Genomic DNA, 288358 nt, shown 5'->3' with positions numbered 1-288358 from the left:
TAGATAAGGTAGATAGTCAAAATCTTTTCCCAAAGGTAGGGGAGTCTATAACGAGGGGACATAGATTTAAGGTGAGAGGGGAGAGATACAAAAGGGTCCAGAGGGGCAATTTTTTCACTCAAAGGGTGGTGAGTGTCTGGAACGAGCTGCCAGAGGCAGTAGTAGAGGCGGGTACAATTTTGTCTTTTAAAAAGCATTTGGACAGTTACATGGGTAAGATGGGTATAGAGGGATATGGGCCAAGTGCAGGCAATTGGGACTAGCTTAGTGGTATAAACTGGGCAACATGGACATGTTGGGCCGAAGGGCCTGTTTCCATGTTGTAAACTTATATGATTCTCTGATTCTATGTGTTCTGCCAATCAACAGCCTGGGTAGCAATCATTGAATTCAGCAGGCAGTGGGTTTTACATGCTGCCTGCATTGCAATCAATGAGTGTGGGTTAATCGTGTTCTCCTGCGTTATTGAATTTAACCCTCATGATTTTAGTTTTTACATCATACCCAAAAAGCAGCCAAATTTACATTGAAATACTGTAGTTATTTCCAGGAAGCTGTGATTACTGTACTGTGAAGAATATTTTACAATCTCACAAAAGTCACAATATATTTCACACAGAAATCCTACTTTATTTGATATAAAAAAGTAACTTGGCTGTTTGTTGAAAATAATAATATTGGCCCAGGATTGATGGGCCAAATGTCTTTTTCCTGTCCCTAATTTTTTTATGGTCTTCTTAGATTCTTATGTTTTTTTTTCAGATGGTCAATTGTTCTTTTAATGTACCCTGTGTGTACCCAGTACTGTATACATGTGCTGACTTGTACTAACCTGTTCATTGGTATCAATGGAAGAACAGTCACCTTTGTACTAGAGATGTTCAGTGATGATGTTGATATTGCTTAATACTTCTGGTTTCAGTAACAATGACCAAGAAGGCAACAATTAAATTAATAAGATTTGTAATTGCTAATAGCCTAATTCCTTGGTGTTCAAGTTGGTGTTCCTTACCCACTTTTTCAAACAAGCTGCTGTATTTTTTTAATGCTTTTCAAATCAGAGGAGAGGCTGAAAGTGATCTGCGAATCATAAACTTGACACTTACCATATCAACCATTGCATATCAGCAACCAACAAAGCAAAATGAATTTTATTGAACCATATTACCATATCAGTAGAGTATACGCCTACAGGCGCCACGCTGAAGCTGAATTGTGTCCTAGTCATGTTGTATCTTGAGTACTGTGATCACGTCTGTTTCTACCAGGAAAAAATTCACACCCTGCAAGAATGCAGAGAAGGTCCACAAGGGTGTCAGAGGACTGTTATGAGAAAAAACGAGCAAAAACTGGACTCTTCAGCCTTGAAAGGAAGCAACCTTACAGATGTATATAACATACTAAGTGGAATAGGAAAGATTAATCGAGACCATTATTTCAAATTAGATTTTTTCCAATCAGTATGTTATTCCATGTTCCATTTAACACATATATTTCCTCTCTTCCCCTCATATGAAAATTTTACATTTACCTCCGTAGGATTTCATCTTCACCTCACTGCTCAGGTACCTAAAGATATAAATCCATCTCAACTTTGTTGCATTTTTCCTTATTTGCTCTGTTCTAATATCATCCATACGCTTGTGTGATTTTGCTTACAAAATAATTCTGAAGATCATTAATATACACAAAAGAATAGTAAGGCTTCCAAGAGCAACCTCTTCCCAGCCAGAAAAAAATCCTATTCATAATTGCCCTTTCTTTGCTTTTAAGCTAATTTTCCATCTCGTGCCATCTCGTGGAGCTGAAATTCCTCAGGGGTTCCAGTGGACTAATGTGATACCTCCAGCACAAGTTCGGCGGAACCTGCCCAGAAAACAGCGGAGACATGGTTGCATCAGGTCTCCACTGTTTCCAGGAGTTTCAGACTTGCTTTTAAAGAGGCAAAACCTCCACCCATTCCTCACAAGGCAAATGTCATTGATGAGTGAGGGGAAGGTGGTGAGGGGTTTGTGGGAGGTGGGGGATGGAGCCTAAGTCATACGGACCTTCAGATGAATGAATGTGAGCTCCATCAGTGGGGTCCAGGCCAAGGAAAGGGTCTGGACCACTGAAGAAATACCATCATTTTTTAAAAAAAAACAGATTTACAGGGAGCCGAGGAAGACATGACCAATGTTCGTTAGGGGGCGGGATCTTGAGCAACCTTCCCTCCTCCCATGGCGAGCAGGAGCCAGAGTTTCTGATTGCATGAAGCAGGTGGATGCCAGAGATGTGCCCATTGTGATCCTTGCTCCCAGCTGCCCCATGCTAATTAGGTGCCATTCACTGACCACACAAACTCCAATGAAGTGGGTGCTGGAGGGCACCAGGAGACCATAATCCGGCAATTATGCCAGGATTATATTCTGAGGAATTTTTGGCTTGAATCTATCTTTTGACCCATGTTTAAGATAAAGGAGTTACGTTGGCCACTTTCCAATCCTCCTGAATCGCTCCTGAATTTAACAAATGTACAAAAATGACAGTTAAAGCTTCATTAATTTAATTTTCCATCTCCTTTCTTAATCATAGGTGCAATTCGTCTGTGCCGAGTACTTTGTCTATTTTAAGAGCATTCAACCTTATTTACATGTTAGCTCGCCCCTCTTGGAAATACGGAGCATGCAGTGCCCATTTTCCAGATGCTAATTGGCTTCCTAAGCCTCCAATATGACAGACAGAAAGCACACGCTCATAATGAGTTGGAAGTACGCCACCCACCATATTAGTGTAGGCAAAAAAAATGGCTTTCACAGCCAATTCTTGAAACAGGCGTTAGGTCCTTTGCATGCTCAAAAAAGGGGCCTAACACCTGTTTGAAGCCCCCTCTGCAATATTGGTTTTCCTGAATGCAGCTGGTCTACATGCATCCTAACAGATGGTTTTCAAAGGGATTGCTGCAGGCTGCAACCAACAAGGTAAGTGTTTAAAATATACTTACCTGAATGTGGAGCTGGGAGGTGCTGGACCATCGTGACCGTGACCTCCCCCCTCCCCGCCACCCCCGATCCCTGCCTTTTAATTTTTGATTTGTTTGGGATAAATGTAGGTTTGTGGTCTTTACCAACTTTACTTAACTACTTCTAAGTATCTAATGCAGATCTCCTAGCCATCGTCATGTTCCAAATAAAGTTTCTAAACTCATGTTTTTGCACTCCCTCAAAATCTACTCTTCTGAAATCCAGCATTTTTGTCCAGGCTTTTTTTGCATATGTTCCTGAGCATTTTAGTTCTAATAATATCATTGCTAAATCCTAGTTTCTTCCCTACTTCTATAAATTTGCAGGGCTATGGGGAAATAGCAGGCAAGTGGGCCTAATTGCATAGCTCTTTCAAAGAGCTGGTGTAGTCATGATGGGCGGCATGTCTTCCTTCTGAGCTGTATTATGCTATGATTCCACTGTATGCTATACTTTGATTATTATTAAAGTTTTTTAGAACATCACTGTTCTAAAATCGGAATAAGTTAAAATGTAGTGTTAAATCATACTTTGTATTCAAAATGGTATTTAATTCTTGGTCAGGAAAGCGATGAACTGGAAATTTTTAATGATAATCTTTACTAAATCAAATCTCCTTTGATATTTTATGTTAACAAAAATAAAAAAGTTTAAACTGCAACTTGAAAAGAAATGTATCCAGGAATAATTCACAATGGATGATATATCCCTTTCTACTGTCCCTAGTGTGATGATTATATTATTTTTTATGTCAGTAGCTATTGCAGGAAGTAAAACTGTCCATGTAATTTAGAGGTTTACAAAGAATTTTAAAATTGTCTATAAATTTCATGTTGTACACTGCTCGGTGAGGGTAATTTTGCAGTATTACAGTTGTAGCAGTCTCTCTTGTCTTTGCTCACTGCTAGTGAGACTGCAGGCCAGGTGCCTCATCTCGTAAAATTTTCATGATATTTACAGCGTGCAATAATTTACATTTCCAGGGATATTAATGATACCTGATATCCGCTGAGTGTTCTCACATTTGGTCTGTTGATTTTTTTTGAGAACATTAAAGAGTAACTAGCCAAGCTATGATTTTTTTTAAACAAAAATGAATGGTACATTCATAAGAATCTGTAAACATTTTCTGTCAATCATCCACTACATACACAAATCTTTGAAGGTGGCAGGACAAGTTGATAAGGCTGTTTAAAAAGCATACCGGATCCTTGGTTTTATGAATAGAGGCATAGAGTACAAAATCTAGGAAGCTATGCAAAACCTTTAGAAATCACTGGTTAGACTTCAGCTGGAGTATTGTATCCAATTATTGGAACCACACTTCAGGAAAGATGTCAAGTCCTTGGAGAGGGTGCAGAGGAGATTTACACGAATAATATCAGGGATGAAGGACTTCAGTTATGTCGGGAGATGAGAGAAGCTGGGATTGTCCTCCTTCGAGCAGAGAGGGTTAAGGGGAGATTTAATAGTGGTGTTCAAAATTATGAAGGGTTTTGATAGAATAAATAAGGAGAAACAGTTTCCACTGGCAGGAGGGTCGGTAACCAGAGGATGTAGATTTAGGATAATTGGCAAAAGAACCAGAGGGAAAGTGAGGAGATTTTTTTTTAGGCAGTGAGTTGTTATAATCTAGAATTCACTTTCTGAAAGGTAACTTTCAATAGTAACTTTCAAAAGGGAATTGGATATATACTTGAAAAGGAAAAAGTTGCAGGTCTATGGGGAAGGATCAGGGTAGTGGGACTAATTGGGTAGCTCTTTCAAAGAAGCAGGAACAATGGGCTAAATGGCACCCTTCTATGCTATATGATTCTATGGGCGCTAAATTGGGCCGTGTAGCACCCGTTGTTTTAGCGCTACACAGCCTCTCGAACATCCAAGATGGTGCCTTGGCTGCGCATGCACGTTTCTAGCGTGACGTGCGCTGGACGCCATCTTGGTATCGGTAGTAGCGCATGCGCAAATATACTGAACGCTGGAAACATGTAAAGTAAGAAGAAAATGGATACAATCAGTGTGTGATGCTGATTTAAAGTGATAGACACCATTTTGACACTTGACACTTAACTCAATGCACAGTCTTAACGACAGTCATCTGAATGTGTCTTAGAGTGCTCGGAGGACCCCCATCAGTGCTATTTAAAGGGACCATGCAGGATTTACAGGTTAGTGGCTGGATTATTGATTCTGGCTGCTGAGACATTTGTAACTGTTTTTGGAGATCTCCTATACTTGAATACTAGGATGCAGGGACATAGTCTAACATTTAGAGCCAGGACATGCAGGAGTTAAGTAAGGAAACACTTCTACATGCAAAGTGTGGGAGAAGTTTGGAACGCTCTTCTGCAAACAACAGTTGATGATAGCTCAATTGTGAATTCGAAATCTGAGAATAATAGGTTTCTGTGAACCAAGGGTATTAAGGGATATGGGGCTATGAGAGTTAGGTCACAGGTCCGCCATGATCTCATTGAATGGCGGAACACGCTCGAGGGGCTAAATGCCACTGCCACTTGCTGCCGCCTGTTATGCGCCACCTTCTCCTGCAAGAAATTGGGACGTGTGTCTGGATGATGTGCCTATCATGGTTGAATAGCTGCCAGTGCGTGTGACTTGTGAGTTGTGGGTGAGCGGCTTGCAATAGTGATAATGTGTAAGGGTGAGAGGAAGCATCTGATTGGAAGAGTTGAGTATTGATTGAAAGCGTTTGTAGGTTGATGGGGCAGTGGATGCGGCTAGTGGTGCAGTTGGTAGGAGATGCCACCTGACTGTTGACCTCACTCACCTTGACCACTCGTGTCAAAGCATTGAACTTCTTCCTGCACTACATCCATGTTCATGGTACTGTGCGCCTGGCATTGACTTTGTCCCCCGTTGCCTCCCACTGCCTTTTGGGCATATTTCTGGAGGGCTTCTTTCCCCCCGTGGATGAAAGATGTCCTTCCTTCTGTCAACCTCTTGCACCAAGGTCTTTAGTGCATCATCTGAGAAACTTGGTGCACGCACTCTCGCAGGCCTGGTACCAACTCAGATCGGCAGATTGGTGAGGTCCAGGATGTGAATTGGAGGGTGTGGGATTTAGTAGTGCGCAACCTTTATTCAATGTTTCAACATAACTCATCAGTATGTAAACATAGGGTTGGGACTTGCATCTGTGTTTTACATGTGTGCTATCTGATCTCCGTTCAGTCTCTGTGCAGACAGCAGACTGTTATTTTCAGCTAATAAAAGGTACTGGCTACTTTAAGAGATTTTAAGAGACATCCTCTCTTTAAGAGATTGGTGCTCCCCCTGCTGGTGGAATGTGCAAATTACATTGAATCCTCATGTCAATGCTGATTTCCAATGCAGCTTGCAGGTAAGTCCTCAGGCCTCACGAAAATCTCGTCCTGCCTGCGCTGGGGCCATTAGGCATGGGTTAATAGCGGATCACGCTACCTACGCTCATTAATAGGCCCTATCGAATTTTTCCCCCTATGATTCTATTACTTTATGGGTTTGTACTCTGCTTCTGAAGTGAGAATTTAAAGAAAAAAGCCACACGGAGATTTTAGCAACAATTGAACTGTATCAAACCAGAAGAAAATCAGTGTACTGTTGGCAATATGTTTCGACTTCCTCTCTACATGTACACAAAAGAGCCAATTTTAACTCGACCCACCAAGTAAGGGAGTTAAAATAGCTGTGGTGAATTTACTGCCCCGTTCCGTCTTTGCTGCCATATTTATTGGGGCCTTCCAATGGGCAGCCCAAGCACTCGCCTGATTCATTACTTTATACATAATGATGTACATAGGACCCTGCTGCAATTTCAAGAGACAGCTGGGCAGAGCATGGGCTGTGCACATTCCATCCAGTTGTACTGGGCAGTGAAACAGAAGAGGCCCCCAAAAAGGTAAGTAAAAAATTAGTTTTGTGGGGACAGGAGGCACTGCAGTGATCCTCCAAGCTCTACAAGAATAATGTGGGCCATTGCCATTCAGGCTCCTTCTCCACTATTGGTCACCCTGAACTCCCCCTCAGACCTACCTTCCTGCCAGCCGGGTCGGCCTCCAGACCCGCCAATATTATGCCAGCCCAGAGCTCGCAAACTGCAGCGGGTCGCCCATTCAGAGCGTGCAGCTCACCAGTTGCAAGGTAATGAGGTCCAGCCTCAAAATGGACCGGGCCTCTCACTAGCAGGATTTGGGTGTTATAATGGACTTGTCAGTTTCAAAGTTATTCTGGCAGTTACAACAAAATGGAAGTGTTGGCAGCAGCATCTGTTGGGTTCTTTGCATCAGTGGCTTTTTTTTACTGTGAGGCTTTGAGGGTAGGAAATTCTATATAAAATCTGGTGATGCTTGGACAATCAATATTGATGTTTCTGTGAGATAACCTCTCTGAATATTATGCCAGTGATTAATTTCAAAATATAATATTACGAAAATACAGATGACCAGATTGAACAGTATTCTACCAAGTAGGAAAAACATATTGATTATTTCAATTTTTATACTCTTTTTATGATGAATAACAGTTAATTAATTTTCAGCCAATATGCCAGCCCATATGTTCTGCAAGTGTTTGGCTGTATCAGAACATTCTGAATTATCTCAATGTTGTGTATTTCATTTTTATTCGCATTTTAAGTGCTCAAAAATGTGAGGTTTTATGTTACGTTAGAAGAAAAACATCTGTAGCCAATCTGTAAAGGGATTTCCGACTCGACTCTCAAAGCAATTAATTAAACAAATGACTTTTCGTTTGATTAATTGTTGACCCAATATAAATAATCGGTATTTATTCACAGCTGAACAGAACAATTTCTTTATTTGGTTAAAATGAAAACAAATTAGTCAGACTGTATATCTAATGGACCCATTTATTTTCATCCTTCCTGCCTAAACAGATTATTGCACTGTAACTAAATACTTGCACAGCCCTCATTTTTTTGTGGAAATTCATTGTAATTATTCATACCCAGAATAATAAAGATGAACTACTTATTATGGGAAGTATATATATATATATATCATAACATTCTTAGTTTGTATGTCAAATGCCTCCAGCAGTGAATCACTCTTACTTATAGTGAGCACCTAACATTTAATATATGTAATAAAGATATCTTTAAAATGATTCTTCATTGCACTGGGTAACATTAGTGGGCACAATACGAAAAGAAATACTAGCGTAGCAAAATTAAATAGAATATTGTCTGCAAATGTCGGGTGTTGAATGTATACAGAGAATAACTAATAGCTGAGGGTGATTGCATGGCAATAATCTCACCTAAAGTTTCAGGTGAAATTATTAATTGTGACAGTACAGCGCAAGTTGTTCATAGTCGCAATCTGAACCCCAAGATCAGATTATGACTTTGAAGTCACTGACGAGCATCCATTATTTTATATGTGGGGTTTCGTCAAGGTGGTTTCATTTAATTTTAGATCCAGTTTGTGGTCATATTATACTGAATTGTCTTATAATCTGTAACACTTAGAAAGGAAGTTTTCTGTCCACTTTCTGGTGCAAACAGCAGGTCTTTGATAAATTGAAGATTCTTCATGCTATGCTGAAGAACTCCTTCATAAGGAGGTGGATTTCCATTTGTCATTCCCTGATGTTTGTGTCTCAGAGGAAGCAGCACAGGAAGGATACTGGTCTCTAATTGTTGTGATTGATTTGGTCTCTTTGCTGTTTGCTGCTTTCTACTTATATGGAACATTGATTGGCAGGGTCTTTTGAAACAGATGCAAGTATTGCTAAGAGAGGGCTTTGAAAAACCCAAACACCTTTTCCATTCAAAAATTGTATGGAGCTGGTTACTCCTAAGTTGCACTGCAGAAGTGGAACATCTGGCTGACGATGCTTTCCAGCATTGACCCTGCCATGAAATGTGGGTCAGCTAATTTAAATGTCAATTGGCATTTCTGGAGTGCAACGTGGAAGTGCTGTACTGTGGGACTCGGATCTCAAAGGTCCTTATCTAAAAGGAAGGATGTTCAAAGCATATCACACCTATGTGCAGACACTGAGTTCAGTCTCCAAGTATGTGCGGCAACTGACAGGTGTGAATGTGGAGTCTACAATCGTCATTTTCTTCATTGCAGGCATCATTGGAGCATGTGGCAGTATTTGAAAAGAGCACCATCTTTATTGCTTTCCTTATAGAAAGGAGGCGCCATCTGGATATGACATAGCACTTTCATTGGGTGACAAGGTTTCCAAGAATATAGGGATAGTAGATGGCACCCATATGGGTATCTTCAGCTTCAATCAGGTCCACATTCCTCTGCTGCATGTCCTGCAGCAGGATCTTCAGGGCATCCTTGCTCAATGGGGAACTTTCCTCCACATTCCCGAAAGAAGATATTGGGGTAGAAGTTGGTTATGGCCACACCATCTCAATTCTCTTACTTGTGAAAGGTGCTACTTGGTCTTTAGTACAATTGAGGGCTGTTAAGATAATCAGGAACTTATTTTAATTTTCGCTTCTGCGCATTTTAATTTGTTTTTTTTATTCTATTACTTTTTTGGATAAGGGGATATACCCTTCCCCCATTACTTGTTCCTTCTCTTTAACCACTTGGTCACTTGATATGTTTTAGCGATGTTGGTTGAGGGATAAATATTGGCCAATATTCTGGGAGGACTCCCCTGTTTTTCTTTGACTAGTTCCAAGGGATATTTTACATCCACCCGAGAGGGCAGATGGGGACTTGGTTTAACATTTTATCCAAAAGACTGAAGGGGAAAAATTCAATAAGGGCCGTTTTTGGACGCAGGTAGCGCAATGCGCTAGTACCCCGCGCCCAATGGCCCCTGGGCAGGCAGGACGCAACAGACCCACCAGAGCACTTACCTGCAATCAGCATTCCTTTCCAGGCCTTGCACGTGGAATCAATGCAATTTGCACTTTCCACCACCAGAGGGAGCTCAATCTCTTAAAAGGAGGATGTGTCTTCGAAATCTCTTAAAGGTAGCTGGTACCTGTTATTTGTTGAAAATAACAGTCCACTGTCTGCATGGAGTCTGAACGGAGATCCGACATTGCACATGTAAAACACAGATGCAGGTCACATCCCTATGCTTATACACTGATGAATTATGTTAAAACATTGAATAAAGATTGCGCACTACTAAATCCCACATCCTCCAATCTGCACACAAGACCTCACCAATCTGAGCTGGTACCAGGCCTGCGAGAGTGCATGCACCAAGGTTCTCTGCTGATGCACTAGAGACCTTGGGTGCAAAAGGTGGACAGAAGGAGGGGCATCCTATATCCGCAGGGGGGGAGGGGGTGGTGAAGGGGTCCTCCAGACATATACTCAAATGGCAGTGGGAGGCAGCGGGGGACAAAGTCAATGCCAGGCGCACAGCATCATGAACATGGATGAAGTGCAGGAAGAAGTTCAATACTTTGACATGAGTGGTCAAGGTGAGTGAGGTCAACTGTCAAGTGGTGTCTCCTACCAACTGCTCCATGCACTACACCCCCCATCACCCACATACCAACAAACTCTTTTCCATCAGTACTCAACTCTTCCAACCAGGTGCTTCCTCTCACCCTTACACATTACCACTGTTTCAATCTGCCCACCCACAACTCACAGGCCACACACACTGGAAGCTATTCAATCATGACAAGCACATCACCCAGACACATGTCCCTCTTTCTTGCAGGAGAAGGTGGCACATATCAGGAGGCAGCAAGTGGCCGTGGCATTTAGCCCCTCGAGCCTGTTCCACCATTCAGTGAGATCATGGTGGACCTGTGACCTAACTCCATATACCCGCCTTAGCCCCATATCTGTTAATACCCTTGGTTCACAGAAATCTATCAATCTCAGCTTTAACATTCACAAGTGAGCTAGCATCAACTGCCATCTGCAGAAGAGTGTTCCAAATGTCTCCCACCCTTTGCGTGTAGAAGCATTTCCTAACTTCACTCCTGCACGTCCTGGCTTTAAATGTTAGGCTATGTCCCCACTTCCTAATATTGAAGTCTAGGAGACCTCCAAAAACAGTTACAAATGTCTCGGCAGCCAGAAGCAATAATCCAGCCACTAACCTGTAAATCCTGCATAGTCCCTTTAAATAGCATTGGTGGGGGTCCTCCGGGCACTCTAAGACACGTTCAGATGGTCGGGGTTAAGACTGTGCGTTGAGTTGAGCGTCAAGTCCCAAAATGATGTCTATCACTTCAAACCAGCATTGCACACTGATTGAAGCCATTTTCTCCCTACTTTACATGATTCCAGCGTTTGTTATCTGCGCCTGCGCTAACTCCTATACCAAGATGGCGCAAGTCACGCAGGAAACGTGCGTGCGTATCCAAGACGCCCTCTTGGATGTTGGAGAGGCCGTGTAGCGCCGAAACAATGTGCACTACACAGCCCAATTTGGCGTCCCACATTCCCTCAGTGCTGCACTGATGTGTCAGTCTGGATTATGTGCTCAAGTCTCTGGCGTGGTGCTATGAACTAACAACCTTCTCACTCAGAGGTGAGAGTGCTACCACTGAGCCAAGGTTGACACCGAAGATTTTGACAGATTTTCTAAAATTGCTGCATATTTCACTTGGCTCATTCAAAACTCAAGATGATTAAAATTCTTTTTCAGTCCGAACCTTATTCGGACCTTATTCAGTCCGAGTTGGTATCCTTTTGTGTAGCAATGATATTTTCTTCACAATCATTTCCCTCGCTCTAGACAGGTGATAGTAATACCTCTCATCGGAGAGAAATGCAAAAACACGAACCACTGTCCACTGGAGGTTAAATTAGATAAGGCAACAAACTGGGTGCGGTCACCACGATCCATGATCTCTTAAAGGCAGGCTGTCTCTCTGACAGTCAGCCAAAATCTCTTAAAGGTAACTGGTGCCTGTTATTTGCTGAAAATAACAGCTGTCTGCATGGAGTTTGAATGGAGATCAGATATCGCACACGTAAAACACAGATGGCCTCGGCCCAAGTTTACAAATTGTTGAGTTATTTTAAAACATTGAATGAAGGTTGTGCACCGCTAAATCCCACATCCTCCAAATTGCATGCCACACCTCACCAATCTGTCGGTCTGAGTTGGTACCAGGCCTGCGGGAGTGCGTGCACCAAGGTTCTTTGCTGATGCACTAGAGGCCTTTGTGCAAGATGTGGAAAAAAGGAGGGCCATCCTATATCCGTGGTGGGGAGGGGGTGTGTGCAAGAGGCCCTCCAGACATACGCTCAAAAGGCAGTGGGAGGCAGCAAGGGACACAGTCAATGCCAGGCGTATAGCACCACGAACATGGATGCAGTGTAGGAAGAAGTTCAATGCTTTGACTTGAGTGGTCAAAATGAGTGAGGTCAACTGTCTAGTGGCATCTCCTACCAACTGCACCATTAGCCGCATCCACTGCTTCACACACTACACCCCCCATCACCCACATACCAACAAACTCTTTCAATCAGTACACAACTCTTCCAATCAGATGCTTCCTCTCACATTTACACACTACCAGTGTTGCAAGCCACCCACCTACAACTCACAGGCCACACACACTGGCAGCTATTCAACCATAACTGGCACATCACCCAGACACACGTCCCGCTTTCCTGCAGGTGAAGGTGGTGCATTACAGGAGGCAGAAAGTTACAGTGGCATTTAGGCCCTCGAGCATGTTCTGCTATTCAGTGAGGTCATGGTTGATCTGTGTCCTAACTCCATATACCTGCCTCAGCCCCATATCCCTTAATATCCTTGGTTCACAGAAATCTATCAATCTCAGATTTAAAATTCACAATTGAGCTAGCATCAACTGTCATCCCTTTGCTGTAGAAGCGTTTCCTCACTTCACTCCTGCACGTCCTGGCCCTAAATGATTGGCTATGATCCCTCGTCCTCGTATTCAAGCATAGGTGACCTAGTTACAAATGCATCAGCTGCCAGAAGCAATAATCCAGCAATTAACCTGTAAATCCTGTATGGTCCCTCTAAATAGCGCTGATGGAGGGTCCTCCAGGCACTCTAAGACATGTTTAGATGGTCGCGGCTATGACAATGCGTTGAGTGGAGCGTTAAGTGCCAAAATGGAGTCTATCACTTTAAATCAACTTTACACACTGATCAAACGCATATTTTCCCTACTTTACATGATGCCGGTGTTTGTTACTTGCGCATGCGCTAAACCCTTTACCAAGATGGCATCCGGCACACAACGCCATCTTGGATCTCCGGGAGGCCGTGTAGCACCGAAACAACGGGTGCTGGACGGCCCAATTTCGCGCCCATTGAGTCTAATGACTGGCACTAAAGCTTTCCTCAATGACTGACTGCACTTTTTTTTCCACCCCTGATTTACTATCAATACTAGATGACATGTAGTTTCTCCCTTTCACCCACATTTCAATTTTAGTTCAGCATAAATAAAAACACCCAACATTTTTACCTTCCCTTTTTACAATGCACTCTTTCATTTTCTCATAAAATTGCATATTAAATTCCATTTTTGTTCTAATAATCTATAGCATTTCCTAATGTTTAATTTTCTTATGCAAGTTATTAAAGTAAATGACTGAAATCATTATTAATAATAATGGCATAAGTGTTCAGTAAATTGTATAAAACTTCTTTCTCTTTTCCGCAAACAGGTTTTACTTGTTTTCCTACACTTCTGTCTTGGAAGAGATCTGATTGACATGGCAAAAATGCATTTGCAAGGTTTGGTGACTTTTCAATCATTTTTAATGTCAATCCTTTTTAACTTAAATTAGAAAAAAACACAAACATCACAAAATGGGTTAAATGCATTCCCTCTTGCATGAAGCCAGTAATGTAGATACAAGGAGGAAAGGATAGTACGAACATAAGAATTGCTAGCCGAAAATGAACAAGGTCCATCTTGTGTGCCTTTTACCATCCTGGTAAAAAGAAAGACTTGCAATTTTATAGGACCTTTCACAACCTCAGGTCGTCCCAGACCACTTTACAATCAATTAAGTACTTTTGAAGTGTAGTTACTGTTGTAATGTAGGAAATGCAGCAGCCAATTTGCGCACAGCAAGGTCCCACAAACAGAAATGTGATAATGACCAGATAATCTGTTTTAGTGAGGTTGGTTGAGGGAGAAATATTGGCCAGGATACTAGGGAGAACTCCCCTGCTCTTCTTCGAATAGTGATATGGGATCTTTTACGTCCACCTGAGAGGGCAAATGGGGCCTCGGTTTAACATCTCATCCAAAAGACAGCACCTCCAACAGTGCAGCATTCCCTCACAACTGCACTGAAGTGTCAGCCCAGATTTTGTGCACAAGTCTCTAGAGTGGGACTTGAACCCACAACCTTCTGACTAAGAGGCAAGTGTGCTACCACTGAGCCATGGCTGACATGAGTATTTGCATGATCCAGTGATAATAAAAATATTGACTAATCATAGCAATCATCCTCTGTCAATGAGTCTACAACAGACCCAAAATTGATGCGAGGAAAACCCCAGTGTTCGAGAGCTTTGGGGACCATGGCTCCAAAGTCACTTGTTCCTCCCAAGCATGCTACACTTTCCGCATGTCATGTATCAAATTATTCATAAATCTGTACATTGCATTTGCATTTATTTATACCTGTTGATGAGACTGATGTAATCAGTTTGAAAAAAATTGCCCCATTTAAGTAGGGTGCAACAGGATGATTTGATATCGTTTGGCCTGTCCTCCTCTACCGAGAAAGTGACAGTGTCTTAATGATGGACTAACATAATCGTAGGTAGCAAAGGTTTTGGTTGATCATGAAAAAATAGTGGAGTGATTACCTAAATTTTCAGAAATGTAAGAAAAATGTTACAATGTTAATGTCATGCCCTATCTTTTACAACTCTAATGTGATCTTTAGACGGTGATATTTAAATTGAGAGGTTAATGGCATTATAGGTTAGGGTTTAACTATTGGGTGACATGGCCTCAGATAGTTGGTTGAGGAGAGCTCAGAATGATAGTTGGAGTGTCCCAATCCTAGCCTTGCTGTTCTGGTCTGCCGATATGAGGCTGGAGACATTTGCTCAGTTTGAAAACTCCTGTCTTCAGGTAGGAGCTAATAGGGAATTATGGTTGCATAGACTGGTTGTGTTGCCCCCTTGTTCTTGGCCCTGCAAGTCACAAATACAAAACTTCTTGCTGCTGTTAGGCCAGTTTGGAGATGCTGATGTAAGCAGATGGCATAGTGCTGCTGGTGCTCCTAGATCCAAATAGAGCTTTACTTTAAGGCCTTTTCTGATCAAAATTCAGTCCCTTTGTGTTTATTGGAAAACATTTAGAATTGTGGAATTCATCTTTAAGTTCTGACTCAATCCGGGCACATAAATCAGCAGATGCGTAGTATTTAGACTGTTTTTCCCAAGAGTCTATGAAACTCTGATAGGATTCTCTAAGACTTCCAAATAAAGGAAAACCCTGTGACATATGAATGGTTAGAATGCAGAAAAGTTATTAACAGATTTGTGCTGTAAAAATAACCATTTTTTAAATTTGTTCTTGAGATATGGGCATCTCAAGCATCACAAGCATTTATTGCCCATCCCTAGATGCCCCTGAGAAGGTGGTGGTAAGCCGCCTTCTTAAACCGTTGCAGTCTGTGTGGTGAAGGTACTCCCACAGTGGGGAGGGAGTTCCAGGATTTGGCAATGAAGGAACAGCGATATATATGTCCAGGTCAGGACGGTTTGTAAGTTAGAGGGGAACTTGGAGTTGATAGTGTTCTCGTCATGATCCCTGCTGCCCTCGTCCTTCTAGGTGGTAGAGGTTGCGGGTTTGGGAGGTGCTGTCGAAGATGCCTTGACGAGTTGCTGCAATGCATCCTGTAGATAGTACACACTGCAGCGACTGTGCATTGGTAATGGAGGGTGTGGATGTTTAAGGTGGTGGATTAGTCAAGATAATAACTGTCAGGAGTTTGTTGATGTCAGATTTTTGTACAAATAGATTTGATTGAAGCTTTTTCTTCAGAACTTGAGTTCTGGTCTGTGTTATTTTGATCCACAATATGTTAAAACAGACCAAAGTTGCCATGATTTTAATTTAGCACGTAAGAAAAGAAAAAATATGTTGGTGACATTCATCAGTTAGGCACATGCTGTGTTGTCCTAACAGTGGTACCTTTTCGATATGTAAATTAAACAATGCTGCCAATGATGTTTTAGTTCCTGCTGCGGACTGTCAGTTGCAACTGTGACAGCCTTTTACTGCACGATATCGTGTTTACGGAAACAAAGAATCAAAAGTTGTGTGTTCATTGAAATTTAACTGTGTAGGTCCTGAATTCTATGGTGACTTGAACAAACAAGTTTGTTTTTCGTACCCAGCAAGCACATTAAAAGCCAAAATTTAACAATGTCCTAAATATAAAGAATTGAAATAAATTAAGAACATGAGAAGGTTTTTTGAATAACCACTTATACTAAATGTTAATGTTATAGTTTTAAAATGATGCAGGGATAATCCTTTATCATGTCTAAATTAATATTGTATCATGAAGTTATTCTATGTACATTACCAATTAGCATACTATACCTATGGAATGAGTAGCAATAAAATATCATGAGTGATGTATCACTTCTTTGCACTGTGCAGAGATCATGATTTTTGGCTTGAATCTAACAGAATAGTGGAAATAGGAAGAGTGGTGAATGCCTTGAAGGAGCAACACACTGCTCTTTCTACCTCAGCTAAATTGTATGCAGACAAGCATAACTGTCCATACGTACAGAATAATGAGATGCAATGCTATTACAGAGACACATTGAGAATAAAAATACAGCGATAGGCTAGCTCGTGTATAATACATAGCCTAAGAGCTGGTAATTCTCTGCTAAGCTGGCAACTGACTGCAAGTTAGAAACTGAGACTTAAAGGGCACAACCTCATTTGTTGGTATGTTCTTCATACAGGAGTGATCCCATTGTGTAGTCGTTACTTATATAAACACATAAAGGGAGATAATAGTCCCAAAATTACACTCCATTTTAATTGTGAACATCGTGCATTCTGGACTGAGAGTGAGTAGAGGGCGAATTTGGTGCAGAGCCCAGTACCGTTGTGTCTCCACCCCTCTCTGCATGATACAGGCATACCTGCAGCAGAGAGACGTAAGCAGGGCCCACAATATTCTTTCTTGTTAGCCATTAGGAAACCAGCAACACAGATTTTGTCAGAATTTTTTATAAATCTTCCACTCTTCAAAAAGTGACAAGGAGCCGATATTCCTAACCCCACACGGGGCGGGCGCTGAGATGATGACCCTGTACCCTGGAACTTGGGTTGGGACCAGTGGCAGGATTTGATTGGCAAGCAGAAGTCCCACCCCATGCATTTCAAGTGGGGCCGCAGCCCACATGTTTGAGAGACCCCTGTTTAATTGTGTTTTTTTAAAAAATTATATTGAATACATTTCAAGGAATGTACTAAACAAACTAATGTAAAGAATCATGCTGGTTCAACCAAATCCATACTCTCCTGTATCCCTTCAACCCCTTTATAATCTAGAACACACATCACTTATTAAATGGTAGACTAGAGAGGCTGGGGGTAATTTTAACTCCCAAGAACAGGTGGGTTGGAGCGGGTGGGAGGTTAAAATAACATCTTTTTGGAGCGGGACCGTATCCCGGCTCCAACTCGCCCACCTCCGGGTTTGACCCGGGCGCGTTTGGATGTGTGTGCACAACAGACATCAGGAAGTCCCACCTCCACTTAAAGCCAGTGAGCCAATACTTAAAGGGACAATGTACATCATTGAAGTACTTGAGGTACTGAATAGTTTGTGTATTACAAAAGTAAAATGAATTTAGCCTTACCTGTTCGGGTTTCCCATCACTTCCGATTCACATCAGGTGAAAGCAGGTGGGAAGGGCTGGATCCATGAGGTGAGTGTCTTTATTGCATTGCATGTGGGCCACGAGGAGCAGGAGTGCTTCATCCAGGTCCAACGAGCTTATCTGGCCGACAGGACCCCCGTGATCGACCGACCCTCTCCCCGCCCCCGATGGTGGACCCCTCTCCGATGCTGGACTCCCCCGCTGATGCTGGCTGACCCACCCCGATCTCCGATGCCGGCTGACCCCCCCGCCCCGCCTCAGATTTCTGATGCTGGCTACACCCCCCATCCCCCGCGATCCCCAATGAAGCTAGCTGGAACCCCGGTGTCGTTCGTGTCCCCTCACCTCCTCCCCCTCCTTTTTTTTCCAAGCCCGATGATCTCTCTCTCCATCCCACCCCTCTCTCTGATTTGCAGCTCCTTTCACTGCCAATAGGCAGCCAGCTTGTCAATATGGCTACCTGGTGTGTGGGAAACCCAGAAGCTCAAATATTCACCTTTGCGATCACAGATTGCAGTGCACTCAATTTGCTTCCGGGTTCCCCACACGAATATCTACGGACGCGTGGGGTACCCGGCTCCAAGTGAAATTCATGATTGATATGTCACGACGCGTTATCTTATAACTTTAATCTCATGGTGGATGGAGGGTCGATTTCCCCTGTGCATTAGATGTAGCAAAATCTTCAACCCATTTATGAAGAAGGTGTTTATGACCTCACTGCACCGAGCACACTCTGGCCACGATGGCCAGCTGTCCTGTTGGGTGGGAAGGTGATGATATTCCTAACTCCTCATGGGGTGGACACCCAGGGAATGCCAGAAATGCTTCAGGTGCTCATCTCCTTCATATAAACGACACAGGGGAAATCTTCCTGCGTGATATGCTTCTCTGCTCCTGTCCTCTGTCTTTGTCACAGTTCGTGCATCTGTGACTGTGGAGACAGAACATACGAACATACGTACATATGAATTAAGAGCAGGAGTAGGCTATTTGGCCCCTCGAGCCTGCTCTACCATTTGATAAGATCATGGCTGATCTGATTGTGACCTCAACCCTACTTTCCCGTCTACCTACCATAACCGTTGACTCCCTTGTTAATCAGGAATCTATCTAACACAGCCTTAAAAATATTCAATGACCCTGCCTCCCCTGCTCTCTGGGGAAGAGAGTTCCACAGACTCACAACTCTCTGAGAGAAAAAAATTCTCTTCATCTCCGTCTTAAATGGGAGACCCCTTATTTTTAAACTGTGGCCCCTAGTTCTAATCTCTCCCACAAGGGGAAACATCCTCTCAGCATCTACCCCTTCAAGCTCCTTCAGGATTTTATGTTTCAATAAGATCACCTCTCATTCTTCTAAACTCCACTGTAAACAGTCCCAACTAGTCCAACCTTTCCTCATAACATAACCCCCTCATCCCAGGAATCAGTCGAGTGAACCTTCTCTGATCCATCTCTAAAGCAATTATGTCCTTTCTTAAATAAGGAGACCAAAACGGCACACAGTATTCGAGATGTGGTCTCACCAATGCCCTGTACAACTGTAGCAAAACATCTCTACTTTTACATTCCATTCCCCTTGCAATAAATGACAACATTCCATTTGCCTTCCTAATCACTTGCTGTACCTACATACTAACTTTTTGTGATTCATGTGCTAGGACACTCAGGTCCCTCTGTACCTCAGAGTTCTGCAATCTCTCTCTATTTAAATAATATACTGCTTTTCTATTCCTCCTGTCAAAGTGGACAAGTTCACATTTTCCCACATTATACTCCATCTGCCAAATTTTTGTCCACTCACTTAACCTATCTATATCCTTTTGCAGACTCCTTATGTCCTCTTCACAACTTACTTTCTTACCTGCCTTTGTGTCATCAGCAAATTTATCAACCATACAAGTGATTGATAAAGATTGTAAATAGTTGAGGCCCAAGCACTGATCCCTGTGGCACTCCACTCGTTACATTTTGCCAACCTGAAAATGACCCATTTATGCCTACTCTCTGTTTCCTGTTAGCTAACCAATCCTTTATCCATGCTAATATGTTACTCCCTACACCATGCACTCTTATTTTGTGTAGTAGCACCTTGTCAAATGTCTGGAAATCCAAGTACACCACATCCACAGGATCCCCTTTATCCATGTTGCTTGTTACCTCCTCAAAGAACTCTAATAAATTAGTCAAACACAATTTCCCTTTCACAAAGCCATGTTGACTCTGCCTGATTGCATTGAGATTTTCTAAGTGCCCTGCTAGGCAGGAAGGGATAGAGATGCAATGTGCACTACAGGATCTCCCATGTCGTTACCACTTAAAAAAAAATGCATACTTCTATCAGAAATAAGCTGGAACTATTTTTTGGGCAGGAAGGACCAAATTGTTGACTACTGTAACATTAAGAACATAAGAACATAAGAAATAGGAGCAGGAGTAGGCCATCCGGCCCCTCGAGCCTCCTCCGCCATTCAACAAGATCAGAGCTGATCTTCAACCTCAACGCCATTTTCCTGCATCATCCCCATACCTTTAATATCTAGAAATCTGTCGATCTCTGTTTTGAATGTACTCAATGACTGAGCCTCCACAGCCCTCTGGGGTAGAGAATTCCAAAGATCCATCACCTTCTGAATGAAGAAATTTCTCCTCATCCTAGTCCTAAATGGCCTAGCCCTTATTCTGAGACTGTGACCCCTGGTTCTAGTCTCCCCAGCCAGGGGAAACACCCTCCTTGCATCTACCCTGTCGTGCCCTGTAAGAATTTTATATGTTTCAATGAGATCACCTCTCATTCTTCTAAACTCCAGAGAATATAGGCCTAGTCTACTCAATCTCTCCTCATACGACAATCCCGCCATCCCAGGAATCAGTCTGGTGAACCTTCGTTGCACTCCCTCTATGGCAAGTATATCCTTTCTTAGATAAGGAGACCAAAATTGTACACAATACTCCAGGTGCAGAATCACCAAGGCCCTATATAATTGCAATAAGACATCTTTACTCCTGTACTCAAATCCTCTTGTAATAAAGGCCAACATACCATTTGCCTTCCCTAATTACTTGCAACACCTGCATGTTAGCTTTCAGTGACTCATGTACAAGGACACCCAGGTCCCTTCGAACATCAACATTTCCCAATCTCTCACCATTTAAAAAATACTCTGCATTTCTGTTTTTCCTACCAAAGTGGATAATTTCACATTTTTCCACATTATATTCCATCTGCCATGTTCTTGCATACTCACTTAGTCTGTCTATATCCTCTTGAAGCCTCTTTGCATCCTCCTCACAACTCATGATCCCACCCAATTTTGCCTCATCAGCAAACTTGAAAATATTACATTTGGTCCCCTCATCCAAATCATTGATATAGATTCTGAATAGCTGGGGCCCAAGCACTGATCCCTGTGGTACCCCACTAGTCACATAGGAACATTACATAGGAACATTACATAGGAACATAAGAATGTAGGAACAGGAGTAGGGCATTCAGCCTCTCGAGCCTATTCCACCGTTCATCTTGTTCCGTAACCCTTAATACCCTTGAATAACAAAAATCTATCAATCTCAGTTTTGACATTTTCAATTGACCTCGCCTCAACAGCGTTTTAGGGGAAAGAGTTCCAGATTTCCACTACGCTTTGTGTGAAGAAATGTTTCCTGACATCACCCCTGAATGGTCTAGCTCATATTTTAAGGTTATGCTCTCTTGTTCTGGACTCCCCGACCAGATGAATTAATTTCTCTCTATCTACCCTATCAATACCTTCAATCATCTTAAACACTTCAATTGGATCGCCCCTTAATCTTCTATACTCAAGGGAATACAAGCCAAGTCTATGCAATCTGTTCTCATCATTTGAACATTGTAGTCCCGGTATCATTCTGGTGAATCTGCACTGCACCCCTTCCAAGGCCAATATACCCTTCCTGAGGTGCGGTGCCCAGAACTGAACGCAGTCCTCTACATGGGGTCTAACCACAGATTTATATAACTGTAACATAACTTCCACCCCTGTATTCCAGACCCTTTGAGATAAAGGCCAACATTCCATCAGCCTTTTTAATTATTTTTTGTACCTGTCCACTAGTTTTTAGTGATTTCTGGACCTCTAAATCTCTCTGCTCCTCCACAGTTCCTAGCTTCTCACCATTTAGAAAACACTGATCTATCTTTCTTAGATCCAAAATGGATGACATCATACTTCCCCACATTGAACTCCATCTGCTACAGTTTTACCCACTCACTTAATCTATCAATGTCTCTTTGCAACTTTCTGCTCCCATCTACACTATTTACAGTGCCACCTAACTTGGTGTCATCAGCAAACTTGGATATACGGCTCTCTATTCCTTCATCCAAGTCATTTATTAATATAGTGAAAAGCTGAGACCCCAGTACAGATTTCTGGGGGACACCACTAGTCACCACCTGTCAATTGGAGCATATACTCATTATCCCTACCCTCTGCCTCCTGCCTCCTAACCAATTCCATACCCATGTCAATAGGTTGCCTCCAATTCCCTGCACTTCCATTTTTGTTAACAGTCTCTCATGTAGAACCTTATTGAATGCCTTCTGGAAGTCCTTATAAATAGAATCATAGAATCATAGAAATTTATGGCACAGAAGGAGACCATATAGCTCATCGTGTCTGTACCGGCCGAGAAAGAGCTATCCAGCCTGATCCCACTTTCCAGCACTTGGTCCATAGCCTTGTAGGCTCAGGCACTTTAAGAGCATATCCAAGTACTTTTTAAATGTGATGAGGGTTTCTGCCTCTACCACCCTTTCAAGCAGTGAGTTCCAGACCCCCACCACCCTCTGGGAGAAAATATTTCTCCTCAACTCCCCTCTAATCCTTCTACCAATCACTTTAAATCTATGCACTCTGGTCACTGACCCCTCTGTGAAGGGGAATAGTTTCTTCCAATCCACTCTATCCAGGCCCCTCATAATTTTATACACCTCAGTTAAATCTTCCCTCAGCCTCCTCTGTTCCAAAGAAACAACCTCAGCCTTTCCAATCTTTCCTCATAGCTAAAATTCTCCAGTCCTGGCAACATCATCGTAAATCTCCTCTGCACCCTCTCTAGCGCAATTACATCTTTCCTGTAATGTGGTGACCAGAACTGTACACAGTGCTCAAGCTGTGGCCTAACTAGTGTTTTATAAAGTTCGAGCATAACCTCCATACTCTTATATTCTATGCCTCGGCTAATAAAGGAAAGTATCCCGTATGCCTCATTAACCACCTTATGTGCCTGTCCTGCTACCTTCAGAGATCTGTGGACATCCAAGGTCCCTCTCTTCCTCTACCACCTCTCAGTATCCTCCCATTTATTGTGTACTCCCTTGCCTTGTTTGCCCTCCCCAAATGCATCACCTCAAACTTCTCTGGATTGAATTCCATTTCCCACATCTCTGCCCACCTGACCAGCCCATTGATATCTTCCTGCAGTCCACAGCTTTCCTCCTCACTATCAACCACATGGCCAATTTTTGTATCATCTGCAAACTTCTTGATCATGCTCCCTACATTTAAGTCTAAATCCTTAATATATACCACAAAAAGCAAGGGACCTAGTACTGAGCCCTGTGGAATCCCACTCGAAACAGCCTTCCTGTCGCAAAAACACCTGTCGACCATTACACTTTGCTTCCTGCCAATGAGCCAATTTTGGATCCAACTTGCCACTTTTCCTTGGATCCCATGGGCTTTTACTTTTATGACCAGTCTGCCATGTAGGACCTTGTCAAAAGCCTTGCTAAAATCCATGTAGATTACATCAGAAACGCTACCCTCATCGACCTTCCTTGTTACCTCCTCAAAAAATTCAATCAAGTTAGTGAGACACGACCTTCCCTTAACAAATCTATGCTGACTGTCCTTGATTACTCCGTGCCTTTCTGAATGATGATTGATAATGGGCTCGATATTAGGAGGGCGGCGGGTTCGCGGCGGGGGGTCCATTGGGCGCGTGGGTAATGCGCCCGGTGAAATCAGTCTGCCCCGCGCGCGATCGCAGCCTAATTGGATCCACTTACCTGGTCTTCCGGGTTCCCCACTGCTGAGCTGTGCGTCGGGCGGACTGCGCATGCGCAGTAAGGTCTGTCAGCTGGAGGAGCTCCATAATGGGTACGGTAGCATAGTGGTTATGTTACTGGACTAGTAATCCAGCGGCCTGGACTAAAATCCAGAATCATGAGTTCAAATCCCGCCACGGCAGCTGGCAAATTTAAATTCAATTAATTAATTAAATAAAAATCTGGAATTAAAATACTAGTATCAGTAATGATGGCCATGAAACTACCGGATTGTCGTAAAAACTCATCTGGTTCACTAATGTCCTTTAGGGAAGGAAACCTGCCGTCCTTACCCGGTCTGGCCTATATGTGACTCCAGACCCACAGCAATGTGGTTGATTCTTAATTGCTCTCTGAAATGGCCTAGCAAGCCACTCAGTTGTAAAATCTCGCTACGAAAAGTCATAATAAGAAAAAAACCGGACAGACCACCCGGCATCGGACCACTAGGCACCGGACACGACAACGGCAAAACACCAAGCCCAGTTGACCCTGCAAGGTCCTCCTCACTAACATCTGGGAACTTGTGCCAAAATTGGGAGAGCCGTCCCACAGACGAGTCAAGCAACAGCCTGACACAGCCATACTCACAGAATCATATCTTTCAGCCAACGTCCCAGACTCTTCCATCACCATCCCTGGGTATGTCCTGTCCCACCGGCAGGACAGACCCACCAGAGGTGGCGGTACAGTGATATACAGTCAGGAGGGAGTGGCCCTGGGAGTCCTCAACATTGACTCTGGACCCCATGAAATCTCATGGCATCAGGTCAAACATGGGCAAGGAAACCTCCTGCTAATTACCACCTACCGTCTTCCCTCAGCTGACAAATCAGTCCTCCTCCACGTTGAGCACCACTTGGAGGAAGCACTGAGGGTAGCAAGGGCACAAAACGTACTCTGGGTGGGGGACTTCAATGTCCATCACCAAGAGTGGCTCGGTAGCACCCCGACTGACCGAGCTGGCCGAGTCCTGAAGACGTAGCTGCTAGACTGGGCCTGCGGCAGGTGGTGAGCGAACCAACACGAGGGAAAAACTGACTTGACCTCGTCCTCAAAAATCTACCTGTCGCAAATGCATCTGTCCATGACAGTATTGGTAGGAGTGACCACCGCACAGTCCTCGTGGAGATGAAGTCCCGTCTTCGCACTGAGGACACCATCCAACGTGTTGTGTGGCACTACCACCATGCTAAATGGGATAGATTCAGAATGGATCTAGCAGCTCAAAACTGGGCATCCATGAGGCGTTGTGGGCCATCAGCAGCAGCAGAATTGTATTCCAGCACAATCTGTAACCTCATGGCCCGGCATATTCCTCACTCTACCATTACCAACAAGCCAGGGGATCAACCCTGGTTCAATGAGGAGTGTAGAAGAGCATGCCAGGAGCAGCACCAGGCGTACCTAAAAATGCGGTACCAACCTGGTGAAGCTACAACTCAGGACTACATGCATGCTAAACAGCGGAAGCAACATGCTATAGACAGAACTAAGCGATTCCACAGCCAACGGATCAGATCAAAGCTCTGCAGTCCTGCCACATCCAGTCGTGAATGGTGGTGGACAATTAAACAACTAACGGGAGGAGGAGGCTCTGCAAACATCCCCATTCTCAATGATGGCGGAGTCCAGCATGTGAGTGCAAAGGACAAGGCTGAAGCGTTTGCAACCATCTTCAGCCAGAAGTGCCGAGTGGATGATCCATCTCAGCCTCCTCCCGATATCCCCACCATCACGGAAGCCAGTCTTCGGCCAATTCGATTCACTCCACGTGATATCAAGAAACGGCTGAGTGCACTGGATACAGCAAAGGCTATGGGCCCCGACAACATCCCAGCTGTAGTGCTGAAGACTTGTGCTCCAGAACTAGCTGCGCCTCTAGCCAAGCTGTTCCAGTACAGCGACAACACTGGCATCTACCCGACAATGTGGAAAATTGCCCAGGTATGTCCTGTCCACAAAAAGCAGGACAAATCCAATCCGGCCAATTACTGCCCCATCAGTCTACTCTCAATCATCAGCAAAGTGATCGAAGGTGTCGTCGACAGTGCTTTCAAGCAGCACTTACTCACCAATAACCTGCTCACCGATGCTCAGTTTGGGTTCCGCCAGGACCACTCGGCTCCAGACCTCATTACAGCCTTGGTCCAAACATGGACAAAAGAGCTGAATTCCAGAGGTGAGGTGAGAGTGACTGCCCTTGAGATCAAGGCAGCATTTGACTGAGATTGGCACCAAGGAGCCCTAGTAAAATTGAAGTCAATGGGAATCAGGGGGAAAACTCTCCAGTGGCTGGAGTCATACCGAGCACAAAGGAAGATGGTAGTCGTTGTTGGAGGCCAATCATCTCAGCCCCAGGGCATTGCTGCAGGAGTTCCTCAGGGCAGTGTCCTAGGCCCAACCATCTTCAGCTGCTTCATCAATGACCTTCCCTCCATCATAAGGTCAGAAATGGGGATGTTCGCTGATGACTGCACAGTGTTCAGTTCCATTCGCAACCCCTCAAATAATGAAGCAGTCCGAGCCCGCATGCAGCAAGACCTGGACAACATCCAGGCTTGGCCTCATAAGTGGCAAGTAACATTTGCACCAGATAAGTGCCAGGCAATGACCATCTCCAACAAGAGAGAGTCTAACCACCTCCCCTTGACATTCAACGGCATTACCATCGCCGAATCCCCCACCATCAACATCCTTGGGGTCACCATCGACCAGAAACTTAACTGGACCAGCCATATAAATACTGTGGCTACGAGAGCAGGTCAGAGGCTGGGTATTCTGTGGTGAGTGACTCATCTCCTGACTCCCCAAAGCCTTTCCACCATCTACAAGGCACAAGTCAGGAGTGTGATGGAATACTCTCCACTTGCCTGGATGAGTGCAGCTCCAACAACACTCAAGAAGCTCGACACCATCCAAGATAAAGCAGCCCGCTTGATTGACACCCCATCCACCACCCTAAATATTCACTCCCTTCACCACCGGCGCACTGTGGCTGCAGTGTGTACCATCCACAGGATGCACTGCAGCAACTCGCCAAGGCTTCTTCGACAGCACCTCCCAAACCCACGACCTCTACCACCTAGAAGGACAAGAGCAGCAGGCACATGGGAACAACACCACCTGCACGTTCCCCTCCAAGTCACAGACCATCCCGACTTGGAAATATATCGCCGTTCCTTCATTGTCGCTGGGTCAAAGCCCTGGAACTCCCTTCCTAACAGCACTGTGGGAGAACCGTCACCACACGGACTGCAGCGGTTCAAGAAGGCGGCTCACCACCACCTTCTCGAGGGCAATTAGGGATGGGCAATAAATGCTGGCCTCGCCAGCGACGCCCACATCCCGTGAACGATTTAAAAAAAAAAAAAAAATTTAAAGGGGCAGTCCTCCACTGACTGATGCTGCAAAAAATAGGAAAAATTACAGCATGGAGCAGCCCAGGGGGAAGGCTGCTCCCAGATTTAATGATGCCTCACTCCAGCTCTTATTGGATGGGGTGAGGAGGAGGGTGAGGACAGAGATCTTCCCCCCGGCGGGTGGGAGGAAGCGGCCTGCCTCTGCCACCAAGAAGGCCTGGCTGAAGGTGGCAGAGGAGGTCACCTGCACCACCAACATATCGCCCACCTGCATACAGTGCAGGAGGCGCTGCAATGACCTAAGTAGATCAGCCAAAGTGAGTACATTTACTCATTCCCCTACACTCCGTCTGCCACATCACCGCCCCCACCCCACATCTCCTTCTGCACTGCCAACACTACTCTGTCACATCACCCGTCACGCCCACTCAAAGCTCATCCTCATCTTACCTGCACTTACTCACCTTGCCAGTACTCATCCCGCCACTACCACTCAACCCAATCCTCATACAATCTCATGGTTCCATCTCATACTCACCCTCTGATGCATCTCTTTCACGGTCAGCCTCACTCAACCTGCCACTACCTGTGCTGCAGCCACAGGGCATGCATCACATATGAGCAGTAGGAAGCGTAAGGCAAATGTGTTGTGAGCATGAAGGGGATGCACAAGGGTGTTTGAGGGTTTGTCATGGTTTTTACTTCTATTTAGTTTCTGATCAACTCACATCACATATTATATTGGCACCACTACTGCCGCGTCTTTGCGAATCTTGTCTGGTTTGTGCAATAATGCCCTTTCCTGAGGATCACAATGAAGACCCACAACTGATGCCACCCATTGTGTCACTGCAGAGTGGGTGTAGGTGTATTTGCAGGGCTCTTTTGTGCAGACGACTGAGAGACGTCGGCGATGTCCCCGGTGGCACCCTGGAAGGATGCGGAGGAGAAGTTGGTGAGGGCAGTGGTGACTTTGACAGCGACAGCTAAGAAGATGGTGCTCGGGCCAGCTGGGAGCAGCTCGGCATGAAGGAGGTTGCAGATCTCCATGACTAAATGTCGAGTGACTCTAAGCCTCCGTGTGCACTGCTGCTCAGAGAGGTCCAGGAATCTGAACCTCGGTCTGTGGACCCTGTGGCGAGGGTAGTGCCCTCTGCGACGCATCTCTCTCTGCGGTTGCCCTCCCTCCTGCTGTGCAGGTGGATGTGTAACAGCACTGTGTTGTGGAGCTCCATGTGTCAGAGGTGGACGGCGTGGCCGGCGAGGCTGGTGATGCTGTTCGCCCTCCGAGGAGATCATGACTGCAGCTACGGCGGCCCCCATCCGGAAGATATACATCTGAAGGGGTCCGCAAGGTAGGTACATGTCTCTGGACCCTGGGGTAAGTGTGCAAGTTGGTGAATTTTATTGTTAGAAGGAGGGTGGTGGAGGCCAAACTTTGTCCAAAGTGACAGAGTGGCCTCCTGCAATGTGTGAGGGTCTCCCCTCCCCACCTGTCAAATGGGCCTTTGCAACTGCCACAGGCTGATAGCTGCAACACGTCCATTTGAACTGGGAGTGTTTCCCCCAGTACGGGAAATAGTCCCAGTTGTTTGTAAAATCCCACCCCTCCTGAAATATTCCCTTAATCAGGTCTGTTAATGACCTGAAATAGCAGAATAAATATTGTTAAGTGGCACCCCGCTGGCTTTAATTGCCTGCGGGAGTCCCACATGCGGGGGCTGCGCGCGCACGTCAGCCCGTCTGTGGGGAACCCGGAAGTGGGCAGGTTGGAGCCGGGCTCCCGACCCGCTCCGGCATTCCCCGATTTTCGGAGCCACCCCCCCCCCACCGCCAGGAACGCGGGTGCTAATATCGAGCCCAATGTCCCTCAAAATAGTTTCCAATAATTTGCCCACCACCGAGGCTAGGCAGACTGGCCTGCAATTACTCGGCCTATCCCTCGCTCCCTTTTTAAACAATGGTACAACATTAGCAGTCCTTCGGCATCACTCCTGTAACCAAAGAGGATTAGAAAATGATGGTCAGAGCCTGCATTATTCCCTCCCTTGCTTCTCCTAACAGCCTGGGATGTATTTCATCCGGGCCTGACGATTTATCTACTTTCAAAGATGCTAATCTCCTTAATATTTCCTCCCTCTCCATGTTTATCGCATCCAATATATTTTTTTTTTTATTCGTTCATGGGATGTGGGCGTCGCTGGCGAGGCCGGCATTTATTGCCCATCCCTAATTGCCCTTGAGAAGGTGGTGGTGAGCCGCCTTCTTGAACCGCTGCAGTCCGTGTGGTGAAGGTTCTCCCACAGTGCTGTTAGGAAGGGAGTTCCAGGATTTTGACCCAGCGACAATGAAGGAACGGCGATATATTTCCAGGTCGGGATGGTGTGTGACTTGGAGGGGAACGTGCAGGTGGTGTTGTTCCCATGCGCCTGCTGCTCTTGTCCTTCTAGGTGGTAGAGGTCGCGGGTTTGGGAGGTGCTGTCGAAGAAGCCTTGGCGAGTTGCTGCAGTGCATCCTGTGGATGGTGCACACTGCAGCCACAGTGCGCCGGTGGTGAAGGGAGTGAATGTTTAGTGTGGTGGATGGGGTGCCAATCAAGCGGGCTGCTTTATCTTGGATGGTGTCGAGCTTCTTGAGTGTTGTTGGAGCTGCACTCATCCAGGCAAGTGGAGAGTATTCCATCACACTCCTGACTTGTGCCTTGTAGATGGTGGAAAGGCTTTGGGGAGTCAGGGGGTGAGTCACTCGCCACAGAATACCCAGCCTCTGACCTGCTCTTGTAGCCACAGTATTTATATGGCTGGTCCAGTTAAGTTTCTGGTCAATGGTGACCCCCAGGATGTTGATGGTGGGAGATTCGGCGATGGTAATGCCGTTGAATGTCAAGGGGAGGTGGTTAGACTCTCTCTTGTTGGAGATGGTCATTGCCTGGCACTTATCTGGCGCGAATGTTACTTGCCACTTATGAGCCCAAGCCTGGATGTTGTCCAGGTCTTGCTGCATGCGGGCTCGGACTGCTTCATTATCTGAGGGGTTGCGAATGGAACTGAACACTGTGCAGTCATCAGCGAACATCCCCATTTCTGACCTTATGATGGAGGGAAGGTCATTGATGAAGCAGCTGAAGATGGTTGGGCCTAGGACACTGCCCTGAGGAACTCCTGCAGCAATGCCCTGGGGCTGAGATGATTGGCCTCCAACAACCACTACCATCTTCCTTTGTGCTAGGTATGACTCCAGCCACTGGAGAGTTTTCCCCCTGATTCCCATTGACTTCAATTTTACTATGGCTCCTTGGTGCCACACTCGGTCAAATGCTGCCTTGATGTCCAGGGCAGTCACTCTCACCTCACCTCTGGAATTCAGCTCTTTTGTCCATGTTTGGACCAAGGCTGTAATGAGGTCTGGAGCCGAGTGGTCCTGGCGGAACCCAAACTGAGCATCGGTGAGCAGGTTATTGGTGAGTAAGTGCTGCTTGAAAGCACTGTCGACGACACCTTCGATCACTTTGCTGATGATTGAGAGTAGACTGATGGGGCAGTAATTGGCCGGATTGGATTTGTCCTGCTTTTTGTGGACAGGACATACCTGGGCAATTTTCCACATTGTCGGGTAGATGCCAGTGTTGTAGCTGTACTGGAACAGCTTGGCTAGAGGCGCAGCTAGTTCTGGAGCACAAGTCTTCAGCACTACAGCTGGGATGTTGTCGGGGCCCATAGCCTTTGCTGTATCCAGTGCACTCAGCCGTTTCTTGATATCACGTGGAGTGAATCGAATTGGCCGAAGACTGGCTTCCGTGATGGTGGGGATATCGGGAGGAGGCTGAGATGGATCATCCACTCGGCACTTCTGGCTGAAGATGGTTGCAAACGCTTCAGCCTTGTCCTTTGCACTCACATGCTGGACTCCGCCATCATTGAGAATGGGGATGTTTGCAGAGCCTCCTCCTCCCGTTAGTTGTTTAATTGTCCACCACCATTCACGACTGGATGTGGCAGGACTGCAGAGCTTTGATCTGATCCGTTGGTTGTGGAATCGCTTAGCTCTGTCTATAGCATGTTGCTTCCGCTGTTTAGCATGCATGTAGTCCTGAGTTGTAGCTTCACCAGGTTGGCACCTCATTTTTAGGTATGCCTGGTGCTGCTCCTGGCATGCTCTTCTACACTCCTCATTGAACCAGGGTTGATCCCCTGGCTTGTTGGAAATGGTAGAGTGAGGAATATGCCGGGCCATAAGGTTACAGATTGTGCTGGAATATAATTCTGCTGCTGCTGATGGCCCACAGCGCCTCATGGATGCCCAGTTTTGAGCTGCCAAATCCATTCTGAATCTATCCCATTTAGCACGGTGGTAGTGCCACACAACACGATGGATGATGTCCTCAGTGTGAAGACGGGACTTCATCTCCACGAGGACTGTGCGGTGGTCACTCCTACCAATACTGTCATGGACAGATGCATTTGCGACAGGTAGATTGGTGAGGACGAGGTCAAGTAAGTTTTTCCCTCGTGTTGGTTCGCTCACCACCTGCCGCAGGCTCAGTCTAGCAGCTATGTCCTTCAGGACTCGGCCAGCTCGGTCAGTAGTGGTGCTTCCGAGCCAATCTTGGTGATGGACATTGAAGTCCCCCACCCAGAGTACATTTTGTGCCCTTGCTACCCTCAGTGCTTCCTCCAAGTGGTGCTCCTTCTCCTTAACTACAATGTCTGTATCTTCCCTCTTTTGTGAAGACAGGTGCAAAGAATTCATTAAAACCATACCCACATCTTCCACCTCCACACACAGGTTAACTTTTTGGTCTCTTTTAGGACCTACTATTTCCTTAGTTATCTCTTGCTCTTTATGTATTTATAAAATATATTTGGGTTTTCCTTGATTTTACTTGCTAATATTTTTTCATGTCCTCTCTTTGCTTTCCTAATTTCCCTTTTAATTTTACCCCAACACTTTCTATACTCCTCTCGGCTTTCTGCAGTATTGAGTCTTGGTATCTGATATAAGCTTCCCTTTTTTGCTGTATCCTACCCTGCATGCTCCTTGACATCCAGGGGGCTCTAGATTTGGGAGTCCCACCCTTTTTCTTTGTGGGAACATATTTGCTCTGAACCCTCACTATCTCCCATTTGAACTATCCACCTTCAAGTAGCTGTTTCCATTTCATTTTTGCTAAATCACTTCTCAGCTTAGTAAAAATGGCCTTTCCCCAATTGAGAACTTATACTCCTGTTTTTCTTTGTTCTTTTCCATAACTACACTAAATCTAACTGAATTATGATCACTACCACCAAAATGCTCTCCCACTGATACTCCTTCCACCTGCCCAGCTTCATTCCCGAAAACTAAGTCCAGAACTGCTCCCTCTCTTGTTGGGCTTGCTACGTACTGGCTAAAAAAGTTCTCCTGAATCCATTTTAAGAATTCTGCGCCTTCTATACCTTTTACACTGATTCTATTCCAGTTAATATTCAGGTAGTTGAAATCCCCTACTATTACTGCCCTTTTGTTTTTGCACTTCTCAGAAATTTGCCTACATATTTGCTCTTCTATCACCCTCTGATTGTATGGGGGTCTATAGTATACACCCAACAGTGTGATTGCCCCTTTTTTATTCTTTAGCTCAACCCATATGGCCTTATTTGATGATCCTTCTAACATATCGTCCCTCCTCACAGTTGTAATTGTTTCTTTCACCAATATTGTATCCCCCTCTCTATCTCGTCTGAAAACCCTGTAACCAGGAATGTTGAACTGCCATTCCTGCCCCTCTTTAAGTCATGTTTCAATAATAGCTATGATATCATGTGTCTATCTGTGTCCTCAGCTCATCTGTCTTATTCGCTAGACTCCTTGCATTGAAGTATATACCATTAAGCACTGCCAAACTCTTTTGTTGTCTATTTTGTAACCTTTGTTTCCTCTACAGCATCCATAGACACTCCCTTATCTACCACATTAATTACCTCCTCAAAAAATTCAACCAGGTTCATTCGATGTGACTTACCCTTTACGAATCCATGTTGGCTCTCTCTGATCAGTTCATATTTGTCTACATTTCCTTCTTTTCCAAATCAGATCTTTCTATTTGACAAATACAATTTCTCAGTGTTGAAACTCGTATGGTGTGTCGCAGCTAAATTGTCAGTTCTTGCACTTTTTCCGCCCACTTTTGAAATTGCCCATTTTGTAAAAATTGAGAAATCAAGCCTGCTGCTGAGATTCAGATCCAGCTGTTTTAAAAATGAAAATGTGCTTCCTAATGCTTCACTTATTTTTAGTTTCCCAGTCCATCTGTTGGTTTGTCTCTCTATTGGAGGACTGGCTGAAGAACTTCAATTTTAAGCTTCCACAGGGAAGAAGAGGATATTGTGGGATGAGTCAATCTGGCCTGTGCTCGCCTGCTCCTAGCAGCCAGTTGCTGACAGAATTAGCAGATGCCTGAGGTGCGAAACTCACCATGAGTGGAATTCTGAACCCTACCTGACATCCTATTATTCGACGATGCAGTGTTGTTGGTACTCTAACTAAAATCAGAGCAACCAGTTTCGTTTTAAATAAAATATCCAACTTTACTTTTATTTTTCAATCAACACAATAGATACAAAAAAAATTCAGTTTTACTTGAAGGGGTAGAACACGATTTCTAGCAAGGTGCTTTCTGAGGGATGGTTTCTAGTTAGTTAGAGTCTCCTGTGTATAGTGACACCTGAGTTAACCAATTTCTTACACTGTTGTCTGTCCGGAACAAAATATTTAACTCCAATCAGAGTATCATCTTGCCTTATATCCAGCAGATCATTGTTTTCCACAGTTGACGTTTATATTAGCAATCTATAACAGGCTCATTTTGTCTCTGATTGTTCCTATAACAAAAGGCATTTTAAACGGACAGGTCATTAGACTGACTTACAACCTCCTACCAAGGAGACCTTTATTCTGGCTCCTACCTTTAACCTGGATTGGATGACCCGACCAGAAGTTATACTTTCACCAGTGTAGCTATCAGGGTCATAGGAGCGCGCAAGCCTTCCCACCACATCAACGTGCAGTCCCTAGGGAAGGAATGGTTTCTAGCCCCAAACGTTGTGTCACCCATCTGCTTCTACTTAATCATGGTCCTACTCTGGTTACTGTATTTAAAAAAGACACCCAAGTACCTAACAGGCAGATTGCAGATTAGTTGTGATATAGTGGACCTTTGTTAACTGGGCAGAACCAAGTTAGTCTATGTGGCTATTGGGTAAGAGTTTTGTTATTGGGGCTCTGGGGATTTTATTGGTCTAAACTATCTAATGATTCTGGGCAAAGAAATAAGATTGTTCTGGAGAGAGGGTTATGAAGGTTTTCTGAGGCAACGGAGAGAGATTGCCTGTGATAGAAAATTAAGCCCTTTAAAAAGTAAGTGGAATTGATTGAGATAGTGATAGTAGATGGCAAGGTGAATTTGAATGCATCAGGACACATTTATAACTGAGAACTTGTACTCCAGATATGGAAAGTGCAACTATCAGTAGTTTGTGAAACAAATTATATCCAAATGCTATTCTAACATGACCAGGGTCAAGAACTATGAAGTAAGCATGCAGATTAATATGGTGTCCTTTTTATTCCATTCATTAAAAAACCTCCCTCATGCGTCTATCAATCATGAGTTTGGCACAAAAAATAGAATCAAGGGATATTCCACTGTTCCCAATTGGATGAAGAAAGCATCATGGGCTCATTTCTCTCCTCCTTCCCTGTATTGGTGCAAGTCAGGAGGAGCACACCCACAATGTGCTCTACCTGACCTGAAACCGCTGATATTGATAGCTACAGATCTTTATCCTAGATCAAAGATCCCCGTGCACAGACTCACATTTGGGCAGGGGTCTTAGTCCAGGAGAGAGTGGGGAGCTTGCAGTATTTGTGAAGACCGCTGGCCACATGGCTTTCTGGTTGTTCTCCAGAATCTGTCCTCTAGCACTGAAGATCTTGTGGTGCACCTAGAAAGGGTACTTGCCCTATTGAGCCTCCATAGCCTTGGTGTTTGCCCTGTCAGGTCCTCCGATCTGAGGGGGCTAGATGCAAGTGCTAAAGCTTGCTAATTATGGGTGCTGCTCTGCACCACTTGGGAGACCAAGGAAAATGAGGCAGGAGACATAGTGGTGTCACTCCCACATCATTTGCATGGGCTTTGACTCCAGGTGTATGCACTCTGTCTGCTCTCGAGAAAGCCCAGAATTATGAGTACAATGCAAATGAAACGCAGACCCCTTAACAGGAAATCTGTGTAACTCCAGCAAGGAGTCTAGGGCCCCAAAATATCGGGTGCAGTGGAGCAGATCTCCCATCTCACTGTAGCTGTGGACATCATCCCAAATCACAGGGACAGGTCATTCAATTGATCAAGGCGCGTGCATTGAGTCTGCAAGGGCACATTAAAGATGCCCACCCTGATCGGCCAGCTAATTTCGGAGCAGCACCCAGCCATTCAGACAAGAGAACTCTGGGCTAAATAAAGCAAGATATAAGCTATTTATTTGTTCCTAAGGAAGCAATTTGCAGTCATTTCAAATGCAATTGAGCCCATCTGGGATCGATTACCTTTCTCTCAGGAGCTTCTTGTACCTTAGTGTCAGCCGTGGCTCAGTTAGTAGCACACTCGCCCCTGAGTTAAACAGTTGTGGGTTCATCACTCCAGTGATGAGCACAAAATCTAGGCTGACACTCCAGTGCTACACTGTTGGAGGTGCTGCCTTTTGGATGATACTTTAACTGAGGCCCCGTCTGCACTCTCAGGTGGACATAGAAGATCCCATGGCATTATTCAAAGAAGAGCAGGGGAGTTCTCCTTGATGTCCTGACCAATTTTTATCCTTCAACCAACATAACTAAAAGCAGATTATCGGGTCACTTAGCTCATTGCTGTTCATGGAATCTTTGTTGCACGCAAATGGGCTGCCGCATTTCCTACATTACAACAGTGACTACACTTCAAAAGTACTTCATTGGTTATGAAGCACTTTGGGATCTCCTGAGGTTGCGAAAGGAGCTTTATAAATGCAAGTTCCACCGAGGCTATCTAAGGGCAGAATGGACAGAATTTCCCAGGGAAGCTCAGGAACTCACCGACACACTCCCTTGACGTAGGAAGATCCACACACCAGGATTTAATGGGCCAGTGCAAACAAGCAGAACTGGGTTCCACCCAAACTTCCTGGCCCTTCCCAGGTGGAAATTTTGCTTTCCACTATCGCCGACCAAAAGAAATTTTGGGGATAAGCCCTTCAAGGAGATGGGAATGGGAGAAAAACTAATGGGAAAGGGGAAAAAACAAGTTCTAATTTACTACAGTGGTTTTTCATGATATTTAAACCCTTTGTTGAGATTGTTACAATGTGATCACCCCTCGTTCTCCATTATTGTACAAATTAAGCAATAAAACCAAAACCTCCATTAATCATTTTAATCATTTTAAGAAGGGTTTAATCTTTGGGTCTGGTTTTCACTATAATATGCCCTAAAAGAGGTTCCCCAGAGGTTAGAGCTGGGACCGCTGCTTTACTTGATATATATTAATGACTTGGACTTGGGTGTACAGGCTACAATTTCAAAATTTGCAGATGACACAAAACTTGGAAAGGTAGTAAACAGTCAACAGGATAGTGATAGACTTCAAGAGAATATAGACAGGCTGTGGCTTGGGCAGAAACGTGGCAGGTGAAATTTAACGCAGAAAAATGCAAAGTGATACATTTCAGTAGGAAGAACTAGGAAAGGCAATATAAACTAGAGGGCACAACTTTAAAAGGGATACAGGAACAGAGAGATCTGGGGGTATCTGTGCACAAATCGTTGAAGGTGGCAGGGCAGGTTGAGAAAGTGGCTAAAAAAGCATACAGGATCCTAGGCTTTATAAATAGAGGAATTGAGTACAAAAGTATGGAAGTCATGATGAATCTTTACAAAACACTGGTTCGGCCACAACTGGAGTATTGTGTCCAGTTATGGGCATCGCACTTTAGGAAGGATGTGAAGGCCTCAGAGAGGTTGCAGAAGAGGGTGCAGAAATGATTCCAGGGATGAGGGACTTTAATTACATGGATAGACTGGAGAAGCTGGGTTTGTTCTCCTTGGAACAGAGAAGGTTGCGAGGAGATTTGATAGAGGTATTCAAATCATGGAGGGTCTAGACAGAGTAGATAGAGCGAAACTGTTCCCATTGGCGGAAGGGTCAAGAACCAGAGGACATAGATTTAAGGTGATTGGCAAAAGAACCAGAGGACACATGAGGAAAAACATTTTTACAGAGCGAGTGGTTAGGATCTGGAATGCACTGCTCGAGGGGTGGTGGAGGTAGATTCAATCATGGCCTTCAAAAGGGAACTGGATAAGTATTTGAAGGGAAAAGATTTGCAGGGCTACGGGGATAAGGTGGAGTGGGACTAGCTGGATTGCTCTTGCATAGAGCCAGCGCGGACTCGATGGGCCGAAAGGCCCCTTCCGTACTGTAACGTTTTTATGATTCTATGATAAGAAAAACTATGATGGATGCATGCAAGTAGAAAAGAAAACATCTCGTTTATTGACTTGACACTTTGCACATTCTTATAGTCAGAAATGCAACAAACACAATAGACTGAAAGTTAGCTTCTACCATTAATGCTGATGCATGATTGCATATGAATATACAAGCATGCCTTAAAATGTTACACAATCTAATGTATTGAGTGAAGATTGATACTGTAACCCATGCTAAAATTCACTATGAAACATATATAATTATGAAACTATAACACTATATTCCAATTTTCTGTCATTTCTGAATGGATGTTTGAATTGCTATGTATACGTAGAACTACACAACTAAACAAACCTTCAAGCCATCAAGTTACACCAATGTTAAATAACCTGCTCTTACTTGCACAAAGATAATTCTTGTTAAATCATTTTTCATCCAGATAGAAAAATATAATATTTTATAACCAACAAAAAAGGGAGGCATTTTACATTCCTAGTCTAGCCTGATGCAAATGTACCAAATAGTCTTGTGATATTTAACTGCCCCAGTTTCAAACCTGGTGCAAATACATAGAGAATCCCTGATGTTAATCCATTAATTATGTTATTTATCCCACAAGTGAGCAGAACCAAATTACTCATGAACATTGTTGGCCCAAGTGAGTTGAGTCAAATCCACACTTGAGCTGTGCAAGTTTTGCCTTCAAAGCATGAACACTGATTATTCTGTTTGATATCAAGAATTTAATATAAAAACATTAAACAGATAAAAGGTTAATTTTGTTTTCGTTCTGCTGCTGTAATATCTCCCCTATCTTAATGGGCAGCAGCCTTTGATAGAAATTATAACACAGAAGGAGATCAGAAACCCACTGGGCCTTTGGTGGTGTTCACACTCAACTCTAATCCCATTTCTTTGTCCTTCTCCCCATCCTTTTATATTCTTCCTTTTCAAATACTTGTCAAATTCCATGTTAAATTATGTTATAATCTCTGCATTAATAATCACTTGTGGCAAAACACTCCACATTTTAACAGCCCTTTGCTCGAAAGCATATTTTTCTTACTTCACTCCTTTATTTTTCTATTAATAATCCTAAATCTATGGCCTAGATATTCGATCACGCAGCGACCATTTTCTGGGTGATAACAGCCTCCTAAGCTTCCAATATGTCAGCAGGAAGCGTTACAAACAATACAAGATGGAAGGGCACCACCCGCCATATTGGTGTAGGCAACTCTGTACCATATTAGTATCTAGACCATTCTGACCAATATGTGCACGTCGGTATTATGTTGAGCACTGAATATCTTATTTAAGTTAGAGTCCTGTGCTTCTTGCAGGACCTGTTTTTGATTCTGGTATGTCACAGCATTGAACTTGCCCAGCAACGTGTGGCACTAACTGACAGGAAGAACCCCTTTTACTCATAAATCAAAGTTAACAAACAAATAGTGTCAGTGTATGGCTTAGTTAACAAAAGAAATGACTAATCCACCTTGTGCTAGCACTTAGTACCAATCTTGTGTGATGCTTTCCTTATCCTGGTGCTCCTACAAAGCGTTTCCCCAGTGGCTACAGGTTGGGAGGTGGAAAGCTGCTGATCCTACATTGAGAGCATTTCAGATGGCTATGGAGGACGACCTTGTGCAGCTCTGGGCCTTGAGGGCCCGGTTACAGACCGCAGCATCTCGCGTGGGCTGATCCAGTTTAGCCTCGCTGTCTGTGTGGCACTAACAAGGGCACTGGTGGAACGGGTGGCAGGGGGCAGGCGTGCTGTCGTTCTGAGAGGCAACAACAAGTGCCTCGCCCATGGAGTCATGGCCACTCTCCTGGAACTGCGCCTCCAGAATGCAGGAGTGAGGTGGCACTCTGCCAAGGTGGCAGCCATCTGAGCTTCCATGGCAGGTATGAGAGCTGTCAGGAGAGGATCCATGACGGGGTTCACCTCTGTGGTATTGATGGTGCTGAGCATTCTGTCCATGTTGGACAGAATGGTCTAGATACTTTGTGCGAAGCCTTGACACAAGTTGGAGCTGGACTCCTCCATGCTCTATGACATTATGCGCAAATTCACTAGCGGGCTGCCTAGTGCACCTAACATTCCTGATATATGCCCATGAGCCTTCTTCGGAGGCTGGGCTCTCGAAATCAGCATCAGAGTCCTCTGCAACTGAACTAGTATGCGACCTTGCAATTCAGCGAGCTGGCACCTGTGGCATCCTAGTCCCTGCCCTAGCTCCTGCGCAGTTGTGCCCGGTGACTAATCACATGAAGACACCTCATCTAACCTAGCCTTTAATGTACACACGGTGCCAATATCTGATCTGTTGCTTGCGAGGGTGAAATTGAGTGATGCTGTATCATCATGAAAGCTGGCCTTCTCTTCCACATTTTCAGCACCTGAAATAAAAGAGTGGGACAAGGGTTGTCTTGAAGTGTGAAGGGAGAGCAGAGAGCAAGAAGTGGCTGGTAAAGTCATCTGCAGTGTGTCAAGCATAGTGTGTAGAACTCAGAAGGAAGAAAAAGGATAGGGTATGTAGAAATCCCGCACGGCTCTCCACCAGCGTTACCAGTGGCCACGGCTGCAACTCTCCCCTTGCGCATGATCGTCTGCACATTCTCTTCGAAGGGGGAGAGGGTGAGCAAGTGGGCTTAACCTCCTCCAATGTCAGCTTCCTGGCACACGTTGTGCACGACCTTCTTCTGCAATAAGGAAGAGAGTGTGTTAGTGACAATCTTGTGAGGTGTTTCAATAATGTGCCTGTCATGGTGGAGTAGCTTGTCTACAGTGTGTCAGATGTGAGATGTGAGGAAGTGAGGGTCGGAATAGTGGTAAGTGTGTGAGTGTGAGGAGGAGGAGGTGTAGTGAAGTGTGGTGCAGTGAATGTAGGAGAGTGAGTATTATAAGTAGTGAGGTGGAGTTGTGAGCAGAGAATAAGAGAGAAGTATTCTTACCTTGACAACTCTAGTGAGATCATGGAACTTCTTCCAGCATTCCATCCATGACCTAGGTGCTAAGCTGATGGCATCTACGACCTTTTCCCCACTGCCTCCTGAGTTGATGCCTGGAAGGCTTCCTGTCCCACAGGGGAAAGTGGATGTCCCTCCTCCTGTCCACTGTATGGACCAGGACCTCCAGCATAACATCCTCTTTACCCAGAGAGTGGTTAGAATGTGGAACGCACTACCACATGGAGTAGTTGAGGCGAATAGCGTAGATGCATTTAAGGGGAAGCTAGATAAACAGATGAGGGAGAAAGGAATAGGAGGATATGCTGATAGGGTGAGATGATGTAGGGTTGGGGGTCGGGGGGGGGGGGTTCGTGTGGAGTATAAACACTGCCACCAGTTGGGCCAAATGCAATGTTTCTTTGCAGTAAATTCTATGTAATCATATGTAATCAGAGAACCTTAGTGCTCTTTCAGGCTTGCTGCAGCCATTTCTCTCCTTTCGAGTGGTCCCTTTCTTTGCAGCCTTTCAGCACAGATATTACTTGCTACCTGACTCAACACTAACAGGCAGGAGCAGTGCATGCCCCGCTTTATGTGGCCTTTTCCGGGTGTGACCAAATTTCTAGGCCTATGTTCCTATTTTGACTGGCAACCTGAACATTCTGTTTGGCAGGTTTAAATTCTGCGTTCAGCCCTCCCAACTGCAATATAAAATCAATTCTCCTGACTGACGGGAACATTCAGTCCCCTGCGTACAAAGGCCAGGAAAAGGGGCTGAGATATGAGTTCTTCATGTCCTCACCCTCCCCTCCCCCCCCACCTCATGGATGTTACAGGCCAATCGTGATCTTCTTTCTGCCGATCTCCATCAACAACCAGAAGATTCCGATCACCAAGGCCAGGCCCACAGCTGCAGGCCTGAGACTGAAATTCAGGCTTGCCACAAACATTGGTAAAAGGGATGTATCCAATTGGCCTGCTACCCGACCTGCCAATTTAAATGTTTATTTACATTTTTGTAATATATATATATACATAGTGCCTTGTGTCACAGAGCTTGAAATATAAACTACTCCCTGATGAAGTATTAAGATTTGCTGTTTTCAAAGCATTGATTCAGGTCACTTCAGCGACTGAATAAAGTACAGCAAAAAATTCCAAGTATCACGAACTAAGTAAATCAACAAAATTATGCTTGAAAGTCTGTATTCCCTTATGAGAGCTGAAAATTCCAAATCTCTGAATTCATATGCTCTCACTGTTGCGGAATTCATAAGCATTTGTTCTGATGGTATTTTGTTTTCGAGCACAGAATAATTTGAATTAAAAGCAAAATACTGCGGATGCGAGAAATCTGAAATAAAAACAGAAAATGCTGGAGAAGCTCAGCAAGTCAGGCAGCATCTGTGGAGAAAGAAACTGAGTCAACGTTTCAGGTCGAAGACCTTTCGTCAGATCTGGAAGATGTTAAATGAGTTAAAATTTTTGAGCAAGTACAGAGCCAGGGAAAGTGGGGGGGGAGGGATGGGAGGGGAGGAAAGAACAAAAGGGAAGGTCTCTGATAAGGTGGAAGGTATGAGTGATTAAATGACAAAAGGGATGATGGTGCAAGGCAAGGAGGGTGGTAATGGGACAGGTTAAGAAACAAAAGATTGATCAGGAGTAGCTGCAAATGGCAGCAGCAGAACCATTACCAGCACCAGCTGACTGAAAAAATGAGAGCAGTAGTTATGATCTGAAATTGTTGAGTCTGGAAGTTTTTGACTGTTAATCCACTGCAGCTCCATTGCAGGTGAAGACCGTTTTCACAATCCATTGAACTGGGATCTTGTGGACATGAATCTCTTTGCAATGCTTATTGAGGGCTTCTCGAATACTCTCGTTATTACAGTAAAGGTTTTTCATTAAACCAAATTCAGAAATCTCTGCTACTTAACCTCTTTAGCACTGCATTTATATTTCACCTTAACTTGTGTACAGACACATTGGCCCCACAATTTATGGGGAGGCCGGGAGGGAGCAGGAGCACGTGTCAATGGCTGGAAACCTCTGGGGACAATCTCTGGTAATCGAGAACATCGGGGGTTGGTGGGGGGATGGGGGTGTTCGGAGCGTGGCAGCGAGGAGGGATGGAGGGAGGGAGAGCTCACAGGAGGGGGAGAGATCGTGGGTACGGAGAGATCTTGGGGGGTGGAAGAGATCGCGTGAAGGCGAGAGAGTGTGGGGGGGAGCAGAGATTGGGCGGGGAGAGATAGAAATCGCTGGGGGGTTGGCAGATCGAGGGGGGGGTCAGTAGATCGTGGGAGTGAAGAGATCACTGCAGCAGATGTACTTAAGGGGCCGGGGGAAGCACTCCTGCTCCTCCTGGCCCACAAGCAGTGCTGGAAAAACACTTAGCTGATGGATCCGGCAGCTCCCACCTCCCTTCAGCTGCCGGGTTTCCCAAGCCCTGGAAAACCCGGCCCGCAGCCGTTAAATTCAAATGGCTGGCAGAATCTGAGGAACACAGCCTCATTAGCATATTGTAATCACTGACCCGCCTCTCTAAAATGGGTAACTCCCCCACCCCAACCTGCCACAGTAAAACTGGAAGTAGGTGTGTTTGCAGCGAGTTGGGGTAGAGTTTCATATTTTTAACAATTTAACCCCTCCCCACACCCTCATCCCAGCCCTCTCCATCCCATTGTTAGAGCATGTTTATGTTTTTATTTATTTTGCTTTTTTTCCACAATAAATATCCACTATAACCCATTCAATCCTTCGTAGTGTATTGGAAGGGCTGTGGAGCTTTGTCGTGAATGAATCATTTTTATTGGCGGCGTATTCTCTCCCAGCTATCATTTCTCACTGTGGGACTGTGGTACAGGTGGTTTGGAGGCTCATCTTGTCTTCTAACCATTGATTTCCAACCTTTCACAATCAAGAACTGGAATCAAGTATATTAAAAAATCTTTCAGATTAAGTATTTCATGGGGAGAGTTCGTTTTGGCAATAGCTAAATGTCATCTGTTGGTGTGTTTTCAATGGAACTTGGTCTTCTGCTTTAATTACCATTATGAGAATTGGCTAGGAAACAAAAGACAAAGATCACCATGATGATACTGCAGCTTTCTGAGCTGCTAACAGCTTCACCCAACTGATTTACTTTCAAACTCGAGACCATGCCTACTAGAATTGCTGTCCCCCAATTAATTGAAAGCACTCATGATAATATCAATTGCCTTGTTTGAGCACCATTCAAGATGCAAACAGACTACCACTGATATCTGGGAAGGAACATCAAATGGAAGTTTTGTATATATAGCTGAATTGGAGCAAGAGGGAGCACCTTTATGCACTGAAACCATTTTGACTTGCATAGCACAATTTTAAAATTCTGATGAAAGTTTAAGCGAATCTGAATTTTGGGCTGAATCTTGACCAAAATTATAATTGACCCAAATTTCCATTCCTTACAGAAACATCTCGGTGGAGTATAATATATGACAATATTGAGTGCTTATGAAATGGATATGATTTTAGAATTCTGGCAGTCATGAAGAATGCAGATTCTGAAGGGTTAAATATATCACTGCTAGAAGTGTGGGAGAAAGTGATGAGCTGTAATTTACTGTTCAGGCACTGACATAAATCACAAAAGACTATAGTGCCAATAAAGTGAAACTGTGTAATGATAGCTAAAAATAGAACTGAGATTACATGGAGACTGTGAAAGGTTCTTGCAATGACCTTACTGCCCTATAAGCTGTGATTGAAGTAAAAGTAGACATTAGTGTCCTAAATGCACAGTTAGATCTAGGATTCTGAAAATAACATTCCATTGAGACGTAAATGATAAATTATTGTAGCACTCCTGACAAATCAGGAATGCCACTTCCAGCCTCAAAAGACACTTTCAACAAGCAGAGAGGTGCCTGGAACATATGCTCTTAACCGTGTTACCATGGAGCCTCTTTATTAAGGATTTACAAAATATTATAATAGCTTTTGGAAGTACTTACCTCCACACTGAGAGTGTGTGTTTGTTCTCCTTTTTCCCAGAAGCTAAAACTGCTCAGCTAATATTTGATAGTTCTAAAGCATAGGAAAGATTTCTCAAAGGCACTGTCAGCAAAGATTAAATGCTTCTAAGTTCTATTATGTTATTATAGCATATGCAGGGTAATAGGGAAATGTTCAGCAATTTTAATGCAGGATTTTAATAACAATTAAGAGCTTAGTGTCTTTATAATATTTCTATGTCAGTTGCGAATACTGACTCTGTGTTCTAAATCATGATGTGGAGATGCTGGTGATGGACTGGGGCGTACAAATGTAAGGAATCTTACAACACCAGGTTATAGTTGGACTATAACCTGATGTTGTAAGATTCCTTACATTTCTAAATCATGGCCATCAAGCCAACGGTCAATTTCCTTCTTGCTCGTTGGTTAAGTGTTTCATTATATAGTTTTCTCCTTTCTAATAAGTTATCTTTTACTTTTCTTATACTTCTGTAATTCACTAAGCATATTGCACACATTTTACTGAAAAAAAATTTGCACTCAGCCCAATCACAAAAAAAACCTACAAGATAGTTCATCGCCCATCCCACTCCATACCCCTAAAGATAGAATTGTCGCATAACAAACAAAGCATAAACTTACAAAAAAACAGGAAATTACCTATAAATTTGGAACCAACAACTTTTGTGAATTCCACAAACAGTTCTGTGCACCCCATGCCCCTGAGCAGCCAAGAATCTGGGTAGAGAGTAAAGAAGTGAAGAAGGGAGAGAAAGAAAAATTGAAGTAAAGGAGAATGATGTAATCGCAGAAATGAAGGAAGGGGGAGAGAAACTCTTGTTGACTTACCAGTAATAGCTAGAGGGACTAATCTGTGATGGCACAGGAGTCCAACTCTGATCAACAAATTTTATTTTAAGAGAGGGTGAAGAAGGTAGGGGAGATAGAAAATGGTACAGAAGCTGGAGAGAAAGGGAAAGGGGGAAGGAAGTGGGAGAGAGAAAATAATACAGAAACTGGGAAGAGAGGGAGAGGGGCAAGGAGGAAGGGAGAAAGAAAATAGTACAAAGACTGGAGATTGATAGAGGAGAGTTAAGGGAGAGAAAAATAGTACAGAGGAGAGACAGATAGAATAGAGAATCTCCAGAAAGATAAAGAAGCAGATGGCCAGAGAAAGAAGAAGAAAATATTACTGAACCTAGAAATAGAAAAAGGTAGGGAATGAAAATATAGAAAGCACAGATAGAATACAGAAAGCAAAGAGAAAATACAGAAGGAATTTGTTTATCAGGCTGGGGCTTTTTTTTCTAAAAAAGTGAAGACTGAGTGGTGACCTGATAGAGGTCTTTAAGATTATGAAAGAGTTTGATAGGGTAGACGTAGAGAAGATGCTCCAGAAATAGGGGCCATAAAAATAAGATAGTCACTAACAAATCCAATAGCGAATTCAAGAGAAATTTCTTCACCCAGAGAGTGACAAGAATGTGGAACTCACTACCACAATGAGTAGTTGAGGTGACTAGCACAGAAGTTAGATAAACACATGAGGGAGAAGGGAATAGAAGGATATGTTGATAGGGTTAGATGAAGAAGGGTGGGAGGAGGCTCACGTGGAGCATAAACACCAGCATGGACCTGTTGGGCCAAATGGCCTGTTTCTGTGCTGTACATTCTTTGTAACAATATTAAATTGTTTTATTGCACAAAACTATGTACATGTATGTAGTATTCTGTTTTGATTAATAAAATAAATATTTTAGGCTATTTTTAATGAACATTAGACTATAAACATCTTCAAATTTTAACAGCACAGAGTTCAAGAATGTTGCAGCTTAGAGAGCATTGAGAAACAGAGAGGCAGTTGAGGAAGGGAGAACAAAGAAATTCTGAGAAAAGAGACAGGGACCAGAGGGGAGGACTGGGGAGAGAGCGAGAGACCCTGCTGGGTGGGCAGTGAGAAAAGAAAGCACATGATACCTTTGTATGTGGATAGAGAAGGAAAATATTTTGAGTCGGACTCATCGTCTTGATGGAGGGGAGGGAAAAAGATAAAAGAGTTGGCGAATAGAAAAAGGAATAGAACACCTTTTCTGGTGAGAGACTATCTCTTTCTCAGGAGGGATGTGATTTGTTGAGATTTGATGGGCCCACGTTGTAATTCAGAAACAGAGTAATCGTCTCACCATGATCAACACCGTAGGAGATCCAGTGGTATGTTATAATTTCTTGCCATATTTGGGAACATCCCAGACCTTTGGTTCTTTGTGACAACTTCATTACAGGTTTATTAAAATGTCAGTTGTAATAGTTCATTGAAAAATTTAATACAATGATTGCACAGGGATAAGCTGATAGCAAAATATAGGAACAGGAGCAGGCCATTTAGCCCCTCGAGCCTGTTCCGCCATTAAGTGAGATCATGGCTGATCTGAGACCTAACTCCATTTACCCGCCTTGAAAATCCGTGGGGTTGCAATCCCAGCAGTTACACCGGGATCAAGTCCAATGATGCCATTCAGTGCAGACCCTGCAGTGTTAATGTGAGGGCACTTAATTTGTATGGGGCTGGCAGGCACTATGGGCGCATCTCCAATGCATCTCTGCCCCAAGTTGTTAGAAAATACGGCACCTGGCCACAATTTTAGAGGAGGAATGCCTTGGCATCCACCCACTGAGTCCATTTAATGCTGCTTCAACCTCCTGAGTAGGGGACCGATCCAAACGTTTTTCTCAAAGATTATAGACTTCTGGGGTCCAGGCCCCTTCCCTGATCTGGAACCCACCCCCCCACCAACCAGGTCGGCCCCCTTGAGCCCATTTTGGGGCAAGTATATCACATCTGTCTCAGCGTCCTGGCGTCAATCCTGTGTGAGCCAATGACGCAAGAACTCCCATTGTGAGTCTCTGCCCCTGGGGTTTCCCCTGACGTTATTGGCCTTGTAAGGGGTTGGGCAGAGGTTCTATCCCTTACTAGGCTGACTAAAATATCCTGGAAATGGCAGGGAGCCAGCAGAACCCCATGGTCATTTGGAGCCATAATTTTGATCAATGCAAACACTAGTGGCGGCTCTGTCTCAGTTGCTTGTTTCTGTTTCTCCTTCTTTACTGAGTTTGAACGGGTTACTACATATAAACATTAATATCAGTAAAAGCAGTTTATTGAAAGGAAATAATTAAGTAGGTTATTCACTAGGTATGGAATCATAGTCAGAAGCTCTGTTGTGAACCATTCAGGCACACCAAGCAAGCCTAAATTCAACATATGGTTTAAGATACCATTAGCAGATATATTATTCATTCTATTTCACCCTAACCCTAACCCTAATGCAGCAATTTGTTCATTCCTGATACAGTATTAATGGTGAAATCATCCTGTTTGGACATGTATATATTTGTTGATATTGTCAGTTCTGGCTCAAAGTGAAAGTAAGAATCTGCCTTGGCTCACTGATAGCCTTGGGTCTCAGTCAGAAGGTTGTGAGTTCAAGCCCCACTCCAGAGACTTGAGCACATCTCTAAGCTGACACTTCAGTGCTGCACTGAGGGACTGCAACACTGTCAAGAGGTGCCATTTTCTGGGTGAGATGTTAAACTGAGGTCCTGCCTAACTTCTCAGATGGAGGTAAAAGATCCCCGCATGATGGGATGGATACTATATTGCCTGTGAGAGGAGCAGGTTTAGTGAGCTGAGTGGTCTATCTCATTCCATGCTTCCTCATATTCGTGCAACACTTTCTGAGGTCTGAGATCCAGATAATCAGCCCAGCCTTGTGGCCCTTCACACCTACAGTATGAAATTGAGCTTAACCAATGTTGAAATACAATGGAAGGGAGACATTTAGAAAAATTTAATTATACCATTCCTGATTTATTGCACAAGGACTTATGTAATGAGGAAACATACCATCCCTCTTTATCATTTAACCTTCAGAAATTGCCATGGAGACCTTCTCAACAATTTATGTCTCCTAGTATTAGCTTTTCCTGGTGTCGAGAGCCATTAGAGCTCTCTTGACTGTTCCTTGAGGCAATCAATGGGAGGTTGGACCATTGTTCCTGTCATGATTCCCATTACAGGACAATTAGTCGATCCTAACATTTCAACTGAACTTGGGCTTTGACTATTCATGTCCTAGCATTTTTGTCTCTCCCGAGTATTATATCTAAATGAAAAAATCATTACCTAATGCAAAAGGAGTACAATTATGGCAAAATGTGTATTTCTTTGATCTTAATCTCTTAAGAAGCAACCAAAGCCTTCATTAAGATGGTCCAACATTGTTATCATGACCTCAGAAAGGTTAAACCATATGGCTTTGATTTTTCTCATGTTGCAACTTCTATTGCTAAACTTTCCAGTGCTCAACCTGGTAACATTGGTATCAGCTAGGAAAAACTATTTTCCTTTTACACCCAAACTGCCAACATGGATGAAATATGGTGGTTCAGCAAGACTTTTCAGCTTTTTCTCAATTGGCAATGAGTTCAGCTTTTATCACACCATTCATATCTTTTAAAAAAAATCCATCATCTTCCATTGCAGAAACCAGCAAGTCATTTGAAGGGGTTAACAATAATTTTTGTGTTTTCAGCTACCTGAACTATTTTGTCTGCTAACTGAGACAACCTTCTCAATTCCCACTAACGGTGTTATTTTTTGGCATAAAAATGGCCGAAACATCCCAGTGAAATATTTAATAGAGCATGCATAGGGTTTATCGGCAGCCATAGAAAGTACCTGTGATGGTTAATTTAACTGTTTACCACAGTTCTTTCCAAACACTGACAGGATAATGTAAGTTTAATTGATTCATTTTCTTCATTGTGCTTTTCACACAAGGAAATCTAATGAATTAAATAGTTCTGATTTAATAATCATTGGTGTCTACCATAACTGATATAATTTTCCGCCTACTAGACCTATGAAAGTGGATCTTCAGTCTGTCCTTGAGGAGGATGAAGCTATGTCTCATGACGAATAAGAATTCTGAATGGTGGGGCACAGTTTGATCTGATAAAAATATGTCAACTAACCAAGCTGTGTTTAATTGGCGATGTTAAGTTTAAGCAGAAATTATCTCAATGATAATTGTCATTTGCAATACTTCTTTCTCTTATTAATGTAGAAGATGGATAACTTCTATAGACTTTGATTCTAGTGTCCTGAAACTCTGCGTCACTGACTACATGTTCTGTTTATTTGATGGGCTTGTGGTTCTTGGTGGAATCTTAAGTGATTTTTTTTTTCTTTGTTCTAGATCACTGGCCAGTGCAGCAGTTCAGTTGACAATGTTTGCGTATGAGTCATCAGTTTTGATTTTTGCACGTATAAAATACTTATGAAATTGCTGAGGCTTAGGCCAAGGCAGATCAGCACATCGCTAATTTCTCATTGTAATTGATAAACAAATGTATTCATTTTATTAAAAATGCATGCCTTTTTATATCACAGCTTCCGATATAAGAACAATAGAAAAGTTAGTTACATTAGGGTAATATTAACCAACTGGCCAGATGGGAAACTGATGCGATCAGATTGACCGCACGTTTTACACCTCGCTCGATCTTACTTTCCATTGAAGTCAGTAAAACGGGTGGCCGATCAGATCGCATCGGTTTCCCATTGGGTGAGTGAGGCTAAATTACCCCCTTGGTCTCCATTATAGCATTTAATTGTATTATTCGGTAATCTAATTTTCTCTTTGTCTTATTTGGTAGATTTTTCCAAACATTAATCACTCTTTGAGTAAACAATTGTATATATAGACACCATGTAAGGATGATATCAGGCCAAGCTATGATGAACCACTATGGCCGAATTGTCCATTGGCAATATGTCGAATTGTGAAGCAGTTTGGGATTTGCACTAAGACTAAACTCATTGGGGGTGATTTTAGTCTGCTTACCAACCCTTTCAATGTGAATGGGGCGGCAGTGGGCTGAAAATTGGGGAAAACAGTTTTTTGCCGAGTTTTTTCCTGATTTTCAAGCGGGCCTTTGTTTAGGTGTCAAGTGCTCCCACCAGAAACAGGCGGGAACCTTATACATATATTTAAAACAGGGTCTCATGTCGTATTTAGGACCCCAATGCATTTTATGTCAACAAGGCCCGATCCACAAAAATGACAAGATCCAGCCTAATATTTTTGACTGCTTTGATAATGTTACAGAAACGGCCTGCTCCACTCAGGATTCTTCAGGGACCCCCGTGCCTGGCAACTACAGGTTAGTCTTTTAAAAAACCTTTCCGTGGAGCCAGGAGGAACAGGAGTGCTCCCCACTTCCCCACAGTCCTGGTGATGACCCCCTCCTCCCCACCTCATTGTTTGTTCCAACACCCATCCCAAAAATTACCTGAGGGTTGCTGCCTCAAATTCATTTGTCTCATGGGACGAGCTGCCTGTGGAGGCACGACCGGCTCTGGCAGCTCGCTTTGAAGATGTAGATGAAGTCCGAGGACCAATTTCGGGACGGCCTCGGGCCTGTCCATTCGGGCGCGTTCAGATAGAACTTCTCTGCACCTATCTGCTTGGAATATTTGTTCAGCATTTCAAAGTCCTCAAATCATTCCATTGACGACAGTCCCAGTGCAGAAAATGTTTTGCAATAGCCCTTTAAAAACATTCAACTTCTAACTGGAGAAACATTGCAGTAGTGGCCTAAACTTAATATACCTGCTGTGCATACTGATAATGAGGTCAGCACGAGTGTGTATGCCCCAAAACACATTGCAGAATGCACGTTTTCTATCATAATGTGGAGCTATAAATCATGACCTGTATATGTTTTCATGTGAACTGCAATTTCCTAAATACTTGTACACGTGCAAAACATATAAGTGAGAGGATTTGTTTCAGTGGTTATTCGTAGTATAAATGGAGTAGATTAAATTTACGGAGCCTGAGTCGTTTAAGCTGATGCAAGAGGCATCAGTATAATAAGGTTTCTCAATGTACTCATCGACCCTAAAGTTACAGAGGGGTAGACCTTGACTTTGTGCGATAGTGTGAGATGGGTGATAGCAAGTCGGCAGCCCGTTTTACATCTCTCCTGATTGACTTTAATGGAAATAAAAATGGGGAGAGATGTAAAACGGGTTGCCGACTCGCAATCACTCGTTTTACACTATAGCAAGTCAAAATCTACCCCATTGTGTGGATCCAGCATATGAATTGAAATTCTCCTTTCTGCAATTCTAGCAGACTTCCTATTTATTTGAAGAAATGCGTTGACATCGCCACTAAAGTTTTCATACACTATCATCCCAGGGATGGTTTCAGGGACGTAAAGTTTACTGGACAGGCTCTAAGGTGCCACTTGGATCTGATTAGTGCCTTGTATCATGAACAGGTGCATGTAGGATAAAGTGTTACATTGCACAATATTGAGCTAGAAATCGCACAGAGCGGCGAGGCAACACTCACCGCAGCTCCTGCGAATTTAATTAACAAAAATACTTACTGCGAGCTCTGTGGTGTCCAATTGCTTGAATTTGAACTTTGAACAAAATGTGCACTATCATCCCAGCCTCTGAGCAGCGTGAGTTGCCGCGCGGCTGGAAATGTCTGTGAGGAGAAGACACGCCCACAAAATCTGTCAGGAAGAGAAGTCATGGCCACAGATTCAGGCTGCATTGCTCAAACAGGCAAGCAGACTTCATTCATTTAAAGTTAGTATTCTGGATGTCATTGTAAATAAAAAAATGTATAAAAAGCCAAAGAAATAATTGAATTAAATTAAAGAGACAGAAGTGAAAAGTAAAAAAAAGTTAATTTTTAATTTTTAAACATTTTTTTTAAATGACCAAAAACTATTAAAATAAGGAGTAATATAAGACTCCACATTTTTAAAAGTTAATTTTTATTTTTTTGGCAGTTATTAAGACTAACCGCACTGTTTAGACTTGTATTTTTAAGCGTACCTGTTTGGTGGCGTAAATAGTTGCTTTCCAGCTGGGCAGATGAGCAAGTTGGTGCTTTTTCAATGATTTCTCTGATTGCAGCGTGCAATGGCCCTTTAATTCGAGCTGTCATATCGCTCATGTGCAAATGCGGGAACTCGCTCCTTCAATTCACCACTAAACATTGAGAGCGGTGTTGAGCTCCTCCGTTATTTCGGGAGAAATTTCTGGCCCAAAAATTACAACAGGATCAAAAACAAATAAAATGACAATTTCTGAAATATTTTTGACTGCTTACAACAAACCAAAATAAAACCAATTTCTGCATCCAAGTAATTCTAATGACACCAAAATCTGCATTTTTATTTTAAATGAGGGAAAGGGAAAACAGTAGTTTGCAATCATGAGCTATCAATCAACAGTTTCCGAACCAGGATATGCTTCCATTCTTTACAGCTGTAAAAGGCATAATATTGAATTTATACTTTAATTTTTTCTGCGTGTGAGAACTGCAGCAGCAACCCTCTCAAGCCTGAAGTTTTGACTAGCTCCCTGCTGATTCTTCCGCAGCATTCTGCCAAGACAGATGATGGGTCAGTCCGCAGGTGGCACTTCCAGCTTGCTACAAAAGAATAAGAATGAGTAGAATTCCAGCCAGAGTTGTCAAATTAACACAAATAGGATTTCAATATCAAGAGCCACGTTAACAAGTAACAAACTCACCACATGCATGGCTGCCATGCAAATTGTCTCCCATTGGGATTTGGATAGATACAGAGGTATGAGCAGAGATGAGTGTAAAATACAATTTAACAATTATTCTGTTAAGTTTTCTGCCAATTCGTCGTTTGAGTCAAACACTGAAATTTGATTGATGCATAAAAGAGTCAGTGCAGCATTATGCAAACCATAGACATCACAAACAGTGAAGGTCACATCCTGGTGTCTTGCAGTGTCACTGCAAAACAATTCAATGCCAGGTTATCTGGGGTAATAGTTTGAAACCAAGTAACGTTTGCCTGATCTAAATATAGTTCTCATCCACACCCAGTATCCTAATGGGACCTAATCACTTTCCACCATTCCCAATATACAGAATTCCTAACCCAGATATGTGCACACTGCATTTCATATACAGACAGCTGGACATTCTAGAGGGATGGTCTTTTTATGTGAAAATATTCATTTTATTTTTAATTGTAAGCTATTCCCTGTATGCTTGTTTGTGTGTGTACATGTGTGTGGGTGTATGTGTGCATGTAAATGTGTGGGTATAGTACAATGAATTACAAAGAATTACAAAGGATGTACAGCACCGAAACAAGCCATTCGGCCCAACAGGCCCATGCCGGTGTTTATGCTCCATATGAGCCTCCTCCCATCCTTCTTCATCTAACCCTATGAACATATCCTTCTATTCCCTTCTCCCTCATGTGTTTATCTAGCTTTTCCTTAAACGCATCTATGCTAGTCCTTCAACTAGCCTTGTGGTAGTGAGTTCCACATTCTTACCACTCTCTGGTGAAGAAGTTTCTTCTGAATTGCCTATTGGATTTATTAGTGACTATCTTATATTTATGACCCCTAGTTCTGGTCTCCCCAGCAAGTGGAAACATCTTCTCTACGTCTACCCTATCAAACCCTTTCATAGTCTTAAAGACCTCTATCAGGTCACCACTCAATCTTCTCTTTTTTAGAGAAAAGAGCCCCAGTCTGTTCAACCTTTCCTGATAGGTATAACCTCTCATTTCTGGTATCAACCTAATAATTTTTTTTTGCACCTTTTCAGGTGCCTCTATAATCCTATTTACAGAGTGGAGACCGGAACTGTTCACATTACAGTATATGTGTGTTTGTGTGAATGTGTGTGTGTGTGTGTGTGTGTGTGTTCAAATTTACTTACTAAATCAATGGGCCGTGGCTCAAATATTTGTAAGTGTATTATTTTATCTGTAGCTCATTGAAATTCTGGTCAAAGCATAATATAACTTGTCAAAGTGTATGCTTAGCAGGAACCAACAGTTGTTGATTTGTTTTTTTAATACAGTACTAGTGTTGTGGCAACTAATTAGTTTAGCAAGCCATTATTTCAAAAACTTTTGAGGTTATTTGATTTTGGATATATGAAATTGCCAGATAGTACAGGAACTCTTCTTATTTGCATTCTCCACACTAATGTACTGATGTTGCACTAAGTTTAGATTTATTTCTACCAAAAGCCACAGCACTAAAGTTAAAACTTGAATGTAGATTTCCTTCTTTACAGTGTATTTTCAATGAAACAATCTGTTGTGCTACAAGGTATTAATGATAGGCAGTGGTTCATGGCTTCAATGAGTGGCATATTTTCTCCCCATGAATAATTTTTTATCTGTGCTGCATAAGTGTTAGTTGGTTAGTCTCACAGCTGTCAAACATATCAGATAAAAAATTACATAAATATCAATCATATTAGGAATATGATGATACAAAGAAGCAGATGGGATAGAGACAAGATCAAAAGAGACACTGGAAGTAGCTGAATCTTAAAAAGCTTTTATTTTCACATAAATAAATCAGTGCCTGTAATTTCGGTAGGGGTTCTCCCGATCATTTGCTGCGACAGCAGTCAGAGATTGGGTGTCATCCCGGAGGAATGGTAGCAATGGCCATTTAAACCGTTTCTCCGGGATTTCTGCCTAAGTTACACCAGGAGATTGGGGAAGTCCTGCGGAAATTCACCCCCCCTCCCCAGGTTTCTGAAATGTACTGCTGGCAGTGAAATAAATTTGTATTTGCCTTTTTTTATGGGCACAATTGAAAAATTCTTCTTCGCGATCCCGCACAAAATTGGATGGGATTGCATCGGAGAATGCGGGAAAATTCGGGGGTTCGGGGGGGTGCGGGTGAGGCTTACCGCCGCCAACCAGGACTTACTCCCACCCTTGCCAGGACCGCTGATGACACTCCTTCCCTGCCTGTCGCTTGCAACTGTGGAGGAGTTGGGTCCAGCTCCTTGGAGGATTTCCCGCCCACCCACCTCACTTACCGCCACCTACTGGACCTGCCACTTGGATTGTGGTGGTGGGTCTCGGAAAGCGGTGGCCTTGTAGTGGCCTCCCCTCCCTCCAAATTATACCCAGCATTTAACATGCTGAAGGCCTCAATCTTGGCTGAGGCCTTCAGTGGAAGTCTTGATACCATCTTCAGTGCACTTCTCACATTTTAGGGTCCCTTGCCGCTTCTTCTTGTGCTGCAGCAGTATCCACACAGCAGTACTGCCCGGATTTTCCACTCTTGAATTGGCAGCCTGCCTCTTGGTGGCAGGAATCCTGCCAAGAGTCCACAGTGCATACAGAATCACCCCGACCCAGGAAAATGGGTTAGGTTTGGGGAGGATCTGGACGAGTGAGCTGAAATGCAACCCCACCAGAACTCTCCCCCGCTATATGTCTAAAATGGCAATAAGATCACACAAAGCTTTCCACAACAAGAGTACATATTGAATTCAGGCTCAATTTTTCATCCATTAAAATTAATGGTCAAAAAACATACTGTGACCTCCATCTCTCATTACTAATACATTCTATTCCTAATATGCTCTCCCATTGAACAAAGCTTTGTGCCAGGAGTACTCAATTATAAAGTCCCACTGTATAAATAGAGTATAAAGCATGTATTAGTGCCTTATGGAAAATGCATTACTTTCATCATGATCAGAATACTTGATTCATACCTGTGGCTCTAGTGCATTAAGTAGTCAGTGTCATTCAGTGGCTCATTTTCCATAAATCATCAGTTCCAAAGTGCATACTCTCTTTAATCCCACATGTTTTGTTCCTTAATTATATTAAATGCCTTTCTATCTCGATTGGTGCCATTTAATTCTAATTATTAGGAAGAAATACATCTTGTGGCAAATTAGACTTTGCCTGGGTTGAATTTTTTACATATTTGTGTAATGCTACATTGAACATAGAACGAGTTAATTCCTAAAATACTTTTCCCCAACAATAAGCTAGCAGTCTGGAACTGGTCTCAACAATAAAGATTTGAAGTGTGAATTCATTACAGAGGGAGGGAATTATGCATTGTCTGATTGTGGCTTGCACAAATGATTTGTTCTGTTGCACATATTGCACCAAGAGGTAATTTTCTGACTTCAGGCTCTCAGCGGGGAGCCTTATTCGCCAGGTGTACATGTCATAAGTTTGGATGCACACTGCGCATGATTTTCCAACCATTAATTTAAAGTGGTTGGTGGTTTCTGCGCACCCAGATTTGACAGGTGAGGCTTCTCAGTGGTAACCTGAAACTCCCTAATTGGTGACGTCTTTATTACCTGAGATTCTGGGATTTTTCTGGGATATTTACTGGTGCTTTGGAGGGGGCTCGCAGTCTATAATTCTGTCCATTTTTCTGTGAAAACCGCTAACCAGCGACATTGATAATAAGTCTTTCTCAACTGTTAGCACTGGGTTCTGGGACATGTTAGAAAGAATTCTTGATCCAAAGTTACAAGCTGTTTAAGTAGAGTGTTTGGAGCTGTTCATGACATTCATTTTACCAATTTGTCAAAATTACAAACAGTATTTGGTGTCAACTTGAAAATATTAAACTATTCAAACCCAATTGATAACCAAATGAAGCAAGTTTATATAATTTGAGCCAAGACAATTTTCCTGCATAATTTTATATTTGTTTTTATTTCATTAATGTTTTTGCAAAAAAAAACTTTATTTTCATTGAACAGCAACATAATGGGTCAGATTTAACTGTGAGCGGCGAATGAGCGGCACCAGCCATTTGTTAGATTTGCACTTGTCCATAGACTTTCTATGGGGTTTTGCATGGCAAGTTACTGTAAGTTAGAGATCCAAAAAGCACCACACACTCCACAGGGCATCTGGGACCTGTGTGAACAGGGCAAGCAGCTGTGTATCACCTTAATCAATCAAATGGAAGAATTGTTAATGAGCACGCAGAGTCTGAACCAGAAAGTGTAAATTAGAATATTGAATTCAATGTCAAATCAGGTACAGAAAGAGAAATAAAGAGAGGGAAAGAAAGGTTAGATTAAGAGACAGAGAAAAAGGAGACAGAAAGAAAAAGTAAAAAAAAATGTTATTTACATTTTTTGAAAAATCTCTAACAATAATTTGAAGCTGAAAGAATGAGAGTCCACACTTCTAAAAGTTAATTTTCAGTGCGATAGGATTGTTTGGCAGTAAAAAGGGTACTTAGACTGGAATGAACAAGCCCTAACTTTTTGTGGTGAATTTAATCTGTATCTACAACATCAGTACAAGGACTTCACTTTTGTTTGGGGAACCAGATGGCAAGATGCCATTCTCACACAGCTGACGGAGGGGCAGCACATCTCGGACAGCATTTTCCGGATTTTCGCGTTTAACTCCACACGTGCGCTCACCAGAAGTTGCTGTCTGATTTGCGCATAAATAACGGTGAGTGTTTTTAGCCTCACTGTTATTTTCACAGCAAAATCCGGCCCATTATATATCACACAAGAGACAAGTTTAGAGAAATCAGGCTGTGTAGAATTATATATTGTGTATAAATTCCAAACTTCATTTGAAATTTGGCCCAGAAGATTCAGGTTAAGTAATGAAAATAATTTGTTTAAGCAGTTCTTAAATTTTACATTTGGGTAGCATTGATGAATTACCGCTCCAAACACAAAGGGGAGCAGCTATCAGCAATTTGGACGTGGAGGTCAGCATGCCCCACGCAATTCTCTGTCAAGTAATTATAATAGACAGATAATCATGTTGGGGGGGGTCGTTGAACTCTGTTCCCAGATTCCCAATATTCTCTCCCATTGTGGAAACCTTTGAGCTCGGAGTGCTAACTTGGAAAATCCACCCTATTCTTCCTAAGCAGAAGACAATTGTCAAATTATACCTTTCTTGGCAATGTGGTAAATGTTGACATATTCCAAAATGGATGGTTTTGCCTCTGATTGTGGAGATTTTATTGAGGTCTTTAAAATCATTAAGGGATCAGACTCAATCCCAATGGAAAGACTATTTGGGCTAGATAGGTTATGTAGGGCCATGGGACATAAGTATACATTACATAAACATAGAAATAGGTTAGATTCTATGAGGTGCTTCTATTCACAGGAATTGTTGACCTCTGGAACATATTGCCGGCATGTACAGTGAGCATGGATTCACTGCAAACATTTAAAAGGGAGTTGGATGAGTTCCTGAGAGTGGCAAACAAATCTGCATGTAGAAGATGCTTGTGTACTGGGGTGGGGGGGTGTCTCCCACTCACTGGGGTCTCCTGGAACTCATTTAATCACCTTCAGGGATCGGAGAAGAACCCAGAGTTTCTATCCTAAATTGATCGACGTTTTTTTTGTTTTTTTCTGTTGTTTTACTTACATAGAATCGCATAGAATTAGATAGAATGTACAGCACAGAAACAGACCATTCAGCCCAACAGGTCCATGCCAGTGTTTATGCTCCACTCAAGCCTTCTCCCACTCTTCTTCATCTAACCCCATCAACATACCCTTCTATTCCTTTCTCCCTCATGTGTTTATCTAACTTCTCTTAACTGTATCTACGCTAGTCACTTCAACTATTCTTGTGGTAGCAAGTTCCACATTCTAACCACTCTCTGGGTAAAGAAGTTTCTCCTGAATTCCCAATTGGATTTATTAGTGACTACCTTATATTTATGGCCGTTAGTTCTGGTCTCCCCTGCAAGTAGAATCATCTTCTCTACGTCTACTCTATCAAATCCTTTCATAATCTTAAAGACCTCGATCAGGTCACTCCCTCAGCCTTCTCTTAGATATAGTTCCACAGTAATTATTCTTCTTGTGTAAACCTGCTTTTTTGGCTATGAATTCACAAATACACAGGCCTCAATATTAACTCCCCCACGACATTCGGGATAGGGTCAGGGTTAAAGATTTAAATATGGGGAATGCGTCGCCAACATGTTGCGCACGCGCCCATTGCCTTTTTTACAGCAGCAGATATTGGGACATCTGAGTGTCCTGCCCTGTCACAGGGCAGTTGGGAGCCAGATTTAAAATTCACTGCTGCTGCGCGATTTCCCAGGGGTCAGGAAACCCGGTAGTGAAAGGTAGGCGGGAGCATCCGACTCCACAAGATAAGTGCCTTTTTCAGCACTCCTTTTGGGCCAGGAGTAGCAGGAGTGCTCTCCCGGCCCCTCATGGAAGCCTTCGGCCTCCCCCTGCCGCTCACGACCTCAATCATCCCCCCTGCCGATCTCAGCCTCTCTCCCCGCTCAGCCCCATTTGCCGACCTTCCCTCCTCAGTCCCGATGGCCTCTCTCTCCCCCCTGCTGCATTTGCCGACCTCCACGCACCACCCCCCGCCCAACCCCAACCCCACCAGTCACTGTCAATTTGGCCAACTGCCGGGTGGGAAGCCGAACAAAAGAATGATGATGAGGTCCTGCCGTTAAGTTGGGAATGACCTCCGCGTCCCCAGCCTTTCTGGGTTCTTTGGACGTTTTCGGCCTCCCCCTGCACCCTCCCTGCCTCCCTGTAAATATCGGGGCCACAAACACACAGGTCATTGATGAAGTGTGGGAACCCAGTTCATTTTCTTCCCCTGTGTAACCCAGAGGTGCTGAGGTCAATTGCTGTCCAGCAATTTAATCAGTACAGATCAGGAATGGAACTGGGCTCCTTTTTGGTTTATACAACTCAGTATCACGTCAGGCAGTACACACATCCACTGAGCCATTGGGGGAGTTTCAAGAATACACTTTATAGGGGCTCTGAACACAAGGAACCTGAAACAAACACTCAGCCTTACCAATAGCAAGCAGAGCACACTCCAACAAGTTTGTTATTGTACACTGCTAAAATCATTTCCATATTCATTTCAAGAGAATAAACGGCAACAATTTTTACAAACTGAAACCATATACTTATTGACCAAATATAATGAATCAAAGGTGCTCAGGATGTCATTTCATTTAATGACAAAAATAATATTTTTGAGAATTCTATCATATACTTCTACAACAGATTTTGAAAAAAGCAACTTATGAGACTCCTTGCCACTATCCCCATAAATGTGGAAGAAAAGCAATTAACAATTGATTACAAAAATAATTCCAGATTGCCAAGAGCTTTGGATGAACTTTAACTTCTGTGTCCTATCCAACACCAAGTCCCATTTGCCCATCAACCCCGTTTTTTCTGATTAAAACTGCTTGGTGGATGAACATGTCAGAATTCGACCCTGAATTCCATAGAACTTAAAATTGTTTCATACAATCTAATCCTAGGGAATTTGAATCAAAATCCTGAACAGATTGTAAAGAATTAATTGTATTAGCAAAGAATATGTTGTTGATGAATGAAGTCAGCACTATGAATTTAATTGTGTTATCTGTCAGAGGAATGGCTCATTAACTGACATTTTCATTGACAGTGCTTTGGTCTCATGAGAGTAAATGGTGCAGGCAAAACAACAACCTTCCAAATGCTAACAGGAGACATTTCAAAAAACCAGTGGAGATGCGTGCCGAAACAGATACAGGTAAGCAAGTGCGTACCATTTTAAAACAAAGAGGGTGGTCAGGAGCAGTGTTGGCCCCTTAAAAACTGAAAGTGGGGATATTGTCAATGACAATGGGGAAATGGCGGACATGTTGAACGATTACTTTGCGTCAGTATTTACAGTGGAAAAAGAGGATAGCATGCTGGAAATCTCAAGAAAACTAATATTGAATCAGGGACAGGGACTCGATAAAATTAACATAAGTAAAGCAACAGTAATGAAGAAAATAATAGCACTAAAGAGTGACAAATCCCTAGGACCAGATGGTTTCCATCCCAGGGTTTCAAAGGAAGTAGGTGAGCACATTGCAGATGCTCTAACTATAATCTTTCAAAGTTCTCTAGATTCAGGAACTGTCCCTCTGGATTGGAAAATTGCGCATGTTAATCCGCTTTTTAAGAAAGGAGAGAAAGGGAAACCAGGGAATTATAGAAAAGTTAGCCTAACATCTGTTGTGGGGAAAATGCTGGAGTCCATAATTAAGGATAGGGTGACTGAACACCTCGAGAATTTTCAGTTAATCAGAGAGAGCCAGCATGGATTTGTGAAAGGTAGGTCGTGCCTGACAAACCTGATTGAATTTTTTGAAGAGGTGACTAAAGTAGTGGGCAGGGGAATGTCAATGGATGTTATTTATATGGATTTCCAGAAGGCATTTGATAACATCCCACATAAGAGAATGTTAGCTAAGATAGAAGCCCATGGAATCGAGGGAAAAGTACGGACTTGGTTAGAAAGTTGGCTGAGCGAAAGGGGACAGAGAGTAGGGATAATGGGAAGGTACTCATATTGGCAGGATGTGACTAGTGGAGTCCCGCAGGGATCTGTCTTGGGGCCTCAATTATTCAAAATATTTATTAACGACTTAGTTGGAGGCATAGAAAGTCTCATATCTAAGTTTGCCGATGACACAAAGATTGTTGGCATTGTAAGCAGTGTAGATGAAAACATAAAATTACAAAGCGATATTGATATATTAGGTGAATGGGCAAAACTGTGGCAAATGGAATTCAATGTAAACAAATGTGAGGTCATCCACTTTGGATCAAAAAAGGATAGAACAGGGTACTTTCTAAATGGTAAAAAGTTAAGAACAGTGGATGTCCAAAGGGACTGAGGGGTTCAGGTACATAGATCATTGAAGTATCATGAACAGGTGCAGAAAATAATCAATAAGGCTGGAATGCTGGCCTTCATATCTAGAGGACTAGAGTACAAGGGGGCAGAAGTTATGCTGCAGCTATACAAAACCCTGGTTAGACCGCACCTGGAGTACTGTGAGCAGTTCTGGGCACCACACCTTCGGAAGGACACAGTGGCCTTGGAGGGAGTGCAGTGTTGGTTTACTAGAACGATACCCGGACTTCAAGGGTTAAGTTACGAGGAGAGATTACACAAATTGGGGTTGTATTCTCCAGAGTTTAGAAGGTTAAGGGGTGATCTGATCGAAGTTTATAAGATATTAAGGGGAATGGATAGGATGGATAGAGAGAAACTATTTCTGCTGGTTGGGGATTCTAGGAGTAGGGGGCACAGTCTAAAAATTAGAGCCAGACCTTTCAGGAGCGAGATTAGAAAACATTTCTACACACAAAGGGTGGTAGAAGTTTGGAACTCTCTTCTGCAAACGTCAATTAATACTAGCTCAATTGCTAAATTTAAATCTGAGATAGATAGCTTTTTGTTAACTAAAGGTATAAAGGGATATGGGCCAAAGGCAGCTATATGGAGTTAGATCACAGATCAGCCATGATCTTATCAAATGGCGGAGCAGGCACGAGGGGTTGAATGGCCTACTCCTGTTCCTATGTTCCTAAGTTCCGATATTTGCACATCCCATCTCCTTTTTTGCTGTTTCCCCCCTCTATTAAGGGATCCTGTGTCCACTAGGCTCAGCCAAGAAGTTTTTAAAAAATTATTCATTCGTGGGATGTGGGCGTCGTTGGCAAGGCCAGAATTTATTGCCCATCCCTAATTGCCCTTGAGAAGGTGATTGTGAGCTGCCTTCTTGAACCGCTGCAGTCCGTGTGGTGAAGATTCTCCCACAGTGCTGTTAGGTAGGGAGTTCCAGGATTTTGACCCAGAGACGATGAAGGAACAGCGATATATTTCCAAGTCAGGATAGTGTGTTACTTGGAGGGGAACGTGCAGGTTGTGTTGTTCCCATGTGCCTGCTGCCTTTGTCCTTCTAAGTGGTAGAGTTCGCGTATTTGGGAGGTGCTGTCGAAGAAACCGTGGGGGGTTGCTGCAGTGCATCCTGTAGACTTGACACACTGCAGCCACGGTGCGCCGGTGGTGAAGGAAGTGAATGTTTAGGGTGGTGGATGGGGTGCCAATCAAGTGGGCTGCTTTGTCCTGGATGGTGTCGAGCTTCTTGACTGTTGTTGGAGCTGCACTCACCCAGGCAAGTGGAGAGTATTCCATCACACTCCTGACTTGTGCCTTGTAGATGGTGGAAAGGCTTTGGGGAGTCAGGAGGTGAGTCAGTCACCGCAGAATACCCAGCCTCTGACCTGCTCTTGTAGCCACAGTATTTACGTGGCAGGTCCAGTTAAGTTTCTGGTCAATGGTGACTCCCAGTATGTTGATGGTGGGGGTTACAGTGATGGTAATGCCATTGAATGTCAAGGGGAGGTGGTTAGACTCTTTCTTGTTGGAGATGGTCATTGCCTGGCACGTGTCTGGCGTAAATGTTACTTGCCACTTATGAGCCCAAGCCTGGATGTTGTCCAGGTCTTGCTGCATGCGGGCTCGGACTACTTCATTATCTGAGGCGTTGTGAATGGAACTGAACACTGCAATCATCAGCGAACATCCCCATTTCTGACCTTATGATGGAGGGAAGGTCATTGATGAAGCAGCTGAAGATGGTTGGGCCTAGGACATTGCCCTGAGGAACTCCTGCAGCAACGTCCTGGGGCTGAGATGATTGGCCTCCAACAACCACTACCATCGTCCTTTATGCTAGGTATGACCTCAGCCACTGGAGAGTTTCTCTCTGATTCCCATTGACTTCAATTTTACTAGGGCTCCTTGGTGCCACACTCGGTCAAATGCTGCCTTGATGTCAAGGGCAGCCACTCTCACCTCACCTCTGGAATTCAGTTCTTTTGTCCATGTTTGGACCAAGGCTGTAATGAGGTCTGGAGCCGAGTGGTCCTGGCGGAACCCAAACTGAGCATCAGTGAGCAGGTTAATTGTGAGTAAGTGCCGCTTGATAGCACTGTCGACGACACCTTCCATCACTTTGCTGATGATTGAGAGTAGACTGATGGGACAGTAATTGGCCGGATTGGATTTGTTCTGCTTTTTGTGGACAGGTCATACTTGTGCAATTTTCCACATTGTCGGGTAGATGCCAGTGTTGTAGCTGTACTGGAACAGCTTGGCTAGAGGCGCGGCTAGTTTTGGAGCACAAGTCTTCAGCACTACAGCCGGGTTGTTGTCAGGACCCATTGCCTTTGCTGTATCCAGTACAATCAGCTATTTCTTGATATCACGCGAAGTGAATTGATTTGTCTGAAGACTGGCTTATGTGATGGTGGGGATATTGGGATGAGGCTGAGATGGATCATCCTCTTGGCACTTCTAGTGAAGATGGTTGCAAACGCTTCAGCCTTGTCTTTTGCACTCATGTACTGGACTCTGCCATCATTGAGGACAGGGATGTTCACGGAGCCTCCTCCTCCCGTTAGTTGTTTAATTGTCCACCACCATTCATGACTGAATGTGGCAGGACTGCAGAGCTTTGATCTGAGCCGTTGGTTGTGGAATCGCTTCGCTTTGTCAATAGCATTTTGGTTCCGCTGTTTAACAATCACGTAGTCCTGTGTTGTAGCTTCACCAGGTTGGCACCTCATTTTTAGTTATGCCTGGTGCTGCTCCTGGCATGCTCTTCTACACTCTTCATTGAACCAGGGTTGATCCCCTGGCTTGTTGGTAATGGTAGATTGAGGAATATGCCGGGCCATGAGGTTACAGATTGTGCTGCTGCTGAAGGCCGACAGCGCCTCATGGATGCCCAGTTTTGAGCTGCCAGATGTGTTGTGAATCTATCCCATTTAGCACAATGTTAGTGCCACACAACACGTTGGATGGTGTCCTCAGACTGAAGATGGGACTTCATCTGCACAATGACTGTCCGTTGGTCACTCCTACCAATACTGTCATGGACAGATGCATCTGCGACAGATAGATTGGTGAGGACGAGGTCAAGTAGGTTTTTCACTTGTGTTGTTCGCTCACCATCTGCCGCAGGCCCAGTCAGGCAGCTATGTCCTTCAGGACTCGGCCAGTTCGGTTAGTTTTGGTGGTACCGAACCACTCTTGGTGATGGATATTGAAGTCCCCCACCAAGAGTACATTCTGTGCCCTTGCTAACCTCAGTGCTTCCTCCAAGTGATGCTCAACATAGAGGAGGACTGATTCATCAGCTGAGGGAAGACGGTAGGTGGTAATTAGCAGGAGGTTTCCTTGCCCATGTTTGACCTGATACCATGAGATTTCATGGGGTCCAGAGTCAATGTTGAGGACTCCCAGGGCCACTCCCTCCTGACTGTATATCACTGTAGCGCCACCTCTGGTGCGTCTGTCCTGCCGGTGGGACAGGACATACCCAGGGATGTTGATGGAAGGGTCTGGGACGTTGGCTGAAAGATCTGATTCTGTGAGTATGGCTATGTCAGGCTGTTGCTTGACTAGTCTGTGGGACAGCTCTCCCAATTTTGGCACAAATCCCCAGATGTTAGTGAGGAGTACTTTGCAGGGTCGACTGGGCTTGGTTTGCCTTTGTCATGTCGGGTGCCTAGTGGTCCGGATGCCAGGTGGTCCGTCCGGTTTTATTCTTATTGTGACTTTCTGTAGCATGATTGTACAACTGAGCGGCTTGCTAGGCCATTTCAGAGGGCAATTAAGAATCAACCACATTGCTGTGGGTCTGGAATCACGTATAGGCCAGATCGGGTAATGACGGCAAGTTTCCTTCCCTAAAGGACTTCTTTGCAAGAAGCCTACTTCTTAGCATTGCTTTATCCTGATAAGAACTATCCAAAAGTTAACCTTAATAATTTGCCCACTGATATTCTCCATATTATTATTGAGCAATTGCTTGCTTTGGCACTTCCTCATCAATACTCTGAGGAAGTAATTTTGGCTATGGTGATAGTGTAAAATGAGCAATATCGGATCAGCCACCCGTTATACATCTCTCCTTATTTTCATTGCATTGACTTTCCATTGACACTATCGCCCAAAGTTAAAATTACCCCTGAATAGAATGTGAACTCCTAAAATCAGGCAACTAAAGCCAGAGATCCCTGGATGACAAAAGAGATAGTGAGTAAGATGAAATGGAAAAAAGGGGCGTATAACAGATGTCAGGTTGATAACATAAGTGAGAACCAGGCAGAATATAGAAAGCTCAGAGGGGAAGTGAAAAAGAAAATAAGAGGGGCAACGAGAGAGTATTAGAATAGACTGGTGGACAACATAAAAGCGAATCCAAAAGTCTTCTACAGGCATGTACACAGTTAGCGGGTAGTAAAAGAAGGAGTGGGGCTGATTAGGGACCATAAAGGAGATCTACTCATGGAGCCAGAGGGGATGGCCAAGCTACTAAATGAGTACTTTGCATTTGTCTTTACCAAGGAAGAAGATGCTGCCAGAGTCTCACTGAAGGAAGATATAGTTGAGATATTGGATGGGCTAAAAATTAATAAAGAAGAGGTGCATGAAAGGCTAGCTGACTTAAATTAGATAAGTCACCTGGTCCGGATGGGATGCATCCTAGGTTGTACAGGGAAGTAAGAGTAGAATTGCGGAAGTACTGGCCATAATCTTCCAAACATCCATAGATAAAGGGGTGGTGCCAGAGGGCTGGAGAATTGCAAATGTTACACATTTGTTTAAAAATGGTGTAAGGATAAACCCAGCAACTTTAGGCCAGTCAGTTTAACCTCGGTAGTGGGGAAACTTTTAGAATTGATAATCCAGGACTGAATTAACAGTCACTTGGACGAGTGTGGATTGATTAGGGAAAGCCAGCACAGGTTTGTTAAAGGCAAATTGTGTTTAACTAACCCGATAGAGTTTTTTGATGAGGTATCAGAGAGATGAGGGCAATGCAGTCGATGTGGTGTATATGAACTTTCAAAAAGCGTTTTGAAAGCTATGCCGGGACTAGAGTTCTAGCGAATCAAATAACTAGGGAGGTAGATAGGGCTTTAAATTAAATAATGGGGGGGGGAGGTTCTCTGTGGAGAGAAATCTAGAAAGGCTGGGAGCTGAATGTCCAAGGGTATTCGATATTTAGGAAGGAGGGGCAAAAAGGAAAAGGAGGTGGGGTGGCATTGTTAGTAAAGGATGAAATCAGATCAATGGTGAGAAAGGATATTGGTTCAGAAAATCAAGATGTAGAATCAGTCTGGGTAGAGTTAAGAAGCACCAAGGGGAAGAAAACACTGGTGGGAGTTGTCTATAGGCCTCCAAACAGTAGTGGTAATGTAGGGGATGGGATCAAACAGGAAATTAGAGATGCATGTAACAAGGATACTGCAGTAATCATGGGTGACTTTAATCTGCATAGAGACTGGCTAAACCAAATTAGCAATAATACTGTGGAGGATGAATTCCTGGAGTGTGTACGAGATGGTTTTTTACACCAGTACGTTGAGGAGCCAACCAGGGAACAGGCTAGCCTAGATTGGGTATTGTGCAATGAGAAGGGATTAATTAATAATCTTGTTGTGCGGGGTCCTTTAGGGAAGAGTGACCATAACATGATAGAATTCATCATTAAGATGGAAAGTGAAGTAGTCCAATCCAAAACTAGGGTCCTAAATCTAAACAAAGGAAACGACAAAGGTATGAGGAGTGAGTTGGCGATGATAGATTGGGAATCTTCATTAAAAGGCATGACGGTGGATAGGCAATGACTAACATTTAAGGAACCAATGCATGAATTGCAACAGTTATCCATTCCTTTCTGGTGCAAAAACACAAAAGGAAAAACCGCCCAACAGTGGCTAACAAAAGAAATTAAAGAAAGTATTAGATCCAAAGAGGAGTCATATAAAGTTGCCAGAAAAAGTAACAAGCCTGAGGATTGGGAGCAGTTTAGAATTCAGCAAAAAAGGACCAAGAGATTGATTAAGAGTGGAAAAATAGAGTATGAGAGTAAACTTGCAAGGAACATAAAAGTGGACAATAAAAGCTTCTACAAGTATGTAAAAAGAAAAAGATTAGTGAAGACAAATGTAGGTCCCTTATAATCATAAATGGGAGAATTTATAATGGAGAACAGGGAAATGGCAGAGCAATTAAACATATACTTTGGTTCTGTCTTCATGGAAGAGGACACAAATAACTTCCCAGAAATGCTAGGGAACCAAGGGACTAGTGAGAAGGAGGAATTAAAGGAAATTAGTATTCGTAAAAAAATAGTGCTGGAGAAATTAATGGGACTGAAAGCCAATAAATCCCCAGACCTGATAATCTGCATCCCAGAGTAATAAAAGAGGTAGCCATGGAAATAGTGGATGCATTAGTTGTCATCTTCCAAAATTCTATAGATTACGGAACAGTTCTTGCAGATTGGAGGGTGGCAAATGTAACCCCACTATTTAAAAAAGGAGGGAGAGAGAAAACAGGGAACTACAGACCAGTTAGCTTAACATCAGTAGTAGGGAAAATGCTAGAGTCTATTAGAAAATATCAACGGGATTAGACAAAGTCAACATGGATTAATGAATGGGAAATCATGTTTGACAAACCTACTGGAGTTTTTTGAGGATGTAACTGGTAGAATAGATAAGGGAGAACCAGTGGATGTGGTGTATTTGGATTTTCAGAAGACCTTTGATAAAGTCCCACATAAGAGGTTAGTGTGCAAAATTGAAGCACATGCGATTGGTGGTAATATACTAGCATGGATTGAAAATTGGTTAACAGACAGGAAACAGAGAGTAGGAATAAGTGGGTCTTTTTCGTGGAGGTAGGCAGTGACTAGTGGGGTACCGCAGGGATCAGTGCTTGGGCCCCAGCTATTCACAATATATATCAATGATTTGGATGAGGGAACCAAATGTAATATTTCCAAGTTTGCTGATGACACAAAACTAGGTGGGATTGTGAGTTGTGAGGAGGATGCAAAGAGGCTTCAAGGTGATTTAGATAAGTTGAGTAAGTGGACAAATACATGATAGATGCAGTATAATGTGGATAAATGTGAAGTTATCCACTTTGGAAGGAAAAACAGAAAGGCAGAGTATTATTTAAATGGTGATAAATTGGGGAATGTTGATGCACAAAGGGACCTGGGTGTCCTTGTACACCAGTCACTGAAAGCAAACATGCAGGTGCAGCAAGCAGTTAGGGAGGCAAATGGTATGTTGGAACTTCATTGCAAGAGGACTTGAGTATAGGAGCAAGGATGTCTTACTGCAGTTATAGAGGGCCTTGGTGAGACCACACCTGGAGTATTGTCTGCAGTTTTGGTCTCCTTAACTAAGAAAGGATATACTTGCCATAGAGGGAGTGCAGTGAAGGTTCACCAGACTGATTCCTGGGATGGCAGGACTGTCGTATGAGGAGAGGTTGGGTCGACTCGGCCTGTATTCACTCGAGTTTAGAAGAATGAGAGGGGATCTCATTGAAACATATAAAACTCTGACAGGGCTATACAGACTGGATGCAGGGAGGATGTTTCCACTGGCTCGGGGGGTCCAGAACAAGGGGTCACAGTCTCAGCATACGGGGTAGGACATTTAGAACTAAGATGAGGACAAATTTCTTCACTCAGAGGGTGGTGAACCTGTGGAATTCTCTACCACAGAAGGCTGTGGAGGCCAAGTCACTGAATATATTTAAGAAGGAGATAGATAGATTTCTAGGCACAAAAGGCATCAAGGGGTATGGGGAGAGAGCGGGAATATGGTATTGAGATCGAGGATCAGCCATGATCATATTGAATGGCGGAGCAGGCTCGAAGAGCCAAATGGCCTACTCCTGCTCCTATTTTCTATGTTTCTATGTTTGAAAATTTTTCGCACGCAAGTCTTATTATTAAGATTACGGCCGATGGAATAAAGAGGGCAGTAGCAACATAGATACAGAATTGGCTGAAGGACAGGAAACAGAGAGCAGTGGTGAATGATTGTTTTTCGGACATGAGGGAGGTGTACAGTGGTGTTCCCCAGGGGTCGGTGCTGGGACCACTGCTTTTTTTGATGTATATTAATGACTTGGACTTGGGTGAACAGAGCACAATTTCAAAATTTGCAGATGACAGATGAGGAGGATAGTGATGGACTTCAAGATGATATAGACAGGCTGGTAGCATGAGCAGACACGTAGCAGATGAAATTTAACACAGAAAAATGTGAAGTGATACATTTCGGTAGGAAGAACAAGGAGAGGCAATATAAACTAATGGGCACAACTCTAAAAGGGGTACAGGAGCAGAGAGATCTGGGGGTATATGTGCACAAATCGTTGAAGGTGGCAGGGCAGGTTGAGAAAGCAGTTAAAAAAGCATATGGGATCCTGGGCTTTATAAATAGAGGCATAGAGTACAAAAGTATGGAAGTCATGATGAACCTTTATGAAACACTGATTCGGTCACAGCTGGAGTATTGTGTCCAGTCCTGGGCACCGCACTTTAGGAAAGATGTGAAGGCCTTAGAAAGGGTGCAGAAGAGATCTACTCGAATGATTCCAGGGATGAGGGACTTTAGTTACATGGATAAACTGGAGAAATGAGGGGTTGTTTTCCTTGGAACAGAGAAGGTTGCAAGGAGATTTGATGGAGGTATTTGAAATCATGAAGGATCTAGACAGAGTAGATAGAGAGAAACTGTTTACATTGGCAGAAAGGTCAAGAACCAGAGGACATAGATTTAAGGTGATTGACAAAAGTACCCAAAATGACATGAGGAAAAACTTTTTTACAGACCGAGTGGTTAGGATCTGGAATGCACTGCCCGAGGGGGTGGTGGAGGCAAATTCAATCATGGTCTTCAAAAGAGAACTGGATAAGTACTTGAAAGGAAAAGATTTGTAGGGCTACAGGGAAAGGGCGGGAACACGGGACTTGCTGGATTGATCTTGCTTCGAGCCGGCGCGGACACGATGGGCCGAATGGCCTCCTTCCATGCTGTAAACTTTCTATGATTCTATGATTCTATCATGCCACACTGGGGCACACATGTTGCTACACCAATGTTGCTGGCTGTCTATATACAATTTTAATAGTACCACTTGTTTATGGGAGCTGGTAGTTTTTCTCTGTTATATGCTGTTGTTAATTCATCAAACAATCAGTGCCCTCTAGTGACAAAATTGAACGGCCAACCAATTCCCATTTTACTAGCAACTTCAAAAACTTCTCAACTTCTAAATAAACAAGTTTTTCTAAGTCCTAAAATACTGTAACAGTACACACATTAACAGTCTTAGTTACATTTACAACGAAGTTACTGACCGTAATTATTCCACCATTTTATTAAGCCCTAATAGAACTCAAAAGCCAGGAAATAGGTCCCAAGTATCAAGAAACCCACCACAATAAGTACATTCTACCCAATACTTGGGACAACAGCGGTTAAATTGAATAACCCCCAAAGCCAGGCACGGGGGTCACGGTGTGCGTTTAATCTGCACCCAGTCGTTGAGATGCAGGCAGCACATGAGATTTGTGCTGCCTGATAATCTGCACGATTGCTGCTTACAGCCAGCGCTAAATGCGCTGTTGAGTGGATGCACGCATCAGCAGAGGGCCCGATATGGGACTTGGCCGGCACTACTTAAAGGCAGCCTGCACTTCTTAAAGGGGAGGTGCACTGTCATTTCATTCGGTAGTGGAAGAAAAATCTAATGGCTGGACCTATGAGAGAGCGTGCACCAAGGTTCTTGGATGACACATTAGAGGCCTTGGTAGACAAGGTGGACACACGGAGGCCATCCTGTATCTGCAGGGGCGCAGACACCAGCTGCGGAGGCAGTGGGAGGAAGTGGCGTTGGAAGTGAATGCCAGGAGCATTGCACCACGCACATGGATGCAGTGCAGGAAAAAGTTCAATAATTTGTCATGAGTGGTCAAGGTGAGTGAATTCAAGTGTCAAGTGGCACATCCTACCAACTGCACCACAAGCATCACCCACTGCTTCATGCACCATACCCCTCGTCACCCACCTACCAACAAACCCTTTCCATCCATATACAATGCTGCGCTTCGGATGCCGCATCTCACCCTCACATAGTACCACTCTTGCAAGCCACACACCCACAACTTACAGGTCACACATACTGGCAGCTATTCAACCATGACACATCACACAAACACCTTGCAAGACACTCACTGACACATTTCCCTCTGTCTTGCAGAAGAAGGTGGCATATAACAGCCGGCAGCAGCAAAGACCTGGGGGAGGACAGGCATGGCTACACGTCTTCACCCCCATGGAGACGACAGTGCTGGGGGTCATTGGCCGGGCCGTCGCTGCGGCCGTGGCTACTGGCGGCTCTGGAGGTCTCGACGATGAGGATCTCTGCATACCTAATCCTCCTTCTCGATTCCCACAACTCCCTCATCCCACAATCTTTCCTGACTCACGCGCTGCAGATGGTGTCAGCATGCATGTCTTACTTTCTCCAATCCCGCTCCACAACTCAACCCGTCTCCCTTTGTCATTGCAGATACCCAAGAACTGGAACTGACACCATCTGAGGAGGAGGAGGAGGAGGACACTGACACTGACAATTAAGGCGCACCTTCACTTGATCTTACACTTGCTTCCGCCAGCTCAGATACTGACACTGCGCGTCCTTTAGAGGTTAATTTAGAGGCGGGATCTGCTCGCATTTGGACACCGGGCACAAGTGCGCAGGAGCCAGCGCGGGGGATCAGATACGACAGATGCCAGCTCGCCAGAAAGCCTGTGCGCAATGTCAACGGGCATGGAGGAGTCCACCTCGAACTTGGCACAGGGCTTTGCACAGAGCTTGGAGCCCATGTTTTCCAACATGGAACAGGTGGTCACCTCCATCGGCACATCTGTGAAACCCACCATGATACAGCGTCTGATGACCGATGTCGCAGCTTCCATTGCAGCACAAACATCTGCCAACCAAGGTCTGCCTGCTGCATTTGAAGCTCCAACTGCAGCTATCATGGTTCTGGGTTCCACTGTGGAACGGGGCTTCCAGGGCGTCACAGCACTCCAGCAATCTGTTCTCCAGCAGATCACCAGGATTGCTGAGGCGCCGCCCCGTGCAAGTGGCAGTAGTGCCATGACAGTCGGACCTGCTGTCCTCTCTCAGGATGACAACATTCCTGCTCCCACCCCTGCCATTCCGCCAGTGCCCTTGCTGTTGCCTGTCAGCCAGCCAGGCCAGACTGCTGCAGCCTATGCCGAGATGGTGCAATCTGAAGCCAGGCTCTCCCGGCCCAGAGGTGCTCGAGGTCGTCCTCCAAGGCCATCTGCAGTCTCCTCAATTGAAGGTCAGCAGCCTTCATCCACCCGTGCTCCAGCCACTGGGGATGCACCTCCTCGGAAAGGAAAAGGCACACAAACAACAGGCACTGAGGGAATGCACAAGGGTGAATAGTGTAATGTTGTATACATGATTTCAAGTGTTGGTTTATAAATTTGTCATCACAGTTGGTGGTGGTTTTTATTTTGCGATGAGCTGCGGGATGAAGCAATGTGTAATCATAAGGAGGACGATTGGATGGTGATGTGGGAGAGGAAAGGTGAGGAGTGTAGGACTGTTGGTGACTTGGGAGGTGTCGTTGAGGTTACTGATATCGCTCATGAATAAGGTGAGCATGCAGAGCCCTGGCAGACACGGCCCGTGCATCTTCTTGCCTCCTTGCCTCTTTCTCCACTTCCTCCTCTGTCTCCTCCTCCTCTGCCTCTTCCTCCTCTTCCTCTGCCTCTGGCTCAGGGTCTTGCCAGATAGGCGATGGCAAGGTCTGTCCTTTCATAAGAGCGAGGTTGTGCAGCATGCAGCATACAATGACGAATCATGGCACCCACTCAGCTGAGTATTGCAGGGCTCATCCAGAACGGACCAGGCAGCAGAAGCATTGCTTTAGAACATCTATCATGTCTCGATGACATTTTGTGTGGCCACATGGCTCTCATTGTAGGCCTGCTCTGCACATGTGCTTGCGTTCCTGACCAGAATCATGAGCCATCTCATGAGGGGATATCCCTTGCCGCCCAGTAGGCAGTCTTTGACTTGCCGTGCCGGTTGAAATATAGGTGGGACGTTGGAGTGCCGCATAATGAAGGTGTCATGACTGCTGCCAGGGTGGCGGGCATTGACCTGCATGATGCGCTGTGTGTGGCCACATATCAGCTGCACATTGAGGGAATGGAACCCTTTTCTGTTCATGAAGATGGCTGAGTTGAGATGTGGAGCAGGCACGGTGATATGCGTGCAGTCAATGGCACCCTGCACCATTGGGAAGCCTGCAATGCATGCAAACCCTCGTGCTCACTCATTCTGCTGCTCTCTGTCAAGATGGAATGTTATGAATCTGTTTTGCAGCTCATACAGTGCCTCAGTGACATCCCTTATGCAGCTGCACTGCAAACTGCGAAATGTTGCATATATCGCCAGCAGCAAACTGAAAGGATCCAGAGCTGTAAATGTTCAGCGCCATGGTTACCTTCGCAGCCACAGGCAATGCTGTTATTGCCCTGCTCTGAGGCTCCAGTTGTGATTGCAGCAGTTGACAAATCTGCGTCACGACCTCTTTCGTGAACTGTAGCTGTCGGATGCACTGATCTTCGCTCGGGTTAAGGTAAGAGAATTCATCCCTGAAGGCCCTCATTGGATATGGCCTCCTGCTCAGTACCCTGTGCCTTCTCCTTCCTCTCCTCGTAGATTGACCTGCTGTGTGTGGCCTCTCTGCATGCTCCCAGTCGTGTTCAATGCCCAGTGGGAGCCCTAGCAGGCCACCCATGGTTGGCAGGAACCTCATTCAGCACAATGTTTTAAATGCCACCAACAGGATTGCAGGTCCTGCCAGACCACTCTCTATATAATATTGCAACTTTCTCCAAGTATAGGAAGCTTCAACGAACACATACAATTGTACCAGCAACCAGAAGCAATAATCCAGCAACTAACCTGCAACACCTGCATGATCCCTGTAAATAGCGCTGGGGGGGGGGGGGTGGGGAGGGGTCCTCCATGTTGTCTACGACCTTTCCAGCTGTGTGTGTCTGAGACGTTGTGCGTTGGCTGGAGTGTTGAGTTCCAAAATTGCTTCTGTCCCATTAAATCAGCGTTGCACACTGATCTAATGCATATTCTCCCTACTTTACATGGTGCCGGCGTTCGTTAGCTGCGGATGTGCAAACCCCTTTACCAAGAGGGCATCTGGTGCATGTCACGCTAGAAGTGTGAGCGTGCAATCCGGATGCCATTTTGGGTCCATAGGAGGCTGCGTAGCACCAACACTATAACACAACTTCTTTCGTTTATATAGTGCCTTCAATATAAAAAAATCTTTAAGGTGCTTCACTGACCTATTGGGAGGAATTTCTGAAAGTAATACATTGTCTTCCTTTACTGGCAGGTGTGTAATTCACTCACTCTGCTGACTGGTAAAGATGTAGCCCTGCATGAAATACTAAAATTTATGCTTATCTTTTTAATCAATGTTGATCCTTTGACATTATTAATGGTTTCTTCTCCTCAGGTACCATCCACCTTCCTTTCAAAACTGCCATCATCATCTCCCCTCCTCGAAAAACTCATCCTCGACCCTTCGATGTTTTCAAACTATCTTCCCATCTCCAACCTCCATTACCTTTCCAGAATCCTTGAATGTGTTGTCACCATGCTCATCTTTTCCGCAACTCCATGTTTGAATCTCTCCAATCAGGTTAGAACACCTGCCACAGCACTGAAATGTCAAAAGTCAAAATCACAAGTGTCATGTGACAATGACTGCAGTGAACAATCCATCTCGTCCTTCTCAACCTCTCCGCGGCCTTTGGCAAGGTCAACCAGATCATCCTCCTCCAATGCTTCTCCTCCGTTGTCTAGCTAAGTGGGACTTCCATCACTTGGTTCCACTCTTACCTGTCCAGTCATAGCCTGAGCATTTCCAGCAATGGCTTCCCTGCCCACCCCTGCACCATTACCTCTAGAGTCCTCCAAGGATCTATCCTTGGCCCCCTCCTCTTCCTTGTCTACATGCTGCACTTCGGCGGCCTCATCTGAAGACATGGTGTCAGATTCCACATTTACGCAGATGACACCCAGCTCTACCTCTCCACCACCTCTCTCGACTACTCCACTGCCTCTGTGCTGTCAGCCTGCTTGTCTGGCATCCAGTCCTGGATGAGCTACGATTTAAAATCCTCACTGTTTATTACATTCTGAGTTTAGTGTCATCTGTAAACTTTGAAATGAAACCCTGTATGCCCAAGACCAGGTCATTAATATATATCCAAAAGAGCAGTGGTGCTAATACCAACACCTGGGGGGGCACTACTATATACTTCCCTCCAGTCTGAAAAACAATTGTTCACCACTACTCTCTGCTTTCTGTCCCTTAGCCAATTTTGTATCCATGCTGCTACTGTCCCTTTAATCCCATGAGCTTCAATTTTGTTACCAAGTCTATTATATGGTAGTTTATCAAACACCTTTTGAAAGTCAATATACACAACATAAACAGCATTACCCTCATCAACCCTCTCTGTTACTTCATCAAAGAACTCAATCAAGTTAGTCCAACATGATTTGCCTTTAACAAATCCGTGTTGGTTGTCATTTATTAGCTCTGACAAAAGGTCTTCGGCCTGAAACGTTAACTCTTTCTTTCTCCACAGATGCTACCTGACTTGCTGAGCTTCTCCAGAATTTTCTGTTTTTATTTATTAGCCCAAGTTTTTCCAAGTGCCAATTAATGTTGTCCTGGATTATTGTCTGAAAAGTTTCCCCATCACTGATGTTAGGCTGACTGGCATGTAATTGCCGGGTTTATCCCTCTCCCCTTTTTCGAACAGGGATGTAATATTTGCAATCCTCCAGTCCCGTGGCATCGCTCCCGTATCTAAAGAGGATTGGAAAAGCCTCTGTTATTTCCACCCTTACTTCTCTCAGCAATCTAGGATGCATCGCATCTGGACCAGGTGACTTTTCTACTTTGAGTGCTGCAAACCTTTTAAACACCTCCTCTTTATCTATTTTTATCCTCTCCAATTTCTCTATGACCTCCTCCTTTACTGTGACTTTGGCAGCATCCTCTTCTTTTGTGAAGACAGATGCAAAACACTCATTCAGTACCTCAGCCATGCCTTCTGCCTCCAGTTCTCCTCTGCACTTTCTGTATTCAGCTTGGTTCTTCACTGTATTATGAACCTAATGTTTATCACAAGCCTCCTCTTTCTGTTTCATTTTAATCACTATACCTTTAGTCATCCAGGGAGCTCTAGTTTTGGAAGCCCTTACTTTCCCCTTTGTCCCCAAACTTTCTCCTCCTTGAAGGACTCCCATTGCTCATTTACTGTTTTACCTGCCAACCTTTCATTCCAATCCACCTGGGCCAGATTCCTTTTCATCTCACTGAAATTTGCACTACTCCAGTTGAGTATTTCCATGTTTGATTGTTCCTTGTCCTTTCCATAACTACGCTAAACCTAATGGTATTGTGATCACTGTTTCTCAAATGCTCTCTCACTGAAACATGCTCCATTTGCCCAACTTCATTCTCCAGAACTAGATCCAGCACTGTTGGGTTGGAAACATATTGATTGAGAAAGTTATCTTTTCACGTTTCAGGATTTCCTCCCCCACTGTTGCTCTTTACACTGTTATTTTCCCAATCGATATTAGGTTAATTGAAGTCTCTTTGCTCCTCTATCTCCTTCCCACTATTTGCTGACCTATAGTATACACCCAGCAGTATAACAGCTCCTGTTCTGTTCTTTAACTCCACCCAAAGAGATTCTGCCTCTACCATCCTTTCAAGCAGTGAGTTCCAGGACCCCACCACCCTCTGGGTGAAAAAACTTCTCCTCAGCTCCCCTCTAATCCTTCTATGAATTACTTTAAATCTATGCCCTCTGGTCACTGACCCCTCTGCTAAGTGAAATAGGTCCTCCCCATCCACTCTATCTAGTCCCGTCATAATTTTATATACCTCAATTAAATCTCCCATCAGCCTCCTTTGTTCCAAAGAAAACAACCCCAGCCTATCCAATCTTTTCTCATAGTTAAAATTTTCCAGCCCCGGCAACACCCTTGTAAATCTCCTCTGTACCCTTTCTAGTGCAATCACATCTTTCCTGTAATGTGGTGACCAGAACTGTATGCAGTACTCAAGCTGTGGCCTAATCAACGTTTTATACAGTTCTAGCATAACCTCCCTGCTCTTATATTCTATGCCTCAGCTAATAAAGGAAATTATCCCGTATGCCTTTTTAACCACCTTATCTATCTTTCCTGATACCTTCAGGGACCTGTGGACATGCACTCCAAGGTCCCTTTCTTCCTCTACACCTCTCAGCATCCTCCCATTTATTGTGTACTCCCTTGCCTTGTTTGCCTTCCCCAAATACATTCCCTCACACTTCTCCGGATTGAATTCCATTTGCCACTTTTCTGCCCACCTGACCAGTCCATTGATGTCTTCCTGCAATCCCCAGCTTTCCTCCTCACTATCAACCACACGGCCAATTTTTGTATCATCTGCAAACTTCTTGATCAAACCCTCCACATTCAAGTCCAAATCATTAATATATACCACTAAAAGCAAGGGACCTAGTACTGATCCTTGCAGGACCCCACTGGAAAAAGCCTTCCAGTCGCAAAAACAACCGTCAACCATTACCCTTTGCTTCCTGTCACTGAGCCAATTTTGGATCCAACTTGCCACTTTCCCTTGGATCCCATGGGCTTTTACTTTTTTGACCAGTCTGCCATGTGGGAGAAGTGGGGCAGTAGCGGCCCAAAAATGGCATCAGGTCACTTACTGCCCCATTTATGGCATCCCTCCCTAAACCTCTCCTCATTTAACGTTCCTCTTCTCCTTTAAGCCCCCCCTAAAACCCCACTTCTTTGATCATGCTTTTGGTCACCCTTCCTAGTGTTTCCTTCTTGGGCTCAGCATTCATTTTTTCCTCGTGCCTCCATAAAGTGTCTTCAGACATTTTTTAACTTTAAAGGTGGTGTATCAATGCAAGTTGTTGTAACCATAGCAGACTGTCCAAGACAAGTGCTCCATTATGTGGTGTCTGAATGTTGGCAGTTTAAATTTGCACAGATTGCTGTTCCTTAGTGCTTGTGCTTTGATTTAGATGTGTGATTACTAACATACCACCTTTCTCAGTGATCCCCTTGTGGGAGGACTAAATGTGTTGACTGGCTGCAGAGATTCTGATGGCCTTAGAATCCCCTGCGCTGTGCGTTGCGAGGATCCAGCATGTGAGCCCATCACATGGTAGCTAATTGGTGTTGCCTGCTTTAAGCTATCTTCTCCGTGCCTGGCACAAGTGCTTCTGGGGATGTGTTCATTAGTCCCTTAAACTGTGTGTCTTCTCCCCAAGGCCTCGGCCCTCCCTGTCTCTGTAACCTCCTCCGGCTCGACACCCGAGAGAAGCGGCTCAGTGGAGCAATGTGAAGCACGGGAGAAGCAGCTGAGAGGTGAACTATAAAGCGCGGGAAAAGCGGCCGAGGGGAGCACTATAAGGCGCAGGAGAAGGTGCTGAGGGGAGCACTATAAAGTGCATGAGAAGCGGCTGAGAGGAGCAATACAAAGCGCGGAAGAAGCGGCCGAGGGGAGCACTATAAAGCGTGGGAGAAACGGCCGAGGGGAGCACTATAAAGTGCAGGAGAAGCGGCTGAGTGGAGCACTATAAAGCGCGGGAGAAGGTGCTGGGTGGAGCAGTATAAAGCGCGGGAGAAGGTGCTGAGTGGAGCACTATAAAGTGCAGGAGAAGGTGCTGAGTGGAGCACTATAAAGTGCAGGAGAAGGTGCTGGGAGGAGAACTATAAAGCGCGGGAGAAGGTGCTGGGAGGAGCACTATAAAGCGCGGGAGAAGGTGCTGGGAGGAGCACTATAAAGCGCGGGAGAAGGTGCTGGGAGGAGCACTATAAAGTGCAGGAGAAGGTGCTGAGTGGAGCACTATAAAGCGCGGGAGAAGGTGCTGGGAGGAGAACTATAAAGCGCGGGAGAAGGTGCTGGGAGGAGCACTATAAAGCGCGGGAGAAGGTGCTGGGAGGAGCACTATAAAGCGCGGGAGAAGGTGCTGGGAGGAGCACTATAAAGCGCGGGAGAAGGTGCTGGGAGGAGCACTATAAAGCGTGGGAGAAGGTGCTGGGAGGAGCACTATAAAGCGCGGGAGAAGGTGCTGGGAGGAGCACTATAAAGCGCGGGAGAAGGTGCTGGGAGGAGCACTATAAAGCGCGGGAGAAGGTGCTGGGAGGAGCACTATAAAGCGCGGGAGAAGGTGCTGGGAGGAGCACTATAAACCGCAGGAGAAGGTGCTGGGAGGAGCACTATAAAGCGTGGGAGAAGGTGCTGGGAGGAGCACTATAAAGCGCGGGAGAAGGTGCTGGGAGGAGCACTATAAAGCGCGGGAGAAGGTGCTGGGAGGAGAACTATAAAGCGCGGGAGAAGGTGATGGGAGGAGCACTATAAAGCGCGGGAGAAGGTGCTGGGAGGAGCACTATAAAGCGCGGGAGAAGGTGCTGGGAGGAGCACTATAAAGCGCGGGAGAAGGTGCTGGGAGGAGCACTATAAAGCGCGGGAGAAGGTGCTGGGAGGAGCACTATAAAGCGCGGGAGAAGGTGCTGGGAGGAGCACTATAAAGCGCGGGAGAAGGTGCTGGGAGGAGCACTATAAACCGCAGGAGAAGGTGCTGGGAGGAGCACTATAAAGCGCGGGAGAAGGTGCTGGGAGGAGCACTATAAAGCGCGGGAGAAGGTGCTGGGAGGAGCACTATAAAGCGCGGGAGAAGGTGCTGGGAGGAGCACTATAAAGCGCGGGAGAAGGTGCTGGGAGGAGCACTATAAAGCGCGGGAGAAGGTGCTGGGAGGAGCACTATAAAGCGCGGGAGAAGGTGCTGGGAGGAGCACTATAAAGCGCGGGAGAAGGTGCTGGGAGGAGCACTATAAACCGCAGGAGAAGGTGCTGGGAGGAGCACTATAAAGCGCGGGAGAAGGTGCTGGGAGGAGCACTATAAAGCGTGGGAGAATGTGCTGGGAGGAGCACTATAAAGCGCGGGAGAAGGTGCTGGGAGGAGCACTATAAAGCATGGGAGAAGGTGCTGGGAGGAGCACTATAAAGCGCGGGAGAAGGTGCTGGGAGGAGCACTATAAAGCGCAGGAGAAGGTGCTGGGAGGAGCACTATAAAGCGCGGGAGAAGGTGCTGGGAGGAGCAGTATAAAGCGCGGGAGAAGGTGCTGGAAGGAGCACTGTAAAGCACAGGAGAAGGTGCTGGGAGGAGCAGTATAAAGCGCGGGAGAAGGTGCTGGGAGGAGCACTATAAAGCGCGGGAGAAGGTGCTGGAAGGAGCACTATAAAGCACAGGAGAAGGTGCTGGGAGGAGCACTATAAAGCGCGGGAGAAGGTGCTGGAAGGAGCACTATAAAGCGCGGGAGAAGGTGCTGGGAGGAGCACTATAAAGCACAGGAGAAGGTGCTGGGAGGAGCACTATAAAGCGCGGGAGAAGGTGCTGGGAGGAGCACTATAAAGCGCGGGAGAAGGTGCTGGGAGGAGCAGTATAAAGCACAGGAGAAGGTGCTGGGAGGAGCACTATAAAGCGCGGGAGAAGGTGCTGGGAGGAGCACTATAAAGCGCGGGAGAAGGTGCTGGGAGGAGCACTATAAAGCACAGGAGAAGGTGCTGGGAGGAGCACTATAAAGCACAGGAGAAGGTGCTGGGAGGAGCACTATAAAGCGCGGGAGAAGGTGCCGGGAGGAGCACTATAAAGCGCGGGAGAAGGTGCTGGGAGGAGCAGTATAAAGCACAGGAGAAGGTGCTGGGAGGAGCACTATAAAGCGCGGGAGAAGGTGCTGGGAGGAGCAGTATAAAGCACAGGAGAAGGTGCTGGGAGGAGCAGTATAAAGCACAGGAGAAGGTGCTGGGAGGAGCACTATAAAGCACAGGAGAAGGTGCTGGGAGGAGCAGTATAAAGCACAGGAGAAGGTGCTGGGAGGAGCACTATAAAGCGCGGGAGAAGGTGCTGGGAGGAGCACTATAAAGCACAGGAGAAGGTGCTGGGAGGAGCACTATAAAGCGCGGGAGAAGGTGCCGGGAGGAGCAGTATAAAGCGCGGGAGAAGGTGCTGGGAGGAGCACTATAAAGCGTGGGAGAAGGTGCTGGGAGGAGCACTATAAAGCACAGGAGAAGGTGCTGGGAGGAGCACTATAAAGCACAGGAGAAGGTGCTGGGAGGAGCACTATAAAGCGTGGGAGAAGGTGCTGGGAGGAGCACTATAAAGCACAGGAGAAGGTGCTGGGAGGAGCACTATAAAGCACAGGAGAAGGTGCTGGGAGGAGCACTATAAAGCACAGGAGAAGGTGCTGGGAGGAGCACTATAAAGCGCGGGAGAAGGTGCTGGGAGGAGCACTATAAAGCGTGGGAGAAGGTGCTGGGAGGAGCACTATAAAGCACAGGAGAAGGTGCTGGGAGGAGCACTATAAAGCACAGGAGAAGGTGCTGGGAGGAGCACTATAAAGCACAGGAGAAGGTGCTGGGAGGAGCACTATAAAGCGCAGGAGAAGGTGCTGGGAGGAGCACTATAAAGCACAGGAGAAGGTGCTGGGAGGAGCACTATAAAGCGCGGGAGAAGGTGCCGGGAGGAGCACTATAAAGCGCAGGAGAAGGTGCTGAGGGGAGCACTATAAAGCGCAGGAGAAGGTGCTGAGGGGAGCACTATAAAGCGCAGGAGAATGTGCTGAGGGGAGCACTATAAAGCGCAGGAGAAGGTGCTGACTGGAGCACTATAAAGTGCGGGAGAAGGTGCTGAGTGGAGCACTATAAAGCGCGGGAGAAGGTGCTGGGAGGAGCACTATAAAGCGCAGGAGAAGGTGCTGGGAGGAGCACGATAAAACACGGGAGAAGGTGCTGACTGGAGCACTATAAAGCGCGGGAGAAGCGGCCGAGTGGAGCACTATAAAGCGCGGGAGAAGCGGCCGAGTGGAGCACTATAAAACAAAGGCAGGGAAAAATCTGAATTTGTAAAAGTGACATCAGAGCAGAGGGAGGACCGGCGGAGCTCGACTGCTAAGTGTTTAATTTATTATATAATTAAGCGAAGTGTTTAATTTATTATATAATTAAGCTAACTGTTTAATTTATTATATAAATAAGTCAAGCATTTAATTTACTATATAATTGAGCTAATTATATTATTTACTAAGTGTTTAATTAATTAATCAGATCGTGTGATAAAATTAAAACTAACTAAATAGAAGATATTAACAATAAGGTGTTCCAAATCTCATTAAATTGATATCTGTTATATATAGTAATACATAGGAGTTAAGGAACTAATAAAATAAAGAAGTTAATAAACAAAAAGCATTAGCTACAAATCAATCTGAAATCAAGCTAAACCCATCTTCTAAATATAATCTAGATCTCTAATAATTGTGTTATATCTAGAATTAAATTAATACTAATTAATACTAGAAATCTCTGGCTCGAGACATTCCGGCTCAGATTCTTTGAGTTGGAGTGCGAGTTAGAGCCACTCTGACACATAAGAGAGGGGGAGGAATTTTTGGATAGTTTTCTCCAGAGTATAGTCACACCTCAGAGGAAAGCACAAGTACAGGAAGGGGAGAGTGTGCCTGTTAGTCAGCAGGGTGAGGGGACCCAAGGGGAGGAGGTCCCACAGACACTGGTCCTGTCCAACAGTTACAATGTACTTGCTACCTGTGAAGATAAGAATGTAGGCTGCGGGGTGGATGGCCAGAAGGCTAACAGTGGCACTGTGGAGCAGAAGGCTGTCCAAGAGGGGGAAGAGCAGAATAGAAAGTTTGTAGTCATAGGAGATTCGATAATTAGGGGGATAGATAGCGTCCTCTGCAGTTGTGACCAAGAGTCCAGAAGAGTATGTTGCCTACCTGGTGCAAAGGTAAAGGATATCTCAGAGCAACTGGAGAGGAACTTGGAAAAGGAAGGGGATGATCCAGTTGTCGAGGTCCATGTTGGGACCAATAACATAAGGAAGAAAAGGGAGGAGGTCCTGCTTACGGAATATCAAAAGTTAGGAACTAAATTTAAAAAACAAGACTTCACAGGAGGTAATCTCGGGATTACTACACGAGCCACGTGTTAATTGGCATAGGGATAGGCAGATAAGGAAGGTGAATGTGCGGCTGAAAGACTGATTTGGGAAAGAGAGGTTCCATTTCATGGGACACTGGCACCAGTACTGGGACTGGAAGGAGCTGTACCGTTGGGATGGGCCCCACCAGAACCGAAATGGGACCAGTGTCCAAGTGGATGGATTCATTATGGAGCATTCGCAATGCTGAGAACGTCGTGGATAGCACGTTTAGTGAGATGGTCACACCGCAGGTAAAGGTTGTACAGGCAGGAAGTAATTGGGTGACCACCAGGCAGAGTAAGAAGAGCAGGCAGGCAGTGCAGGGGTCCCCTGTGGCCGTCCCCCTCTCAAACAAATATACCGCTTTGGATATTGTTGAGGGGGATGACTTATCAGGGGAAGGCAGCAGCAGCCAACTTCCTGGCACCAGGGGTAGCTCTGCTGCACAGGCTGGGAGGAAAAAGAGTGGAAGAGCTATAGTGGTAGGGGATTCTATCGTAAGGGGAACAGACAGGCGTTTCTGTGGCCGTAAACGTGACTCCAGGATGGTTTGTTGCCTCCCTGGTGCCAGGGTCATGGATGTCACTGAGCGGCTACAGGGCATTCTCAAGGGGGAGGGGGAGCAGGCAGAGGTCGTGGTCCACATTGGGACCAACGACATAGGTAGGAAGGGAGATGAGGTCCTGCATCAAGAATTTAGGGAGCTAGGTAGCAGATTAAAGAGCAGGACCTCAAAGGTTGTAATCTCTGGATTACTCCCAGTGCCACGGGCTAGTGAGTATAGAAATAGGAGGATAGAACAGATGAATGCGTGGCTAAAGAGTTGGTGCAGGAGGGAGGGTTTCAGTTTCCTGGATCACTGGGCCTGCTTCTGGGGAAGGTGGGACTTGTACAAGTTGGACGGGTTGCACCTGAACCAGAGCGGGACAAATATCCTTGCGGGGAGGTTTGCTAGCACTGTTGGGGGGGGTTTAAACTAACTTGGCAGGGGGATGGGATACAGAGTGGAGCTACAATAGGGGGTGATGTGCAGCCAAATATAGAGAAAAAAACAAGTCAGCTTGGAAGACAGGGCAAATATGTAAGGGCAAGGTTGGATGGCATCTATTTTAATGCAAGTAGTCTTGCGAATAAGGTGGATGAACTGAGGGTGTTGATAAACACATGGGAGTATGATATTGTTGCTGTCACAGAGACATGGTTGAGGGAGGGGCAAGACTGGCAGCTCAATATTCCGGGGTACAGAATCTTCAGGCGAGACAGAGGGGGAGGTATAAGAGGAGGGGGGGTCACAATATTAATTAAAGAATCAATTACTGCCATAAGGAGGGATGATATATTAGCAGGTTCCTCTAATGAGGCCATATGGGTGGAGCTTAAAAACAAAAAGGGGGCAAGCACTTTGATGGGAGTGTACTATAGGCCCCCAAACAGTCAGGGGGAGATCGAGGAACAGATATGTAGGCAAATCTCAGAAAATTGTGCAAATAATAGGGTAATAATCGTGGGGGATTTCAACTTCCCCAATATTAACTGGGATACTCAGAGTGTAAAAGGCTTAGAGGGTACAAAATTCTTAACGTGCATCCAGGAGAGCTTTTTGAGCCAGCATGTAGAAAGTCCTACAAGAGAGGGGGCGGTACTGGACCTAATTCTAGGGAATGTGGCCGGCCAAGTGGAAGAAGTGCTAGTAGGTGAGCACTTTGGTGACAGTGACCATAATTCGGTGAGATTTAAGGTGGTCATGGAAAAGGACAGGGAGGGGCCGGAAATAAAGGTTCTAAATTGGGGGAAGGCCGATTTTAATAGGATAAGGCAGGATCTGGCCAAAATGGACTGGGATCAGCTGCTTGTAGGAAAATCCGCATCGGAGCAATGGGAGTCTTTCAGAAGGGAGATTGAGACCATACAATGGCAACATGTTCCCGTAAAGGTCAAGGGTGGTTCCAAGAACTCCAGGGAACCTTGGATGTCAGGGGATATACGAGAATGGATTAGGAAAAAAAGGAGGGCTTTTGGCAGATACAAAAGGCTAAAGACGGAGGAAGCCCTAGAGGAGTACAAAAAGTGCAGGGGGATACTTAAAAAAGAAATTAGGAGATCAAGGAGGGGCCATGAAATAACACTGGCGAGCAAAATAAAGGAAAATCCTAAGATGTTTTATAAGTATATTAAGGGTAAGAGGATGACTAGGGAAAAAATAGGGCCCATTAGGGACAAAAATGGCAATCTGTGTGTGGAGCCGGCAGATGTAGGAGGGGTTCTAAATGAATTTTTTGCATCTGTTTTCATTATGGAGAAGGACGATTTAGACATAGAAATACGGCAGGGGGACTGTGATATACTCGAACATATTAACATCGAGCGGGAGGAGGTATTGGCGGTTTTAGCAGGCCTAAAAATGGATAAATCCCCAGGCCCGGACGAAATGTATCCCAGGCTACTGTGTGAGGCAAAGGAGGAGATTGCGGGGGCTCTGACACATATATTCAGAACCTCTCTGGCCACAGGGGATGTGCCAGAGGACTGGAGAACCGCTAATGTAATACCATTATTCAAGAAGGGGAGTAGGGAAAAACCGGGGAACTACAGGCCAGTGAGCCTAACATCAGTGGTAGGAAAATTATTGGAAAAAATTCTGAAGGACAAAATTAGTCTCCACTTGGAGAAGCAAGGATTAATCAGGGATAGTCAACATGGCTTTGTCAAGGGAAGATCATGTCTGACTAATTTGATTGAATTTTTTGAGGGGGTGACTAGGCGTGTGGATGAGGGTAACGCAGTGGATGTGGTATACATGGATTTCAGTAAGGCCTTCGATAAAGTCCCCCACAGGAGACTGGTCAAGAAGGTACGAGCCCATGGAATCCAGGGTGCCTTGGCACTTTGGATACAAAACTGGCTGAGTGGCAGAAGGCAGAGGGTGATGGTCGAAGGTTGTTTTTGTGACTGGAAGCCTGTGGCCAGTGGGGTACCACAGGGATCGGTGCTGGGTCCCTTGCTGTTTGTGGTCTACATTAATGACTTGGATATGAATGTAAAAGGTATGATCAGTAAGTTCGCTGATGATACAAAGATTGGTAGGGTGGTAAATAATGAGGAGGATAGCCTCAGTCTGCAGGACGATATAGATGGGTTGGTCAGATGGGCGGAACAGTGGCAAATGGAATTTAACCCGGAAAAGTGCGAGGTGATGCACTTTGGAGGGACTAACAAGGCAAGGGAATACACAATGAATGGGAGGACCCTAGGCAAGACAGAGGGTCAGAGGGATCTTGGTGTGCAAGTTCACAGATCCCTGAAGGTGGCGGAACAGGTAGATAAGATGGTAAAGAAGGCATATGGGATACTTGCCTTTATTAGCCGAGGCATAGAATATAAGAGCAAGGAGGTTATGATGGAACTGTATAAAACACTGGTTAGGCCACAGCTGGAGTACTGTGTGCAGTTCTGGTCGCCACACTACAGGAAGGATGTGATCGCTTTGGAGAGGGTGCAGAGGAGATTCACCAGGATGTTACCAGGGCTGGAGCGCTTCAGCTATGAAGAGAGACTGGGAAGATTGGGTTTGTTTTCCTTGGAGCAGAGGAGGCTGAGGGGGGACATGATTGAGGTGTACAAAATTATGAGGGGCACAGATAGGATGGATACTAAGGAGCTTTTTCCCTTCGTTGAGGGTTCTATAACAAGGGGACATAGATTCAAGGTAAAAGGCGGGAGGTTTAGAGGGGATTTGAGAAAGAACTTTTTCACCCAGAGGGTGGTTGGAGTCTGGAACTCACTGTCTGAAAGGGTTGTGGAGGCAGGAACCCTCACAACATTCAAGAAGCATTTGGATGAGCACTTGAAATGCCATAGCATACAAGGCTACGGACCAAATGCTGGAATATGGGATTAGAGTAGACAGGGCTGATGGCCGGCGCGGACACGATGGGCCGAAGGGCCTCTATCCGTGCTGTATGACTCTATGACTCTATGACTCTATGATAAATAGAGCTGTTGCTAGGGCTTTAAACTAATAAGATGGGGGGAGGGATCTGGTGAAAGTAACATAAGTCTGAAGATAAAGGAAATAGGAGATGAGACTAAAGGTCAGACCCAGGTAAGGAATGAGAGTAACATAAATGGTCAGGGAACAGATACAGTTATAGAACATGAGTAGAAAATGACTGCTAAAAATAAAGTGAGGGGAATAATTATTAAAAACAAATGACATTTCCTGTACAGCAGAGTACACAGCATCCAAAACAAAATTGGGAAACTGGACGCAATAATTCGTAGTGAGGAGCCAGATGTAGTAGGAATAATTGAGACATGGCTACATAAAGAACAGGACTGGCAGTTAAATATTGCGAGATATAACGTATTTAGAAAGCATAGGGAAGGGAGAAGGGGTGTGTGGAGTCGCTGTACTAATTAGAGACAACAAAATAACAATAAAGAAAAGAGATATAAGTAATATTAAGATAGAAACAGAATCCATATGGATCGAGACAAAGGATGAGAAAGGATCGATCATGTTAATAGGTATATTCTACAGACCATCTCATAATGGAAGAGAAGTGGAGGAAGAAATATGTAGGCAAATCTATGAAATGAGTAAAAAACATCAAAAAATAATCATGGGAGATTTCAGCTACCCCTAATTAAACTGGCAAGAAGGGGTAAGGAAAGGAGAAAAGGGAATGGAGTTGTTACAATGAGAATATGATTGCTTTCTTACCCAGTATGTGAGAAGGTCAACCCGAGAGGAATCACTGCTGGATCTAGTAATGGGAAATGAATCAGAGCAGATAAGAAAAGAAAGCATAGAGGAACACCTAGGCAATAGCAATCATAACATAATAAGGTTTAAAATAATGATTGAGAAATCCATAAGTAAGACAAAGACCAAAGTAATAGATTGGAAAAAAAGCTAATTTTGAGTGGATGAGAATGGAACTCGGGAAGGTAAATTGGAAAAAAACGTTGACAGACGAAGAGATAGAAAAGCAATGGGAAATGTTTAAAATGTTGATCAATAGAGTTCAGGAGAAATATATTCCTCTAAAAAATAAGAACAAACTTGCCGATAATGAAACACCATAATAAAGGAAAGGATGACAAAGGGGAATATGAAGAAGTTAGGAAGGATGTCAAAAAAACAAATAGGAAAACAAAGAGGGACTACAAAATTAAATTATCAAGGAATATAAACATAAATAGTAAAGTATTATACAGATAAATGAATAACAAAAGAAAAATTAGGATAGGGATAGGGCCACTAAGGGATGCACAAGATAAACTCACAGATAACGACAGCAAAATGGCAGAAATATTGAATAGTTACTGTGCTCAGTATTTACCAGGGAGATGAACAAAGGTGGGCATGACATTAGAAGAGGAGATCAAAAAAGGTATAAAGACACTTAAGATAGAAAGGGGGGAGATAATTGATAAACTAATCAAACATAGAGAGGATGAAACCCTTGTCCGGATGAATATACATGCTCATGGTTGCGGCCTTTGTATTCTCCAGTGGTAACAGTTTTATTAGTGCAATAATACTGGAGTATGGGGGTCAGTGGAATAATCATGCTGAATAGCTTGAGCTAAATTCCTTACATCTTCTGAGGGAGGGCATTAAAGTACTGATAAAGTACTGATATCTGTTTCCTCATATTAAATGTTGACCTAAGAGCCAACATCCTGTCACTCAGTGTGTACCATGCTGGTTTGCAAAAAGTGGAGGCTGGCATTCATCTGTGAAATACTAGACAAAATACATTCTTCACCTCTGCCAAGCCTTCTCTTCATCATCACTGCAACCTTTTTCTAGTGTCATTCATGACCACTCTCAGTTCAGTACAGTTGACCCACAGTCTGAACAGTAACAGCAGTGTGCATTTCTGTTCCTATACTGTCGACAAACCGCTTTGAACTATATTGATGCCATCGTATTAGATGGCATTGGTGCATCCGAGTGTGACGATTGTGTGGTTCAGCTCATCTGAGCCTGACTTTGGATTTTGTCCAAATTCTGACCTATTATACTGCAAAACTGAACACCAACAAATATAGCATTCTGCTGTTTGAATTTGCTCCTTTGAGACATGCTAACTGATCTCTGCACTCAACCAATCCTGTACACACAACTGAGTTCCTTGGCTGCTGCAATGTACTCATTAGTTCCTCCTGAACTGGTAGTGAGTGACAGGTGAGTAGTACTGTGGTGTATGTAACACATTGGGCTGTGTAGCACCCATTGTTTTGGAGCTATGCGGCCTCTCTAACATCCAAGATGGCGTCTTGGCTGCGCACGCACTTTTCCAGCGTGATGTGCACCGGATGCCATCTTGGTATAGGAGTTAGCTCATGCACAAATACCGAACGCTTGAAGCATGTAATGCAGGGTGAAAAAGCATGCAATCAGTGTACAATGCTGATTTAAAGTGATAGACACCATTTAGGATCTTAATGCTCAACTCAACGCACAGTCTTAACCATGCACACCTAAACGTATCTTACAGTGCCTAGAGGACCCCCCCCCCCTCCCCACCAGCGCTATTTAAAGGGACCATGCAGGATTTACAGGTTAGTTGCTGGATTATTGCTTTTGGCTGCTGGTGGAATAGGAAGTGTTTTTTGAAGCTCCCTATTCTTACTGAGAGTTCCTACAATACATTTGAGAGTGGTTTGGCAGGTACTGCCTTACAGTTCGGAAAGTTATAACCGTGGGTGAACAACATTCTTGGCAACCATGAGTGGTCTGCTAGGGCTCCTGCTTGGCATTGAGCATGACTGGGAGCATACAGAGAGACCTTGCACAGCAGGTCAAGCTGTGAGGAGAGGGAGGACAAGGAGGCACAGGGCACTGAGCAGGTGGCCGTATCCGATGAGGGCCTTCCGGGACCAATTCTCTTATCTCAACATGACCGAGGAGGATTAGTAAGATTAAAGAAAACCCAAAGATGTTTTATCAGTACATTAAGAACAAGAGGATAGCTAAGGAAAAGGTGAGACCTATTAGGGGTGATAAGGGTAACTTGTGTGTAGAAGCAGAGGATGTGGGTAGGGTTTTAAATGAATATTTTGTCTCCATATTCACAAAGGAAAGGGATAGTTAAAGAGGAGAGGTGTGAAATATTGGATAAGGTAAACATGACGAGAGAGGAAGTACTAGAGGGACTGGAGTCCTTGAAAGTTGATAAGTCACCAGGGCCGGATGGATTGTTTCCTAGGCTATTGAAGGAAGCCAGGGAGGAAATAGCGGATGCTCTCAGGATCATTTTCCAATCCTCACTTGATACAGGGGAGGTACCAGAGGACTGGAAGACTGCAAATGTAGTACCATTGTTTAAAAAGGGTACGAGGGAAAGGTCAACCAATTATAGATTGGTCAGTCTTACCTCGGTGGTGGGTAAAGTATTAGAATCAATACTGAGAGATAGGATAAACTGTCACTTGGAAAGGCATGGTTTAATCAGGGATAGTCAGCATGGATTTGTTTAGGGAAGGTCATGCCTTACAAATCTGATTGAATTCTTTGAGGAAGTGACAAGGAGGATTGATGAGGGTAGTGCAGTGGATGTTGTCTACATGGATTTTAGTAAGGCATTTGACAAGGTCCTACATGGCAGACTAGTCAGAAAGGTAAAAGCCCATGGGATACCGGGAAATGTGGCGAATTGGATCCAAAATTGGCTCAGTAACAGGAAACAAAGGGTAAAAATCAATGGATGTCTTTGCGAATGGAAATCCGTTTCCAGTGGTGTGCCACAGGGTTCAGTGTTGGGTCCCTTGCTGTTTGTGGTATATATTAATGATTGGGACTTGAGTGTAGGGGGCATGATTGGCAAATTTGCAGACGACACAAAAATTGGCCGTGTAGTTGATAGTGAAGAGGATAGCTATAGACTCCAAGAAGATATCAATGGGTTGGTGGAGTGGGCGGAAAAGTAACAAATGGAGTGATGAAGCCTGCATTCTGTTTCCTCTTCATTTATTTTTCTTGAGCTAGATTTTCAACAAATAGAATGAGTTAAACCAGTAGAATGTATGATGTGGAGATGCCGGTGATGGACTGGGGTTGACAATTGTAAACAATTTTAAATGCTTGTGAATTTCAAATAAAATCGTTGGACTATAACTTGGTGTTGTAAAATTGTTTACAGTAGAATGTAGACAGAGATAAGCCAGGTGGGGAAGACCCTAATAATTCTAATATCTTTATTAACCATTTCTTAATATTAAAGACACTTACACATATTAAAACTAATGCAATATAAGCAGGTTCTAAGCGGTCATATTCAGGACAAGATTAGAACCTGTGAACAAACTATACTAATAATCTGCATGGACAGACATGGTATCTTCTAGACCCCGAGACAGTCAGAAGACCGACTAAATACAAGAGAATAATAGAGAAGGTACCAGAAAAGATGAAATAGTGAGGTACAAACCATCAAAATAGCAATGCACAAAGACTACATAACATTGTGCAGACTCACTGAAGATAATTAGGTTGATTCCGGGTATGGAAGGGTTGTCTTATGAGGAAAGACTGAACAGGTTGGGTCTATACTCATTGGAGTTTAGAAGAATGAGAGGAGATCTTATTGAAACATACAAGATTCTGAGGGGACTCGATAGGGTAGATGCTGAGAGGATGGTACCCCTCATGGGGGAATCTAAAACTAGGGGGCATAGTCTCAAAATAAGGGGTCGCCCGTTTAAGATGGAAATGACGAGGAATTTCTTCTCCCAGAGGGTCATGAATCTTTGGAATTCTTTACCCCAAAAAGCTGTGGAGGCTGAGTCATTGAATACATTCAAGGCTGAGTTAGACAAATTTTTGATCAGCAAGGGAGTCAAAGGATATGGGGAAAAGGCGGTAAAGTGAAGTTGAGGTAAAAATCAGATCAGCCATGATCTCGTTAAATAGTGGAGCAGGCTCGAGGGGCCGAATGGCCTACTCCTGCTCCTATCTCTTATGGTCTTATGGTCTTATATTATTTACAAAATTATTTAATGGGTTAACATGTTTCATATTAATTAAAATAACCAGAATGTGTTGACATGTTATCATCACATTAGCAAGACATTACTACGACTATAAAAGTTGCAACATACAGAAGTTTAAAAAAAAACTTGAAAGATGTGAGCTTGAGGCACTCAAGGAATGACAAGAGATCAATGTTGCTCCCAATAGGAATAGGTAATATCGCTTCTATTGCATCTGTTGCCTTAGCTGGTAAGATTGTTAACAATCTGACTTGTTAACTGTGCTTTGTCTTGTACTAAATAAAACTCTTTAATTACCACAACCATTTTGGTATAGTCTCCCTGTGAATGTCTTAAAAACTGGTGAGCCAGTCAGGAGGAGACTGGGTGATAGTTTAGAGGTAATAAAAACAGTACATGTACAATGCAGGTCACAGGAAAGACGGACTGATCAATTCGACTGACCGGGGCAGGAGAACTGTATTAAAGAAATACAAGGGAGATGGCATAAGGTCCTCCAATGGAGTAAAGTGACCATGAAGGCTACTGAAGCCTTTGAGGAAAAGCTATCAGGGATAGCAGAAAAAGAGGGTGTAGTTCCCGTAACGACCAGGTGTATAAAAAGACAAGAAAACATATAGATAAAGAAATAGTAGATGGGAAACTAAAAGTTAAACCAGCCAGGTGACTGTTGATGTAAGCCACATATTTCTGTGCAGAAAGAACATAAGAACATAAGAAATAGGAGCAGGAGTAGGCCATCTGGCCCCTCGAGCCTGCTCCGTCATTCAACAAGATCATGGCATATTCTGCCTCAACGCCATTTTGCTGGACCATCCCCATATCCCTTGATGCCTTTAATATCTAGAAATCTATCGATCTCTGTTTTGAATGTACTCAATGACTGAGCCTCCACAGCCCTCTGGGGTAGAGAATTCCAAAGATTCACCACCCTCTGAGTGAAGAAATTTCTCCTCATCTCAGTCTTAAATGGCCTACCCTTTATTCTGAGACTGTGACCCCTGGTTCTAGATTCCCCAGCCCTGTAAGAATTGTATATGTTTCAATGAGATCGCCTCTCATTCTTCTAAACTCTAAAGAATACAGGCCTTGTCTACTCAATCTCTCTTCATACGACAATCCCGCCATCCCAGGAATCAGTCTGGTGAACCTTCGTTGCACTCCCTTTATGGCAAGTGTATCCTTTCTTATGTAAGGAGACCAAAATTGTACACAGTACTCCAGGTGCGGTCTCACCAAGGCCCTATATAATTGCAATAAGACATCTTTACTCCTGTACTCAAATTGGCTTGTAATAAAGGCCAACATACCATTTGCCTTCCTAATTGCTTGCTGCACCTGCATGTTAGCTTTCAGTGACTCATGTACAAGGACACCCAGGTCCCTTTGAACATCAACATTTCCCAATCTCTTACCATTTAAAAAATACTCTGCATTTCTGTTTTTCCACATTATAATCCATCTGCCATGTTCTTGCCCACTCACTTAGCCTTTCTATATCCCCTTGAAGCCTCTTTGCATCCTCCTCACAACTCACATTCCCACCTAGTTTTGTGTCATCAGCAAACTTGAAAATATTACATTTGATCCCCTCATCCAAATCACTGATATAGTTTGTGAATGGCTGGTGCCCGAGCACCGATCCCTGCGGTACCCCACTAGTCACAGTCTGCCAACCTGAAAAAGACCCATTTATTCCTACTCTCTGTTTTCTGTCTATTAACCAATTCTCAATCCATGCCAATATATTACCCCCACTTCCAAGTGTTCTAACTTTGTTCACCAACCTCCTGTGTGGGACCTTATCGAAAACTTTCTGAAAATCCAAATACCCCACATCCACTGATTCCCCCTTATCTATTCTACTAGTTACATCCTCAAAGAATTCCAATAGGTTTGTCAAACATGATTTCCCTTTCATAAATCCATGTTGACTCTGCTAAATCCTATTATTAATTTCTAAGTGTCTATTTTCACATCCTTTGGAATAGATTTTAGCACTTTCCCTACTACTGATGTCTGTAGTTCCCTGTTTTATCTCTCCTCCTTTCTTAAATAATGGGGTTACATTTGCCACCCTCCAATCTGCAGGAACCATTCCAGAATCTATAGAATTTTAGATGATGACAACCAATGTGTCCATTATCTCGATAGCCACCTCTTTCAAAACCCTGGGATGTAGATCATCAGGTCCTTGGGATTTATCGATTTTCAGTCCCATTCATTTCTCTAGTACTATTTTTTTACTAATACTAATTTCCTTCAGTTCCTTATTCTTGCCAGACCCTTGGTTCTCTAATATTTCTGGGAGGTTTTTTGTGCCTTCTTCTGTGAAGACAGACACAAAGTATTTGTTTAATTTCTTAGTCCCCATTAAAAATTCTTCCTTCTCTGTCTGTAAGGGACCCACATTTGCCTTCGCCAGTCTTTTCCTTTTTACATACCTATAGAAGCTTTTACAGTCCGTTTTAATGTTTCTCGCTAGTTTACTCTCATATTCTATTTTCCCTTTCTTTATCAACTTCTTGGTCCTCCTTTGCTGAAATCTAAAATGCTCCCATTCCTCAAGCTTACTGCTTTTTCTGGCAACTTTATATGACTCTTTCTTTGATTTATTACTATCTTGTTCGCCACAGTTGGACCACTTTTCCTGTTGGGTTTTTGTGCCTTAAAATAATATGTATTTGTTGTAAATTATGTATTAATTCTTTAAATGCTAGCCTTTGCCTGTCTACCGTCATACCTTTTAATGTAGTTCCCCAATCAACCACAGCCAATTTGTGCTTCATACCTTCATAGTTTCCTTTGTTTAGATTTAAGACCCTAGTTCTGGATTGAACTACATCACTTTCAAACTTAATGAAGAATTCTATCATATTATAGTCATTCTTCCCCAAGGGCTCCTTTAAAACAAGATTATTAATGAACCCTTTCTCATTGCACAATACTAGATCTAAAATAGCCTGTTCATTACTTGGCTCCTCAACATATTGATCTAGAAAACCATCTTGTATACATTCCAGGAATTCGACCTCCACAGTATTAGTGCTAATTTGGTTTGTACATTCTATATGCAGATTACCCTAGTTACATGCACTTCTAATTTCCTGCTTTATGCCATGCCCTACATTACCACTACTGTTTGGTGGCCTATAAACAACTCCCACCATTGTTTTCTGCCCCTTGCTGTTTCTTAACTGCACCCAAACTGATTCTACATCTTGATCATCTGAGCCAAGATCCTTTCTCACCATTGTACTGATCTCATCCTTTATTAACAGTGCTACCCCACCTCCTTTTCCTTTTTGCCTGTCCTTCCTAAAAGTTGAATATCCTTGAATATTTAGTTCCCAACCTTGGTCACTGTTGTGGGAAAATCACCACTCGAAGTCAGACTTAAAGATTCAACATGCAGTTTATTGGACAAAGTACTTTGGGAGAAGAACTGGACGCTCCGCAGTGCACGCAGCCACCTTCTCAACTTCAAAATGGTTGTCACGCTTTTTTATACCTTTCAAATACAGACTTTCAGCAGCTATTACATCATTAGTCTTGATTAGTTTACACATTAGCCAATTAGGCCTCCACAGCAACGAAGGACCTCCAATCACATTAAAACAACTGTTATCACCTTAAGACAGTATGGTCTTTGTCTATTCAGTCTGGTTTTGTAGTTTTATCAGCTCGTTGTGAAATGTCTTTTGTATTCCCAGACTGTAAGTCAGTTTTCTGAATACACAAACTCAGCATTTTTAAATGTCTTTTCCCACAGTCGCAGAATCCATTTTGTTTAGTAGAGTCCATTTTGTTAGTAGTCATATGTTATGTTTAAGCTTTTAATTAGGGTTAGTCTGGTCTGCGCAAAGCGCATTTCAGTGTGGTCTTGGGGCAGTGACCGCAGCCATGCACACAATAGTCACTTCATCTTTGCCTTTAACCCAACAGCTTAAATTTTACCCTAACAGACCCCCCTTTTGGTCATGATTATGGCTTAATAATCATTTAGACCAATACCGATAAAGTCTATGCAACATTGGTCCGGCACTTAATACACAGCCTTTCGGGTATTTATCTTCCGTGATGTTCTGTGCGTATGCCTAACCCGTAACTCTCAGGTTACATGTTACAAATACTGTTCCTCCGCTTTGTTATCGTCCTTCCTGGCATCCTCGGGTGTCCTCAGATGTTCTTGGTCAGTGACCACGCTGGCTCCTGGCATAATCCGAGTCATCATAACTTTACAGCAGACATTAAAACATCCAACAACCAAACAACAAGCAATTATTATTACGACGAGAACAATTAGTCCATGCAGTAAATAAGACACCCAGGATCCTCCCAATAACCACTTAAGCCAACCATTTCCTTTTCTCGGGCCTTGTCTGAATTCATTGAGTTGTTCTTTTATGTCGTTAACGGCTTGGGTGATATTGTAGGATTCATCTGTGACATGTGTTATACAGATGTCTCCTATTATAGTGCATACTGCCCCCTGCTGGGCTAATATATAGTCTACGGCATAACGGGTTTGCTGCAAGTACAAACTTAATTCAGCTAGTTCTTTATTAACGGCACTCAGTCCTTTCGCTGTGCTATTTCCCAAAATGGTTAGTCCACAGATTAAATAGTTTCTGTTCTTTGCGCCGATTACTCCTGTTGATCCTCCCAGAGACAGGGATCCCAAGAACCCGTAGCCGATCGAAGGTCCCAGTGTGACTGGGCCCCTCCAGTCGGCACAAAACTCCCGGCTGATGACCCGTGTTACAATCTTTCTCCGGACATGGCCCCTCTGAGGGCATGGGACCGTGAGTGGTCCTATAGCCCCTACTGCAAAGAGGATCGGGAGGGTTGGCGTTGCCGTCGTGAAGGTGCCGTTTAGGAGGAACACAAATCCCTTCCTAGCTCGGTAACATTTAACATCCAGAGTGCCGGTTCGTACAAACTGCATATATCGCCAGTTGCTTGGATCACTTGACTTTCCACCCGCCTTTATCAATTGGTAAGTATCAAACGGGTATGTCCAGGTGGCTGAGCTAACATGCGTCCCATTACACTGACCACAAATAAATTGTCTCCCTGCGGTCACGTTCAGGCATCTTTGCTCGTTACAGGTACAAGCAAAGTGATCTCCGTTTACTTGACAGTGCTGACGGGCACATTGCGTCTGCACACAGGAAGCACTCTCGGGGACCAAGGCGTATGCACATCCCCATCCCTGTCCCGAAAAGCAGAGTGGGTAACTTGTGTTGTCTGAGCATACCCTCCCTTATTCCTCTCGTATATATGCCTGTGCGTCCCTTACAGGGTGCATCTGAAGTGTCTGTCGTATATAAGTCCTGGGGGGTCCACCCAGGGGTGGCCACAAACAGGGCCTCAACAGATTGGGCTCATGGATAACACACGGTTCGATTTCCATGTAAATGTACATGGGTCTTGAAAAATAAGTTATCTTTCAATCCTGTTAATTTTACAACTGCGAGCACATAGAGTGACATAATTATACACATATATTTCGACATGTTAGTTAGGTTTTGCTTATTACTCTATATTAACAACTTCCCAAAGGCTATATCGCCAACCCGAACGCTTCAATTAGTCTTGCTTGTAGTTCATCTGTTGTAAAATAAAATGAACATTTGTTCAATGTTTATTCATTGGGTTCTTTGTATAACTTTAATTGAGTCCAATGTTTCCATATTCCCTTCCCTCTTATGTCCAGACAGGCGCAAGTGTCCCCACTAATTATAACCTCGTATGGGCTGTTCCATTTTGGGGCAAACCCCGGTTTTTCAGGTAATGTTTTTACCATGACGCGACGTCCCGCCGTTGGGACATCAGGGAGCGTTTCAAGTTCACTCTGTGCGTCTCTCTCTTCCTGATTGTCTCTTACTGATGCGCGCATTCCCTTTAGCTGGGCACTTAATTGCAAAACATAACGTTTAATTTTGTCTTTTAGTGGGCCTACATCGGCCCCACCTGTTATGATGCTTTCCGGTAATTGCATTGCTCTGCCTGTCAGCAGCTCATAAGGGGTTAATCCGGTTGTCCGGTTTGTTGTGGCTCTCAATCTCATTAATATAACAGGTAATACTTCTGTCCACGTTTTTCCTGACGTTTGCATAGCCTTGGCCAGGGCATTTTTAAGGGTTCGGTTCATGCGTTCTACCATTCCGGAACTCTGCGGATGGTAAGGGATGTGGAATTTTTGTTTTATCCCCATCAACTGGCACACTGTTTTTATCACCTTACCGGTGAAGTGTGTCCCCTGATCCGAATCAATTTGTATGGGTACTCCCCATCTAGGGATTACTTCCTCCGCTAATATTCTAGCCACTGTAGTAGCAGTACAATTTCTGGTAGGGAACGCTTCTACCCACCTGGCAAATTGGTCTATGATAACCAAACAATAGGTTTTACCGTGGGATTGTGGTAGTGGCCCTGTGAAATCTATTTGTAGATGTTCCCAGGGTCCCTTTGGTCGGGGTTGGTGTCCCATCTTAATTTTTATGGGCCGACCAGGGTTGTGTTGCGCGCATGTCACACAGCGGTGACAATGTCGGGCTATGTCTCTCCCCATTCCTTTCCACCACCATTCCTTCCCAATACTAGTTGCCATAGTCCCCCTTCCCGCATGTGAGAGTCCATGGTGTAATTCTAAGAGGGAGTTTTGTATACATTCTGGCGCAATTATCTTGTCATTACGTCTCCAAACGTTATCAGTCCCTCTGCTTGCTCCCTGTGTCTTCCACCTACCCTTTTCCTCTTCTGAGGTATCCTCATGTAAATCTTGAATATTTATTTTGTCTTCTGTCTGGCCTGTTGCTGCCACTGGCAGCTCGCCAACTGTCTCTTGTTCTAACGCTAGCTGCGCTGCTCTGTCTGCGGTTTGATTCCTTTTGTATTTTAGCCAGTCGGGGCTCTCCTTTCCTGGCTCTTTCTGGTGTGCCTTAACTTTTATTACTGCCGCTTCCCGAGGTTTTTCACTGGCCTTCAGCAATGCTTCAATTCTTTGTTGGTGTTTAATAGGGGTTCCCCCCGTGGTTAGGAACCCCCTTCTACCCCATGCCGCCATATAATCATGTACTACTCCGAATGCGTACCTGCTGTCGGTATATATATTTACCGCCTTCCCCTCGGACAATTCCAGTGCCTCTGTGAGTGCCACTAGTTCCGCCACCTGCGCAGATAAGGCCTCATCAATTCTTCCCGCCTTTACTGTTTCCAATCGATCATTTACTACTGCCCACCCTGTCCGGGGTGATCCTTGCACGTATTTACGTGAGCCATCTACAAAAAAGGTTTCTTCAGCCATTGCTAAAGGTACATCTTTTATCTCACTCTCCTCTGTATTCATATCTACATCTCCACAGTTATGTGGTTTGCCTGTTTCCAAAATTCCTTCTGCTGGGTTATCTCCTGTATCTCGTACTATTATAACTGATTTATTGGGAGGTAGGAGAACGGCTTCCCACTTGGCCCTTCTCATATTCGAAACAGACCTTAATTTCCCTGTATTTAGCATTTCCACCAAAGTATGTTTGGTGTGGAGGATTATATTTCCTGTCATTACTATCGGTTCGCTAACCCTTACTGCCCATGCGGCGCAATCTAATGCAGCTATACACCTTGGCAGTCCGGTTACTACCGGCCCTTCTGCTGTTGAATAATAACCTATGGGTCTCCGTTTATCGCCGTGATCTTGCGTTACTACTGCGGAGTAGAACCCCCCCTCATTGTTACAGTGTATGTGGAAATCTTTGTTGGAATCTGGTAGTCCCAGTCCGGGGGCTGCTATCAGTTCTGTCTTCAATTTATTATAAGCATCGTCTTGTTCAGGTCCCCATTCTATAGAGTTTAGAGCTGGCTTTCCACCTTTAACTAACCGTCGTATAGGCTCTGCCAATTTTGCGAATTCTGGGATAAAACTTCGGCTATAATTGAACAGCCCTAGTACCTTCCTGACTCCTCTTACAGTGACTGGCCGCGGCATTTGTTGCACTGCTTTCTTTCGGTCTGTGGGCATTTCTTTAATGCCCTGTGAGATTGAATGTCCGAGGTACAGGACTTGTGCTTTCCCGATTTGTGCCTTTTTGGGATTTACCTTCAATCCTGCGGCTCTTAGTTGATACAACACTAGATATAACGCTTCCTGATGTCCCGGTTTAGATTCTGAGGCTATTAATATATCATCTACATATTGTAGAATTGTGCTACCCATTTTTAGTTCTACCCTTTTCAAAATGTCACTCATTACTCAATGGAAGATAGCGGGGCTATTGTGGAATCCCTGTGGTTGGCGAGTCCATGTATATTGTTTGTCTCCCACTGTAAATGCGAATTTTTCCTGGGAGTCGGGATCCAGGGGTAAGGACCAGAATCCATTGGCTATGTCTAATACGGTGAAGATTTTATGCTTCGGCGACAGCCCATTGAGGATTGTCGAGGGGCTTGCTACGATGGGGTGCAATTTGGGCGTAACTTTATTAAGAGCAGTGTAATCTATTGTAAGTCTATAACTTCCGTCGGGTTTGCTCACTGGCCAGGTAGGGGAGTTAGTGGTACTTGTAGTTTCCCTTAGGATTCCTTTTTTAACTAACCCCTTTACTATTTCTACTACCGCTGCTTTTGCTTCCGGTTTTATTGGGTATTGTCGGTGGGGCTTATGTTCCGGTCCAGGCACCTGTATTGGGTCAGTTTTGGTTAGTCCGGTGTCTAATTTCGTTTCGGCCCATACTCCAGGGACGGAGGTACAGATGGCTCCGAATCCTTTTGTTTCTAGTCGCCAATCCCTGGAGGTGGCCATGGCCACCTTAATGGTCTCGAGGTGACTCGTGAGTCTCCCCATTCTTGTTTTCCGGCCATCCTGTTTCGGCCAGGTTAGTTCTCCCTTCCCGCAGTCAATCAAAATTTCGTACTCTTTCATTAAATCGTTCCCCATTATTGTACCCTCGTTGTTTTTACATACGTAGAATTTCATAGGTATATACAAGTTATTTATTTCTACTAACGTAGTCTCACTCAGGTAAGCGGGTGTTTTGTTCCCCCCTATGCCTGTTAAATAAATCATCGTACTTGTAATGGGTAAGGGAAGGTCGGTGACGGATATGGATGCCCCTGTGTCTACCAGCATCTCACATTGCCTGCCCCCTACCACTGCAGACACATAAATCCTTCCCTCTTTCTTACACTTATTGATGGGGGCTGCCAACCGTCAGTCTTGCTGACCTCGGAGGTTCCATGGTCCCTCCGGTTCTATCATGGACACGGGTCGGGGTGGGGGTTTCCCATATTTGCTCCAACATATATCTTCTACGTGTCCATATTTATTACAATAAGTACAAAGTTTCCTGAAGTTGTTTGCCTTCGTGTGGAACCGGCACTCCCTTGCAAGGTGCCCTTGTCGGCCACAATTGTAACAGGTCGGGCCAGACCTGGTTCCGCTCGCGCTCCTGTATGCAGCTACCCTTTCCTGCTTTATCTTAGTGTGAGATTTCTCCTCTCCACCCCCTTGTACACCGCTAGCCCATTCTACCAGTTCATCATAATCTTGGGACAGGATCACTCCCATTTTTAAGATTGCTTGGTGAGCGCTCAAGAGCCCATCCTTGAAAGCCTGGATGAAGGCTCGATCCCCACGGCCCGGGTTTTCTTGCCCTGAACATTCCTGGTATATTTGGAACAATCGTTCCCCATATTCAGAGGCCCCTTCCGCCCTCTGCTGTTTAGTTGTTGTAATTTTACTCCAATTGGTAGGGGCATTCCCCAGAACTCTCTGTACTTCTGTTTTAAACAAGATAAAAGGTGCCTGCTGGGCATCCAATTCTGCCGTTAGGGCTACCGCATGTGTCCAACGCCCCCCATTATAGTCTACCGCGGCGAGGGCGGCGGGCCCCCCGGCCACCTGTCTCCATTTGTCCGCTGGACATGCGGCTCTAACTAATTGGTGTATATCTCTTAAGTGCAATTGATGTCCTACCCAGGCTGTATCCAGTTCCGTCCAAAATGTTGTATTTGTGCTCCTGGGTTGTAGTTTACCCAGGGAGGCCATTATTTGTTGCCTTTCTCCCGGGGTGAATGGTTTATACTGTGCCGTTGGCCGCGCGTTGGTCCCCCCCGTGTTATTGGCGCTAAGTTATGTTCGGGCATAATTTCTTCTTCTAGAGGGGCGGTAGCTTCCTCATAAGGGGGAAGAGGGAAATTTTTTCCCTCACATTGAGTCCCTACTTGATTACCTTTTTCTAATTCCCTTATCCTAGTTTCTAATTCTCTTATTTTATCCTTATCTTCGCTCCACTTTCTAGTGGAGGTACCTACTTGTCCTATTAGTCCAGCTAGTTGGTGGACTAGTAATACCCCTGCTTTTTCCGTTCTGTCCTTCTTTTCCCCATCTATCCACTTTCTCTGTTGTTCTAAGGTCTGAGAAACATCCCAGCCATCCTTTTGCATCTGCTTAATCAACGAATATCTGTCTGTCATATATTTATCAATAAGGGAACCCGCAGGTCCCCATCTAGTTTGTTCACTTGTCATCCCTACTTGCTGTGCCTTCTTTTCTTTCTATCTTTCGAGTCCCGGTCTCTTATTACCGGACTTTCCTTTCTCTCAAACTTTCAGGTTTTCCTTCTTTTCAACTTTCTCTTCCAGTCTCTCATCACCGGACTCTGCCGGTCCTTAATCACCGAACTCTGTCGGTATTGCCGGACTGTGCCGGCCTGTAATCACCGGACTCTGCCGGTCCTTAATCACCGAACTCTGCCGGTAGCGCTGGAATTTCTTTCTCTCAAACTTTCGAGTCCCGGTCTCTAATCACCGGACTCTGCCGGTCCTTAATCACCGAACTCTGCCGGTAGCGCCGGACTCTGCCGGCCTTAATCACCGGACTCTGCCGGTCTTTATCACCGGTCTCTGCCGGTCACCGTTTTTTCCTTTCTCTCAGACTTTCTGAAACGCTCTAACTCCCAGCCCAAAGTCCACTCCAGATTTTATTTTTAACTTTTAACTCCGGACTATCAATTCGGCTTATACTCACGGCCACAATTACCGTTTTGATAACGTGTTTCCTCCACTGGAGTTCGGCTCTAGGTTAAGGTGATCAGCTTCTTAACACTCTTTTTAAAAATACTTCAGACAGTACACATCGTAAATTAACTTATGCTCTAATCTCTGCGTTTGTTCGCCACTACAGAGTTTGATACCGGATGGCCCTGATTACTTGTGCTTCACAATCGCAAGTGCCCTCGGTGTCTGCGCCCACTTCATGGTCCTGACCTTCGCGTGGGGGATCTCCCCTCTTAACAACCAGTCTAAGGCTGGGCGTTGGCCGGAGGCACTCCCTTGTCCTTAGTCGATCAGCACAAGCAACCAGTTCCTGTTTACACCCAACAGTCCCATAAATTCTCCTAACTTACCCCCGTTTTTAACTGCAGTGTTGGCTCAGTCTGACTCCCACAGTTCAATAATCTCTACTCCAGTTCGCCGATCGAGGCCAACCAATCAACTCACCAGCAGTGAGATCCTGCCGACTACGCCAATTTGTTGTGGGAAAATCACCACTCGGAGTCAGACTTAAAGATTCAACATGCAGTTTATTGGACAAAGTACTTTGGGAGAAGAACTGGACACTCCGCAGTGCACGCAGCCACCTTCTCAACTTCAAAATGGTTGTCACGCTTTTTTATACCGTTCAAATACAGACTTTCAGCAGCTATTACATTATTAGTCTTGATTAGTTTACACATTAGCCAATTAGGCCTCCACAGCAACAAAGGACCTCCAATCACATTAAAACAACTGTTATCACCTTAAGACAGTATGGTCTTTGTCTATTCAGTCTGGTTCTGTAGTTTTTATCAGCTCGTTGTGAAATGTCTTTTGTATTCCCAGACTGTAAGTCAGTTATCTGAACATACAAACTCAGCATTTTTAAATGTCTTTTCCCACAGTCGCAGAATCCATTTTGTTTAGTAGAGTCCATTTTGTTAGTAGTCATATGTTATGTTTAAGCTTTAATTAGGGTTAGTCTGGTCTGCGCAAAGCGCATTTCAGTGTGGTCTTGGGGCAGTGACCGCAGCCATGCACACAATAGTCACTTCATCTTTGCCTTTAACCCAACAGCTTAAATTTTACCCTAACAGTCACCCTGCAGTCACGTCTCTGTAATGGCAATTAGATCACACCCATTTACTTCTATTTGTGCCGTCAATTCATCTACCTTGTTGCGAATGCTGCATGCATTCAGATAAAGTGCCTTTAAGATCAGAAGAACAGATAGAGAAATAAAAAGGACAGCTGACAAAAAAGGAAAAACAGTTGTGCCAGGCTAGAGAAGAAACCAAAGAGTGGGAAATCAGAGTGATGTGTTGCAAACCAAAGAAATGGAGTTACAGTGCCAGCTAGGAATGACCCCAGCGCTCAGTATACCAGAAAATAAGGAACTGAGAGAAGAACTAGCCAGTAAACAGCAAAGTTTGAAAGATAAGTGAGAGTTGCTCTACCGAAGCCACCCTCAAATGCAGAAAACCATAAAGTCTGTAAAAGGGAACTAGATAAGGAAAAATTGAGGATTAACTAGGCGCAACAGGTAGTAGAAAGTTTGATGACCTGGCTAGGGGAGGATAGCAATGACATAGATTTGGATTCCCTGGAGTATGAGGTGGCTCATTATCATGGTGATGATGAGTCATCCTTAAATCAAGCATCGGACAGCCCCTACTCTGTCAAACCATCGCCACCCCCAATAGAGAATGGCCGACCTGTGGCAGTAGTAACCCACATGGACAATTATAACACCATGATTCCTCCGGCTAGAACAGGATATTCAGAACAAACCAGACTCCTCAATGGTAATGAGACCAGGGCACCAACAGGGGAATTGGGAGCCATTGATATGGCTTCCGAACCCGAGGATGCTATGCGGAGGATGTTAAATTTTACGGCTCAGCATCCCAAATTAGACGATCTAGACCATTGTCAGGCGTTGTTGGCAGCCTGTACGCTGCCTGTGAAATATGTCATACAGGCCAACTTGCATGGGGCAACACCGCCCACTACTGGTCAAGCCGGGCAATGCACCACACTGACAATGTTAGGAATGGATCCCAGCAGATTGCACAGACATACAGACTAAATGCAACAGGGCTTATTGGAACACCCACATGCAACCTGACTGTTTAACGTGTACAATTTGGGAATGGAATGGAATAATGCGGCAAACCAGGCGTCTGCAGCACTGGTAGCAGTAGGTGGGGGTCCTGCACCTTAGGTGGTGCAACCCACCACCAATGATCTACTCTTTAAACCCATGTTTTTGAGTCAGTTGAGTGTGTGTCTGTGGATGGCAGGTGGACTTTCAGTCCACAAAGGTCAACTGTGGCAGACGGTTATCAAAACCGTCGTAGGCGCACGGAATTGACCACCCCGGAAAGAGAACTAGTGCAGGAAAAGGGCAGAGGTGTAGCAGCAGTAGAGCGACCATGGCCAATTCAGGATAAGGGTAGAGGGAAGGGAGATTCAGCCGGGCAGAGATCAGGGAATTGTTATAATTATCGGAAACTGGGCCACGTGACACGAGAATGCCGGAAAGGGAGACCAGTGGGCCCATCCTCTGGACAAGTTCCCCAGGGCAGCTGAGGACAAGGAAATAATGGGATCCGCTGGTTGAGACAGTAAATTGAACGATTGGAGGCTCAGCTAAACGTGCAAAGAGGAATTGGAGCAGTTACAGCCATAACCCGGGACGATTTGCCAATTTCTCTGCCATCCAACAAAACTTTTAAAGGATCAACAACTCCTGGTTCAGCCCGGGATGCATGGCCTCTCCGAAGCTGGTAGTGAGGTTCTGGCATGATGAGGGTGGGTGATTGGTAGTCTCTGTCAGCATTAATGGAGGCTGCCGACAGACTAGGGCTGATTTTCAGATGACGGATCGGGTGCGTTGGGGGTGGGGTGGGGTGGGGTGGCTCCGAAAATCGCTAAAATCAAGAACGGGTTCAGAGCCTGGCTCCAACCCGCTGACTTCTGGGTTCCCCAGTGACGTGTCCGAATGTAGGAATCCCACCGGCAATTAAAGCCAACGGGATGATCATTTGCATAGTTTGTCAGATAGTTGAAGTACTTGAATTACTTGATTGACTAGACATTTTGGCAGGAGTGCAATTTTGAAGGGTCCTCAGCGTGTTTCCCGTGCTGTGGGAAACATTCCCTGTTGGAGCAGACATGTTTCAGCCAGTAGCCAGCGGGAGATGCAAATGACATCGCCAGGGTCTCTCAGTCGTCGTCACACAAGTGCATAAGGCGGGTCACCAATGGTTTGTTTCGCAGGGCCTCACACTACATCAACTTCCCCATGGACGACCTCATCCAGATGGAGAGGGCAGTGGGATTCCACGCTGTGGCTGGCTTCCCATGGGTGCAGGGTGTAATCGATTGCACCCATGTAGCAATATGAGCACCTCTACACGAGCCAGGGCTGTTCATCAACAGGAAGGGTTATCAGTCCATCAACACTCAGCTCATTTGTGACCACAGCAAGAGATTCCTTCACGTGTGCGCCAGATACCCTGGCAGCTGCAACGATTCCTTCATCCTCCAGGAGTCTAATATCCCGCCCCTCTTCCATGCGCCGAACACCCGTAAGGGCTGGCTCCTCGGGGACAAGGGATACCCCCTGTACACATGGCTCATGACACCTCTGAGGAACCCCACCACTGAGCAACAGCGTTGATATAATGACAGCCACATCGCCACCAGGTCTACAATTGAGCATGCTATAGGGCTGCTCAAGATGCGCTTCAGGTGCCTTGATCGCTCTGGGGGAGCGCTTCAATACGCAGCAGACAGAGTTGGACGCATTGTGGTCGTGTGTTGTGCCCTGCACAACATGGCACAACAGAGAGGGGTGCCGCTGGAGGAGGCCCCATCCACATCTGCCACCCACATTGAGGAGGAGGAGAAGGAGGAGGAGGAGCAGAAACAACCCATGGGCAGAACAGCAGCTCACCTGGCTGCTCATGTGGCCAGGGAGACACTGATATATAAACGGTTCTCCTAACATCAGACAGTGTGAAGAGTCCAGTCCTCACACTATCTGGATAGAGCAGCATTCACACCAGGCCCCCCCCACCAATGCACTACACATACACCCACTGTAGAGTGACCCAATGGGTGGCATCAAGTGTGGGCGTTCATGGTGAACCTCATGAAAGGGCCTTATTACAGAAGCCAGTCAAGAATGGGCAAGACGTGGCAGTCGTGGTGACAATAATAATATTTAATGTGAGTTTAACAAAAAGCAAACATAAATAAAAAACATGACCAGCCGTCAAGCATCCTTGTGCATCCCTTTCGTGCTTACAAATTCTTCGCCTTTCACATCCGACTACTTCTACGTAGTGCATCCCCTGTAGCTGCAGCAGAGGTAGTGGCAGGTTGCTCTTGTTCATGCCCTGACCGAATAGATGCTTTGGGCCTACACCCTCTGGGTTTCGGTGCCCGTGAGGGCCCCTCCAAAGACTGCTCCACCTGCACCTGTGCGGGGGCAAACTTGGCCACCTGGAGAGGAGGCAGCATTGCGGGTACTGGTTGAGAGGGGGGCAACGGATGAGACGTGGGGGTGCTTTGAGTGGCGTCCCCACTTCCATGTCCCCTTTTACCATCATCCCTCCCCTGGGCCAGGCCCACACCACTCCTACTAACCTGCTGGACGACAGTTTGGAGGACATGTGTGAAGCTTTATAAGGCCAGTGCTAGTCTATCTGCCTGCCTGTTTATGGCGGCAGAATGTTGTTCACCCTGAGTCCGAACGGCTGTTGCCAGGGCCTGAATGGACTCATTTGTGAGCCCTGCTTGAAGCTCCATGGAGGCTAGCCTTCTCTCCATCGCAGACGTTCCTGCACTTACTCGCAACACTATATCAAAGATGTCCTCAAGTCCCTGTGACAGTATCTCAGAGATCCTCTCCTGTACCTGTGCCACCATTCCACTCATGCAGGAGTTGGACTCCTCCATCTTCTGTGCGATTGTGGAGAGTGCGCGTGGCACCTGATCCAGCACCTTACTAAGGTGCTGCTGTCCCTCGATCATTTTCCTTTTAAAGGATGGCCCCCAGGGTTCAGCATCTGTGTCCAGCTAAGCAGAGCCTGGAGACGAGTGCTCCCACAGAGGCGGACTCTCCATAGCTGTCCCTACCACCAGTGTCTGCGCGTGCTCACATGTGTGTGGTAACTCACCATGTGTGACCCCAACTAACTGCGGACTGGGACCCACCGAGGTGTGTGTATCTGCGCTGGTGGATGGCTCGCTCAGATGTGAAAGTGCACCCTCAGAGGCCGGCAGGTCCTCTGAGGAATCACCCTCTGCCATCACAGCAGTCGCTGAAGGCCCTGTAAGAGAACAGAAGGCAATATTAAGCATGATCACAGATGCGTCATGTTGCGATGAGCATACTGAGGTGCTGAAGATGGCAAGGACATTAACATCAATTCATATTGCGTGTGCTGAATGTTAAAGTTCTGTCACTAGACATTTGTCGGGTGCCAGTCTCGGCGCTCCCGACGGACAGGCACTCGAGGGTGCTGCTCTGCTCCAGCGCCTCCTACTCCATGTCTGTGAGGATGACTATTTGTTACGGACCCCCTCCGGCCCGCGCCCTCTCCCGTGCATTCTGGCCTGTCTTCTCCTATAAGGGGAGAAAGTACAGACGAGTGAGTGAGTGATGGTGATGTGGCCACCTGATGAATGCATTGGTTTGTGTTCGGCTGACCGTGAAAGAGATACATCAGAGGGTGAGTATGAGACAGGGCCGTGACATTGTATGAGGATTGGATTGAGTGGTCGTGGTGAGGTGACTAATTGGGGGGTGAGGAAGTGCTGAGACAGTACAGGTAAGTGGAGGATGAGATTTGAAGGGTGTGAGGAGTGATGTGTTAGAGTAGTGTTGGGGGGTGGGGGCGGTGATGTGGAAGACAGAATGTAGGAGAATGAGTAAGTGTACTCACTTTGTCTGACCTAATTAGGTCATTGAAGTGCTTCCTGCACTGGATTCAGGAGCGGGCGATGTTGCTGCTGCTGGTGACCTCCTCTGCCACCTCGAGCCAAGCCTCCTTAATAGCAGAGGCAGGGCACTTCCTCCCGTCCGCCAGGTAGAACACATCCTTCCTCCTCCTCACCCCATCCAGTAGCACCTGGAGTGAGGCGTCACTAAATCTAGGAGCAGCCTTTCCCCTGTGCTGCTCCATTGTGCTGTTTGAGTTTTTGGTCCAGGATCAGTCATTGGAGGACTGCCCCTTTAAATAGGGCTCCTCCAGCTGACAGCCTGTGATGCGGGTGCGCAGTCCGCCCGCTACGCAGCTTTCGGACAGCAAACGCAAAAGCCACGTTAAGTGGCTCCAATTTACCCGTAATCACGTGGGGAACAGAAAGATTTCATTGGGCGGGTTACCCACGCGCCCAAACGCCCCCCCCTGCTGCCATCCCGCCTCCTCGCTAATATTGGGGCCACTATGTCTGTACTATATGATCTATGACTATGCCTATATGGTCAGCCACCATCATACATAGTTCATAACCTCGAACTCATAGCTTGTGTACAGGGGTGCTTGCTCCTTTAACTAGCTTTACCAGACAGCCTACACCGTCTTACTTGTTATGTAAGTTTAGGTCAAGCTATCAAATTTTGAGTTAAGGATCCTGACTTGATGGATATGCTCAGGCCAACATCACAAACCGTTTTGAGATCCATTTTGGAGTTGTCGGCTGCCAAAGATTGTTTATCTCACAGTTTGCGGAACTTGCCAAACCACTGTATGATCTCTTAAAGGCACAGGTGTCCGACAATCGGATGAAGGATAAATGGAAGGAAGAACACACCAAGGCGGTGCAAGAGCTCAAGTGCGGGATCATGCAAGCTGCCAGAACCCTCACAGCTTTTCCACCTCGAGGTTGCGGCCACAGAACAGAGCTTGGCATTTGTCCTGTGCCCAGAATGACACGAGCAGCTCAGACCAATCGCTTTTGCTTCAAGTATTCTCAGTGGCGTAGAGAATACATACAATGCATGTGAGCGAAACTTATTAGCCACATTCTGGGCAATAAAGCACTTCACCTTTATCATTGGGCTTTAGGAGGTGGTCCTCCACTCACCATATACTCCCTTGAATTTGTTAATGCAACCAGGGGATACACTGGTATCGTCAGCAAGACTCAGCCACTGGGCTTTGTTGTTGCAAGGTAGATGTTTGTGCATCACCTTAAAATTGACAACCTTGTTGCCAGCCCAGCTACTGTATTCAGGGGACTTACACACATGTCCACACTCCAATTTCATGCCCCACTAGTTCAATCCAAAGAAATACCCAGAGCTATGAATGTGTATATTGACGGCTCCTCACATCATATTAACACCAACCTTGTATCGGACTCACTGTTTGCCTTCCAGACAGGATCCTCTCCTTTAAATTAACGACTCTCTCAGCTCAATACACAGAATTGGCAGCACTATACACCGTGATAGAAGAAACAAGTAACAACGTTTGTAATGTCTGGTCAGACAGTGTGTATACCGTCAATGTGGAAATGATGCTGCCTTTATATTCTTAAAACAAGTTTTGCTCGACGGATGGTAAACCATTAGTGCATGCCAGCCTAATACAACATTTGTGGTTAGCTCTTGGTAGTCGCATTGCCATTTGCTATGTGGGGAAGGTAAAGGCCCACTCAAAGGATATTCCCCACTCCCAGACAAACTCAACCATTGATAGGCAAGCCAAAGCTGGGGCACAGGATGGTAGCCTCTGGGAACCTCCCGCAAGCACAACTGTGAGTAGCGTGACCACTACTGTCAACCAAATAAACGTAAATGACCTACAGCAATGGGAGCCCTGTGAAATAGTTATGGCATGGCATGAACAAGATTGCCCCCTTCCATCTCCAGTGGGCAGAAGGGACCACTCTGATCCAAACCACCCCACCTATTTTGATGTTTAAAGGTAAGAGAAAACTCCCTGTGGTATCGGTCGCACTGGAATGGGCAAGTGAATGTTTCCACCTATTCCACTCGCATCCTGTAGGGGGACATTACTCTGTCTCCGCTACCATTGTTAAGATTGCCAATGTCGTATGGTGGTCTAACATGGCGCGGGATATTACTCAGTTTCTAACAGAGCTTTTCTGAAAAATAATCCTTCTATGCACACTAATAGAGCTTTTCTGAAATCTGCACCGTCACCAGGCAGTCTCTGGACCCACAATCAGATTGACTTTATTGGTCTCCTCCTTAAATCTGGGTCAGGGTACCAGTACTATTTAGTTATCATCGACAAATTTACAAAATGGAAGGAGACCTTCCCATGTGGAAGTAATACTGCCATTGTCGCAGCATGTATTCTACTATGTGAGGTGATGTCAAGATGGGGAGTACTGATACAGATTGATAGCGATCAAGGGACGCATTTTACAGGACAAATTTTTAAAGATGTCTAAAATCCATGGGCATAACTCAAAAATTACATGATGGCCATCATCCATAATCTTCAGGAGTAGTGTAGAGAGGGAATCAGACTTCGAAAACAATACTAAAAAAGTTTTATTCAGGAAACCTGATCAAATAGGCAACTATGTTACCAATGTGCTTAATGGCAATTAGCACAACACTCACAGCACCACAGAAATTTCTCCTTATTAAGCAATGACAGGATGCTTAATGAGGATCCCAGGATACCTGTCAGTGCCACAAGCATTGATAATTCTCACCATGCAGGGAACAGTAGGAGAAATATGGTTGACAAAAATGATCGAGCATTGTTTTTTATTTGTTCATGGGATGTGGGCATCGCTGGCAAGGCCAACATTTATTGCCCATCCCTAATTGCCCTTGAGCATGAATGAAGCACAAATTAATTTGTAGCAAAAGAATTGTGGAAAAAGGCCATTCAAAAAAACAGATTAAGAAATATTTTGACAAAAATGTCGGACCATTTGAGTATGAAATTGGAGACACGGTAATGGTGCCATAGTATCATTGTATCATAATAGGTACAGCACAGGAGGAGGTCGTTCAGCCCATCGTGTCTGTGCTGGGTCTTTGAAAGAGCTATCCAATTAGTCCCATTCCCCTGCTCTTCCCCATAGCCCTGTAAATTTTTTCCCTTCAAGTATTTATCCAATTCCTTTTTGAAAGTTATTATTGAATCTGCTTCCACCACTCTTTCAGGCAGTGCATTCCAGATCATTACAACTCGCTGCGTAAAAAAATGTTTCCTCATGTCGCCTCTGTCTTTTGCCGATCACCTTAAATCTGTGTCCTTTCGTTACCGACCCTTCTGCCTCTGGAAACAATTTCTTTGTATTTACTCTATCAAAACTGTTCATGATTTTGAACACCTCTATCAAATCTCCCCTTAATCTTCTCTGCTCTAACCTCAGCTTCTCCAGTCCCTCCACATAACTGAAGTCCCTCATCCCTGGTACATTTCTAGTAAATCTCTTCTACACCCTCTCTAAGGCCTTGACACCCTTCCTAAAATGTGGTGCCCAGAACTGAACACAATACTCCAGCTGTGACCTTACCAGTGTTTTAAAAAGTTTTAGCCTTGATTCCCATCTGGGGCCCTTGAGGTCCCCTAGTTTTATTATGTCGATGTATGGGACAAAAGTGCATGCATTTGTATCTATATGGAAAGGACCATTTCCCATTGTGGATAAAGCAAGTGCAGGCATATACCTAATCCAGTATCCAGGCAAAAAGAACAGATAGGTAACCAGATGGCATCATATCAACTAGCTTAAATTGTCCACAGTACCAGAGATGTAACTGATGGGTAACTGTACTCCCTTGATTTTAGGAAAAGCTACCATGGAAATGGGAAGTGCATGGATGCGATGGACCGTCAGAGTAATAACTAGAATAATGATGGTAATTGTGCAACCCATCCCGGTCAGCGGAGAGATACTGTAGGGTAATCCTTATTTCCTGTGATTCTTGGAACTGGATGAATAGTTAGGCAAAGAAAGTCGTTTTCACTCATGGTAATTTCGTTAATCAAAAGTAATTATTTAATGATGTTACAATTCATATGAGCATTCATGAAGCAAAATAAAACCCATACATTTGAATTTCCTCTATAAAGTCCCATTATACACTTAGTAATTTGCCTGATGTGTGTATAAATTGTTAAGTCATTAAATAGTAATAGTGCTATTTAATGACTTAACAATTTATACACACATCAGGCAAATCATGTATGTATATAACCTTTAAACCAAGGATTTTGCTCATCGAGGCCTGAAGGTGATCGATCAGCTCTTCAGCATTCGAGATCCTCTTCTTCTTGCACGATGTTCGGCTGCAGTGTGCGTGGTTCCTTTTAAGCTGCCGTGTGGTGGAGAGACTTTTCTTCTCTCGGGCTTTTCTTTTTATGTTGTTTTTACCAATAGGACATAGGATCATTCTTGCTACGCTGTTGCTACGCTTCAATCATTAACATACCCCGATGATTGACAGCTTAGGCTTTGATCATGTGAATGGAATGTGTTGATCCTTTGATGCAGAAAAGACCATGTGCTCAAACCATGGAATGTGGGAGCTGCTTTACTCCCTTTATTTACGGCCTTTCGTGCAGAGATCGTCCCTTTCATTTCTAAACACAGACATTCTTAAGGGTCCTGACATCGCCAATTTTGATTGTTACAATGGCTTCAAATCTATTCCTTACACCATTTGCCTTTATAGTTTATGATATGCTGGATGCAACATTATCTAATGTTTTACAAAATTCCAATTCTTTGAACAGATTGCCAGAGAGATATAAGGGGTCTCATGCCTTTTCACACCTATCATTGCTTTCCAGATATATAGCTTGTTGTAAACAATTTTTGATGTATGCCCTTGTTGCCTTCTCTTAAATTTCCCCCTACGGCAATGAAAAGCACGTGTTTCCAGAAGCCATTGGGGGGAAAAAAAATTGGATAGGGCCTATTATTGGGCGGGGCTAGTGTTATCCTCTATTAGCCCACACCCAATGGTCTCTGCGCAGGCAGGGCGAGACTTTCGGCAGGCCTGAGAACTTACCTAGCAGTGTTCCAAAACAGCGTTGACACGAGGATTCAATGCAAGTCGAACTTTCCAATAGCAGGGGGAGCTCCAATCTCTTAAATGTAGGCTGTCTCTTAAAAATCTCTTAAAGGTAGCTGGTACCTGAAAATAACGTTTGTAGAAAAATTGAGGTTGGTTAGTGCAACAGTTTATAGAAACATTTGAGGTCGTTAGTGCAACAGTTTATAGAAAAATTTGAGCTAGTGCATCAGTTTATAGAAAAATTTGAGGTAGTGCAACAGTTTATAGAAAATTTTGAGGTAGTGCAACAGTTTATAGAAAAATTTGAGGTAGTCAGTGCAACATTTTATAAATAATTTGAGGTAGTTAGTGCAACAGTTTATTGAAAATTTGAGCTAGTTAGTGCAACAGTTTATAGAAAAATTAAGCTAGTTAGTGCAACAGTATAAATAATAATTGAGATAGTTAGTCATTTTCTCCTTTGACAACAGTTGTAATGTAATTATGTTGAAATTATTACATTTTATCAATCTTTCAAACAGTTGCAAATGACTTCTGACTGATTTATTTAAGAACAGGAACAACAACAATTATAATAGTAACAATTAAAAGAAAAATATAAATATCAATAAAATAACACAATAGAACAACAACAGACCTACCCCCTCACGGGCTGTGCCTGAGTGAGACTGAACAGGGGTGGGGGGGTGGACTCTGCACGAGCGAAGCATCCTATTCCCTCCGACCCATTGCCCTGCCCCACGAATGAACCCTTCTTGTGCCAAGGACACGACCTGCGGGTCGGGATCAGGGAGTTGGGAGTTGGATGCTGGGTTGTTGATGCTGCTCCGAGGGGACATGGGAGACATTGCTTTGCAAGCACTGGCAGCTGCGTCCTGTGGAGATGCAGCTGCTGGCTCATCCTCGGCTGCCGGGCTCTCGCGGCCCTGGACTGTATCCGTGGTGGGACCCGGTACAGAGGGGGGATGGGGGTGGGGTGGGGACACAGACATCATTTGCAGTACAGCTGTACTCACTACGTACAGCTCAACTACATGTGAAATAACCTTTCAAAGGCTATCCACATTCAGCCTAATGTTCTACCGAAGGACCTTACTCTCCTGTCTCATGGAGCCAAGAAATTCCAGGTACTTGCCATGCTCCGCAATCACCCACCTTCATCATTTCCAGATCCCTGTCATCCTCCTCCCAGTCGTTAACAAGCTGGGCCCGACGTCTACCCTGTCTTACAGGGGACCAGGACGCATTTCCCCCCAACTCCAAGTGATTCCTCACACCCAAACTGCTCAGAATCAGACAGTGAGTCTCCTCTCACAGGCCCCCTAACAGGTCAGACCCAGACAGTGAGTCTCCTCTCACAGGCCCCCTGACAGGTCAGACCCAGACAGTGAGTCTCCTCTCACAGGCCCCCTAACAGGTCGGACTCAGACAGCGAGTCTCCTCTCACAGGCCCCCTGACAGGTCAGACCCAGACAGTGAGTCTCCTCTCACAGGCCCCCTGACAGGTCAGACCCAGACAGTGAGTCTCCTCTCACAGGCCCCCTGACAGGTCGGACTCAGACAGCGAGTCTCCTCTCACAGGCCCCCTGACAGGTCAGACCCAGACAGTGAGTCTCCTCTCACAGGCCCCCTGACAGGTCAGACCCAGACAGTGAGTCTCCTCTCACAGGCCCCCTGACAGGTCAGACCCAGACAGCGAGTCTCCTCTCACAGGCCCCCTGACAGGTCAGACCCAGACAGTGAGTCTCCTCTCACAGGCCCCCTGACAGGTCAGACCCAGACAGTGAGTCTCCTCTCACAGGCCCCCTGACAGGTCAGACCCAGACAGTGAGTCTCCTCTCACAGGCCCCCTGACAGGTCAGACCCAGACAGTGAGTCTCCTCTCACAGGCCCCCTGACAGGTCAGACCCAGACAGTGAGTCTCCTCTCACAGGCCTCCTGACAGGTCAGACCCAGACAGTGAGTCTCCTCTCACAGGCCCCCTGACAGGTCAGACCCAGACTGTGAGTCTCCTCTCACAGGCCTCCTGACAGGTCAGACCCAGACAGTGAGTCTCCTCTCACAGGCCTCCTAACAGGGCGGACCCAGACTGTGAGTCTCCTCTCACAGGCCTCCTAACAGGGCGGACCCAGACTGCGAGTCTCCTCTCACAGGCCTCCTAACAGGGCGGACCCAGACTGCGAGTCTCCTCTCACAGGCCTCCTAACAGGTTGGACTCAGACTGTGAGTCTCCTCTCACAGGCCCCCTGACAGGGCGGACCCAGACTGTGAGTCTCCTCTCACAGGCCTCCTAACAGGGCGGACCCAGACTGTGAGTCTCCTCTCACAGGCCTCCTAACAGGGCGGACCCAGACTGTGAGTCTCCTCTCACAGGCCTCCTAACAGGGCGGACCCAGACAGCGAGTTCCCTCTCACAGATCCCTTGACAGGGCGGACCCAGACTGTGAGTCTCCTCTCACAGGCCCCCCGACAGGTCGGACCCAGACAGCGAGTCTCCTCTCACAGGCCCCCCGACAGGGTGGACCCAGACTGTGAGTCTCCTCTCACAGGCCCCCCGACAGGGCGGACCCAGACTGTGAGTCTCCTCTCACAGGCCCCCCGACAGGGCAGACCCAGACAGCGAGTTCCCTCTCACAGGCCCCCCGACAGGGTGGACCCAGACTGTGAGTCTCCTCTCACAGGCCCCCCGACAGGTCGGACCCAGACTGTGAGTCTCCTCTCACAGGCCCCCCGACAGGTCGGACCCAGACAGCGAGTTCCCTCTCACAGGCCCCCCGACAGGGCGGACCCAGACAGCGAGTCTCCTCTCACAGGCCCCCCGACAGGTCGGACCCAGACAGCGAGTTCCCTCTCACAGGCCCCCCGACAGGGCGGACCCAGACAGCGAGTCTCCTCTCACAGGCCCCCTGACAGGGCGGACCCAGACAGCGAGTTCCCTCTCACAGGCCCCCTGACAGGGCGGACCCAGACAGCGAGTTCCCTCTCACAGGCCCCCCGACAGGGCGGACCCAGACAGCGAGTTCCCTCTCACAGGCCCCCCGACAGGGTGGACCCAGACTGTGAGTCTCCTCTCACAGGCCCCCTGACAGGGCGGACCCAGACTGCGAATTCCCTCTGACAGGCCCTGCAGTAGCAGCTTGGTGGCTGCCCGCGAGAGGGGAGGCACATGTTTCTCTCGCAGAGCCAGGGGGCCGGAATTGGAGGGGAACGTGTGCTCCCGGGCGGGGTTAGGTTCGTCGTGGTCAAGCATCCCCCCACATCCAGCACCCTCAAGGTGCAGCGCGGGGACAGGATTGCTGATGCCACTTTGCCTGTCCTCTCCCCTCCTGGGGCGCACAGCCTCCTCTTCCTCCTGCTGGCCACCTCATTCCTCCTCCCCCTGCTCAGCTCTCACCTCTATGCCCTCTGCAGCACCCCCTCCTCCTCAATACAATCTGCAGCCACTCCTCAGCACATTCTGCAGCACCTCCCCCCCCCCCACTTTGGTGTTGTCCTCTGCAACCCATCCTTCAGGGTCTCCTGCAGCCCACCCTCTCACCTCAGCACCCTCTGCAGCTTCAGGGCCCTCTCCAACCCCTGCCTCAGTGTCCTCTCCAACCCCTGCCTCAGTGCCCTCTCCAACCCCTGCCTCAGTGCCCTCTCCAACCCCTACCTCAGTGTCCTCTCCAACCCCTACCTCAGTGTCCTCTCTGGCCTTCGCCTCAGTGCCCTCTCCAGCCCCTGCCTCAGTGCCCTCTCCAGCCCTCGCCTTAGTGCCCTCTCCAGCCTGCGCCTCAGTGCCCTCTCCAGCCCTCACCTCAGTGCCCTCTCCAGCCTGCGCCTCAGTGCCCTCTCCAGCCCTCGCCTCAGTGCCCTCTGCAGCCCCTGCCTCAGTGCCCTCTCCAGCCCCTGCCTCAGTGCCCTCTGCAGCCCCTGCCTCAGTGCCCTCTCCAGCCCTCGCCTCAGTGCCCTCTCCAGCCTGCGCCTCAGTGTCCCCTGAAGCCCCTGCCTCAGTGTCGTCTCCAGCCCTCGCCTCAGTGTCCTCTCCAGCCCCTGCCTCAGTGCCCTCTCCAGCCCCTGCCTCAGTGCCCTCTCCAGCCCCTGCCTCAGTGCCCTCTCCAGCCCCTGCCTCAGTGCCCTCTCCAGCCCCTGCCTCAGTGCCCTCTCCAGCCTGCGCCTCAGTGCCCTCTCCAGCCTGCGCCTCAGTGTCCCCTGAAGCCCCTGCCTCAGTGCCCTCTCCAGCCCCTGCCTCAGTGCCCTCTCCAGCCCCTGCCTCAGTGCCCTCTCCAGCCCTCGCCTCAGTGCCCTCTCTAGCCTGCGCCTCAGTGTCCCCTGAAGCTCCTGCCTCCTTAGGTTGCTGTGGACCTGTGGGAATGAAGAACAATATGTTACAATGTTAAAGTATATTCATCTGCCACAGCACATAAGTTTTATCTTCACATTCTATGCAGAACACGGAATAAGACGATTCACCCCAGTGCTCACCCGCTGCACGAGCATCCACCAATCTAATCTCCTTCTCCCACCCTGCAGTCAAGAAAGAGGTTTTAAACATGCAGCACATTCACACACCTTCTCTGTCTTCTAGCCAAAGCAAGAAATGTGACACTCACCTTGGCTCAATCTAATGTCTGATTGTGCATCAGACGGTAAACCCATGTGGCTGTGCTGCTCAATGGCCCTTTCCCCATGGTGGGTAATCTCCCTCAGAAGGGGAAGACTACCACCCACTCTGTGAGCCATCTTACCCAACACAGACAGAAATTTAAAAATTAGTTTGTGCCTGTTGCTGGGAGAGATAGATAGGGTCAGGGACATGCGTTTCAAAGAACTACTTCACTAATTGTTTTTTAAAACCTTAAATCTCTGTAGTAGAGATTAGAGATGATAAAATCACTTAGTGAGAGCTGTCTCCCATGTCAACTGAGTTTTACGACCAATTAACATTTGATTGAACCCTGACCACTCATAAGCAAGCTTTGGCTAGTTCATTGAGTGAATCAGAAAATTAATCACAATTTAAAAAAATCTAAATTTGAAAATGCCTAATAATCTGAACAAACCTTTGCCGTTCTGGTTAGGTCATTAAACTTTTTTTCGGCACTGTACCACTGTCTGTGGGACTGTCAAATTCCTGTGCCACTTCCTTCCACGGCAACATGCTAACTTTGCATGGCACTCTGGACCTCTTGTTCCCCAAAAGCCACTGACACCTCAACTCCACCTCATCCAGCAATGCATGCAGGTCTTCGTCTGTGAAGTTGTGTGCCCTCTTCTTTTCATCTAACTTTTCCTGAGACATCTTTGTTTTTTCTGTGAAGAAGTGCATGCTGTTAATTACTTTACACTGCTTTTTAAAACATTATTAATTACGTTCTCCTGCTTTTTAAAAAGATTTAAATTTTTTTTTACATTTTAGCAACTATTTAAAGTTAGTTTTAGGTCATTTCAAAAGATACAGGTTGTTCATCTTTCAGTTCCACTTATTAACTGAGTTGATTGGGTCAGTCTTCAGTTATTTACAGTGCTATGTGGCTAGACTTTTTCATAGGTAGTTGGTCCCGTCATTCAGATGCCCCATTGCCCTCACATTTTTTCATCTGTTTTCAACTCGCACTTCCAGCAAGTTGTGACTCAAAATTTTTTCAAAATTAAACGTGCAGGATAAAGTCTAACTAATGGCGGACTCTGTGAGATGCCTCGCTCCAGCAGATCCTGGGCCAACAACTTACATTCATACTCTAAGTAGAGACAGCAAACATCAAAATGAAAATTACTGGACTCTTTGGTGGTATCTCTCGCCTCAGCATCTGTGACATGTTCCAGTTGCTTTTTAGGTATAGGACTGCTAAGAAGCTTCTCCCCAGGCTTTACTCCTGGTGTGGTTTATATGGATTCACCCCCCGTTCCAAAGATCACACCACCCCTTGATATGGCTTCCTCCAGCTCAGTGAATCTAGGCTTGCTAAATTTTTTGGCAAGTAGGCCACTGTCTAATTAGCTGTGCTTGCTTAGAAGGGTCAAAGGCCACATATCCAGCCTGCTGAGTAGTTTATCCGTGACTATGTAACCTCTGACCTAATGTCCGAAGTGCCTTTATTGCATTGAAAGTATTTCACATGTTCCCCTCCCGAAGTCACATTACCCATAACTTTAAAAAGTGTTTTTTCTTCTGTTGGCAATTAAACTGGGCTGTGGACAATAAAAAAAACACAAAACCATCACACATGAACTCCAAGTGATTTCAGCCAGCAGCCTGGCTTATAAAAATATATTTTTTTAAATCACTTCTGCCGGCAGAGTGGAAAATACTCATTTTAAACTTGTTTTCACGGAGTAGATCAAATGTTGAAAAAAAAATCATTGGTGTTAAAACTTTATATTAGACAAGTGATTGCATACTACATGCTAGCAGTGTGGAGCTCGTCCCCTTCAACTATCAATTACTGAGATAGATGGGACACAAAGCTGTAAAAATGATTTCTTTAAAAAAAATCTACAATCTCTTTCTTCATTCTTGAGGCCAGGAGGTTGAGTTCCAAATAGCATACCAGACTTTTTCGTTCCAAGTCAATTGTCTTAATCTGCCTCAACTGGGAGTCTCAAAGCAATTTAAAAAGGTGTGTACAGCTGAAGTGCAGATTTATTTGAGTTAGGTATTCACGACCAACAAAAGCAAGCTTCGTTTTATTGTGAATTGGAGGAGGAGTACTAATTTACATGGTAATATATTTAAATGAAACTTTTCAAATTCAGCAGGCAAGCTGATAATATCATCATAAATATTCACTGCTGTCTTGCCCTGGGTTACGAGTAAGGCTGCAGTTCTAAAATAATGGACCAGGTTTTGCTCTAAAAATAACGGCAGATTAAGACAATTGACTTGGAACGAAAAAATCTGGTATGCTATTTGGAACTCAACCTCCAGGCCTCTAGAATGAAGAAAGAGATTGTAGATTTTTTTAAAGAAATCATTTTAACAGCTTTGTGTCCCATCTATCTCAGTAATTGATAGTTGAAGGGGACGAGCTCCACACTGCTAGCATGTAGTATGCAATCACTTGTCTAATATAAAGTTTTAACACCAATGATTTTTTTTTTAACATTTGATCTACTCCGCGAAAACAAGTTTAAAATTAGTATTTTCCACTCTGCCAGCAGAAGTGATTTAAAATAAAATCTTTTAATATGCCAGGCTGCTGGCTGAAATCACTTGGAGTTCATGTGTGATGGTTTTGTGTTTTTTTATTGTCCCCAGCCCAGTTTAATTGCCAACAGAAGAAAAAAACACTTCTGTAAGTTACGGGTAATGTGACTTCGGGAGGGGAACATGTGAAGTACTTTCAATGTAATAAAGGCACTTCGGACATTAGGTCAGGGGTTACATAGTCACGGATAAACTACTCAGCAGGCTGGATATGTGGCCTTTGACCCCGCTAAGTAAGTATAGCTAATTAGAAAGTGGCCGACTTGCCGAAAAATTTAGCAAGCCTAGATTCACTGAGCTGGAGGAAACCATGTCAAGGGGTGGTGTGATCTTTGGAACGGAAGTGAATCCACATATATAATAGCGCTCACCATTATTTCAGGGCAAATGGTAGAGCAAATTCTGGCGACCGCACATGCGCAATTAAACACAGAAATCTGGAAGTTGCTCTACCAGATGTCCTGCTCCTCCAGAAGCTTCGCGGGAAGGAGATCTTGCCGGATGACTCAATGTTGAAATCATAGAATCTTAGAATCATAGAGTCACAGAAAATTTACGGCACAGAAGGAGGCCATTTGCCCTATCGTATCCATACCGGCCAAAAATGAGCCACCCTGTCTAATCCCACTTTCCAGCACTTGGTCTGTAGCCTTGTAGGTCACGGCACTTCAGGTGCACATCCAGGTGCTTTTTAAATGAGTTGACGATTTCTGCCTCTACCATATTTTCAGGCAGTGAGTTCCAGAACCCTTCAACCGTCTGGGTGGAAAAATGTCCTCAGTTCCCCTCTAATCCTTCGACCAATCACTTTAAATCTATGTCCCCTGGTTATTGACCTCTCTGCTAAGGGTCCTTCCTATCCACTCTATCTAGGCCCCTCATAATTTTGTACACCTCAATTAAATCACCCTTCACCCTCCTTATTTCCAAAGAGAACAACCCCACCCTATCCAATCTTTCCTCACAGCTGAAACTCTCCAGTCCTGGCAACATCCTCGTAAATCTCCTCTGTACCCTCTCTAGGGCAAATACATCCTTGCTGTAATGTGGTGACCAGAACTGTACACGGTAATCAAGCTGTGGTCTAACCAGTGTTTTATACAGTTCCAGCATAACCTCCCTGCTCTTATATTCTATGCCTCAGCTAATAAAGTAAAGTTTCCATATGCGTTCGTAACCACCTTATCTACCTGTCCTGCTACCTCCAGGGATCTGTGGACATGCAGTCCAAGGTCCCTTACTTCATCCACACCTTTCAGTATCCTTCCATTTATTGTGTACTCCCTTGCCTTGTTTGCCTTCCCTAAATGCATTACCTCACACTTCTCCGGATTGAATTCCATTTGCCACTTTTCTGCCCACCTGACCAATCCATTGATATCTTCCTGCAGTCTACAGCTTTCCCCCTCACTATCAACCGCACGGCCAATTTTTGTATCATCTGCAAATTTCTTAATCATGCCCCCTACATTTAAGTCCAAATCATTAATATATATCACAAAAATCAAGGGACCTAGTACTGAGTCCTCCGGAATCCCACTGGAAACAGCCTTCCAGTCACTAAAACACCCATTGACCATTATCCTTTGTTTTTTTTTTATTCATTCACGGGATGTGGGCATCGCTGGCGAGGCCAGCATTTATTGCCCATCCCTAATTGCCCTCGAGAAGGTCGTGGTGAGCCGCCTTCTTGAACCGCTGCAGTCCGTGTGGTGACGGTTCTCCCACAGTGCTGTTAGGAAGGGAGTTCCAGGATTTTGACCCAGCGACAATGAAGGAACGACGATATATTTCCAAGTCGGGATGGTCTGTGACTTGGAGGGGAACGTGCAGGTGGTGTTGTTCCCATGTGCCTGCTGCTCTTGTCCTTCTAGGTGGTAGAGGTTGCGGGTTTGGGAGGTGCTGTCGAAGAAGCCTTGGCGAGTTGCTGCACTGCATCCTGTGGATGGTACACACTGCAGCCACAGTGCGCCGGTGGTGAAGGGAGTGAATGTTTAGGGTGCTGGATGGGGTGCCAATCAAGCGGGCTGCTTTATCTTGGATGGTGTCGAGCTTCTTGAGTGTTGTTGGAGCTGCACTCATCCAAGCAAGTGGAGAGTATTCCATCACACTCCTGACTTGTGCCTTGTAGATGGTGGAAAGGCTTTGAGGAGTCAGGAGGTGAGTCACTCGCCGCAGAATACCCAGCCTCTGACCTGCTCTCGTAGCCACAGTATTTATATGGCTGGTCCAGTAAAGTTTCTGGTCAATGGTGACCCCCAGGATGTTGATGGTGGGGGATTCGGCGATGGTAATGCCGTTGAATGTCAAGGGGAGGTGGTTAGATTCTCTCTTGTTGGAGATGGTCATTGCCTGGCACTTATCTGGCGCAAATGTTACTTGCCACTTATCAGCCCAAGCCTGGATGTTGTCCAGGTCTTGCTGCATGCGGGCACGGACTGCTTCATTATTTGAGGGGTTGCGAATGGAACTGAACACTGTGCAGTCATCAGCGAACATCCCCATTTCTGACCTTATGATGGAAGGAAGGTCATTGATGAAGCAGCTGAAGATGGTTGGGCCTAGGACACTGCCCTGAGGATCTCCTGCAGCAATGTCCTGGGGCTGAGATGATTGGCCTCCAACAACCACTACCATCTTCCTTTGTGCTAGGTATGACTCCAGTCACTGGAGAGTTTTCCCCCTGATTCTCATTGACTTCAATTTTACTAGGGCTCCTTGATGCCACACTCGGTCAAATGCTGCCTTGATGTCAAGGGCAGTCACTCTCACCTCACCTCTGGAATTCAGCTCTTTTGTCCATGTTTGGACCAAGGCTGTAATGAGGTCTGGAGCCGAGTGGTCCTGGCGGAACCCAAACTGAGCATCGGTGAGCAGGTTATTGGTGAGTAAGTGCCGCTTGATAGCACTGTCAACGTCTACTCTCAATCATCACTTTGCTGATGATTGAGAGTAGACTGATGGGGCGGTAATTGGCCGGATTGGATTTGTGGACAGGACATACCTGGGCAATTTTCCACATTGTCGGGTAGATGCCAGTGTTGTAGCTGTACTGGAACAGCTTGGCTAGAGGCGCAGCTAGTTCTGGAGCACAAGTCTTCAGCACTACAGCTGGGATGTTGTCGGGGCCCATAGCCTTTGCTGTATCCAGTGCACTCAGCTTCTTTTAACTGCCTGTGATACATTTCATCTGGCCCTCGTGATTTATCTGCTTTCATAGATATTAATCCCCTTAATACTTCCTCGCTCACTAAGTTTATCCCATCCAATATTTCACACTCCTCCTCCTTAACTACAATCTCTGCATCGTCCCTCTCCTTTGTGAAGATAGACGCAAAGTATTCATTAAGAACCATACCAACATCTTCCGTCTCCAAGCACAGGTTAACTTTTTGGTTTCTAATGGGCTGCAACTACTGACCTGATCGAAACAAGTAATCTCGCCAGAAAAAGATATGTCAAGTTTTTTAAGTCTAAGCAAACTTTTAACATGTGGAAAGACTTAATGACTGCCAAACAACCTCTCTAGCATGAAAATTTACTTTTACAAGTGTCGAGTCTCATTCCTTCACATTTTAATTGTTGTTGGACATTTAAAACATTTTAAAAGTGTTTTTACTTTTAATTCAATATTTCTTGACATTGAATTTACTATTCGAACTTACACTTCCTGGTTCTGACTCTACATGGCTTACGAATGGTGCTTTAATCTGATTGGTTAAGGGGATATACAGCCGCTTGCCCCATTCACAAAGGTCCCAGGTGCCCGGGAGAGGGCGCCGTGCTGGATTGAGGGCCCGATAAGAAGAACTTGCAGTGCAAAAGACCATGAAAAGTCTATGGGCAAGTCCAAGTCTGACGAGCCACTCAGAGCAAAATCGAGCCCAATGTGTTTTCGAACCCAATATCTTGAGAAACAGATTGGGAATCAGTCTGACTTTAGACGACAGTGTTAAATGCCGCATGTTAATCACATCTCCCGGTTTTCATTTCTATTGAAGTCAAATCGGGAGAGGTATTTAACGTTTGGCCAAACCGAGCTGATATCACTCTTTTTACACAGAGGAACATAGGAACAGGAGTGGGCCATTCAGCCCCTCGTGCCTGCTCCGCCATTTGATAAGATCATGGCTGATCTGTGATCTAACTCCATATACCTGCCTTTGGCCCATATCCCTTAATACCTTTGGTTGCCAAAAAGCTATCTATCTCACATTTAAATTTAGCAATTGAGCGGAAGAGAGTTCCAAACTTCTACCACCCTTTGTGTGTAGAAATGTTTTCTAATCTCACTCCTGAAAGGTCTGGCTCTAATTTTTAGACTGTGCCCCCTACTCCTAGAATCCCCAACCAGCAGAAATAGTTTCTCTCTATCCACACTATCCGTTCCCCTTAATATCTTATAAACTTCGATCAGATCACCCCTTAACCTTCGAAACTCCAGAGAATACAACCCCAATTTGTGTAATCTCTCCTCGTAACTTTACCCTTGAAGTCTGGGTATCATTCTAGTAAACCTACGCTGCACTCCCTCCAAGGCCAATATGTCCTTCCGAAGGTGCGGTGCCCAGAACTGCTCACAGTACTCCAGGTGCGGTCTAACCAGTGTTTTGTATAGCTGCAGCATAACTTCTGCCCCCTTGTACTCCAGTCCTCCAGATATAAAGGCCAGCATTCCATTAGCCTTATTGATTGTTTTCTGCACTTGTTCATGACACTTCAATGATCTATGTACCTGAACCCCGAGGTCCCTTTGGACATCCACTGTTATTAACTTTTTACCATTTAGAAAGTACCCTGTTCTATCCTTTTTTGATCCAAAGTGGATGACCTCACATTTGTTTACATTGAATTCCATTTGCCACAGTTTTGCCCATTCACCTAATCTATCAATATCCCTTTGTAATTTTGTGTTTTCATCTACACTGCTTACAATGCCACCAATCTTTGTGTCATCGGCAAACCTAGATATGAGACTTTCTATGCCTTCATCTAAGTCGTTAATAAATATTTTGAATAATTGAGGCCCCAAGACAGATCCCTGCGGGACTCCACTAGTCACATCCTGCCAATGTGAGTACCCATCCATTATCCCTACTCTCTGTCGCCTTTCGCTCAGCCAATTTCCTAACCAAGTCCGTACTTTTCCCTCGATTCCATGGGCTTCTATCTTAGCTAACAGTCTCTTATGTGGGACCTTATCAAATGCCTTCTGGAAGTCCATATAAATAACATCCATTGACATTCCCCTGTCCACTACTTTAGTCACCTCTTCAAAAAATTCAATCAGGTTTGTCAGGCACGACCTACCTTTCACAAATCCATGCTGGCTCTCTCTGATTAACTGAAAATTCTCGAGGTGTTCAGTCACCCTATCCTTAATTATAGACTCCAGCAATTTCCCCACAACAGATGTTAGGCTAACTGATCCGGTTTCCCTCTCTCTCCTTTCTTAAAAAGCGGAGTGACATGTGCAATTTTCCAGTCTAGAGGGACAGTTCCTGAATCTAGAGAACTTTGAAAGATTATAGTTAGGGCATCTGCAATCTGCTCACCTACTTCCTGGGATGGAAACCATCTGGTCCTGGGTATTTGTCACTCTTTAGTGCTATTATTTTCTTCATTACTGTAGCTTTACTTATGTCAATTTTATCGAGTCCCTGTCCCCGATTCAATATTAGTTTTCTTGGGATTTCCGGCATGCTATCCTCTTTTTCTACTGTACATACTGAGGCAAAGTAATTATTCAACATGTCCGCCATTTCCCCATTGTCAATGACAATATCCCCACTTTCAGTTTTTAAGGGGCCAACACTGCTCCTGACCACCCTCTTTTTCCAAATATAACTATAAAAGTTCTTCATATTGGTTTTGATATCCCTTGCAAGTTTCTTTTAAACTCTCTTTTTGTAGCTCTTACTATCTGTTTTGTGACCCATTTTTGATCTTTGTATCTTTCCCATTCGCCTTTTTGTATGCCCTTTCCTTATGTCTTATACTGTCCCTTACCTCTTTAGTTGTCCATGGCTGTTTTTTTTGGCAAGTAGAGTTCTTGCCCCTCAGGGGTCTAAACCGGTTCTGAATCTCGTTAAATGTTTATTTAAACATTTCCCACTGATCATCAGTCGTTTTACCCATTAACAGATTTGCCCAGTTTACAGTGGACAGTCTCTGTCTCATCCCATTGATGTGGAGATGCCGGTGATGGACTGGGGTTTACAAATGTAAGGAATCTTACAACACCAGATTATAGTCCAACAGTTTTATTTGAAAATCACAAGCTTTCGGAGGCTTTCTCCTTCGTCAGTTGAAGTCGGCCTTACCCAAGTCTAGAATCTTAGCAGCTGATTCACTTTTTTCCCTTTCAAACACTACATTGAACTCGATCATACATGATAAATGTTCAGGCACAGTTAAGCTGTTAACTAAATCTGGTTCATTACTTATTACTAAATCTCGTATGGCTTGCCCCCTTGTTGCCTCCAGGACATACTGCTGTAGAAAACTATCCCGGACACACTCCAGAAATTCACTACCTTTCTGACAGTTACTAGTCTGCTTTTCCCAATCTATGTGAAGGTTAAAGTCCCCCATTAAGACCACTATGCCTTTGTTACACGCTTGTCTAATCTCTGCATTTATACAATCTAGCACTTCAGAGCTGCTTCCAGGGGTCCGATACACAACTCCCACTATAGATCCTTTCCTATTTCTCAATTCAACCTATAAGGTCTCTGTTGGCTGCTTACCTCTCGTTATATCCTTCTTTATCATTGAAGTGATTTCATCTCTAATCACTAAGGCTACTCCTCCCCCTCTTCCATTTTCCCTATCTCTCCTGTAGATCTTATAACCCGGTATATTTAATTCCCAATCCTGACCATCCTGCAGCCATGTCTCAGTAATAGCTATCATGTCATGCCCTCCAATTTGAATTTGAACCTGTAGTTCATTTAATTTATTCCTTATACTCCGAGCATTTGTATATAGAATTCTTAGTTGGGCCACACACCCGAGCCTGACCTTCAGCTTTGATGCTGGGTTAATCGCCTTACGCCTTCTAGTTTTCACTTTATCTGTAGTGTCTAAAGTACACTTTCTTTCTGCTGCTCTACGCTTTTCCCTTTCACTTGCTCTTGAACAACTGTTTGTACTATTTGTATTGTAAATTTCCCCTGGGTCTTCCCCTCTCTTGCTGCTCTCAACTTTACTCCCTTCTGACTCCCCGCTAAGGTTCCCATCCCCCTGCCACTCTAGTTTAAACCTTCCCCAACAGCACTAGCAAACACCCCCGCGAGGACATTGGTCCCGGTCCTGCTCGGGTGCAACCCGTCTCGCTTGTACAGGTCCCACCTTCCCCAGAACCGGTCCCAATGTCCAAGGAATCTAAATCCCTCCCTCCTGCACCATCCCTGCAGCCACGCATTCATCCTGTCTATTCTCCTGTTCCTATACTCACTAGCACGTGGCACTGGTAGTAATCCTGAGATCACTACCTTTGAGGTCCTGCTTTTTAATTTATCTCCTAACTCCTTGAATTCACCTTGCAGGACCTCATCCCTTTTTTTACCTATATCGTTGGCACCCCCTCCAGAATGTCCTGCAGCCGTTCCATGACATCCTTGACCCTAGCACCAGGGAGGCAACATACCATCCTGGAGTCACGTTTACGGCCGCAGAAACGCCTATCTGTTCCACTTACAATTGAATCCTCTATCACTATAGCCCTGCCACTCTTCTTCCTCCCCTGCTGTGCAGCAGAGCCACCCGTGGTGCCACGAACTTGGCTCTTGCTGCTTTCCCCTGATAAGCCATCTCCCCCAACAGTATCCAAAGCGGAATATCTGTTTGAGAAGGAGATGGCCCCAGGGGACTCCTGCTGTACCTGCCTAGTCCTTTTACTCTGCCTGGCGGTCACCCATTTCCTTTCTGCCTGCGTAATCTTTACCTGCGGTGTGACCACCTCACTGAATGTGCTATCCACGATAATCTCAGCATCACGGATGCTCCACGATGAATCCACCCGCAGCTCCAGCTCCGAAATGCGGTTAGCCAGTAGCTGTAGCTGAACACACTTCCTACACACATGGTCACCAGGGACACTGGCAGTGTCCATGACTTCCCACATAGTGCAGGAGGAGCATATCACGGGTGCGAGATCTGCTGCCATAACTTGCCTTAGAGATACACTGCGTTCACCTCCCAGGCTCTCCTCCCGCTCTTGGTCTCTCCTTTTATACTGTGCTCACGTCTCAGACTCTCCTGCCTCACCTGCGACGTCACACAGTAGTTTTCTCTTGTTGCAGGTCTGCTGCTGCTTTTATCCCCACTCTCAGTCTTCTGCAAACTCTCAGCTGTTCACTCTATGCTCCGCTGCACTCCGTTCATCTATCATCTAAAGCCAAAATTACCCCCGCTATTTCTTAACTTGAGTTACTGAGTTATTCTCCCCTCTTCCCAGTCCTCATCCTTTTTCAAAAATATATGGTCACAATCTGTAACCTTCAGACTTATCCAATAACGCTGAGCTACATCGCTTCTTCTGTATATAAACTGGATAATTTCTGATTGGGTTGTTTGCGTCCAAACCTGCCTCATTTAAAATAATTCAACACACAGTGCTTGCAAAGTCTGAGTTTTGACAAATTTGAGTCCATGTTGACATCTGATAGGTGATCTGTCTCTCACTTGCTGCCTCCAAATTCTCTCTGTCAAAATATTTTTTGCTCCTCTTTTATCTGTACTGCTATGGTCAGTTCTCCTTTGAAATTTCCTCTCTTGTTCCTTCTAAGCTGCAAATATACCATTCCATATGGTCTTGTCCCTCTTGACATCCTCGCTTTGCTGATTCATCACACTGCTTCCTACTCTAAATTATTTTTTAGCCCGATCTCAAAACTCCTTTTGTCCCTTAGCCATCTTTCCAATCCATAGAGTTCAAATGCTAATGTCATTTTTGATTGACCTCATCATCTCTCCTATTCTGGGCAGTCTCCTGCAGGAAAGCTCTTACCCTTTCCACCTAGCTTTCTCAACAAAAATAACTGAAAATATCCAATCTCACTATTTTTGAAATCCTCAAGTTATGCAATAATTTGTGTTTGAATGTACAGTATTGTAACAAGTCTACCCTTCTGGCCGTGTCCGGCACTCATCTGACAGACAGGCAGAATTTATGAAGCCGATGCGAGATGTGGTACCTGTTTGAATTTGAATTAACTGTTGAGCATTCTGCTACAAGTGGTACTGATGAGGATTTGTTCTCAGATTCCATCCCAATCGTCTTCTGTTATTTGTCGGCCTAGATCTTGCTCCCATGCTCCCTTGAGACTTTCAGCGGGTTCTATCCATGTTGAGGTGAGTGCGGTGTACAGGGCACAGATTTGTTTCTGGGTATCTCAGTGGTTGAGAATAAGTAGCTAGAAAGGGTTTTGTTTTTGTTGATGTCTGCAAATATGGCTGGTTCCTGGAAGAAGAGTCCGTGTTTAGATGTAGTTTGAGTTTTTTGATTAATATAATTATAGTAAAACGTGAATGACATCAAAAATGATTATTGTGAAAGACTAACTCCTAAATAGCTTTACTTTACACAATGGAATTTGATTTCTTTAGCTGCTACATCAAGAGCACAGAGACCTAATATGGGGACGAGGGGGTCTAAATTGAGCTGCGTAACGCCCGTTGCATAGGCGCTATGCAGACTGCTAAGGACTCAAAATGGTATCCGCGATGCGCGTGCACACTTATAGCATGGTGAGCGCCGGACGCCATATTGGTAAAGGCGTTCGCGCATGCGCAGATAGCAAATTCCAGCACCTTGTAAAGTAGAGAGAATATGCAGTAGATCAGTGGGCAATGCTGATTTAAAGGGATGGACGCGATTTTGGAATTCAACGCTCCAGCCAACGCATTGTCTTAACCTCGCACAGCTGAACAGGTCATAAACAGCATGGAGGAACCCCCACCAGCGCAATTTAAAGGGATCATGCAGGAGTTACAGGTTAGTTGCTGGATTATTGCTTTTGGATGCTGATGTGTTTGTACCTGTTTTTGGAGGTCTCCCCTACTTGAATATCAGGACTAAGGGACATAGCTGAAAAATTAGACCCAGGACTTGCAGAAGTGAAGTTAGGAAACGTTTCTACATGCAAAGGGTGGTAGAAGTTTGGAACGCTCTTCGGCAAATGGCAGTTGATGCCAGCTCAATTGTTAATTTTAAATCTGAGATTGATAGATTTTTGTTAACCAAAGGTATTAAGGGATATGGGGCTAAGGCGGGTATATGGAGTTAGGTCACAGATCAACCATGATCTCATTGAATGGCAGAACAGGCTCGAAGGTCTAAATGGCCTACTCCTATTCCCATCTTTCTATGTTCCTATAATAAATTTTTGATACTCTACAGGGAGTGGGCTGGCTGGATGACTGACAACAGCAAGGGCACTGGCGGAGTGGCAGGGGTGGTACAGGAATGCTGTCATCCTGAGAGGGGACAGCAGGTTCATGGTCTATGGAGCCACTGCCACATGCTGCCTCCTGTTATGCGCCACCTTCTCCTGCAAGATTGTGGGATATGTGTCGGTGAGTGTCCTGCAAGATGTTTGGGTGATGCGGTTGTCATGGCTGAATAGCTGCCAGTGTGTCTGACTTGTGAGTTGTGCGTGTGTAGCTTGCAACAGTGGTAATGTGTGAGGGTGAGAGGAAACATAGAAACATAGAAAAATAGGAGCAGGAATAGGCCATTCGGCCCTTTGAGCCTGCTCCGCCATTCAATATGATCATGGCTGATCTTCTATCTCAATACCATATTCCCACTCTTTCCCCATACCCCTTGATGCCTTTTGTGTCTACAAATCTATCTAGCTCCTTCTTAAATATATTCAGTAACATGACCTCCACAGCCTTCTGTGGTAGAGAATTCCACAGGTTCACCACCCTCTGAGTGAAGAAATTTCTCCTCATCTCAGTCCTAAATGTCCTATCCCGTATCCTGAGACTGTGACCCCTCGTTCTGGACCCCCCAGCCTGGGGAAACATCCTCCCTGCATCCAGTCTGTCTAGCCCTGTCAGAGATTTATATGTTTCAATGAGATCCCCTCTCATTCTTCTAAACTCGAGTGAATAAAGGCTGAGTCGACCCAACCTCTCCTCATATGACAGCCCTGCCATCCCAGGGATCAGTCTGGGTAACGTTTGCTGCACTCCCTCTATGGCAAGTATATCCCTTCTTAGATAAGGAGACTAAAACTGCACACAATACTCCAGGTGTAGTCTCACCAAGACCCTGTATAACTGCAGTAAGACATCCTTGCTCCTGTACTCAAATCCTCTTGCAATGAAGGCCAACATACCATTTGCCTTCCGAACTGCTTGCTGCACCTGCATGTTTGCTTTCAGTGACTGGTGTACAAGGACACCCAGATCCCTTTTGTACATCAACATTTCCCAATCTATCACCATTTAAATAATACTCTGCCTTTCTGTTTTTCCTTCCGAAGTGGATAACTTCACATTTATCCACATTATACTGCATCTGCCATGTATTTGCCCACTCACTCAACTTGTATAAATTGCCTTGAAGCCTCTTTGCATCCTCCTCACAACTCACAATCCCACCTAGTTTTGTGTCGTCAGCAAACTTGGAACTATTACATTTGGCTCCCTCATCCAAATCATTGATATATATTGTGAATAGCTGGGGCCCAAGCACTGATCCCTGCGGTACCCCACTAGTCTCTGCCACCCGAAAAAGACCCATTTATTCCTACTCTCTGTTTCCTGTCTGTTGACCAATTTTCAATCCATGCCAGTATATTACCCCCAAGCCCATGTGCTTTAATTTTGCACACTAACCTCTTATGTGGGACTTTATCAAAGGCATTCTAAAAATCCAAATGCACCATGTCCACTGGTTCTCCCTTTTCTATTCTACCAGTTACGTCCTGAAAAAACTCCAGGAAGCATCTGAATGGAAGAGTTGAGTACTGATTGAAAGAGTTTGTTGGTACGTGGGTGATGGGGGGTGTAGTGCATGGAGCAGTGGATGTGGCTAGTGTTGCAGTGGGTAGGAGATGCCACTTGACAGTTGACCTCACTCACCTTGACCACTCATGTCAGAGCATTGAACTTCTTCCTGCACTGCATCCATGTTCATGGTGCTATGCGCCTAGCATTGACTTCATCCCCTACTGCCTACCACTGCCTTGAGTGCATATGTCTGGAGGGCCTTTTGTCCCCCTGCAGATATAGGATGTTCCTCCTTCTGTCCACCTCTTGTACCAAGACCTCTACTGCATCATCAGAGAACCTTGGTACACAATCTTTCGCAGGCCCAGCACAAACTTGAATCGTCAGATTGGTCAGGTCTGGCGTGGCAGAGTGGAGGATATGGGATTTAGTGGTACACAATCTTTATTCAATGTTTTAAAATAACTCAACAGTTTGTAAACATAGGGAAGGGACCTGCATCTATGTTTTACCTGTGCGATTTCTGATCTCCGTTCAGACATCGTCTGGACCCGTATCTTATATTTTGCAAATATCAGAGCCCCTCAAACGTTGAACTGCCCATTTGTTGCTCATTAAAAATCCTAGAGTTCCCATCATCACCATGCTGCACTATATTGCAGCACAGATTCTCTTCCCAATTCACTTCCACCACTTCCAATGCACCGTCCATTTAAGAAGTGCAGGCTGCCTTTAAGTGCTGTTAGCCAATCCTGATATCTGGGCCCCCTGCTGGTGAGCAGCCACACAACAGCGCAGATGGGGCTGACTGATCGCAGGAATCTTAGAAATCACCAGGCTGCATCTCAACGACCGGGCGCAGGGGTTATCCAATATAACCCCCTGGCAGTTTTGCTGGCTTAGGAATAATTTTATAAATTGACAGTATGAACAACTTGTATTTATATAGCAATGGAAGACCTCAGAGCACTTTACAGGATCATAGAATCATAGAATCATAGCCATTTGGCCCATCAAGTCCGTGCCGGCTCTCTGCAAGAGCAATCCAGTTAGTCCTACTCCCCTGCCCCATCCACGTAGCCTTGCAAATTTTTCCCTTCAAGTACTTATTCAATTCCCTTTTGGAAGCCACGATTGAATCTGCCTCCACCATCCCCTCAGGCTGTGCATTCCAGATCACAAACACTCGCTGTGTAAAAACGTTTTTTCTCATGTCGCCTTTGGTTCTTTTGCCAATCACCTTAAATCTATGTTCTCTGGTTCTTACCACTCCACCAATGGGAACAGTTTCTCTCTACTCTGTCCAGACCCTTCATGATTTTGAATACCTCTATCAAATCTCCTCTCAACCTTCCCTGCCCCAAGGAGAACAATCCCAGCTTCTCCAGTCTATCTACATAACAAAAGTACATGGAATCATTCTAGTAAATCTCTTCTGCACCCTCACTAAGGCCTTCACATCCTTCCTAAAGTGTGGTGCACAGAATTGGACACAATACTCCAGTTGTGGCCGAACCAGTATTTGATAAAGGTTCATCATAACCTCCCTGCGTTTGTACTCTGTGCGTCTATTTATAAAGCCCAGGATCCCGCATGCTTTCTTAACCGCTTTCTCAACCTGCCCTGCCACCTTCAATGATTTGTGCACATATACCCCCAGATCTCTCTGGTCCTGCACCCCTTTTAGAATTGTACCCTTTAGTTTATATTGCCTCTCCTCATTCTTCCTACCAAAGTGTATCACTTCACACTTTTCTTCACTGAATTTCATCTGCCACGTGTCCACCCATTCCACCAGACTGTCTATGTCCTCTTGAAGTCTATCACTATCCTCCTCACTGTTCACTACCCTTCCAAGTTTTGTGTCATCTGCAAATTTTGAAATTGTGCCCTGTACACCCAAGTCCAAGTCATTGATATATATCAAGAATAGCAGTGGTCTTAGTACCGACCCCTGGGGAACACCACTGTATGCCTCCCTCCAGTCCAAAAAACAACCATTCACAGTTACAGAGGAAGAAAGGTCGACACCAAGTAGGCAGTAAAGAATTTGGGCAGGAGGAAAGAAAGCCAAAGAGAAGGCCAATGAGATAAGCTTTAAAGAGGCTGTTGACAACAGGGATAGAGGTAAAGTGATTTTGAAAGACAATTCCAGAGGTATGGACATAGTGGCTGAAAAATCAGCCCCTGATATTGGAGTGGAGGGAGTGGGAAAAAAGCAGTAATCCAGAATCATAGGAACAGAGTACAGGAAGGGAGAAAATTCCCTAATTAGGGTGATGATATGGATCATGGAAGAGTTTGAAGTTGATTCAATGGGGCAGAGGAACCAGTGGAGTTGGGTGAGTTCAGGATTGATGGGTGTGGAGGAATTTGTGTGGATGATGACCCAGGCTCAAGAGTTCTGTTTGGCTTTGTGAAGGGTGGGGAAAAGCAGACCAGTGAGGAGAATGTTTGGGAAATCAACCCCTGAAGTGATGAGGGTTTCAGCAGCAGAGACAGTGAAGTAGGGGCATAGCAGGGGATGTTGTGGAAATGGAAAGAGGCAGTTCTGACGATGGATTGGTTGTAGTTGAGAAAGGTCAGCTCAAAGTCAAAAACACTTTGGTTGCTCAGCACTGGGCTTGGTGTAAACAAACAGCCAAGGAGAGATAGGGAGTCATCACCAGAGGCAATGGTGAGAGAAAAACAGGATGAACATAAGAACATAAGAAATAGGAGCAGGAGTAGGCCAATCGGCCCCTCGAGCCTGCTCCTCCATTCAATAAGATCATGGCTGATCTGATCCTAACCTCAAATCTAAATTCATGTCCAATTTCCTGCCCGCTCCCCGTAACCCCTAATTCCCTTTACTTCTAGAAAACTGTCTATTTCTGATTTAAATTTATTTAATGATGTAGCTTCCACAGCTTCCTGGGGCAGCAAATTCCACAGACCTACTACCCTCTGAGTGAAGAAGTTTCTCCTCATCTCAGTTTTGAAAGAGCATCCCCTTATTCTAAGATTATGCCCCCTCGTTCTAGTTTCACCCATCCTTGGGAACATCCTTACCGCATCCACCCAATCAAGCCCCTTCACAATCTTATATGTTTCAATAAGATCGCCTCTCATTCTTCTGAACTCCAATGAGTAGAGTCCCAATCTACTCAACCTCTCCTCATATGTCCGCCCCCTCTTCCCCGGGATTAACCGAGTGAACCTTCTTTATACTGCCTCGAGAGCAAGTATGTCTTTTCTTAAGTATGGACACCAAAACTGTATGCTGTATTCCAGGTGCGGTCTCACCAATACCTTATATAACTGCAGCAATACCTCCCTGTTTTTATATTCTATCCCCCGAGCAATAAAAGCCAACGTTCCGTTGGCCTTCTTGATCACCTGCTGCACCTGCATACTAACCTTTTGGTTTTCTTGCACTAGGACCCCCAGATCCCTTTGTACTGCAGTACTTTCCAGTTTCTCGCCATTAAGATAATAACTTGCTCTCTGATTTTTCCTGCCAAAGTGCATAATCTCACATTTTCCAATATTGTATTGCATCTGCCAAATCTCCGCCCACTCACCCAGCCTGTCTATATCCCCTTGTAGGTTTTTTATGTCCTCCTCACTCTCTACTTTCCCTCCCATCTTTGTATCATCTGCAAACTTTGATATGTTACACTCGGTCCCCTCCTCCAAATCGTTAATATAGATTGTAAAGAGTTGGGGACCCAGCACCGACCCCTGTGGAACACCACTGGTTACTGGTTGCCAGTCCGAGAATGAACCATTTATCCCAACTCTCTGCTTCCTGTTAGATAACCAATCCTCCACCCATGCCAGAATATTATCCCCAATCCAGTGATTCTTTATCTTGAGCAATAATCTTTTTATGTGGCACCTTGTCGAATGCCTTCTGGAAGTCTAAATACACTGCATCCACTGGTTCCCCTTTATCCACCCTGTACGTTATGTCCTCAATGAACTCAAGCAAATTTGTCAGACATGACTTCCCCTTCGTAAAGCCATGCTGACTTTGTCCTATTAAATTATATTTATCTAAATGTTCTGCTACTGTCTCCTTAATAATAGACTCCAAAATTTTACCCACCACAGATGTTAGGCTAACTGGTCTATAATTTCCAGCCTTCTGCCTACTACCCTTTTTAAATAACGGTGTTACATTAGCAGTTTTCCAATCTGCCGGGACCTTTGCCGAGTCTCAGCTTTGCTGATACCTGTAGGAAATTCCAACTCATCCAGGACTTGATGTCAACCAAACAGTCAGCTGGCAGCTGAAACAGCTGCCATCTGCCAAAACAGCACAGCAACGGCCTGAAGTGAACGATGACAGGTGGAGAGGTAGATTTGACGGTTTTCAGTGTACGTATGGAAGATGATTCGCTTATTGCTGATGATGCAAAGCAGTTGTATAAAAAATCCCAATTAAATAAATATAAGGGGTAATTTTATGAGATTGTACTTCTCACATGACACCTTGCCCACCAGCAGCACACATCAAGCACTCACACACACATTCCCCACATCTAAACCATGGGAAGTGAGTATCTGAAATCCCGACTGGAATCCCCTGGAGGTGAGGCAGGGCAGTGAAGCATGCGCAGGGCACAATTTTATAAAATTTTATAAAATTTGCCAGCAAAACTGCCTGGCCCCATATTAGATCTCTACTTCCCTCTGGAGATGCCCTCTTGATGTAATAGCTGGGAGTGGTCCTTCCTGGCTTGACCAGCACCAGATTAGCACCAAGACTCACATCAAATTTAACAGAGCTGCTCTAGGATCCACACGAGCTGTCCCATAATGACTTGGCTGAAGCGGAAGGGGCAAAGCAGAGAGCCAAAATGGCAGGTCTCTTTTAGCCCAAAAATCAATGGAAAAATGAGAAAACATGGGGGATAATTTCGTGACCTTCTAGAGTTGAAAACAGGGAATAATTTGCATGGAAAGAACTGTCCTAGCTTTTCCTCCTTTAAAATTTAGTTGGTGTACCCATAATGACTACTATGAGTGAAATTACAAATGATGTATAGCTGCATTTTTTTTGAATTATGATGAACTTTGTTTTATCCTCACACCCTGACCCAATAAAATCAAGTGGGTTGAAATGCCTTGGGACCTTCTGAAACGTATAATGAAAAAGTCACATTGCAGCTTCTTCCATACTAGCACAGAAATGGCCGCCATAAGGAAGACCGAGTGCAAAGTATCCAAGTTTGCTGACGATACAAAGCTAGGTGGGAGAGTAAGCTGTGAGGAAGACACAAAGGCCTCCATTTTAGCACCCAGCGGGGGGCTCCGAAAATCGGGGAATCCTGGAGCGGGTCGGGAGCCCGGCTCCAACCCGCCCACTTCCGGGTTCCCCACAGACGCGCCGGCGTGCGCGCGCAGCCCCCGCATGTGGGACTCCCGCAGGCAATTAAAGCCAGCGGGGTGCCACTTAACAGTATTTACTTTGCTATTTCAGGTCATTAACAGACCTGATTAAGGGAATATGTCAGGAGGGGTGGGATTTCAGAAACAACTGGGACTGTTTCCCATACTGGGGGAAACACTTTCAGTTTAAATGGACGTGTTGCAGCTATCAGCCTGTGGCAGCTGCAAAGGTCCATTTGACAGGTGGAGGGGGGAGACCCTCACTCATTGCAGGAGGCCACTCTGTCACTTGGGACAAAGTTTGGCCTCCACCACCCTCTTCCTGACAATCAAATTCACCAACTTGCACACTTACCTCGGGGTCCAGAGACATGTACCTACCTTGCGGACCCCCTCAGATGTACATCTTCTGGATGGGGGCCGCCGTAGCTGCAGTCATGACCTCCTCGGAGGGCGAACAGCATCACCTGCCTCGCTGGCCACGCTGTCCACCTCTGACACGTGGAGCTCCACAACACAGTGCTGTGACACATCCACCTGTACAGCAGGAGGGAGGGCAACCGCAGAGAGAGATGCGTCGCAGAGGGCACTAACCTCGCCACAGGGTCCACAGACCGAGGCTCAGCCTCCTGGACCTCTCTGAGCAGCAGTGCACACGGAGGCTCAGAGTCACTCGACATGTAGTCGTGGACATCTGCAGCCTCCTTCATGCAAAGCTGCTCCCGGCTGGCCCAACCACCATCTTCTTACCTGTCGCTGTCAACGTTACCACTGCCCTCAACAACTTCTCCTCCGCATCCTTCCAGGGTGCCACCGGGGACATCGCCAACGTCTCTCAGTCGTCTGCACAAAAGAGCCCTGCAAATACACCTACACCCACTTTGCAGTGACACAATGGGTGGCATCAGGTGTGGGTCTTCATTGTGATCCTCAGGAAAGGGCATTGTGGAAAAACCAGACAAGATTCGCAAAGACGTGGCAGTAGTGGTGACAATATAATATGTGATGTGAGTTGGTCAGAAATTAAATATCAGTAAAAACGATGACAAACCCTCAAACACCCTTGTGCATCTCCTTCATGCTCACGACACGTTTGCCTTACGCTTCCTACTGCACATATGTGATGCATGCCCTGTGGCTGCAGCACGGGTAGTGGCAGGTTGAGTGAGGCTGACCGTGAAAGAGATGCATGAGAGGGTGAGTATGAGATAGAGCCATGAGATTGTATGAGGATTGGATTGAGTGGTAGTGGCGGGATGAGTACTGGCGAAGTGAGTAAGTGCAGGTAAGATGAGGATGAGGTTTGAGTGGGTGTGAGGGGTGATGTGACAGAGTAGTGTTGGCAGTGCTGAAGGAGATGTGGGGTGGGGGCGGTGAAGTGGCAGATGGAGTGTAGGGGAATGAATAAGTATACTCACTTTGGTTGACCTACTTAGGGCATTGCAGCGCCTCCTGCACTGTATGCAGGTGGGCGATATGTTGGTGGTGCAGGTGACCTCCTCTGCCACCTCGAGCCAGGCCTACCTGGTGGCAGAGACAGGCCGCTTCCTCCCGCCCGCCGGGGGGAAGATCTCTGTCCTCACCCCATCTAATGATACCTGGAGTGAGGCATCATTAAATTGGGAGCAGCCTTCCCCCTGGGCTGCTCCATGCTGTAATTTTTCCTATTTGTTGCAGCATCTGTCAGTGGAGGACTGCCCCTTTAAATAGGGCTCCTCCAGCTGACAGACCTTACTGCGCTTGCGCAGCCCGCCCGACATGCAGATCAGCAGTGGGGAACCCGGAAGACCAAGTAAGTGGATCCAATCAGCCTGCGATCGTGCGCGGGGCAGACTGATTTCACCAGGCGCGTTACCCAGCACCCAATAGACCCCCCGCCGTGAACCCGCAGCCCTGGCAATATCGAGCCCAAAGAGTCTGCAAAAGTATAATGTGGGGAAATGTGAGGTTATTCACTTTGGTAGGCCGAATTGAAAAACAGAATTTTTTTAAATGATGAGAAACTATTAAATGTTGGTGTTCAGAGAGACTTGGGTGTCCTTGTACAAGAAACACAAAAAGTTAGCATGCAGGTACAGCAAGCAATTAGGAAGGCAAATTCCATGTTGGCCCTTATTGAAAGGGGGTTGGAGCACAAGAGTAAGGAAGTCTTATTATAGTTGTACAGGGCTTTAGTGAGACCTCACCTGGAATATTGGGTACAGTTTTGGTCTCCTTATCTAAGGAAGGATATACTTGCCTTGGAGGCGGTGCCACAAAGGTTCACTAGATTAATTCCTGGGATTAGAGGGTTGTCATATGAAGAGAGGTGAGGAGAATGGGCCGAAACTCTCTGGAGTTTAGAAGAATGAGAGGTGATCTTATTGAAACATATAAGATTATGAGGGGGTTTGACAGGGTAAATGATGAGAGATTGTTTCCCCTGGCTCGAGAATCTAGAACTGGGGCATAATCGCAGGATACGGGGTCGGCCGTTCAAGACTGAGATGAGGAGGAATTTCTTCACGCAGAAGGTTGTGAATCTTTGGAATTCTCTACCCCAGATGGCTGTGGATGCTGAGTCATTGAATATATTCAAGGCTGAGATGGATAGATTTTTGGACTCTAGAGGAATCAAGGGATATGGGGATCAGGCGGGAAAGTGGAGTTGAGGTCAAAGATCCGCCATGATCTGATTGAATGGCGGAGCAGGCTCGAGGGGCTGAATGGCCTACTCCTGTTCCTATTTCTTATGTTCTTATGTTATTAAGACTTTCAGCTGCCAGCTGTTCATTTCTCACCAGAAAAGAGGGCCACTGGCAGCTGAGTGTGTGGTGGGGCCATTGTGCACCCATTTGACCACCTGAATCAATTTTCAGGCAGGCCTTTAAATGGGCGCCCAGCACTGCCACCGAAAAGCGACGGGAGGCTGTTTAGTTCTATAAATAGGGGTCCTACGCCTGGTGTAAAACCACAATTACAACTTTCAAAGAGAAATGGGCGGAGCTTTTCTCCATGCGTTGAGAAGACTAACCAGCAATCCTTGAAGAGACCACTGAAGGCCTCTCTTAAAAAGTACGTTTTTATTTTTTAAAGATTTTGTGGGGCCAGGAAGGGCATGAATCCTCCCACTTGCTGCCAGCCCATTCCCACAACATTCCCCCAGCATCCACTCCCTCCCTCCGACAGATCTTACTTGCTGGCTGGCTGCATGCTACAGCTGGACAATTTTCTGCTGCCGGAAACTGGCAAGCTGGAGCGGGGCAGCTACTTGGCACCCGCCGCCCACTGACAAAATGCTAATGAGGCCCAAACCTGAAAGTGAACCTGGCCTCTCGACTGACATGCTAATCGGGCCCATTGCTGATATTGTATCCGTTCGGCGCCTAAACTGAAAATCTACTCCTTTATAGTTTATGAGTCCATGCAGTGCGTCAGCGTGAGACAGCTCAGTGCTAAGTAGAAGTCAAGTGTGTCAAGTTTAGAGCAACAATCTCAGGTTTCCAGGAACTTTGGTATCAATCTCCAAATAAAGTCGCTGTTGTCATAAACTTTGACAGAATATCCCACACGTACATGATGGACGTGCTCTCCAAAATGGGATTTGGGGAGGGAATCCACAATTGGATCCAACTGCTCTACACAAACATCAGTAGCTCAGTTTCAATCAACGGGTGGGAATCAGAAAGCTTCCCGATCAAATCTGGAGTCAGGCAGAGCTGTTCTTTCTCCTCCGTCTTGTTCGTGTGCTGCATCGAACCCTTTGCCGAGTCCATCGGGAGGGATGCGGGCATAAGAGGGGTGACGATCCCAGGCAGTGGAGGCCTCCCTGTACATGGACGATGTCGCCGTCTTTTGCTCGGATCAGCTGTCGGTCCGCAGATTGATGAGCATCTGCGACCAGTTCGAACTGGCCTCAGGGGCCAGGGTAAATCGCACCAAGAGCGAGGCCGTGTTCTTTGGGAACTGGACCAACCGATCCTTTGTCCCCTTCACCGTCAGGTCGGATTACCTGAAGGTGCTGGGGATCTGGTTCCGGGGGGGCCGGGGCGTGCACCAAGAACTGGAAGGAGCGTGTTTCCAAGGTGAAACAGAGACTGGGATCCCTCTCGATCGTGGACAAAAACCTGGTCATCAGGTGCGAGATGCTCTCAGTGTTGCTGTACTTGGCACAAGTCTGGCCCATACCTCGTTCCTGTGCCGTGACGGTCACCCGAGCCATCTTCCGCTTTATCTGGAGATTAAAAATGGACCGTGTCCGCAGGGACACAATGTACAAATCTCTGGAGAAAGGGGGGAAAGGCCACTTTCATGTGCGGCTGCATCAAGCTTTGCGTGGACCCTTGGTACGAAAACACAAAATGGCACTACGTGCTGAGGTTCCACCTATCCCCGGTGTTGCGAAGGATGGGCCGGGCCACGCTGCCGCGGAACACTCCGTACAGTTGGACCGTTCCGCCCCACCTGTCCCTCGTCGAAAAGTTTATGCAAAAAAACACTTTCGACCACAAGGCGATCAGTAAGTGGTCCGCATGTAACGTCCTCGAGACCCTGCGGGTAAAGGAGATGATAGATCCTGTCAGTTGGTTCCCCGAGCAGACTGTCAATGTCATTTGGCAGAACGCCTCATCGCCAGAGCTTTCAAACAAGCACCAAGACATAGCTTGGCTGGTGGTGAGAAGGGCCCTTCCTGTCAGATCCTTCATGCACTCCCGGACTCTCAGCGCCACCGCGTGCTGTCCCCGAGGAGGCTGCGGTGCAGACGAAACCGTCACCCATCTATAACGAGGGGGCATAGATTTAAGGTGAGAGGGGAGAGATACAAAAGGGTCCAGAGGGGCAATTTTTTCACTCAAAGGGTGGTGAGTGTCTGGAACGAGCTTCCAGAGGCAGTAGTGGAGGCCGGTACAATTTTGTCTTTTAAAAAGCATTTGGACAGTTACATGGGTAAGGTGGGTATAGAGGGATATGGGCCAAGTGCAGGCAATTGGGACTAGCTTAGTGGTATAAACTGGGCGACATGGACATGTTGGGCCGAAGGGCCTGTTTCCATGTTGTAAACTTCTATGATTCTATGATTCTATCTCCTTCTGGAATGTGCCTTTACAAAGAAGGTCTGGAGAGAGATGCAATGCTATCTGTCCAAGTTCATCCCGAGCAGTTCCGTAACACAGGACTCTGTGCTCTACGGGCTGTTCCCGGGGACGCACACCGAGACAGACATCAACTGCTGCTGGAAGACCATTAACTCGGTGAAAGGCGCCCTTTGGTCTGCCCGAAACCTACTGGTCTTCCAGTGCACGGAGCTGTCCTCAACCGAGTGTTGCAGACTGGCACATTCCAAGGTCCAGGACTATGTGCTCAGGGACGCACTGAAGCTGGTTGCGGCCGCCGCAAAGGCTCTGTGGGGAAAGGCAACCATTTAGAGCCTTCTCGCCATTGTATACCGAGGGGCTGCAATCAGGGAAAAACCCTCCCGGGCAGAATGTAAAATTCAAATTGCTGTAATGTACCTGTAATGAATCTGTAATGTACCTGTAATGAACCTGTAATCAATAATCTGTATTGAGTATAATGCAATGAGACACCCCAGAGTGTCATGAACTGTAATTATGTACAATGTGTTCATTGAACTGTACTTGATGTAACCTGCAAATTGTATAATCTGTATTGTGTACGTTTGGAATGTGATATGACAACTGTATTGTATGTTTTGCGAAAAATTTTATGAATAAAGTATATTTTTTGAAAAAAAAATTCTGTAAAATGTAAAGCAGCAAAATTATTTGAGTACAACACAAGTAATGTATATTAATTGTATAAATTTATTTATTCAGATGAACTGGACAGACATCAGTGGGATTTTTGGTACAGAACTGACCGTGACTCCAATGAAATAAGAATCAAGATAAGACAATCACCCAAATTTACCTTATCTTTACACATTTTGTGGCATTATTTCAAAAAATACTGTAATGTGGCAAACATTGAATCAGGAAAATGAAATGAAGATAAAAATGAAGATAAAAGCATCCAGCGGTAAATTCTGTGAGGCTCCTCACAGCTAGATGGGCCTCAAATGAAGAGCACAAACTGTGGGAGCACTGCCTGTAATTTTTTGCTATGTCCTGATTGTGTGCAAGGTTCTTTTAGTGTGGGAGTAGGGGATGCACAACAGGTCAGAATTGGAGGAACGCAGAGCTCTCGAAGGGTGTAGGGATGGAAGAGGTTACAGAGGAAGGGAGGGGCAAGGCAATGGGGAGAAGACACAGAGATTAAGGCATTAATGAACGCATCCCCAGAAGCACTTGTGCCAGGCATGGAGGAGATAGCTTAAAGTAGGTAACATCAATCAACTACCATGTGACAGACTCACATGCAGAATCCTAGCAAACGCACAGTGCAGGGAAGTCCAGGACCATCACTGAGCAAGAGTGGTATGTTAGGTATCACACATCTGAATCTAAGCACAAGCACTAAGGAACAGCACTTTGTGCCAACTTAAACTGCCAACATTTGCACAGCACATAACAGAGCAAATAAATGCCTTGCACTTGGCTTGGACAGCCTGCTATGGTTACAACTACTTGCATTGATGCAGCACCTTTAAAGTTAAAAAATGTCTGAAGGCACTTCACAGGGGCTTGAGGAAAAAATGGATGCCCGTGATTTTCTGCTATGTGCTGGCTATGCGCAAGATTCTTTTAATGCCAACAAAAACCCTTATCGAATTGAGGTCAATGAGATAGTGCCAAAGCTTATAAGGTGGATTATATGGTATAAGCTGAGAGATGTGTGCAGTCTCTGGCTATCTCTCACAAACTACAAGCATTATGCTTACAGAGCAGAACTAGCAATAAATGTGAAAGGGACAACACTTTTATGAAAATATGTCTGGGAATTTGTTTTTCTTTTGGGAAGGGAGAAATACTTGAAGGACCATGCATCATTATTGTTACGATAACTTTGGGGTATATTTTCACTTTTGTTCAACTGCCCATTACGGCGAAGAGGCCCGCATGATTTTGAGGCTCCAGACTCATTTAAATCTGACAGGCAAGCTGCGGGGCGCCAAACAGACATCCAGCAGCTCGACGAATTGAAGCTTAAGATTGGGAACCCTACCTTCCATGATTTGCAACCCCCACACTTACCTTTAGAGAGTTTCTTCGGTTCCAACGCCCATGGAATGGTCTGAGCCTGTGCAGCGTTCTGACCTAAATGACAATTGGGGTCCTATTTACATCATAGCCCCTAATTTCCATTTTAAAAGGGGCCTATCGCCTTAAACAGGCAGGCGCTTTGGAAACCTGGTGGTAGGCCCTTTTCAAAATGTAGTCAGCCGCATCACCAGGCTCAATGAGGCGATAAATACGCCATTTTGAGGCCGTTACTGGCCCGTTAACACGAGGCAAAGGCAATAGAAATAGACTCCTTTGTGTGCAAATGATGCAATGGTAATTTTATGTGGTGTATTTGTAAAACGATGTCTCTAAACATTCTTCTGGGGAGACATCACCGTTCTAAGAAATTTCTGGCCTAGACTTCTTGGCCTTTCCATCAAAAGGCAAATGGCCATGGCTGCATAAGTGGAGGCCCGAAATCTCCCTCTGTGATATTAGTAATGAACCTGCTAACACGTTGGGTGAAATTACTGGTGGTTAAATTGGTCTTGGGCAGTAGAGCAAAATGGACGACAGCCCAAATTGCACTCCGCCCTATTCTCTTTTCCATTGACTTCAAGGTGAACTCACTGAGTCCACTGTTTTAACAAAGGCAGTACACAGTTTAAAATAGATGTATTTGTCACTGAGAAAGTGGATAGAAAGTATTTGCACTTATAAAGCCTTATTCAGGTCCTCAGGACATCCCGAAGCGTTTTACACTAAATGAATTCCTTTTGCAGTGTCGTCACAAAGTAGAGAATGACGGCAGCCAATTTGTGCACAGCAAGATCTCATGCCAAGTTAATCTGTTTTAACAGTGTTGGCTGAGAGATAGATGTTGTCCAGGACACCAGGAGAGCTCCCCTGTTCTTCAAACAGTGCTGTAGGATCTTGTAGGAGCACCTGAGAGGGCAGATGTCTCATCGGAAAGATGATATCACTGGTATCACACAACGCAATTTCAACCCACTGGGGAGCAAAAGTATTTAAATAAACATGGAAAGACAAAGTAACTACTGTTACTTGTACCTAATGAACAGAAATAGCACATTTTACTTTTTTGAATCGAAAAAGAAGCATGATTCTCTGTAAGGTCCTGAATGTTGCTCCAAGAGGTGAAAGGGAAGATTTTCTGCTTCTGCCCATGATTTGCCATCCATTAAAATAATTGGGCGGAAAATCCCAGGCGGGAAACACAGAAGTGAACAACCCCAGCTTAGATCTATTTGCAGATTCCATTGGATAGAAATTAAATAATCACCAGAAAGAAAGGAAAACCTTCAGCCAGAGATTGCTGGAATAGCACATCTCACGGAGAGTTACGTTAATTAGACTTTTTACCTCACCCTTCAGATCGCACTATATTTGCACCACAAATTTCTGGAAATGTGAATTGATAATGGCACAACAATGTCAATGTCGCATCTGGGAGCTCATGAATGTGGTGCCAAATTGTTTATCTCCTTAACCAAGGAAAAGGATAGAGAAACAAACAGAATGTGAACAATGGAGAAGGAAATAGGGTGAATTAGAGTCAAATTAGATACAGAAAGAGAAATAAAGAGAGGGAAAGAAAGAGAGTGAATTAAGAGAGAGAGAAAAAAAGATAGGAAAAGTAAGAAAAAAAATAAAAGAACAAGCAGAAGAAGAGGACATTATAACCCAGTTGTGTTTGGGAATTGGATTGGTTCTCGAGAAGTCAATGAGTGAATGGCTGGGTAGGTGCGCAAAATGTACAAACATTCTTGACTCATGAACTATAGAACCAATGGCCCCATCCATCATGATCAGGAACAGATGAACTGCGAGAAGGAAAAAAGACCAAGGTCCATCTAATTCGCCTTCTACCATCCTGGTAGCCGCATGATACAATGAAAATGAAGTTGTGTACTAATCATAGCAATCAATCTCTATCAATTAGTCTACAACAGACCCAGAAATGACACGAGGAAACCCCCAGTGGTGGAGAACTTTGGGAACCACAGATCCTAACTCACCTTTTTCCTCCAAAGCATGCTACACTTACCATGTCATGTCTCAAATTACTCATGTACTATATCCCAAAATTATTTTCTGAAAGAAATCTATCTAATTTGCATTTCTGAGTGTCGAAACAGCTTTGCATCCTGAAAATTATTGCCTTCCAACACGAACAGGAGTGTGGCTGGCAAGACTGGCACAAAAATACTGCAAGACAGATAAATAGTTTTAAAAAACCTATAGGAGCAATTCACTACTTGCTGGAGTGAGACTGCACAGCTTATTTGTTCCCTTTCTGGGCCTCCAAGTTTGAGTGCCATGTCAGGACCATAAAGCATCTCATTAACTGGGTCCTTACGACATGAATTACCAGCCCTAAATGGCTACAGCGGGGCTAATTCGCATTAACAACATACATCTAGCAATTTGATGACATACAATTAATTTAAATGGGGAGGCAAATGGTGAAGCTGCAATTTTTTTGGTTTTGTTGGGGCTAATGGCAAATCATCCAGCAATTTGCGGAGGATCGGAACTCATGACAAATTCACCACAAATTGCTAGATTTTTTACAAATTAATAATGGCGAGAGCCATTAATTCGCCATTACTTTCCAGCAATTTCTGGTCCCTTTTATATTTATAGTGTCTTTTATGTTCACAAAATGTCCATGGTACCACTGTCACTTTCTTTGTGTTTTTCCCCCTTTCACATTAACAGGAGTCACTGGAGTAGGCCCTGACTTTGTGCGATACTGTAAAATGGGTGATAGCGAGTCGGCAGGCTGCTTTACATTTCTCCCGATTTTTATTTACATTGAAATTCTCTATGACTAGTTTCACACAAAGTCAAGATCTACCCCACTGACTTCAGGAGTTTACAATATGAATGGGATCATGGCCGTTCTGTAGCTGGGATAATTTTTTAAATCTTTCTGATATTTGCTGTGCTTCCTTTGAGCCCACAAGATCAGCTGCAGAGATACCATCAGAGCAAAGACAGCAACTAAAAAGAAAACAAAATAAGATTATTAGCACATGCGCATGTCTTTCCTGCATGAAAATGTGTTTTAATCCTTTAGCACCATAAGTGAATAGATTTATGCTTTACCTGGAAGTGTTTGGGTCATAACAGTGAAACTAATCCAGACTCCCATCTGCAACAAGTAAGAGAACATGAATTAACTTACATTATAAGGCAGCACAGGTCTGATCTACAGGTACGAATGCTTTCCAAACTCTTCCACGGACACTAACATACAACTTCACCTACCTTCTCAATTGGTAAATACAGTGGCCTAATCATAGGAACATAGGAATATAGGAACAGGAGTAGGCCATTCAGCCCCTCGTGCCTGCTCCGCCATTTGATAAGATCATGGCTGATCTGTGATCTAGCTCCATATACCTGCCTTTGGCCCATATCCCTTAATACCTTTGGTTGCCAAAAAGCTATCTATCTCACATTTAAATTTAGCAATTGAGCTAGTATCAATTGCCATTTGCTGAAGAGAGTTCCAAACATCTACCACCCTTTGTGTGTAGAAATGTTTTCTAATCTCACTCCTGAAAGGTCTGGCTCTAATTTTTAAACTGTGCCCCCTACTCCTAGAATCCCCAACCAGCGGAAATAGTTTCTCTCTATCCACCCTATCCGTTCCCCTTAATATCTTATAAACTTCGATCAGATCACCCCTTAACCTTCTAAACTCCAGAGAATACAACCCCAATTTGTGTAATCTATCCTTGTGACTTAACCCTTGAAGTCTGGGTATCATTCTAGTAAACCTACACTGCACTCCCTCCAAGGCCAGTATGTCCTTCCAAAGGTGCGGTGCCCAAAACTTTCCGCCCAACCCCAGCCAGCTTTTCAGTGGATTGGGGTGAGCATTGATGGAAAGATACTCAGGGATGCGTTCCGCTATACTCTTGTCTCCAAGATATTTGCCGGTGCAAGTTTTGGCGGGACAGCATGTGGTAATTTGATGCTTACGCCATGCTTAATTCGATTACTGGACATGGGACCATCTGTTAGGCCCTGGGATTCAGCATTCGAAAGTGGGTAGAGGGAGCATCAGGGCTTTAAGGGAATAAAGATACTGCACAAGTGCTCATAGAGTGCACTGATCAATGGCCCCATCACCAACATTTTAACTTTAAAGGCCAAGAAATGTTTTCTCTTGCTCTGGCAGAGCCAACAGTTACCTGGTCCTCCCATTGCGCAGGCTCTTGAGCTACTGTTGGATCTGCCGCAGCAAGTATCCACCTCCAGACTGACGCAACCACCAGGAGAAACTGGGGAACCCGCCTTCCATTTGCAAATTACTTCAGGGACGGGGTCAGGGAGTCATCTCATGGGAGGACGGATGTCCCACCCTGCTGGAAAGCCCCGGTAATCTATCACTAAGCATAGAGATCAGAATGTCCATTTCCACTCTGCGTTGGTCAGTATGGACGTTAAAATTGTGGTCTTCGGTTTGGGACAGGAATATGAGTCGTAGATCGCACTTCTGTTCCAGGCTGATCAGTAACTGCTGCTGGAAGTGAGTAATTCCCGGGTAAGAATAGTATTGGGTCCATTTCTAAAGTTCCTCCGCTCGTGGTCAAACATTACTCAGTGTCCATGCTCATACGTAGGTGATCGAATGAACAAACTTGCATTTATATAGCACCTTTCACGATCTCTGGGCGTCCCAAAGCGTACTCTTAAAGTGTATTCACTGTTGTAATGTAGGAAACGTGGCAGCCTATTTACGCGCCGCAAAGTCCCACAAACAGCAATGAGATAATGACCAGATGATCTGTTTTAGTGATGTTATTTGAGAGATAAATACTGAGACAGCAGAGGCCATATACATACCTCAAATAAGATTCAACCCCTTCAGGAGAGGAGGAAAGGGAATTAAAATACAAAACTGCAGCATCCACTACAGCAAGTAACAGAATACAAAACAGAATGATAAAACTCAATGTAACACACTGAATAAAACACTTAGAAATGGAATTTGAGTTTGTCATTGCTTCCAGGTGATTCTGCTTCTGCCACTTTTCGGTATTTTATGCTTCTACATAATAATTTTGGACGGTAATTAAAAGATTTTTTTAGCTGTACAGTTAACCACCTCTAATATTGTGAAGCTAGGCTGCATAGACTTGATGTACAATATCATTCAAATCAGTCCTCAACAATCAGCCAAGTGATTTGTTACAATGAAATGATAAAAGAATTCATTACCTCATACGTGTAGTTGGGGCAGGAGACCAGTTTGAAAAGCCACGTGAAGGGGTTGTACGTGGGTCTTACAAAATGAGTCTTAGTACCTCAAGGAAAACAAAATACAGATATTACAGTGCTTGACACTAAAGAAGGAAAGACCTGCATTTGTATAGTGCCTTTCACAATCACAGTACATCTGAAAGCGATTCACAGCCAATGAAGTACTTTTTTGAAGTGTAGTCACTGCTGCAATATAGGAAACACGGCAGCCATTTTGTGCACAACAAGACCTCACAAACTGCAATGATATACTGACCAGATAATCTGTTTTAGTGATACTGGTTGAGGGATAAATATTGGCCAGGACACCGGGGAGAACTCCCCTGCTCGTCTTCAAAATAGTGCCACAGGATCTTTTATGTCCACTTGAGAGGGCAGACGGGGCCTCGGTTTAACATCTCATCTGAAAGACAGCATCTCGGAGAGTGCAGCCCTCACTCCCTCAGTACTGCACTGGAGTGTCAGCCTGGATTATGTGCTCAAATCTCTGGAGTGGGCCGAAAGTGGAACCACCGAGCCCGGGCTGACACCTGTGCAAGCCAATGCTTAAAATCCAAGATCATTTAGAAATCACTCAACTTAAACCAGACAGGACTTCAGATCTCGCTAAGCGTCACAGTGAATAAAGGGAAAAGACAAGGGTTGATGCTATTGTTAAGTCATTACAAGTTAGTACAGTGAAATAGCAGGCAGCAAATGGCAATTAGATGAGAATTGTACTTACCTATTTTATGTACCTGAACTAAGGCAACATTTGTAAAATAATTTCCAGCTTCACAGACCTAAAGGGAATGATACAATTATTATTTGGTTTGAATAACTCACCAGTTAATGAATAAAGCCATGTACAATGCATTAGTGGAATTAACTAACGTACACAGTTGAAGAACGTGTAATTAGCCTGGAAGATGAATTGAGAATTTGTCTTGGCCAGGACTGAGATCTGATAAATAGCTCTGCTCGAGACTTCTGGGATACCTTTCTCATGAGTTATGGTCCATTTCAAAGGCAGAGATATTTATCGTTCATTATTGTTGGCTTTGACCATAGCTTTCTTTTAAAAACAAAAATCAAGTTTAAGTACATGCCCAAGTTAAGATTTTATGCATTCTGCATCATGACAAAAGGAGCTTGCAGTGAGGCAAATTAATGATCTAATACTGTGCCTTTCGCTCACACAGTTTGCCATGATACATCTCTTCTGCAATGTGCGTCAAAAGAGGAAACCATAAATGATCATTTTGTTCCTTTATTGCTCAACACATATCACAGCCACACAGCTGCACAATACAGCAGCAAATTTATGGATTTATACATTAAAAAATTATTATTCCATTTTTAATACAAGAAAATAAGCCTTGTACAGCAATGCACAAACCATTTTCACTCCCATGCAGATACTGAAGCCCCGATTTCAACCTAACCCACTTGGCAGAAACAGGACAGATTTGGATCAGACGCCCGCTTTACACCCTGTCCAATTTTACGCTCCATTGAAGTCATCTTGCCAAAATCCCTTTGCAGGAGATTAGCAACATTTACTTTGCAATGCTGGAAAAACAGTCTTTTGAGTTGGTCAAAATTTTGCATGAAACGGGGAATAAAATTCAATCCCAATCCACAAATTTTATTTGTCTTCTTTGTATCAAAATGTTTTTTTTTAATTTAAGGAAGCAGCACACTTTACACTGAGGTTATCAGTTATTCCCTAAAAATTTGTTTCATTAATTGTTATTTTGGATGATACAAGATCTTCGTAATCTTTTGGATTAACATTACGGATTAAACAACAATTTCTGAATAAATTACGACTCTTCAGATTGTGTTTTTTTAATTTGTAAGGTTTTTTTCATACTGAACCTAAAAAAAGGAAACATATTTTGGGACTAAAGTAATTGAATTTTATTATCTGCTGCCCACTAGGAAGAATCCTACATTAATATTCCATGAAGTACACATACACATAGAGCTTGCTAACCTGACCAACACAGGCCACTTCACAGCAGTGGCCACCTTGGGAGAGTTGGCTTCCTCTTTTATTTATGCTCTCTTCCTGCAATATTGAGAGATTCTGCTCAAATAGCAACTTGTCAGCAACCAGGTGACTCATCACCATAGCAAGAGTGTCAGCTTTCCACTGGATAGGCTGAATTGGAGCTGTACTTCAATGGGCCCCTGATCCCAGGAACCCACTGAAGCAGTGAATAAAATATTTTCAAACCAGCAATTTGCAACCAACATCATTCAAAGTACACTTTAAATTAGATTGGAACCCTGTTTTTTTATTAATTGAGAACAAAATGAATCAAAGAAACTGAATTGGAATGCTGCTTTCTGATTAAAATTTAGGTCAAAAGCTTTCCTTCTCAAGAATGTTTTAATAAAACTCTTAATTCTTTTGGGCACTTCCTTGGTGTGATGAATTGAAATCAGGATGTGAGATCTTAGTAACAAATGTGTGAATGCATTTGTACAAAATCCCTTTGTCCAGTATTTTCATGAAAATGTTGACCATTAATGTTTGCATTAAAATACCAAACAGGATAATTTCAGTTTACTACATTAATGCAATCATCATACAGAGCAATGGAAATCCACAACTATCCTCACGCTTTCGAAATAATTTTATCCTCCTCTCCTTACTGCTCCTTGTGGCATGCCTCATCTCCCAGTCAAGAGTGGGGGCATGACAATAATATTCTAGAGCCAATCACTTGGAGATGCATAAGATTAGCAACGATGGGGAGGCAGAAAAGGACTCTTGCCATCCAATTTTCCCTCTCTTCGTCTCTGTAGAGAAGCATCTCAGGTGTTGCTCAGATTGGAGAATAATTAGAAGTGTTGTGTCCCAAGGAGTCAGTGTTATGTCCACTTTTGTTCTTGGTAGATACAGATGATTTGCATTTGGACATAGGAAAATAGAAACAGTTGTAGGCCATTCAGCCCCTTGGGCCTGTTCTGCCATTCAATTAGATCATGGCTAAAATACAACTCCATTTACCTGCCTATGTTCCATACTCCTTAATACTCTTACCTAACAAAAGTCTATCAATCTTAGTTTTGACATTTTGAATTGACATTACCCCTAAACAGCTGAACTCTATTTTCAAGATTATGCTACCTTGTTCTGGACTCCCCCACAAGAGGAAATAGTTTCTCTCTATCTACCCTACTCTGTAATCTTCTTAAACACCTCAATTAAATCACCCTTTAATCTTCTATACTCAAGGGAATACAAACCTAGTTGCTGCAACCTGTCCTCATAATTTAACCCTTTTAGTCCCGGTATCAGTCTGGTGAATCCGCACTGCACCTCCTCCAAGGCCAACATATCCTTCCTGATGCCCAGAATTGAAAGCAATACTCCAGATGGGGTTTAACCAGAGCTCTGTACAGCTATAACATAACTTCCACTCCTTTGAATTCCAGCCCCCTTGAGATAAAGGCCAACATTCCATTAGCCTTTTTAATTATTTTTTGTACCTGTCCACTAGTTTTTAGTGATGTCTGGACATGGACCCCTCAATCTCTCTGCTCCTTCACAGTTCCTAGCTTCTCACCATTTAGGAAATACTCTGATCTATCTTTCTTAAGTCCAAAATGGATGATCTCACACTTCCCCACACTGAACTCCATCTGCCACAGATTTACCCACTCCCATAATCTATCAATGTCCCTTTGCAACTTTCTGCTCCCATCTACATTACTTACTGTGCCACCAAACTTAGTGTCATCAGCAAACTTGGATATATGGCTCTCAATTCCTTCATCTAAGCCATTGGTAAATATAGTGAAATGCTGAAGACCTAGTACAGATCCCTGGGAGACACCACTAGTCACATCTGCGAATTGGAGTACATACTCTCTATCTCCTACCTCCTAACAATTCCTTACCCATGTCAATAGGTTGCTTCTAATTCCATGCACTTTCACTTTTGTTAGAATTTGCTAATAGAGATTGGGAGCACAATCTCAAAATTTACTGATGATGGAAAAGTAGGAGGTAGGAGGTATGATAAACAGTGAGGAGGACTGTAAAAGACTTCAACAAAATACAGACCGTTAAGGAGAATGGGTAGACAAGTTACAGATGCAAATTAATGTCAAAACATTTGAGGTAATATATTTGGGAGGAAAAGCAAAGAATGGGATTATGGAAAGGCACAGAAGGGGCAGGACTGGCAGCTCAATGTTCCAGGGTACAGATGCTATAGGAAAGATAGAGCAGGAGGTAAGAGAGGAGGGGGAGTTGCGTTCTTGATTAGGGAGAACATCACGGCAGTAGTGAGAGGGGATATATCCGAGGGTTCGCCCACTGAGTCTATTTGGGTAGAACTGAAAAATAAGAAGGGAGAGATCACTTTGATAGGATTGTACTACAGACCCCCAAATAGTCAACGGGAAATTGAGGAGCAAATATGTAAGGAGATTACAGACAGCTGCAAGAAAAATAGGGTGGTAATAGTAGGGGACTTTAACTTTCCCAACATTGACTGGGACAGCCATAGCATTAGGGGCTTGGATGGAGAGAAATTTGTTGAGTGTATTCAGGAGGAATTTCTCATTCAGTATGTGGATGGCCCGACTAGAGAGGGGGCAAAACTTGACCTCCTCTTGGGAAATAAGGAAGGGCAGGTGACAGAAGTGTTAGTGAGGGATCACTTTGGGACCAGTGATCATAATTCCATTAGTTTTAGGATAGCTCTGGAGAATGATAGGTCTGGCCCAGAAGTTAAAATTCTAAATTGGGGAAAGGCCAATTTTGATGGTATTAGACAGGAACTTTCAGAAGTTGATTGGGAGAGTCTGTTGGCAGGCAAAGGGACGTCTGGTAAGTGGGAGGCCTTCAAAAGTGTGTTAACCAGGGTTCAGGGTAAGCACATTCCTTATAAAGTGAAGGGCAAGGCTGGTAGAAGTAGGGAACCTTGGATGACTCGGGAGATTGAGGCCCTAGTCAGAAAGAAGAAGGAGGCATATGACATGCATAGGCAGCTGGGATCAAGTGGATCCCTTGAAGAGTATAGAGATTGCCGGAGTAGAGTTAAGAGAGATATCAGGAGTGCAAAAAGGGGACATGAGATTGCTTTGGCAGATAAGGCAAAGGAGAATCCAAAGAGCTTCTACAAATACATAAAGGGCAAAAGAGTAACTAGGGAGAGAGTAGGGCCTCTTAAGGATCAACAAGGTCATCTATGTGCGGAACCACAAGAGATGGGCGAGATCCTAAATGAATATTTCACTTCGGTATTTACGGTTGAGAAAGCCATGGATGTTAGGGAACTTGGGGAAATAAATAGTGATGTCTTGAGGAGTGTACATATTACAGAGAGGGAGGTGCTGGAAGTCTTAACACGCATCAAGATAGATAAATCTCCGGGACCTGATGAAATGTATCCCAGGACGTTATGGGAGGTTAGGGAGGAAATTGCGGGTCCCCTAGCAGAGATATTTGAATCATCGACAGCCACAGGTGAGGTGCCTGAAGATTGGAGGGTAGCAAATGTTGTGCCTTTGTTTAAGAAGGGCGGCAGGGAAAAGCGTGGGAACTACAGACCGGTGAGCCTGACATCTGTAGTGGGTAAGTTGTTAGAGGGTATTCTGAGAGACAGGATCTACAGGCATTTGGAGAGGCAGGGACTGATTAGGAACAGTCAGCATGGTTTTGTGAGAGGAAAATCATGTCTCACGAATTTGATTGAGTTTTTTGAAGGGGTAACCAAGAAGATAGATGAGGGCTGTGCAGTAGACGTGGTCTACATGGACTTTAGCAAAGCCTTTGACAAGGTACCGCAAGGTAGGTTGTTACATAAGGTTAAATCTCACGGGATCCAAGGTGAGGTAGCCAATTGTATACAAAATTGGCTTGACGACAGAAGACAGAGGGTGGTTGTAGATGGTTGTTTTTCAAACTGGAGGCCTGTGACCAGCGGTGTGCCTCAGGGATCGGTGCTGCATCCGCTGTTATTTGTTATTTATATTAACGATTTGGATGAGAATTTAGGAGGCATGGTTAGTAAGTTTGCAGATGATACCAAGATTGGTGGCATTGTGGACAGTGAAGAAGGTTATCTAGGATTGCAACGGGATCTTGATCAATTGGGCCAGTGGGCCGATGAATGGCAGATGGAGTTTAATTTAGATAAATGTGAGGTGATGCATTTTGGTAGATCGAATCGGGCCAGGACCTACTCCGTTAATGGTAGGGCGTTGGGGAGAGTTATAGAACAAAGAGATCTAGGAGTACAGGTTCATAGCTCCTTGAAAGTGGAGTCACAGGTGGATAAGGTGGTGAAGAAGGCATTCAGCATGCTTGGTTTCATTGGTCAGAACATTGAATACAGGAGTTGGGATGTCTTATTGAAGTTGTACAAGACATTAGTAAGGCCACACTTGGAATACTGTGTACAGTTCTGGTCACCCTATTATAGAAAGGATATTATTAAACTGGAAAGAGTGCAGAAAAGATTTACTAGGATGCTGCCGGGACTTGATGGTTTGACTTATAGGGAGAGGTTGGATAGACTGAGACTTTTTTCCCTGGAGAGTAGGAGGTTTAGGGGTGATCTTATAGAAGTCTATAAAATAATGAGGGGCATAGATAAGGTAGATAGTCAAAATCTTTTCCCAAAGGTAGGGGAGTCTATAACGAGGGGGCATAGATTTAAGGTGCGAGGGGAGAGATGCAAAAGGGTCCTGAGGGGCAATTTTTTCACTCAAAGGGTGGTGAGTGTCTGGAACGAGCTGCCAGAGGCAGTAGTAGAGGCGGGTACAATTTTGTCTTTTAAAAAGCATTTGGACAGTTACATGGGTAAGATGGGTATAGAGGGATATAGGCCAAGTGCAGGCAATTGGGACTAGCTTAGTGGTATAAACTGGGCGACATGGACATGTTGGGCCGAAGGGCCTGTTTCCATGTTGTAAACTTCTATGATTCTATGAAGGGTATGGAGGAACAGAGAGATCTAGGGATTCAAATATATAATTCCCTGAAATTGCGAGTGTAGGTGGATAAAGCCAAAAAAGAAGCTAACAACTTTTTGGGTTTTATAAATAGATTCGTAAAGAACAAAAGTAAGTAAGTACAATCCCCACCGCTTATAACGGTCATGCTGGTTTTAGCACGATTTGCCCGCTATACACGGTGGACAGTAAAACAAAAATCGAACGTAACCAACATATTTTTAAAACACAGGCTTGATGCAGAATGCCTGCAATCTCCACTTAGTAACTGCCTCTGCGGTGCTAAGAATCTCATCTCTAAGGTAATCGCACTTTAATGAGGTGCGAACAGCTGCTTGAAGACACGATTTTGCCTGAAAGCAGCAGAGCTTTTTAAATCGGTAAACACAGGGGATTAATGAGGTGCAAAGAATTTATTGAGCTGCCCAAAATAGTCACCGTGCTTAATACATTATAAGCGGTGCCTTTGAAATTGACTTCAATGATAATGGTTAGCGCCATTTGCCCGATATAGGCACTCCCCGTGCTAAATGTAGACGGTGTAAGTGGCGGGTAATGTAATGATAAATTTGTACAAAATATTCCTTCGGCCATTGTTAGATTACTGTGTGTAGTTTTGGCCACATCATTATAGGAAGGACATAATAGCCATAGAGAGGATACAAGATCAATTCATCAAGATTATGCCAGGGATGGGAAACTGTAGTTATGAGGAGAAACTTGAGATAATTGGACTATTTCTGCTGAAACAGAAAAGACTGAAAGGAGATCGACTAGTGATTTTTAAAATTAGAAAAAGGTTTTGATAGAGCGAACAGGAAAAATTATTTATTTTGGTTGGTGAGTCAGTTACGAGTAGTCACTAATTTAAAATTGTGAGAATGAGGAGAGACATGAATTGTCCCTTTAGATTAGAAAATTACAAATGGAATTCAATTATTGAAGAAGGTGAGAGAGAAAAAGCAGGAAATTATAGACCTATTTGTCTAACATCTGTTCTGGGGAAGTTATTGGAATGTATAATTAAGGAAAGAGTGACTGAGCACTTGGAGAAATTTGAGCTGATAAGAGAAAGCCAACATGGATTTGTAAAGGTTAGGTCATTTCTAACAAGCCTAATTGAATTTTTTGAACTAAAGTAGTAGACAGGGGAATGTCTATGGATGTAGTTTATAGGGACTTGCGGAAGACATTCGATAAGATCCCACTTAAGAGTCTGTTAACTAAAAATAAAGCTCATGGAATTGAAGGCAAATTATTGACCTGGTTAGGAGATTGGTTAGGCAGTAGAAGACAGAACGTGGGATAATGGCCCAGAAATTGCACTGAGCAGCGAACGAACACTGCTCGTTAGTTATAAATTCACCCACAAACCATTCACGGGCTTTTGAGCAGCAACTTGCTTCTCTGATGAGCTGCAAAAAGTGCAGTGTCCTTTTACTGGGCTTCTGTGAGTTGTGAGAGCAGAGAAAGGAGCTCTCTCTCCCCTCAACCAATCAGATTGAAGCATCTTTAACAAGCTGTGCAGTGTCAGAACCAGGAAGTGCAGGCTACAATAGTAAATTCAATTCAAAATCAGTTAGAGTAAGCAAAATAAAGAGGGGATAAGAAATAGTGAATTAAAAGACAAAGATAAAAGAGTCAGAAAGAAAAAGTAAAAAAAAGTGCCAGAGAGGTTGAATGGCAGTCATTAAGACTTACCACGCTGTTAAAAGTTAGTTTAGATCTAAAAAACCCAGCCTATCTTTTTATAGAGAGATTAGTTCATTTCCAGATGGGCAGGAAAGCAAGTTCACGCTGGTCCATTCATTCAGCCAGCGAGCTATCCTTCCCGTGCGGCTTTCAGAAGAGAAGGGCAAATGCTGGAGCAATTTCTGGATTTCTGCGTTTGATTGCACATGTGCGCTCGCCGGAACATGCTGTTCCAATTGCCCTGAAATAATGGTGAGCCCTGTTAACATCACCATTATTTTATTAGCAATGTCCGGGCCAACGGGTATGTACTCAAATTGGAAGGAAGTAACGAGTGGTGTCCCACGAGAGTCTATGCTGGTGCCTTAACTATTCACTATATTTATTAATGACTTAGATAAGACAATAGAGAACCACATATCCAAGTTTGCCAATGATACAAAGATTGATGGCATAATAAGGACTGTAGACAGGAGAATAAGATTACAAAGAGGCATTGATAGATCAAGTGAGTGGGCAAAACTGTGGCAGATGGATTTCAACACAGGTAAGTGTGAGGTCATTCATTTTGGATCAAAAAAGGATCGATCTGAGTATTTTTTAAATGGAGAAACACTTGGAACAGTGGAGGTCCAAAGAGATTTAGGGTCCATATACACAGATCACTAAAATATAGTAGTCAGATACAGAAAATAATCAAAAAGGCTAGTGGAATGTTAGTCTTTATAACTAGAAAGCTGGAATATAAATGGGAGGTGGTTTCATTACAGCTATGCAAAGCCCTGGTTAGGCAAACCTCTGGAGTATTTTGTACAGTTCAGGCACCGCACCTTACAAAGGATATATTGGTTTTGGAAGAAGTGCTGCACAGATTCACCAGAATGTTACTCGGGCTCCAAGGGTTAGATTATGAGGAGAGATTACATACACTAGGCTTGTATTTCCTGGAATTTAGAAGGTTGAGGGATGATTTGATTGAGGTTTTTATGATTTTGAAAGGAATTGAAAGGGTAAATAGAGAGAAACTTTTTCCACTGGTGAGGAGTCCAGGACAAGAGGGCATTACCTTAAATTCAGAGCCAGGCCATTCAGGTGTGAAGTTAGGAAACGCTTCCTCACGCAAAGGGTGGTAGAAGTGTCGAACTCTCTCCCACGAAAGTCAGAAGATTACATAGAACGTACAGACAGAAACAGGCCATTCATCCCAAAAGATCCATGCTGGTGTTTATGCTCCACATGAGCCTCCTCCCACTCTACTTTATCTAACCCTATCAGCATATCCTATTCCTTTCTTCCTCATCTGTTTATCTAGCTTTCCCTTAAATGTATCTATGCTAGTCACCTCAACTACTCCTTGTGATAGCGAGTTCCACATTCTAACCACTCTCTGGGTAAAGAAGATCCTCCTGAATTCCCTATAGGATTCATTAGTGACTATCTTATATTTATGGCCCCTTGTTCTGGCCTACCCCACAAGTGGAAACATTTTCTCTACGTGTACCCTATCAAACCCTTTCATAATCTTAAAGACCACTATCAGGTCATCCCTCAGTCTTCTCTTTTCTATAGAAGAGACTGTCATCCCGCTCAATCTTTCCTGATAGGCATAACCGCTCAGTCTGGTATCATCCGAGTAAATCTTTTTTGCACCTTTTTATCAATATCCTTTTTATAATATGGAGACCAGAACTGTTCACAGTGCTCCAATTCCTGTGTCCAAATTGTTTATGTAAATAGTGAACAACAGTGGGCCCAGCACCAATCCTTGTGGAACACCACTTCCTGCCCTTTGCCAGTCTGAGTAACTGCCTTTAACCCCTACACTCTGTTTTCTGTTTTGTAGCCAGCTTGCTATCCATTCTGCTGCTTGTCCCCTGACTCCACATACTCAGACCTTAGTCATGAGTCGAATATGCAGTACCTTATCAAAGCCCTTTTGAAAATTCAAATATGTTATATCTACTGCATTATCCTTGTCTACCCTTTCTGTTACTTCATCAAAGAATTCAGTAAGGAAGGTCAAACTTGACCTTCCCTTTTGAAATCCATGCTGACTATTCTTTGTTTTGTTTCTTGTTTCTGGACGTTTTAGTATTATATCTTTGAGTAAAGATTCCATTATCTTTCCTCCCACCAACTTTAAGTTAATTGGTCTATAGTTCCCTGGACTTGTTCGATCTCCCTTTTTAAATATAGGAATCACATTAGCCATCCGCCAGTCCTCTGGCACTATTCCCTTTTCTAATGAATTTTAATATACGTGTAATAGTGCCTCTGCTATCTCTTCTCTAACTTCTCTTAATATGCACGGATGCAATCCAGTTGGACCAATGGTTTTATTCACTCTAAGTTTGATTAGTTTATCAATTATCTCCCCCCTTTTTTTTATCTTAAATGCCTTTATATCTTTTTTGATCTCTTCTTCTAATGTCATGTCTACCATGTTAGTCTCCCTGGTAAATACTGAGGCAATCTAGTTATTTACTATTTCTGCCATGTTTCAGTCATTACCTGTGAGTTTATCATGTGTATCCCTTAGTGGTCCAATGTCTATCCTGATTTTTCTTTTGTTATTGATGTGCCTGTAGAATACTTTATTATTTCTTTTTATATTCCTTCATATCTTAATTTGATAGTTTTTCTTTGCTATCCTAATTGTTTTTTGACTTATTTCCTAACTTGTTCGTATTCCCTTTTGTCATCCTATCCTTTGTTGCCTATTTGTATGACTTCTACTTTAGTTTCAATTTTGCCCTTATTTGTCTATTCATCCATGGTATGTCATTACTGGTTAGTTTGTTCTTGCATTTTAGTGGGATAAATTTCTCCTGGACTCTATTGATCATTGTTTTAAATGTTTCCCACTGCTCTTCTATTCCTTTGTCAGTGAAATTTTCCAGTTTATTTTCTCTAGTTCCATTCTCATCCCCTTAAAATCAGCTTTTTTCCAATTTATTGTTTTGGTTTTTGTCTTACTTAAGTCCTTCTCAATCTTTATCTTAAACCTTATTATGTTGTGATCACTATTGCCTAGATGTTCCTCTATACTTACTTCTCTTATCTGTTCTGGTTCATTTCCCATTACTAGATCCAGCAGTTCTTCCTCTCTTGTTGGGCTTTTTACATACTGGGTAAGAAAGGAATCCTGTACACATTGTAAAAACTCCATTCCCTCTACCCCTTTACCTACCTCTTCTTGCCAGTTTGGGAGTACTTAAAATCTCCCATGATTATTATTCTATGTCCTTTACTCATTTCACATATTTGCTTACGTATTTCTTTCTCCACCTCTTTTCCACTCTTAGGTGGTTTGTTTTATACCTCTATTAATGTGTTTGATCCCTTCATATCTTTTATTTCAATCCATATGTATTCTTTTTCTATCCTTCTGTTAGTTAATGTCCCTTGTTTCTACTGCCATTATGTTATCTCTAATTAATATGGGTATTCCACCCTCCCCCTTCTTCCTTTCCTATCCCTTCGGATTATGTTATAAGCTGCAATATTTAGTTACCAGTCCTGTTCTTTATCATAGTATGTTAAAGCACAAAAGGAGGCCATTCATCCCATCATACCTGTGCTGGATCTTTTAAAGAGCTATCCAATTAGTCCCAATCCCCTGCTCCTTCCTCATAGCCCTGTATTTTTTCCCTTCAAGTACTAATCCAATTCCTTTTTGAAAGTTATTATTGAATCTGCATCCACCGCCCTTTCAGGCAGTGCATTCCAGATCATTACAACTCGCTACTTAAAATAATGTTTCCTCATGTCGCCTTTTGTTCTTTTACCAATTTCCTTAAATCTGTGTCCTTTAGTTACCGACCCTTCTGCCACTGGAAACAATTTCTCCTTATCTGCTCCATCAAAACCGTTCATGATTTTGAACACCTCTATCAAATCTCCTCTGAACCTTCTCTGCTCTAAGGAAAACAACCCCAGCTTCCCCAGTCTATCCACATAACTGAAGTCCCTCATCCCTGATACCATTCTAGTAAATGTCCTCTGCACTCTCTCTGAGGCCTTGACATCATTCCTAAAATGTGGTGCCCAGAATTGAACACAAAACTCCAGCTGCGGTCAAACCAGTGTTTTATAAAGGTTTAGCATAACTTATTTGCTTTTGTACACTATGTTTCTATTAATAAAGCCCAGTAGCCATGTTTCAGTTATTCCTACTACATCTGGTTCCTTGCTACGAATTATTGCCTCCAGTTTGTCAGTTTTATTTTGGACACTGTGTACCATGCTGTACAGGCAGTTTAATTTGTCTTTAATAGTTGTTCCTTTTATTTTATTTTTAACAGTCCTTTTATCCTTCAGTTTTATAACTGTATTTGTTCCTTGACCATTTATATTATCTTTATTCCTTACCCTGTTCTGACCTTTACACTCATCTCCTGTTTCTTTTACCTTCAGGCTTTTGTTATTGCTACCAGATCCCTCCCCCAAACTTGCTAGTTTAAAGCCTTATGCACCGCCCTATTTATTCTTTCTGCTAGGACTTTGGTTCCATTCTAGTTTAGGTGAAGCCCATCCCAGTAGTATAGCTCCTTCCTGTCATAATACTGGTGCCAGTAAATCTGAGATTAATAGATTTTTGCTAGCCATGGGTATTAAGGGATATGGAGCCATTGTGGATAAGTGGAGTTAGGATACAGATCAGCCATGATCTCATTGAATGGCGGAATAGGCTCGATGAGCTGAATGGCCTACTCCTGTTCCTATGACAATAGATAATTTTCTTTACACAGAGGGTTGTTGGAGCATATAATACTTTGTCAGTGGTTGAGGCAGAGACCATTGCATCTTTTAAGGGGAAATTGGATAAATAGCTTGAATTGGAAGAAGGTGCAGGACTATGGAGTGAGAGTGGGGCAGTGAGATTAGTTTTGGATTGCTCTAGCATAAGCCTGGCACAGGCAGGCTAGGTTGTAAACTTATATGGTTCTCTCCCGTCTCTGATTAACAACTCCCTTGACTCAGCAACTGTGCATGAGAAATTCAGTGTATTAAACTGTGCATTGGCACATTTTCATTAACGGCAATAAGGTGAGGTGAACATGACAACTGTAGTCAAGTGACTTTCTAATTTATTTCACTTTTACTCAATTTTTTTGTGAATTTTGTTCTCTTCAAGGTGAGGAATGTTAATGCTGGGGAATAGAACTCTTTTCATTGTAAGCACCAAGCACCGTTACCTGAATTGTGGAGGAATTTTATTCCAAAAAGATTGCGGTCTCATTCTTCATTTATAATCAGTGTCTACAATTTTTATGCTTTGTTTTATTTTAACCAGTAAGACTTTACAAAGGTGTTCAGTTTGTATTTCTTTTTAATGTATAAAAGTAGTACATACTCTCCCACTCCTCCCACATATGCACACAATATCCGAAGCAAATGGGTGCCTGCTGATTGTGTTTGCAGTGACTGATCAAACAGTAATTCCTATTTAAAACTGAGGAACACTTCCAACTGTTTTCATTCATTTTAAAGGCCGAGGCTGTGAAATTGGTCAATGCCAGTAGCGCAAAACGGGCATAGAGTGAACCCATTTTCTAAACTGGGCACAGTGTAAAACGGGCTGGTATGTAACACGGGCTGGTATGTAAAATGAGCTGGTATGTAACACGGGCTGGTATGTAAAATGGGCTGGTATGTAACACGGGCTGGTATGTAAAATGGGCTGGTATGTAACATGGGCTGGTATGTAAAATGGGCTGCTATGTAACATGGGCTGGTATGTAACACGGGCTGGTATGTAAAATGGGCTGGTATGTAACACGGGCTGATATGTAAAATGGGCTATGTATTATTTTGCTATCATCCCGTTTTGCACTCCTGGCACTGACTGATTTCACCCTGAGATTTTCTTCAAAAAAAGTGCATAGAATCAATGTAAAAACCCAATAAGCACAAAAAGTGATCAAACCAAAATATATTTGTTCATAAATACTTCACTTACTCACATGTATCACAACTGTGTACTGTAGGGCAACTATTTTTATTAATCTGTGTTTATCCTATATAATCAGTTTTTAAATAAATAATATTTTTCCTAAAATTGATGTAGGAATGTTTTTCCCTGAGGTAATGAACCAGTTTAACACAAGACTGAGAAGCAGCAGCATCTGTCAACTAATAATTGCCTCTGGGACCTGTCCAAATGCTTAGTTCATAAAAGTAGCAAATCACATTTCCAGAATGGTAAAAATTAACCTTGTGCTTTCCATTATGAATTCAGACCTGCTTCTGTTAAGAACTTGATCTGAACTCAATTTGATTTCCCTTGGCATTTTCACAACATCTTAAAGTAGCCAATGTGTTGAGTGGTACAACAGTGCAGTCTGCCAGTCGGATGCAAGGTATGTTGTTTCATACGGTGAATTGGGGGAAGTAATTTGAATCAGTCCATTTCTACAAGCTTGAGTGGAATCCTTTTGTCAGGTAGATATTTTAAAAGTGTTTGATCTGGGCTTCCTTTAGGGCTCAGCTAGCAGTAACTGTGAATAGCTGACCTATAGATTGCAAAGGCCTGTGCTGAGTTACTTGATCTTGACCTGGGTGCCAGAAGGTATGCTACAATTGGCCTCAGCACCTTTGGCTTAGGAAGGGATAGTCAGCCATTCTTACCTGACTGTTATCCAGGTACTGTTGGAAAGGGCTCGTGTGTGAGCATCAGTTGAAGATAAATTTGGGCTTGGTTGCAATGCTTCACATGGTAAAATGACTTGTCAGCACACACTGTCAAGGCTTATATATGAAGAATGACTATTTGGACTCAGCACTGAAGGCTAACTGCCCTTATGGAACCTTACCTCAGGAGAGGAGGAAAGAAGGAGAGAAAACTGGGGGGAAAAGGAGAGGGAAAAAAACACAGATGATGGATAGGAATTCAGGCTAATTTGACTTCAGTTTTAAACTCATTTAAATTTTATTTATGTAAAATTTAAAAATCCTTCATCTGGCACTGCGATGGGATATCTGATTCCTGTAGTCTTGTGGCAAAATAACAGACAGCCTTGCGACAGTGCTAAGGTCTGTGTGTGTATGTCAAGATGGCAAAAATTGTTATCCATGCTCCTTAGTATAAGTGAAATCACTTCATAAATTTATAGATCATTTTTAACTAGGGTAAGAATTATGTGTAATAGCCATTACCATTATGATTTGCATATGTGGATTAAATGAATGCTTCTCCAGTATCATGCCACCTTACCCAACACCAGACATCAGTGGGACATATCACTATCACAAGGCTATTTCCCATTCCCCATCCCGCCACTAAACTACTTGGAATTAATGGATGGATGGATTTATACCATGACCTTATATACACAGAGATCATACATAATTCCTGATGAATTCAGAGTGCCAATTGACATACCAAGAGCTTATTCTTATGGTCATTACATTCTAACTGAAGCCTTCACCTGTCGATCTTCTTGTGTGATCACTGCTCATCATGTACATGGAATGTACAGGTGGCCATGCTGGGACAAAAATGGACTAAAAACACAATAAAACTTCCACGTAAAATTCAACTCATATATTATTAAAACAAATGATACCCATGAGTTATTTCGAGCCTCCAGCTAACCTTGGTGGGTCAGATGCTGTTATAAATCACATGACTTTCACTCTTTCACACCTTGGTCCTTAATTACTTTACTGCCTTATACTCACTGCCAAGACCAGTGTGCATCTCCTGCTGTCTGACCAGCTGGCCAAGCACGCTGTGTTGGGACAAAGGCTGTAACCAAGTACATCAGCTCCAAGTAAAACTCAACAATGTACTTGAAACATAAGCTTCCTGCCATTTAGTGACCCTTATAATCCTATCCTATTCCCCCGCAACTGAGCACTAGTCAGCTACAGCACACCCAAGGTGCACTGCACCTGACCTGAACCCACCTGGATTTGTGGGTTCAGGTGATTTGCATGACCTCATCATGCCACCCTCCCCCTCCATCACAGAGGCACATGCTGATGGGGGACATAATTGTTATATTTAATTCACTGTCTGAAAAATCAAGTTCCATTATGAGACTTCTCTCTCAGAAAGTTCTAGTAGCCCACAGTTTACCCACGAATGGCAATTTCCAGACCTATACTTCTGTTCTTAAAGTCCTAGCCATTTACTTCATCGGCTCGAAACATGTCAGGTCTTCATGATTAAATCCAAGTTGGCAGAATTTGAAGCTTCTTCAAGTTTTCAGTGTACTATTCAACCCTAGCCAGTCACAATGTGTATTTTAACATTATCCCTGTTTAAATTTCAGTTGAATGAATGAGGGAAAACCATAGCCAATATAAAGCTTATCAAAGTGAGGTGGTTAAAGTACAGGACACTCTCCTGAATAAGGAATGGCTTTGTACATACCAGAAAATAGACCACGGCTGGAATAATTTGTCTATTGCCGAAGCCTGGAATAAAAATTTAAAAACAACATAATCTTTGGCTTCCAGCGTGTAACAACAAAAGAAATCATGTCAATAAACTAGAAGGGACTGATGTATGCAATGCAAAACCTTCCTGCTTCTATGCATGCTAATTACTTTTTAACCCACTGTATGTGGCTTTCCATAGGGTTTGATTAAAAATAATTCCCGATATCTTCAAATGCATCAAACACATAACAAATTATGTAATGCTGTGAAAAAAAAGGGAGATCATAAACAAAACAGTTTAAACTATGGGTTAGTCAGAAATGTGAATTAACAGGAGAGGAACGTTCAAGCTTGCCCAAGGAGATTTAAGAACTGTTAAGGTTTATTTTTAAACCTCACTGTAGCTATCTGATCCAGCATGTATTAAAAGAGTGAGCTTCCTTTATCACACCAGATCACAGTTTAATTTGTTTTTTGAATATCTGCTAACGAGATTGGCATCAAATACAGACTCACTTATTTATATTTAAGGCACCAACTGTTGTGTCTGAAATGGAGCCTTTCTCTGGGAAGGTGTGCTGCTTTTTTTTTGAAAAGCAGCTACATTTTCAAATGTAATTGAAGAGGATAATGGCCCAGTTACCAAAGGGCTTGAATGATATACTGTGTTAGTATGTTGTGCTTTTTTGCTCTGAGACCTGGGCTGAAATCCAGCCCATATTGTTAAGATAAAAGTCTTATCTTTCTGTTGGTTGTAACTGGTGTCATGTGAACTAACTTTGGTGTGCTTAACACCCTGATTTGGGAAGCACAGAAATCTGGCATAATTTTGGTGGGGATTTCTCAGCCACAGAGACCTCCCATCTGAAACAGACAGGAGTGTCATCAATAAATTTCAGTTGAGGGATGGATGACATCATGGACTCAGGAAGGCCATTTTCATAGAATCATAGAATGATATAGCACAGAAGGAGACCATTTGGCCCATCGTGCCTGTGCCGGCTCTTTGAAAGAGCTATCCAATTAGTCCCACTCCCCTGCTCTTTCCCCATAGCCCTGTAATTTTTTCCCCTTCAAGTATTTATCCAATTCCCTTTTGAAAGTTATTATTGAATCTGCTTCCAACACCCTTTCAGGCAGCGCATTCCAGATCATAACAACTCGCTGCATTATTTTTTTTTTCTTTATGCCACCTCTGGTTCTTTTGCCAATTACCTTAAATTTGAGTCCTTTGGTTACGGACCCTTATGCCACTGGAAACAGTTTCCTTATTTACTCTATCAAAACCCTTCATGACTTTGAACACTTCTAACAATCCCAGCTTTTCTAGTCTCTCCACATAACTGAAGTCCCGCATCCCTGGTATCATTCTGGTAAATCTTCTCTCCACCCTCTCCAAGGCCTTGACTTCTTTTGTGACCTTTGCCTTCTTGCCCCCTCACTAACGCAACTTACTGTTCACACCCACAATGGATGGTAGAACTTCTAAGGCAGGAGATCTGAATGAAATTCAAAATGACAACAGCTCATATCAGGTATTGTCACCAGCAATAATTTCTGCTTTCCTGCAAGTCTCATTCATAGTTGTATCTGCAATGTCAGTGGAGGCAGTGTAGGCAGAAGATTTCTTAGTTTGAATTCCAACATTGAGACAACCTCCATGCATTTATTCCTGAGTGATGAGGAGGAGAAGGGGGGACATCAATAGGTATTCAGGTGGTGTAACAGAATGTAGGAAGAGGTTTTCTTGCAGAAATCCTTATCCTTCCCCACCCCACTCTTAACAGAATGTACAAGCGAAGGATACCATTCCTGGACCAAGATGCCAAGAGCCTTTTCTATAGGCCCCAGAACACCAATGGCATGGCGGTGGGGACCAGTCTTCTTCTGGACTGGGTCAGCAGAGAGGCAGATACTGAGCTGTTGCATCTGCCATAACGACAGTTGGGGCTATCGTGCAGCCAAGTGCCTTTGCACATGCAGGGACAATAAGGGTCAGCTGTAGCCTGAAACTTGGCTGCACATTCTTCCAGACATGCTTCACTGCTGACTTATGGGGTGGAGCAGTGGGTAAATATCCTCTCAAGCAGCTTATGTAGCACCAGCTCCATCTCAACAGACATCAAAAAGGATGCCAGGTGCTGAGCCGCTTAAACACTTGTGTGTGGAGTGATGCTTGCACCTAAGGTTCCCTTTACCTTCACCTTGACCTATCACTTCTTACTCCCCTGCTCCTTCAGCTTTGGCAAAGGCTACTGATGAATTGAAATGCCTTTAAGGCATCCAGAAGCATTCTGAATTCTTATTTCTGTCTAATGTCACTCACTTTTAATTGTCCCCAGCCCTTTACCTTGCTTGTCATTTTCTTCTTCTACCACTAGAGTCATCCTGAGACCACCTAAGTGTGCGCCTGGAGTTGTAAAGAATTATACAAATGTGGATTGACCGCAGAATTGAGCGCTATCTACACCTGAGATCAGGTAGGGTTTAGGCAGTGCAAATCAAATTCGAACTGATATACACCTGAAGACGAACATTGGTGTCATATCACCTTAATCCTGGTGGATTAGTGTAACAACATTAAATTAGTACTAAATTGTTTATGCCAATTCAAAAGAAATTTGAATCATAATACTTGGCAGGAACAAATCTTGGTCTAATTATGACTTTAGTGTCTGCCATTTTAAAATTCAAAAACTGAAATGTGATTTGTTAATCCCATAATAATTGGCTGAATTCGAGCTTTAGCTCATTACCAGTACTGCATTAAGCTCCTTGTTCAACTTAGATCTGAATATTGAAACTGACATTAATACAAAAAAGAATTAACGCCTGCACACGCAAAGCTTTACTTGCTGTTGTTGTGCTTTTGTCACATATCTCTGTCAACTTTTTTCCATTATTGATTCCTATGTGTGAACTGCCTATTTAAACTTGTCAAGCTGTAATTACACCCTTCCTGCCTTTAAAAGAATCATAGAATCTTACTACACAGAAGGTGGTCGTTCAGCCCATCGTACCTGTGCTGGCTCTTTGAAAGAGCTACCAACTAATCCCACTCCCATGCTTTTCCCCATAGCCCTGCAAATATTTCCTTCTCAAGTAGATATCCAATTCCTTTTTGAAAGTCACTACTGAATCTGCTTCCACCATCCTTTCAGGCAGTGCATTCCAGAACATAACAACTCACTGTGCAAAAACGGATCCCCTCATCTGCTCCCTGATTCTTTGCCAATTATCTTAAATCTGTATCCTTTGGTTACTGACCCTCCTGTTTCTCTTCATTTACTCTATCAAAACCCCACATAATTTTGAGCACCTCTATTTAATCTCTTCTTAACCTTCTCTGCTCTAAGGAGAACAAACCCAGCTTCTTTAGTCTCTCCACATAACTGAAGTCCCTCATCCCTGGTATCGTACAGGTAAATCTCCTCTCCACCCTCTCCAAGGCCTTGACATCCTTCCTAAAGTGGGGTGCCCAAAATTGGATCACATGGGGTGGCACAGTAATGCCTTGTTTCTGTATCTCTAAGCTCCTTATCCTGATCTGCAAAGAATCTTCTTTGCTGCATCGACATGTACTTCTCTGCTTCCCAAATTTTCTGAATTTTGCTATTTCATTATAAATAATGTCCCTGAAATTCCATGTGGAGCAGGGATTCTCCCGGTATCCCATCATAATTATGGCAGGAGACCAGTAGAACCCCCAAACAAATGGCAGAAACCTGATATAACCTGGTTATACCAAGTTTCCGCTATCTCTGGGGGGATTCTGCTGGTTATGACAGGAAACCAGGCGAACCTCCATGACATTTCAGAGCCAATATGAAAGGATTATATAAAAATAAGGACACAATGTAAGACTTTAATACATCTGCACATCCTGGTCCAATAATCTCGTACCCTTCAACCCTGCTTCATCTGAAGACTTCACTTGGTTTGGACTCCCTGGCCTAGAAATTGGTTCGTGCCGAATTGGGTGCATGGAACAATCCCTGTGCCGGAGCAGGTATCTACCTGATATTGAGCTTTGGGCCTCAATAGGCTGATGAGCTGCAGATACCTGCTGGGCATTCCCAGGCAGCTTGCTGGCAAAGAGGATTTTAATTTAGGGTCATTGCATCGCTGGTAGCGGCCCTCAGTTTGGTCCTGGGAGGTAGAAGTGATCGGGAAGGTGGGGGGGTGACTGGTTTAGGAGAGGAGCAATCAGGTGAGGGAGGGGCCTGAGTGGCAGTCGGCAACTGTCTTCTGTTCTGCAGTGGAGCTGGGAGGGGCACTCCTGTAACTCCCGGCTCCATATTCAGATAAGTATTTTTTTCTAAGCTTACCTTTTTGGTAGCGGCCTATAGCGGTCCCATTAAGGACTGCTGGTCAGGCCGCATGCAGATCCCATTTTCCTGAACACAACTGCACTGGCTCCATCAGATTTCTAGGCCCCTATGTGCAACACCGATTTGAGTGGTGTCTGTATGTATGTATATATATATGTAGGTATGGATAGAACGTGGCAGAGTTTGTATTTGGTGTCCCTATTGGTTTCTGTTAGTTATTCAGATGAGGAAAGAGGAGAGGGGTCTGGCTCGCATCCCTGGGGACATTTAGGTGCTTGTGCATCAATTTGTGCAGTGATACAGTGGCAGGATGCATCCATGTTTCATGCTGATCTCAGGAGATGTTTGTGCCAGCAATTAGCTTTGAGATCACAATTGGGGTTAGATGTCTCAATTTAGCTGCTTGAACATACGATATGTTTCCCATCTGCGGCTGAATTTTGACTCTAAATGATAAATACTATTGACTCAGGATTAGAGCTTATGTTAAACTAACAAAAGGGACTCTGCAAAGCCTGAATAAGATTTACTGTGAGGGGAAGCGCATAATGTGCAGCATTCATCATTGACAATCAGTCACTCATCTTCTCATTTACAAAATTATATCCTCTTATTTATTTACTATTACCACTGATAGCTTTATTGGCCTCCTATGTATTCCACAATAACTGTCTATTACAGCAAATTCCTTACAGACCTTTATTGATTTCCTATCTTCGGAGAACAGAGAAGAGGAACAATTATCACAAAAAAAAATTTCAGATGTCTATATAAAGGTCGACATTGGTTTAAGCTGTCTCCGGTGCTGTATGAAATGTGCTCTGCACCAATTAGATTAACACACAGTAGGGCCATCTTTAATCTTGTAAATACAGTATTATCCATTATGTATGTGCCCCCACAAAGAAAGCTGAAAATTATCAGGCAAGTCTTAACTTTCCCTGTGTAATGTTGATATGAGAATGGAAGTAATAGGAACCTTTGTGAACACAGTTATTCTCCTGCTGGTATTATTTTTAATTTATTCTAGGGATGTGGGTGTCACTAGCAAGGCCAGAATTTATTGCCCATTCCTAGTTGCCCTTGAAAAGGTGGTGGTGAGCCTTCTTCTTGAACTGCCGCAGTCCATGTGGTGTGAAGATACTCCCACAATGCTGGTAGGTAGGGAGTTCCAGGATTTTGACCTAGTAACAATGGAAGAACAGCAATATATGTCCAAGTCGGGATGATGTGTGACTTGGAGGGGAACTTGGAGGTGATTGTGTTCCCATGCACCTGCTGCCCTTGTCCTTCTAGGTGGTGGAGATCATGGGTTTGGGAGGTGCTGTCGAAGAAGCCTTGGTGAGTTGGTGCAGTGCATCCTGTAGATGGTACACACTGCAGCCATGGTACTCCGATGGTGGAGAGTGTGGATGTTTAAGGTGGTGGATGGGCTGCCATGGACTCCTTTGTCCTGGATGGTGTCGAGCTTCATGAGTGTTGTTGTAGCTGCACCCATCCAGGCAAAAGCACACTCCTGACTTGTGCTTTTAGGTGGTGGAAAGGCTTTGGGGAGTCAGGAGGTGAGCCACTCGCCACAGAATACCCAGCCTCTGACCTGCTCTAGAAGCCACAGCATTTATGTGGATGGTCCAGTTGAGTCTCTAGCATCCATACTCCTGTACCCATAGAAATTCCTGTATTCCACAGGAAAATTGACTGGTCAACAGACTTGGGCAGGATATTAATGAAATCCAGTAAACTACAGGGATGAGCGAATGCAAAAGAATGAGTCAGAGATAGAATGAAAGAGAGATACAATAACTCATTCATAATGAGTGAAAGTATATAACCTGTGCTCTTTTTTTTCATTGCAAATGTGAAATATTGCATTCAGCCCTCCTCTGGGCACCACTCCATGTGAAATGTGAATTTAAAATAGACCAGGGTATGTAGAATCAACACCAATTTAGCAATTTTCAGTCCCAAGGGTCCATTGAAGAAATCTAGTGGTTATGAGGTGCATTGGTCTAAGTCAGGTAAAATTATTGGATTTATTTACCATTTGACAAAATATCCTAACAATTTTATTTTTCCCAACACAATTCATATGTATATACAGAAAGCATATAGAAAATTCAGGAACAAAATGTGTATTATACAGGGAAATGCGCACTATACAATTCTGGGAGCATTGCAAAAAAGGAAATTTCTAATGCTCTCCCTTTTTCTCTGTGGAGCATCAGGGTTAGGGAGCAATGGCTAGCAGGGTACAAGGAGGGATTGCTTCAGCCAATGAAGGGGGGTAGGTTCAGCAGTTATACTGACTTATTACCAGATTGTCCCTTCCTGTCATTTGAGTCACTGTTAATAAAGGTGTAACAGTCAGAAGCTGGCCTCATCCTCTCACATTTGGTCACTGAATTTCTCTTTGGATTCCTCTATGTACAATCAAGGAGTATTTTCTGTAGCAGGAGATGACTCCAGCTATGATGTTCCAGGGCTTTTCATTTTGACAGAAAGAAGCAAATAAACAAACAACCCAAGTCAGTGTATGATAAACATATTTGTCCATTGCATGCCAGTGACAATATAGCTAAATACCTAGAACAGCAGGCTCCACCATTATAAATTAGTAATATTTGCTGCCAGTGTGCTATCAGCCTCAATATCTCCATTGTCCACTGAGGAGAAGATCATGGGACATGAATCTGGCACTATCCAATACAGTTATGGTACCATTTCTGCGTCTACATTTATAAACCATTTTTCCAGACTGTTTCATGGAGAACTGCATCTTCAACACACCTCCATTTTCCATGCATGGGTGACACGGCCAGTTCCGAACCTGGGTCCTGATAATGAGTCTCACTGGGGAAAATTTCCTCTGTTTGCTATTGTAGCAAATTCATAACTGTGTCCCCTATAAGCACAATGGAGTAGATTTTGATTTTGTGCGATAGTTTAAAATGGGTGATCGCGAGTCGGCAGTCCGTTTTACATCTCTCCCAATTTTTATTTCCATTTGAGATGTAAAACGGATTTCCGATTTACTATCACCTGTTTTACACCATTGCACAAAATCAAAATCTACCCCATTTACAATTTTGCTACATTAGCACACTGAGGAAATTTTCCCTCTTGTGCAACTATTACAGAAGTCAAGGTTTCAATCATCCTGCCTTGAGTGACCCTTTTGTCATTTGTTTTGTTTTTGTAAAACATTTTCTCTTTTTGTTTTGGAATAACTCAGCATCTGATCCCACCCCCTCTTTCTCTACATGACTTTAGGTCCGTAGACCATTCCCTGGCTTAGTGGGACAAACAACATTGATCTTAAGCCAATAATGCACTCTGTAGCTAGTCACTTCAGGTTTGTTTATGAGCCAATTGGAGTAACTCAAGTATTTAGTTGTTTCCTGATGCCCATTTATGCACCTTACAAATCAGCCTACTTTCTCTCTCACGTGCGTGAGTGCACGTGTTCATGTGTGTCCACACACAGGAACATAGCAATTGCTAGATGAAAAAAGACCAAGGTCCATCTAGTTCATCTTCCTGGTAGTCAAATAAGGTCTCACCCGTGAATCAGTGGTAGCATCTCGCCTCTGAGTCAGAAGGTTGTGGGTCTAAGTCCCACTACAGAGACTTGAGCACAAGATCTGGGCTGACACTACCGTGCAGTACTGAAGAAATGCAGCATTGTCGGAAGTGTCGTCTTTCAGATGAGGCCTTAAACCAACCTGCCCTCTCGGGTAAAAGATCCCACGGCACTATTCGAAGAATAACAGGGGAGTTCTCCCTGGTGTCCTGGCCAATATTTATCCCTCAACCAACACCTAAAACAGATTATCTGGTCATTATCACCTTGCTCTTTGTGGGACCTTGGTTGTCGCTTTTTCTACATTACAACAGTGAGTATACTTCAAAATATTACTTAATTCGCTGTAAAGCATTTTGGGACAATCTGAGGTCAAGAAAGGCGCAATATATATGCAAGTCTTTCTTTCTATGATACAATGATAATGGAGTAGTTGACTAATCATAGCAATCAATCTCTATTAATTAGTCTACAACAGACCCAGACATGATGCGAAGAAAACCCCAGTGGTGGAGAGTATTGGGAACCATAGGTCCTAAATCATCTGTTCATCTCAAGAATGCTACACTTGCCACATGTCAAGTCTCAAATTACTATACCCCAAAATATTACACCTGAAAGATTAAGTCATCTGTTCTCTCGGCAGAGGCTGACTGACATGCAGAGTCTTTCCAACATTTTCTGTTTTTGTTTTGCAATAACTCATCCTCTGTTTCCCCTCCCTCCTTTCCTTGTTGTTGACAACATTTCCTGGCTGTGAGCTTGACAATCAATCATGTGGGGTTTCCTGGCCATAGAGGAGAATGCCACTGGAACAGCACCTTCTGTTTTTCACAATTTCCTTTTTCCATGATGATGTGATATGATTCTGGTAATCCTAATTCAAACATTATTTGGAAGTCTGTAATGGTCAGTATTTACTGCATCCTCTTTAGTGCCTGTCAGCTTCCTTTTTATACTTTGACCAGTGACTGGAGCTTCAGTCACAAGGAAAGGGATTTACAAATATTTTTAGTTGACACTTAGGAATTTTAGAGGCATGGCACAGTGATTATGGGAGCGATTTTAAACCCCAAGAATGGGTGGGTTGGGAGTGGGTGGGAGTTCAAAATAGTTGTTTATTTGAGTTGCAACCGCAAAATTTTCATTCCCGGTGGGAAGCCTGTACTTTTCCGCGCCGACGTTAAACCCGGAAATAAAGCCAGGTTGAGGTCGCAACTCAAGAAACAACTATTTTCAACTCCCACCCATCCCCAACCCATCCGTTCTTGGGGTTTAAAATCATCCGCTATATCTCTGATTTGGAGTCTGGCAGTTTTACATCCAATCCCATGTGACCTAGCGGGGGATATATTGACTTATTGGCTCTTATTAAATGGGCATCTAATTTGTGGTGAGTGATTTCTGGCAGTTTTAATGAGAGAGGGGGTGTCTTCTGTGTTCCCTAATGTGTCCTTAGGGAGACTCACATGCTGGCCTACATTTTCACTCATCTGCCTTCTGCTTCATGAATACCTGAACTGTTCTGATGTCTGAAATGACCTAAAATGTTCGTCTCCTCATGCCTCGTCTTTGCCAGTGCATTCCAGCCAGAAATGTCACTAGCACCCTTCACTGCCAGATATCAATGAGATCATTGAGTCTCATAAATACTGCAGCGGTTAGCGAAGGTGATTTATGCAACCAACTGCTCCACACTGCTAAACCTGCACCAAACCTCATGTTAGGGCTATTTTAGAACATTCACCTGCTCTGAAAAATCCTTATTAATCCTCTGTATTAGAATGATTGCAAATGTAAATCCAGATCTTAAAATATACCCTTATCTCAGTGGTAGCACTCTCACCTCTGAGTCAGAAGCTTGTGGGATCAAGCCCCACTCCAGAGACTGATATTTTGCTGTAGTACTGAGGGACAGCTGCATTGTCAGAGATGCCATCTTTCAGATGAGATGTTAAACCGAGGCTCCATCTGCCCTCTCGAGTGGATGTAAACGATCCCATGGCACTATTTGAAAAAGAGTAGGGGAGTTCTTCCCGTTGTCCTGGCCCATATTTATCCCCCAACTAACATCAATAAAACAGATTATCTGATCATTATCACATTGCTGTTTGTGGGACGTTGCTGTATGCATTTTGGTTATTGTATTTACCTGCACTACAACAGTGATTACATTTCAAAAGTATTTCATTGGTTGTAAAGCAGTTTGAGACATCCTGAGGATGTACAAAGCAATATATAAATTCAAGTTCTTTCATAACAGAATTTACTTAAACATCATTGCAAGTTATGTAAAATGTGCCGAATTTCTTACAAATGTATAATTTACAATCCATTGTCTGAACTCAGGAGTGCATGCACTGTGCTTTGTCTGAAGACAGGAATGATAGCTCTGGGCATTGTCTGAACTCGGGTGTGTTAGCACTGTGCATTGTCTGAACTCAGAATATTAGCGGTGTGCATTGTCTGAACTCAGGTGTATTAGCGCTGCGTGTTGTCTGAACTTGGGAGTGTTAGTGCTATGTGTTATCGGAACTCGGGCGTGTTAGCGCTGTGCGGTGTCTGAACTCAGGAGTGTTAGTGCTGTGTATTGCCTGAACTCAGGAGTGTTAGTGCTGTGCGGTGTCTGAACTCAGGAGTGTTAGTGCTGTGTATTGCCTGAACTCAGGAGTGTTAGTGCTGTGCGGTGTCTGAACTCAGGAGTGTTAGTGCTGTGTATTGCCTGGACTGAGGAGTGTTAGTGCTGTGCGGTGTCTGAACTCAGGAGTGTTAGTGCTGTGTATTGCCTGAACTCAGGAGTGTTAGTACTGTGCGGTGTCTCAACTCAGAAGTGTTAGTGCTGTGTATTGCCTGAACTCAGGAGTGTTAGTGCTGTGCGGTGTCTGAACTCAGGAGTGTTAGTGCTGTGTATTGCCTGAACTCAGAAGTGTTAGTGCTGTGTATTGCCTGAACTCAGAAGTGTTAGTGCTGTGCGGTGTCTGAACTCAGGAGTGTTAGTGCTGTGCGGTGTCTGAACTCAGGAGTGTTAGTGCTGTGCGGTGTCTGAACTCAGGAGTGTTAGTGCTGTGCGGTGTCTGAACTCAGAAGTGTTAGTGCTGTGCGGTGTCTGAACTCAGAAGTGTTAGTGCTGTGCATTGTCTGAACTCAGGAGTGTTAGTGCTGTGTATTGCCTGAACTCAGAAGTGTTAGTGCTGTGTATTGCCTGAACTCAGAAGTGTTAGTGCTGTGCGGTGTCTGAACTCAGAAGTGTTAGTGCTGTGTATTGCCTGAACTCAGAAGTGTTAGTGCTGTGTATTGTCTGAACTCAGGAGTGTTAGTGCTGTGCGGTGTCTGAACTCAGAAGTGTTAGTGCTGTGTATTGCCTGAACTCAGAAGTGTTAGTGCTGTGCGGTGTCTGAACTCAGAAGTGTTAGTGCTGTGCATTGTCTGAACTCAGGAGTGTTAGTGCTGTGTATTGCCTGAACTCAGGAGTGTTAGTGCTGTGTATTGCCTGAACTCAGAAGTGTTAGTGCTGTGTATTGCCTGAACTCAGGAGTGTTAGTGCTGTGCGGTGTCTGAACTCAGGAGTGTTAGTGCTGTGCGGTGTCTGAACTCAGGAGTGTTAGTGCTGTGCGGTGTCTGAACTCAGGAGTGTTAGTGCTGTGCGGTGTCTGAACTCAGGAGTGTTACTGCTGTGCGGTGTCTGAACTCAGGAGTGTTAGTGCTGTGCGGTGTCTGAACTCAGGAGTGTTAGTGCTGTGTATTGCCTGAACTCAGAAGTGTTAGCGCTGTGTATTGCCTGAACTCAGGAGTGTTAGTGCTGTGCGGTGTCTGAACTCAGAAGTGTTAGCGCTGTGTATTGACTGAACTCAGGAGTGTTAGTGCTGTGCGGTGCCTGAACTCAGGAGTGTTAGTGCTGTGCGGTGCCTGAACTCAGGAGTGTTAGTGCTGTGCGGTGTCTGAACTCAGGTGTCTTAGTGCTGTGTATTGCCTGAACTCAGGAGTGTTAGTGCTGTGCGGTGTCTGAACTCAGGAGTGTTAGTGCTGTGCGGTGTCTGAACTCAGGAGTGTTAGTGCTGTGCGGTGTCTGAACTCAGGTGTCTTAGTGCTGTGTATTGCCTGAACTCAGAAGTGTTAGTGCTGTGTATTGCCTGAACTCAGAAGTGTTAGTGCTGTGTATTGCCTGAACTCAGGAGTGTTAGTGCTGTGCATTGTCTGAACTCAGGTGTCTTAGTGCTGTGTATTGCCTGAACTCAGAAGTGTTAGTGCTGTGTATTGCCTGAACTCAGAAGTGTTAGTGCTGTGTATTGCCTGAACTCAGAAGTGTTAGTGCTGTGCGGTGTCTGAACTCAGGAGTGTTAGTGCTGTGTATTGCCTGAACTCAGGAGTGTTAGTGCTGTGCATTGTCTGAACTCAGGAGTGTTAGTGCTGTGTATTGCCTGAACTCAGAAGTGTTAGTGCTGTGTATTGCCTGAACTCAGAAGTGTTAGCGCTGTGTATTGCCTGAACTCAGAAGTGTTAGTGCTGTGTATTGTCTGAACTCAGAAGTGTTAGTGCTGTGTATTGTCTGAACTCAGAAGTGTTAGTGCTGTGTATTGCCTGAACTCAGAAGTGTTAGTGCTGTGTATTGTCTGAACTCAGAAGTGTTAGTGCTGTGTATTGTCTGAACTCAGGAGTGTTAGTGCTGTGCGGTGTCTGAACTCAGGAGTGTTAGTGCTGTGCATTGTCTGAACTCAGGAGTGTTAGTGCTGTGTATTGCCTGAACTCAGAAGTGTTAGCGCTGTGTATTGCCTGAACTCAGAAGTGTTAGTGCTGTGTATTGTCTGAACTCAGAAGTGTTAGTGCTGTGCGGTGTCTGAACTCAGGAGTGTTAGTGCTGTGCGGTGTCTGAACTCAGGTGTGACAGTGCTGTGTATTGCCTGAACTCAGAAGTGTTAGCGCTGTGTATTGCCTGAACTCAGAAGTGTTCGTGCTGTGTATTGTCTGAACTCAGAAGTGTTAGTGCTGTGTATTGTCTGAACTCAGAAGTGTTAGTGCTGTGTATTGTCTGAACTCAGAAGTGTTAGTGCTGTGTATTGCCTGAACTCAGAAGTGTTAGTGCTGTGTATTGTCTGAACTCAGAAGTGTTAGTGCTGTGTATTGCCTGAACTCAGAAGTGTTAGTGCTGTGCGGTGTCTGAACTCAGGAGTGTTAGTGCTGTGCGGTGTCTGAACTCAGGAGTGTTAGTGCTGTGCGGTGTCTGAACTCAGGAGTGTTAGTGCTGTGTATTGTCTGAACTCAGAAGTGTTAGTGCTGTGTATTGCCTGAACTCAGAAGTGTTAGTGCTGTGTATTGTCTGAACTCAGAAGTGTTAGTGCTGTGTATTGCCTGAACTCAGAAGTGTTAGTGCTGTGCGGTGTCTGAACTCAGGAGTGTTAGTGCTGTGTATTGCCTGAACTCAGAAGTGTTAGTGCTGTGCGGTGTCTGAACTCAGGAGTGTTAGTGCTATGTATTGCCTGAACTCAGGAGTGTTAGTGCTGTGCATTGTCTGAACTCAGGAGTGTTAGTGCTGTGTATTGCCTGAACTCAGAAGTGTTAGTGCTGTGTATTGCCTGAACTCAGAAGTGTTAGCGCTGTGTATTGCCTGAACTCAGAAGTGTTAGTGCTGTGTATTGCCTGAACTCAGGAGTGTTAGTGCTGTGTATTGTCTGAACTCAGAAGTGTTAGTGCTGTGCATTGTCTGAACTCAGAAGTGTTAGCGCTGTGTATTGCCTGAACTCAGAAGTGTTAGTGCTGTGTATTGCCTGAACTCAGAAGTGTTAGTGCTGTGTATTGCCTGAACTCAGAAGTGTTAGCGCTGTGTATTGCCTGAACTCAGAAGTGTTAGTGCTGTGTATTGTCTGAACTCAGAAGTGTTAGTGCTGTGCGGTGTCTGAACTCAGGAGTGTTAGTGCTGTGTATTGCCTGAACTCAGAAGTGTTAGTGCTGTGTATTGCCTGAACTCAGGAGTGTTAGTGCTGTGTATTGCCTGAACTCAGGAGTGTTAGTGCTGTGTATTGCCTGAACTCAGAAGTGTTAGTGCTGTGTATTGCCTGAACTCAGGAGTGTTAGTGCTGTGTATTGTCTGAACTCAGGAGTGTTAGTGCTGTGCGGTGTCTGAACTCAGGAGTGTTAGTGCTGTGCATTGTCTGAACTCAGGAGTGTTAGTGCTGTGCGGTGTCTGAACTCAGGTGTCTTAGCGCTGTGTATTGCCTGAACTCAGGAGTGTTAGTGCTGTGCGGTGTCTGAACTCAGGTGTCTTAGCGCTGTGTATTGCCTGAACTCAGGAGTGTTAGCGCTGTGCATTGTCTGAACTCAGGAATGTTAATGCTGTGTATTGCCTGAACTCAGGAATGTTAATGCTGTGTATTGTCTGAACTCAGGAATGTTAATGCTGTGTATTGTCTGAACTCAGGAATGTTAGCATAGAGCTTGAAGGCTGCGCTGTCTGACTCTAGCCTGACTGTCACTGACTGGATCAATTTACACATTCCAGTCAGAGTGTCCAATTACACTTCCCACTGCCCTGAGTTATCTGTACAGTTGTACACTAGTGGACATGACATTGTCCATAAGTGCAGCCTTACAATAAATCTTTCTTGTACATAACAGGTCAAAATATGTTATTGTGGATGGAAGGATCACTAAATCAAGGTTTCATACTTCAATATAGCTGATGGGACAGCCAACATTATCCAAAAAAAATTAACACTTTGGGTAGCAATAAACGGAGTCTCAAGGTGCCTCACAGTCGATGAATTACTTTTGAAGTGCAGTCACTGTTGTTCTCTATAACTTCCCAGAACTGGATCTGTGCACTGCTACCCTAATTGTTTAAACTTCACTGATTACTATCAAACATAATACTGATTTAAGCATCGTTGGCATACAGTAGCAACAAATCCTGTTATTCATTGAATTGCTTATTGAATAAACCATTGCAAAGTCTAACATGAAACATAAAATTGGATGAACAGTTCTTGACAGCTGAATTCTAAATCATGCAATAAATGCTGTACCTACTGGGAGGTGTGTATAGAGGGTGGTTGATGTAATAAGCCATCCAAGTGGTGAATGCCCAATAAAAGGCACAGCCCTGGAAACAACAAAACAATAATCTTAAACACTTTCTATGGCTTTAAAATTCCTTTGATACAACTTGGTCTTTTAGAAAATGTTATTAGTTTTGACAATTCAAAGCATTAAAATGGATTGATACAGTTTCTGAAGGCAGAAGTGAATCTTTTCATTGTTCCCTCAAATGTCTGTTTGCATCTATCAATATGAAGAAAATTGTTAATCAATATACTTTGTGAGGGAAAAAAATTCAATTTTCTCTCCTTCATTGTATGACATTCCAATCTGCAGTTGCAATTTTATTGTGCCCTGTTCAAAAAAAGTTTAAGCTTTGATGTTTTTCCCTGCAGAATGCCCATTTAAGAGTTTATTTAATTTCATTCAAATAAAATTAATTTTTAAATAAAATAATTTAATCATAACTGTAATTAATATTTATAACTCATGAAAAAATGACGCGCCAGAACCTTCAAGGAGTGTAGGTGGGTAATGAAAGTTCGCTGATATATTTATTCATCGCTGCCTCCTTTCCAATTTGAAAAATCTGTGTAGCAAAGACCAAGGTTAGTCTGATGTCAGCATTACCTTCCCTTTAAATGATCCATCTTCTCTACAGATCAGCTATGTGTGAAAACTCACCTTTAGAGCAAATTAGAGTTTCCGACCTCTCCTTTAGTAGTGGCTGTGTTTATGCTCCGAACACTGTCAGCACGCTGATATTTGAGTTATTTGAATATTTCAGTCTGCCATTTACCAATGGAAAATGCAGAATCCCCCCCCCCAGAAATAGCAGAAATGTCAGATTTCCGCCATTTGTTTTTATATAAAATATTGCAAAATATAAAATATAGTAAAGGAAAATATAATAATCTTTGGTGTTAAAGATTATTATTGAAAATGGGTATTATGATGTGCATATAAGGCGTGAAAAATTATTTTTCATTGCACGTTAAACTGCAGGTTATGATAAAGCAGTAAAGATAAAGCAATATACAAGGGAGGGAGACATCATGATCTGCAGTGTCATCTCACTGTAGAAACCAGGGCTGGAGTCGACCAGCCCTGGTTTCTACAGTATTCTCTGTATTTTTCATGTATTCTCTGTATTTTTAACTAAACTCATTGTTCTACTCATTCTGAAGGATGGAGATGGAATTGGGGGGGAAGCAGGATCTCTCATATTAAGGATTTGAACTCTTTGCACAATATGTTAATGCTCAATGGCTTCCTATCGACTCCAGCCCTGGTTTCTACAGTGAGATGACACTGCAGATCATGTTGTCTCCCTCCCTTGTATATTGCTTTATCTTTACTGCTTTATCATAACCTGCAGTTTAACGTGCAATGAAAAATAATTTTTCACGCCTTATATGCACATCATAATACCCATTTTCAATTACAAAAGATGCCAGGCTTTTATTAGAAAGGCTTTCTTTTATTTATTAAGAAAAAATCTAACATATATCTGCAATAAAAAATAATGCAATCTGCCTCTCATTTCTTTTGAGAGGTAAACTGGGTAAGTCCTATGGGAAATAAAGGGTAGATTACATGCCAGCCCCAGCTCTGCATTATCCTCTCCATCTGCACCCTGCGCTTTGCTCAGCATCAGTGCTGCCTTTCGTGATATTATAACAGTTCTCTGAAAAACAAAAGCTGAAGTTTTGCCCCTTGCCGTTGAGATAAAGATTTATTGAAACTACCTGCTGACGCCATTGGATTTTAATCCAATCTAGGTGATAATGCATTGATGAAAGAAATAATGTTAGAAAATATTGTGGCTGTACAATAAAATCGCAGTTGTGGGATAAAAAAGTGTAATATAGCGAAGACCCTGCATATGAGGTTTGCTTAATGACTGAATACTGAGCTGTGCTAATCCTTACCTTCAGCATCTTCTTCAGAGCGGTGTTTCCATTAGAGAAGCTGTGCACAAAGAGAGTTTCCAGGAGTTGCTTGATGTAATGAAGAGAGTGGCAGACGCAAGCTAAGCTAAAAGGCATGGTGGAGGGAGACAAAATGCAAGAGTGATTTGGAAAGGAAGCATACTTTTGTGAAGGTTTGTGCATATAGTTATTGATTCAGGACCGAATGCCCATTGTCTGTTGCTTGAATTATTACACCAATACCTATAATCTGGGTTTTTGTTGTCCCACTTACGATATTGTAATCTGGATAATATCTGTGATTCCGAGAATGTCTCCAGTTGGCAGGCTAACAAATTCTGTAGAATCATAAACTCCATTGGAGGCAGAGAAATTAGGCATAATGAACACAGATGGCAATATAATCTCCCAAGATAAAGGAGAGAGCTCTATCTTTCATAAAAGGATCCCATTGAAACACAGCCCAATCATCCATTTTTTAACCTTCTCATTAACACACATCAATCTAACATGCAGCCATTCTCTCAAATGAGTGCCAGCTTTTGGCTTAGTGGTAGTATTCTTGCCTCTGAGTCAGAAGGTGCAGGGCTTGGACCCTGCTCCAGATATCCCAGCCAGTGGAGACTGGAGCTCCAACTCTGAATTGTGAATTGACATCTAGCAGGGATACTGGTGTCCAGTGGGTGTGGGAAACCTCCCTCATCATATGAGTTGCGGGATCCCATAAAACCCTTCTGCCATATAGGACTAACTACCCTATCGGCTGGTATTAAAGATGGTTACAGTCATGGAAGGAGTGTACACGTCACAGCCTGTTAACCAGCTTGCGAATCCTTCCACTTTTCTCCTTGGGATGAATGTGAAGACACGAAAAACAAGCAATTCTCCCAAGTTAGCATGCTGCGGGTGAATAATGTCACACCAGTGACTTCTGATCAGTTCAAATTTATCTTGTCATTGATTCATTCTCTCTCACAACCTTATATATTTTCTCTCCTTTCACTCACATTCTGGCTCCTCTTGTCTTGCTGACGTTGCATGATAATCTGCTGAAAATGATGTTGCTTTGCAATATTAAGTGACCTGGGGCAACCAAACTTCATGTTGCCCAAGGAGTGCCCATGGCAGGAAATCTGAGGCACAGGATTCAACCCTATAATGCAAAGCATCAATAAAAACATGGCTGCTGATCCCAAACCTGTTTGTACCCTACAGTGGCCAATTCCGTTCCTCCACATAAAATTCTCATTTACCAACCTATTTTGCCTGACTGAACAACAACAAGTTGCATTTATGAAGAAAACTGAAATTTAAAATAAAGGCTTCTTTAAAAATCATTATACATGCATGAACACTCTGCTTGTATAGGTTCACATGAATACTATTTGTTACACATGCAGATAGATTTTACAAAAACACTTTTCCTTCCAAATTTGAGGGGTTAGAAATTCAAAAGCGCCCAGTTTCAGGCACCTGATAAATGGCCCAACCCAACATCAGGTCAGGCATCCTTGGGGTACAAGACGTTGGTCTCCGAAATTGGTCCTCACTGCATCCATATTACGCCCGTAAAATGGGAGCAGCAAGGTCCAATTTCAATGCTGAGATTTCTTCAACCCGTTTTCACACAGTAACTGTAGTTGTTAATCAAGTTAGAGTTGAGAGGGGAGGATGGAACCTCATTGCTTGTGGATCCAAACCAGTCATGGCGGGAGGGGCTGGGCTGAAGAGCTGGCAGCCATGTTTGCTCCCAAAACCACACATCAGGGTAATTTTCTGAGCTCATATTGCCGATTGAGGAACCTTGGCTGGTGCACAAGATTTTCTAACTATTAGTTTGTTTTTTGGGATGTGCACTGCTAGTGTCCTGGGCTCACTGCTGACAAATTGAGCTGGTGGAATTGTCCTTCCAATATGAACATGAATTTTGAGATAACAAGCACAGGGGTTTCTGACTTAAAAGTATATTTAAAAGGAAACCTGTTTACTGGCATTGAATAGGTCTGATTGTCTCAAAATCTGACCAGCTCGTCAAAAACTAATCACTTGTGTTGGTCTTTCCATTATCAGGTTATTTTTCAGACAATAATATATCGACAAGACCAATGCAATTATTCGGCCTTTCAAGTCTTATTAATAATATGCACTTCTGCAGACAAGTGCAAAACAAATAGAAGTTAATTAACTCATAACCCTCGGGTAATGTCTGGTAGACAGTTCCTTGTTGGGCACTGAAGAACATATCTGTCAAAAGCTGAGAGTGTTCAAAACATTAATAAGAACATAAGAACATAAGAAATTGGAGCAGGAGTAGGCCAATCGGCCCCTCGAGCCTGCTCCGCCATTCAATAAGATCATGGCTGATCTGATCCCAACCACAAATCTAAAGAACACAAGAAGTCGGAGCAGGACCCGGCCACATAGCCCCTGGGCCCTCGAATGTGTTTCTTGAGTTTGGAGGATGGCAGGGCAATGAACTAATATAGAAAGATAAGTGGTAAAAGGATAACTTTGAAAAAAGTGACACAGAAAGCAGATTACACAATTTCCTAATCTAATTGTGTCAAGGAGCTATCAATAACAGCGTAACTTTTTCAAAAATTCATAAATATTATTTTTTATATTTTGATATCCACACACTGAGGCTGGGAAGTAAATAAGTGTCAATAAGTTCACCCCCCACCCCTCTCCACAAGTTGACCTTCGCCCAAATTCCTAGGAACAATATTGCTCAACCAACAGTAGACAAAGTCTACTTGAATGGAGGCCCAACCAGTCCCCCATCCACCACCACCCTCCTCCGCCTGGCTGAACTTATTCTTATGTTAAACAATTTCTCCTTTGACTCTACTCACTTCCTCCAAATAAAAGGTGTCGCTAAGCCTGCCTTTTTGTGGGATACATGGAACAGTCTTTGTTCCAGTCCTACTCAGGTCCCCTCCCTCACCTCTTTTTCTGGTACATTGATGACTGTTTCGATGCCGTTTCCTGTTCTCGCCTTGAACTGGAAAATTTCATCAAATTTGCATCCAATTTCCACCGTTCGCTTGCCTTCATGTGGTCCATCTCCGACTCTCCTTCCTCAACTTCTCTATCCCCATTTCTGGAGATAGGCTGTCAACCAATATCTACTATAAGCCCACTGACCCCCACAGCTACCTTGATTACACTTCCTCTCATCCTGCTTCCTGTAAGGACTCTATACCCTTCTCCCAGTTTCTCTGTCTGTATCGCATCTGTTCTGACGATGTCACCTTCCACACCAGTGCTTCCGAAATGTCTTCCTTTTTCCTCAATCGAGAATTCCCCTCCACTGTAGTTGACAAAGCCCTCGACCGTGCTCGGCCCATTTCCCACGCTTCTGCCCTCACCCCTTCCCCTCCCTCCCAGAACCATGATAGGGTCCCCTTTGTCCTCACCTTCCACCCCACCAGCCTCCACACTCAACGTATCATCCTTCGCCATTTCTGCCACCTCCAGCATGATGCCACCACCAAACACATCTTCCCCTCCCCTCCCATTTCAGCATTCCGAAGGGACAGCTCCCTCCTCGACACCCTGATCCACTCTTCCATCACCCCCAACACCCACTCTCCTTCCCATGTGAGCGCAGGAGATGCAGCACCTGCCCTTTCACCTCCTCCCTTGCCACTGTCCAGGGCCGCAAACATTCCTTCCAGATGAAACAGTGATTTACTTGTACTTCTTCCAATTTAGTATACTGTACCCGTTGTTCACAATGTGGTCTCCTCTATATCAGGGAGACCAAATGCAGACTGGGTGATCGCTTTGTGAACACCTCTGTTCAGTCCACAAGCATGACCCTGACCTGCTGGTCGTTTGCCATTTTAATTCCCCGTCCCACTCCCATTCTGCCTCTCTGTCCTCGGCCTCTAACACTGTTCTAATGAAGCTCAACAGAAGCTCGAGGAACAGTACCTCATCTTTCAATTAAGCACTTTACAACTTTCCAGATTCAACACTGATTTCAATAATTTAAGATCATAATCACTGCTCTCATTTTTTCGGACAGCAGATGCAGGTAATGGTTCTACTGTTGCCATTTACAGCTCCTCTAGACCCATCTTTTGTTTCTTTACTTGTCCCATTACCACCCTCCTTGCCTTACACCATCATCCCTTTTGGCATTTAATCACTCCTACCCTCCACCCTGTTAGAGACCTTCCTTTTTGTTCTTTCCTCACCTCCGCTTTCTCCCCCCCCACTACCACCACCCCACCTACCACCATCCCCCTATCCCTGGCTCTGTGCTTGCTTAAAACTGTTTAATTTCAGCCTCTTCCAGTTCTGACGAAGTGTCATCGAACTGAAACGTTAACTCTGTTTCTTTCTTCACAGATGCTGCCTGACTTGTTGAGTATTTCCAGCTTTTTGTGTTTTTATTTCAGATTCCCAGCATCCGCAGTATTTTGCTTTTGAATAGATAGAGTCAGACAGCTTCAGATGAAAGGCTCCACCCAGTGGACCAAAAATGTACATTAAACATGGCAGATCCAATTTTGCTCCCAGCCCCTAGTCGGATCAACTTCAGGATGATGGGCAGTGAGCTGGACTTCCGTCTGCTCCATGCTGTGCCCCTGACTGTGGTCAGATTCCTAAGGTCGGACTCTTTTTGGTAAATTAGGCAGGCTGCTTTTTGGTAAATTGGGACTTCCAATGTGTTAAGGGTCTCAGCTCGGAGGAGGGAGGAAATCGGTACTGCAGTGTAACCTGGCCTGTTGCCTCCAAAACATCTGAAGAAAATATTATTTTTTGTCAAAATTTAAATAAACACGGGCAGACCCGGTCTCATCAATTGCTTTGTGATTGATTGCAGCCCTAAGGGGAGATTTAAATTCATGCCATGCTGTCAAGGGAGTATAAATTTTAAATATCCCTCTGTATGGCATTGCAATATTGTATGCCACCAACTCTGGTGTCCAGCTTTGCTACGGCACAAATAGCGGTAGATACTTTGTATGATGGATTCCTCTCATTTGCAGATCACTTCAATAATCCCATCTATTTTCCAGTTGGAAATCTCAGAGGAACAGATCCCCACCTGAGGTTTGTCCTTGTCCCTGTCCCTGCCTTGCCCCTTACATGAGCTTCCACCCCCACCTCCGGGGGCTAGTGCAATTCCAAATGAAAATCTGTCCCCACTATTCTACTGGCGAGGGAATTAACCCAGTAACCTTCGCCCAATGGACCTTATTCAATGCCTGAATGAATTTCAGTTATTAACCCATTTTTATTTTTGCTAGAGGAGAGCTCAGGATTGGATTGTGGCCTTAATGCAGTTACTGAGCACCAGTGTCAGTATAGTGTAGATAAGATAATAATAGAGAACAGCCAGAGTCAACTGTAGAGGGGCAGATTTCGTAAATCTGACCCTAGTGACTGTTGTAAGCAGATAAAAAGTATCTGGTGATTTATCTCATTGCTGTTTGTGGGACCTTGAGGTATCTAAGCTGAAGCTTTGATGCATTGCTGAGGGTATACTGAATTATGAAATGAGGAATCTTTCAGATGAAATGTTAAACCAAGATCCCGTCTGTCTGCTCAGGAGCAAGTAAAAGATCGCTTGGCATTATTTGAAGAAAACAGGTGAGTTCTCCTGGTGTCCTGGCCATGATTTATCCATCAATCAACATCAGAAAAAACAGATTAACTGGTCATTCATCTCATTTGCTGTTTGTGGGATCTTGCTGTGTGCAACTTGGGTGCCACTTTTCCTACATAACAACATTGACAACTACAAAAATAATTCAGTGGCTGTGAAGCACTTTGGGACTTCCTGAAGACGTGACACTGCTATAGTGATACAAGTTTACTTTTCTTTTTAGTTTCTTTTCTTTGGTCCTCCTCATTTATGTTGAAATAACATTCAGGGTTTACCTTTGTGTAGGAAGATGGCAGTGTTTCATTTCATAAAGTTTTAAAATAGTGTTCAAATGGAAGCTGTGTTTTCTTCGCAAATTTACAAATTGGAGGTCAGGAGATACGGCAAGAGTGGAGAGGTAGGCCGTGTATGATTAAATCACTTTTCAATCAGGCAGAATCACAATCAACCACAAACAGTTCCTAATCTATTTTGCATTTTTATGGAATCAGTGCACCATGCCATTTCCATTTCCTCAGTTCTGTCCCTCTCCTATTACTTCTCTCTCTCTCTCTTTTCAATTCCACTTTTCTTTTCCCCTTTCTCCCTTTTCTTTCTTCACCTTTATCTTGTTTTTCTTTCTGCAGCCATGGCCATGGAGAGGCAGCATCATCAGGGTTCAGCGACATTATTCATTCCCTCCATTCGGAAGGATTTCTGTCTTGGAAATTGAAGTTTGTACACAACAGCCAATCTGTTCCTCCCCACTCCCTAGTTGTGATTGTTCCTCCCCAATCCTCCTGGCTAGGCATCAGAACCAGTTCGCAGGTATAGCTAATCTTCATTTCTGACTGATCCATTTTGTTCATCGCTTCCTTTCTGACTGATCCATCTTTCTCTCTGCTTCACTTTGATATAATTTCCAATTTCTGGTGATCTCTTCCTTTCTGGTCTCCTTCTGATGGATCCACTCTCTGCTTGATCTTTCTCTTCTTTCAGGTCACGGATTTTACTCTTATTTTGTCCAGAAGCCTTTTAACCACAATGGACAATTGCAGCCCAGATGAACCTGGAGCCTCTCCAGAGTTTGGTGTTTTCTGCTCTCACTGCATTGTCCTTGTGTGTACATGTACTTGGCTCAATGGTAGCTCTCTCGCCTCTGAGTCAGTAGGATGTGGGTTCAAGCCCCACCTCAGAGACTTGAGCACATAATCTAGGCTGACACTTCAATGCAATACTGCGGGAGTGCTACACTATTGGAGGTGCCATCTTTTGGATGAAACATTAAAGCAAGGCCCCATTTGCCTTCTCAGGTAGACATTAAAGATTCAATGGCACTATCTGAAGAAGAGCATGGGCGTTCTCCTGGTGTCCTGGCCAACATGTATCCTTCAATCAACATCACTAAAACAGATTATTGGTCATGTATCTCATTGCTGTTTGAAGGACCTTGCTGTGTGCAAATTGGTTGCTGCGTTTCCTACATTACAATAGTGACTACACTTCAAAAGTACTTCATTGGCTGTAAAGCATTTTGGGATGTCCTGAGGTCATGAAAAGCACAAATAAACTCAAGTCTTTCTTTTTTCTCCATGTATGATGCTCTCAATCAATCTGGCATTTTGATATAGGCAGCTCTTTATGTTTAAATGGGTTTGCACTTTGCTTCACACAATGATGGAAAATCTAACTAAGAAACTATTCTTGGTGTTTTGAACATGCAAGGAGAAATCAATGGGTTATGAAAATAACTCTTAGTTTGCCCCTGATCACTCACTTGTGCCTGTAGCACTCATGAGTTACACAGTCAAACATAATTTCATAAAACATTCATCCCTCTTGCATAACCTCTGTCAATTTTAAGTTATATCCTATATCAAGTTCAAGTTAAAGAATTACATCATTATGCAAAATACATGGGGAAACATTTAAAAAATCACACTTGGGAATTGCAAATGCCTCATAATATAGCCTATCAAATTTAGGTTTTGTGGTATGGCCTATAGGTAAATGAAGCTTCTTGCCAACTTTTCACTTGCCAAGTGGATCTTGTCAAAAAAAATTCTATAATGTCACAGTTTACAAAAGTAAGAATATTAATATTGATTTATAAAAAAGAATTCAAAAACATCAATAACACATTTTTTTGTTGCAAAAACACAAATGGTTCACTGATATCCTTCAGCGAAGGCCTCACCACACCTCCACACTACATGGTTGATACAAAAAAGGATGGGCAATTAATACTACCTTTCCAGTATTGCTCATTTCCCAACATCAAATCAAAAACATTTAGGAAAATGAATGTTTCAAAAAAATTCAAAAAACATCATCAAAAGAAATCACAGGCCCTGAATTTCCTCGCTATCTTTAGCACTCACACTGTGATTGTGCGATGATAGCATTATGCTAGTTGTGCGCCATTAATGCACCATTAATGCGGTAGACATGAATTTCCCCGATCTTTTTCATAGCTTTGACGATCCAACTGCTCAAGTCCGATGGGACTTATTTGCGTAGGAGTGCCATTCACCTGGTGGTGCTGTGTCCAGGAACTTCTTGCTTTTACATCACTAAGATTTGCACTTGCCCCCTCTCACCCCTCCCCACAACCCTACAGTCTCATCCCTTTCTGCCACATGCCCATGGACACACCTCTCTATATCATCCTTACGAAGGAGAAAGAGGAACAGCAGTGTGTGGAAGCAAGGACAATAAGCCAACATGGCAGAAGAGACAAGCCCACCTAGTATTATCTTCCACAGTATGTCTATAGGCAACATAGGTCCTTGAGGACCTATCGGAGGAGCTATGTCTTCGAATGGTACGATTGACCATAGCTGCCATTGCACATCTGTGCAACCTTCTTCACGATCTTCAGCTTCAGTCTACTGCTGAACTGCAAGACTGGCTCTGTCTGTCACTATGAAAATGATCATTGACCTGATTATTTTTGGTACTGGATCCTTTAAAGGTTCCATAGGGGATATGAGAGCCCAAGAGTCAGTCTCTCCTGTCTTTCACCTCTTCCAAAAATTCACAGCACTTTGGCAAAATACTCCCCTGTCATGGTGCCCTGCGGGCACAGCTGGCCTGGTACTGGCAAGAGGCACTTCACATTAGGGTGAGAGATGCCCTTAATGGGTAATGTGCAAACAGTCTAGGAAAAAAATATTTCTAGCCTCCCCTTGCTATCCCCAAGAGCTTGAATGAAGACTGCAGTCTGAACCGAGGCTGTTCTGCATCTGCACTGAAGTTTTCTGAAGCTTAAGCTCTCACTGCACTATTAGAATGCAAATATGCCAGAATTTACACCAGACCAAATGCAAATTAACTTACCCAGGAAATTTGCATGCAACCCCCTCTGCTGATGAACAGAGTAACTTTCTGCCAGAACAATGGTGCGAGAGATATTGAGGAAATTCAGGGTCATAGACTTGTCAAAAATATTCAAAGATTCAAAGATTGGCCTGTTAAAAAAAAATGCACATCAGAAACCTCAGAGTGGAGTACAGAGGAAAAAAGAAAAAGGTAGAAATTACTTACTGCACCACGGGGTGGCGGCTGCAGTGGTTTATATCCTCCATATCATATAGATTTGGTAAGCGAAAATAAAACAATAGGTAGATTAAGAGAGGCCCAGTGTATTCTGTTAGAAATACCTAAAAAGAGAGATAATGTATTTCAGCTCCATTGGTGTGGTTACAGAAAAGATATGATTGAAAAAAATAATTGTATCAAAAGTCCTATTTCTAGGAAGGCAACAATGAACCTGAACTGAGTGACAGGAGTGATTCAGTATGACTAATATGAGTTATTCCCCAAACTGTGCCATTTACATTTATTGCCTACCTCAGGGGTGTCCAAGAGGCAGTTTGCAGACCAAATCCACAGCTGCGAGCTCCTTTTATTTGGCCTGTGAAAACCTTGTTGATTCCTTTTACTGGTGCTCAAAGCTAATTTTAATTTCAGTTCAGTCTCCCAAGCCTAGAGAACTGGAAAATGGCTGCCATTCGACTGGTGCATATGGGCTAATCTGGGAGCGCCCTTTTTGCACCAATCAGGGATCAGACGTAGACCTGTCGGCCTGGACTATTTAAAGAGTTGAGGCTTAGGCTTCCATGTTTTCAGCCTTCTTGGAAGAGAAGGGACTTGAATGTTTTGTTGTATGGGGGCAGTGGTGGAGGCAGGGGCGGTGTGGGTGTGTGGTGGCGGTCATGTTTTTGTGAATGTTGGGCCTGGACTTCTTGTATGGGTGAGGTTGGGATATTTTGTGTATAGGATGTTTGCATTTTCAGATCTTGGGACACGCATTTCTGTATGCTCATATGCCAATGTGCCACCCACTCATTGGCTTCAACACTTGTATCCAGGCCCCAGATTCAATCGCTTCACAAAAAATGCCGACTATTCTTACGATCGCTGAGGACATCATTTTTGAATTTCATGATAAAGCTGTTTATAGAACAAACTAGAGATCCTTACATCTAATTGAGTCTCAAATCAAGCAACAAGTGTCAACCCATGAAGCCATAGTGACGTCCACTGGAATTTTCTCTACATTTTGCATATATTTCTTTCACAGATCCCTTTTTTTTATATAGAATCCAACAGAGGATGGACATTTCATACAGTTGCTGGTGCCAGTATCCAAGGGGGACACATCAATTACTCAAGGACTAACTGAAATCCAAAGAACCTGGTATATTACAAATAGAAAAAGGGGTAGATTTTCATCTTTATTATCTAGACTGAGTGCTAGAAGTAAAATCTGGGGGACGATTGCACATACGAGCATACGAACAATGATGGACAGGAAAAGACTCTCTGGTCCATCGAGCCTCTCCCACATAATGGCAGTGCCTTGTGCATCGCAATATATACACTCCCCACCCCATCTGAAAACCAAGTAATCTCCTGGGGGAGGCGATAAACCAGATAAAAGCCCAGGCGAATTAGGGAAAAAGAAATCTGGAAAATTCCTGTCCGATGCCCTCAGGCGATCGGAACTAGTCCAGGAGACCATTCTGGCCATAATTAATGTCATATAGTACCTATCTCTTGTACAAGGTATTCTCTGCCCCAGCCAGAAACCGGTCCAGCTCTTGCTTGAAAGAATTCAACGTTTAAACGTTTACCACATGAGCTGGCAGCCTGTTCCAAAGGTCCACTACTCTCTCAGGGATAAGAACCACCTCCTGACAACTAACCTAGTTCTGGCCTTACATAACTTAAAATTGTGACCCCCTGGTCCTCCCTAACCCATTACTAATTGAAACAAGCTATCTACACAATCTATTCCCTCAAACAAATTACCATTAAGTCTATGTTTAAAGTGTAAAGTCCCAGCTCTTTGAGCCTATCTTTATAACTAAGATGCTTCAAACTGGGAATTAATCTAGTGGCACTCATCTGCAGCCTTTCTGAAGCCTCAATATTGCCCACCATGTGAGGAGGCCAAAACTGGACACAGTATTCTAACCAAGATCTTGTACAAAGACAAAATAGTATGCTTTGCCTTATAGCCAATTGTCCTACACACCAGCATCCTATTCGCTCTAGCTAGGTAACAGAACATGCACGATTTTCTGTTCAGGCAGTAAAGAGAAAAATCTACCCGGCAGTGTTACCTGAAGTTAAATGAATTGTTATTGATGACATACCTGTCCGTGTATCCAGTAATGATGGCAGACTCTAACAGAGGATTACAAGTTTATAGTCACACCATCACCAGCAATCAAAGCCCAGCATTGTAAGACTTTGCTCTCTATGAGGAGTCTTGCTTGACAGGAATGCAGATTGGAGACTCGGGCGCGGAGGACAATGGCCAGAAAATCGGGAGCACCATGAATCGGGCACAATCCCAGTTCTCCCAATCCGTGTGCCCATCTAGGATGACTCAGGGCTAGGAGCAGAGCCGAATAATTATAGGGCAATGGTACTGTACACCAAAAGAAAAATGTAATTGAAGTAAATTGGGTGATTCTTACATAGTAAAAGATTAGCTGTACTTAAAGTAGATAAGTCACCCGATCCGGATGGGATGCATCCTCAGTTGCTGAGGGAAGGAAGGGTGGAAATTGCAGAGGTACTGGCCATAATCTTCCAAACATCCGTAGATACCGGGGTGGTGCCAGAGTACTGGAGAATTGCAAATGTTACACCCTTGTTCAAAAAAGGGTGTAAGGATAAACCCAGCAACTATAGGCCAGTCAGTTTAACCTTAGTGGTGGGGAAACTTTTAGAAATGATAATCCGGGACAGAATTAACATCACTTGGATGAGTGTGGATTGATTAGGGAAAGCCAGCATGGATTTGTTAAAGGCAAATCATGTTTAACCATGAGGTAACAGAGAGGGTAGATGAGGGCAATGCAGTTGATATGGTGTACATGGACTTTCAAAAGGCGTTTGATAAAATGCCGCATGGTAGGCTTATCATCAAGATTGCGGCCCATGGAATAAAGGGGGCAGTAGCAACATGGATACAGAATTGGCTAAAGGACAGGAAACAGAGAGTAGTGGTGAACGGTTGTTTTTCGGACTGGATAGAGGTGCACAGCAATGTTCCCCAGAGGTCAGTGCTGGGACCACTGCTTTTCTTGATATACATTAATGACTTGGACTCAGGTGTACAGGGCACAATTTCAAAATTTGCAGATGACACAAAACTTGGAAGGGTAGTAAACAGTGAGGAGGATAATGATAGACTTCAAAAGGATATAGACAGGCTGGTGGCATGGGTGGACACGTGGCAGATGAAATTTATCGCAGAAAGCTGCAAAGTGATACATTTTGGTAGGAAGAATGAGGAAAGGGAATATAAACTAAAGGGCAAAATTCTAAGAGGGGTACAGGAACAGAGAGAACTGGGGTTATATGTGCACAAACCGTTGAAGGTGGCAGGGCAGGTTGAGAAAGCGATTAAAAAAGCATACGGGTTCCTGGGCTTTATAAATAGAGGCATAGAGTACAAAAGTATGGAAGTCATGATGAACCTTTATAAAACACTGGTTCGGCCACAACTGGAGTATTGTGTCCAGTTCTGGGCACCGCAATTTAGGAAAGATTTAGGCCTTTGAGAGGGTGCAGAAGAGATTTACTAGAATGATTCCAGGGATGAGGGGCTTTAGTTACATGGATAAACTGGAGAAGCTGGGATTGTTCTCCTTGGAACAGAGATGGTTGCGAGGAGAATTGATAGAGGTATTCAAAATCATGAAGGGTCTAGACAGAGTAAATAGAGAGAAACTGTTCCCATTGTCGGAAGGGTCAAGAACCAGAGGACATAGGTTTAAGGTGATTGGCAAAAGGACCAAAGGTGACATGAGGAAAAACTTTTTTACACAGCGAGTGGTTAGGACCTGGAATGCACTGCCTGAAGGGGTGGTGGAGGCAGATTCAATCATGGCCTTCAAAAGGAAACTGGATAAGTACTTGAAAGAAAATAATTGCAAGGCTACGGGGATAGGGCAGGAGAGTGGGACTCGCTGGATTGTTCTTTCCTAGAGCCGGTGCGGACTCGATGGGCCGAATGGCCTCCTTCCAAGCTGTAACCTTTCTATGATTCTATGATTAGCAGCAGATGACCATTGGTCCAACGAGCCTATCGAATTAACCCTTTTCTTTTTTGAAACTGTCCTCACAATTTAAAAATTCATCTGCTTACAGATTCTAAAACTCCTTCAAAATTCTTAAAAAACTTCTATTGGTTCCTCTTCATTTTGTCTTCTCAAAAGGGAAAAGTCCCAGGATCCACAGTCACTCCTCATATCTCAGTCATCTAAGTTTTGGTGTTAACCTTGCAGCGTGCTGCAAAGCTCAAATAACTTCTAAGGTACCCACTTAGAAGCAGAATGCCCATACGCCAGATGTGGTCTCCAGATACGTCATATCCTTTACAACACAAACCCATAATAATCTTCCTTATTCTCTTTATAACCTGGGAAGCATTGGGTCGATCGGTGAGCTCACTTCCCTATTTAACCGTTCTCAGGGTGAGTCACTTGATCAGGAATTATTCCATTTCCAGAAATGTCTAGTTATTAATAACTTATAAGCTTTCCCTTTTAAAGGATGGATTTTATAAGAACAAAACGCAAGGAGAATGCTAGCCGTCTATTTGTTGATTTGCTGCAGTTATTAATTGTTAAGGAAATATTGGAACCACCAACAAAACCTCGTTCTAGATTTCCACCCGTAATTCTTTAGATAAATGTTGACTTTTATAACAAGAAGCTCAATAACTGTTGTAGATTGGCAAAAAAAAATTCAGAAATAAAGATCTTCATGGCAGGTGTTTGGGGGGCAAATGACGGGCAAAGACTCCTTAAGGTGGGAATTACGGGTACAGTAGCATAGTGGTTATGTTATGGGACTAGTAATCCTAAAGGCCTGGACTAATAATCCAGAGTCATGAGTTCAAATCCTGCCATGGCAGCTGGGGAATTTAAATTCAATTAATTAAATAAAAATCTGGAATTAAAAAAAGACTAGTATCAGTAATGGTGGCCATGAAACTACTGATTGTTGTAAAAATCCATCTGGTTCACTAATGTCCAGGAAACCCGCCATCCTTACCCAGTCTGGCCTTTATGTGACTCCAGACCCACAGCAATGTGGTTTATTCTTAATCACCCTCTAAAATGGCCTCACAAGCCACTCAGTTGTAAAATCTCGCTATGCACTGTGGGAGAACCGTCACCACACGGACTGCAGTGGTTCAAGATAGGTGGCTCACCACCACCTTCTCAAGGGCAATTAGGGATGGGCAATAAATGCCGGCCTCGCCAGCAACGTCCACATCCTATGAAAGAATATTTTTTTTAAAATGTCTACTTCTGGTCCTCAGTTGGGACTTGGCACTTGTGTGTTAGCTGAGATGCCTTGTGAGTGGAGGTGTACTGGCCTCCCCCTGGGGTCCAGACTTAAATTTCAAAAAAAAATTCCACCAGATTGGTCATCCATTGCTTCTAGTTGAGGAAATTGTGGCTGGGGTCAGGATGGGTGACCCCCTCCCCTTCCCCCAAGGGCACACCAAGACTGGAGTTTCCATGGGCATGGGGCAGGTGGGTGCCACCCATTTAACTGCGGCGGGGCTGGCACCTGCCTGTCCCATTTTATTGAGGTGCCCTCCCAATAACCAAGCAAATTCCAGCGGAGTCAACACTGGAGGGCACCATCAGGTGTGATTCAGACATAACTGCTAGGATTGCGACACAAGGAATTTCTGGACCGATGACTTTTTACTCCCACTCTTGAACCTGGATTACATAATTGTAATGGATGTTAACCCAGAATCGACCGTTTTATTTGATTGTTAACTGCTTGCTAAGCAGCAATGAACATGAATGTGCAGTTAGCCAGGGTTTACTAAATTCCCACATCATGTTCATTTCTACAATATAAGGCAGATGTTAAAGCCCTGGAGGGAGCTGGGAGAGTTCTTGTGATCAGCAGAGCAGGAAATATTGCCTAAATGATGAGTCTCTTGATGAATTCTGCAGCATGGCATGAATGTCATATCAAGTCTGTCAATGCTGAATACTTTGGAGGAGCGGAAGAAACCTCAGCAGAAGACAATAACCCAGGAGGTTCAGGGCCACAGGATGTGGACTTGCAGGACTCACTATTGAGTGCAGCTGATGTGACATCTACTTATATCTGGGTGAAGAACGGTATATAAGGTCTTGTTAGCTCCTGAAACCAGTCCTGCAGCAATGGAGCAATATTCAGATGGCACTCTGCATTCAACTTCTACGCCACTGGATGCTTCCAGGCTCCAAGAGGAGGCATCACTTGGATCAGACAGTGTACTGCTCATTGGTGCATCATTTGGATGACAGGTGGCCTATTCTGCCACATGTCAGTATACATCAGGTTCATTTGTGGAATTAAGCACCAGCTGGGGAGGCAAACCTAATTTTACCAGTCGTATGGCATTCCCCAAGTACAAGATTACATTCAACGCTTTCACATTGGGATTTGAGCTGCTGCAGACAGTCCCTCCATTTTATCAACAGATAAAATTGTTGCTACCTTAACATTCAAAGAGTATACAACCACCAACAAAAGATTACAACGGAGCGTCAAAATTCCACGTCCCCATTATCAATACTGTTGATTATCCTTAAAAAAAATTCATAGGAACATAGGAACAGGAGCAGGCCATTCAGCCCCTCGTGCCTGCTCCACCATTTGATAAGATCATGGCTGATCTGTGATCTAACTCCATATACCTGCCTTTGGCCCATATCCCTTAATACCTTTGGTTGCCAAAATGCTATCTATCTCACATTTAAATTTAGCAATTGAGCTAGTATCAATTGCCGTTTGCGGAAGAGAGTTCCAAACTTCTACAACCCTTTGTATGTAGAAATGTTTTCTAATCTCGCTCCTGAAAGGTCTGGCACTAATTTTTAGACTGTGCCCCCGACTCCTAAAATCCCCAACCAGCAGAAATAGTTTATCTCTATCCACCCTATCTGTTCCCCTTAATATCTTATAAACTTCGATCAGATCACCCCTTAATCTTCTAAACTCTAGAGAATACAACCCCAATTTGTGTAATTGCTCCTCGTAACTTAACCCTTGAAGTCCAGGTATCATTCTAGTAAGCCTACGCTGCACTCCCTCCAAGGCCAATATGTCCTTCCGAAGGTGCGGTGCCCAGAACTGCTCACAGTACTCCAGGTGCGGTCTAACCAGGGTTTTGTATAGCTGCAGCATAATTTCTGCCCCCTTGTACTCTAGTCCTCCAGATATAAAGGCCAGCATTCCATTTGCCTTCTTGATTATTTTCTGCACCTGTTCATGACACTTCAATGATCTATGTACCTGAACCCCTCAGTCCCTTTGGACATCCACTGCTTTTAACTTTTTACCATTTAGAAAGTACCCTGTTCTATCATTTTTTGATCCAAAGTGGATGCCTCACATTTGTCTACATTGAATTCCATTTGCCACAGTTTTGCCCATTCACCTAATCTATCAATATCGCTTTGTAATTTTATGTTTTCATCTACACTGCTTACAATGCCAACAATCTTTGTGTCATCGGCAAACTTAGATATGAGACTTTCTATGTCTTCATCTAAGTCGTTAATAAATATTTTGAATAATTGAGGCCCCAAGACAGATCCCTGCGGACTCCACGAGTCACATCCTGCCAATGTGAGTACCTTCCTATTATCCCTACTCTCTGTCGCCTTTCGCTCAGCCAACTTCCTAACCAAGTCCGTACTTCTCCCTCGATTCCATGGGCTTCTATCTTAGCTAACAGTCTCTTATGTGGGATCTTATCAAATGCCTTCTGGAAGTCCATATAAATAACATCCATTGACATTCCCCTGTCCACTACTTTAGTCACCTCTTCAAAAAATTCAATCAGGTTTGTCAGGCACGACCTACCTTTCACAAATCCATGCTGGCTCTCTCTGATTAACTGAAAATTCTCGAGGTGTTCAGTCACCCTATCCTTAATTATGGACTCCAGCATTTTCCCCACAATAGATGTTAGGCTAACTGGTCTATAATTCCCCGGTTTCCCTCTCTCTCCTTTCTTAAAAAGCGGAGTGACATGTGCAATTTTCCAATCTAGAGGGACAGTTCCTGAATCTAGAGAACTTTGAAAGATTATAGTTAGGGCATCTGCAATGTGCTCACCTATTTCCTTTAAAACCCTGGGATGGAAACCATCTGGTCATGGGAGTCAGTTTTGTGTAAACCATTTATCATTTTAATTTTTTTAAGAGTTTGGGTTCGTGATCCAGCAGAATGATTAGTTATGATCCAGATGCGCCATACCTAACAGAATTTATCATCTATCTAGCTCTGAAGCAGGAGGCTGCTGAGAGTCAGGAGTTTGGGTCTGGGGAACCAACATTTTTTTTTAAGAATACCTCGATTTTGAAATGGAAAGAAGTGAGTCTTAACTGCACAGGCAAGGCATTTGATTAGGTCATCTAAATAGAGGACAAATAGTTCTGAATTGATGTGTTCACTACACATAGCAAGAAGAGTAATTCTTCCCCCACTGCATCAGACTGAATACATTACCTGCCAATTTCCATTATCTGTCAGGAGAGTCCCCTCCATTACGTTGGATAATCAAGATTCCAGTCTGTTCAAAGTAATGTTTAGTTTGCAGGCAATGCTCAGCACACATTATCTTGAAGACAGAATCCAAGGTTAGCTTCTGGGAGATATGAATTACCCACCTCAGATGTGGCTAATGATATTTCTGCATAATTCCCAGAGGCCACAAGGAGGGGCTTATATTGACACACATTCATGAGACTGAAATATAACAGAGCAGACCTTTAGCCTCCTAAGACACTGAGAAGTTCTCCCGCTTGTCCGCCGTAAGTTCAACGGAAGAGCCACAGAAATCTTGCAAAATAACATAAATGACAGTTATGGCATTTTTCCAGGGTTTCCATGGCTGCTCCAGTGAAGTTCCGGCAGACAGACTGGAGAATGGTGCTCAAAATTCACCCCCAATGTTTCCAGTGTTTGGAATTGTCTTCTGGTGCCTTCAATAATGAGCTGAAATGAGTTGCATTTTGTCATCTGCTGTACGATATTGTCATGGAAAGAAGCACACTTATGCATGATGAAGAAGAGATGCAGCAAGAGAGGATCCACCAAGAGAACGATGGGGACTATGAATCTCCATGCAATATGCAAGTGAACATCTTGGGGTAAATTTTAACCTCCAAGAACGGGTGGGTTGGGAGCAGGTGGGAAGTAAAAATACTCTGTTTCCAGAGTGGGATGGCATCCCAGCTCTAACACACCTGTTTCTGGGCTTAACACAGGCAGGTTTGTCTGCATGTGGAGAGCAGACACCAGGAAGTCCCGCCCCCACTTAAATCCGGTGGAACAATACTTAAAAGGGCAATGTACCTCATTGAGATACTTGAGGTACTTAATATTTTGAGTATTGGAATAATAAAATGAATTTAACCATAGCTGTTCGGGTTTCCCATCGCTTCCCATTCACGTCAGGTGAAAGCAGGTTGGAAGGGCCGGATCCATGAGGCGAGTGCCTTTATTGCATTGCTTGTGGGCCCGGAGGAGCAGGAGTGCTTCATCCAGGCCCAACAAGCTCACCTGGCCAACAGGACCCCCATGATCAGCCAACCCCCTGTCCCCCGATGATGCCCCTCCCCTCCAATGGTGGACTCCCCGGCCCCCATCCCTGATCTTCTCCCCGACCTCCCCACCCCGTTCTTCTCTCCGCCCCCCCCACCCCGACCTTCTCTCCGCCCCCCCACCCCGATCTTCTCCCCGCCCTCCCACCCCGATATTCTCTCCAACCCCCCACCCCGATCTTCTCTCCAGCCCCCTCACCCCGATCGTCTCTCCGCCCCCCACCCCAATCTGCTCCCTGCCCCCCCAACCCCGATCTTCTCTCTACCCCCCCACCCTAATCTTCTCCCTGCCACCCACCTCGATGTTCTCCCTGCCCCCCACCCCGATCTTCAACGCGGCCCCCCAACTCCGAACTTCTCCCCAGCCCCCCACCCCGATCTTCTCCCCAGCCCCCCACCCCGATCTTCTCCCTGGCCCCCCCACCCCAATCTTCTCTCCGCCCCCCCCCGACCCCGATCTTCTCCCTGGCCCCCCCACACCGATCTTCTCTCCGCCCCCCCCCCCACCCCGATCTTCTCCCCGGCCCCCCCACCCCAATCTTCTCCCTGCCCCCCCATCCCAATCTTCTTCCTGGCTCCCCCCACTCCGATCTTCTCTCCACACGCTCCCCCCCACCCCGATCTTCTCCCCGGCCCCCCCACCCCAATCTTCTCTCAGCCCCCCCACCCCAATCTTCTCTCAGCCCCCCCACCCCGATCTTCTCCCCAGCCCCCCCACCTCAATCTTCTCTCAGCTCCCCCACCCCGATCTTCTCCCCGTTCCCCCCCACCCCGACCTTCTCTCTGGGCCATGATCCCTCCGTCCCTCCCTCTAATCCCTGGCTGTATCCTGCTCTGGCAGGCCTTCCTGGCAAACAGCCAGCCAGGCTGCTGGGCGTGGAACCCGGAAGTGTCATTGATTGCCGTCACTAAGGTTCGGAATGCAGATCACAACCCGCCCACTTACCTTCCGGATGTTGCACCCGTAAAACCTCGCCCACCCTGCTCGCTACCCGGCTCTCAGTTAAAATTTACCCCCTTATGTGGGGCAGGTGTGATGAACATTAATCAACAAAGTTTTGCCTTGATGCTTGCACATGCCTTTTTCCACAAACAAGGACCGAATGGCTACATAGATAAAACCCTCTGGTGTTTTTTGATTGGGCACTTGGCTTAGTATTTCTATTTTTCCAATGTTATATACAAGAGAATTTGCTATTGACATTTGAAAAAGTATTGACTTTAAACACTATGGCGCTCAACATCTACTTTTACTATTATGAGTGCATGTATGCAATATGTTTAACATGTGTTGCTAAGCAACATCTTGTCCTATATGTGTTGATGAATCTAGTTGGGTAAAGCTGCCAATTATCAAACATTGGTAGAAATGTCAAAGTTATCACATAGAATTACGTAAAATTTTACAGCACAGAAACAGGCCATTCGGTCCAACTGATCTATGCTGGTTGAATGAAGTTATAGGTGTCACCTGTGTTTGCCTGAATAGTTTCGGACCAGAATATTCTGAAACCAAGTTTAGCTTCCCACAGTCCAGGACCCCAAACACTCCTTCGAGATGAAATAGCGATTTACTTGTACTTCTTTCAATTCAATAAACTTTATTCACTGCTCATGATGCGGCCTCCTCGACACTGGGGAGATCAAACGCAGATTGGGTGATCACTTTGCTGAACACTTCCGTTCAGTCCACAACGTGAACCTGAGCTTCCGGTCATTTGCCATTTTAATTCCCCGTCCCACTCCCACTCTGGCCTCTCTGTCCTTGGCCTCCTAAACTGTTCCAATGAAGCTCAACGGAAGCTCGAGGAACAGCACCTCATCTTTCGATTAAGCACTTTACAACCATCTGGACTCAACATTTATCAACCCCTTTGCCTTGCACCATCATCCCTTTTGTCATTTAATCACTATCATAGACCTTCCCTTTTGTTCTTTCTTCCCCCCCCCCCCCCCACTTCCCACCAGCCCTTTCCCTGGCTCTGTACTAGCTTAAAAACTGTTAAATCTTTATTTTTTCCAGTTCTGATGAAGGGTCATCGACCTGCAACGATAACTCTGTTTCTTTCTCCACAGATGCTGCCTGACCTGCCGAGTATTTCCAGCATTTTCTGTTTTTATTTCAAGTTTAGCTAGTACTTGCTGGGGTGGGGGGGAACGCTACTGGGGATATTTCTGGGACTGGTGGTGAGTCTCAGCAAATAAAAGCCCCCTTACGTTGCCAAGGGTGACCATCAGAATGATAGACCGAAAAGCTGTACAGGCATTGCAACAACGATATTCATAACAGTTCCCTTGCATTCATCCTGTTCTGTCCTTATTTCTCACAGAATAGCTGCAAGCTCAGGAGCAGGTAATATGGCTCAACACATCAGAGTTCAATTTTGCTGGAGCTTGTGCCCGCTAGCTGCTCCACTCTACATGTTATTTATTTTCACTGTTATAGCAGCTAGCCTTTACCACAGGGCTTTCCATTATGTGACAAGAACTCAGTCAATTTTCCAGGAACATAACATGATCTGGCTCCTCACATGAGGATAAGGAAATATTTTACTGCAAAAAACATAGTTCGTCATGTTTGGGATCACATAGCATCTTGAACGAATCGTGAGGTTAGGAGAATTTTTTTTCAGAGGGATATTAGGACACGGAATGCCGACCAGAAACAGTAGTGGGAGCAGAATCCATAATAGCTTTTAAAACTGTAGTACTTACATATTTGACAAAGGAAAAATTAAAAGAGTGTGGGGAATGGGCAGGGGTATTAGACTAAGTGGATAGTTCTTTCAGTGAGCTGGCACAAGCACGATGGATCAAACCACCTTCTGTTGTGCTGCAAGATTCCATTATTCTATAATATACCTTATTTTACTAGTTGACAAAAATCCTGCATAGAACAGTACATATGGAATTTACCATCAAAAATAATGTGGTACTGCTGAAAGTTCTACACTGTTAGTCTAACATATCTTCAGGTCCTACATTCTAAAATTGATACTCCTACATGTTTTATATCACACAAGACTTTTAAATGGCAAAATAAATGTGCAAACCCAGGACTACAAGCATTAAAACATAACTATGAAGGAGATAATGTATTCTTCTTTTTCCAGAGAATGGTAGACCTGTGGAACAGGCTGCCCACTTGTGCCGTCTGTCCTGATACACTGTGCAACAATGCTCGTTGGCAGTGAGTAAAGCAATCAGATATTGGGATGCATTAAAAGGTCAATATTGAGCCGAAATAGTGAACTAATTCTGCCACTTTATAAATCACTGGCACGACTGCACATAGAATTATTATGTGCAGTTCAGGTCACTACAGTGCAAAAAGAATATTTCAGCTATTGAGAGGATACAGAAGAGAGCAACCAGAATGATTGAGAGGATGGAGGGATTGGATTATGAGGACCGATTCTATAAATTAGCATTTTCACTGGAAGAGAGAAGGTTTAGAGGTGATATGATTGCTGATTTTAGGATTATTAAGGGACTAGATTATGTAGACCATGACAAGCTATTTAACCTTGTCCACAACAGTAGAACCAGAGGACACGACCTGCGCTTGTAGGAGAGTAAATTCAAACTTAATCTGTGGAAACAATAGCTCAGTGAGCGAGTGATCAATCTATGGAACAGGGTCCCTAGTGAGACAATGGAAGCAGTTAATTATATAGATTTCATTCAGAAACTAATATTTTGGGATACCGTATATTAGTAATTTGAGACATGACATGTGGTAAGTGTAGCATGCTTGGGAGGAACAGGTGACTTTGAACCTATGATTCCCAAAGCTCTTCACCACTGGGCTTTTCCTCATGTCTAGGTCTGTTGTATTCCAATTGATAGAGGTTGATTGCTATGAACAACTCCTTTATCATTGTATCATGTGACTACCAGAATGGTAGAAGGAGAACTTGATGGACCTTGGTCTTTGTTCGTCTAACAATTCCTATGTTCCTATGGAAAGCCGGGGCAGAGATACCAATTAATATAAGTCATGGTCAATGTGTTCTCCTGAACTAGTTTCGATTGCCTAGAGGGATCAGAGAGAAATTTTCCAGATTTTTTCTCCAAATGGGTTTTTGATCAGCTGGTCTTTTCCTGTCTGACATTTATGTACGTTTGTAAGTAATGTATGTATTATGAATAAAAATTGATATTTCTTGTTGGATTTGTTGCAGCAATCAAATTTCACAGCTCAACAAAGAACCTGCACTCAAACTTCATGCTTTTTCTTTATCATCTGAATGCCTAATATTCATAAACAGCCTTGCAACGGAAATATTTCCAAGGGCAGTCAGGTTAATGTAATAAATTAGGCATTTTCAAGTAAAACATTATCATTAACACTGTAATTTTTCATAATATCTACTGAACCAGCTGCATTGAGGAAAAGCATGTCAATTTTGTACAAATTAATGAACGCACTCACGGAGGCTCGCTGTGTTTTAGTGTATTTATAAAAATAAATTGAGTCTCATTTACATAATTCAGTCAACCTAAAACATTTGTTACTGCTTAAAAGTACAAGGGCAAAAGGTGATTCAGGAATGGGCCATATTCAATCTAAACATATGGTCAAGTTAATCTAATAATTGTCTTATTTCATTTTGGATTAGTAAAAAAAAAAGGTTACGTCAATTTACCGAACATGTGCAAAATAATCCATCTTTTTTTTGGGAGGTGGGCTATTTTCTAAATAGTATTCGTGCCACAGCCAATTGTCCTATTTAATGTTTGCTGAGACACGATTGTCCAATAAGTACAGACTGTCGTGTCCTTATTTCAGTGAATGTGCTGCTTTTTCCTTTCCGTATTACACTGTAGCTCATTGGTTCAACTGGGCCCTCGCTATTTACGGAGAGACGGGGAGAGTACGGGGGATCGCGGTAGCACCTCTAAAACCCCGCAAGCCCGGGGATGAGGAGGTCCTGCCAATATTAACGCCAAGACCTCATTATCATTTTCTTCTTGACCGTTGGGGACAGTCCCCGGCAATTTAGCGAGAACGGGGCTTGGTTGGAGCCCAGCAATCGGGAAGGAGGGAGAGAGAGATCGGGGCTTGGGATCAGCACTTGGTGGGGGATGGGTCGCCTATCGCGACAATGAGGTGACAATAGTCAAGAGGGAGGCAGAAGGCTTCCTTGAGGGGCAGGTAGGAGCACTGCTGCTCTTCTTGGCACACAAGGAGTGCTCCAAAAAGCACTAACCTGCTGGGGCTGGCATCTCTTGCCTCCATTTCACTGCTGGGTTTCCAGAACCTTGGGAAACCCAGCCGGCAGCAGATAAATATAAATCAGGCTCCCAATTGCACTGTGGGAGCCCGATTTAAATATTATAATGAAGTTTCCTGCCGCTCCAAGACAAGTCACATGCACACCACCCAACTCACCGCTACGATTAATGGCGGCAGGTGCGTATGCGACGGGTTGGGGACACGTTTGCTGATATTTAAAGCCCGACCCGCTTTTAAAGCCCGATCCGCCTCCTGAGGGCCCACCACTCATCCCGCCCCCATGAAAACCGGAAATGAACTGGTTGGAGGCGGGTTGGCAAGGGTTTTAGATATTTGCAATTGTTACTGCCCCCCACCCCCATCCCACCCATTTTTCCAGGCTAAAATCATGCCCCAAGAGTGAAAGGGTGAGAAACTGGTCACTTGATGGGCGGTGGCAGTGCTTTGTGATTGACAGACCTACAAGTTATCTCTGGAATCATCCTTTCTCTCTTTTGCCTCTTGGCCCTCTATCCTTTGCTCAGTCTCTTTGAGCTTCTCTCTCATTCGCTCTAGCAGCACAGTTAATACATCCAGAACTATTTCTGTAGTTAATACATCCAGAACTATTGCTTATAGGATGGTGTAGCTGTAAGATTTTAGCTGATGTACTGAGTAGGCTCTGTTCTGCCTCAAGGAAGAGTGTGTTTTATTATTTGTTGCTTTTGCTGTAAGAAATCTATTTTCTTAAACTATAGTGTGGCCGGCACTCGATACTAACCTGAGTAAATGAGTAAGGGGCCTGGATGTGTCCTGGGAGACAACTTTGAGGTGAAGGACCTGAGCTGTTACAATTGGCTACAAGGCTCTAATAGATAGTTAGGTGTTAGGCTTAGTAGGCAAGCCATTGCTATTATAGGAATTACAGAGAGATTTGGATTTTTTTTGTCAGTGACAGTAAAAAGCAACCATAACATTCTCTTTCAGAAATGCTACCAATTTTCCGGTTCCTACAGATGATCCTGCATCAGCCAGGCTGTTGTGTGCTACTTTATTATGCAAGTTACTGTCCATCAGTGAAGAGAGCAGTTCATTATTGCCTGCTCCCCTTAAAACAAGGAGCAAAAGCAGAAACCACAAGGAATGTATAACACTTCTGGTTTCTATATTGTCCTCGGCAGAAAGATGAAAATCTAAGCCTACGTCTGTAAACAAAAAGTAAAAAATGGCAGATGCTGGAAATCAGAAACCAAATATGCTGGAAACACTGATCAAGTCAGGCAGCATCTATGGAGAGAATAGATAAATTCAGACATAGACACTTTAACATTAACTCCTCAGATCCCTCCACAGATGCTGCCTGTTTTCAGCATTTTCTGTTTCTATTACATCTATAAGAGTATAAGCAACATCTGAGTGATTACATTCAGAAAATTCAGTTTTAGATCATCATTGATTGGAAGCTGGCTTTAAAATCAAATTCAACAAATTTTGCCTTCTGTCATTGTCACAGTATTGTTTGAAACTTTTATCTGTTGGGTTAGATTGAGACTCGATGTAAGCTTATCTAATTAAACAGAGCCAGCAAGTGTCACTCATTAGGAGTGACAATAACTCATATTGTTTGTAAATGTTACCCGTTTTCATGTAAATAAAAATAAACATATCTGCCTCATCCTCAAACATTATAAATCTGACTCCTGTACATGACCCAATGTTCATAGTTTTGAATTAATGATTAGTGTGGAGAAACTGGGGAGAAGATCACATTTCTGGAGCAAACCATTCAAAAAGATCACCTGACCATTTGTGCAAAACTTGCTGGGCTGAAAGGTATCATCAATATTTAAACAAAAACAAACGTAACATGCACAGATCCAGAGCAGGACAATAGTGTCACATTCTTTAACATTGCAGTAAGGAGAGACCTTCTGGTCATGAGATCTCTGTTTGTGGCATTCAATCCTACAATGTAGTTCAGCCTTACCGTGGTCCAGCTGATCTGTGTCCCCAGGTCTCTGAAGTATAATGTAATGATGGAGGAGACGGCAAGGTTCTTAATGACTTTGGTTTCTTTCAGTGGAGGACCAGCTGTGAACAGGCAAGACGAGGAACAACGTTATGTTTAAGTCATAACTTCAATAAAGGCAGAGTGAACACTGCAACCATTACATCACTGAAATCATCCAAAATAAATCACGATTGGAAATATCTTGCTGCACAATGCTTATTTAAAAACATGATTGGCGAGAGTGTGGAACTCGTTGCCACATAGGATGGTTGAAGTATATAGCATTAATACATTTAAGGGGAGGCTTGATGTAAACATGAGGGAAGAAGGGAATAGAAGGACACAGGAGCAGGGTGGGTGGTAAGAGGTAATTAAAGTTGGAGGAAGCTCGTGTGGAGTATAATCATCGGCATAAACCATTTGGGCTGAATGGCCAGTTTCTGTGCTGTAAATTCTATGCGATTCTATGTGAATTGTTGAAAATCAAAATTTCAGTGAATCGGTTATGTATTCACAACACTATCTACCTACTAACAGTCAGATCTAAGATTAGGAATCATTCATTGGCATCCTACTTGAAAGTACTATCCAGTTATTATACTTCAAAAGATAGCATATGACATTAGGGTAAGTTATCTTTTTCTGCACTCCTGGCACATGGAAAATCCCAGTGGGATGGGCAGTTTTGTCAGATGTGCTTCAGATGTGCATCCTCAAGTGTAAAATTCACCCTACTTGTTGGGACCCATCCCAATGTGATTCCTCAAGCAAGGGATCACACCGAGCTGAGTTGTTAAACCTCTCCTCGGTAAATGATTAGTGGGCCTTTACATTCGTCAACACAAATGTCACTACAAACTTTGTGTTGATACAGCTATAGATTCCCACAATTCACTTCTAACAGGAAATAAACTTTACTGCAACATATTTTCAACCCGTTCCTTTCTTGACCCATTCAGGCCATATTTATTGCTCAATACGAAATTTAATAACGGCACTTAGGGCAAAGAAATCTGCTACATGTGGGTATTGTTAGAAGTTGATTATCACTTAGGAGTTGTCATAAAAAGTTCAGTGCTTTAATCATATTAAAAGGAAAATTTAAAACACTGGCATATTCAGATTTGATGTTTAGGCCTCCCTGCATTTATTTAGAAATTTCAAAGCTTTTAATGTTTGTTAATGTGACCCCCTTGCAAGTGTTATTGAATGAAACCTATTACACTTTTGCATTAAATAACAGTGTTAAGCATATTGTTCAGGTAACAGATTAGAGTTTGAATTTCTCCTGTGAGCTTCTTGAAATAGTAACTAAAGTATTAATATTGAATTGGGTTACAATGGTCCTCTTAATTAATGTCCATGGTAGAGCTAGCTGAGAAATCCTGAACTCAGTTCATTGAGAGAAAATATTTGTCTCCTTCAATTGTTAATTAACACCTTCTGTGCACACACTTACACATACACCAGACAACAATGGCTGATAGTCATAGCATGAGCAGTAGCATGACCTGTCATCTTCAGGTCCTTTCCTGTATCCTGGCCTTCATACTAAAGAGGGCAAGATGACATACAGTGTTACCCTATTTTGCTTATACAGAAAATATCTGCTTTTCCCATATCTGAGATAAATGCAGTATCATCTACAATCAAACAGCCTCTCTCTCTATGGCTTATCCCTTTTCGTGTACACAGACCTCTAGATTGTCCAATCTGCACCCTTGTGTTGAGCAAGGCTCTGTGCCGAGACTCATAAAATGTACACTCCGCTGACGCCAATTCCAACACCATATTACCAGGTATCCAGCACATAAATCAACATCTGGCTGCCAGGCATCAAACACTGGCAGTATTGGACATCTACTCCACCGCCTCAATGACAGGGTTAGAAACACCCACCACTTAACTGCAATAAGTCGTATTGTATTACACCAGTTCTAAAAATGTAAACAAATAATTTATTAGGATGTAAGCTACGGTCCACCAGAACAGTGAGAAATCAATGAAAAATGTTAATGTTCACAATCGGATGTAGGACAGCAAGGGACAGATGCGCCTGAATCCAAAACTTTTTCAAGCCGGCCAAAATCTTTCTGTACAGAAAGTACATTTCAGACATCTGTCTGACGTGCTGCTTTCCTGGTCAACTGTGCATCAGAAACAGCAGAGCTGGAAGGAAAAGGCCCATTTAGGATTAGAAAGAGTCTTTTCAGCACTGTCAGTGATGGATAAAATGATTGGAGCCTAGCCTCTAGTCACTGCTCAGGAAGCACTGGGGCAGGAAGTAGAGCAGCTTGTTCAATCAATTTTCCTTTCATTCCAACTTGTTTTGAACAATCTAATTCTCTTTTAAAAAGGGTATTGGTGGATTAGTCTTGTATGTAGGTGTTAAGTTTATTTGAGCGGTAAGTGCAAGGTAAATGCATCCAATTATAAAATACAATCTAATGCTATTTTGCATCTTGGTTTAAATTTGATACGTGAAGCCATCCCATGGGACAATAAATATAATCACATGAATTAATCAGCTTAAAAACAATGGACAGATGCAATTTCATCAGAATCTGAGAGGCATAATATTACCAATAGAAGAGAAAGTCTGATGGACAGCACCCAGTTGTTGGATCCTCCACAGGACTATCTCATAAAAGCAGGTAAACTGAGGCACATATTCAGCACAGGGGTCAGGGGTTATTTCCTCAACTGCCTCCAATCCCACTCCTTGAGATAATAACTCCACCATTGTTCAAGGCAACAAAAAATGCAGTTGCTGTTGTGCAGCTGCATAAGGGTATTGGTCCGGAAATTCATAAGGGAGGTGAACTGTGCAATTAAACCTGGATCATGCCTGTCGATGACCTCTGACACCGACTCTCCTGGAATATGTAGGGTCAGTGGTAGTTCACCTCATTTAAATACACCCTCACTTGGCTGCATGCCTGTCCCCAGTTGCTGCAAAATGCAGCCTCTGTGGCAAGGATAGCAGTGGGAGGGGAGGTGGTGTCAGGGCCGCCTCCCAACCCAGGTCCCGCATTAAACAATAATATTTCCATGACCATAATTCTTTGGGAGCCAGGCCATGGGCCTACCATTGAGGAGACCAGTCTGCCTCTTCCCACTGGGTGTATCAACTTCTGAAGATGCGCCATTAACGTCTAGATTAAGGTGACAGGGACTCGCAATGTGAAGGGTTTCGCCCCAACCACAGTCTCACGCCATCCACATCACAGGCCTTGTAAGAGGCAGACGGAGGCCTTGGCCCTTACATGGTCCTGTGGGAAGTCCTAGGCCAGTACCTGATGTATCCAGGTCCTGGCCTATTCTTTGACCATTCCACCACACTCCAGCTGGTGTTATAGCAAGACTGTGTCAGAAGTGCAGATGAAATTTCGCACCATTATATCTTTTCATCCAGTATTCAAGTTGAATGGACCGTTTTGACACAGCCAAACAGTGTTGCTCTTTGATTAATCTGAGGACAACACTAGTGCATTATTCAGGTCTTTTTTGAGTCCTTTGAAAGCCAGTTTGGTTGGATATTGGTACAGCCTTTAGTGTCAACACACTCAAATGCTGACACTATTGAGGATCTTCCTAAGGTCTTACAACTATAAATATTATTCCATTCACTAGTGGCTAATATTTTTCTGATTAAAAATGACCAAGGTTTCTATTATGTAAAATATAAATAACACTAGTTGATCTCCTGGGGCATTGCTCAGAAAGAGTCAAGATCAAGTGTAGTCTTTAGGTGAAGTGAGGTTAGCGAACAGGGACAATCAGACCAGGGCATGCAAACGTAATTCAGTTGACAGATTAAAGTTCCATAGAATTGCATAGAATGTACAGTACAGAAAGACGGCATTTGGCCCAACAGGTCCATGCCAGTGTTATACTCCACAGATGAGCCTCCTGCCCTCCCTACTTCATCTAACCCTTTCAGGATACCCTTCAACTCCTTTCTCCCTCATGTGTTTATCGAGCTTTCCCTTAAATGCAACTATGCTAGTCACCTCAACTACTTCTTGTGGTAGCGAGTTCCACATTCTAACCACTCTCGGGGTAAAGAAGATTCTACTCAATTATCTTTTGGATTTATTAGTGACTGTCTTATATTTATGGCCCCCTAATTCTAGAAGTAGAAACATTTTCTCTAAGTCTACCCTGTCAAACCCTTTCCTTATTTTAAAGACCTCTATCAGGTCACCACTCGACCTTCTCTTTTCTAGGGAAAAGAACCCCAGCCTGTTCAGCCTTTCCTGATAAGTATATCCTCTCAGTTCTGGTATCATTCTTGTGAATCTTTTTTGCACCTTCTCCAATGCCTCTATATCCTTTTTATAATATGGAGACCAGAACTGTGCACAGTATTCCAAGTGTGGTCTAACCAAGGTTCTATACAAGTGTAATATAACTTCTCTGTTTTTCAATTCTATCCCTCTAGAAAGGAACCCCAGTGCTTGATTTGCCTTTGTCATGGCCTTATTAAGCTTATTAATCTACTTTTAGTGATTTGTGTATCCCAGATCCCTCTCTAGCTCTACCCCATTTAGAATCTTATTTTCCAAGGAGTGTGTGGCCTCCTTTCTCTTCCTACCAAAAGGTACCACCTCACGCTTATCTATGTTGAAATTTATTTGCCAATTACACGCCCATTCTGCAAGTTTATTAATATTTTTTTGTATTTTGTCATAATCCTCCTTAGTATTAATTATACCCCACAATTTGGTGTCATCCCCAAATTTTGAAATTGAACTTCCGATTCCTGAGTCCAAATCGTTTATGTAAATGATGAATAACTGTGGTCCCAGCTCCGATTCTCGTGGAACACCATTTCCCACCTTTTGCCAGTCTGAGTAACTATCTTTAACCCCTACTCTCTGTTTTTGATTTGTGTAGCCAGCTTGCTATCCATTCTGCTATTTGTCCCCTGACTCCACATGCTCAGAACTTAGTCATGAGTCTACTAAGCAGTATCTTATTGAAGGCCTTTTGAAAATCCAAATATATTACATCTACTACATACCCTTGCCTACCCTTTCTGTTACTTCTTCAAAGAATTCAATAAGGTTGGTCATGTATGACTTTCCCTTTTGAAATCCGTGCTGACATTTCTTTATTATATTTTCAGTTTCTAGATGTTTTTCTATTACATCTTTGAGTAAAGATTCCACTATCTTTCCTACCACCAACATTAAGCTAATTGATCTACAGTTCCCTGGACTTGTTCTATCTCCCTTTTTTAAATATAGGAATCACATCAGCTGTCCACCATTCACATCAGCTGTCCACCAGCTGTTCCCTTTTCTAATGAATTTTTAAATATATGTAACAGTGCCTCTGCTATCTCTTCCATATCTTTTAATATGTGCGGATGCAATCCATCCGGACCAGGGGTTTCTCCTCTCTAAGTTTGATTAATTTATCAATTATCTCCCCCCTTTCTATCTTAAATGTCTTAATATCTTTTTTGATCTCCTCTTCTAATGCCATGCCCACCATATTAGATTCTGTGGTAAAGAATAAGGCAAAGTAATTATTTAATATTTCGCTCTCATTACCTGTGACTTTATTGTGTGTATTCCTTAGTGGCAGTATCCTTAATCTGATTTTTCTTTTGTTATTGATGTGTCTGTATAATACTTTACTATTTCTTTTTATATTCCCTGATAATATAATTTCATAGTTTCTCTTTGCTTTCCTAATTGTTTTTTTGACATTTTTCCTAACCTTTTTATATTCCGTTTTGTCATCCTCTCCTTTGTTGTCTATGTACTTAGTGTATGCCATTTTCTTTAGTTTCAATTATGCCCTTATCTCTTTATTCATCCATGGTGTGTCATTACTGGCTAGTTCTTGTTTTTTGATGGGATATATTTCTCCAGGACTCTATTGATCACTATTTTAAATGTTTCCCATTGCTGTTCTATTTCTTTGTTTGTCAGTAAATTTTTCCCTAGTTCCAGTCTCATCCACTTAAAATCAACATTTTTCCATTTTATTACTTTGGACTTTGTCTTACTTACTTATCAATCTTTATCGTAAACCTTATTATGTTGTGATTGCCATTGCCTAGATGTTCCCCTACACTTACTTCTCTTATCTGTTCTGGTTCATTTCCTATTAATAGTAGTGCTTCCTCTCTTGCTGGGCTTTTTACATACTGGGTAAGAAAGGAGTCCTGCACACAATGTAAAAGCTCTATTCCCTGCACCCCTTTACCTACCTCTTCTTACAAGTTTATTTGGGGATAGTTAAAATCTCCCATGATTATTATTCTACGTCCTTTACTCATTTCGCATATTTGCTTACATATTTCTTCCTCACCTCCTTTCCACCATTAGATGGTTTGTAGTATTCCCCTGTTAGCATGATCAATCCCTTCTTGTTTTAATCCATATGGATTCTGTTTCTATCCTTCTGTTAGTTATGTCCTTTTTCTCTACTTCCATTATGTTATCTCTAATTAGCTACTCTACCACCCACTTCCCCCCGCCCCCCCCCGTTACTTCCTTCCCCATCATTTCTGATTATATTATAACCTGCAATATTTAGTTGCCAGTCCTGTTCTTTATGTAGCCTTGTTTCAGTTATTCCTACTACATCTGGTTCCTCACTATGGATTATTGCCTCCAGTTCCCCCATTTTATTTTAGATGTTGTGTACATTGCTATACAGGCAGTTTAATTCATCTTTAATTGTTGTTTCTTTTACTTTATTTTCAACAGTCCTTTTATACATCTGTTTTATAACTGTATTTGTTCCTTGACCATTTATATTATCTTTATTCCTTACCCTGTTCTGATCTTTACACTCAACTCCTGTTTCTTTTACCTTTAGGCTTTTGTTATTGCTGCCAGATCCCTCCCCCAATCTTGCTGGATTAAAGCCTAATGCACCGCCCTATTTAGCCTTTCCACTAGGACTCTGATCCCACTCTGGTTCAGGTGGAGCCCATCTCAGATGTACAGCTCATTACTGTCCCAATATTAGTGCTAGTGTCCCATGAAATGGAACCCCTCCTTCCCACATCACTCTTTCAACCACACATTCACCTTTCTGACAGTCATACATACTGTCCTTATTTTTATATAATACTTTGATTACATATTATTATTTATAGTTAAATAGCAAGACTTACAACAATTTGGGAAATGGAGTTGGTTGGAGCATAGGCGTATCTGTACAGTACAGAGTGAGGAGCTGGAAGATGCGAAACCGAGGGGCTATAGTACCACCACTGGTAAGAGGGTGTAATTACAGTTTGACAAGTTTACATAGGCAGTTTCCATTATAAATGTGGACATAGGAATTTACAATGGAAAAAAATTGACAACAAGTAGTGAGGTTTTGTAAACATTAAGTGTGCTGAGACATAAGACTTTTCATAGATTATAAATTTGTTTACTTTATTACTTGAAGATTTGTTAAATAAACCATTTTCCCCTAAAAATCTGTTTGTCTGAAAAACTGGTTATTATTTTTTTTAAATGATGCAAGATGGCCCTGAACCTTGAACTTTCAGCTTCTAGAATGTTCTGCCAAATGCGTACACCTTCATCTGCTAGCTCCCCATTTCCTTAATGTAGCAGGAGGCTTGTTTTGTGCTGGGTGATTCATCAAATCAGTTGATTAGTGTAAAGTATCCAGTTGAGTAGTATTTTCCTTTAATCATTGTAACTAGTTCATAAAATAGTGTACACAACCTGAAAAATCCTAAAGCTCCTCTGTGGTTATGATATCGCTATTGTCAATGAATCTCAGTAGGGCAATATATATGATGGCCATGATAGCTTCATGGCTAAGCATTCCTTTTAGAGGCAAGAGGAATTAAATCTAAACAGCATACATATTTAATGCACAAAAATTGATGCAAAATCACTGCTGTGTTTAATTTAGTCTGTTTTACTTCTTATTTATTGGTTTAATAGGTCATTTTCTGCTGATGCAGTAATAATTAATACCTCAACTTAATTTATAGTGTAATTCTGCAGCAAAAGATAATGAAAACAGCCAAAGTACATTTTTCACCCAAAGCATGATCTCCAGCTGAGTACTAACCGTTCCCAGCACTGTTGGGCTTTCGGAAAGTTGATACTGAATGTCTGTCTCTAGGAGTTGTGTCAGTATTTGTAGGGGGTCCCTTGGAGTGTGTCATTATTCACTGGGGGAGGAGGGGGGGAAATCTCCCAACCTGTAACATCAAATCATTCCTTTAGAGGTAAGTTCCATTCTAAAACGCTAAGGCCTGGAAGTTGCTCAAGAAATAACAATGAGACTAATCGGGCTCACTATTATTTCAGGGCAAATGGAAGAGTAAGTTCCGGAGAGCGCGTGTGTGCAGTCAAATGCGGAAATCCGGATTTTGCTCTTCCAGATTCTCTGCTGATCTGATATCTTTGCGTTAAAGAAATATCGCTGGCTAGAATCAATGGACCAACGCAAAGTTGCTCTCCTGTCCAGCTGGAAACTAACTAATCTCACCAGAAAAAAGATACGCTGAGTTATATCAGGTCTGAACTAACTTTTAACTGTGTGGTAAGTATTAATGTCTACCAAACAACCTCTCTGGCACTGAAAATTAACTTTTAAAAATGTGGACTCTCATTATTCCAGATTTTAATAGTTTTTGGATATATATATATATATTTAAATTTTAAATTTTTATTTTTTTTACTTTTTCTTTCTGTCTCTTTTATAGCAATCTTTTAATCTTACTTTCTCTTTATTTAGCTTTCTCTATCTGATTTTATAGTACATTTACTAATCTTATCTGACATTTCCTGGTTCTTAGTCTCCGCGGTTTGTGAATGAGCTTCACTTCCAGGTTCTCACAGCGTGGTTTGCTTCACGCTGATCGGTGGAGGGAACAGAGAGATGCTTTCCTCCTCAAACAGCTCAGAGAAGCCCAGGAACGACCATTGTACTTTTTGCAGGTCACAATTAAAGCAAGCTGGCACCCATAAGCCTGCAAAAAGTTTGTGAGTGAGTTAGTTACTTACGAGCGGCGGGCGACATGCATTCGCCGCTCAGTACAATTTCCGGCCCTATATGTATGTATATACACATACATATACAATAGTTCTGTTTCAATTTAGCACTCTCTCCTTGAAACCTTTGTGTGCTGTGGACAAGCTTATTTGTCTTGGCACTGTTGAGCTCTTGGGAACATCAAGAAATCTATTTGTCTGCAGCACCTCTTCCGCACTTTGAAGCATAAAATACATCAAAGGTTAAATTAGTTCTGTTACCAATCTTCCAAGCCTGGGAGAAATTGTGCTGTGTGATATTAGTACACAAACACTTAACATGTTCATGTGAAATTCCGTTGTCCCCAATTTTTGCAGAGGTCATACCCTAGTTGTTTGCTAATACCACAAAACACATCTCCACACAATTTAGGATAATTAAAACCAAGGTTAGAAAGGTATCATAAACTAGAGTATGTAAAAACAGTAAAACTACAGTGAAAAAATGCCAGCTAGTACACTGAAATAACAACAACTTCAATTTACATAGCGCCTTTAACGTAGTAAATCGAGATGAGAGAGTGGGGATTGCAATAAGATAAGCAAAATTAGAGTGTTTTTTCAAACTGTGATTGTGTTTTAAATACGAACATATGAATTAAGAGCAGGAGTAGGCCAATCGGCCCCTCGGGCATGCTCTGCCATTTGATAAGATCATGGCTAATCTGATTATTATGACCTCAACCCTACTCCTTGGACTCCTTTGTTAATCAGGAATCTATCTAACTCAGCCTTAAAAATATTCAATGACCCTGCCTCCACCGCTCTCTGGGGAAGGGAGTCCTACAGACTCACAACCCTCAGAGAGAAAAAAGTTCTCCTCATCTCCGTCTTAAATGGGAGACCCCTTATTTTTAAACTGTAGCCCCTAGTTCTAGTCTCTCCCACAAAGGGAAACATCCCCTTAGCATCTACCCCTTCAAGCCCCCTCAGGATCTTATATGTTTCAATAAGATCACCTCTCATTCTTCTAAACTCCAATGTATAAAGGCCCAACTTGTCCAGCCTTTCCTCATAAGATAACCCCCTCATCCCAGGAATCAGTCGAGTGAACCTTCTCTGAACCATCTCTAAAGCAATTATATCCTTTCTTAAATAAGGAGACCAAAACTGCACACGGTATTCTAGATGTGGTCTCACCAATGCCATGTACAGCTGTAATAAAACATCTTTACTTTTATATTCCATTCCTCTTGCAATAAATGACAACATTCCATTTGCCTTCCTAATCACTTGCTGTACCTGCATACTAACTTTTTGTGATTCATGTATTAGACACCCAGATCCCTCTGTACCTCAGAGTTCTGCAATCTCTCTCCATTTAAACAATTATTAGCAATATTCTGCCTATGATGCTATCTAGATACATTTGTCCTTTACATAGTATCATAGGCAGAATATTACTAATAATTGGAGCAAGTTTCTTAATGCAATATGAGTTTATTTCAATGTTTGAGCTGAAAACTTGCAAAATTATTTGGCCCAGGGAGACAGTTATTTTCCTTTACCTTTGATTGGTTTAAGTATTAATTTGCTCTTGAAATGAACAGTGATCTATTTCCTTTGGTGTATATAGGATGCACATTTTATACATTAATATGCAATTTCCTTTTATATTTTTCACACAAAAAGCATATTTGGATAGATTGTGTATTTGCACAGAGCATTGGCACTTCAACATGTTGTGCCACAGGGTGTTAATAGGAAGCAAATTTGCCCCCCATAATCCTGCCTATGACAAGATTCTGGTCTCAGCCATGCTGGCAGAGGACAATGCCAAGCACAGGGCAGGCAGCTGCAGCATCACAACCCTTGTTCATCCTGCAATTTGCAGAAACTTTTAAAATACAATGCACATGGGAAATTTAAACATAGATTGATATATGCTTGAATTCCCCATGTGATTCACGAGCATGAAGTTACTTTCACAGATCACGGGACTCAGCAAGTGTTGGCAACACTGCAGCTCCACATGTGAAAACATTGATCCAGATCACTCTTGCATAGCTTTCAGTTATCAGTTTGGATGGCAAAGGCAATCATACAGGAACAATCACATGCTTATTTTATAAATCATGGTATAGAGTGGGAAGATAACATTAAATAACTTCCACAAAAAGGAGATGATTAACCATTCACACATTTCAAAAACTTCCTTAAAAATGTGAATTATTTCTGGATAATCTTATTCAACAAAGCATTTTCATTTTCATTTCTGAACATTAATAACATCTGTCAAATCTTAATAACATTTCTGAAAAGTGCTGTCATATCTATCTTACCTAGAAATGAATAAAACAAAATCAAAATTCAGGGGAAAACATTTATCCTGGTTAAAAATGAAATAAAGTATACATTGTGGGCAGATTATTAAATATCTTTCCTAATTGATAACAATATGTTTCTCTTCCATTTTTCTGCTGACCATTTCTCATCTATTACCTCCCTGGATGTTTTACTTATGATCAGTCTCTTCACTCTCTTATTACTGAAGGAGAAGGTGTGAATCTCATCAGATCCATGCAGAACTCTACCTCAGTTATGTGTATCTCGACTCCAGATGGTGCAGGAGCATTCCTAGATAAGCTAAAGCCACCAAGTGTTAGGAATATATAAACATTAGGAAGAGGAGTGGGCCATTCAGCCCCTCAGGCCTGCTCCACCATTCAATTAGTTCATGGCTGATCTGCACCTCAACTCCATTTTCTCACGATTGCCCCACGGCCCTTGATATTCTTACCTAACAAAAAATTATCACTCTCAGCCTTGAAAGCTCCAACTGTCCTAACTTCCACAGCATTTTGGGGGAGAGTGTTCCAAATTTCTACTACCCTTTGGATGAAAAAATTCTTCCTGATTTTGCTCCTGCTGCTCTGATTTTAAGATTATGTCCCCTTATGCTTGACTCCCCCACCAGAGGAAATAATTTCATTGTATCTACCCTATCAATTCCTTTTAATATTTTAAATAGCTCGATCAGATCACCCCTCAATCCCTTATACTCAAGGGAAGACAAGCCAGCTTTATGCAACTTGTCCTCATAATTTAACCCTCTAAGCCCCAGTATCATTCTGTATGAGTGCAGCTCCAACAACACTCAAGAAACTCGACACCATCCTGGACAAAGCAGCCCTCTTGATTGGCATCCCATCCACCACCCTAAACATTCACTCCCTTCATCATCGGCGCACAGTGGCTGCAGTGCAGGATGCACTGCAGCAACTTGCCAAGGCTTCTTCGACAGCACCTCTCAAACCTGCGACCTCTACCACCTAGAAGGACGAGCAGCAGGTACATGGGAACAACACCACCTGCACATTCCCCTCCAAGTTACACACCATCCCGACTTGGAAATATATCGCCATTCCTTCATCGTCGCTGGGTCAAAATCCTGGAACTCCCTTCCTAACAGCACTGTGGGAGAACCTTCACCACACAGACTGCAGCAGTTCAAGAAGGCGGCTCACCACCACCTTCTCAAGGGCAGTTAGGGATGGGCAATAAATGCCGGCCTCGCCAGTGACGCCCACATCCCATGAACAAATAAAAAAATAATTCTGGTGAAATGCTCCCTTGTAACTGCTTGCACCTACTGCACAAGACACTGCTGAAGCACTAAATGTTTCTCCCATAGCAAGAGTGAGTAATCACACCCAACCCAGGGATAGTATTGATCCATCCACAAAGAGCAAGAAGCAAATAGGTAATGTGATGTGAGCTCACCAATTGCTGGTCTTGTGCTCTCTTGATATCCTGTATTTCTAATATTAATCCATAGCACACTAAAGACAAAATTATTCATTCACCTGAACTCTCCTTTGTCGGGGCTGCCATCAGTTGACAGCCTGTTTCTGTTTGGTATGAAAAGAATACATGAGAGATTGATCTGGTGCTGTAACCTTGGCAATCTTGAGTTCTTTGTAATTACTTTGGCTGAAAAGCAAGCCACTAGAACCAATATTTAAGACAATCGGGTGACAGTTTTGTCAATGTTGCTCCCACCTACAGTGGGACAAGGAAGCAGGAGAGAAAAAAAAGATGAAGTAGAAAATAATGGTGAATATAGATACAATAGTATGTATAGTTAGAAAAAGAGCAAAATGAACGAAAAAAAAGGAGAACAAAAGAATAAGGAAATAGAGAATAGGAGGGGATAAACAGTGGGTGCTAAATTGGGCTGTATAACGCCCGTTGTTTCAGCGTTGCACGGCCTCCCGGATGTCCAAGATGGCGTCTTGGATGCGCATGCATGCTTCTAGCATGACGGGCGCTAGACACCATCTTGGTAAAGGGTTTAGTACATGCGCAAATAACAAACGCCGACAGCATGTAAAGTAGGGAGAATATGCATTTGATCAGTGTGTAACGCTGATTTAAAGTGATACACAACATTTTGGCACTTAACGCTCCAATCAATGCACTGTCTTAACTGCAACCATCTAAACATGTCTTAGAGCACCCGAAGGACCCCCCCCCCCCCAACCCACCCCCACTCCACCCCTCACCAGTGCTATTTTAAGGGACCATGCGGGATTTACACTTTAGTTGCTTGATTATTGCTTCTGGCTGTTGATGAATTTGTAGCTGTTTCTGGAGGTCTCCTATACTTGAATACTTGGACGAGGGGACATAGCCTAACATTTAAAGCTAGGACGTGCAGGAGTGAAGTTAGGAAAAGCTTCTACACGCAAAGGGTGGGAGAAGTTCGGAATGCTCTTCTGCAAACGGCAGCTGATGCTAGCTCACTTGTGAATTTTGAATCTGAGATTGATAGATTTCTGTGAACTAAGGGTATTGAGGGATATGGAGCTAAGGCGGGTATATGGAGTAAGGTCACAGATCAACCATTATCTCATTAAATGGAGGATCAGGCTTGAGCGGCTAAATGCCACTGCCACTTGCTGCCTCCTGTTATGCACCACCTTCTCCTGCAAGAAAGCGGGACATGTGTCTGGGTGATGTGGCTGTCATAATTGAATAGTTGCTAGTGTGTGTGTGACCTGTGAGTTGTGGGTGGGTGGCTTGCAACAGTGGCAATGTGTAAGGGTGAGAGGAAGCATCTGATTGGAAGAGTTGTTTATTGAGGGAAAGAGGGATGGAGGGTGTAGTGCATGGAGCAGTGGATGCGGATAGTGGTGCAGTTGGTAGGAGATGCCACTTGACGGTTGACCTCACTCACCTTGACCACTTGTTGTCAAAGCATTGAAAGCTACTTCCTGCACTGCATCCATGTTCGTGGTACTGTGTGCCTGACGTTGACTGCATCTCCTAATACCTCCCACTACCTTTTGAGCATATGTCTGGAGAGCCTCTTGCCCCCTCCCACCCACCCCCCCCCCCCCGACCGGATATAAGATGTCCCTCCTTCTGTCCACCTCTTGCACCATGGCCTCTGGTGCATCAACAGAAAACCTTGGTGCATGCACTCTCGCAGGCCTGGTACCAACTGAGATTGGCAGATTGGTGAGGTCTGGCATGCAGATTGGAGGATGTGGAATTTAGTAGTGTGCAACCTTTATTCAATATTTTAAAATAACTCAACAGTTTGTAAACATAGGGATGGGACCTGCATCTGTGTTTTACGCATGCATCATCTGATCTCCATTTAGACTCCGTGCAGACCCATGTCTTATTTTTGGCAAATAATTGGTACCGGCTATCTTTAAGAAATGTTGGCTACCTGTCAGAGATACCTGCCTTTAAGAGATTCAGGCTCCCCCTGCTGGTGGAAAGTGCGAATGACCTCATGTCAACGCTGATTTTGGACACTTGGTTAAGGTAAGTGTTCAGGCAGGACGAACGCCTCGTCCTATCTGCGATAGAAGCACCAGGTGCAGGTTAATCGTGGATTGGTTAACCAATTTAACCCTCAGTAAGTACTATTTTGCTGATTATTTTAGTATTTTAATGTTAATTTTACATTAAGAATAGCTGATTGTGAAGTTTCCGTAGCTTTATTTTGGTATTATAATTTTCTTTCCATGAGATGAAAACGTAAAGAACTGGTCAACTCAGAGGAACAGGAATTTATGTGAGCCAAAATAAACCCCTTGTATATTTTCACACATTCTGTATATACAATACACGTAGCCAACATCTGAGGAATAAATATACTTCTCATTTGAGTTGTTTTAAAATGATTCACCAATGGGCCATCAGTCATGGAAATAAGGGAAGATTTTCCAGTAGCCATAACCATATTATAATGAATTTCAGTTGGGCATGTGTGTGATTACTACTCTGCTCAGGACGGGATAGTGCTGGGTGTTCCATTTGACCTCAGGAGTGAACACAAGGCAAGTCCATGTACGATGGAGCTCTTACAGAGGAAGAGACTTTTTGTTAATTTTTTAAAAAAAAGTTACAGTCTTAATGTAGAGAAGTGTGAAGTGATGCATTTTGGATGGAATGAGGAGAGGCAATATAAACTAAATGGTACAATTTTAAAGGGGGTGCAGGAACTGAGAAGGTCAAATGTTTCATGGTGGCAGGACAAAAAAGCGTAAGCAATCCCGGGCTTTATTAATAGAGGCATAGAGTACAAAAGCAAGGAAGTTATGCTAAACCTTTATAAATCACATGTTAGGCCCCAGCTGGAGTGTTGTGACCAATTCTGGGCACAAAACTTTAGGAAGGATGTCAAGGCCTTGGAGAGGGTGCAGAGGAGATTTACTGGAATGGTACCAGGGATGAGGGACTTCAGTTATGTGGAGAGGCTGGAGAAGCTGGGATCGTTCTCCTTAGAGCAGAGAAGGTTAAGGGTAGATTTAATGGAGGTGTTCAAAATTATGAGGGGTTTTGACAGAGTAAATGGGGAGAAACTACTGGCAGAAGGGTCGGTAACCAGATGACACAGATTTGAGATAATTGGCAAAAGAACCAGGTGGAGATGAGGATAAGTTTTTTTATGCAGCGAGTTGTTATGATCTAGAATGCATTGCCTGAAAGGCTGATGGAAGCAAATTCAATAGTAACTTTCAAAGGTGAATTGGATATATACTTGAAAAGGAAAAAAATTGCAGGACTATTGGGAAAGAGCAAGGGAGTGGGACTAATTGGATAGCTCTTTCAAAGAGCCAGCATAGAGACGTTGGGCTAAATGGCCTCCTTCTATGCTGTATGATTCTATGATTCCTTAACCAAGGGAAAAATAAGAGGAGATATAATGAAATAATCTCAGGATATTAAATTCCACCAAATATTGGAACTAATATTTACAATTTACAACTGCAAACAGGTTGAGTTCTGCCTGTAGGAATGTTCCCTTTCAGTTTCATTCAGGTATCTTTTCAGAATACTGTGATCAAAATAAACTGCACAAAATTTCTTTGTGCCTCAGTAAACCACATCAGCGCTACGCTGACATGCTTGATAAGTAACGTAATATTCTTTGTCACGGAATTAATGAAAAAGGGATAGTGCAAAAAAAGGGAGGTTTTACTAAGAAAAAATAAATAAGAAAAAAAGTGTTTGATCGAAAAACACAAACAAAATCACATTGGCATCGACATCCAGCTGTTTTAGCAGATAGTTGTTCATGAAATACAATACACATTGAAAACCTTTCAATGGTAAAGAAAAAATTATGGTCCAAAAATAGGGATGGGCAATAAATGCTGGCCATGCCAGCGATGCTCACATCCCATGAATGAATAAAAAAAAGCAACTAAAAGATACTCATTCATTGTTACATTTTTGGATTTCTTTCCTTTTTCACTCCAGAATTGTTTTTGGCTTTCATGCCTCTCAACTATTCTGCTCTGTGAGCTCTAACTTCCTTGTTATAAATTTCACAAGTCTACCTAGGAATTCTCTCATGTTTGACATCACTATTTACTCCTTCCAGTGGATCTTACATCCTCTTTGATCTAGAGTGCACCTTTGCTGCCCAATATCTAGTTAACAGATTGTGTAACTCAGAGATCCAAATGAGAAATTCCTTGTTGTGTATACTGGATACTATGGTCTAACAGATGCTGCCACATGCATTCTCCTATGGTTTTGGAGGGCAGACAGAAAAGCATTCTAGGAGGTGAAGCCATTTGTGAACCAATAAATAGGTTTACTTTATATAAAATATATGAATGAATAGAATACAGTTTCTCAGTGAGAAACATCTATTTCCTATCACTCCTTGTACATGAAACTTCAAAGTAAACTCTTCCATCCTGATATGGACTAATCTTATTTAAATGTTAGCAGTCCCTTAATTAAATGGCAATAAACTTTTCTTTTTCAGGCCGTACATGTTCATATCTCAGCCTGGAGCCTCTCTGTTTCCTTAGCTGACTGCGTCACTGACAGTTCCAAAATGACTGCTGTAGAATGAGTGAGTGAGAGAGGGGGAGAGAGAAAGAGAGAGAGAAAGAAACAAAAAGTCAAAGGTTGTCCTCTGACCTCTCCCCCCATCAAAGTTACCACCTTCAATAACAACCCCCATCACGCCCCCTCCCCCCCACCACTGGTGTGGAAGTTCCTGGCTAAGCTTCCCCCACCCCCACCCCTCCCTGCTTTGTGTGAGGTTAAAAATCCCTTGAACAAATCACATTTGAAGGAAAGGGTTAACTGTGCCCCTTTTATGCATTATATTTGAAAAACTGCAAACACATTAATGTTTAAACTGTGTTCTCACAAATCCTGTTTTTCTTCCCTCAATGACACTGATAACATTGGAGAGAATGAGTTTCAGGACCAAAAATATTGTACTGTGTGGATAGAGATATAGATTATTAAATAAATAAGCTAAATGGATAATATTAAGCTTAAAGGGTTGTTAAGCTTTTAAAACACAAGCTTTTGATCGCAGCAGGGGGTGATATAAGAGAAGGAGATTGCTGAAATATAAACGGAAACATGTTGCTATAAGAGCATACATCAAAGGTTGTTAATAACAAAGCCATGAACCTCTCATCCTTATCTGGTAATCTGTTCATAGAACAGGGATTCGTAAAACATCAGAGTGTTGCATTCATTATAAAAGCAAATGGTATAAGGAATGGATTTGAAACCATTGGAGCAACTGGAATTGGAGATATCAAGACCATTAAGAATGTCTGGGTATAGAAATGAAAGGGCCAATCTCTGCATGAAAGACCATAAATAAAGATAATAAAGAGGCCTCTCACATTTCATGGTTTGAGATTGATGCACATGGCCTTAACTACATCAAAGAGACCTAGTCCTAGTAACAAATGGAGCGATTGGACAAAAAGAATGACACTTTCACCCAATTCTACTCTTTATTGGTCCAAAACAATATCAAAAGAAGACTTTGCGACAAAACTAGTCTCTCTCTATCTCTCACTGCAATCGAAGAACTTACAGGAAGGTCCAACAAGTGTAAGAAGAAAAGAACCTCAAGTGTCGAAGAACTGATCACCCTTCAGGCCTAGATGCAAAACCCTTGGTTTAAGATTCTATACATTAATAATTAGCCTCGTATTTGTATGAATTGTTAAATTCATTAAATTAAATAATAACGTTGTGAATTACTGAATGTGTAATATGTGGAGCAAGGTCATATGAATAGTTTGATTTTGCTTCATGAATGCTCGAATGAATTATAACATCATTAAACAATTAGTTTTGATTAACAAAGCTACCATGAGGGTGACTTTCTTTGCTTGACTATTGTCCAGGTTTAAGAATCAATGGAAAATCAGGTTTTTCCTGTACTTGCTAGGCATAATAAATGAAAACCAATCTACCATCAGGATGCAAACTACTGTGGAAGATAATCAATGAGTCCCTATTATCTCACAACTGAAGTGACATGCAAAATTACACAATTTGATAACTATTCCATCTGTTATTCAACCTAATTGCCCTAATGAGCATTCTCAATGGAAGTTAACTCTTGGTCAGCTGAGCCTGTCTATCTATCAACAACATAATGGGCCCGATTATCCTGGTAGTATTTAGCGCAGTGCCGGCATGAAATGGCCAGGAATACAGTGAAGGGGGTGGAAAATCAGGCAGGAGTCAGAAATACCGAGTTTCCTCCCAGAAGAGCTTCCGTAAAGAATTTTTATTGGTGCCTGGACAGGCTGAAAGTTCTGTCTATCATAAAAAAGGTCCAAAACATCAGAGGGAGGGTAAGAGGTCAGAGGGGTCCAGGTGGTCTTTCCACCGCACAGCAGACACTTTCTCCTGTCTTCAGAATTCTCGTTCCACCCGGACCTGCCGGTCGCTCGCCATTTTAATTCCCCATCCTACTCCCACTCTGAATCTCTCTGTCCTCGGCCTCTTACACTGTTCTAATGAAGCTCAACGGAAGCTCGAGGAACCACACCTCATCTTTCGATTAGGCACTTTACAACCTTCTGGACTCAACATTGATTTCAATAACTTCAGATCATAACCACTGCTCCCATTTTTTTGGACAGCAGACGCATGTAATGGTTCTGATGTTGCCATTTACAGCTCCTCTAGACCCATCTTTTGTTTCTTTACTTGTCGTTTACCACCATCATCTCTTTTGTCATTTAATCACTCCCACCCTCCACCCTATCAGAGACCTTCCCTTTTGTTCTTTCCTCCCCTTCCCTCCCTCCCCCCCCCTCTTTCCCTGGTTCTGTATTTGCTTAAAAACTGTTTAATCTTCAGCTTCTTCCAGTTCTGACAAAGGGTCATCGACCTGGAACGTTAACTCAGTTTCTTTCTCCACAAATGCTGCCTGACTTACTTGGTACTTCCAGCATTTTCTATTTTTATTTCAGATTTCCAGCATCAGCAGTATTTTGCTTTCAATAAACTGCCTAAGTTTTTGTTTGCTTTCTTCTTAGTGGACCATCCCAACTTCCCATCTGTCTTTTATTATTCTTGCATTCATAAAATGTGGGTGTGGGACATTTCTTTGATTTCTCTCCTAACCAGAGGTCGGCGGCAGGCCTTTCTATTAAACCAGCTACCTACTCCCCTCCCATTCCCCCGAGTGCATTCGCACCAGGCTACTCTGGCAACTGACCCCGACTGAGCTCAATGAATAGGCTCATCCCAACAATATTAGGTGTGGATGCTTGCTGTGCATGCTTAATGATGTGGAGATGCCGGTGATGGACTGGGGTTGACAATTGTAAACAATTTTACAACACCAAGTTATAGTCCAGCAATTTTATTTTAAATTCACAAGCTTTCGGAGGCTACCTCCTTCGTCAGGTGAACTGACGAAGGAGGTAGCCTCCGAAAGCTTGTGAATTTAAAATAAAATTGCATGCTTAATGAGGTAACAATATCCCTATTGTCCCAGAGCATAGGGAATGCCATTTCAATGGTTCTGGTTTGACTACACAACTCTTCTTTTAGCCTCAGATGCAAGCTGGGCTTTAACCCTTTGTGGACTCAATTGAATTTAAATGCAAACACTTCAAAATAACCTATTTCCAAATCCTTTCCATAGAAAAATGCTCAAAAAAATCAAAATCCAAGAAGAACATACATCATTCCACATTTTCAACAGGCACATAAAAGCTCAACAAGCCAAGTTATAAGTGTCTTGCTTGGATATCTTTTTATTTCTATCCCTGTCATATTGCTCTTTACCAACCTAGTTTTAAGAACATAACAACATAAGAAATAGGAGCAGGAGTAGGCCATACGGCCCCTGGAGCCTGCTCCGCCATTCAATAAGATCATGGTTGATCTTCCACCTCAACTCCGTTTCCCGCCCGATTCCCATATCCCTTGATTCCCTTAGAGTTCAAAAATCTATCGATCTCAGCCTTGAATATACTCAACAACTGAGCAACCACAGCCTTTTGGGGTACAAAATTCTAAAGATTCACAACCCTCTGAGTGAAGAAATTTCTCCTCATCTCAGTCCTAAATGGCCGACCCCTTATCCTGAGACTCTGCCCCCTAGTTCTAGGCTCTCCATCCAGGGGAAACAGATTCTCTGCATTTACCCTGTCAAACCCTTTCAGAATCTTATATGTTTCAATGAGATGGCCTCTCATTCTTTTAAACTCCAGAGAGTATAGGCCCATTCTACTCAAAATCTCCTCATAGGACAACCCTCTCATCCCAGGAATCAATCTAGTGAACCTTCGTTGCGCCACCTCTAAGACAAGTATATCCTTCCTTAGGTAAGGAGACCAAAACTGTACACAATACTCACCAGAGCCCGGTACAATTGCAGGAGGACTTCCTTACTCCATCCCTCTTGCAATAAAGGCCAACATACTATTTGCCTTCCTAATTTCTTGCTGTACCGGCATGTTAATTTGCAGTGTTTCGTGTACCAGGACACCCAAATCCCTCCGAACACCAACATTTAATAGTTTCACACCATTTAAAAAATATTCTGTTTTTCTATTCTTCCTATCAAAGTGAATAATTTCACATTTCCCCACATTATACTCCATCTGCCACCTTCTTATCCACTCACTTAACCTGTTTATATCCTTTTGCAGATTCTTTGTGTCCTCCCCACAGCTTACTTTCCCGCCTAGCTTTGTATCGTCAGCAAACTTGGATACATTACACTCGGTCCCTTCATCTAAGTCATTAATATAGATTGTAAATAGCTGAGGCCCAAGCACCGATCCTTGCGGCACCCCACTAGTTATCATGAACAGGTGGGTCGGGGTTGGGCGGGAAGATAAAAATCGGAAAAAATGTAAAACCCGACCCCAACCCGCTTGTAACTCACCTACTTCCGGTTTTAACAGAGGCAGGTCGAGGGGTGAGTGAGCAATCCGCCCACAGGAGGCGGATCGGTTAGTAAAATCTTTAAAGGAGGCTGCGGGCCTCCATTTTAATAGGTTTTATATTTTTAACTCCTGGGGGCCTGGGTTCCCAAGCCTTCTGCTTCACGCCACATATGAGGAGGTGAGAAGGCCCAGATCAGTAAGTAAGTACCTTTATTGCTCTGCTTGTGGGCCAGGACGAGCAGGAGTGTTTCCTCCAGGCTCAACAAGCTTATCTGCCGCAATCGCACACATGCGATCAGCTAACACCCCCCCACCCACCCCCCCGCATATCCGATGCTGACCCCCAACAGTCTCCGCCCCCCCATGATCTCCGATTCCCCCACGATCTCAGACCGCCCCATGTCTGACATGCCCCACGATCTGCGGCCCCCCCAAGATCTCCAACCCACCCCCACCAGCTATGAACCCCCCCAAGTCTGACCCCCCCATGACTGAGCCCCCGATGACTGACCCCCTCAATGACCCCCCGGTGACCCCCGTCCCCACCATTGACCACCCCCCCCCCCGATGACCAACCCCACACGATGACTGACGCCGCCCACCGATGACAGACCCTCCCACCCCCATCTAAGACTTACCTGCAGGCATCTACTCCCTGGCAGCTCTCCCATCTGACTGACCACCAGGCTGACAATCTGGCTGGCTGTCGAGCGGGAGACCTACAGAAAAGTTTGAAACACGACCTTACGCCAAAATTGTAAGGACATCCGAGAAACCCATACTTCTGAGTTTCCCATCAGGAATTCTCCCCCCCCCCCTTTCTTCCTGGCTCCCCATTAAAATTTATCCCTTTGTGTCCTCCTCACAGCTTACTTTCCTACCTAGCTTTGTATCATCAGCAAATTTGGATACCTTGCATTCGGTCCCTTCATCTAAGTCATTAATATAGATTGTGAATAGCTGAAGCACAAGCACTGGTCCTTGCGGCACTCTATTAGTTACAGCCTGCCAAACTGAAAATGACTCGATTATACCTAGTCTCTGTTTTCTGTCCTTTAACCAATCCTCTATCCATGTTAATATATTACCCCCAACCCCACAAGCCCTTAACTTGTGCAACAACCTTTTGTGTGGCACCTTACCAAATGCCTTTTGAAAATCCAAATATATTACATCCAATGGTTCCCCTTCATCTACCCTGCTTGTTACATCCTCAAAAAACTCCAGTAGGTTTGTCAAACATGATTTCCCTTTCACAAAACTGTGTTGACTCTGCCTAATTATATTATGATTTTCTAATTGCCCCATTACCACTTCATTAATAATACATTCCAATATTTTCCTGACAACTGATGTCAGGCTAACTGGCCTGTAGTTCCCTGTTTTCTCTCTCCCTCCTTTCTTGAATAGTGGTGTTACATTTGCTACCTTCCAATCCACTGGGACCATTCTAGAATCTAGGGAATTTTGGAAGATCAAAACCAATGCATCCACTATCTCTGCATTGGCTTTGTTTAAGTTTAAGACTCTAGTTTTGGACTTAAGTACATCACACTCGAACTCAATGTGAAATTCTATCATATTATGATCACTCTGCCCCAGAGGATCCTTTACTATGAGACTGCTAATTAACCTGTCTCATTATACAAGACAAGATCCAAAATAACCTGTTTCCTGGTTGGTTCCACAACGTATCGTTCTAGGAAACTGTCTCGAATGCATTCCATGAACTCATCCTCCAAACTACTTTAGCCAGTTTGATTTACCTAGTCTGTATGAAGATTAAAGTCCCTCACGATTATTGCATTATCTTTGTTACAAGCTCCTCTTATTTCTCGATTAATATTCTGTCCAACAGTATAGTGTTTCTTCCAATTTTCAAATCCAGCTGATCAGGAAATGTGCAGCATCCTTGTGCCTGCTAAAGGTTAACAGAACTATTGCCCATTCTTATTATTCTCCAAAGACTGGTGAGTATCAGATGGCGCAAGCATAGAAAAGGAAAATTAGAGCTCATAGTTCCCCTCTCCCCAAATGTTTTCAGGGTAAAAATAGATCAATAAGTGAAATAATTTTACAAAGTACTTACTTCTGAAAACAAGTTTACTGTAAGATTTTTTTTTCAGATGGTTCAATTTGATTTCTTTTTACAAATTATAGAACTCACTATACATTTCCAAGTGCCAGTGAACCAGGATTAGCTGTTTTTCTTTTATAGTTAGAGAGGCTGGTGATTCTGATGTCTTCAATTCCAGGCACACAAGTTGTGTAGGTGGACATAGACAAACTAAGTGAGTGGGCAACACTATGGTAGATGGAGCTCAATGTGGGGAAGTGTGAGGCCATCCACTTCAGATCTGAGAAAGACAAATCGGAATATTTCCTTAATGAAGAGAGATGAAGCTGTGGAGGAGAAAAGTGATTTAGGTGTCATGTACACAAATCACTAAAAGATAGTGTGCAGGTACAAAAAGAAATGAAAAAGGCTATTGGAATTTCAGCCGTTATGTCAAATGAGTTGAAAGAAACAAAAGTAACGAAGTGATGCTTGGTCAGACCCCATCTGGAGTGCTTCATTCAGTTTTGGGCACTGAACGTCTGGAAGGATATATTGGGTTGGATGGAGTACAGCGCAGATTTATAGATTTACCAGAATTATACAAGGGCTTGAAAGGTTAAATTATGAGGACAGGTTGCATCAACTTGGTTTATATTCCCTTGAGTTAAGAAAGTTGAGGGATGATCATTTAAAATGATAAAGCGATTTGATAAGGTCGATACATAGATACAGTTTATTCTGGTCGGGGGGATCCAGAACAACGGGGCATAATCTTAAAATTAGAGCTATGATATTTAGGAGTGAAATCAGGAAGCACTTTTCACATAAAGGGTAGTGGAAATTTGGAACTCTCTTCCTGCACCCCACCCCCGCAAAAGGCTGTGGATGCTGGGTCAATTGAAATTTTTAAGACTGAGATCGATAGACCTTTGTTAAGTAAGGGTATCAAGGAATATGGATCAAAGGCAGGTAAATGGAGTTGAGATACAGATCAGCCATGATCGAATTGAATGGGGGAATAGGCTCGAGGGGCTGCATGGCTTACCCCTGTTCCTATGTTCCTATATATGGATCTCAATTTGGACCATTTAAAAGCAAGGTTTAGTATCTGAAATGACCTTCTGCCAATCATACCAACTATTCAAACTTAAATAGCTATTCTAGTAATTTAGTGTCTAGTTGGCATTATTTTTATGACATAAGTGTCTGTCATTACATTTCTACTTTAAATTGTGATGAATCACTTTATATATTAAGCTGTTCAATAAAACTTACTGCATTCCAGCTGAAGGCCGACTCGTGAAGGATACCACTGGGGACCTATAAGAAACACAAAGGTGACTAAAACAACATTTAATATTTCCTACCGCTAAATAAATCACTTGACTGATTTCAGTGCAATGACAGCAACAGTGTTTGTAGATGGGAGTATTCAGTCCATACCTGCTAAAAAAACAAAACACCAATGTCCCTAATAAATTGTTCAACATCATTTAATATAGTTTGAAAATTACTGATCAGAAAAGTCTAGACTGATTTTTCTTGTCTAAAATATTTGTCTACAATTAAATATCCCACAGTGCCAGATAATGGCGTAAAGCATAATTAGCAATGGACTGGATATTTTTTCCTCCATTTTCTCTTCTCCTCTCCTGAAGACAGTGCCTACAGTTCCATGGGCCTAGACAACCCTCGAGTACCTCACTCAAATGGCCATTCTTCATGTGTTGGCATAGACAGTGAGTGTTAGCAGGCTATTGTTCCGTAAGGAAAGAGGGGAGGACATTATTAAACTGAGCTTGATGTTGACCTCACGTGATATTGAAGTATTCTCACTTTCTAGTAAGGATCCACCTGTGTGGATGAGACAAAGGCTGCAGGGAGGATGGGCAAATTGACCACGCCACCGTGGTACAGGTGGTCATTCAAGTGGGGTGAGCGAAAAGAAACGTGGTAGTGTTAGGAGATAGTATAATCAGGAGGATAGGTACCGTTCTCTGCAGCCGTGACCGGGAGTCCCGAAGGCTTTGTTACCTGCCTGGTGCCAGGGTTAAGGACATCTCCTTGCGGCTGGAGAAGAACTTGAAGCTGAAGGGGAAGGATCCAGTTGTCGTGGTCCACGTAGGAACCAATGACATAGGTAGAACTAGGAATGAGGTTCTGCTGAGGGATTTTGAGGAACTAGGGTCCAAATTAAAAGCAGAACCTCAAAGGTAATAATCTCAGGATTACTATCTGAGCCACATGCAAATTGGCATAGGGACAAACAGATTAGATGGTTAAATGCGTGGCTGAAAGAGTGGTGTGGGAAGCAGGAGTTTCAATTCATGGGGTATTGGCACCAGTACTGGGGAAAGTGGGAGCTGCACTTAAACTGGGCTGGGACCAGTGTCCTGGCGAATCAAATAACTCGGGCGGTAGATAGGGCGTTAAACTAATAAGAGAGGGAGAGGGTTCAGGCAAGGGTAAATCTATAAGTCTAAAGAGAAAAGTCAAGGCTGTAGAGCAGAGAAGCAATTTGGGTAAAAGTGAGTAGAGTGTGACAGGAAGGGACAGGGTGTTTAACAAAGGTAATAGGGCATTAGTGACTAAGGTCACATCAGGGAAAAATAGTAAAAAGTTAAAATTAAGGGTGTTAAATCTGAATGCAAGAAGCATTAATAACAAGATAAATGAATTAATGGCACAGAGAGAAATGGATTTGTTCTAGCAGCCATTACTGATACGTGGTTACAGGGTGACCAAGGTTGGGAACTAAATATTCCAGGGTATTTGACTTTAAGAAAAGATAGGCAAAATGGAAAAGGAGGTGGGGTTAGCCCTGATAATAAAGGATGAGATCAAGGCAGTAGTGAGAAAGGATCTTAGCTCAGAATATTAGGATGTAGAATTGGTATGGGTGGAGCTAAGAAATAACAAGGGGCAGAAAACACTGGTGGGAGCACTATAACTAGTGTTGGACAGAGTATAAATCAGGAAATTAGAGCAGCATGTAACAAGGGCAATACAATAATTGTGTGGGACTTTAATCTTCATATGGACTGGGCAAACCAAATTGGCAAAATTAGTTTGGAGGATGAGTTCATGGATTGCATCCAAGACAGTTTTCTAGAACAATATGTCGAGGAACAAATAGGGAATGGGCTATTTTTATATCTAGTATTGTGTAAGGAGAAAGGGTTAATTAGTAATCTTATAGTAAAGGATCCCCTGGGGTAGAGTGATCATAATATGATAGAATTTCATATCAAGTTTGAGAGTGATGTAGTTAAGTCCAAACTAGGGTCTTAAATTTAAACAAAGCCAACTATGTAGGTATGAGGGGCGAGTTGGCTAAGGTAGATTGGGAAATTAGATTAAAAGATATGATGGGAGATAAGCAATGGCAAATATTTAAAGAAATCATTCATAATTCTCAACGAAGATGCATTCCCTTGAGGAATAAAAACTCCACGGAAAAAGTGATACAAACAGGGCTAACTAGAGAAGTTAAGGATAGTATTAAATTAAAAGAAGCGGCTTACAATGTTGCTAAAAAGAGTAGTAAGCCTGAGGATTGGGAGAGTTTTAGAAATCAGCAAAGGATGACCACAAAATTGTTCAAGAGAGAGAAAATTGAATATGAGAGTAAACTAGCAAGAAATATTTTTTTAAATTGTAAGAGCTTCTACAAGTATGTAAAAAGTAAGAGATTATCAAAAGTAAACATGGGAGCCTTAGACACAGAGACAGGAGAAATTATAATGGGGAATAAGGAAATGGCAGAGATGTTAAACAAATATTTTGTATCTGTCTTCACAGTAGGAGACACAAAAAACATACCAGAAATAATGGGGAACCAAGGGTCTATTGAGTGAGTAACTTAAAGTAATTAATATTACTAAAGAAAAAGTACTGCAGAAAGTAATGGGATTAAAAGCAGACAAATCCCCTGGACCTGATGGCCTACATCCTAGGGCTTTAAAAGAGGTGGCTGCAGAGATAGTGGATGCATTGGTTTTGATTTTCCAAAATTCCCTAGATTCTAGAACAGTCCCCATGGATTGGAAGGTAGCAAATGTAACACTGCTTTTAAGGAAAGGAGGGAGAGAGAAAACAGAGAACTATAGGCCAATTAGCCTAACATCAGCAGTGGGAAAATGCTAGATTCTATTATTAAGGACAGAGTAACAGGGCACTTAGAAAATCATAATATGATTAGCAGAGTCAACGTGGTTTTATGAAAGGGAAATTGTGATTGACAAATCTATTAGAGTTGTTTGAGGATGTAACTAGCAGGGTAGATAAGGGGGAACCAGTGGATGTAGTATATTTGGATTTTCAAAAGGCATTTAATAAGGTGCCACTCAAGAGGTTGTTACACAAGATAGGATTGGGGGTAATATATTAGCATGGATAGAGGATTGGTTAACACACCGACAGCAAAGAGTAGGAATAAACCGGTCATTGTCAGGTTGGCAGGCTATAACCAGTGGGGTGCCTCAAGGATCAGTGCTTGGGCCTCAGTGTTTACAATATGTATCAATGACTTAGATGAAGGGACAGAGTGTATTGTATCCAAGTTTTCTGATGATACAAAGCTAGGTGGGAAAGTAAGCTGTGAGGAGAACGCAAAGAGGATGCAAAGGGACATAGACAGGTTAAGTGAGTGGGTGAGAAGGTGTCAGATGCAGTATAATGTGGGGAAATGTGAGGTTATTCACTTTGGTAGGAAGAATAGAAAAACAGAATATTTTTTAAAAGGTGAGAGGCTAAGAAATGTTGATAATCAGAGGGATTTTTGTGTCCTGGTACATAAATCACAGAAAGTTAACATACAGGTACAGCAAGCAATTAGGAAGGCAAATGGTATGTTAGCCTTTATTGCAAGGAAGTTGCAATTATATAGGGCTTTGCTGAGACCACACCTGGAGTACTGTGTACAATTTTGGTCTCCTTACCTAAGGAAGGATATACTTGCCATAGAAGGGATGCAAGGAAGGTTCACTAGATTGATTCCTGGGATGACAGGGTTCTCCTACAAGGATACATTGAGTAGAATGGGCTTATATTCTCTGGAGTTTAGAAGAATGTGAGGTAATCTCATTGAAATGTATAAAATTCTTAGAGGGCTTGACAGGGTAGATGCTGAGAGGCTAGAATCCCCCTTGCTGGAGGGTCTAGAATTAGAGGGTTATATTCTCAGGATAAGGGGTCAGCCATTTAGAAATGAGATGAGGAATAATTTGTTCATTCAGAGGGTAGTGAATCTTTGGAATTCTCTGCCCCATAATGCTGTGGTTGCTCAGTCGTTGAGTGTATTCAAGACTGAGATCGATAGATTTTTGGACAGTAAGGGAATCAAGGGATATGGAAATAGGGCGGGAAAGTAGAGTTGAGGTAGAAGATCAGCCATGATCTTATTGGATGGCGGAGCAGACTTGAGGGGTCGTATGGCCTACTCCTGTTCCTAATGTTCTAATGTTTTTATGAAATAATGCTGTGGTGAGAGAACCCTGTCAAACTTTTCTTCACCCAAATCTGGAGATGCTGAAGCCAATTGAAAGAACTTTCAATGCCACTCTGACTGGCATCATGCAATTCACTGTAGACAAAGGATTGAACTTAGGACCTGCTTTGGATGCTCAATAGCAGACCATTTGTCCATTAATGCATTGGGAGAGTCAATCTGGCTATGAGTATAGAGGGAGAGGAAGGATGTACGATTTAGAAAATAATGGTAGCTGTGTGATACTCGCAGATACATTCACCCAAAATTTCACCCTGGAATGGGACTTGAACCTATAACCCTCTGATTTAGAGGCACGAGTACTACTAATGAACCAGAGCCGACATCTTGTCTGAACTGGAATATTGAGCCACTCAATATGTACATAACTTAATTTGTCAACATTTTATTTAAACCAGCAAATGAAGAAAGATCTCCCACTTTATTTTGGTTTTGATTAAATCAAATCTTTATGATCTGTTCGAACAATCACTTACAATTTGCAGAGAAGTGAATGAAAAGAAGACCCCCTTAGTGATAGTACTGTTTAGCAATGCTCGTCACATATAATTCAGTACAATGATTATGCCAGTGTGAAGTTCAGAGATCGTGAGATGAGACTATCACACTCAGAGCGTCATGCCAGTCAAAACAGCATGGGCCTCTACAAATTACATTGATGAGCATTACACTGCTTTAGTGAAGCACTACACAACACTTAAACCAACAGATATGGAGCCACAGCCCACTGGTACTGTACTTTAAATAGGAGATAGAATGAAAGTATATAGAGAAATCACAAATACCAGGAGGGAAACTGAATAGGCAACTTACAATTCTGTAGGTTAAATAAACCATCTCCTGATGATGAAATATTAATCATTAATAAAACAGACAAACAAAAATAAAAGTCTACAGCTCTGTTAATCAGTTAATGTTACTGAATGTTCCGTACCTTTCACATCTGCAGAGCATTTTAAATTAGGAAATGTGTCTGTTCCATTATTATTGATATTATCTGATATTATTAAACTAGAAAGAGTGCAGAAAATATTTACTAGGATGCTACCGGGACTTGATGGTTTGACTTATAGGGAGAGGTTGGATAGACTGAGACTTTTTTCCCTGGAGAGTAGGAGGTTTAGGGGTGATCTTATAGAAGTCTATAAAATAATGAGGGGCATAGATAAGGTAGATAGTCAAAATCTTTTCCCAAAGGTAGGGGAGTCTATAACGAGGGGGCATAGATTTAAGGTGAGAGGGGAGAGATACAAAAGGGTCCAGAGGGGCAATTTTTTCACTCAAATGGTGATGATTGTCTGGAACGAGCTGCCAGAGGCAGTAGTAGAGGCGGGTACAATATTGTCTTTTAAAAAGCATTTGGACAGTTACATGGGTAAGATGGGTATAGAGGGATATGGGCCAAGTGCAGGCAATTGGGACTAGCTTAGTGGTATAAACTGGGCGACATGGACATGTTGGGCCGAAGGGCCTGTTTCCATGTTGTAAACTTCTATGAATCTATGATTCTATGATCATTTATTTTTATCATTTGAAAATATTTGTGCCTCGCACTTTATTAGAAATGATGGTGTTTGGCTTGTATTTTAATGTAAGGATCTCTGTTGTTGCTGTGTATCATGCAGTAACATAATTCAAGATTACCAGCTCTGCTCTAGACGTGGGACTAAATTTCCAAGACAAATTCAGCTGTCTAATGACACCTGGAAGCAACACTTTCAGCCTGGTTTTGTTGTACACAAGCAGGAGAAGAAATTCAGTCACCATCTGCAAATGCTAAACCCCTCACCAGCACAGACCATATTATTCAGATATTCTATTATTTACACAATATGTTGTATAATCATGCTCACACACAATCATTGAGCACAAGTGCATAATGCAAATTAGCACAATGCAGTAATCATGTCGAAAAGTGTGCTCTTTTCACAGAGCAAGGAAAGCTAGTCAGAATCCAGTTAACCCTGAGAGAATCACTTTAAAACCATCAACCATCAACACCCCAGTAGCAGGGAACATCAGCACAAATACATGCACTGTGGAAGAGGTTGCCAGCAACACTGATAAGGAAATCCAGAGAGAGTCTGAGCACTGGTAGGGAAATGGTATCAGTAGTGGTGCTGGTTAGGGAGGGGTTAGCAGGTACAGAGTAGATGTCCAGCTTGAGTGCCCTCCTGAGTTATATGGGGGATACAGTCCATAGTGGACATGCTTTCTGGATGGCTTGAGGACCCTATTGAGTAGTTACTTGTCTCTTTGCAAGCTACATTGGAAGGTATTCTGGGTAGTTTGGGGAGTCCAATACTCAGATATGCATTTCCATCTCCTATGCAAGTAACGTTATGGAGTAACAATTGTCTCCACTGAAATCCACCACTTAGTATGTAGCAATGCCAGTGGCATCTGCAATAGAGACCTCAGATACACAGGTCATAGGCGCACTCATCATCAGTGGGTAGCACTCTTACCTCTGAGTCAGATGGTCATGGCTTCAAACCCACTCCAGAGACTTGAGCAGATAATCCAGGTTGACATTCCAGTGCAGTACTGAGGGAGAGCTGCACCGTCAGAGGTGCCATCTTTCGGGTAAGACGTTAAATCAAGGCCCCATCTGCCCTCAGATGGACGTAAAAGATCCTATGACACTATTTCGAGGAAGAGCAGGGGAGTTCTCCCCAGTGTCCTGGTCAATATTTATCCCTCAACCAGCATCATTATCTGGTCATTATCACACTGCTGTTTGTGGGACCTTACTGTACGAAAATTGGTTGCCATGTTTCCTACATTAACACACTGACTACACTTCAAAGGTACTTCATTGGCTGCAAAGCACTTTGGGACATCCTGAGGTTCTGAAAGGTGCTACATAAATGCAATTGTTTTCCTTTCTTCTTCTATGACTGACATCAGTTAACTCATTGTGGGAACACAACTAGAATCGAATATATTTTGATTAAATCTTTTTGTGTAAATGTTGTGTATAATTTTTGTATTGGTTTGCTGACCTACATAATACCAGTGAGCACACTTCAAAAGTTATTCATTGGCTGTGAAACACATTGCGATGTCCTGAGGATGTGGAAGGCACTATGTCAATGCAAGTTCTTTTTTTGTTTCATCCTGGTTACGAGGATGCCCTGTACCATGTTCCATACACCAGGTTACAGCTCAGAAGATGGTCAGATGAACTACTCTTGGAAAGCTGCCCATCCTGCTTTGCAACTTGTTTCTGGAGTTACTTGGGTATGGCTCAGGATGACTCCCCTAAAAGTTACCTTCTATCTCGGGGCACAAACATCTCACCTCTGCTTATGCTCTCTCCCGATGACATGACTTAATCAGGAAACACAATTTGTATCTGAAATCAGAGGTATCAATCCGTGACCTACCATCTTATGACATGACACACTAGAACAACATACCACTGAACATATGCACAGATAACTCTGTTGCGAATTACTGCAATAGCTGCCTCACTGCAGCTTAAAGTGAATCCAGCAGATATCTCAAGTTTACCATAGAGCATCCACCAGATTTTGGATGTCCAATCAAACAAATTTGAGAGATTTCCACATTTCTGCATTATATCTTCATGAAGATCCTAATGTGCAAAAATATAAAAGATATAGATGTACTTACAAGCTTTGTGAAACTTATGCTTTACATCTGCAATCGTAAATGAAGGAAGCACCTGTAAAACATGAAGTAAGACTAAAGTTAGCTTCGTCCCCATTTCCTACAAAAGCTCTTCATTCTCAACTTCATTCAACAACCTGACCTGCTTTCGGAAGCTGTTACTTGATGCTTTTGGCAGATGGCTGGGTCTATGAAGCCCATACTGAAGTACTGAGAACGGTTTTTGTGGAGCTGAGACCATCAGCTGGTTTTGTGTGAAGACAAAGCTTCATTCTGGCCTCTCATTTGCTGCTTTGCTGGCAGATATCAGCATGTCTGTTTAAATTGAGTTTATCTATTCAGGAAATCTTTTGCCCTTAGCGTGCTCCAGGGCTTGAACTCTGGGCCCTGCTGATTTGTCGAGTTCCTTGATAATTTGACACACTCACTCTTGCAGGTTTATAATTATGTTTAGAGCACCAGTGTGAGGAGGATCTAGAAGACTGCAAGGGGTCTGCTAAGTAATTCTGTGTCAAGAGGCCTCCTCTGAATCTGGTACTTATTGATAGGGATTGTAATTTCAACAGATAAATGTAGTATATATCGTTATACCTTTTAACTTTATTCCAAGGGATAGTAATTTTTAAAAAAATTTATATGAATGACATGTATGGGCAATAGTGAATGAGGTGGCTTGAAAACATATTTAAGGTTTGCAATGTTAGTTTTGGCACAAAACAAAGCAGGTGATGGAGCAGGTAACCAGTAACTGATTAAACCACTAGGTATCTCATATAAGCCTTAGTGCTCTTAACGTCAGGACAGGAAGTCAGATGCAGAACAATGAAAGGCACTGATGACTGAAATGAACCAAGAATGTCAGGTGTTTTGCAGTAACTCGACTCCCGCATGTTGTCAGCCTCAGTGATGCTTTCAAACAAGAGCCTCCCTTTCCTTGACAGCACTTACTGTTTGAACAAATAAAAATTAAAATTGACTAAACTGCAAAATGAAAGAATTTTTCTTTAACATTAATCATAATTTTTTATGGTTGTCCAATTTTTAAAAGAGGTCCCAATGGCGGTCCTGATTTTTAAGAGGTCCTTTTTAACTGTTGTTATTTGTTAGTTCTCCTGTGACCATAATCTACTGTCTGTCCATTGAAAGTCAATGACAAATTTCAGTTAAAAAAGTGCAACTGAGAATAATCTTAACTTCTTTATGTATCTTCTTGAATTATTCATATCTCATCTCCATCCGATGAACATTTCACAAACTGGCCAGGGAAGTTTGATGGTTTTTTTCTTAAAATGAAAACATGTCATGATCAAATTAAGATTGACTGTTCATGAACCTTCATAAATAAACAACAAAGAACTGTGGGAATCATTTCTAATGATTTAGCACCACACTGCACAATTTAACATTCATTTCCCAGCTTAAAACACCCAATGTTAGGGGAGGGCTTAGTGTTTCATTACAAAAAACACCATACACATCTGTTAGGAACAAAATACTTCAGGGACGTCTTTGCGATATGATTTTTATTTCCACTTGTGAGGTTTGTTATAGTGTTGCCTCACTTGTGGGAATAAATGCATCAAAACACAGAGCTCTGTGAAATATTACTCACGCATTGTTCCAGCCTCAGTTCACCCAAAGCAATCTAAATTAATCATGTTTATGAGTCATTTTTGTTCTGCATGCACCATTAATTAATAATGCTTTGACTAATGATGCTTATGACCATGGATGAATAGATGATTTTTCCTTTGTCGATCTACAGTGGATGCTATATGTATCATTTTAGTCATTCTAAGAGTCGGAAAGCAATTACATGAACATGAGAAATTATTTGTCACTTTCCATTATCGACGTTATACATACAATAGTTTATAAAGATGAATGTACTTTACTGTGATATCAATTGTATCATGGTAGCTTTTATATGTCAAGCATTTGATTATAGAGAATAAGGGTAATGGGCTTTATTTTTAAATCATGCTACCAATAATTCAGTCACAGTCATACACTCCAACCAATAGCAGTCCTTTTATTTTATTCCGACAATTATCAATAACATGAATGTGGGGTAGAGAAATTCCAAAGATGATTTACTGACATCTATCGATAAGAACAAAAAAACTGCTGAAAATCAGTCAGATATGGTTTCAACACTTGTACAAATTGTGTTGGCACATTTATGTTGGTGCAAAGTGATTTTGGATGTACATCAACACAAAAGTGGCAGGGTAACTAAGCACTGGCCCCAAAATTCTTGGGCCTGAGAGGGCACTAACTCGGACATGCAGGGGGGCTGAAATTTAGGGCAGGATTTGATTTTGTTCATTTTCCACCCTTTTCTCCCCACAGTCAGAAATCCTGATGAGAGGGGGCATAGTTACCTCTGCCTGCCGTCCTGATGTTATTAAAGGGGCCGGGACTGGTGGAATGGTGTTGCCTGCCAGAAATGCCATCAGTTCCTTGTTATTTCTTGGTATAAAAGGCCAGCTGCCTCTGTCACAAACATGGCATGTGAGGCCAGACTACATCTAATAGCTGGGAGTCCCACCCTGCCACACTTCTAGAGGCAGAGCGATCCCTTGGGAATTTCAGGGCCTTGAGATTTGCTTCAGAAGGTACAGATTTCAAAGTAGAAATTCAGAAATAAAATGCACATTTCCGCTTTAAATATTTAGACAAACATTTCTCACATATCCGGAGTGATTTCTAGCTTTATATAAAACATTCCCTACCACTAGACTTTTATGAATACATTATATGGAAAATTTACCTCTTCTTAAAATGTATATCTATGCCCATCTGTCTTTGATGCCGTCTACCTTCCACTCAAACTCCAGTGTTCTCTTTCAGTTCCTCACCAGCATTCACCCTTGAGACTCCCAGTCCCTGTTTATCTCTGTTATCTCTTGACTGTCAGGTCAATTACAACCTTCACCTTTCTTCATTAAGAATCATTGTCTAACCACACCAGTACTCTAGGCACCATTCATATTTACAAAGGGCCTGCTAATGTCCTTAAACATAATTATCAGCAATCTGTTTCCAATTGACTGTGTTTCTTTTGTGTGAGCAATCCACCAATCGAACAACTTATACAAAAATTGCAGAAAACGGTACTTCAGTAAATCATTAAAAGTAAATAGCAGCCTAAAAGCCATTTTTTCTGTCCAGGATGTTTTTACTTTTGACAGTATATGACATTGTTGATCAAATTTCATAAGAAGAAAACAAACACATAAAGGTGCTATATAAATACAATCCTGATGTTGTAAGATTTATATGTAAGAAAGAAAAAATGTATTTATATAGTGCCTTTCATGTCTTCAGGACTTCCCAAAACCAGTGAATTCCTTTTGGAGTGCAGTTATTGTTGTTATGTAGGAAAACCCGGCAGCCATTTTGCACGTGGAAAGGTCCCACAGGCAGTGAGGTGAATGACCCAAGTAATCTTTTTTGGTGTTGTTGATTGAGAGATAAATGTTGGCCAAGACTCTGGGAGAATTTCCCTGCTCTTCTATAAGTAGTGCCATTGGATCTTTTACCTCCACCTGAGAAGGCAGACAGGGCCTTGGTTTAACATTTCATCCAAAAGATGGCACCTAAATGTAGTACCCCTTCAATATTGCACTGTAGTGTCAGCCTAGATTATCTACTCAAGACCCGGAGTGGACTGCACCTTTAATGTCCTCTGAAAAGATATCTTGATGGACCACCTAATAGTCTTTCCTAGTCCTGTACATCCTGTGCAGAAGATCTTCCTATGACTTGCCTTGAAGCAACATTTCATTCTGGTTTGCTGTTGTTTGTTGTACCAATCCAACACTCCAGCTCTATCTCTAGCCATGTATTGAATCTGGCAAATCATGTTGTCTTCATCTTCTGGTGATTTCATATTTCTTGATATTCTAGATAGTAATATTTATATATATGGCATGATGGCACAGGGTAATATTAAACTGGTGCATTACAGCAGTGTGTAGGACACAACTCCTCCTCACATTATTCCAAGTGACACTTCTTGGGAAGGAAATACGTAAAGGTAAGATACTTCTCCCAAGTGAGCGATGGAAAACCTCTAGACTCAACTTATTCAACACTCTCCTCACTGGCCTCTTAAGGTCCACCCTTTATAAACTCCACTTCTGCCAGCTCTACAATCCCTACCTGTATCCTTTTCCAAATCAGGCCGACTGCACATTCTTCCCCCACCCTCAGCAGTGATGCCAGAGCCTTCAGTCATCTTGCCCCTATACTTTGGAACTCTTTCTGCAAATAGCTCCACCTTACCACATCTCTTCCCCATCTTTAAAAACCTCTTTAAAATCTACTCTTTTGTAGGGTAGTGTATAATATAGTAAGTTAACAGCTTGGCATAGATGAAAGGTATCATGAGATAGTTAGTATACAAGGCTACAGTAAAGGAAGAAGCATGGAAACCATAGGTGTACATTGGATGTGATTCGGTAGGTTTAGAACATCTGGTGTGAAATGAGGAAACATAGCTTAACAATACAGTAGTTAGTATTAATATCTTTGTATTATGAGAGTGTATTCTGTGTGGTAGAAGTTAATACATGCTTTAAATTATGTTGTTAAAATTCTGCAGGCCAAAGTTAAGCAAGCAGGACGTGTTGTTAGTTTAAGGCAATTTAAGAAGCATCGAAGGATTTTTTAAAGAATTATGGCTAGTTTGGAGACATGTCTGGTTTAATTTGCTATTATTCTGGAAAGAGTGTGATGTTTATAACCATAAAAAATTGTCTTATCTTTTACTGATAAGAAATGAAATGCCTTTACATTCCAGTGAGAATGGAGTGCAGGTGGTGCAACATTGCCATCTACTGGTGTAGTAGCATATGACACTTATAATCACATGACAATAATCTCAGAACTTATAGGTTCAGAGCAACTCATCTGATATTGTCCATCTAAGTGTATAAAGAGGATCACTTTGAGTAATGCTTTAATATTCCGTGCTGAGAACTCACCTGGAGCGGGTGGTACTTCGTAAATGGATATCTTACTTGTAAGTATATAGGCGTATAGATTTGCTTGTACTTTCAGTTGATATTAATAAAACCAACAAGTTGATTTATCTCTGGCACCCGAACCAATAAAATTTGATTAAACTACTTGGTTGATCTAATACCTTTGACTGTGCTTTCAGCCAATTCCCCTAATGACCATGCTCCTAGCCCTGCTTAGGTCTGAACCCCAACTTTGAAGCATCTTGGGACATTTTTTTCCATTAAAGATGCTATCCAAAGTATTTTTTTTCTGGAGACATACAGCAACTACAACTTGTATACATACAGCACTGTTAACATAAAACATTTCCCAAGGTACTTATCAAGGCGAAGACAAAAAACAATCAGTAGTAGAAGAATTAAGGTAGGCAACCCAAGATATAGTCGAAGGCATGGCTATGAGGAGGCCTTTAAAAGTAAGGAAGGAGGTAGAAAGGCCAAGGGATTTACAGTGAGAGTCACGGATAATAGGGCAACGATGGCTGGGGGCTTTGCTACTAAAGGTGGAATGAATGGGATTGCAAAAGACACCAGAGTAAGAAGAGCAGAGGGCACACGCTGGCATGTAGGGCTGGATAACACCATAGAGATAGGGTGGGGTGAGCCCATGGAAGAATTTGAAAACAAAGACAAACATTTGGGTATGGAGAGCCAATGCAAGTCATTGATAGAATTGATAGGATTGATAGAAAAGTAGGACTTAAAGCAGGCGAGGATATATTTGCGGAGCTTTGGATGAACTGGAGATTATGTAAGGTGGAGAATGAGGGTAATGAGAGTGAAAGAACTTGCATTTATATACCGCCTTCCATGACCTCAGGATGTCCAAAAGCGCTTTACAGCCAATTAAGTACTTTTGTAATATAGAGAACCTTGTGCACAGCAAGGTCCCATAAACAACATTGAAATAATGACCAGATAATCTTTCTTTTAGTGATGTTGCTTGAGGGATTCATATTGGGGAAAATTCCCTTGCTCTTCTTCGAATAGTGTCATGTGATCTTTTACATCCACCTGTGTGGGCAGATGGGACCTCGGTTTAATGTCTCACCCAAAAGACAGCACCTCTAACAGTGAAGCACTCCCTCAGTACTGCACTGAAGTGTCAGCCCAGATTTTGTGCTTAAGTCTCTGCAGTGGGATTTGAACCTACAACTTTCTGACTCAAAGGTGTGAGTGCTACCACTGAACCACAACTGAGTATTACAATAGTCACGTTTGAAGGTGATGAAGACATGGGTGAGGGTTGCAGCAATGGTGGGAGGGTTAAGGCGGATTCAGTCTTTTCACAAAACAACCATGATTCTTGAGTTCGACGTCCCTTGTATAGTTAGCATAGGGGTGGGTGTTATTCTACCTCTAGTACTCATATCTCATAAGAGGAGAACTGAAGTGGCAGAGGGAAGCAAATAAAGGTCGAGGCTGAACTCACCTGGAGAAGCGGTGGTGGCGGGAGCGGAGGCGACGGGAGCGGGAGCGGAGGCAACAGGAGCGGTGGCGGCGGGAGCGACGGGAGCGGTGGAGGCGGGAGTGGGAGCGGTGGAGGCGGGAGTGGGAGCGGTGGCGGTGGGAGTGGTGGTGGCGGGAGCGGGAGCGGTGGCGGTGGGAGCGGTGGCGGTGGGAGTGGTGGCGACGGGAGTGGGAGCGGTGGCGGTGGGAGCGGTGGCGGTGGGAGCGGTGGCGGTGGGAGCGACGGGAGCGGGAGCGGAAGCAACAGGAGCGGTGGCGGCGGGAGCGACGGGAGTGGGAGCGGCGGCGGCGGGAGTGGTGGTGGCGGGAGCGGGAGCGGGAGCGGTGGCGGTGGGAGTGGTGGCGACGGGAGTGGGAGCGGTGGCGGTGGGAGCGGTGGCGGTGGGAGTGGTGGCGACGGGAGTGGGAGCGGTGGCGGTGGGAGCGGTGGCGGTGGGAGTGGTGGCGACGGGAGTGGGAGCGGTGGCGGTGGGAGCGGTGGCGGTGGGAGCGGTGGCGGTGGGAGCGACGGGAGCGGGAGCGGAAGCAACAGGAGCGGTGGCGGCGGGAGCGACGGGAGTGGGAGCGGCGGCGGCGGGAGTGGTGGTGGCGGGAGCGGGAGCGGGAGCGGTGGCGGTGGGAGTGGTGGCGACGGGAGTGGGAGCGGTGGCGGTGGGAGCGGTGGCGGTGGGAGTGGTGGCGACGGGAGTGGGAGCGGTGGCGGTGGGAGCGGTGGCGGTGGGAGCGGTGGCGGCGGGAGCGGGAGTGGTGGCGGCGGGAGCGGTGGCAGCGGGAGCGGTGGCGGTGGGAGTGGGAGCGGCGGCGGCAGGAGCGGGAGCGGAGGCGGTGGGAGCGGTGGTGGCGGGATAGGTGGCGGCAGGAGCGGGAGCGGCGGGAGCGTTGGCGGCGGGAGCGGGAGCGACGGCGGTGGGAGCGGGAGCGGGAGCGGCGGGAGCGGGAGCAGTGGTGACGGGAGCGGAGGTGACGGGAGCGGTGGTGACGGGAGCGGAGGCGGCGGGAGCGGGAGCAGTGGTGACGGGAGCGGTGGTGACGGGAGGGGTGGTGACGGGAGCGGTGGTGACGGGAGCGGAGGCGGCGGGAGCAGGAGCGGCGGTGACGGGAGCGGTGGGAGTGGTGGCGACGGGAGTGGGAGCGGGAGCGGAGGCGGCGTGTACGGAGGTGACGGGAGCGGAGATGACGGGAGCGGAGGCGGCGGGAGCAGGAGCGGTGGTGACGGGAGGGGTGGTGACGGGAGGGGTGGTGACGGGAGGGGTGGTGACGGGAGGGGTGGTGACGGGAGGGGTGGTGACGGGAGGGGTGGTGACGGGAGGGGTGGTGACGGGAGGGGTGGTGACGGGAGGGGTGGTGATGGGAGGGGTGGTGACGGGAGGGGTGGTGACGGGAGCGGTGGTGACGGGAGGGGTGGTGATGGGATGGGTGGTGATGGGAGGGGTGGTGATGGGAGGGGTGGTGATGGGAGGGGTGGTGATGGGAGCGGAGGTGATGGGAGGGGTGGTGACGGGAGGGGTGGTGACGGGAGGGGTGGTGATGGGAGGGGTGGTGATGGGAGGGGTGGTGATGGGAGGGGTGGTGATGGGAGGGGTGGTGATGGGAGCGGAGGTGATGGGAGGGGTGGTGACGGGAGGGGTGGTGACGGGAGGGGTGGTGATGGGAGGGGTGGTGATGGGAGGGGTGGTGATGGGAGGGGTGGTGATGGGAGGGGTGGTGATGGGAGCGGAGGTGACGGGAGGGGTGGTGATGGGAGGGGTGGTGACGGGAGGGGTGGTGACGGGAGCGGTGGTGACGGGAGGGGTGGTGATGGGAGGGGTGGTGATGGGAGGGGTGGTGACGGGAGGGGTGGTGATGGGAGGGGTGGTGACGGGAGGGGTGGTGACGGGAGGGGTGGTGATGGGAGCGGAGGTGATGGGAGGGGTGGTGACGGGAGGGGTGGTGACGGGAGGGGTGGTGATGGGAGGGGTGGTGATGGGAGGGGTGGTGATGGGAGGGGTGGTGATGGGAGGGGTGGTGATGGGAGCGGAGGTGATGGGAGGGGTGGTGACGGGAGGGGTGGTGACGGGAGGGGTGGTGATGGGAGGGGTGGTGATGGGAGGGGTGGTGATGGGAGGGGTGGTGATGGGAGGGGTGGTGATGGGAGCGGAGGTGACGGGAGGGGTGGTGATGGGAGGGGTGGTGACGGGAGGGGTGGTGACGGGAGCGGTGGTGACGGGAGGGGTGGTGATGGGAGGGGTGGTGATGGGAGGGGTGGTGACGGGAGGGGTGGTGATGGGAGGGGTGGTGACGGGAGGGGTGGTGACGGGAGGGGTGGTGATGGGAGCAGACTTAGAGCATTTGGTGGGATCGAAGAGAAAAAAAACCAAGGAGTGACGTCACAGGACCACAGGTAGGTGATTGGCTGGAGTTCGGGGGTGGAGCAGCAGAAGAGAAGGAACTGATTGGTGAGTAGCTGGTGAGTGTTTTTCTTCAGTCTTTCGTTTATTTCTGTTAAGTGAGTTAGTAATCTAATAAATCGAGGCATGGCAGGGCACCTCAGTCCCATGGAATGCACACCTTGTGCCTTGTGGGAAGTCCAGGACGCTTCCCGTATCCTGGACAACCACAGGTGCAGGAAGTATTGTCAGCTGGAGGAGCTCGAGCTCTGGACTTTGGAGCTTGAGCAACAGCTGGAGTCACTGCAGTGCATCCGTGAGGCTGAGAGCTACATGGATAGCACGTTTCAGGGGGTGGCCACACCACAGCTTAAGAGAGTGCAGGCAGAAAGGGACCGAGTGACCGCCAGACAGACAAGGAGGACCAGGCAGGTGGTGCAGGAGTCCCCTGAGTGCATCTCACTCTCTAACCAGTATTCAGTTACTGATGAGGGTAATGGTGCGTCTGGGGAGTACAGCCAGAGTCAAATCCATGGCACCATGGGTAGCTCAGCTGTACAGGGGTTGAGCAGGAAGAGCGGGAAAGAAATAGTGAGAGGGGATTCAATAGTTAGGGGAACAGACAGGCGTTTCTGCGGCCGCAGCCGTGAGTCCAGGATGGTATGTTAAGTCCCTTGTGCCAGGGTCCAGGATGTCACTGAGTGGCTGCAAAACATTCTGTGGACGGAGGGTGAACAGCCAGAATTCGTGGTCCATATCAGTACCAACGACATAGGTCGAAAGAGGGATGAGGTCCTGCAGGCAGATTTTAGGGATCCAGGAAAAAGTTTAATAAGCAGGACCTTAGAGGTAGTAATCCCAGGATTACTCCCAGTGCCACGCGCTGTTGAGTATAGAAATAGGAGGATACAGTTGATGATGCAGGAGTGAGGGCTTTAGATCCTTGGGGCATTGGGACCAGTTCTGGGGGAGATGGGACCTGTACAGGCCGGACAGGTTGCACTTCAACAGAGCTGAGACCAATGTCCTCGCGGGGAGGTTTGCTAGTGCTGTGGAGGAGGGTTTAAACTAATTTGGCAGGGGGATGGACACTAGGATGTAGCATTGGAAAGGAGAAACAAGGTGCACAAAGGATTGGGAGAGACAGATAGAGTAAGAAATAGTACAGTATTAGGTGGGATCAGACTAAGAGAGAATACAAGAATGTCTAAGATACGTTTACAGTGCATGTGTAAATGCACAAAGCATGGTAAATAAAATTGGTGAGCAACCACGTGGGAATATGATGTCGTGGCGATAATGGAGACCTGGCTCAAAAAAAGGGCAGGATTGGGCACTAAATATTCCTGGATACAAAGTGTTCAGGAAAGAAAGGGAAGGGAAGAAAGGAGGGGGAAAATATATTGCTATAGAGAGAGAGGATGGCCTGGAGGAGTCAAGGACAGAATCTATTTGGTTAGAGTTAAGAAACAGGTTAGAGTTGGTTAGAGTTAAAAGCAAATCATGTTTAACTAACTTGATTAAGTTTTGTGATGAGGTAACAGAGAGGGTTGATGAGGGCAATGCAATTGATGTGGTGTATATGGACTTTCAAAAAGCGTTTGATGAAGTGCCGCATAATAGGCTTGTCATCAAGATTGAAGCCCATGGAATAAAAGAGGCAGTACCAGCATGGATACAAAATTGGCTAAGTAACAGAAAGCAGAGAGTGGTGGTGAATGGTTGTTTTTAGGACTAGAGGGAGGTGTACAATGGTGTTCCCCAAGGGTCGGTACTGGGACCACTGCTTTTCTTGATCAGTCTTAATGACTTGGACTTGGATGTACAAGGCACAATTTCCAAATTTGCAGATGACACAAAACTTGGAAGGGTAGCGAACCATGAGGAGGACAGTGATAGACATCAAGAGGATATAGACAGGCTAACGGCATGGACGGACACGGGGCAGATGATATTTAAAGCAGAAAAATGAGAGGTGATACATTTCAGTAGGAAGAATGAGGAGAGGCAATATAAACTAGAGGGCACATTTCTAAAAGGGGTACAAGAACAAAGAGGTCTGGGGGTAGATGTGCATAAATCGTCAAAGGTGGCAGGGCAGGTTGAGAAAGCAGTTAAAAAAGCATATGGGATCCTGGATTTTATAAATAGAGGAATAGAGTACAAAAGCAAGGAAGTCATGATGAACCTTTATAAAACACTGGTTCGGCCACAACTGGAGTATTGTGTCCAGTTCTGGGCACCGCACTTTAGGAAAGATGTGAAGGCCTTAGCAATGGTGCAGAAACGATTTACTAGAATGGTTCCAGGGATGGCTGACTTTTGTTACGTAGATAGACTGGAGAAGCTGGTGTTGTTCTCTTTGGAACAGAGAAGGTTGAGTGGAGATTTGATAGAGGTATTCAAAATCATGAAGGGTCTAGACAGAGTGGATAGAGAGAAACTGTTCCCATTGGCAGAAGGGTCAAGAACCAGAGGGCATAGATTTAAGGTGATTGGCAAAAAACCAAAGGTGACATGAGGAAAAACTTTTTTACACAGCGAGTGGTTAGGATCTGGAATGCACTGCCCGAGGGGGTGGTGGAGGCAGATTCAATCATGGTCTTCAAAAGGGAACTGGATAAGTATTTGGAAGGAAAAAAATTGCAGGACTACGGGGATAGGGCAGGGGAGTGGGATTAGCTGGATTGTTCTTGCATAGAGCTGCAGGGACTCGATGGGCCGAATGGCCTCCTTCCATGCTGTAACCTTTCTGTGATTCTATGATTCTAACAGTAGAGGTGCCATTACACTGCTGGGTGTATTCTATAGGCCACCAACGAGTGGGATGGATATAGAGGAGCAAATTTGCATGGAAATTACAGAAAGGTGAAAAAGCCATAGAGTAGTGATATTAGGGGACTTCAATTATCCTAATATAGACTGGGATAGTAATATTGTAAAGGGCAGAGAGGGGGAAGAATTTCTGAAGTGTGTTCAGGAGAACTTTCTTGATCAGTATGTTTCCGGCATTGCTGAATCTGGTTCTGGGGAATGAGGTGGGTCAAGTGGAGCAAGTGTCAGTGGGGGAACATTCAGGGAACACTGATCACAGTATCATATGGTTTAGATTAGTCATGGAAAAGGACAAGGATCAACCTAGAGTAAAAATACTTAATTGGAGGAGGGCCAATTTCAGTGGGTTGAGAACGGATCTGGCCCGGGTAAATTGGAATCAAAGATTGGCAGGTAAAACTGTAATCAAACAATGGGCGGCCTTTAAAGAGGAGATGGTTCGGGTACAGTCTAGGTACATTCTCACGAGGGGGAAAGGTAGGGCAACCAAAGCCAGAGCTCCTTGGATGACGAAAGAGATAGAGATTAAGATGAAGCAGAAAGAGGGGGTGTAGGACTGATGTCAGGTTGATAATACAAGTGAGAACCAGGCTGAATATAGAAAGCTCAGAGGGGCAGTGAAAAAGGGGCAAAAAGAGGGTATTGGAATAAATTGGCAACTAACATAAAAGGGAATCCAAAAGTCTTCTTTAGGCATATAAATAATAAACAGGTAGTAAGAGGAGGGGTGGGTCCGATTAGGAGATCTAAGCATAGAGGCAGTGGGCATGGCTGAGGTACCAAATGAGTACTTTGCATCTGTCTTTACCAAGGAAGAAGATGCTGCAAATGTCACAGTAAAAGAGGAGGTAGTTGAGATACTGGATGGGCTAAAAATTGATAAAGAGGAGGTACTTGAAAGGCTGGCTGTACTTAAAGCAGATTAGCCACCCGGTCCAGATAGAATGCATTCTAGGTTGCTGAGGGAAGTAAGGGGGAAATTACGGAGGTACTGGCCATAATCTTCCCATCATCCTTAGATAAGAGGACTGGAGAATTGCAAATGTTACACCTTGTTCAAATAAGGGAGTAAGGATAAATCTGGCAACTACAGGCCAGTCAGTTTAACCTCGATAGCGGGGAAATTTTTAGAAATGTTAATCTGGGATAAAATTAACAGTCACTTGGACAAGCATGGATTAATTAAGGAAAGCCAACACAGATTTTTGAAAGGCAAATTGTGTTTAACTAACCTGTTGAGTTTTTTGATGAGGTAACGAGAGGGTATGTGAGGGCAAGGCAGTTGATGTGGTGTCTCTGGACTTCCAAAAGGTGTTTGATAAAGTGCCACATAATAGGTTTGTCAGCAAAGTTGAAGCCCATGGAATAAAAGGACCAGTGGCAGCTTGGATACAAAATTGGCTATGTGATAGGAAACAGAGAGTAGTAGTGAACGGTTGCTTTTCAGACAGGTATACAGTGGTGTTTCTCAGGATTCAATACTAGGACCACTGCTTTTCTTGATATATGTTAATGACTTGTACTTGGGTGTACAGGGCACAATTTCAAAATTTGCAGATGACACAAAACTTAGAAGTGTAGTGAACAGTGAGGAGGTTAATGATAGAATTCAAGAGGACATAGACAGGCTGGTGGAATGGGTGGACACATGGCAGATGAAATTTAATGCAGAGAAGTGCAAAGTGATACATACAAACATACATACGAACATACGAATTAAGAGCAGGAGTAGGCCATTTGAGCCCTCGAACTTGCTCTGCTATTTGATAAGGTCATGGCTGATCTGATTGTGACCTCAACCCTACTTTCCCGTCTACCCACTATAATCTTTGACTCCCTTGTTAATCAGGAATCTATCTAACTAAGCCTTAAAAATATTCAATGATCCTGCCTCTCTGGGGAAGGGAGTTCCACAGACCCACGACCCTCTGAGAGAAAAAAATTCTCCTCATCTCCATCTTAAATGGGAGACCCCTTATTTTTAAATTGTGGCCCCTAGTTCTAGTCTCTCCCACAAGGGGAAACATCCTCTCAGCATCTACCCTTTCTAGTCCCCTCAGGATCTTATATGTTTCAATAAGATCACCTCTCATTCTTCTAAACTCCAGTGTATGCAGACCCAACTTGTCCAACTTTTCCTCATAACATAACCCCCTCGTCCCAGGAATCAGTCGAGTGAACCTTCTCTGATCCGCCTCCAAAGCAATTATGTCCTTTCTTAAATAAGGCGACCAAAACGGCACATAGTATTCTAGATGTGGTCTCACCGATGCCCTGTACAACTGTAGCAAAACATCTCTACTTTTATATTCCATTCCCCTTGCAATAAATGACAACATTCCATTTGCCTTCCTAATCACTTGCTGTACCTGCATACTAACTTTTTGTGATTCATGTACTAGGACACCCACATCCCTCTGTATCTCAGAGTTCTGCAATCTCGCTACAATTAAATAATATACTGCTTTTCTATTCCTCCTGCCAAAGTGGACAAGTTCACATTTTCCCAGATTATACTCCATCTGCCAAATTTTTGCCCACTCACTTAACCTATCTATGTCCCTTTGCAGACTCCTTATGTCCTCTTCACAACTTACTTTCCTACCTACCATTGTGTCATCAGGAAATTTATCAACCGTACATTCTGTCCCTTCATCCAAGTCATTGATATAGATTGTAAATAGTTGAGGCCCAAGCACTGATCCCTGTGGCACTCCACTCGTTACATCGTATCAACCTGAAAATGACCCATTTATGTCCACTTTCTGTTTCCTGTTAGCTAACCAATCCTTTATCTATGCTAATATGTTACCCCCTACACTATGAGCTCTTATTTTGTGCAGTAGCCTTTCATGTGGCACCTTGTCAAAAGCCTTCTGGAAATCCAAGTATACCACATCCACAGAATCCCCTTTATCCACGTTGCTTGTTACTTCCTCAAAGATACATTTTGGTAGGAAGAACAAGGACAGACAAAATAAACTAAAGGGTACAATTCTAAAGTGGGTGCAGGAGCAGTGAGACCTGGGAGTATATGTGCACAAATCATTGAAGGTGGCAGGGCAGGTTGAGAAAGCGGTTATATAAGCATACGGGATCATGGACTTTATAAATAGAGCCATAGAGCACAAAAGCGAGGAAGTTATGATGAACCTTTATAAAACACTGGTTCAGCCACAACTGGATTATTGTGTCCAATTCTGTGCACCGCACTTTAGGAAGGATGTGAAGGCCTTGGAGATGGTGCAGAAAAGATTTACTAGAATGTTTCCAGGGATGAGGGACTTCGGTTACGTGGATAGACTGGAGAAACTGGGGTTGTTCTCCTTCGAGTGGAGAAGGTTGAGAGGAGATTTGATAGAGCCGTTCAAAATCATGAGGGGTTTTGACAGAGTAGATAAAGAGAAGCTGTTCCCATTGGCAGAAGGGTCAAGAACCAGAAGACACAGAGTTAAGGTAATTGGTAAAAGAATCAAAGGCAACATGAGGAAAAACAATCATGGCTTTCAAAAGGGAATTGGTTATGTACTTGAAGGAACAAAATTTGCAGGGCTAAGGGGAAAGGGCAGAGGAGTGGGACTAGATGGATTGGTCTAGCAGAGAGCCGGCATGGGCTCGACGGACCGAATGGCAGAGCAATTAAACAAATACTTTGGTTCTGTCTTCAAGGAAGAGGACACAAAAAAGTTCCCAGAAATGCTAGGGAACCAAGGGTCTAGTGAAAAGGAGGAATTAAAGGAAATTAGTATCAGTAAAAAAATAGTGCTGGAGAAATTAATGGGACTGAAAGCCGACAAATGCCCAAGGCCTGATAATCTGCATCCAAGAGTACTAAAAGACGTAGCCATGGAAATAGTGGATGCATTGGTTGTCATCTGCCAAAATTCTATAGATTATGGAACAGTTCCTGCAGATTGGAGGGTAGCAAATGTAACCCCAATATTTAAAAAAGGAGAGAGAGAAAACAGGGAACTACAGACTGGTTAGCCTAACATCAATAGTAGGGAAAATGCTAGAGTCTATTATAAAGGATGTGATAACTGGACACTTAGAAAATATCAACAGGATTAGACAAAGTCAACATGGATTTATGAAAGGGAAATCGCATTTGACAAACCTAATGGACATTTTTGAGGATGTAACGGGTAGAATAGATAAGGGAGAACCAGTGGATGTGGTATATTTGGATTTTCAGAAGGCCTTTGATAAAGTCCCACATAAGAGGTTAGTGTGCAAAATTGAAGCACGTGGGATTGGGGGTGATATACTGACATGTATTAAAAATTGATTAACAGACAGGAAACAGAGACTAGGAATAAATGGGTATTTTTTGTGGTGTCAGGCAGTGACTAGTGGGGTACTGCAGGGATCAGTGCTTAGGCCCCAGCTATTCACAATATATGTCAATGATTTGGATGAGAGAACCAAATGTAATATTTCCAAGTTTGCTGATGACAAAAAACTAGGTGGGAATGTGAGTTATGAAGAGGTTGCAAAGAGTCTTCAAGGCGATTTAGACAGGTTGAGTGAGTGGGCAAATACATGGCAGATGCAGTATAATGTGGATAAATGTGAAGTTTTCCACTTCGGAAGGAAAAACAGAAAGGCGGAGTATTATTTAAATGCTGATAGATTGGGAAATATTGATGTACAAAGAGACCTGGGTGTCCTTGTATACCAGTCACTGAAAGCAAACATGCAAGTGCAGCAAGCAGTTAGGAAGGCAAATGGTATGTTGGTCTTCATTGCAAGAGGATTTGAGTACACGAGCAAGGATGTCTTACTGCAGTTATACAGGGCCTTGGTGAGACCACACCTGGAGTATTGTGTGCAGGTTTGGTCTCCTTACCTAAGAAAGGATATACTTGCCATAGAGAGAGTACAGTGAAGGTTCACCAGACTGATTCCTGGGATGGCAGGACTGTCGTATGAGGAGAGATTGGGTCGACTAGGCCTGTATTCACTAGAGTTTAGAAGAATGAAAGGGGATCTCATTGAAACATAGAAAATTCTGACAGGGCTAGACAGACTGGATGCAGGGAGGATGTTTCCCCTGGTCACAGTCTCAGGATACGGGGTAGGACATTTAGGACTGAGATGAGGAGAAATTTCTTCACTCAGAGGGTGGTGAACCTGTGGAATTCTCTGCCACAGAAGGCTGTGGAGGCCAAGTCACTGAATATATTTAAGAAGGAGCTAGATAGATTTCTAGACACAAAAGGCATCAAGGGGTATGGGGAGAGAGCGGGAATATGGTATTGAGATAGAGGATCAACCATGATCATATTGAATGGCGGAACAGGCTTGAAGGGCCAAATGGCCTACTCCTGCTCCTATTTTCTATGTTTCTATGAATGGCCTCCTTCTATGCTGTAACCATTCTATGATTCTATGATTCTATCTTGCAATGAAGTAGCAGAAACCAAAACTATTGAGACACTCATTGTGACTTTGATAAAACCAGGAAGAGGTTGTATGATATTTCAAAGCTCTTTGCTGTTATGTCATATGTGAAGTGCTCAGTCATTAAGCTCTAAATGTCTAGAACTAATTGGCTTTCCATTTTCCAAAGCAAACAGAAGTAATTTACCTTGAATTCAAAATGTCTCCTTCAGCTACTAAACATTCAAGGTTGTCCTATTCTGTATTAATTATTCACACATTGCTGAACTGTTTGATACCTCTTGTTTGCAAGAATACAAATGGAACTAAAATCACAGATTGATATTAAAGCACCATGAAATGCTGACTTGACAAAACATTTCAGCTGTTTTTGTTGGGCCACAACAACTATAAAAAATTGTCATTTTTCAGTAGAGAGAATACATATATTATAAGTGGAATAATCAGTAATTTGACACAATTAGTATCTCCAGTTAGCCTACTTTTATATGCTACTCATGCTTTATTTAGAATGATACACAGCATAAGATATATGGGATATGGGAATGGTGTCAGAGGACTGGAGGTTTGCAAATGTTACATCTTTGTTCAAAAAAGGGGAGAGAGATAAACTCGGCAACTACTGGCCAGTCAGCCTAACATCGGTCGTGGAGAAACTTTTGGAGACAATAATCTGGGACAAAATTAATGGTCACTTGGCAAAACATGGATTAATAAATGACAGCCAGCATGGATTTGTTAAAGGCAAATTATGTCTGACTAACTTGATTGAGTTATTTGATGAAGTAATGGAGAGTGATGATGAGGGTAATGTGATTGTTGTTGTCGATAACTGGACTTTCAAAAGGCTTTCAAAAGACTTGTTAGCAAAATTGAAGCCATTGGGATCAACAGGGCAGTGGAAGCATGGCTAAGAGACAGAAAGCAGAGAGTAATGATGAATGGTTGTTTTTCAGACTGGAAGAAAGTATACAGTGATATCCCTTAGAGGTCGGTATTAGGACCACTGTTCTTTTTGATATATATTAATGTCCTGGACTTGGGTATACAGGGCATAATTTCAAAGTTTGCAGATGACACGAAACTTGGAAATGTAGTAAAGAGTGAGAAGGATAGTAGCAGACTTCAGGAGGACATTGGTGAAATGGGCAGACACGTGGCAGATGAAATTTAATGCAGAGAAGTGTGAAATGATGCATTTTAGAAGGAAGAAGGAGGAGAGGCAATATGAACTAAATGGTACAATTTTAAAGGGAGTGCAGGCACAGAGAGACCTGAGGTTTTACATACACAAATCTTTGAAGGTGGCAGGACAAGTTATGAAGGGTGTTAAAAAGGCTTACAGGTTCCTTAGCTTTAGAAATAGAGATGTAAAGGTCAAAAGCAAGGAAGTTATTCTAAACCTTTATAAATCACTGGTTAGGCCTCAGCTGGAGTATTGTGTCCAGTTCTGGGCAACGCACTTTAGGAAGGATGTCAAGGCCTTGGAGAGGGTGCAGAGAAGATTTACTAGACTGGTACCAGAACTGAGGGACTTCAGTTATGTGGAGAGATTAGAGAAGCTGGGATTGTTCTCTTTAGAGCAGAGAAGGTTAAGAGGAGATTTAATGGAGGTGTTCAAAATTATGACGGGTTTTGATACATTTTTGGACACTAAAGGAATCAAAGGATATGGGTTTAGGGCAGGAAAGTTGAGTTGAGGCATAAGATCAGCCATGATCTTATTGAATGGTGGAACAGGCTCGAGGGGCTGTATGGCCTACTCCTGCTCCTATTTCTTATGTTCTTATGATAGAGTATGTAGGGAGAAATTGTTTTCACTGGCAGGAGAGTCAGTAACCAGAGGACACAGATTTAAGGTAATTGGTAAAAGAACCAAAGGGGAGATGAGGAGAATTTTTTTTACGCAACAATTTGTTATCATCTGGAATGCACTGCCTGAAAGGGTGGTGGAAGCAGATTCAGTGGTAACTGTCAAAAGGGAATTGGATAAATACTTGAAAAGGAACAATTTGCGGGGCTATAGGGAAAGAGCAGGGGAGTGGGACGAATTGAATAGCTTCTTTAAAGGGCCAATACAGGCATGATGGGCCGAGTGGCCTCCTTCTGTGCTTTATGATTCTATGATTTTATGATTCCAAGACATCATTTATTTCTTTATTGCCGTATTTAATTTTCTGCACATTTGCAACTAAATTCTTCAATTCATATAAAAACTTGATGCATGAATTGTGTCTATTTTTCAGAAAACTAGAGTTCCAAAAATCTTCCTTTGTGGAAATGAATGTCCCGCTGTCAAAAGCCAGCTCCTCATCTTTGTGAAGGCTGTTAGATTAATCTTTCCAAATGTTCCTTCAAACCATTAACCGATTATTAGTCATTGTGTGCTATCATACTGATACGACTTTTCTGTGCACTTTGCCAGAGTTTGCAGCTCCAAATGAATGGTCATCAAAGCATTATCAGCATTAGATCGGAGCTCTAATTCACTTTCGTAGTATTATAGTATAGTACAGCACAGAAGGAGGCCTTTCGACCCATCGTGCCAATGATCCTATATGTTTTTTTATGCTTCTCAACTTGTCCTGCCATCTTCATAGATTCCACAGGAGGCACAACCCTGGTCCATGCATTCAGGAGCAACAGGGTTCTACAAAGTAGTTGATCATCTATATGTACACTCACGCTATAATCTTCAATTCCATTGTTAGATATTTTAGGGCAGTATTGCTCCTCGCATTTTTTCAAACACTCGAGGTTCTCTGATTCTGGATTCACTGTTTGCATATAACACTTGAGTGGAGAAAAATACCAATATATCTTTACTAAATATCGGAGTCCCATCTATTGACTGGCATGTAAAGGACTTGGCTTGACAAATGCATCTTCTGTACATTCGGTGTATGTTCAGATTTGATTCAGAGATTAACTATATGCCCTTCCACTCTGTATTCAGAAATAACAGAGCAGCTTCATCAAAAAAAGCACTTTGATCACTTGATAAAGTTGTTGAGAATTTGGTGTTTACTCTTCAGAACATTTCGTTATTTAATTTAAGAACAGAAAATGTTGGAAATACAACTGAACTGAGTTCTAATGAAGGATTTCCAATCAAAATGCTCATCTGTCTTTTCTCTTCCATTAATTGACAGATCTAATGTGTATTTTGGGCATTTTCTGTTTTCACTTCAGATTCCCAACATTTGCAGCTCTTCTTTTCAAATAATGATTTAATTTGTTCTTTACTGGACAATTAGTACAATGTAATCATAAAACAGGTCATCTTTCACCCTAACCACACACACAGCAGACAAGCTGTAGTAATTGGAATTGAATACAGAATTGTAAATGCGTTCACTAATCCTTTTAATATTAAGAAAGAATTTTTAAAAACTTGAATTTAAATGGCGCCTTTCACGACCACAGGGTTTTCCAAAGCGCTTTACAGCCAATTAAGTACCTTTGAAGCGTAGTCACTGTTGTAATGTAGGAATTACGGCAGACAATTTGCAAATAGCAAGGTCCCACAATCAGCAGTGGGATAAATGAGCAAATTATCTGTTTTTAGTGATGTTGGTTGAGGGTAAATATTAGTCCGGATACTGGGAAGAACTCCCCTGCTCCACTTTGAAATAGTGCCATGGGGTCTTTTACGTCCCCCTGAGAGGGGGGACGTAAAAGACCCCATGTTTAACGTCTCATCCAAAAGATGGTACCTCCAACAGTGCAGCACTCCCTCGGTACTGCACTGAAGTATGCTCTCAATGAAAGCATTGTACTTTAATATTCATATTTGCACTGTATCAGGTTTTTAAAAAGTATTTGGAAAGAACAGTATAGATAATAATGAAGGTGAGATAGGTATTACCAATAGGGAACAGGGTGTTTACTATCAGCATAGCACAGAAATAGGCCAATCATCCCAACTGGTCCATGCCAGTGTTTGTGATCTACACGAGCCTCCTCGCACCCCTCTTCATCTAACCCTCCCAGAGTAACTTTCTATTCCTTTCACCCTCATGTGTTTATCTAGCTTCCCCTTAAATACATCGATGCTTATTTGTCTCAACTACTTCTTGTTACACCAAGTTACATCAAAACTACAGCACAGAAACAGGCCATTCAGTCCAACTGCTCTACACGAGCCTCCTCCCTATCTACTTGATCTAACCCTATCAGGATACCTTTATATGCTTATCTAGCTTTCCCTTAAATGCATCTATGCTATTTGCCACATCTACTCCTTATGGCAGCGAGTTCCACATTCTAATCACACTCCGGGTAAAGACGTTTCTCCTGAATTCACTATTTGATTTATTTGCGACTATTTTACATTTATGACCTCAAGTTTTGCACTACCCCGCGAGTAGAAACATTTTCTCTACGTCTACCCATCAAAGCCTATCATTATCTTAAATTTCTCCATCAGGCCTTTTTGTTTTAATTCATTCACGGGATGTGGATGTCACTGGCGAGGCCGGCATTTATTGCCCATCCCTAATTACCCTTGAGAAGGTGGTGGTGAGCCGCCTTCTTGAACTGCTGCAGTCCGTGTAGTGAAGATTCTCCCACAGTGCTGTTAGGAAGGGAGTTCCAGGATTTTGACCCAGCGACAATGAAGGAACAGCGATATATTTCCAAGTCGGGATGGTGTGTGACTTGGAGGAGAACATGCAGGTGGTGTTGTTCCCATGTACCTGCTGCTCGTCCTTCTAGGTGGTAGAGGTTGCGGGTTTGGGAGGTGCTGTCGAAGAAGCCTTGGCGAGTTGCTGCAGTGCATCATGTGGATGGTACACACTGCAGCCACTGTGCGCCGGTGGTGAAGGGAGTGAATGTTTAGGGTGGTGGATGGGGTGCCAATCAAGCTGGCTGCTTTGTTCTGGATGGTGTCGAGCTTCTTGAGTGTTGTTGGAGCTGCACTCATCCAGGCAAGTGGAGAGTATTCCATTACACTCCTGACTTGTGTCTTGTAGATGGTGGAAAGGCTTTGGGGAGTCAGGAGGTGAGTCACTCGCCACAGAATACCCAGCCTGTGACCTGCTCTTGTAGCCACAGTATTTATGTGGCTGGTCCAGTTAAGTTTCTGGTCAATGGTGCCGACAAGGATGTTGATGATGGGGGATTTGGTGATGGTAATGCCATTGAATGTCAAGGGGAGGTGGTTAGACTCTCTCTTGTTGGAGATGGTCATTGCATGGCACTTGTCTGCCGCGAATGATACTTGCCACTAATCAGCCCAAGCTGGATGTTGTCCAGGTCTTGCTGCATGCGAGCTCGGACTGCTTCATTATTTGAGGGGTTGCGAATGGAACTGAACAATGTGTAATCATCAGCGAACATCCCCATTTCTGACCTTATGATGGAGGGAAGGTCATTGATGAAGCAGCTGAAGATAGTTGGGCCTTGGACACTGCCCTGAGGAACTCCTGCAGCAATGCCCTGGGGCTGAGATGATTGGCCTCCAACAACCACTACCATCTTCCTTTGTGCTAGGTATGACTCCAGCCACTGGAGAGTTGCTGGATTATTTCTTCTGGCTGCTGATGCAATTGTACATGTTTTTGGAAGTTTCGTATACTTGGCTAAAGTTTCAATATTCTATAGAGAGTGATTTGGCTGGTCTTGCAGTAGTTTTAGTGGCATTTAAAATACGTGCTATAAAAGGTTGCTTCCAGACAAGCCTGCTAGGTCTTTCTCTGGGGATTCAACGTGACTGGGAGAATGAAGAAAGGCCACGCAAAACAGGACAAGCTTCTAGGAGAAGGAGGAGGAGCGGGGCATTCAGCAGGAGGCCATATCCGCAGAGGGTCGTCAGGGACCAATTGCCTGACCTCAACTTCAGCGATGACCAATGCATCAGATGTCTGTGGTTCACTAAAGAGGTCATGACCAAAATTTGTCAACTGCTGCAGCCTCAGAGCAGGGCAAGGACAGCATTGTCAGTGGCTGTCAAGGTGCCCGTGGCTCTTAATTTTTATGCCTCTGGCTCCTTTCAGGCTGCTGCTGGTGATATAAGCAACACCTTGCAGTTCGCAGTGCACTGCTGTATTAGGGAGGTCACTGAGGCTCTCTATACAATGAGAAACACATTCATCTCATTCCCTCTTACCAGAGACAAGCAGGAGGAGCGAGCACTAGATTTTGCTCCCATTGCAGGGTGCCATTGACTGCGCGTGTATTGCCATGTGTGCTCCACATCTGAACTCGGACATATTCGTCAACAAAATTCCACTCCCTCAACGTGCAGCTGGTGTGCGACCACATGCAGTGCATCGTGCAGGTCAATGCCCACTATCTTGGCAGCAGTCACGATTCCTTTATCTTGCGGAGCAAGAGGAAGAGGCAGAGGAAGAGGAGGAAGTGGAAGAGGAGGAGGAGGAAGTGCAACAGGAAGTGGAGGAAGAGGAAGGGAGGCTATAACTTAGACAGGCCCTGTCTGCCAGGGCTCTGCGTGATCAGATCATTAATGAGCGATATCAGTAATCTCAACGACACCTCCCCATTTACCAACAGTCCCACACGCCTTACCTTTCCTCTATCACATGACCATCAAATCATCCTCCTTATGATTACACATTGGTTCCTCTCTTAGCTCATCACAGAAATAAAAACCACCCCCAAATGCAAATTCAAATGCACATTTATAAATTAATACATGAAATTATGCAAATAAACTGAGACTATTCATCCTTGTGCATTCCCTTAGTGCCTGTCTTTCGTGTGTCTTTACCTATCCTAGTGCTCCTACGAGGTGTATCTCCGGTGACTGGAGGATGGGTGGTGGAAGGCTGCTGCCCTTCAATTGAGGAGACTGCAGATGGACTTGGAGGACGACCTCGAGCACCTCTGGGCCGAGAGGGCCCCGGCTTCAATTTGTACCATCTCGGCTTGGGCTGCAGCAGTCTGGCCTGGCTGGCTGACAGGCAACAACAGGGGCACTGGTGGAGTGGCAAGGGCGGGAGCAGGAATGCTGTCATCCTGAGAGAGGACAGCAGGTTCGCCTTCCATGGCACCGCTGCCATTCTCCTTGGACGGCGCCTCAGCAATCCTGGTGATCTGCTGGAGAATAGATTGCTGGAGTTCTGTGACGTCCTGGAAGTCCCATTCCACAGTGATCCCCAGAGCCACGATAGCAACAGTCTGAGCTTCCAATGCAGCAGTCAGACATTTGATGGAAGATATTCGTGTTGCAATGGAAGTTGTGACATCGGTCTTTAGATGCTGCATCATGGTGGGTTCCACAAGTGTGCTGATGGAAGTGACTACCCATTCCATGTGGAAAAGGATGGGCTCCAAGCTCTGCACAAAGCCCTGTTCCAAGTTGGAGCTGGACTCTTCCATGCTCCTTTGTTCGCAGGCTTTCTGGCAGGCTTTCCAGTGCACCAAGCATTTGGTTGTGTACGCCCATCAGCCTTCTTCTGCAGCCTGGCCCATCGAAGTCATCATCTGAATTCTCTGCAGCAGAACTAGTGTGTGACCTCACCCTCTGGCGAGCTGGCACCTGCGGTATCTGATCCCCCCACCCTGGCTCCTGCGCACTTGTGCCTGGTGTCTCACCACATGTAGATCCCTCTTCTCTCCTAGGCTCAGTGAGAGTCTCTGAGCTGGTGGCTGCAAGTGTCAGATTCAGTGATGATGTCTCTTCATCATCACTGTCATCTTCCTCTTCCTCTTCTGACTGTGTCAGTTCCAGTTCTTGGATGTCTGAAATGACAAAGGGACAGGTTGAGTTGTGGTGAAGTGAGAGGAGAAAGTAAGAAGTGTGTGCTTACACCATCTGCAGCACGTGAGTCAGAAAAGATTGTGGGATGAGGGAGAAGTAGGAAGAGAGGAGGATTAGGAACGCAGCAACCCTCATCATCGATCCCTCCAGCACCGCCAGTGGCCACAGCCTCATCGATGGCCCTTCCAATGATGACTAGCACTGTCTCCTCCATGGGAGCTAAGGCGTGTAGGCACACTTGTCCTCCTCCAGCTCTTTGTTGCTGCCTCCTGCCCAAACAATAAAGAAATCTGTAGAGGAACGTAAAATAGACAATCTCCTTGACATGGTTTGAACAACTACAGTATTGCAAGAAAATATCTGTTAGAACAAGATTTTGAGCTATAAACCTCCTGCAAGAAAGAGGGAAGTGTGTCAGGGAGTGTCCTTCAAGATGTTTGGGTGATGTGGCTGTCATGGTTAAACAGCTGCCAGTGTGTATGAACTGTGAGTTGTGGGTGTGAGGCTTGCAACAGTGCTAAGTGTGTGAGGGTGAGATAAAGCATATGATTTGAACGGTTGAGTACTAACTGAAAGAGATTGTTGGTAGGTGGGTGACAGGGGATGTGGTGCGTGGAGGAGTGGATGATGCTAGTGGTGCAGTTGGTAGGATATGTCACTTGAAATTTGAACTCACTCACCTTGACAACTTGTGTTAAATCATTGAACTTCTTCCTGCACTGCATCCATGTTCTTGGAGCTATGCTCCTGGCATTGACCTCCACTGTTACTTCCTCCCACTGCCTGTGGGGCATATGTCTGGAGGGCCTCTTGCCCCCTGTGGATGCAGGATGCCCCTCCTTCTCTCCACCTCTTGCACCGAGGCCTCCAGTGCATTATTAAAATACCTTGGTGCACACTCTCTAGTATGTTCAGCCATTCTTCAAAGTATCAGATTCAGTTTTGAAACGAGTCCCACCACTTCCTGCAGCCACCATGCAGCTCCTTTTTAAGAGGTGCAGGCTGACCTTTAAGAAGCACGAGCCACTCGCGATATCGGGGGCTCCTGCTGCTGCGTGCAGCCAATCAACAGTGCAGGTAGCGCTGGCTGCACGCATCATCGTTACGTACAGCGATACGAGCACCCATTTTGGGGGGGTTATCCAATTTAACCCCCATTAAACGTACTGATCTGTAGGGCTTTAATCTGTACAGAGTCAAAGAGCAAATAGGAAAGAAAGAAATTGCATTTTTAAAGCACCTTTCACGATTTCAGAACATTCCCAAAGCATCTCACAGCCTATGAAACACTTTTGACGTGTAATCACTGTTGTAATGTAGGGAAAAAAAGTAGGTATTTGCAGTTTTTTTCTTTTTATTTGCTGCGACATTGTAGCCTGAAAACAGGCTGTTATATTCCAACAAGTAAAAAGAAGAAATACTGGAAATCTGTGCCAGCTCTTTGAAAGAGCTATCCAATTAGTCCCATGCCCCCGACATTTCCACATAGCCCCCCGGCAAATTTTTCCTTTTCCGGTATATATCCGAATCCCTTGAATCTGCTTCCACCACCCTTTCAAGCAGTGCATTCCAGATCATAACAACTCGCTGCACCCTCTCCAAAGCCTTGTCATCCTTCCTAAAGCGCCCAGAGATGGATTCAATACTCCAGCTGAGGCCTAACCAGTGATTTATGAAGGTTAAGCATAATTCCTTGATTTCGTGCTCTATGCATATATTTAGAAAGCCAAGAAACCTATTTACTTTTTTAACGGCCTTACCAACTTGTCCTGCCACTGCCAAAGATTTGTGTGTCGGAACCCCCAGGTATCTCTGTTCCTGCACCCCAATTAAAATTGCACTGTTTAGTTGATATTGCCTCTCCTCATTCTTACTCCCAAAATACATCACTTCACACGTCTCTACATTCCATCTGCCATGTGTCTGCCCATTTCACCAGTCTATCCTCCTGTAGTCTGCTGATCTCCTCCTCACAGTTTACTGTATTTCCAAGTTTTGTGTCGTCTGCAATCTTTCAAATTGTGCTCCCTATACTCAACTCTAGGTCACAAATATAGATCAAAAAGAGCCGAGGTCCTAATACCGACCCTTGGCGGAGAGCACTGTATAATTATCTCCAGTCTGAAAAACAACCATTCATCACTACTTTCTGCTTTCTGACTCTTAGCCAATTACCTATCCATGCTGCCACTGCCCCTTTAATCCCATGGGCTTCAATTTTGCTAACAAGTGTATTATGTGGCACTATACCAAACGTCTTTTGAAAGTCCATATACACATCAACAGCAGTACCTTCACCAACCCCATTGCTCAATGAGGCAATGGAAAGATATTAAAAGAACCTGCAAATATTATGAATATGAATACACATTGGGAGGCTCAGCCAATGAAAAAGGCAAGAATATGGGAGAGTTGGAGAAAAAAAGACCTGTTACATCACTAAATAGGGAGGTTCCAGGGCTGGATCATGAAACGAGTGTAAGTACATTTGTTTTTTTACATGGAATAGAGTGCATGAGGAGCAGTGACAATGATGATGCAGTTGTGCATTGCTGGTTGATGTTATTTATTGATTACAAAGAAGTGAGCAGGTCTGATTTAAGTTGTTGCTTAAATATTTTTATTCTTTCAGGCCAGCATTTATTGCCCATCTCTAATTGCCCTTGAGAAGGTGGTGGTGAGCCGCCTTCTTAAACCGCTGCAGTCCGTGTGGTGACGGTTCTCCCACAGTGCTGTTAGGAAGGGAGTTCCAGGATTTTGACTCAGCGACGATGAAGGAACGGCGATATATTTCCAGGTCGGGATGGTGTGTGACTTGGAGGGGAACGTGCGGGTGGTGTTGTTCCCATGTGCCTGCTGCTCTTGTCCTTCTAGGTGGTAGAGGTCGTGGGGTTGGGAGGTGCTGTCGAAGAAGCCTTGGCAAGTTGCTGCGGTGCATCCTGTGGATGGTACACACTGCAGCCACGGTACGCCGGTGGTGAAGGGAGTGAATGTTTAGGGTGGTGGATGGGATGCCAATCAAGCGGGCTGCTTTGTCCTGGATGGTGTCGAGCTTCTTGAGTGTTGTTGGAGCTGCACTCATCCAGGCAAGTGAAAAGTATTCCATCACACTCCTGACATGTGCTTTGTAGATGGTGGAAAGGCTTTGGGGAGTCAGGAGGTGAGTCACTCGCCGCAGAATACCCAGCCTCTGACCTGCTCTTGTAGCCACAGTATTTATGTGGCTGGTTCAGTTAAGTTTATGGTCAATGGTGACCCCCAGGATGTTGATGGTGGGGGATTCAGCGATGGTAATGCCGTTGAATGTCAAGGGGAGGTAGTTAGAGTCTCTCTTGTTGGAGATGGTCATTGCCTGACACTTGTTTGGTACGGATGTTACTTGCCACTTATCAGCCCAAGCCTGGATGTTGTCCAGGTCTTGCTGCTTGCAGGCAGGGACAGCTTCATTATCTGAGGGGTTGTGAATGGAACTGAACAATGTACAATCATCAGCGAGCATCCCCATTTCTGACCTTATGATGGAGAGAAGGTCATTGATGAAACAGCTGAAGATGGTTGGGCCAAGGACACTGCCCTGAGGAACTCCTGCAGCAATGTCCTGGGGCTGAGAAGATTGGCCTCCAACAACCACTACCATCTTCCTTTGTGCTAGGTATGATTCCAGCCACTGGACAGTTTTCCCCCTGATTCCCATTGACTTCAACTTTACTAGGGCTCCTTGGTGCCACACAAGGTCAAATGCTGCCTTGATGTCAAGGGCAGTCACTCTCACCTCACTTCTGGAATTCAGCTCTTTTGTCCATGTTTGGACCAAGGCTGTAATGAGGTCTGGAGCCCAGTGGTCCTGGCAGAACCCAAGCTGAGCATCGGTGAGCAGGTTATTGGTGAGTGAGTGCCACATGGTAGCACTGTCAACGACACCTTACATCACTTTGCTGATGATTGAGAGTAGACTGATGGGGCAGTAAATGGCCGGATTGAATTTGTCCTGATTTTTGTGGACAGGACATACCTAGGCAATTTTCCACATTTTCGGGTAGATGCCAGTGTTGTAACTGTACTGGAACAGTTTGGCTAGAGGCGTGGCTAGACATGCCTCTACAGCACTACAGCCGGGATGTTGTCAGGGCTCATAGCCTTTGTTGTATCCAGTGATCTCAGCCATTTCTTGATATTATGTGGAGTGAATCGAATTGGCTGAAGAATGGCTTCTGTGATGGTGGGGGTATCGGGAGGAGGCCGAGATGGATCAACCACTCAGGACTTTCTGGATGAAGATGGTTGCAAACGCTTCCGTCTTGTCTTTTGCACTCACGTGCTGGGCTCTGCCATCATTGAGGATGGGATATTTACAGAGCCTCCACCTCTCGTTAGTTGTTTAATTGTCCACCACCATTCATGACTGGATGTGGCAGGACTACAGAGCTTAGATCTGATCTGTTGGTTGTGTAATCGCTTAGCTCTTTCTATAGCATGTTGCTTCTGCTGTTTAGCATGCATGTTGTCCTGAGTTGTAGCTTCACCAGTTTGGCACCTCATTTTTAGGTACTCCTGGTATTTCTCCTGGCATGCACTTCTACACTCCTCATTGAACCAGGGTTGATTCCCTGTTGGTAATGCTAGAGTGAGGAATATGCCGGGCCATGAAGTTACAGATTGTGCTGGAATACAAGTCTGATGGCCCACACCATCTCATGGATGCCCAGTTTTGAGCTGCTAGATCTGTTCTGAATCTATCCCATTTAGCACGGTGGTAGTGCCACACAACACGTTGGATGGTATCCTCAGTGTGAAGAAAGCACTTCATCTCCACAAGGACTGTGCGGTGGTCGCTCCTTCCAATACTGTCATGGACAGATGCATCCGTGACAGGTTGATTGGTTAGGACGAGGTCAAGTAGGTTTTTCCCTTGTGTTGGTTCGCGCACTACCTGCTGCAGGCCCAGTCTGGCAACTATGTCCTTCAGGACTCGCCCAGCTCGGTCAGTAGTGGTGCTACCGATGGACATTGAAGTCCCCCACCCAGAGTACATTCTGTGCCCTTGTTATCCTCAGTGCTTCCTCCAAGTGGTGGAGTAAGTTCTGCACTGGTATTGCTTCAGGCTTTTCATTTTCCAATTTTTTAAACCAGAAGAAATGTTATTTTTGCTGAAATCATGTTGCTGTGCAATTTAAAGAAGCGAGTTAAATCTGATCTATATTTCCATCCATTCTTTCCAACAAACGAAATATTCTGATGTTGCCATTTACAGCTCCTCCATACCCATCTTTTGTTTCTTTACTTGTCCCAATAACATCCTCCTTACCTTGCACCATCATCCCTTTTATCGTTTAATCACTCCTGCCCTCCACCCTATCAGAGACTTTCCCTTTTGTTCTTTGCTCTCCTACTCTTCCTCTCCCCCACACCTCGCCCCCCCACCTCATTTGCCTGGTTCTGTAGTTGTTTAAAAATTGCTAAATCTTCAACTTCTTCCAGTTCTGACAATAGGTCATTGACCTGAAACATTAACTCTGTTTCTTTCTCCACAGATGCTGCCTGACTTGCTGAATATTTACAGCATTTTCTGTTTTTATTTCAGATTCCAGCATCTGCTGTATTTTGTGTTTGCTTTTTATTTAAAACTGGATTTTTAGAGCTGCAAAGGTTTAGTACACCGAAGGTATCTGTCCGTTACACATTTAGTTTAAGCAGTACTAGATAGATGTGAAACTGATTGCACCAAAAAAAAGCAGTGGAAAAATGGTCCTGAAATTACACTGTGAGACATCGGCTTATCAATGCTCAACTGTTCAGCTGATGTTCCTTTCATTCTATTTTTACGGAGACATTAAACCATTTATTTTAAACGGGTTATTCAAATAGTAATCAAACAGGTTAAGCGCCCATATGCTGGTGTCCCAGGGTGTAATTTCAGGGCCGATGTCTTTTACATAGTGTATAGTGTCAAATTAGGTTTGTACAAATTCACGGTTAAGGGGTTAACAAGCAAATCTCAACGTTTCTGTTTGACAGGAGCTGTATCTATGGGCCATGAACAAGAGGGGCTCACATCACTTTAACAAAGCCACAAGCTGGGCTAGAGCCAGGCACCTATTGAGGCCCCCAGTCAGAAGCAAACAGCCGTGCACGCACTGCCCCTTCCACCCCATGATCCATGGGTCCACTTTTGTGATGTTAGTTCATTTTGATTGGCTCTTTACCAATACAAATTTTTATCACACTATTTTTTAACCCAACCACGAGCAAAGTTCAACATAAATACCAAAACAACCTTAATCATTAGTTCATGGTCATCAAACAATCTTTCCTATTTGCCAACTGTTCTTTAATACTCAACTTTGTTCTTTAATACCCAATGTTGTTCTTTAATACTCAACATTGTTCTTTAATACCTAATGTTTTTCTTTAATACTCAACTTTGTTCTTTAATACCCAAAGTCGTACTTTAATACTTAACATTGTTCTTTAATACCCAACGTTGTTCTTTAATACTCAACTTTGATCTTTAATACGCAATGTTGTTCCTTAATACCCAAATGTCATATCGGCACACTAATTCACAGACAGACAGGACCAGAGTGGTAATACCCTCACTTTAGGCCACACTATTAAAAATGGAAATCACTTACCTTTTCCAGGACACACATCTGCTTCTTTGTCTGAGCGTCTAGAATTTCCACTTCAACATAAGAGATTTTCGAATGTTTTTGTATTGCACACTGTCCAAATTGGCCCGAAGTCAATACAAACGGAGACAGGGAAAGGAATAATTTGGGCTCACTTTGTTTACCAGGTGACATCGCCTCCTCGACAGCAGCTCTTCCTTTATAAAGTGCATGCATTCTCTTCCTGCTAAAGTTGCCTGAAGCAGAACAGATTGTCAATACGAAGACAATTGTCTAACATTTAAATAGAGGCAGAGGCAGACAATACCCCAAAAGGTCAGGCAACATTCCATTTCAAGTGTATAACCTTATTCGACATTACTGAAAATAATGGCCATCTAATCCTCCTCTATATTTAACTTGTCATTGTGTGATGTGTCAAGAGTGTTCTTTTTTAATAGCAGGGAGGCTGACTACTTCCTATCCTTATCACCATGCTTTCAAAGTGACAGCATGGAGATATTAGAGGTAGGCAAAATTCAGGGCCGAGATTAACCAAATTCCACTGGTATCATTAGAATCCGAAGGGTTGAGAACAAAACCTTATATAGTAAAATCTTCTTAACATGGATTATCAGGATCCCTAAAATGTTATTTAAATGTATACATAAACAGATGAGACAATATGAGCTGCTTAAAATATTTAGCTGTAAAAATAAATATGTGCCCTAATGGCTGAGTAAGTCATCTATTGAGAAGCTGAATTACATAGAAAAATAAAAGTTGCACATTCAATCCCAGTCTGTGCAAAGTAAGATGAAATCAGCTATGGCGATGATAGGGTCATTACAGTTGCCTTCAGTGCCCATGTTAGACAGTGGAAAATTGGCTAGAGTTCACCTTCCTGATCACTGTACAGAGAGCTTTGCTGCAAGTGCACGTGGTTGGACATCAGACGTGAATAGGATGAAGGTTGGTCGTGATGTCCCCTTCTGCCCCATGGTGGAATAGTCTGCCAATACTCATTGTCAAGGCTCACCCGTGAACAATGAACATTTGGTAAGGTACTGGAAGGCAACCAGCACAAGAGAAACCATACCCCAGCAGGAAGTCAGTGCCTTCAGGCGATGAGGAAATTGGCTGAGAAATTTTTTAAAATAAAATCTATGGCTGACTATTTTTTTTTTATTCGTTCATGGGATGTGGGCGTCGCTGGCAAGGCCGGCATTTATTGCCCATCCCTAATTGCCCTTGAGAAGGTGGTGGTGAGCTGCCTTCTTGAACCGCTGCAGTCCGTGTGGTGACGGTTCTCCCACAGTGCTGTTAGGAAGGGAGTTCCAGGATTTTGACCCAGCGACAATGAAGGAACGGCGATATATTTCCAAGTCGGGATGGTGTGTGACTTGGAGGGGAACGTGCAGGTGGTGTTGTTCCCATGCGCCTGCTGCCCTTGTCCTTCTAGGTGGTAGAGGTCGCGGGTTTGGGAGGTGCTGTCGAAGAAGCCTTGGCGAGTTGCTGCAGTGCATCCTGTGGATGGTGCACACTGCAGCCACAGTGCGCCGGTGGTGAAGGGAGTGAATGTTTAGGGTGGTGGATGGGGTGCCAATCAAGCGGGCTGCTTTATCTTGGATGGTGTCGAGCTTCTTGAGTGTTGTTGGAGCTGCACTCATCCAGGCAAGTGGAGAGTATTCCATCACACTCCTGACTTGTGCCTTGTAGATGGTGGAAAGGCTTTGGGGAGTCAGGAGGTGAGTCACTCGCCGCAGAATACCCAGCCTCTGACCTGCTCTCGTAGCCACAGTATTTATATGGCTGGTCCAGTTAAGTTTCTGGTCAATGGTGACCCCCAGGATGTTGATGGTGGGGGATTCGGCGATGGTAATGCCGTTGAATGTCAAGGGGAGGTGGTTAGACTCTCTCTTGTTGGAGATGGTCATTGCCTGGCACTTATCTGGCGCGAATGTTACTTGCCACTTATCAGCCCAAGCCTGGATGTTGTCCAGGTCTTGCTGCATGCGGGCTCGGACTGCTTCATTATCTGAGGGGTTGCGAATGGAACTGAACACTGTGCAGTCATCAGCGAACATCCCCATTTCTGACCTTATGATGGAGGGAAGGTCATTGATGAAGCAGCTGAAGATGGTTGGGCCTAGGACACTGCCCTGAGGAACTCCTGCAGCAATGCCCTGGGGCTGAGATGATTGGCCTCCAACAACCACTACCATCTTCCTTTGTGCTAGGTATGACTCCAGCCACTGGAGAGTTTTCCCCCTGATTCCCATTGACTTCAATTTTACTAGGGCTCCTTGGTGCCACACTCGGTCAAATGCTGCCTTGATGTCAAGGGCAGTCACTCTCACCTCACCTCTGGAATTCAGCTCTTTTGTCCATGTTTGGACCAAGGCTGTAATGAGGTCTGGAGCCGAGTGGTCCTGGCGGAACCCAAACTGAGCATCGGTGAGCAGGTGCCGCTTGATAGCACTGTCGACGACACCTTCCATCACTTTGCTGATGATTGAGAGTAGACTGATGGGGCGGTAATTGGCCGGATTGTATTTGTCCTGCTTTTTGTGGACAGGACATACCTGGGCAATTTTCCACATTGTCGGGTGGATGCCAGTGTTGTAGCTGTACTGGAACAGCTTGGCTAGAGGCCTAGCTAGTTCTGGAGCACAAGTCTTCAGCACTACAGCTGGGATGTTGTCGGGGCCCATAGCCTTTGCTGTATCCAGTGCACTCAGCCGTTTCTTGATATCACGTGGAGTGAATCGAATTGGCCGAAGACTGGCTTCCGTGATGGTGGGGATATCGGGAGGAGGTCGAGATGGATCATCCACTCGGCACTTCTGGCTGAAGATGGTTGCAAACGCTTCAGCCTTGTCTTTTGCACTCACGTGCTGGACTCCGCCATCATTGAGAATGGGGATGTCTGCAGAGCCTCCTCCTCCCGTTAGTTGTTTAATTGTCCACCACCATTCACGACTGGATGTGGCAGGACTGCAGAGCTTTGATCTGATCCGTTGGTTGTGGAATCGCTTCGCTCTGTCTATAGCATGTTGCTTCCGCTGTTTAGCATGCATGTAGTCCTGAGTTGTAGCTTCACCAGGTTGGCACCTAATTTTTAGGTACGCCTGGTGCTGCTCCTGGCATGCTCTTCTACACTCGTCATTGAACCAGGGTTGATCCCCTGGCTTGTTGGTAATGGTAGAGTGAGGAATATGCAGGGCCATGAGGTTACAGATTGTGCTGGAATACAATTCTGCTGCTGATGGCCCACAGCGCCTCATGGATGCCCAGTTTTGAGCTGCTGGATCTGTTCTGAATCTATCCCATTTAGCACGGTGGTAGTGCCACACAACACGTTGGATAGTGTCCTCAGTGCGAAGACGGGATTTCATCTCCACGAGGACTGTGCGGTGGTCACTCCTACCAATACTGTCATGGACAGATGCATTTGCGACACGTAGATTGGTGAGGACGAGGTCAAGTAAGTTTTTCCCTCGTGTTGGTTCGCTCACCACCTGCCGCAGGCCCAGTCCAGCAGCTATGTCCTTCAGGACTCGGCCAGCTCGGTCAGTAGTGGTGCGACCGAGCCACTCTTGGTGATGGATATTGAAGTCCCCCACCCAGAGTACATTTTGTGCCCTTGCTACCCTCAGTGCTTCCTCCAAGTGGTGTTCAACATGGAGGAGGACTGATTCATCAGCTGAGGGAGGACGGTCGGTGGTAATCAGCAGGAGGTTTCCTTGCCCATGTTTGACCTGATGCCATGAGATTTCATGGGGTCCAGAGTCAATGTTGAGGACTCCCAGGGCCACTCCCTCCTGACTGTATATCACTGTACCGCCACCTCTGGTGGGTCTGTCCTGCCGGTGGGACAGGACATACCCAGGGATGGTGATGGAAGAGTCTGGGACGTTGGCTGAAAGATATGATTCTGTGAGTATGGCTATGTCAGGCTGTTGCTTGACTAGTCTGTGGGATAGCTCTCCCAATTTTGGCACAAGTCCCCAGATGTTAGTAAGGAGGACCTTGCAGGGTCGACTGGGCTTGGTGTTTTGCCGTTGTCGTGTCCGGTGCCTAGTGGTCCGATGCCGGGTGGTCCGTCCGGTTTTATTCTTCTTATGACTTTTCGTAGCGAGATTTTACAACTGAGTGGCTTGCTAGGCCATTTCAGAGGGCAATTAAGAATCAACCACATTGCTGTGGGTCTGGAGTCACATATAGGCCAGACCGGGTAAGGGCGGCAGGCTTCCATTCCCTAAAGGACATTAGTGAACCAGATGGGTTTTTACGACAATCCGGTAGTTTCATGGCCATCATTACTGATACTAGTATTTTAATTCCAGATTTTTATTTAATTAATTGAATTTAATTAATTAATTGAATTTAAATTCGCCAGCTGCCGTGGCAGGATTTGAACTCATGACTCTGGATTTTAGTCCAGGCCTCTGGATTACTCGCCCAGTAACATAACCACTATGCTACCGTACCCATGTTGAGTTTGGTAATTACTTAACATTCATAGTTTTTGTTGTTAAGATTTTACTTTTGCTTTTGTAGCATAAGTTTATAAACTGTAATTTATTCCTGTTATGTTTGAAGCTGTATTCTTCATTGGCTGTGAAGTGCTTTATAACGTCCTGAGGCCATGAAAGGTATTATATAAATGCAAGTTTTTCCTTTCAAGGTGGAGAGGTACTAGAAGGAACTCAGGATCAATTTAAAGAACTACAGGACTAGGCAAAGGAAATGAGGCAGGGCAAAAGCTGCATAAAAGAAACCAAAAACCAGCAACAAAATATAACTAAATCGACATTTATTCCGTGAAAATAATGTGTTTCAGTAGAATCAGTGACCCATTGCACACCTGCCAGCAGAAGTGTTGATTTTGACATGTAGCTACGTGAGAAACATTAATTTCAAATCCAGCCTGTCAGGATCAGCACTTCCTCAAATGACTGACAATGAGACTATATCCTCACTGAAACTGAAAACATGCTTTTCAGAGTATTGAAAACAACTATAGGAATGAAAAAGCTAATATAGCTACATCGAAAAAATAAATTAAAAGGTTAACATCTCCATTTAAAGAGTGGGGAGAGGGATTTGATATGCATTCATTAAAGATTACACAATTCACAGTGATTTCCAAACATAATTTCACTTAAACCACACACACATTTGTTTATTTCCATTTGTAGATTTACAATTGCCCCAATAAAGTAACTAGAAGTTATAAATAAAATCAAGGAATAAGGGAGATAGTCAAGCCCTGAAAGTAGTTATGGGGCTGATCCCCAGTGTCAGGAGTCTGAATTATGAATCAAGGGGGGTTAAATTGGTTAACCCCCAAAAACGGGTGCTGGGATCGTGGAGCGTGATTAACCTGGGCCCGGTGGTTGAAATGGAGGCAGCACATAACGTTCGTGCTGCCTGGTGATTTCAGTGATTGCTGCGTGCAGCCACGTTACCTGCACTGTTGAGTGGCTGCGCACACCAGCAGGGGGCCCCGATATCGGGAGTGGCTAGCACCACTTAAAGGCAGCCTGCACCTCTTAAAGGGGAGGTGCACTGTAGCTGTAGGAAGTGGTGGAAGTCAATGGTGAAGTGAATCTGTGCTGCAATATAGTGAAGCATGGAGATGATGGGAACTCTGGAATTTATAATAAGCAACAATGTGGCTGCTCTACGTTTGCAGGACTCTTAAATTTTCAAAATATAAGATACAGGTCTGAGCAGAGATCAGAAATTGCACACGTAAAACACAGACCACAGGTCCCTTCCTTATGTTTAAAAACTATTGATTTATTTTTAAAAATTGAATAAAGGTAAATACATCCCACATCCTCCAATCTGCATCCCAGACCCCATCAATCTGCCAATCTGAGTTTGTACCGGGCCTGCAAGACAGCGTGCACCAAGGTTCTCTGATGATGCAGTACGTGGTGCAAAAAGTAGACAAAAGGAGGGACATCCTATATCCGCAGGGGAGCAAGAGAACCTCCAGACACATGCTCCCGAGGTGGTGGGAGGCAGTAGGGGATGAAGTCAATGCCAGAGGCATAGCGCCACGAACATGGATGCAGTGCAGGAAGAAGTTCAATGATTTGACATGAATGGTCAAGGTGAGTGAGTTCAACTGTCATCTCCTACCAATTGCACCACTAGCCGCATCCACTGCTCCAAGCACTACACCTCCCTCACCCTCCTACCAACAAACTCTTTCCATCAGTATCAACTCTTCAAATCAGATGCTTCATCTCACCCTCACATATTACCACTGTTGTAAGCCACACACCCACAACTCACAGTTCACATACACTGGCAGCTATTCAACCATGACAGCCACATCACCCAAACATCTTGTAGGACACTCACTGATACACTTCTCGCTTTCTTGCAGGAGAAGGTGGACCATAACAGGAGGCAGCAAGTGGCAGTGGCTCCATGGACCATGAACCTGCTGTCCTCTCTCAGGATAACAGCATTCCTGTCTCACCTCTGCCACTCCGCCCTTACTGTTTCCGGTCAGCTAGCCAGCCCACTCCCTGTAGAGTACTGAAAATGTATTATAGGAACATGGGAACATAAGCACAGGAGTAGGCCATTTAGCCCTAGAGCCTGTTCTGCCATTCAATGAGATCATGGTTCATCTGTGACCTAACTCCATATTCCTGCCTTAGCCCCATATCCCTTAATACCTTTGGTTAACAAAAACATATCAGTCTCAGGTTTAAAATTAACAATTGAGCTAGCATCAACTGCCATTTGTGGATGAGAGTTCCAAATTTCCTAACTTCACTCCTGCAAGTCCTGGTTCTAAATTTTAGGCTATGTCCCCTAGTCTTAGTATTCAAGTATAGGAGAGCTCCAAAAACAGTTACAAATGCATCAGCAGTCAGAAGCAGTAATCCAGCAACTAACCTGTAAGTCCTGCATGGTCCCTTTAAATAGTGCAGGTGGGGGGGGGGGGTCCTCCATGCTGTTTAAGACCTGTTCAGCTCTGCGAGGCTGGAACGTGGATTTCCAATGTAGCAGTGGTCCCTTTAAATCAGCGTTGCACACGGAGATCGGGTGGGGGGGGGGGGCGGTCGGACATAGTGGGGGTGGCCGGCCAATCATGGGGGGATCAGAGTCATAATCTCCCTACTTTACATGCTGCAGGCATTCATTAGGTCCGCATGCGCAACGACCTTTACCAAGATGGCGTCCTGCGCACATCATGCGGAAATATGTGCACGCATCTTGGATGTCATTTTCGAGCTTAGGAGTCCGTGTAGCGCCTGCACTATGGGCGCTACATGGCCCAATTTAGCCTCTAAGGTTTCAGCCTTGGCTCAATGTTAACACTCTTGCCCTGAATCAGGAACTTATGGGTTCAAGCCCCATTCCACACACTTGGGGGGGGGGGGTAATCGGTGGGTTGGGAGCGGGTGGGAAGGTAAAAATTGTAAAAATGTTAAACCTGCCTCCAACCCGCCCGGTTTTAGCGGAGGCGGGTCAGTCAGTAAAATCTTTTAAGGAGGCCGCGGGCCTCCATTTTAATAGATTTTTTATTTTTAACTTCTGGGAACGGGATTCCCGGGCCTTCTGATTCACGCCACGTAAGAGGAGACGAGAAGGCCCCGATCAACAAGTAAGTGTCTTTATTGGGGGCCAGGAGGAGCAAGAGTGTTTCCTTCAGGCCCAACAAGCTTATCTGCCGCGATCCCACAAACACACACGATTGGTCGACTGCCCCCCCCCCCCCCCGCCTACATCCGATCTCCGATCCCCCCACTATGTCCGACCCCCCCCCAAATCACAGAACCCACCCCACAATCTCCAAACCCCACTTCGATCTCCGACCCCCCTGATGTCTGCCCCCCTCCCGATCCATGACCAACGCCCATCCCAATGTCCGACCCTGAACATCACCCCGATGTCCCACTTATTTGGCATCCACTCCTCGGCTTCTTTCCCATCCAAACAGGCAGCCAGACTGCCAATACGGCTGCCTGCCGGGTGGGAAACCTGCTGAAAAAATTTAAAAGATGTCCTGACGTTAAAATCGTTAGGAGGTCCGGGAAAGTCGTACTTCCAGTCATACGTCCAAAATCTAGTCTGATACTCCAATGCTGTAATGAGGGAATATTGCACTGTCAGAGGTTCCGTCTTTTAGATGAGACATTAGAGCAAGGCCCCGTCTGCCTTCTCTGGTGGATGTAAAAGATCCATGGCACTATTGATAGAAGAGGGGGGAATTCTCTTGGTGTCATTACTGCACTGTTACCTTTGGAGTCCATCATGATCGATCCTTGGTTCCCTCCTTTTTCTTATCTGCATACAGCCACTTGGCAACATCCAAAACATCAGGTTCCACATGTACGCTGACAACACCCAGCTCTACCTCACCACCATCTCTCTCGACCCCTCCACTATCTCTCATTTGTCACACTGCTTGTCCGACATCCAGTACTGAATGAGCAAAAATTTCCTCCAACTAAATATTGGGAAGACTGAAGCCATTGTCTTCGGTCCCCACCACAAACTCCGTCCCTTAGCCACCAACTCCATCCCTCTCTCTGGCCACTGCCTGAGGCTGAACCTGACCGTTCTCAACCGTGGCATCCTATTTGACCCTGAGATGAGCTTCCGATCACATATCCGCTCCATCACCAAAACCACCTACTTCCACCTCCGTATTATCTCCCATCTCCGCCCCTGCCTTAGCTCATCTGCTGCTGAAACCCTCATCCATGCCTTTGTTATCTCTAGAATCGACTATTCCAATGCTTGCCTGGCCGGCCTCCCACCTTCCACCCTCCATAAACTTGAGCTCATCCAAAACATATCCTAACTCGGACCAAGTCCTGGTCACCCATCACCCCTGTGCTCGCTGACCTACATTGGCTCCCGGGCCAGGAACACCTCGATTTTAAAATTCTTATTATTGTGTTCAAATCCCTCCATGGCTTCGCCCCTCCCTATCTCTGTAACCTCCTCCAGCCTTACAACCCTCCGAGATCTCTGCGCTCCTCTAATTCTTGCCTCTTGCACATCCCAGATTTTAATCGTTCCACCATTGGTGGCCGTGCCTTCAGCTGCCTAGGCCCTAAGCTCTGGAATTTCCTCCCTAAATCTCTACGCTTCTCTATTTCTCTCTCCTCCTTTAAGATGCTGCTTAAAACCTACCTCGTTGACCAAGCTCTTGGTCACCTGTCCTAGTGTCTCCTTATGTGGCTCGGTGTCAAATTTTGTTTGAAAATTGCTCCTGTGAAGCGCCTTAGGACGTTTTACTACATTAAAGGCACTATATAAATGCAAGTTGTTGTTGTTGTGTCCTGGCCAACATTCATCCCCCAAACAAACAATGCTACAAAAACAGATTATCTCATCATTTATTTGGTTGCATTGAGACCTTATTGTGCACTAATTGGCTGCCACTTTTGCCTACATGGCAATATTGGACCAATTCTTCCTGGAAAAGCAACAGTGTGTTAATGATGTACACCTTTATTAATGCACACATTGGCCAGCAAGTTCAGGGGATGAAGAGATACGTCATGAGTTATGAATCTCCCCAACTTGCTGGTTGATTTACGTCGCTCCGCCATTTGCCTTGCACAAAGCAGCTTCTCACCCTTAGCCTCCCCGTTATTCTTGAACTTGCTGGATTTGTACATTAATTGCCTATTAAACTCACCGGAGAAAGTTAGAGCTCATAATTAACAGCGTAAATACCCTTTTAACAAAGTGATAATTGTTAATGCAATGCCAATCAATCTTTTCAGCCGAGAAAGGGAATAATTGAAACTGTTGAGTCTCATTCCTGCATGTAGTAATTTGCTGTTAAAGATTTTAAAATTTCAAATCTTAAATTTTTCAATTTTTTCTTATTTTTCCTTTCTGTCTCTTTTTTCTCTCTCTCTTAATCCAATCTTTTTTTCCCTTTCTTTATTTTTCCTTCCGTACCTGATTTGACTCTAATTCACCCTCCTTCTCCATTGTTGCTCTGTTTCTTTCTCAATCCTTAATTCTCATTGGTTAAGGAGATAAAATGTTGGTCCCAGATGCCCCGTTGCCCGCTATAAGCTCGCACTTCCGGCAAGTTTCAGTGCAAATTCGAGCAGAAGGGTGCAGGAAAAAGTCTAACTAACGGCACATGCCGCGAGATGCCCCACTGCAACAAGACTTGGCCCTTTGACAACAATTTAAAAGTACTGAATTGGCTGTGAATAATTTTGGGAGATCCTGATGATATGAAGGTTGCTTTATAAATGCAAGTTCTTTCTATAATCAGTTGTCTTGGGCAAGACTGATATGGGAGCCAGCAGCATCACCTGGGTCTGCCAGCTCCACATTGCGCTGCACAGACACCAGACTGAGATTGATGAGGCCTTTTAAGCTACAGTACAAATAAGAATGAGTGTTAACATAAAGAAACTGCAAAGCAGTTTTTCAGTAGGTATGTGTACTTGGGTATATAGGAAAGACCAAATGAGGGAAATTCAAATGTGACAAATTACAAGAAAGAAGAAAGAATTTACATTTATATAGCATCTTCCATGACAAAATTATAACCCTTCAGTCACATCATCACAGAAGTTAATAGGTATCACACACGTGATTAGAAGGTACTAATCTGAATAAGAGGTTCAATAAACATCATGGGGGAAATTTTCGATAAGGATCCGTTTTGGGCGGTGTTAACGCGATGCACTAACACCCCACGCCCGACGGACCCTGAGCAGGCAGGACGCAAGTTTGGACCCAAGGGAGCACTTACCTGCAATCAGCGTTCCTTTCCAGGCCTTGTCGCTGGGTCAAAATCCTGGAACTCCCTTCCTAACAGCACTGTGGGAGAACCTTCACCACACGGACTTCAGCGGTTCAAGAAGGCGGCTCACCACCACCTTCTCGAGGGCAAGTAGGGATGGGCAATAAATGCTGGCCTTGCCAGCGACGCCCACATCCCGTGAACGAATTTTTTAAAAAATCAATGCAATTTGCACTTCCCACCACCAGAGGGAGCTCCATCTTTTAAAGGGAAGATGTTTCTTAGAAATTTCTTAAAGGTAGCTGGTACCTGTTATTTGCTGAAAATAACAGTCTACTGTCTGCATGGAGTCTGAACAGAGATCAGACATCGCACATGCAAAACACAAATGCAGATCCTATCCCTATGCTTACACACTGATGAGTTATGTTAAAACATTGAATAAAGATTGCGCACTATTAAATCCCACATCCTCCAATCTGCACGCCAGACCTCACCAATTTGCCGATCTGAGTTTGTGCCAGGCCTGCGAGAGTGCATGCACCAAGGTTCTCTGCTGATGCACTAGAGACCTTGGGTGCAAGAGGTGGAGAGAAGGAGAGACATCCTATATCCGCAGTGGGGGTGGGGGCAAAAGGCCCTCCAGACATTTAGTCAAAAGACAGTGGATGGCAGCAGGGGTCGAAGTCAATGCCAGGCACACAGCATCATGAACATGGATTCAGTGCAGGAAGAAGTTCAATGGTTTGACAAGAGTGGTCAAGGTGAGTGAGGTCAACTGTCAAGTGGTGTCTCCTACCAACTGCACCACGCACTACACCCCCCATCACCCACATACCAATAAACTCTTTCCATCAGTACTCAAC

General features: G+C 44.0%; 1 protein-coding gene across 1 annotated transcript; it reads right to left on the bottom strand.

The window, feature by feature from the left end:
- Positions 1-145901: 145901 nt before the first annotated feature.
- LOC137321174 (trans-2,3-enoyl-CoA reductase-like) lies at positions 145902-276988 on the bottom strand. Its single transcript, XM_067983438.1, has 12 exons — positions 276755-276988; positions 245299-245350; positions 237426-237470; positions 212389-212492; positions 195576-195691; positions 186428-186533; positions 184488-184560; positions 169549-169592; positions 153241-153298; positions 152475-152560; positions 150351-150396; positions 145902-150245 (listed from the first exon to the last, which is right to left on the bottom strand). The coding sequence occupies exons 1-12, from the start codon at positions 276965-276967 to the stop codon at positions 150118-150120; spliced, it is 1071 nt and encodes a 356-aa protein (XP_067839539.1). The 5' UTR covers positions 276968-276988; the 3' UTR covers positions 145902-150117.
- Positions 276989-288358: the final 11370 nt, after the last annotated feature.

This window comes from Heptranchias perlo, chromosome 4, assembly GCF_035084215.1.
Source record: "Heptranchias perlo isolate sHepPer1 chromosome 4, sHepPer1.hap1, whole genome shotgun sequence".
Taxonomy (NCBI): Eukaryota; Metazoa; Chordata; class Chondrichthyes; order Hexanchiformes; family Hexanchidae; genus Heptranchias; species Heptranchias perlo.
The sequence above is the reverse complement of the archived record's forward strand: the minus strand, read 5'-3'. Positions and strand labels throughout refer to the sequence as shown.

Excerpts from the sequence above, each read along its gene's own strand:
- LOC137321174 (XM_067983438.1), bottom strand. The coding sequence starts at position 276,967 with ATGCATGCACTTTATAAAGGAAGAGCTGCTGTCGAGGAGGCGATGTCA. Across the intron at positions 184,561-186,427 it reads CTCTGAAGAAGATGCTGAAG|GGCTGTGCCTTTTATTGGGC; the intron begins GTAAGGATTAGC and ends TGTTGTTTCCAG. Across the intron at positions 169,593-184,487 it reads CCCTCTATACACACCTCCCA|GCTTCGGCAATAGACAAATT; the intron begins GTAGGTACAGCA and ends TTTTTATTCCAG.